This window comes from Platalea leucorodia (assembly GCF_965183815.1).
Source record: "Platalea leucorodia genome assembly, chromosome: 8".
In the NCBI taxonomy this organism is placed as follows: Eukaryota; Metazoa; Chordata; class Aves; order Pelecaniformes; family Threskiornithidae; genus Platalea; species Platalea leucorodia.
This window is the reverse complement of record NC_138830.1, coordinates 12345898-12622969: the sequence shown is the minus strand read 5'-3', so window position 1 is coordinate 12622969 and position 277072 is coordinate 12345898. Positions and strand designations below refer to the sequence as shown.

Here is a 277072-nt window from a genome sequence, read left to right as displayed (position 1 = left end):
AACCCTAAACACTTCTCTGTCTTTCACTGCTTGCTTCATACCAGGGCTTTTTTCGCACCCTGAAGACTTCCCTCATCTTTTCCTGCACTAAAGACACCCAATTCTTTTCCATCAGTCATTCTTTTAGGGCATTTTTCCTCTTTTCTCCAGATCATCAGGGTGAATTTGATTTCTAACCCTCCTCCCAGACAGACCCTACACCCTCCCTTGATAGCATATTGCCTTCATTTGAGCCATGCTTCCCCAGAAAAACCCTGCTTAATGTGTCTGCCATCACAAGCTATTGATAACTGCTGATAGGATACACCTTCTCGGGTAGCCGTCCACCCACAGTGGCAGAATTTCCAATCTCCCTAATTTGCTTATAAGAATGTCACGTAAGGCAGCACAAAGATAGCATCGCTCCTGCTTTCCCTGCAGTACCCAGCCCATCACCCTAATGAAGAGAAAATGAGGTTAGTTTGACACAACGCGTTCCTGCTAAACCTGTGTTCTCAGCCCCAGTGCTGTCCTCTTGGTGTTTACCACTTGGTGGCCTTACTAATTTGTTCCAGCGGTTTTCTGGGTACGGAGACAGGCTGACTCACCTAGAGTTTCCTGGATCCTCTTTTTTCCCCTTCCTTGAAGCAGATGGTGAATTGGGCATCCGTATCCTCCTGGGACATGGCTCCATGCCAGCTCTGTGAGCCCCTGTCCCCCTCCGACCTCGCCACTGTTGATGGTGAATGCTTGTCACCCCATCATGGTGAAACCCACCACCTCTAGGGACAAGCAATGGCTGTAGAATCGCTTTCAGGCTGGACTGTCTTCATAGTCAAGCCCTCAGAGCAGAGGGGTCCACCTGTCATCCCAGGGTGGATTTGAGGCAAAGGTGATCCTCTGGAAATGGGGATATGCCCAAGCTGGACTGTAGAGAGGGGACATTGCCCCATTATCCCCTGGATTTCTGGGATGGAGAGGGATGCTGAGCAATGGGGAGAGATTGAAGGGAGGAGGTGGCTGTGAAGATGCAGGCAGTACCACTCCAAATGGGTTTGGGCTCCCTGTTCATCTAGTGGGCCTCGTGATGGCCCCTGCAGGCATAAGGAGAGAGCTTGCCCCCCTCCAACGAGGCTCTGCCCTGGTGCCCTGGGCAGTGGATTTGGTCTTGGGGGTGGTGGAGCGAGCAGGCCCAGGGCTCCTGCCTGGCTGGGGGGCACAGGCTGCCTCGCTCGCCCTCCGAGCCCCCACGTGCCAGGATCCGGCCTGCCGGCGTCCTCCTCAAGCAGCACATCCCGCCAAAGGGAGGAAGAGAGAGAAGGAGAAACCTTGGAGCCAACTCAAAGCAAAACTAGAGAAAGCAAAATGAGGGCGGTGGGAGGAAACGCAGATGTTCTGCAAGCCTACAGCAGGCTCGGCAACAGGCAGGGCAAGGCTCTCGGTGGGATGGGATGGAGGAGATGCTGTGGGCCTGGACCCTCCAGAACACATCAGGGCTGTGCAAGTTGGCCATGGTTTTAGGGGTCCAGGCAACTTGCCCAGCAGCCCACCCCTCCCATCAACCACCCATGGCGCCCACCAGCTCACCCCAGCCTGTCCCCTGCAGGACTGACAGCTGCTTTCCCAGTGAGACAAGGCCATGAAAGTGCTTCCAGACCATAGTGCCCGACGGACCAGTCCCGCCCCAAGATCATCCCATTAACCCAGGGGCCAAATAACCCACACACCCCACTGCAGCACCTCCAGCCCAACCTCTCCAAAACTGAAACACATCTCTCAGACCTCCCAGTGACCAGGAGGTCCTCACTTGTAAGTGACCTTACTGCCACATGACCTGCCCACCCCTTCTCCCCTTGGCATCTGTAATGTCCCATTTTGCAGGAATGCTGCTTTGCTGCTGCATGGCACGGGTCTCCTTGAAGACGCTGCTGCAAGCAGCAGGAGAGGACTTTATCTTCATCTGTCTGCCCAGTTTTCTCAAGACCTGGTTTTTGGGCTCGGGTTTCTTTAAGGGATGCTTGCTCACATGTTGTTCCCAATCACCTTTAATCAAGGCTGGGGTATATAAGGAGCCAGGCTGGCTCTCAAGTATCTACAGAGAGTTTTGCTTGCTTAGGTGTAGCTCAGGCATGCTGAGGTCACACATGCAGCTTCCTGCAGATGCAGGCAGGGATCAGCCCCAGCTCTCTGAGGTCTCCCAGCAGGGTCTGGCCATTTGCCATCAGCAAGACCCCAGCATTGGACTGGGAATAAGCTCTGCTCTCCAGAGGTCCCAGCTGGTGCATGGTCCCAGGGAGCTGACAAAGCGTTTTGGCACTGATGCTGATGGCAGCCACTCCTCGGGGGAGCACTGGGTGGCCATGGTTGGAAGCCGTGGCTCTAACTGCCAGACCAGAGTGTGCAGGAAACACAGCAGCACCCACAGCTGCACCCAGGTCCTGGCATGGGAGGAGCTGCAGCACATGGATGGGGTGGCTGTGGGGCCATGTGTCTGCAAGGGTGTGCATGTCCTCACAGGTAAGGGGGGGTGTATTTAGCACACAGTAGCTGTGCAAATCTGGGGGTGTGCACATAGATTTGCATGGGGACCTGTGTCTGCATTTGTGTGTTCATGAGCATTTGCGTGTTCATGAGCATTTGCATGTGCTTGCACAAAAGGGTGCATGACCAGGCTGGGGATGCTGGCTCTGGAGTGATACAGGAAAAAAAAAGAAAATTGGAATCCCCCCCAGTTTGGCTGCTGTGCACTTGTGAGCACAAAGCATGGAGGAAGGGGCTGTCAGGAGCATCCTCTATCACTCACAGTCATGATGCTGGTAGGAATGAGGTGGGCAGACCCAAACCTACGCCCTGTCCCCTCTGGCTTTTCAGGAGTCATTCCCAGTGATGGCACGTCCTGAGAGCAAGTAAAAGTCAGGTCCAGGTGCTATTTAATTTTACAGGGCCTTGTTCTTCTCCTGCTTGCAGTGCTGTAAGCCTCAATTTTCCCAAAAGGGGATGCTGAGGACCAGATCGGGGCCCTGCTCTTATTCTGTCAGCGGCCAGTGCCCCTGTGGCACAGGGGTTAGCCCCAGCAGCTGCAATTGCTGCAGGGAGCGAGGGCAAAAACCAAAGCCAGGTGGTAGGGTCTGCCTAACCGCTCTGCAGCAAACCTCCTCTCCACAGCCTAAACCAAAGACCACTGAAACCCTGCCACCCACGCCCCTTCGGAGCCAGCAAAGCAGCTGCGGCAGAAAGGATGTACCCCAAAACCATACCAGGCCCATCGCAGCCCCAGCTCTTCTTGGTGCAGGCAGGGAAAGCCTGCACCAAGACTTGAGGGTGTCAGCTCAGCCCCTGCAGAAAACCTGAGGCAAACCTTAGCATCATAGGTGGAAATGAGTTTGCTGGGCTCCCTGCTTAATTTGGAGTGGAGAAAAGGGGCATAAATTTGTCAGTTGGTGCAAATAGTGGGCAGCCAGCTGGTATGGGTGCAGCAGTGGGCAAAAGCAGGAGGGCTGTGATATAGAGTGAGGGGCAAGGAAAGGAGGGATGTGCAATGGTGGAGCTGGGAAAGCCAGAACTGGGGACTTCTCAGGATGGGAGGTAAAACAGCTTCCTCCGGATCCTGTGCAGTGACTCCAGGAAGACTGAATTACTATCCCCATGCTGGAGGGAGAGTCAAATCTGTGGGTGGCTGCTCTCCTGGCTTGCATGGAAAGACAAGAGCAGCTCCTGCACATGAATGTGCTCAGCTCCCCACTCCTGAGCAGAATGCTGGGGTGTGGGGGCTGACACCCATTTCAGGGCACTGTTTGGTTCGGGGATGCTCAGTTCAGGGCTTGAAACCTGCATCCCGCCCGGAGCTCATCCCAGCCCTGTTCCTGCTCTGGCCGGCACATCCAGTGCCTTGCCTAGCACAGGGGAGCATAGCTCGGGTCTCTGCCAGCACTGGGCACCCTGTCCTCCAAACAGGGATGGGAGGTGGTGCCTGGTAGCCTGAAGCATCCCCACCACTCACCCCACGCGTCTCCAGGCCCCAGCCTTGCTCCCTGCAAGGGGCAGGATTGCAGCCAGGCTGCTGAGGGGCTGGAGGGGCACAGGCACTGCTGCAGGCTGGGTGGTCTTCCATCCCAAATGGCAGTGGGAGATGCTTTTCCTACACCTCTGACCCCACTGGATGGCTTGGGAGCCTCCAGCTGGCTGCAAACCACCATCCACCAAGAGGGGAAGGGACCCAGCCTTGATCACTCCTGGAGGAGCCCATGAATGCAGCCAGGGCATGCAGGAAGGGCTGAAGACCCAGCACCTCTGCTGCCTGAGAGGCAGGATGGAAAATATGAAGCAAGGCCCACCCTCTCACCAGCATCGTGTCTGACGGGAAAGCCAAAAACAAAACTGCTGACTGAGCTCCTGCTGCGGCTGCCTCCTGCCTTGGCTTTCCGGGCAAGCCGAGCCCGGCTGGCCACAGCAGGTCTCTGCTGGAGCTGCCAGGGTTGCATGGTCCTGTGCCCGGGCAAGGAGCTTGGGCAAGGAGCTGCTGCTTGCAAACAGCCTCATCAGACTGAGCTGTATATTGGCCTGAGTGAATGTTGTGGGACCAAGCGGGGCCCCTATATCTACCGTCCTGCCCTGAGGAAGGGTGAAAGCCATCCCAGATGGATGTTCGTCCCATCTGGTCCCTTCTGGAGGTTTCTCAGGCATTTTCCAGCCCCCACAGGAGACAAACTGCAGTGCCTGGCATGCCTCACCCCTTTCCCCAGTGCCCGGGCTGGCTCCCACAAGGCTGCGCTGGTTTTACTGGGGGTAAGGGAAAAAGAAACATGCTGACGGTGCAACCGAAGTGCGAGATGCAAGTGACTCTTCTCTGTTTCCGCTGGGTTTCATGGTCTCCCCGCACGGCTCTGCTGCCTCCAAAGCCACACCTCACCAGGGTTTCTCCCGTCTCAAGCAGCTGTTGCTTCTTTCCGTTCTGGTTTGTGGAAGGCGGCATCACTTTCAAGAGGGAAAATGGAAGTTTGGAGCCAGAAAGCTGCACCGAGCACCATGCCATGAGCTTTGCCCTGGCTGATGGCAGCCAGGCCCCCGCCACGGCAGGGATGATCGTCCCCGGCTGTGCAAGTGCCGCAAGACCAGCCTGGTAAGGGGGAACTTGGTTTGCAGTTACAACCAGAGGCCAGCCCAGACAGGGGCAAGGGAAAAAGAGCGGCTTCTTCTCTAAATTATTAAGAGCAGCTTCGTGGAAGAGCGGCTTGTGTATCGCACGGAGAGGCCCAGGAACCACAACAGACGCCACCACCTCCCGGCTCTCGCCTGCGCGCTGCCAAGAGCCGTTATTTGCCTGCCCACGCGCTTGCCATCACAAGTCAACAAACTCCCCGGACGTGAAACCCTTTATTCACCTCCGAGGGCCAGATCCGTCTGCCACCTGCGGAGGGAGGGGCACAGGGGTAGATTTCCCCTCTTGCAGAGGAGGAAAGTGCCTGGAGAGAGGATGAAAACTAGCCGCCTGCTTCCCAGGCGTTTCTTTAAATAGCGGTACACAAGGCAGTCTCTGCCATGGGTGAGGAGAAGCCCTCAGCCCCGGGGTCCTGTGAGTGGCATCTCCCAGGATCCACTCCAGCTCTGGCCTCCGGCATTTCCTCCCACAGTTGTGCTTTGCCAGTTGGGTCAGACCCGGGCGAGGGAAGCAGCGTGGCCACTCCAGAGAGCCACGGGTGGAGGCAGAAAATCAAGGCATGATGTAAATCGTCTTTGGCACAGACCTGTTGGCATCACTGCTCTGCCCCAGCCCATCCTCCCTGCCCTGAGCAAAGAGGCGGCACAAGGAGCCCAGCAGGGACCTTCCTCATCCCGTGGTACCCACCCCGTGGCCACGATCCCACCATGGCCAGGACTGTCTGATATCAACTCCAGCAGCAGCGCCTCTGTGGCTCCGGTCCTTGCACGCTGGATTTTTCCCAACTGCAAACTGCGGTGGGAGCGAGGGGCCAGGGCAGCCTGTCCCTGCCCGCACCCCCCAGCGAGGAGGGACCCAGGCCCTCAGCAGGGCTGCGATTGCAGCTGCTGAGTTCTCTCGTCCTGGTGTTTCTTCCCCCGCTCCGGCGTGACAGGTTTCTCCTCTGGGAAGATGATGGTGGCATATTCGGTCTGGTCGACTGGGTGGGTCTCAGGGGGCACCTGGGTGCGCTGGTCCCGCTGAAACTCCAGCACGCCATAGTCCACGGTGGGCAGGGGCACCATGGGGGGCTTCTCTTCCTTCTGCAAGGAAACCCCGTCAGGGTGATTCATCATCCAGAGGTACCCGCCATCCCCAGCACAAGCCCCCTTTTTACGGCAAGTGCCAAAACCAGCTCTGAAGCATCCAGGAGGGCAAGAGCCATACAAAGCAGAAAGACGCACAGACTTGGGATAGCATTTGCACAGAGAAACCAGACCGTGAGCCTTGGGGTCACCACTGAGGCCATGTGGGTCTCAGCTTTCTGTCTCTGCAGGCAGGTTGGGCTCCCTGTCTGCTTGGCCATTGAAGGCAGGGTCATGCTAGGAGCCCTTTTCCCACCTCTCCATTGGGCTCCAAGCTGGCATGGGGTGCCTGAGGAGAGCCTGGGGCTGAGTTTGCTCAGCCCGGATAGGGAAGAGCAAGGGGGGACCTACTCACGGCCTTCAGCTACCTAATGGGGCTGGAGAGAAGATGGAGCCAGACTCCTCCTGGCAGTGCCCGGCAAAAGGAAGAGACGAAATAGGGACTAGCTGCAGCAAGAGAAATTTTAGCTTAATGTATTGGGGGGGGAACATTTTCTCCCATTTTCTACAGCAACACAATCCACTGTCAAAGACAACTACACTTTGAGCAAGTGTTGGACTACAGAGGTCCCATCCTGTCTCAGGCAGATTTTTTATTTTGATGGGGTTGTGCTGCAGGTGCAAAAAAGCAGTTGTAGCTGTGCAGAAAACATCAAGCAGCGTCAGAGAAGATAGGGGAAGAGAGAAGCCTGTGAAGGGCTGCTAAAGGGAGGCCCTGCACCCTCCGCACCCCAGCAGTGCCACGATGTTCCCCTGCAGCACGGCACGGCATCAGAGACAGAAAACTCACCACTGGTGCGTTTTCACTCGGTGGTTTCTGCACATCTGCAAAGTAACACATTTGGTTAGAAGCTGCTTGTGTGCTAAGACAGCGTGAGCATCAGGGGCTGGGGCTGACCCAGCCCCCATGTCCTAGGACAGCGCTGGACACCACAACCATTGCACCATGCTTTCTCCTTCTCCACTCAGGGTCTAACACCCTGAGCATTACAAGAAGTGAGATACCAGCCCATGGTCTAGGTTTAATTCGGATTAGTGGGGTGCAATTCCTCGGGGGTCCCCTCTGGGAGAGCCCCGCTGGCTGCCTGCAGCATGGCCAAGGCAATGCCTGGTGCTGCGGTGAGGAGACAATGAGATGCCCCAAAGGTGCCCAGGCAAGGGGCATGGGAGGGACTCACATGCAGCATTACAACGCTGTGCTAACGAGTGGTTCAGAGCCACAGCATATGGCCTGGGTCTCTGTGAAGGACAAGCATGGCCCAAAGCACCCTTCTCCCCTAGGCATGGAGATACCTGTCCCATGGGGACGTGCCACAGCTGAGTTTAGCACATTGAACCTGCCCGTGTACCCCAGGGAGCTGCAAGCATCCGGCTGCCCCTGGGTTCAAGCTGTTTGTTGGATAAGCACCACCCCATCAGGTCCCCTGGCAGACCTCAGCCTCTTGGGGCAGCACAGCCCCCACGGGGGATCATACCTCCTCTCCTGTACGTGACAGTGAGGTAGCCAAAGATCAGCAGCACAACCGTCCCAGCCAGCAGCAGGATGCCCAGGAGCACAGCCTTGACGTGGTCTGGGGGATTGCTTTCCTCCATCTCAGGCTCATCGGTGGCATTTGTCTTCTCAGGGGCTGCTGTAATAGCCATCCAAAAAAGGGGGGAAAAAACAGCAGGTCAGGAGTGTAAAATGGCCTCTATAGTCCCTGGGAAAGTCAACAGGGGAACACGGGACTGTCCCCAGAAAGGGCTCAGTCCCAGGCAGGCTGCCACAGCTCCACCATCCCTGCAGGGGCCCTGAATTGGGGCTGACCTGGGGGATGTTTTGGCCATGTCCCATTCCTTCCCATCGCAGGTGGTGAGGATGATCCCACACTGCTGAGACCTGGAGTGCAGGGGGCCAGGGCACTGCAGTCCCATGGCATGACCCCATGCCTGGCAGAGCCCCATGAAGGATACGGCTTCCCCAAGCCTCCCAGCTGCTTCCATGTCCTGGGGCCAGCATGGCTTCAGGTCATGTTGGGAGGAGATGTTGTGAAAGACAGTAACTTTTGCAGTGTTTTTCCTTTTTATAAAAAGCCATTTTCAGCCCCTCAAAGCCTCTATACTGCCAAGCAAGTACATGGCATATCTTCCTGCAAGATCTCAGTCTCCCACACCATGGGGCTACAAGACCCAAGGGCATGGATTTGCAAGAACAGTATCTACATCAACACCAGCTGTTCAAGGGGTCTGAGCCCTGGTCATCACCCCAAATACAAGCCCTGTCCCCAAATAAAGGAGCTGTTCAGGGGTGCAGGAACCTCTCTACGCTGGTCTCCTGCCTCCACCTGTGGGTGAAAGCAGCTCCCTATGCTGGTCCCCTGCCTCTATGCATGGATGAAGGCAGCTCCCTACGCTGGTCTCCTGCCTCCATCCATGGGTAAGGACTCACTCCTCAGCGCCAGCAGGATGGAGACCTCCTGCCTCAGGGCCTGATCAGTGGGGGAGGACAGCTTGTGTCCCTGGGCATCAACCAGGCATGCAAAGGAGAGGGGAAAGGGCAGAGCTGTGCTCTCCTGACCCACACCAGGTCCTCCCCCAGCAGAGTATTGCCTGCATTGTGCCCTGGGGCTGCAGTATGCCTGGGAGCCATAGCACCACGGGGATGACACCGATGACCTGTCCCCATCAGCTCAGCCCCCAGGCTGACCTGTGACCACCAGGAAGGACCGGTTGCTCTCCATCACTTTATCGGGTTCAAAGAAGGTGATCAGCCCGCAGTAGTAGGAGCCCGAGTCATTCTGGTGAAGGTTCCGGATCTCAAACTTGAAGGCAGGAGTGTGGTTGGTGAGCAGGTACTTCTCTGTCTTTGTCTGGGGGTGGATCCGGCTGATCTCAGCAATTTTTTGGGTTTGGCTATGGTTGATCTCCTTGTACCAATTGAGGCTGTACTCCGAGATGGAGTCATTCTCCATGGAGATGTTGCAGAAGAAGGTGGCTGAGCCACCTGCAGTGATAGTTAACCTGTCTGGAAAGAAGGTCACTGTTTGGGAGAGAGGAAACAAGGAACAGACATGGTTACAGCAGGCACAGGTCTCAGAAGCAGCCATACCCCCCCGTGCAGGAACCAGGGATGCAAAGAGGGTGAGAGCCTGCCATTGCCCCTGCTAGCACCCCATCCCATGGAGAGGTGATGGGCTCCTACGTCCCAAACCCAGAGGCTCCATGCATTCCTCAGCTGTTTCACCCTCAGCTCCTGAAGGCCCCTACGGGGATTTACAAAAACCTGCCGTCGAGCACTTGCAAGCCCAGCCCCATGCCATCGCCAGCACCCAGCTCACCGCCGCCAGGCACTGGGGCTTGCCAGCAACGCAGGCAGCCTGATGCTTGGCCAGTCCACGGCATCACCCCGGATCACGGGGAAGTACATCAGCTCATCTCTCCCCTCCTGAGTATGGGCCTGCCGGCAGAGGGGAATCCTCAGGGGTAGTAACTGTACCGTGAAGTGGTTTCAGCAGAGCAAATTGTGCTCTGGTCTACCTAAAATTAACCCAGAACACCCGTATCAGGGAAAACAGACTTTGGGGGTTGCATTATTTTTAGATCTATGCTGTATTTTAATGTTTGAGTCATCCTTCCTCCAGCTGATGTTGCCTCTGAAAGTGAGCAGAGGGACCGAGTCCTGGGCCAGGGCAGCGCCCCACGGTGCAGCCCATCGCGTGCCCGGCTGCCTGGCGGGGTGCTCCGGCTCTGCTCACTGCTCCATGCTGGGAGCACAGAGTGGGCAGGGGCTGCCCAGGGCACGGTATTTGCCATCTCCAGCTTGAGACTATCTGAGAGGGCAGAGCGACCTGGAGCTGACGATGCCATCCCTTTCCAGCTGCCTGTCCCCTCCTCGCGTGTACATGGGCACCCAGGCACCCACGCTGGGGGGTCCTGGCTGGGTTTGCCAGGCTGCTCCCAGCACACAGGGCAGTCAGCCACAGCTGCAGCCCCTCCAGCCCTTAGCACTGGCCCTGCTGCTTTGCCACATTGCCCTGCCTGTGATCCCAGTGGGTTCATCCCCTCCAGGCAGCAGGGATGCTGCGAACACGGGCCAGGCTCCGCCAGCCCCATCCAGCAGGATGAGGCAGCTGCTGCACTAACTTTTGTTCAGAGCAATAAAAAGCAGGAAGAAGCATTTTTCACACAGGTTATCTCACTAAGGGATTCAAACCATCAATGCTTTGAAAAGTCCCTGTTGTTAAAAAATTTATCTTCCCTTTTCAGAAATCACCACTGATAGCAGCCCCGGGGCTTGCAGGCAGAGTTAGAAAGCCCCTCCGGTCCCTCCAGCACTGGCCTGAGGCCATAGGACCATGACCTCAGCCTCACCAACCAGAAAAGGAACCAGGATGATTCCTTGAATAGATACTGGATTAGATGGAAAACTGGGCTGAGAAATGAGGGACGAGATCGAACAGGAGAAGGGAGGGAGGGAGAGAAGTACCCCAGCTCCCGCAGGCAGCACTGGCTATGGCAGTACCCCCACCGAGAGATGTAATTTTTGCAGCGTTCTGGGCTTCTTGTGTTTAACAGGAAATATTTGGCAGGCTCAGGGCTTTGCTTCCTACCCAGCACCACTGCCAACAATGAATGAAGCACTTGGAGGACTTCTGAAAGCAGAGGTTAGGTTTACGTGTTTCCCTGCATCTTCCCAGCACCAGCGGTAACATCTGCTCCAAGGGATGCCTAGCCCTGTGCCTACCCTCGGGGCAGAAAACACCAGAAGCCACCAAAGAAAGAGCCGGGCTGTGAGGAAGGGGGCACGCAGCTTCATCAGGGCTCTCGCTTGCTCTGCCCAGACTCACCCCTTCCCCTCCACCTCCCCTTCTCCCCCTAAGCAAAACTGCACGCAAGACCCTGGTTCCCTCAGGGTCAAGCCCAAACCAGGAGGTGCAGCCCGAAGCCGTGAGAGCCAGAGCAGAAAACCCCAGATCCCACATGGTCTTGGCAAACCAAGAGGCTCCACACCAAACCCGACTGCGGCCAGTGTGCCCACAATTTGGCTCCGGTGCCAGCATCGTGGGCTGGGGACCTGTCCCCTTCTCCATCCTTCAACCCCGTTTCTACCCCGAGCATCCCCATTTCCCTTGCTTCAGCAGCGCATACCCAAAAGCTTTGGGTTCTTTGCCTTCTGGATGCCAGAGCTATTTTTAACTACAAAGCTCCCAACCCTTAGACATTTTCTACTGGTTGCAAATGACACGGGCTGTGGCAGCGAACGCGCCGCGCTTCGGTACCTACCCCGGCGGCAGCCGGTCAGCACAGGGCCGCAGCAGAGCAGGATGGCGCAGAGGCCGGTCAGGGCCACCTCCATGCTGCCCCACATCGTCTTCAAGGCACCCGGAGCCATGGCGAGGCGGTTGGTCCCCTGCCCAGGCAGGCGTGCTGTGCTGTACCGTGCCGTGCCGTGCCGTGCCGTGCCACGCCGCCCCTGGCTCTCTCCGTGCTTCCTGTCCCACAGTGGTGACTCGTTCTCTGGCTCACACAACAGGGGCTGGGCTGGAAATGAAACGTGCCCATCTCTGTCCCAGAGGGAAACCCGGGCCTGCCTCCCGCCCCCGGCTTCCTCCCCGCAGAGGCAGGAACCAGCTGAGCTGGGCCTGGCCCCTTCCCCTCCCTGCGCGCTCCCGGTGCGCTCCCACGCAGGCACCCAGCTGCCGAGCAGCAGGGACAGGCACCGCTAAACCCACAGCCTTTTTGGGGAAAGCTCCGAGGGACGGAGCGGGCAGGGACTGCCGGGGACATGTCCTCGGCTCCAAGCCTGGCCCATGAGTAAAAGGGCTGTCTCAGGCTTCTGAGCACCCATGGGTGCTCCTGCTGGGTGCCCATGGCAGTGTGGCACCGGGCAGCTGGGCAGGGTCTGAGCAGCCATGGGGCACCCTGAGTGCCTGTTGGCAGGCTGCTCCCACCGGGAAGGGATGGGAGAGGAGGGAGAAGGAGAAGGTGAAGGAAGAGACAGAGAAGGAGGAGAAGATGAGGAAGGAGAATGGAGAAGGAGAAAGAAGGAAAAGGAGGAGATGAGAAGGAGAAGGAGAAGGAGAAGGAGAAGGAGAAGGAGAAGGGGAAGGAGAAGAAGGAAGTTTTGCCTCCTTAGGTGTGTTTCTCCACAGACAGATTTGCAGAGAGCAGGGGCAGGTGCCCGGGGCCAGGATGCTGTTATTGGGGTGACCTTTGCAGCAGACTTCTTTAATTTCTCTGCCGGCAATGTTCCCCGCTCACCTTGCTGACTAATACTCGCATAGGAAATAACCAAAGGTGAAAGCACGCCATGGCTGGCTCCTCCACTTCTCTCGAACACAGCTTCAGTGCCCCACAATTTTGGAAAGCGTCAGGGGAAAATTAATAATCGGGTGAAGGATGAGATTCTCATGATGATTTCATTATTTTCCGGGCTTTCAGAAACAAGCTGTGGGGCTGGGGCTTGCTCACCTCTCGCTTTCAAACACAGCCCTGGCAGGCAAGCGACCTGGGGGAGCCACCCCTAATTCGCGATGACCAAGGAGGGGGTTCTGAGCTGGGGCAGGCAGGCTCACCCTGGGTTGGTGACTCAATCCAGCCTGTCCTGGGTCCTCTTTTCCAGCCTCCTCCTGGAAGCATCACTCCTTTCTCCTGAGCTTCTGACCCTGCTTGAGCAGCAGAGCAAGCCTGGAGGCCACCGCCTGGCAGGGTTGGCAAGGGGAGCGCTCTCCACCCTGTGCAATGGTACTGGTGGGCTCCGAGGTGGACATCGCCTCTTCCTTCACAATTTCCTGCATTCTCATTTTAAAAAAAACTAACTAAACTAAACTAAACTGAATTCCACAAAATATGGAAGCTCACAGCAAGGAGGCTTTTCCACCTCGAGGCTACATCTCCCCAAATGGTGACACCAGGCATCCAGGTCAGGTGTGAGGAGGCTTGTTTGGCACTTGCAACATGTTTTGGTTTCTAGAGGCGGAAGATGTGACGGGTATCACCGCCGAGATCGCGACTCACCGAGCCAGGGATCGGCAGGAAAAACTGGCTCATCCTCCTCGCCCCACGCAGCAGCAGAGGGCTCTGATTAAAATCGCAGCACGAATTGCTCAAACTTTCCAATGCACGCTCGAAATGAGGCATAAGTTGGTACCTGGGGCAGGGAAACTGCTGCGTCCACTAGAAACCAGTGGTGGCTAGATGCAGACTGTACGGCAATGTTTTCAGATGCTCAGGTTCCTTCAGAAACCTGTGCCCCAGCGCTCCCCCCCTCCTCCCCAGCAGGCTGGGGACCGGCACCAACGCCAGAGCTTTTCCAGGGTGCTTGGGGTGCAGGATGAGGCCGTGCGTGGCCAGGAAGCACTGGGGAGCTCGCAGAGCCACAGAGCGCGCAGCAGAAACCACAGGGGAGGGTGAGCCAGGAGCTGTCTGGCAGCACGCTGATGGAAAGCTGGCTCTGCCGCAAGAGAGAGAACAGGGGTTTTATTCCCCTTTTTGCTGAAAAACAATTAAAAAGAATGAAAAGAATAAAAGAAAAGATCAATCTTGCTGCTAGGAAGCCACTGCGGGGCAAAGCAAGGTGAGCAGCGGTGCCATGCCCCAGCCCAGCACATGCCCTAGGTGCCAGCATCGCGGTGGAGCCTGGCCCCGGCCCTGCAGCAGCTTTGCACCCTGCCTGCACCCTGCCTGCAGCCTGCCTGCAGCCTGCCAGACCAACACAGCTCCCACTGTCTCTTGCACCAGCTTCTCCAGCACCAAGGAAAACAGTCTGGCTCCAGCCATGCTGCGGCTGCCGCTCACGCTGGTAAATCCCCTCCAGCCCAAACAGGGTGGATGGCAAATCTTGGAGTTAGCTGAGGGGGCCTGAAAAAGGTCCTTTCATGCTTAAAAAAACAAAATTCTTTTTCTCTGAGCTGGATTATGGCGAATTTCTTGCCTAGAAAGGTTGGACCAGATGATCCTTGAAGTCCCTGCCAACTTGGTATTCTATGATTCTATGATGAATTGCATGGGGCAGTCGTCTTCTATTTGGCCACCAAAAGAGCAAAAGAAGGGCCAAAAGGAAAGAGGAATAAGCGAGAAAACAGTTTGTTCTTCAAAACCAAGAGACAGGAACTTCAGCAAGCATCTGTTACACCACTTCATTGAAGCACAAATGTCCTTTTTTTCCCCAACGAGAAGCTGGCCCAATGTGTCGGCAAGGGTTCCACCAACACAGCTGGGACCCAGACAAGGCCCCGGTCTCCTGCAGCCATCGCTGCCAGGGCACCCAGCTATCACTCTGAGCAGCCACCTCAAAGGATCGAGGGTCAGTCCCAAAATGGCTTAAAAGCATCTGGGGTATTTAAGGAGCACTGAAAATTTGGAAGATGAAGAAGAAAGCAATGACCAAACGCCTCGGATGTAGCCAGCTGAAGCCCAGAGATGAGTGTCCTCAAAGCCCAGGGGAAGTAAAGCTTCCCAAAAGAGACAGGGAACACAAATTACCACAAAAAGATGCTGAGGAAGAGAAACCCACAGGTTCCCAAAAATCCCTCCCCCGTTGGTTTAACTGAATTCACATCTGTGGGTCTGACCCAGGCAGGAGGCGACACAGCTGGGGCAAGAAGAGGAAATTGTTAATAGTGTTTGCTATATAAACATGGAGAGCAAGTGTGGAGGTCTTTCAGATGCTTCTCAGAAATTAGGAAGGCCCCTGAAAATGATTTGCATGAGCAACGACACCCGACCCTGCGGGGGGGTGAGTAAGCAGCGAGTAAGCGGAGGGACGGAGCAGAGGCACGAAACCGTTCCTTTAGCGAGCGGAAATCTGCAGGGCCTGGGCAGGGCAATGGTAACTGTGATGCGAAGGTGCCACATGGGGCCACCGCCACCTCTGGCAGGGCAGCAGGGTGCTGCTCCTGCTGGTGGGCAGAGCTGATGCCCAGCCCGGTGGCACTAAGGCCTCCGATGGATCATCACTAGTGAGTGGCGCTGCTAAAGCCCGTGGAAATCAGGAGCTGCTGCTGCTGCTCAGGGTCTCAGCAAACCGCCCGCACCCAGGGCGGATGGGGCAGGACCTGGCGCCAGTTGGGATGCGTCCGTGCATCCCGAGCAAAACCCCAGCAGAGGTACCTCCTGCCTCCCGGTGCAACCTCACACCCTCCTGCACCCGAGGGGCCCCTCCAGGCCGCACCCTGCCCACAGAGCCCCCAGCCCCGGTGCCCCCCAGCCCTGCCGCACGTGATGGCCCCCTCCAGCCCCTGGTTCCCGGCAGCAGCACGCTCTGCACCAGCACCGGCTGCGCCTTCGCGCTGTTTCCATTCGAAGCGCCTGGGGACCTTTCTCGGCAGCGTCAGCCGCTGCACGTAAGAAGCGCGATCGCGGAGATTGCTGCATCGAGATAAGCAGCGGAGGAAGCAGGATGTCAGCTTCTCAGGAGGGGGCTGTGTCATACCCCAGCCGTCGGTCGCCAGCCTTCCTTGGGACAGACAGCAACTGCGGACAGGAAAAAGGGCACAAGGGTGTGCCAGGAGGAAGGATGTGGGGAGCGACTGTTTTAGGCCTTTCTGGAAGATTTAAGAAGTTCCTGCAGGAAAGGAGCTAGGCTGGGCTCTCTGTGCTGACGGCTGGGACTCGTGGGCCAGAGGCAGGAAGGGAGCGTGGGGAATTGGGGGAACAGCTTTGCAATGGCAACCGGCGCTCTCCTCCGCCTGTCCCCGCTGCCCCTGCAGCGGCCAGGCGCTCCCAGCCAGGCCCCCGGGGCCAGAGCTGGCACCGGGGCCGGGACACCACTGTGGCCCCCTCCAGCCGGGGCCGTGGGCTCGCAAAGACGCCTGCAGGCAGGGGGACCCCTCCGCCCCGCTGGCTCCCGGGTGCCGCGTCCGCAGCCGCTCCAGCCCCCCGAGCCCTGGGCGAGGCAGCGGGCAGGGGCCCGGGCTGCTACGGCGGCTGCCGGTTTCGGGGGGGCTGGGGGCACCAGGGAAGCGCCCGGCGCGGGAGGCCATGCTCCCGGGCAAGGAGCCGCACTCTCTCCCCATCAGGCCTCCTGCCGCACTCACCTCCCTGGGCAGCAGGCTCACCAAACCCTTTATTTACCATTATTATTGCAATTATTTACCATTTATTTACCAATTATGTTGTTGTGTAAATTTTTTAATTGTAAAAAAATGTCAAAATAAAAACAATTGTATTGTCTTATGAGGAGCGGCTGAGGGAGCTGGGGTTGTTTAGCCTGGAGAAGAGGAGGCTGAGGGGAGACCTTATCGCTCTCTACAACTACCCGAAAGGAGGCTGTAGGGAGGTGGGGGTCGGCCTCTTCTTCCAAGTAACAAGCGATAGGATGAGAGGAAACGGCCTCAAGCTGTGTCAGGGGAAGTTTAGGTTGGATATTAGGAAAAATTTCTTCACCGAAAGGGCAGTCAGGCACTGGCACAGGCTGCCCAGGGAAGTGGTTGAGTCCCCATCCCTGGAGGTATTTACAAGACGGGTAGACGTGGTGCTCGAGGACATGGGTTAGTGGTGGACTTGGCAGCGCTGGGTAACCGGTTGGACCCGATGATCTTAAGGGTCTTTGCCAACCTTAACGATTCTATGATTCTATGAAATGTCAAAAATACACCCCCCACCCCGGGCCCGCACCCCTCCTCCGCGGGCCCGCACCCCCCGCGCCGCGACGCTGCCCTCACGGCCACGTGCAAGCGCCTCCCCACGCGAGGCGGGGCGCGGCGCAGCGCCGTGACGTCCGGTGGCGCCCCGTGACGTTAAGGAGGCGGAAGTGGCGGGGGTTGCCGGGGTAACCAACGCCGGAGCGGCCTGCGGGGGTCTGCGGCCATGGGCGAGCTGGGCCCGGAGGATGGAGCCGGGAATACGTACAGCCTGCGGCCCGGGCTCCAGCGCCGGTGAGCCGGGGGGCCGGGGCACGGGGGAGGGTCCGTGGGCATGGCGGGGGTGCGGGGAAGGGGGGAGCCCCCGGGGTTTGGGGACTGGGGGGGCACTGGGCTCCCAGACCGACTTTGGCAGGAGATGGGGGGCAGCAAGGGGCAGCCTCCGACGGGGCTGGGCTCGCAGCTGTGTTGGTGGGCGTTTGGCTTTTGGCAGGGCTGGTTAAGCATCTCCATCTTAGCTGAGCTTTCTTCCCCCGTGGTTTTTCATTTGTCGTTTTTCTTTAATATGTGAAAGCTAAATTTTCCCAGGTGGGGTTATGTATGTTTCTACACGTCATGTAAACTTTCTGGGCCTTCTGTTGCTGGTTTGTTTGTTTGTTTGTTTTTCCCTGATAGATTTAAATCGTCCACAGTAAAAGAATGCATCCGTGCGATACTGAAGGAGAAGCTGGCCAATGTACAGTACATCCCAGAAGAAATGCCTCAGCTTACAAAGTCTTTATCAGAGACCATAAAAGACAGACTGAAAGGTAAGGAGGTTTCCTGGGGAAGTCGTTTCTTTTCTCACTGTGTCCTCTCCCTTTGACAAAATCCCTCTTTCCTCCTTTATTCTTGAAATCTATTTCTTCCCCGTGGACTGACTTGAGTTCACCGTTATGAAACGTTCTGGCCTATATACATACGTTCCTCGCCTGCGCAACTAGAAACCTAATTCAAGCAGACAAGGTTTGTTTTCGTATAGACTGGCTGGTGTGGGATGTCAGCCTTGGAGGGGCTGCAGGGGGAAAGAAGCTGCAGTAGAGAGAAGGAAGAAGTGATGCTTCTTGCTTCAATAAACAGAACCATTCCTGCTTTTTTGCTGCTGCAAGGTAGATCGGAGCTGGGTCAGAGTGGAATAGCAGGGAGATCAGAACAAGGCCCCGTGGGAGCAGCGAAGGGGAAGAGAGTTAGGAGCACAGACAGCCAAGGAGGGGTGCGACTGCAGCCTTACAACACTGGAAAAAGGACGTGGTGGTGCTGCGCAGGATGCACTCCTAAGATTTTTGAGTTCAAGAACTAAACTTCAGGCTCCAGCAGGTGTTTTCTGTGTTCAGGGCTGGAACAAGTACATAGATGCGTGTTGGCACAGTCGCTTTTTTTTTTGGCCTTCTTCCTGGGGACAGGCTGGTGCTCCATCTGCTGGGCTGGCCTGACACGGTGACACAGACACGCCATCACCCTCGGCAGGAACTGTGGATTTATGCTTCTCCCAGAGTTACGCATCTGCTTTAATATCAGCAGCAGCTGTAGCCCCAGCCTGTGTTGATGCTGAGCTAATACGCATAGGGCTTGGCTGTAAACACACTCGCAGTACCCTGAAGCGAGACTGGCTCAGTGTGGCCGTTGTATCAGCTGGCACCTCTGATAAGCATTGACATGCTGGATGTTACCAGACCCAGCACATTGTGTTCAATCCTCCAGTGGAAACAGTGCACCAGGAGTCTTCCCGGGACGCTGCTTTGTTGAAGACAGGCATTAGGATCTATATTTTATTTTAAACATGCTTGTTCTGATTTGGCTTCTGGAACATTGCCATAGCCTGACTGAATTTGGCCTATGCCCCAAAGGTATTTCTCTATTATTGTAAAACAACAGCAGATCTTTGCAGACACATAACGTAGGCCCGCATATGCTTTTATGTGGCCTTTTATCCCAGCTTGGAAGCAAAGGAAACACCCATGTGGCAGAAGAATCTCTACAATACCTTTGCATCAGAACAGTTTTAAAATCAGCCAATTGTTTTCAAATTGGATTTTGCCCACCAGCAGGCTTATTTACATTCTTCCCATGTGTTCAGTCCTTGAAAGTTGTCAAAGTACAATGCTGACATATAGTATGGCTGTTCAGGGGTGTCTTCTGCCTTAGATGCATCTTTTGACGGACACCAAATACCCTGTTCAGCCTTTAAGTCCAATAAGACCATGGTACTCTGTACTTAGGAAAATGAAGCCGCAAGGCAGTCTGTCCGCTTTGCCAATTGCATGGACTTGTACAGGGCACTTACTTTGTAACCAGAAATCTTTAGCTTTCTGGGTCCTGTTTTGGGCTCATATTTTAAACAAGTTGTTGCTCTCACTATTATGTTTTTCTCTCTCTCTCCAGAGGAGGGATTTGACAGGTACAAAATGGTGGTGCAGGTCGTGATTGGAGAGCAGAGAGGAGAAGGAGTGAAGTAAGTTTTATATTTTCTAATTGTATTTTTAACGTTTTTGTTGGTTGGTGTTTATTTTCTTGGGGAGCTGCTTCCAGCTTTCCTAGGTACAAAGATCTCTCTGCAGATGATAAAGTGTAAAGCACTTTCTTTTCTCTTTAAGTGGCAAGCGAGGGCTTGGACTGTGGCTGATTGAATTACCCGGTGATAACTGGCTGTATGGTGGTTCTTAGGAAGCTGAAATGCTGAATAGCATTTGTGAGGAGTGTTGCAGAAAGGAATTTTTACGTTGTATTCATGAGGAAGTAGAGCACGCAGCCAGTCCATTCTCAAGGCCCTGCTGGAGCACAAGGGCCATGGTAACTCGCTTGTGTCTAAAGCCAGATTTCCATAAGCACTTCATTTGCATTTAATCCCCCCAGGCAGGCATTTTTCAGAAGTTTAAATTTCTATAATCCCTATGCAGTACTGTCATGGGAATCGAGCCGAGGCTGTAGGTGCTGAGCACTTGCAGTCGAGCTCTGGATGCCTGCAATCAGGCAAAAGAATTCCTCTTGGCTGCAGTAGTGGGCTGTAGCTTTCCATTACTAGTGAGTAGGGAGAAGACAAAAGAGAACAGTCCACAAGGTTTATGTGCTTTATCTGCTGGCCTTATCTTTATTATTGTGCCCGGTACTCCAGCAGCAGAGAAGTGCAGCAGAGCTGTAATCAGATCTGCTGCCTCAATGTTCTGGAAGGAATCTCTGTACTCCTGCTCAGGCTTTTGTCAGGAATGTATGTCTGCAGGCAGACTGCTCCAGAAGCACCGTACCAGGGTGAACAGTTCAATGAGGTGATCTGGTTTGAAACGTGAAGCCCAGCAACACAGACTGGCCGCGCAATTGGGGCCCGGTTTGCAATAGGCAGGAGGCAAGACTGAAGCATGATTGCTAACATCCTTAATGCAAAATACTGGCTAACCAGGATATTCCAGAGGCAGAGTGGAATATTGGACTGAAAAAAAAGCAGAATAACCCTGAGGGCTAAGGTAATAGAAAAAAGGGATGAAATTCAATAATCTTATAACAGTAAGTCATACATATAGGGACTAAGAACAACACGCTGTGCCACAAATAGGGATCCTGTCAGCTGAGACCGACTGGGACAGGCAGGGAGCTGGGCATTTGCAGCAGAGAAAGGGGGGTGTCAATGACATTAGACAAGGCAGCAGCAAGATCTTGTCTGTAAGATCCTGTTGCTGTCCGGTTGCTTGTCTTCAGGGTAAGGCTTGGACTGAAGCGGGTGTACAAAAAGGCCGGCAGGATGGTCAGGGGACAGAGAGTATAGATACGAAAGGACTAGAAGAGATTAGCTCATGGTCTAATAACATGACGTCTGCCAAGGAATACGATAGCTCCCTATAAATAAGTTGGAAGTATGTACCACAAGGGTGCAGGAGGTGAAGGACAAGAACAAATAAGCTAAATTAGCCACCGATACGCAGAGGCCAGAAGTCCAAGATTCTTAAGCACCATAGCAATGAGGTTTCAAGCTGCGCTGCACAGTGGAGGTGGCAGGGTTGATAGCTGATGAGTTTGAAGATGGAACTTGATCCACATACAGAGGGGGTTACAGCATGTGGTGGAATTCAGCAGTGGGGATATAGGTTCAGGATTTGGGAGATCGCTTCCCATTTCCTTTATCTTTAACGGAAGCTCAGTTTGCTTTCCGAGGAAAGTACCTGTGATCACTTAGATCCTTACAGGTGAACTCTGTGGGTAACGGCTCTGCTCTGTCTCCTTTGTCTAGTATGGCTGCGCGATGTTTCTGGGACGCTGACACTGACAGCTATGCTCACGATGTGTTCATGAATGTAAGTAGTGGCTGTTTTACCATGGGAAAGTGAAAAGCTACTTGCTTTTGTACGAGAGGCAGAGTGACCTTAAATATGGAGCAGAAAAAAAAACAACCACTAGAAGGAAGGAACCAAGGCTATTGAAACAGTATGATTTACATCCTCATTCACAAAACATACTTAGATATAATATCCAACATAATAAAACTTACTTCCTGAGTCGATCATACAGTACTGTACAAAAGTCGTTATAGTCACACCATTTTACAGGTGGGGAGAGGAAGCACAAGAGATAAAGTCTTTTCTTATATGCTTTGCTGAACTGCTGTCGTGGAGTATGGCTGGAATCCAGGACTGAGCAAAAGTCAAGGTTTTATTTCATCATTATTTTATTTTTATTTTATTTTAAACTGACACCTAGACACCTGCGGGTGCGTGGTTGGAGTAGACTGAGGCATTTCTGGCATTCAGACACACTGGACTGGGTTACACCACAAGTGAGGTGAATAAGAAACAGAAAATTGCAATATATTACAATATAAGGTTATGCTCTTGTCTAAATGTTCCCTTAGGTTAGCCTGTTCAGTTAGGCTAGCAAAGAGCTTGCCTTTACTAACACAGAGCCTTTCTCTGTTTTCCCCAGGACAGCCTGTTTTGTGTGGTAGCTGCGTTTGGCTGCTTCTACTATTGAAGATGATAAAGGTGGCACAGAAGGACAGAGGTGGGGGAGAACGCTTTAGGGTATTTTTTGCTGAAGTGCACAAAAGCATCATGTTCTTCCTTTAGCACCTAACAAAATAACAGCTTTACAAAGCATGGCCTACACCTGTTCTACACACTACAACATTCCTTCTTCCTTGTGGATATCGATATAGCTTGAAGCACAATACTATTATGTTATTTAAATAGCCCTTTGTTTTTATATGTTGTGTTGGTTTTGTCCTAAAAAAGTGTATTGCCAATAGCCATTGTTTCTAAGGCAAACTCAACTTTCATCTTGAAAGGGTTCTGTTGCTTTTATTTTTGTTAATTTTCTGAAAAGAATGAAATATTTATAAGAATGTAACATAATAAATCTATGTATTTAATATTTCCTCTCCTGTGGGTTGACCCTTGCCATTTCCACCGTTTGCCCTTTTCCTCCGCTCTACAAGGTGCACCAGCCTTGATTGCTTCTCTGTGCTTCTCAGATGAGCGTTTTCTGAAGATTCTTTGTAAATTAACCCACAAAACCAGCCTCATATTCTGGTTATCCAGATCTGTTCCTGTGACTCCCATAAGATTTGGGCTGTGAATCCCAGCTAAGTGTCACACGAGATGATATTAACTGATAGGAAGACAAGGTATTTAGGACATTAGGTCAGGCCAGCGGCCTGCACACCCCGCTGACTGCCGAAACTCCTCCCTGCTGTAACTCCTCATTGGTTTGGTGCAATTTGGCACCCGTGGACACTGTGAGTAATCACTGCTCATTGCCCTCTTCAGTACATACTGCAGTGCTTTCTCAATCTTTGCCTCTCTGTAATTGTTTTGGCATATGAGGGTGGATGTTTGGAGCCCAAATTTGTTAGGATGCCAGCCTCGGAAAGGAGCTGTAGAAAAGGCTGCTGTAGATCAGAAAAGGAGCGCTGAGGTCTCTCCTCTCGGAGAGATTCAATCTCAGAGAGATTCTCCAGTCTCTGAGAGATTGGCTGCCACCAGAATGCATCTCAGGTGCCCATCGGAAGATGGGACGCGTTGCTGTGTGGTGATGCCTGTTCTCTCTGTGCTGACCAAGGTGCAAATACAGCCGAACAATTTCAGCGGCTTGAATGGCTTGCAGAGTGCTGAAGTTGGGTGAGGCGAATGCTGAATCCTGCCCTCAGCGGCTGTTGGAGCAGAACTCGCTCTGTCCGTGCAGCTCTTGGAGAGCGGGGAAGTGACAGATTGCGATGCATCTTCTGGCATCGCTCTTTCGGCTACAATCCCGGAGGCAGCACGCTCCTCTTTCTCTGTTACGTTTGAAAGTGGCCGCCTCTCGTTTGCCTCTGATGGGAAATAGAGGGTGACTTCCCTGGTGGCTTCGGCGCTGCCTGTGGCCGTGGCTCCTTAAGGGAGCTGCAGAGGGGATGCGGCGCTGCCGTGCGTGAGCCTGCGAGTGCGAGTTTTGGGGAACGGTGAAGCCCTCCACGTAAAGACACGTGCCAGGAGATAGTATATCCCCTCGGACTCGTTTTGACACTTTTATTAAGTCATCGTGATTAAATCACGATTTTTCACCTTGTGCTCGCTCTGTTTCGGAGGCTTTTAACAGCTGCTTTGCAAAGGTGTTGTACAAAGCAGGTTGGAGTCTGCGATCGTAGAATCACGGCATGGTTGGGGCTGGAAGGGACCTTGAAGATCGCCGGGTTCCAGCCCAGCTCCAGCCACCCCTGGCCGTGGCCTGGAGCGGGTCACGGGTGCCGTGTTTTCCCTGGAGAAAGCGGTGCAGGCCGGTACCCCTGCACCGCCGCCCTGGGCAGGGCGCGATGGGCTTGGCTCCCTCCTTCCATCACCCCCAGAATTTATATTTGACAGGTGACGGGCCGCAGGGCAGGGTCGTGGGCCGCCGCAGCATGCCTCCGCTCGGCCGTTCCCCCGCTGCCGGCCCCCCGGTCCGAGCGCGGAGCCCCGCGGCGCGGCCCCTGATGGGGCGGGGGGGACGCGGACCTGTAGCGAGCCGGAACAGAGGTTCCGGGCGCAGTTTCCCGGGGCGCGGCCGGTCCCTTCCTGCCGCCCCGGGCCGACACGCAGCGGCTCCGCCCGCCGCCCCGTTGGCGTTGGCGTTGGCGGGAGCGGGGCGGGGCCGGCTCCGGCAGCGGGGCCGGGCCGGGCTGGGCCGGGCTGGGCTGCAGAGGTGCGGGCGGCCGGCGGCGTGCTGGTAAGGGGGCGTCAGTGGGGAGCGGGGGGGCTGTTGGGTCTGTCGGTGGCGCATATGGTGGGCCCTGGGGGGCCGTGGGGCCTGTCACTGGGGGACTCTGGGGGACCCCGGGGGGCCGTGGGGTCTGTCACTGGGGGTGCAGGGGACAGGGCACTCGCTGTGGGACCAGAGGGGTCCCTCCCCGGGGCCTCTCTCCCGGCGGGGTGGCCGTGGCACAGGTATGGGGCAGCCCCGCCTGGGTGCGGCGGGCTCGTTGTGGGGCAGGGGGGCTCTGGGAGGGGCTGGCTGGTAGGGACGTGGGGCGCTTGGCTTTGGGCAAGGGGGCAATGTCTGCTGGGGAGGGGGCGTGGTGCGCTGCTACCCCTTTGAGGGGGCCTGGGGAGAGGCTGGGGGGTGGCAGGACCGGCTGCAGTAGGAACAGGCTGCAAGGAGACAGCAGCAGATGCTTTGGGAAACTTTTGGAGCGCACCCCCAGGGCCTGGAGCACGGGCGGCTTTGGGGGACACAGCCAAGGCTTGGGGAGAGAGGAGCAGAACAATGAGGAGGCAGCCCTGACTGCGGAGAACGAAGGTGTGACCCAGCTGCTGGCCAGCCACACATCCTCTCTAACCCACCGTTTGTGTCCACCAAAGTCCTGGCCATGCTGATTAATGCTTTTGTAATTAGAGTTAAAGTCTGCAGGAATTCTGAGAGCTGAGATGCTCCTTGGTGGGCCTCGCTGACTGTGGAGGGAGGTGCGGGACACTGCAGGTGGCCTTCCCTCCTCTGTCCCCACCCTGTGCCATTGCAGCAGCCGGTCCCCCAGCCTGCGGCTGGCAAAAACTGGCGTGGTCAGAAGCAGGTACTGGTGGGTTTCCATCCGCAGAACTCCTGGCCCTGAGGACAGCTGCCGTATTTGCCTTTGAAATTCAGATGGCAAATATCTGTGCTTTATTTCCTGAAGGAATTTGCTGTATATACAGAATTATTAAAATTTGTGACTTGGAAGTTTCTTGGTCCAAGATCTGGATTGTAATTGTCTTGAAATTACTGTAGAATGAGCTGCAAACAATAATTGTTGGAGTACGAATTTGGTATTGATGTGGAAATGTACTGAAGGAGGTTACCTCCTGAAGTCTTAAAAGGCTCTGTTGTTAAGCCCTAAAAACAAAGCACGATGCAACTCAACGCAAAAGTCAGGACAGAATGACCACCCATCCTCGTACTTCATCATCCCTGGGCAGGCTCCAAATCTTCTCTGATATTCTGCATAAACCCTACTCCTGCTGTTTCGCTAACCACAGCAGAGACTTTGTCGCATGCCAGGAAGCTCAGTGCCTCGGGGTTATGGTGTACCCAGAAGGGCTGTGAATTCATGGAGAAGGTCTTGCCAGCAGTTTCTCTTTTTTTGTGTGTATTTCATAGCAGCGCTGCTCAGGTGATCACACTGCACTGTTTTCAGTTGTGGTGGTGTTAGAGAGAACTATCTTGAGCCATTTGGAACTTTGCTGGTGAAAAGCAGCGTCTTTTCATCGATTGCAGGACACGGGTACCAGATCTTCTGCATGCTCAGGCTCTGCTTGAGCAAATGTTATCAGCCTGCCTGTAGCAGTAGGGGATGCAAGGCTTTGGGGGTTTTTTAGCCAGTATAGCAAAGGTCTGGGTCTGGATGTTGTTGGACCAGTGTGTGGCACTGGCTGAACTGGAATACCTTTTATATGTTCATGTGGCTATTAATATGCTGCAGGATAGCTGGTTTTGCTCAACCGGAGTAGCTGAAGCAGCCTGTGTTTTAAGTGTAGACAGGACTCTGCCTGCCAGATCCTGCAGTAACCTTTATAAGGGGCTTGAGACTTAGACCGTCTAGATAGAGCAGGTGCTGACATGGGGAGAGCAGCCGTGCTGGAGGGAGTTGCAGTCTTCTCTGGAGGTGAGCAGGCTGGGTCACAGCCATTGGCACTCGGTTTTTAAGCAGATGCGCTCAGTCTGGAGATTGGGGCGGATCTCTGGGCCTCGCACGCCTGGGCTGGGAATGGAGTTGCCTTGGAGATTGGGCAAGATTTTTAGGCATGGATTGAAGAGAGATCCTGATCTCTCCCAGTAATTATGTCCAGGTTAACCCTTTCTTGTAAGTAGTCTTTCATCAGTTTCCCACTGTGATAAGTCTTCTATCATTAATCTCTTCTGAGTCTTCCTGTCTACAACAGATCTCTACAGGGATACACACCAGTAAGGTTAATGGTAAACTGGGGGTTGGAGGTAGGGGAGAACAGGAGGAAAAGGATTCTTTTCTCCCCATGACTGAGGAAGGGTGGTTTGGGTACTTTACAGCCTGGCAGGGGAATTATCTGAAATGACAGGACTTCTTCCTTTTCCCTGAGGCTCTCGCATACATGTGTCAAGGCAATTCTGTTCTGCAGACAGCTGGCAGAGTGCAAAGTTTAGTAGGATTTGCCTGCAGATGAGTCAGCAGAAGAGAAATAGCTTTGCCTCTGTAAAGTGGAATGATCTTGTAGGCAAAGCAGCACATGACAGTCACATCTGACTGTGCCAATGCCTTCTGAGTTCAGAGGGACGATAGGGGAGCCTGGGAGCAGGCAGTTCCCCCCGGGGAGCCTGGGAGCTGTGGGTGTTGGAGGGGCCTCGCTGCTCCAGTGTGCCAGTCTTGCACTGACTCGGATCCCTGGTGGGAAACGCAGCAGCCTTGGGCTGAAGCATTTACTGAGTTGTTGCAGTAAGCTCTTGTTTTGCACAGGCTTCAAGTTTAAGTAGCAGGATTTATTTTGCCTCGGCGTGTAAATCTGCAAGTGAAAAGCAGCAGAAGTTGCAGCAGAAATACTGCTAGTGCATGTAGAGTTGCAGATAATATTCTTCAAGAAATTCCCTGGGACATCAAAACACAAAAAATGCAGATGGGTCAGGTCCTCATGCCATCAGTGTGCTTAGGGTGCAGAAATCTCTCATCTGCTTCTCCGGTGTAGTGTGAGGCAGGCAGTTCTCTGACGCCACCAAGGCTAAACAAAACATCAGTACTGTCCACAAAGATGCAGACAGTGAGATAAGGCTTTGGCTAAGCAAGATTTGCCACGCCTATTCTGACCTTCTCCATCTGCCAGAGCTGTTAGCTTTGGTGTTATGGTTACATTCCAGATCAGATGATGGTGTAGTTAACTCACACTAAGGGAGGAGTTTTAAATTCCTTCCCTGCTTATGTATTTTTTTTTTTCTTTTTGGTAATCAATGCTCCTTCCCTCCCAGAAGTGGCTGTGTTTCAGTGGGAAATGACTTGGGCTTTGTAGTATTACTCTCAGCAAAGTGCTGGATGATTTCTGAAGGCTGTTATTGCCACAGTTTCAAGAAAATTCCTATTTCTCCCTTCGACCGCTTCCTCTCCTTCATTCAATATCTGCACTTGGGGACTGAGAGGACTGCTTCCCTGATGGGGAGAGCAGCTCTTCTTCCATCTGGCAGTCGGCTGCTTCTCGCAGAGCCCATGCAACTCTCTCTGTCGAGGTGGGCTAGCTGGCAGGTGATGCAAGGTGCTTCTTTGATACAGGATGCGCACCAAAGAAGCAAGTTTCAGAAGCAAAGCCCCAAGTGTTTTGTAAAGTGTCGTGGAGTCTGTGATCTGCCCATGGCTTTCCCAAATGGGGCACTTCTTAACTTTGCTCCTAGCGAGCAGTTTCTCATGTTCAGCACAGACTCAGTAATGCAGGAGAGTGACGCCTCAAACAAAATAGAACGATGTTAATATTTTACAGCAGGGCTCTTTCTTCTGGTTATGCCTGGTTTTTGTCTTGGAGTTTTTCAGAATGAGCTTTGAGAGTTATCTTGTCTTTCCCCTTCCCCATCTGCTGCAAATGTAATTAATTTTAGAACAGTCAGTGTTTTACCCATTTGGAGAAGCAAAGCTCTGTGCTCATGTGTTAAGCTCAGCTACAGATGCTGGATCCCTTTGTTAGTAAGTAATTGTTTGGGATGATACTTTAGTCGTTTGGGTCAAAATGAAACGTTCTAAGATTAGTAGCTTTATTGCAGTATGGTAGGGTTTGTTTTTAAAAACATGTTCCCAGTTTTTAATGAAGACCAGTTTGGTGCCTGGAGGTCTTCCCAGAAACGTACTAGCCACAGGACAGAGGTTTTAAAGCTCTGAAGAGTGGTAAAATTATTAATTTCTGCATTAATTTGAGTAATTAGCAGAGCTGCATCACTCATGAGGTGCCCAGCCCAGCTCTGTGGATGCTGCAGAGGCTTCTTCAGCAACATCTAGCCTTTAACATCAGAGCAGATAGAGCATATTTGTGCTGTTCTTAGAGCAGGTTTCTCCCTTGGTACGTCAGGTAGAGCTGCTGCTGGGTGGCTGATGCTGTCTGACCACTGCTGCTTATTTAATGCAAAGCAAATCCATTCGCTTAAGCTGTCGTTTGCCGTCATTTGACTACGTATACCCTGAGAAGTGGCAAAGTGAGTTAGCATGGAGGAAAAGTGGATGGTTGGTTGCGGGAGGGGTTGGAAGAAGCTGTTGGAGATTTCTCCTGGGCTCGGACAGTGCTGCTGTACATCAGCATAGAGCACGGTGTTGCCCTGTGCTGTAACCTGCAGTTCTTTGGCTGGCTGTGAGCTCTGCACCCAGCAGCAAGACGCTGGTGATAACTCAGCAGAGAGTGTACTTGTGTGCAGAGAAGTCTGGTTGCTCTGATGGGCCAAGCTCGCAGGGGAAGAGCTTTACCTGTTTGTGCATGGAGGATGCTACGTCCGTACTTCAGCACCAAAGCCTCGCCCAGTGCTTTTTAATATTTTGCTGGGCAGTGGGTCAGAATGACTGCGTTCAGGATATTAACAGACCTTTTAATTATCTCCGAAGGGAAGGAAAGCGAGTGGTCATACCAACAGGTGACTCGAAACAGTGAAATTATTTTGTCCAAGTAACAAGAAAATCTGCTCCTGTTTTCCCCCACTGTTTCCATGAACACTGCGGTCGCTTGAACCAGAGACAGAGGTCTGCTGCTTTTTGTGAACTGGATGGTTTCTGATACAACCACAGTGGTGAAGTAAATAACTGATACAGAATGTGCTTGCAAGATGGCACCTTGCAAAACCTAAGAATTACTTGTGTCATACCCTGTGTTTTCACAGAGGCACTCTGGAAGCTGCCACGTTTATAGCACAGATCTTGCCTGAAAGTTAAATGTTTGCTTAAGTGTTTGAAGACTTGGAGCTCAGGGTTGCAAGCTCTTTTTGCCTGAGATTGCTTTTGCACACTCCGGTATGTTTGTCTGTTGTTAGGAAATAGTAAATTAATTGCTGGAATGAGGAAAACTGGGCAAACTTGACTCGCAGGCATTATGGAGTGAGTGTTGGATGGTTCGTGCAGTTCTGAAACGTCCTTGTGGCTGCTCTTCACCATCACTTTTGTCTTCTCCCCAGTATTTTTTTGGCTCCCCACTCACCTAAGATTCTCTTTTTCTGCTCTTAGTGCATTGCGTTAGGTGTAGCAGAGCAGCCTGGGATACTTACACGCATGTAGCCCAAAACCAGTTCAGCTGTGTTTGTCCCTAATGCTGTTCATAAGCTATCATCTTGATGCTAGGTGGGGAGAGCGGTATGTTTGCGTGTTATTAAACTGCATTTGACTCCTTACTTTGGAACATTCCTTAACTTGGAGTCATTTGTGCTTCAGTGCATCCGATCACTAAATCTGCTTCTTAGCAGCTCTCTGTCACAAAGCCCACGCTTCTTGGTTGCTGAAGAGCAGAGCTTTGCCCAGCAGCCCTTGCTGAGGACAGTCCCAGCGTGTCCTGAGCAGGAGCGCTCGGCAGAGACTCTCTGCCAAGGAGAGGGGTGGCGTTCAGAAGGACATCTGCCCTTTCTCATACCTCGCGCTTGCCCCAACTAACGTGTTCCAGCACACCCACTGCATGTGGGTGGGGAGACATTTTAAATTCCACACGACTCTTATTATTAGGGTGTTGAGGCACGCACATAAGCATCATTCCTGGGCAGAGGGGTCATGCTGCTCTCAGGAATGGTGGGTCAGAAGTGCCATTTGCTGCACTGGAGAGCTGGACACTTCCAAGTGAGGAAGAGAGATAATGCTGCTCTTTAGTTATAAACTTTGCAAATCTAGCACCCATTTCTAACTCCTGCAGCACCTGAAAAGGGAAAGTTTGCTGCTATGCCTTTCTGTAAATCCATAGCTTTGATTCAGCTGTGCGAAGTGCTGGGCTTCATAATGCTCCAGGGCCCTTCTGGGAAGGTCCAATGACTCCAGCTCAAAAGCAAGGATAGCTTGCTTCCAGATAGCTGTCACGATTTCTGTCCCAAACTCGTCGTCTGTCTGTCTGTTCATCACAGAAGCAGTTCAGCTGAACCACCACTAATTACAACCTGGTACGTAAAGTGCCAGAAGTAAGTGTGCCCTAATGTGGTGTCAGCAGCTGCTTCACCATCGGCTGAGTCACCACTGCAGTGGGGACAGGGGACGAGAGGGGAGCATGGCGGCAGCCGTCCCAAGGTGAGCTGTCCCTACTGGGGAGCTGCAGCTTGGTCTTACAGAAACAACAAAGCAAACGGCAAGCCAGCTAGTTATTTAAGTTATGACCATGGGTTGCACCCCTTCCCTCACCCTTGTCCTTCTGCTTAACCCTGCTCCTTCCTCTCTTCAGGATTGTACAGGGGTGCAGCACACCCACCAGCTGTCTTCGGGGGGCGCACAGAAGGGTAGAAGAGTGTTTGCATTCATCAGAATGAGAGCTGGGGGAGGGCTGAATGTGGACTGGGCGTGCCTTAATCCTTAGGTTGCTTTTCAGATGCTAAAATAGCATGATTAGCATTGTAGTAATGATTTTTAACTTGCATTGCAACTCTTCTGTGAGTTTCTCTCCAGCCAGCTGACTGCTGCACACTTCTCTCTGTGGAACAGCTCCGAGTTGCATTAAATGATTCAGTATTCCCACCAGGCACTGCTTGTCAAAGCCTTGGCAGCTGATGCCAAATACAACTGGCTAAGCCCCTTGTTAGGTGGCTGTGTCTTTGCGCTGACCTTCTGTACACTGTGCCTGCTGTTGACTGATTCTGCAGCCGAGAAATATCTCTCTCTCCCCCCCCGCCCTTCATTTTGTTCCAGTTCTTACTGGACGTGCTTGGCAAGATGGAGCCGCCGACCTCCTCCAGGCTGAATTCCCGAAAGAGAAGAAAAGATGGATCTGGCCCCAATGGGGCGACAGAGCTGGATGGAATCCCTCCAAAAATGTCCCGACACTCATTTGTAAGTAAGCAGAGATAGGAGCTTTAGGTGCCTGCGAGATTAGGACATTGAGCCATAACAGCAGAAAGATAAATGTGATGGTTTTCCTGTGGACACAGAAAACAAGGGGGCGGAGGGGAAGAAGCAAATGACAGTAGCTATCCTTCTTGCAAAGCCAGTTTAAAATCTTCCTTTGTTCATACTAATAACATACTTACAACGTGGGTTTAAATTAGGTCTGAGGCAACCGTCACTAAGCTGCTTTTGTCGTGTGTCCAGCTTGTTTGTAGTCACTTAAGCTGAACTGGAACAGGCATGCATATAGCTATCCATGGAGACATAAGCATTCATTTCTCACAGGTGGGTTTTCTTAAGTGACCCAGCAGGAGGGAGAAATACTCCAAACACGTAACAACTCATGGACCTCGCAGAAAGCAGTCCTGTTCAAGTCAGGGGAAGTGCAGGAGGGTCTGAAGTCTGTAAGCACTTGTAGAAGCAATCTATTGAATCCGTGCTCTGAAACAGTGTGAAGATGGCTGTTCATTTTATTCTCTTGGTCTGGCAGGAGACTGCATTTAGGTTGCTGATGCTTCAGGAGCATTCACAAAAAAACCCAAACAAACAAAACCAAAAGGATTTCTCCTTCTAGATCAACCTTGGGATGGCTTTAACAAGCTAAAGCCAGTGGGGTCTCTTCTAAAGGGGGTCTGTGCCAGTTAATGCCAGTGTAAAGAGTTGACTTTAACTTGTCGTTGCCACAATATTGCAATGATTGGCTTTCTACAGCTCTTCTCTGCCCTCTTCCTGGAGCTGTCCTACGTATCACCTGTGCTCTAGTTGCTCTTTCCTTATCTCTGTCAGAAGCTAGCTACCATTGCTGCCACGTCACATTGGGGTCATGGTCCTTGGCAAAATACGGTGATGTGTTACAGCTTTCCTCTTTGATAACAATGTTTTGCTCTTCAGGAGTACTTCAGTCTTGTCCCAGGGCATTTGACAGATGGTAATGAAGTAAGAGCAGCACCAGCAGTGAGAACTGGGGAGACAAGTGTTGGGAATGGAGGCTTGAGGCATTGTGTAACTTATCCCACAGACCCTTAAATCCTTGGCTGTTGTCAAAACCCACCCTGTCCCTCTTAAAGACCCCACATATTTCAGTAAGGAAAGAGAAGTGCACAGGTTATTCCATGGGAATCTCTTGCTCTTCAAGTTGGCGTCTGCCCTATGTGAGAAATAAAGCATCTGTCTATGAACAGCACGAGACAAGTAATATCTAGCCACTTTCTAAACTTCCTGGCTGTTTTTTAGCCACAGGGCTAACACAGACCTCCTGATGAAAGATTTCTTTTTTCTTCCTTTTGTGAAAGATTAATTTATTGTAGCAAGAGTAATAGTGTTGCCTAACTGTGACATTACCTTGAAGCTTTTACCGCTCCCAACTAAACAGCTGGCTGGCAGAGTGTTCCCCTGAAGCAGCGGGGCTCAGCAGCAGATGGTGGTAACAAGCCTGCTGACGCATAATCCTGTTGTATTGTGCACATCAGGTTGAGTCCTGACCCTTGCAGGCACTGCAGAGGAAGGACAAGACTGTGTGGCAGGAGCTTTTGAAGGCACTTCTCTGTGATCCTCTGATAATTTTGATAGGTTTTTCAATGCTTTTATTCCTAGCTTCATATCAGGTATGTGCCAGCCAAACCACAAAGCATCTGGTTTTATTCACAAGTCCCAGATATAACGGCAGTGATGAGAGATGTGCAGGCTTTACCTGACAGTAAGGATCCTGGTAGAGGAGGTGGTGTGTGGAATGCGGGTACTAGAGCCCCAGTAAGTTAAAGGAGATCTTCAGCAGTATCAGTTTGTTTGAATGTAGTGGTCAGTGGTTGCTTTCCTGTGCACTTCGCTTTGAGCACTGTAATAAGGAATGACATTAGCAATAATAGCAGCGGTCTTTCTGGTTGCAGTGGTGCTGGGCACTGTGGCAGGATGCTGCAATGGGACAGGAAGCCAGAGAGGAAACTGCTGATTAGCTTTTTGCAGCTTGAAGGTATTATTGTAATGATCTGCAAGCTTGTTTCCTAGTCCTCTGGCTGTGGAAAGAGACGTCCATTGCTGCCCCTCACCTTCTGGCTGGAAGGAAATTGAACTGTTTGTTCTGTTATAGGAAGGGCAGATGTTTTGTTTCCATTCAGAGGAGACCAGGAACCATACCTGGACTTCAGCTGCTGATTAAACATATTGCTGTGGTCAAGCTAGCAGATTAGAGGGGTTTTCCTGAGGCAGTTGGAGATATTCTGCCACAGATCGAGGTCAGTCTCTAACTGTGTGTGGCTCAGAAATGGCTGATGGTACACATGTTCCCTGGGAATTTGTGCTGTTGTTGGTATTGCTCTTCTGCTTGTTCATATACTCAAATCAAGGAGCTGTTACAATTTGTACATCACAGCACAAGCGCTCAGGCACAGCAAAGTGATGGTCTTGCCTGGGTGGGCATAGCTGGAGCTGCGACAGTGAGGTTTGATGAAGCTTGGCTTGTGCTGCTGTGAACTGCTGTTTGTCAAAGGTCTGTTTTTACCAGCTGCGGATCTGAGCCTCCAGTTTTCTTGGGTCCGGTATGATTACCACCTTCTTTACTTTACTTTTCTCTCTCTCTTTCTTCCTCTCTAAACTCAGGCTAATCACCCTGCAGGGCCATTTTGAGGTTTAACACTAATTAGTCTTTCTGTACATGTGTTTGAATCGTGCAGACACAGAGTGAGTCACTCAGTGACTAGGATGCTGCAGTGGCAGTGCTGCCACTATGTAGTGCACTCACCTTTGCATTCTCACAGCCAGCCTTCTCTGGTGGTTTAGGGACTGAGGGAACCGGCTCCGTTTTCAGATGAAGTGGAAATCGATTACAGCAAGCCATACATCAGAGTAACATATGAAGAAGCGATGAGAGGGACCCCTTGTAAGTAAAAAAAAAACAGATGGGAAGGGTTGTATAAACGTTGGGTCGGGGAGGGACGGGCATGATTTTCATATCTCTGAGACCGAACCAACCTTGTGTGTCAGACTGAGTTTGCAGCCAATTACTTAGTTAATGCTTTGGTGATAAGATAACTGTTCCCATGTGAAACTGGGCCTGCCATTACAACTGAAATTGGAGCCTTTGTATGTGAGGAGCCGTACCTTCATCAGTAAAACTATTTGAAGCAAATAGATATTTGTGGTTTAGTTCTTCCTGTGCCACTGACAGCTATAGAGTAGTATCAGAGTTGAACATTTTTCTGTACTACTTTGTCTGAGGCAGCTTAAAGTTAAGCACTTCAAAAGTCATCTCTTCTGAAATTTGAAATGGGCAAGTAAAACCAACATACGTCTTTGTCCAGAATGTCCCATTCCAGCCTGGATTTGAATTAAAGTCACATTAAACACAGCAGGCCAGCCCCACAACGAGAACGTATCCTTTTATTCTCTAAACCAGGCTGGGAAAAACACTATTCTCTTTTTGCAAGTCCAAAGGCAGAGGCAGGACTGACTCCTGAAGGATGGCTGCCCTCTCCTGCCAAACGGAGTGTGCAGAAGGTGCTGTCTTACTTGGCCTCTCTGTTATGGAAACAGAGACAATAAAAATGCTGCACTTCTACCTTCTGCTGCTGAGAGATGAGCCAGCTCAGATTGAGACCTGGCAGTGGTTTCCTGCAGGAGGTTCTGGAAATCCAATGCTTTTCAGAGTCTGCATTAGTTTTCCAGCTGAAAATCTGCAGAGCCTGCACAAAGGTCCCTGATTTCAACAGTGATGGCTCTCCTGCCTGCTAAGACTAAAATACGCTGCGTGCTTCCTTGTTGCTGTTTATGCCTGTGCTCAGGAACTGTAGCTGCTGCAGGTACAGAGGAAAAGGGAAGGATGTCCAATTTCCAGAACATGATTGCACTTTAATAAATGCCTGCCAAGACCAGCCCTCTTCTGGCATACAGAAAGCTTTTGCAGACTCAGATCTCCAGATCCTTGGCTCTCCAGAGCCTCCTGGCATCTTCAGAGTGAGGTAGATTTGCTGAAAAATGATTGTAAGAGGCTGTCCTCAAACTGACTCCTCTGCTTAGCTGGAATTTAACAACCCTACCTTTGCATCAGCTCATCCTCTTGCTGCCTCCCAGGCTCTGTCTCTAGGTACCTTCAGGGCCCTGCTTCTCTCTGCCCCTGCCTTGCCACAGCTTTGGTGTGCCTCTGCTCACACCACTCCTCTGAGCCTGTCTGCCCAAATTGGGCCAGAGAGCAGCAGGCCATTCCGAAGTGTGTCAGATACCAAGAATGTGTGGCTTTCTGTTACCAGCAGCAAGAGGGCTGGAGTCCTGTGTGGTGCCAGGAGACCAGAAGTCAGGGAGCCTTCTGCTATTACGTGGCAGTGCTAGCCTATGTCACTTTACCTCTGTGCTGACCTCAAAGAGAAGAGCTACAATTTCCCCTGGTAGAGGTGGCCTGAGGAAAGTTTTGTTCCTCCTTATTTATCTACAGATTTAGCTGATAGTGCCAACGGTTCAGCAGAATTGTATCTGCTTTTCTTTGAGTAGTCAAGCTGGGTTTTTTGGATACAGCCGTATACGTCATGGGGCAAGCCAGTGATGCTCGTGGGGAATCAGAACGGTCTGGTCCCTCAGCCAGACTGGTAGCTGTGGCAGTGGGCTGCAGAGGAGGATGGTGAAAAGCTCTTGAGATGCCATCCTGGCTGGCAGGGGGAAATGGGGCACCTGTGAAACGTTTTGGCCAGTATCCCTCTCGTAGCTCACTGCTGTGCAAAAAGTTAATGCTGCATTTGGATTTCCAGAGGAGGGAGATGTCCAGGGTTTGCTTTCCCCTTGGTCTCCCTTCAGCTTGTTTTGGTGGATATGTGGTAGGTTTTGAGTCTGTCTTTGAACATGGTTTTATTTCAGCTCTGTCCTCAGCTGCATTTGTTTCCATGTGGGAAGGCAGAGAGCCAGCCATTTCTCTTCACAAATCTTTCCTGGCTATTGCTCTTCATTCTGCCAGTTTTCTGCAATGCCCCCATGAGTTTCAGGAGGTCCCCAAATGCAGGCATGAGCAGCAGCTGCTTCTCCAGGAAGGCATCTTCACAAACATCTCTCTGTCTCTTTGGCACAGTGGATCGCCCCGTCAGAGTCTATGCTGATGGAATATTTGATTTGTTTCACTCTGGACATGCCCGGGCCTTGATGCAAGCGAAGAACCTCTTCCCAAACACATACCTCATTGTCGGAGGTAAGGAGTGACCTTGTTGACTTTGGCTGTCGTAGGAGTACAGTTAACCTCCGTCTGTGGCTGTGCATACAGATGGCATAGCAGGGTTTTTGTGTTTATGGCCTTAGTGGCTCTCACTGCAGCCAGTTATGCCAAATGTTCTTGGAGTCTTATTGCAATATATTGAGAGTGAATATGTCTGCAGAAAGATATCCTGTACCAAATGAGCGCTTAAGGAAAAGATTTCTGATCAGGCTGTTCTAATTCGACCCTTCTATTTTTTGATAGATACCGGTGAGTTGCACATCTGAGTATCAAAATATATTAGGGGCAGTTGAACATCTGCCTCTTGAATGAGACCGTTAAAGAATGAGGAACAATCCCTCCCTGGATGATTGAGATTTGTGTCACCTGTATCGCCCTGCAAGTCACTCCCTTGCTCCAGCTCTCTGCTCGGAATTGCTTATGGCTAATCCCGAACAGGTCCTGCTAGGAGCATGGAGATAACGGTGGTTTCGTGGGCATGGTGCCTGGCCACATGGAAGTCACTGAGGCCCCATTTCTCCAAATAAAAGTTCCCCATTTTGTCTGTTAGGTTAGATGATGCCAGGACTATCCTGCTGACTGCCTGAGGGGATCTAGCAGAGGTGTTTCAGCCAGGCCTCCTTCGAGAATATAATGGGAAAAAAGAAGCCCTTTCTTCTGGCTGCTGTAATAGGCTGGCCTCTGTCCAGGCAGTGCCTCTGTGCCCGTACCTTCACCCGCCTTAAAGACGTTAGGCTGCGCGTGTACTCTATCAGGAGGTGACCTCTGGTCAGGCTGCATAATGATGTTAAAGTATCAGAGCTGAGAATACCTGTAACTAGTTTTCTCAACTACCATTAGCTTCCTGGAGCAAAATGAAGCTCTGATCCTGCGACAGAGCGATTATAACGTCTTTGTGTGGTTTGTTTCCTTATCGCAGTTTCACTCGCTGCTGAGGGCATTTTTATAGTGTTACTTCTGCATTTTGTGTGTGTGCTACAGTAGTGTCTGGAAGGGAAAGGGAGGGAGGAGAGCTGAAATAGTCGCTCCAACCTACAAAACGCTCTGAGCTTAGAAATCTTGCAGGCAGAAAGACATCCCCATGTACATAAATGTTGTACATCAAACAGGAAAATAACGACAGGTCCAACTATTGACATGTTAATGTAGCAAGGTGTGTAACCACGCTCTCTGCCTCTGGGAGACTGGTGAGGAGGCGGAGGGCAATGAATTGCTCCCCTTGCACCAGGAACTGAGACAAGAGGCCACAGCCCAAGTGAACATAAGCTCCAAGCTGGGAGCAGTCTCACCCACTCTATATCATCTGTTTGTCTAGAACATAAATACATCCAATACCAGTGAGGCTGGTAATGCCTTGTTTACTTTTGAGTCTGATAACCAAATAAAACTCCCTCCTTCTCAATGTCTTACATTGCAGATTTTGAAGAGTTGTTCATTTACTTTCTCATAGAACATAGTAATTAAGCTAACTTGATTTGCTGTGAACTCACCCTTTGTTTTAATACAGCTTTCTGAGAACTAGACTGTGGTATGGCATGTTATAAAATAAGGAGCTTAGGGAATTTTTTTTTTCCATGGGCTTCAGTTTCCAGGCCTGAAAAGTTCATAGCTTAATAAGCAGTTTTCTGCCTGATAGAGCCCCAGGTGCCATTTTGTACAGGAGAGTCATCTTCTGTATTGGCTCATTTTCTTGGTAAGCAATGTAGGCTCTAGAGACCTTGAGGGCTTGGGGTGGAGGTCTGCAGCTTGGGCAGAAATCCTCCAAACAGCCTGCCTGGAATTGCTGAGGAGTTTAGTGCCCCGCACCGCTCTCTGTGCCTGGTGCTTTTGTGGCTGAAAAGCTGCATTTGGAAGTGCCAGCGCCAGCCTCCATCAGCAGCTGGTGTTGCCTGGTGTAGCAGGGGTGTGTGCAAGGTCCTTTTGCTGTAAAGCACTGGGGTAAGTACCTCAGGCTCACTCTTCTCTGTGCCTGTTTCTTCAGTCTGCAGTGATGAGCTAACCCATAACTTCAAGGGCTTCACAGTAATGAATGAGAATGAGCGGTATGACGCTGTGCAGCACTGTCGCTACGTGGACGAAGTGGTGAGAAATGCGCCGTGGACGCTCACCGCTGAGTTCCTGGCAGAGCACAGGGTAATTTGTGACATCGGATCCGTTCTGAATTTTGATTAGCCACTGTTTGTGCTTGCTGTTTACAGCAAGAATTCATCCATGGGGGTGACCTCTGCCTGAGCAACCCGTTTCTGTTGCAACTCCTTAAGTATAGAATGAACTGGGTTATGGGAATCAAGTGGGTTTCTTGGGAAACTAGAAGCACTTGCTGAGCTGGCAGGTAATGTTAAAATAAGGCAGAGATTGTGACATGGTGAAAAAGCCTGAGAGGGTTCTCGCTGTTCCAGGAGGAGTTGATGCTGGTTACAGATTGGTGTGAAACACAATAGGGAGAGGATAACATGGGTTGGAAGGGATTTCTGGAGGGCGTCTGGTCCAACTCCCTGCTTACAGCAGGAGCAGCTTAGATCTACATCAGCTTCCCTGCAGCAGGAGACCAGGCAAGCTCTCTTGAGAGTCTTTTATCAGTTGGTAAGATAAAGTGAAAGGAGTCTCTAACATCTGTTGAACTGCTTTGGGAGGTGAAGGAGTCTCCAGGGGAGTTTGCTTAGTTTGCCCTTGTTGCCATTAACAAGCCATTTCTCTGTGGAGCTTAAAACAGCTGTGTCCTTAGTCCCAGCCTTTCCTCTCTGGTTTGTGCTTATAGTTGTTACGCAATTGCCAGTGAGAACTTGGGACTGCTCTGTGTTGCTTTTTAACAGAGGAAAATGTCTTGCTGTTCTCTGTCACACCCCTGCATGGAGGTTGTTGAGCAAAAAGTTGCCATCCTTTGACAGAAAACAGGAGACCTGCACGTTCAAGATAAAATGTTGACTTGCATCGCTTCCTTAATTTTCAGATCGACTTTGTTGCACACGATGACATCCCCTATTCTTCTGCTGGCAGCGATGATGTTTATAAGCACATAAAAGAAGCAGGTGGGTCTGGGTCAGATTCTCCAGGGCTTCCTATCAGAGATCTGTTGTAGTTTCTCCTGTGCCCACTATGGCAGGATTATGCCTGGGGAAGTGGCAGTGGCCTTCTGGGAACAAGGTCTGCCCAGGAGGCTCTGCAAGCAGGCAGAAGTCCAGCTTCATAAGGGTAGGACTGTTGCATGTCACAGGCCAAGCATTGCCCAGCATTAATTCCTACTTCCAATCTAGTTATTGTGATTGAATTAGCAGCCGCCTTTTGAAAAAATACTACAGTTTGGCTTACGGATTCTCCCAAATGGAGAATCTCATAAGCATAGCAAAGTGGCTTCTCTAGCTGTTTGCTGTAAAACTCAGTGGGGGTGCAGCTTATTTAAATATATCCAAACCCAGCCATCAGAGCTCATTATATTTCCACCCACTAAATTGTAGGACCCCTTGTACCTGTCCTTGTCGCCACACTATTCTATATGCAGTGGATTATAGTCAATAGTCTTTAAACCAGCTAGAGTGAAGAGCTTTTCATTAGAAGACATGGTGTTTTGACATGCTTTGATCTTACTTAGGTCTTCCTCATGGTCCCAGAAAGGAGGACTCTGGTACTGTATATTCAAGGACAAAGATATGGTGGTGTGAGGACAGTTAGGAAAAGAGCTCTTGACAGGAGAGGTTGTTTCCTGATAGAGGTGGCAGCAGCTTTTTGCCATGTGTCTTGCTACAGCTGTCCTGGGTCCTGTTCCCCAACTTTAGGCATGTTTGCGCCAACTCAGAGGACTGAGGGGATCTCAACATCAGATATCATCACCCGGATCGTGCGGGACTATGATGTTTATGCCAGACGGAACCTGCAGCGGGGCTACACAGCTAAAGAGCTCAACGTCAGCTTCATAAATGTGAGTTGAAGTGTGTCTCACCACAAGCTGCACGAAGCAGAATCTTAGAGTGTGGAGATGTAGTCTTGTCTAGTAGCACAGTCCTGCCATATGCCAGTAAAAGGCCAGTCTGCAGAGCTGAGCAGTTGCACCAAACTGGTGTCCTCGGAGTGGAAATTAGACTACCTCTGCCCCTGAAACTGCCTCTGGGACCTAGCCAGAGGAACTGGGGTTTTGCTAGTACTGCTCCATTGTCAGAAACGTCTTGGTGACATTTTACCTGTTGAAAGAGCTGGAGACAGGGTGTGTGGTGAAATGTGTGTTTTCTTGAATTGAATGAAGTGTGGGTTGTTCTTGGCAGCAGCTGCTGTGTCTCATCTCTCTCCTCTTTCCTCAGCCACCTTCTTAAGGTAAAGTCATTTGTTAGGATAAAATCGCATCCTGTTCTCGCTGTACTATTCCCTTCCTGGAGCTGCAGGAGCAGCAGTGCTTGGGTAGGAGAGAAGGACATGCTCTGATCCTGTGCTGAGCAGCTCTAGCCCACAAGCCGAATACATGGCAAAAGGCACTTCTGATGTTGGAAGTAAAGTAGTAAACATTTTTCTTTTTTTATCACTCAGATACTATGCCTGTTTTTTTAAATACAATAGAATACAAAAATGAAACAGGAGAGGTAACAGCTGCTTGGCCTCTCTTTGGCATGTAACTCCTCTGCCTCTGTTTAAAAATGCCCAGCAAAAAGACTTGCGCTATCATGGTATGCAGAGACCTACAGCAGGTCACTCAAATCTAATCTGTATATTGTCTAAATATTTCCCTCTTCCATGCACTCCTATTAGATAGTGCTTATCTCTGGGTTTAGTCTCGCTCTGTGTACTGTGCCAGTGCCTGCCACAAAGCATCTCACAGCCCCACTGTGTCTGCCATTTAGTCTAGGGAAGAAGTGTGACTGAAGCAAAGGAGAAGTGTCACGAGGCTAATGGAGATGCTGAGTCTTAAGCAACAGCTCAGTGTAATAACACAGAGCAGAGGTGGTCGCCACTCAGATCTGGTGAGCTGTATTCTGATCCACCACTTACTGTACAGGAGAAGAAATATCACCTTCAGGAGCGCGTGGATAAAGTGAAAAAGAGGGTGAAGGATGTAGAGGAGAAGTCAAAGGAATTTGTCCAGAAAGTGGAAGAGAAGAGTATCGATCTCATTCAGAAGTGGGAAGAGAAGTCCCGGGAGTTCATCGGCAATTTCCTGGAGATGTTTGGCCCAGAAGGTGCATTGGTAAGGAGCCACTCTGGAAAAAGGGGAAAGGGGATTTTGGAGAGCTTGGCAGACATTGTAGGGCTTCCAGAGCCCACACTCTGCAGAGCAAAGGTTTACGGTTTGTTGCAGTGCTTGATGTGCTGCTGGTCTCAGACAAGTTATCCTAGGCTTGGGCAGCCTGTTCACAGGGAGCCCTCACCCTTGCCAACTGGATAACGCCAGTTACCGTTGTAGCATGAAAAGTCCTCGTGTCCCACAAGCCGGCCTGTAAACTCCAGCCTGTGTCCTGCAGGCCGCTGAGCAGCCAAGAGATTGGCAGTCACTTTGTCACTGGCCTGCGATGAGTCTGAAGCTACTTGCTTTTGCCAGGCTCTCCTGTGCTGCTGGGTAAATATCACAGGCACTTCATGTACGAAGTGCTTGAAAATGGGTGATGATTACACTGTATGCAGTTTCCAAAGCCTAGAGCAATGCTTGGGCTTTTTCTGCTCTTATATTGCACGAAGCATTGAAGGGACACAACAACTCAAAATGCTGCACAAGCTGTAAGTAGCGTCCATTTCCATCGCTGTTTGAGCCATGCTAACTGTCTTCCTGCTTCCATCTCTAGAAACACATGCTGAAGGAGGGCAAGGGCCGGATGCTGCAGGCCATCAGCCCAAAGCAGAGTCCCAGCAGTAGCCCCACACACGACCGCTCCCCGTCTCCCTCCTTCCGCTGGCCCTTTTCAACCAAGACTCCTCCTTCCTCGCCGGCCAACCGCTCCAGGAACGAGTCTACAGTCACCTATGACATCAGTGAGGATGAAGAGGATTAAGCTACCGGCTGGGATTTGCTGCGAGCCACTAATCGCCGAATCCTAAGTGCAGACCCACTGGGGAACTCTAAATGAGCCAGAGAGCCATAGGAACAGGGCTGACGGTGAGCACAGGGCCTTGGAGGCACCCGTTGCTCTTAGCAAGGGCTGCTGCCTGGAAGCACATTCAAACTTCCTCTCCCTTCTCTTCCCCAAATCCCCTTTTTATTGTTTACGTTCTAGTGGTTTCCAGGGGGAAGATGGTTTTTATATTTTAAGAAAATACTCTTTTGAAGCGCAAAGAATAGCACTCAAGCGTGGCTTTTGTTTTGGTTTCTTTTCCCTTGTTAAACCTCCAGGCAAGAGGGAGAGTGGGAAGACCCATCTGTCTCTTCTTTCGTTCAGCTCCTCTGTCTTACTCCCCCCACCCCCAGGCAGTATCTGTGCCACTGCCAAACGAAAGACCCCTCGATTCCTCAACCAGCGTGACCTCGAGAGCACGCAAGAAGCGGTGGTGTAAAGAGGCTTCTAGGAAATAGAGACATCTCTGCTGCGCTGGACCCGATAGGAATCTATCCAGCAGACCCTGTAGTGCTCGTGCGCCGCTTAGCTGAGCTTCCCAGCATGTCGCAGTGAGGACGTGCTGGGTAGGGGTCTACCAGCTTAGCACGCAGGAGTTACACCCTGGAAGAACTCACAGCACCATAGAGTCAGACACCCCGTAAGCACGCAGCATTCGCAGCTCCAAATTGTACAGGGGCTGCAGGGTAAAGGCCTTTCCAGCTAATCTTAACAAGACTGCTATATCTTGAGCTAAAATTCAGCCCTCGGTTGCTGTTGGAGAGAAGAGAATGAATCTTTGCTTCAGGGCGCTTGCTGTCTGTGCGTTTCCTTGGGTGTGTGAGAGCCCAGGTAGGAAATGAATGTGTGTACTCCTTTGAGAAGTTCCTTGTCCAAGTCTCTGGTGTGTAATAAGTTTTACTGTCTGTCCAAATGGCCCCTCAACACTGTGCTCTGTGCGTGTTTGTCTGTGTTTCAGTTGCTGTGCTCCAAGGGCTGGAGCAGTCCTTTACACTGGTGCCGTGAAGTCGCTGCTATAAGGACAAAACATGAATTCGTACAACCAGTTTGCTGTCCGTGTTGGTGTGTGCAGCTGGACAGATGAAGGGCACGTTTTAGCCCAGTGAGGGTTCCGGTCCTGTGTGACCGTTACCTGGTTTGCACAATAAATGCACAAATCAGTGCCCGCTTACTCCGCTCCTTGAGGCAGGCCAGAAAGAGCATCAGAGAGCACTGCAGCTTTTTAAGATTTTAAACATGTAATCTGCTCGTTTGAAACCATGGTCCAAGTCGTGCCTGCTGTCCTGTCTGTAATAAACACTGAGCTTTGTGGCCTGCAGCTCCCTGCGGGCCGTTGCCCTCCCCATGCTGCGTGCCTGTGCACAGAGCAGGTCAGTGCACTCTGTCCCGGCGGCCAGCGCTGGAGGGACTGCGCTGTCTGCTGCGTAGCTGTGAAGCTCCCACTTGCTTTTCTGTTCGGGTTTGCCTGTGATATCTGTTGTCTCTGGGTGGAGCTGCTGGGCTGAGTTGCCTGTATCCTCCTGCGACACTGGGAGCAGAGGACAGCTCGGAGCCCCGTCAGCAACACTGCAGGGAGGTCTTCGGAGCAGGATACGGGGCTCGGGGAGCAGCAGGTGCAAGGAGGCGAATCGTCAAGTGCTGCCACAGGCTCTGCACGCCGCGATGCTTCCAGCGGACGCAGTGGCCCTGTGGTAGGAGCAGGCTGCCGCTGCTTTCCAGCTTTTATCTTGCCGATCCTTTGTCACGCTGCCCAAAGGGCTTGACAGAGACTCTGTGCTTCTGTTGAGGCCAGAGCCGGTATGGGAAAGGGTATTTTGGGGATTCCTCATCTGCCACGTGGACCTCTCTCAGCAGGGATGTGCACAGCTCTGGGAGCGTGGCTGGCTGCTATGGATTTTAGGCTGTAAGGAGCAAATAATGTTCACTTGGTAGTTGTTAATCCCCTGTTTTATGAGTGGTTGAGCACTTACTTTATATCACCCACGTTCTCTCTTTCCTCATCTTCCCCACCTTCCCTTCCTCACCCTTCCCTCAGTATGGGTGTTGCGTTGCTTTCCCGAGCCAGATCACGAAGGCCAGCCTGCTTTAGAGCCTTACTATTGTTTTAAACACAAGTTATGCAACAGTGTTCTGTAAGTTTGGATAACAGTGGTGTTTTGGATGGTGGCTTGTTCTGCAGGGACCTTAACGTATTTCTTGGTCTCTCTGCAAAACCTGGGGTGCTTGGTAAGAAGCCAGCCATGGTTTTACATGTAGCTTGAAATAACAGAGCTGTTTGTTGTAACCAATAATCCCTGCTTCCTCCTTGCACTTAAATTAAATTGGACACTCGAATCCCAGACTAGCCTTTTTTTTTTTCCTCCTTCGTTTTCTTATTTCCTCCTGGATTGCAGGACCAGCCTCATCTCCAGCACTGCCCTGTCCTATCAGGAATAGGACAGAGCTTGATCTTTGGGCAAAACGTGTGAGCCAAGTTCTCCAGGAACATCTTGTTACCCACAGATATACCCAGTGCTGCTGCTTCAGGGCTGTCCTGCACACCCCTAACCCATCCCACACTCTTCAAAAGGAGCATCTGGAAGAGATGTGCTTGAATTAAGCATGAAGGAGGAGGTAGAGTGGAAAAATAAAACTTTACTAGCATGCATTGAAGAAAGTGTGGAGTTTGATGCTGCTAAATCCAGAGGCGTTGACTCCTGCGAGACAGCCCTACCTCAGTTCCTCTGTAGATCTGGGGTGTGAGGCTGCTGGCACCAGCAGCCAGCCCCTGGGAGAGGATTTTCTGATGGCAAAGCTGAAAGGCGCCAAGGATGCTGGTAGAAGCAAGACATGAAGAGCGTGGCACTTTAACAGCATATTGCTTAGAGCTGTAGGAGATCTTTAATCTCTTGAGAATTATGGCACACACCTGCACTGACGTGATTTTGTGCATTTTATGGGTTGGGACTTTATTGTGCAGTCCGGCTCTTGTAACCAGAGGCAGGTGCTGGAGCAGCGAATATGCTTGGCAGTAGCAGTGACTTTGGTGGGACTGACCCCGTGTCTTGCGCCCTGCCCTCAGGGTGGGCTTCTGGCTGCAAGGTCTCCCTGGTGTAAACGTGTGGGCTTCCGACCTGGTGCAGGTAAGGAGCTGGATCTGGTTGTCTGATGGGGGGGACGTGTCCCATATTTTGCTGCTTGCCCGGGTGTTGCCTCTTGGCAAAACCATGAGATTGCTGGTTCCCAGCACTTCTGGCGCCTAGAAAGCTGTGTTGCTAACGGCTGTGTACTGTGGCCAGGAGTCAAATTTGGCAATCTCATAATGAATCATGAGTGCATCTTCCGGCTGAGCAGTTTCACTTTGAATACAGCCACCCTCAGAAAGCTCTGAGTCACTTTTTTCCCCCTCCTCATGGGGAGTAGACTTGCTTTTTCCCCAAAATGAATCAATTAAATAAATAAAAGTTGGGAGCTTAGGCTTTCTGACTCTGCTTCCCCAACGTGTCGCACTGGCCAGAGGTACTGCGGTGAGAGGGCACCAGGGTGCAGGTCAGGGGAAGCTTCGGTGGTGCCCAGCAGCAGGCTCTGGTCTTAGCACTGACGATCTGGCATCTGCTGCCCATCTCCGGCCACGCTGCATCACCCAGTCCTGCCGTCGCCTCCTGCCCCGCAGCTGCGGCTGCTTCGAGCTGGCTCTTCCCAGTCAGTGTTTGCTGTGCTGGTTTCTCTGTATGGGCCTGTGTGCACACCGTGTGTCTTACTGGCTTGTTCTGGAGTTGGGTTTTTGGCTTTTATGTTTAGCCAAATAAATGCAGTCATTTTACTCAGTGTGTGCCAGATCCCTTCTGCCGTCCTAGCCCAGCCAGCTCCCGTCGTGGTCTCATCACCTGCCATCTTAGCAGTGGTTTGAGTGAGAAGATGTTGTGGGGGTCAAAAGACTACCCAGTGATTTCTGCAAGTCATCATCGCTCCTGATGTCCATCCCCACCTCTGTTGTAGGTGTAGAGCAGATACTGCTACCGGAGCAGATCCCAGACAAGGCTGGTTAAGGCAGCATTCACTAATTGCCTCTGTTATGAAGGTGCTTCAAGGCTTCTTCCTTTGCTCCAGGCTGGCAGGTGTGGATGCTCCCGCTGTGCTCTCAGGAGCAGCCACTGCTGTGGAGGACATGCCCCAGGGATGGGCCAGACCCATCCAGAGGTCTTGGGAGAAAATGCCGCTGCCCTGGCACTGCCTTGGCCATCAGATCCCTGCCAGCGGCACCCAGAGCTCAGTGTCACGACTGGGTGTTGGGCACTGCGTGACAGCCCCAGGCCATGGCTGTGCTGGTCTGGGCTCTGTTTTCCTGCCCTTGCATGGAGTCATCTCCCACCCAGCCTGAGCAGGAGACAATCTGAGCCCAGTCACCAACGCAAGACTCGGGTACAAATTTACCTTTATTCAGTGCCAGACAAGAGCCCCCCAGGCTGGAGGTGGCTTCACAGATCCCTTTGGCTTGTGGCTGTCAGGTTTCAGACCCTTTCACCCCATGCTGAGATGCCCTTTCCCCCTCTGCCTCCTCTGCTGCCAGCAGCTCCCTAGGGCCGGAGGAGGAGGAGATGGTTGTACAGGGCAGACCAGCCCCTCGCCCCACTCTGCCCCTTGGCACCCCAGTTGCTCCCTCCTGCTCAGGCCTTGACGTTGGTACTTGGAGGTGTAAAGCTGATGGGCTGGTAGCCTGGCTTGTCGTCCTGCTTGCGGTAATATATCCGCGTCACCACGGCCAAGATGAAGGTTTGTGGGATCAACAGCTGCATGTTCATCTCTGGAAGAGGAGAAGGGTCATTTGAAGCTACCTTCATCCACTGTGCCCATTTTCCACGCCCCACCGTGCGATGGAGGGGCTCGGCCGGGAGCACGCGACGCCGTTCCCCCGTCTCCCAACTTACGTTGCGACCTGGCCTTGGAGGAGAAGGGCGGCGAGCAGGCGATGCTGCCGTTGTTGGCCAGGATGCTGAAGATGGCGGGCTGCAGTGCTGTCAGGAGGAGGAGGACCTGCAACCAGCAACGCACAAGGTGGCAGGGGCAACGTCACTGCCAGGCTCCTGCCCTTCCCCTGCCCTGCTCTCCTGGCTCTCGCCCGCCAGCAGCTCCTGCCCCGCCATCACCCCCCGCCTCATCCCATTCGTGCCAGAGGAACCCCTCGCCGAGGGGGGAGCTGGGCAGGACGGGGGCTCACCTGGAAGCAGGAGAACTTGGCCTTGATGTTCTGCTCGGTGAGGTGCAGCCGGGCCTGCCGGAAGAGGATGCCCAGGGCCCACAGCCCGAAGAGGGTGGAGGCGCCGACCATGGTGTTGATCCAGAGGGCCACGCTCTTTGCTGAGATCTGGCAGGGGACACACAGAAAACACACCTGGGCTGACAAAGCTGCTGGGCAAAGCAAGGGCTGCTGGAGGCTCCCGGTCCAGGACGTCACCCCGCCCGTGCCCTGGCACTCACATCAGCAGGGTTGTAGTTCCCGTCGGCGGCCAGGACCAGCCCCAGGAAGACAGCGACCACCCTGCAGAAGGCGTACTGGAAAGTCCCCAGCATCAGCAGTTGAAGCTTTCTCCTGGCACAGCGAGAGAGACCGGTAGCACCCTGAGGTCCCTGAGCCCCTGCCCAGGGACTTCTCTTCCACCCCAGCAGAAGCAGGGGATGAAAGCCCTCCCCAGGGGCAGGGGGTTACCCCGGCTCTTCCTCACCTGCTCATGGTGATTCGGGGCAGGCAGGGGCAGCAGCAGCAGCAGGGCCCGGTGCTGACCACCATGGGCACATCCTTCAGGGTGCTGAGCACTGCCTCCTTCCCCCCAAAGCCCTCCACCATGACCAGCATCAGGAGGTAGAAGCAGATGGCGAAGTACCTGGGGAGGAGGAGGAGGAGGAGGAAGGCAGGTCAGGCCCTGTGGGCTCCCCGGTGCCCCTGCCCTGGGGCAGGCAATACTCACATCGTGGTAGCCATCTCCACCACCATCATGGAGCGTGGGATCCACAGCCCGAAGCAGCTGACCACAGACACAACCTGGGGAGACGTGATCTTGGCACGCTGCCGCTCCCCCCTCCTGTGGGCTGGCACCCCTTGGGCGGCCCTGGCCCCCCGGGGTGATGCCCCCCGCTACCCCCACACCCCAGCTCACCGTAGGGGCTGAGCTGCTCCAGCGGAGGGTCTTCATCTTGATGGGGCAGCGGATCTTGCGGGTGAGGTAGAAAGCCTCTTCCACGAAGATCGCGACCGACAGCAGCGTCATGATGGTGGCGAGGCCCATGATGGCGAGTTGGGCTGTGTCCAGCTCTGCCGGGGAGGGGTGAGAAGCCAGCTCCATCCCATCCTGTCCCCCCTGGGGCCACCACGGCAGGGAGCTGCCACCCAACCCACCACTCCACAGGTTTGGGAAGCCCCTTGCCATGTCCTCAGCACATCTGGCCGTGCCAGAGCTGGTGCTTCTGCTGCATCGCCCCCACGTCACCTGCCCTCGTGCCACCCCTCCCTGGGCCGCCCCCATCCCTACAGGCAGGGCTGTGGGGTGGGAGGCTGAGACCCGGGCAGCACCCTGCTGCCTTCCCCTTCCTCGGGACTGCTCCCTGCCTGCACCCGCCACAGCCACCATGCCTCCTTCATCCCTGTCTTGCTCCCACCAGTGGCAAGAGGAGGGTCCCCCCACCCGGTCCCCCCACCTACGCTGCAGCAGCTGCTGGGAGGTGGGCGGCAGGGAGAAGCAGGCTGCCGGCACGCTGAAGTTCCTGATCAGCATCTCCACCAACGGGCGGGGGAACCTACGGAAAAGAAGGGGAGTGCTCTACAGGGCCGGCAGGGACACGGGGGCACCCAGCCCCGCAGGGTCCCTGGGGTCCCCTGACCGGCTTGCCTCACCCTCAAACGCCTCCCTTCCTTTACAGACAGAATAACCCAAAATCCTGCTGCAAAAAGTTGGATTTGCCCAGCTGCAAAGAGGCACAGGGGTCCCCAGCACCCACCTGGGGTCCTCTGCCAGCTCTATGGTGGGGTCCATCCTGCTCTGCTCCTCCCCGGCTCCGTCCCAGCGGCTGTGGGGCTGCTCAGCACCGCCTGCCTCAGCTCCCCTCGCCGGCCCACGGGGTCAGAGTCCCCAGGGCAGGGACCGCGGGGAGGCCGCCGCGCCTCGTTCCAGTTTAACCAGCAGCCTCCAGCGCTCCCCTCCCTCTGCCGCTGCTGCAGGCGCCCATTGGCGTGCCCCCACGCCATCCCGGCTCCGCCAAGTGCCTCGGCCGCCCGGTTATCGACCCGTGATGCCGGGGGAGGCGGTTATCACCACAGCTTGGAGAGCAGGGCACCTGCGCTGGGGTGACGCTGCCTGGCCCAGAGATGGGCTTGTGGTGCCATGCAGGGTCCGGGACACGTCCTTGTGTCCCCTTGGCAGCAGCGGCCAGGTGGGAGGTGATGCTGTGGGGCCGTGGGAAGCCTGCCAAGACCCTGCCTGGCTCTGCGGACCCTGTGAGGAGTTTGCAGGGACTCAGCTCCCAGCAGCCTGGGGCTGAGCCCTGCTGAGAGCAGCCCCCATGACACTAGAGGGCAGGGCTGGCCCAACGCTCAGCACCCCGGCTCAGCGCCCCGGCCTCTTCGGACAGAAGCAGAGCCCAGGCCTGGGGAGGGGGGACGGTGGGCTGCAGGGGGCACGCCGACCGGGGAGCTGGGGTGTTAGGCGTGGGGAGCACCGTATCCTTGTCCTAGATGGATCCCAGCATCCTCATGGGTCCCAGGGTTGCCCACAGTTCCTGGTGTCCTACCAGCACCCCAAGGAAAATGAGCACTGGTTTGTACTGGGTTCCCAGGGACCTTCAAACCCCCACCCTTTGCCCCTCTGGCAGCGGGCTCCTGCTGAAGCCAGAGTGGCACCGGCACCCCAGATGGGTCCCCTGCACCCTGCAGGGGAACAGGGTGCTGCAGTTGTCATGGGAATGGGATACGGGGGGGGGTGGGCAGGGGGGGAATGGTGCAGTTGCCGTGGGAATGGAACAGGGGGGATTTGTTTCGCCGGGGCTGCCATGGGAGCGGGATGCCGTCCATCCTGCCAGGCCAGGGCCCCGCGGCTGCCCAGCCCACCACGGAGCTTCTCATCCCCCTTCGTTTCAGCACCCTCTTCTACCTGAGCTCGCTCATCTCCTTCCTGTAAGTCGCCCCATAGCCGCGGGCCAAGCCCCATCCCGGGGATGTGGGGCAGCAGAGCTGCTGTTTCACGCCAATGTCCTCGAGGTCTTAGAGCCGTGCATCAGCTCAAACGGCCTGGATCTGCGTCCTCTTCCCCACCACCCCCCAGCTCCAGCAGCCCCTGGGGCTGAGCACCCCAAGGCTCTCTGCCCGCTCTCCGTCTCTCCCACAGCAGCCGCAGGGCCTGACCCCGGCCCCGTCCTCCCCGTACCCCCGCTTGCAGGTGCGGCTGGCTGGCTCTGCACGTCGCGCTGCTGGTCCCCAGCTCCACCACCGTCCTCTTCCTCCTGGCTCTTGCCAGCTTGGTCCTGCTCAGCGTAGTCAACCTGGGGCTCCTCCAGCTAGGTGGGGTGACAGGGGAGCTGGGGGTGCTCCATGCTGGGGTGGCCGCAGGGGCTGGCCGTGGGGCTGGTGGGGGGACGCGGTCTCCCCATGTGTCTCCTGCAGCAGTGGCCCGGGAGGACAGGCTGCAGCAGGGGCTCTGCAGCACAGAGAGACGGCGCTGCCCACACGGGTGCCACCATCGCAGCTGCCCGCACATCCTCCGCTGCCCCCACTGCAACCGCTCCGTGGAGGTGAGGGACGCCAAGCGCCCCGGGAGCCTGGGGGCCCTGCACGTGTCCGAGGTGTGCACACCCAGCCCTACGCACCGCACCCCTCAGCCCCATTAACCAAGCCCTGTACCCCTGTCCCTACACATCCTGCCCTATGTACTGTGCCCCCACACCCAACCCGGCACACTGCACCACGTAAACCCTACCTGTAGCTTGCATGCTCAGCCCTACACACTGTACCCCATATACACCCATCCCTATACATTATACCTTGCACACCCAACCCTACTCCCTGCAGCCCCTACACACCACACCCTACACCTAGCCCTATACATTGTACCCGGCACACACAGCTCTCCATGTTGCACCCTATACCCTGTCCATACATCCTGCATGCTGCCCACCCAGTCCTGGGCCCTCAGACACCCCTTGCACGCCCCTTGCACACACAGACACACTCACCCCCACCTTGCACAAGCACACTCCCCATGCACACATGGCCCCTGCATGCAGCACCGTGCAGAGGGCGGCCACAGCCCTGGGTGCTCCCAGCCCCACAGGGTGCACGGGACCTACGGGGGCCCCCTCCAGCTCAGCACCCCTCTGCTGCACCAGTTTCACCAGTATTGCCTACAGCTGAAGAAACACGCCAGCTCCTACAACGTCTGCTGCATCTGCCACTTCGTGAGGGTCACTGCAGGCTATGTCATGGCAGTCCTGCTGTCGTGCCTCATCTACCTGGTGCTCATCCCCCTGTGGTCCATCAGCACAGCGATGATCTGCACGTATCCTCGGTCCAGGGAGGCAGAGTCCTGCCCCGGCACGCAGGCACACGTGCTGTACTGCCCAGGCTGTTGCGTGCAGGAGCCTATTCCCCTGCCTGCACATAGCCCCTGGGCCAGCACCACCCATGGGTGCCCACTGCACGGGGGTGCACAGTGGTCCCCTTGCCCAGCACACCTGTGTCTGTTTGTCCCTGACTCACTGCTCCAGCATCATCATGACGCTCCTCGCCACTGTCTACCTGAGCCTGATTGAGCCCTGGGTCCCCTGCGTCCGCCAAGCACAGCACACCCTGAGATGCCAGGTATGGCCGCAGGGCCTGGAGCATCCCGCCAGCCCGGGAGGGGGACGCAGGACATGGCTGGACCCCAAGCCCAGAGCAGGGGGGCAGCCCCACATATCGATGCTCTGCAGGAGTTGGTCCCACCATGCATGTACATGTGTGCATGGGCAGCTCCATCGCTGCACACACTCCCCTCTCCACCCCCTCCTGGTGCCAGATGCACCGGTGACACCCAGCAGCACAGACCCACCCCCATCTGCACCGAGCCCCCAGCCCCACCACTGTGCCCAAGCCCACCCCATCCCACCCTGTGTGGGGCCAGGACACGGCCATCGCACCGTCCTGCTGTGGACTGCACGCTGTGGGGTTGGGTGGTACCACCCCAGAGCTGACGCCCCGGGGACACAGAAGGCTCTTGCTGCTGCAGCCCATGGCCCTGAGCCCTCCCTGCACCGGCAGGATGGTTCGTGCCTGCGACTTGCTTGCTCCAACCTGCCCCGGGAGCTGGTGGAGATGGATGTGGAGGGGAAATGCAGCGGGATGGAGTAGCCCAGGGTCCCCCCAGCTTCTCCCCTTATTCCAGCCCCTGTCCACACTTGGGATGTGTGGTCCTGGGGCCACAGGGTCCATGGCCACCCTTCTACCCCAGTCACCCTTCTGCACACAGGCTGCTACCATGACCAAAAGCTGGCAGGACGGGCAGGAGGCAATGGCAGGTGAGCATCCCCTGGCATGGGCAGGATGGGGGGGCCACGCAAGGCTCCAGCAAAGCCCCACCAGCTCGACCTCAGCCCCAGACCCCTGGGATGCTCCAGGGCAGAGCAGCACCAGGCACAGGGAGCCCCTTTCCTGCCAAAAATCCCTTCAGCAGAGAAGGAAAATGGATCACAGAGACAGAAGCCATGCACCCACCGGCCCAGGGCAAGGGTGGTTTGAAGGCTCTTGGCCCCCTCAGCATCAGGGTGGCTGTTTTGCCCCGAGGAGCTGGCAGAGGGGCCAGCAGCAGTGCTGGCAGATCTCCCCATTTGCTCGGTTAGCTTTTTTATTTTGAACAAAACTGTTTGACCGTTGAAATCCAGCCCCAAAAAAAAAGCCAAGCAGACCCTCTCAGCATGCCTGCATTGCCCACGCTGCTGCTTTGTCAGTGTTCCCAAATACTTGGAAAAGCACTCAAAATACAAATATTTGCATGGGTTTTTAGACAGTTTTCCACCCATCTCTAATTCCCTGCGGTTATGGCCGGAGGGGCCGACCCCGGCAGGCACAGCAGGCTCCTAGCCAACCATCACCAGCTTCCCCATGGCCATGACACAGCAGAGAAGGAAAAATCCTTGTTCAAAGCCCTGGTAGGAGGTGGTAGGAGGCCAAAATGCGTTCCTCTCCACGCTCTCCTCTCCCACCCAGAGCCTGGGGCCACAGTGGACAGTGGGGACACCGAGGAGTGAGAACTTCACACCCAGCTCAGGCTGTGGTCCAGCCGGACAAGTGGACAATAAAGATCTTCACCCTGAACTTTTGGTGATCCATGGTCACTGCTCTCCCAGGACACAGAGGGACGGACCCTGCTCAGCAGGACGGAGCAGCCAGGACATTCCCTCTCCCAAGGTACATCCCTCGCTCTGCCCAGTCCCTGTGCCAGGCAGGACCAGCACCCAAGAGCAACAGGACCCCGTGGTGCGGGGAGATGCCTGGCACCCACCTCTGGGGGAAACCACGCTCCACGGGCACCTCATTGTAGGGATGTCCATGCTCTGCATGAGCCCAGATGACCCTGGTACCCCCCACCCCAGGGGTTTAGGGGAGAGGCGGCATCCCCACCCCACCAGTGTCCCGGCAGCACCCCACTAAGCCGCTGGAAGCAGGACAGTGGGCGCAACTCAAGAGAAACAAATAAAAAGTGGAGGTCAACCAGATTTGTGAAAGGGACAGGAAAGCTTTTCCCAGGGTACTGGCTCCGTCTGGACCCCCCCGGCCCCCGCAAGCGTTGCCCCAGTGAGGAAACCACTGCTGAGAGTTTGGTGGAAGTGGATGAGGGGGCTGGATCCTGCTGGCAGCCACGCAAGGCTGCTGCCACCACCCGCCTTCACATGCCCCGCCACAACCCACAACCACCCAATGTGATGGCCTCAGCTGGACCCCTGCAAATCTGGCAGCGTCACGCTCACCGCCAGGCTGGAGAGGGGTCCCAGGCCCCTCGAGCATCCCCCTGCAATGCTCAGCGTGGGGCTGTGGCAATGCCCCCAGCCCTGGCCCCAGCGCGGCAGGGATGGGGTTGGCTCCCCTCCACCCCAGGTCTGGAGCCGCCCCGCTGATAGGGATGGCAGGGAGCCCTGCCCGCAGCTGGCCTGCAGATAAGGCCCGTGTGCTCCCCATCGATTGCCCCGGGGAGGCAGCTGGTGGGGTGGGAGCCGCCGTCCCTGGGAGATACGGCCAGGAGGGAGCAGCAAGCGAGGAGGGCAGGAAGGCTGCTGCAGGGGTCTGAGAAACTGGGCCCCTGTGGGTCCCCTTCTCTGGGCAGGGGAAGGCTCCCTGGCTCCCCCGAGAGCACAGCTGGGGTGGCACAAGGTGTGGACCCCCTGGCAGAGCAATAGGCCCCCTCAAATCCTCCCCTTCCCAGCAGGGAGCAGTCCCTCTGTCACTGAAAAACACCTCCTGTTGCCCTGCAAACCCACAGGGCTGCATCACAGGCTCACTGCAAGGCAGGGTCAATGACCCCACTGTGCCTCAGTTTCCCTGTCTTTAAAATGGGGCAAGACCCTGTGGCATGAGGGCAGAGAGGGTTCAGTCTTGCATTGCTCCGATGCCTGCGGAGAGACCCATGCCAGGTGCTACTTATAGACCGAGCTGGCATTTCAGATGGGGACACGCTGCCCTCGGAGCCAGCTGGCTGGCTGCCTCCAGCTTCTGCCTCAAGGTCACCAGGAGAAACACCGGCCTCAGAGGGGCTCAGCAGGGTAGGAGTCCTGCTGGCCTCAGCCTCCCCTCCTGGGCAGGGAAAATCCCCCTTCTCCCAGCACGAGGGGGTAAGGATCATTCCCACCAGACACACCAGGCAAGCCCGCTCCGCAGCCCCGAGTCCCCTGCCCGGCCGTGGGCAATGGGACACACCAGTGGGGAGGCTGTGGGGCAGCGATGGCGGGGCGAGACAGGGGGTGTGTAGCACACTGCGGGTGTCACCTCCAGCGAGGGCTGTGTCACCCATCCCCCCCAGGTGGGAGTGCAAGGGAGAGCAGGGGATTTTCGCTCCGCAGAGCAGCACGCCACTTCACGGAAAAGCCAGCCCCAGATGTCATCATCCCCTCCCTCGCCCTCTTGGGAGGCAGAAGTGGTGCCACGGGTGTGTAGGCAAAATCCCCCAGTGCCCCGCTCCCCGCCAGCCCCAGCTCTCAGAAACATTGCCCAGCCACGGCCGTGGGGCCGGCTCCTGCGCACAGCCCTGGTGACACCCCCGGGGACCCTCCTGCCCCCTCCCCGGGCAGGTCTGGGTGCCACCGCGGATGCTGCCACCCTGCTTGCAGTCCCTCAGCAGCTCAATTCTGCAATTCATGTCAGCAAAATGCCTCTTCCCAAAACTGCTGAGACTGTTTTACCATATATATATATATTCCTGGAAAAGCCATACATAATGTATACACATGCATCTATATGTATATGACTTTATATACTATGTGGGATCTTATATAGTGTATATGAATTGCAGTGAGCAGGGATGGGTGTGCCCTCAAGAGTGGAACAGAGTGGAACAGCTCGTTCTTATGGGCTTGCTTATCACCCGAGCCGTAGCCTCAATCACGCTTCCAAACCAGTGCTCCCTGAGGACTGGCCCCGCTGCTCCTGCCCAAGGGTCCCCCCGGCCCCAAAGGTGACCAAAGGGGATGCCCGGGGAGGCTGCTGCCCTTCGCAATGCCCAGCACCCCGTTACTGTCGCTCCGAGGGTCTGTCTCCCAGCTGGAGGAGAGGAGGAGGAGGATGGTGGGGCTTGTCCCTCGTGCGGGAGGAAGGGGAGCCCACTGTGAGCGGGAAGAAGCCCAGCAGAAGCTGGATGCAACCCTTCTCCCATCTGGACCGAGGCCATCGGAGCAGCTTTGATGGCTCCAGCCTTCTCCTCCCTTTTGAACAGAGCCTCGCAGATGGGGCACCTGATAACACCCCCGTCTTCTGTCCAGCCCTTCTGGCCTCCTTTCTGTTTGCTTTTCCTCCCAGCAACCCCACGTCCGATGGGGCCGCACTCGGCCGGAGCGGAAGTGACCAAGCCGCGGGGCTCAGCATGGCGGTGGCTTTGTCTCCTTCAAAGGGGACAAACAAACGGCTGGCAGTCCCCAACCCGGCTGGGGGGATCCTGCGGAAATACTGCAGTCAAGACCCTCGGCGCCACTTTCCCCCTGCTCCGAGGCTCTGGGTGCAAAGAACATTTTGCTGCCGTAAGGCTACGTCTGCATGTTCAGCGGGCTGAAACGCTGCCAGTTTTTTAGAGCCGCTGTCAACCTCTGAATGAAAAGGCACCTTGTTTGAAAAACAGAGGGGCTTTTTTCTGCCACAGCTGCCTAAAATATTGCACATCACTGCTGTTTTTTGCTTTTTGAGAACGACAAGGTAAAAACACCCTGTGTGGGCTGAGGGATTTTGCTTTTGTTGGCATTCTCATATTCATCCGTCTTGGGCAAGAAGCTTGCAGGTGAAAAAGCTGAGGCTTTTAAAAAATCCTGCCTCAGACGGACAAATATTTTCCCAGAGAGCCAGCAGAGACGCAGTGTGTTTGTGGAAGGGGGGTGCAGCTCCCCTGATGGCCCCGAGCCCTCCCGGCTCCGTGACACCCACCCACCGGCCTCGGCCACCCCACGGGCACACCGGCAACGGCCGTGGGTCGGGCACAGGGAGCAGTCCTGCTTGACGGGGAAAAGCCTTCGGCCCTCGGTGGGTCTTCTTCAGCAGGTCAAGGCTGTCCTCGAGTGACGCTGCCTCCCATCGCAGGTGGGAGGTGGAAAACATCCCGAGTGCGGCTCAGTGGGAACCAAGAAAAACACCTCCCTTCCCCTCCTGTCGCCTCCACCAGTGCCAGATCCACGCCAGGATGCCAGGCAAGCGCTCCCGCCCTGCTGCCTGCTCCCTCTTGCTTTGGCAGGCAAGCAGGCAGAGAGGCTGGAGGGGGTGGACGTGCCCGGAGAGGTGTGGGCACACACATGGGTGCCCGTGTCAGGTGTGCGTGTGGATAAGGGTGTACGTGTGGATAGGGGCGTACGGTGGACATATGCGTGTGTGTGCCCATACTTGAGACATAGATGTGTGGGTGCACGTGTTTTGTCCACCTGGCTGGCATCCGCGCCTGCGAGCACAGCACCCTACGGGGTGCAGGGAGCTGAGGCAAAGGGTGGCAGGGACCCAGCATCACCGGCTCTTGCTCGCTGACAGCAAAGCAACGCTCAGCCCCAGCCAAGCCTCTCTCCTGGGTCTCACTTCTTCCCCCAAGTCCCTGCTGAGGCATAAAGCAAAGGGACAAGGCATTTCACCCCCAGGCTCCAAAGGCGAGGAGGAGGAGGGGAGGGAGACCTGGGGCAGCACCAGGTCCTCCAGAGAGGTGCGCATCGCCATGCACCCCTTTGCCCCTTTTGCATCACGGGGTAATAAACAAAACCTGCAAATTCACATCTGGAGGAAGCCGTAAAAGCTGCTGGGACATGCACAGGCAAAGAAAGGTGCTTTCTCCAGAGAGAGGTAATCATACCCAACAAAACCCACAACTGCACCCAGCTGAGGAGGGAGCCGGGGCGGGTGCCTGCATGGGTGCCTGCACGGGCACAGCGAGCTCAGCAGCCCCCGGGGCAGTTCTTGTGGACAGCGTGAGCCAAGCAGAGCTAAAGGAGAGGCTGGTGCTGAAAACGGTCCCTGCTGACTGTTCCTTTGCGGGCCAAGGATGATTAGAAGTCAGGAGGTAAGAACAAATACCAGCCCGCTCTTCACTGGGGAAGCGGGGAAGGGAGCAGGAGCGGTTGTCTCCACTGGCTTGACCAAAGAGGTTTGTTAGCTGCAGGAAAGACTTTGACTTTCAGGCCACATCGAGACAAAAATACAAACTGACATTTTTTTTTCCCCCTAGGGTAAAGTCAGCTTTTCCCACGGAGCAGGGGCCCGGCCCTGCTGTGCGTGCATCCCAAAGGACGCCTGCCGAAACAGGGGGGGGACGGGCAAGATTGTGCCTCTGCATAGCCCACCATGGACATTTGCCTTTGGCACCCAGGCCCTTGGAAGGGGACATGGGGGGACGGTGCCTGCCCAGGACGGGAGGCAGTTGCAGGGCAGATCAGCAGGGATGGGAATGTCAGCAATTTGGCCGAGGCACTGGGCTGCTTATCTTGTTTCCAAGAGCTGGGAGAGTGCCCTTCTCCAGGCACACAGCTCCTGGGAGATTTGCCCGCGAGGCGCTGAGCTGTTTCACATGCGCCAGGAAAAAGACACCTCGGGCTCATGGCTCATGTTAAACTCAAGGGTGCCTGCTGCCTGCCTGTGCCCGGCGGCAGGGGCTGGCTGCAAACTGCAGCCCGCAGGTTTCAGCTCAGCCCCTGGGACCCTGCAACAGCCCAAGGGAAAGGCCTGAGCCCCCCAGGGCCGTGCCAGGCACCTGAGTGCCGAAAGCATCCCGAGACCTCTGGCTGCCAGAGCCGGATCGAGCTCCCCTGGTTTGAGCACCACATCTCACCCTCTTCTCCGTAAATAAACCTACGAGGCCCACGGCATCGCCTGGGCCCCCGTGGCACAACGCTGGCGCAAAGCTGGCATGCAGGCAGCCACGGGCAGGTGTCGCAGCCACTGCCAGTGCAGATAAGGGGCAATTAGGAGGTAGGTAGAAAGCTCCCCTGCTCAGCCCAGCTGCACTAATCCCACCCCAATTAAAGCCCCCTTTGCTTTCAGATATTGCTGCGAGAGATTAATCCGTCCTAAAACAAGGCATTTCCAGCAGGCAGACAAGACAAAGCCAAATCTCGGGTTGCAAAAGGCCCTGGCACCTGCCTGAGAGCATTTAATTACCCTGACAATGGATTCAAAAGCAGAAAAGGCCAGGAGAGCCCTGCAATCAAAACCCCACAGAGGAGGCACTGGCTTAGCCTGCTGCTCCTGGGTGCCTGGGGCCAGCGCCTGCAGGTTTCAACCATTTCCCAAGAGCAGAACCATCAGCCAGCGCTCTTGGGGACACATTTTCCCTGCAGAGCCTGCAGTGCTGCACAGGGTGCTGGCTGCTTCTTTATGCTGTTTTTTTTTTTTCCTTTGTCCTTTGGGCTGCTCTTTTGCCAGTAAATGTACTTTATAAAAACACAAAGCAGTGGACAGGTCCAATCTCCTGAGTTAACACGTGCCCTTATCGCAGAGGTGGGTTCCCACCAAGCAGGCTCAGGCTGTCCTTTATCCGAAGGCGATAGCGTGTGCGTGCATTGCAGAGCAAATCAGAGGCAAAACTTTCCCGTGTTTTCCAGCCCCTTCCCAGGGTCGTTTGGGTGCACAGGAGTGAGCAGAGAGGGACTCTTGCAGGACTGATCCTGCTAGAGAGGTCCAGCAGGTACTGCAGGACCCCGGAGGGCAGGCACATGTCCAGCGTACAAAGCAGACCCCTCTCACCATATCTTCGTGCCCTTTCACGTCTGCAACCAGACGTCGTGCAGAGCTCGGCTTTCTGAGGCTGTTGGGTAACAGTCGCTTTCCTTCTGGCCACATGGGCTTCCTGATTTAAACACCACAAATTGTGGATGGCATCCCTGAATTTTTAGAATTCAAACCACCAAGTCTGGAAGGGAAAAACACCAACAGCCCCCAACTGTGGCAACTGCTGAATCAAGAAAAGTGCTTGCAAAATTGCACACAAAGCACTCTGCAAAAATGACTTGAAATGTTTGCCTGGAGGTGCACTGAAGGAGGAAAGAGGGGGCTGTGTGCTGCGCCCCAGATACAGATCAGAGAGGGCCAGAACAAAGAGAGACCAAGGAACTCGTGAGAAAACCATGATCTGGAGGCAGAGACCCTCAGGGCTGTGTCCCAGCTCCCACGTGGGTCCTCTCCCCGCTGCCATCTTTTCCCTTTCCGCTTCCCACCGCTCAAACCCTCTGCCCCTCGTGCCGGCGCAATGCCGGGGCCAGGTCCACGGGTAGCCATCAAACACATGGGCTTTTTCGGTGGTGCAGAGCGAGACAGACCTTTGATGTGCCCCGCTGCGTCCCCCTGCTTTTCAAAGGCCCGTCCTTGGCTATTGTGCTCACATCCTGAGCTTGTTTGTACACTCGTCCGAGGCCCCCAGCCCTGCAGCCCCCCTGCCGCAGCGACAGCCGCCCTGACCGCCAGATAAAAGCAGCCAGGCTCACCGGGCAGAGTTGCTATCAGAGCAACAACAAGCGGCACAGTCCTGCGGTGCAGCCGTCGAGATAGCGGGAGCTTTGCCGGGCTGACCCTGCGCCACTGAAGGCTCCAGGTCAACAACAGCTCCTGCTAGATCTCCCCCAGCCCCGGCTGCCTGGGCACTTTGGCTGTTGGCAGGAGCGGTATCAGCCCCGCGCACGCCAAGGATTTGTCCTCGTGCCGCTGCTCTCCCCCTCGGCTGGACGCGGGGAGGGCAAGCATCTTGCCAAAAGATGTAACTGTCAGGCGGGAAGCAACGCTAAAGCCTTGCTTTTTGCTAATCGCCTCATCTCCCTGCATCCTCTGAGCAGGGATAAAGCAGCGATAACCGCTCACCCTCCTCCCTGTAGGCAGGCTCGGGTCGTGCAAGGAGCACAAAGGGGTCCCCAGGACTTTGGGGGTTAAAATCCCAGTGAAACCCAGTCTTTGCAAGCAAGGAAGCCCCGTTAAAAGAGCCAGGCTGTTTTAACCCCACTGAGACCGTGTCCAAGCATGAGCCGCTCTGCTGGGCCTCCGTGCCAGCCCCGGGCCAGCAGAGCAGCGGTAACGAGCACTACCCCGGCCACTTCCCTCCTTGTGTGGTGGGAGAGATGGCGAGATGAGCCTCCTCACTGCAGGGAGGCAAAAAAGCCCCCCAGATGTCTCCGAGGAGGGGGTCCATGGGATACCCCAGGTCTGTACATTCATAGGAACAAGGGACCGCACCGCCCTCAGCCCCATGCCTCTCCCCCCTGGTGCTCGGTGCTTTCTGGCTCCTCTCCGGCTGACAGGCGGGAGCACCGGGCCAGCTGCGGACAATGAGGAAAGCCCGGCCAGACCCAGGTGCTTCCCCGGGAAGGATGCAAAGACGGGTGTTATTCTGAAGGGAAGATGGAGCTGCAGCCAGCTCTCAGCGTTACCTGCCACATTTCCACTGTCTCAAGCGCCTTTTCCCGGCTGCGCGTGGCCCACCTCTTGCCTCCTCCGCCCCTTTGCTATAGAAGAGGCAGCCGATCCTCTCCCAGATGCTTGTGCCTGCTGGGCTCCCCCTCCTTCCTCCGGCTGCACCGCAGCTCGTGCCAGGACTGTGGCCGAAGAACCAGAGCTCCCAAGCATGGCCGTGTGTGCCTGGATTGCTGGGAGCAAGCAGGCTGGGGTGACCTCTTCCAAGGCAGCACGGTGGCTTTTCCTGCGAGGGTCAGATCCAACTACCTCACCCCTCTTTCAGTCAGGGCAATTGAGAAATGCAGCAGCAAAGGCCAAAACCATAAAAGTCTTCTAGAGGATGTGGATGCTCATGGTGGTGTGAAATTCTTGGATATTGCACTGCTGGCTGGGGGGGACAGGAGCAGAGAGGGCAGGCTCTCCCGGGAGCTGTGCCTGCCAGCCTGACATGGAGCGGGATTGCAGCATGATTCCGAGGTTGCAAAAACCTGGATTTCCCAGCTCCCTTCTGGGACCTATAATAGCTGATTGCACCCCGGTGCAGCCCACAAGTTAAGCAGGGAGCACAGCCAATGCATCGCTCAAACCCACTCCCAGGAAGGCGGGAGCTGGCACTGCCCCTTCTCCGAGCGGCTGCGGTGCAGCAGAAGCGGCTGACACGCAGGGCAGGAGAGCAAAGTCTCTCTTTTGACCCCAGGTGTCTGTTGTCTGCTGGCCCTGCACCCTGGCGTGCCTGGGGTGCCTCACAGCCTCTGTTTTGCAGAGCGCACAGCCCACAGGAGCCCTTTGACTACCTCCTACCCACGGGCCATCGCATCTCCCGCAACCCTCGGCCTCAGCCCAGCAGCGCGCACTTGGCTGCAGCACCTCCGACTTGGCACCATGCTCCAGCACTTGGTTCTTGGCTTTTCCAATCCTTCCAGATTGAAGAGCCATGTTAGTCCCTGTATTCCTTGCCATAAAAGTGCTCAAGTCACTTAATGTTGGTTTTGATAAGCTGCTCACAAAGCACAGGGCACCCTTTCCAGCCTGTTTATCTCTGTGGCTCTTGTTTTCCCTCTGCTTTTTAACTGCCTTCCCAAAATGGGGATAGGACAGATGGTCACATGAGGGTCAGCCATACAGCAAAACTGAAGTGAAACCATATTTTCCTTCCCACATTTTGGTCTCATGTTTTAGCACTAATCCTGCAGGATGGACACTGTCACATCACGGGGTATTGCAGAAAGGAATGCAGTCATTTGAGCCTGAGGTGGGACTCACAAGCTCCTCAGGAGTTCAGAGGAAGCAGGGACAAACATCTCCTAAAATACCAGGGCCAAGCCCCAATGAGGAACGCCTCGATGGAAGCCAGTCTAAAGTGAGGTGTCGGGACAAGCATGGAGGCTCCTGCACTGAGCTGCAGGCAGGAGCTTGGCCAGGCAGGGAGCAGAGTGGGCAGAAGCAAGCAGGAGCGTGGTGCAAGCTGCAGATACACGTGGCGTGGCATGGCACAGCAGGGCTCAAACAACAGCCTGCGGCAGCCAGCTGCAGAGTTTAAATGCTCCCAGACTCTGGGAACCCGACAGAGATCTCCAGGTGGATGGCGATGGCTCTTGATTTTGATTGGCCTAAACTGTGCTAGAATCATGCACGCAGAGACCATGCATCTTGCTGAGATGAGGGATGAGAAGTCAGCAGTCACCCATCAATCCTACATCCCCATCCCCATCTTTGGCCATTTCCCAGCTTTGGCTATCTCTGTTCCTCACAAAAAATTTTTGGCCGAGCTGGCCTGCCTGAGCACCGGGGCTCAGCATCACCTGCGGTACAGGCACCGCTTTGCGAACAACGCGGGTGCCAGGCCCGAGGGAGGTGGCACCGGCCACTGACAGCCGGTAGCCAGCTGACTCCTGCTCCTCGCCTGCAGCCAACACAAGGTAACGGGCGCTCCCCTGCTCTCAGGTACCACATTGCCTTTGAAGAACCCTCATTTTAAGGTATTTCGCTGCCAATGCTGGCTGCGGTGCAAAAATATCTGTGGTGCAAAAACATTTTAGTTTCTAGAATGTCAGCTTTCTTCTCTTTTTCCTGGCAGGTGAAGAAATGGCGAACCGCTCAGCACAGGGTCAAACATACTGTGAGAGGGAACAGAAAACGTGCAGCGCCTATCTGTCAGGGCAGGTCAGGGCTGGCACGGCGGGGCACACAGCACCTCCTCTGCTAGCTGGAATGGAGGCACAGCAGGCAAGAGGCCACGGGGAGAAATAATTCAGATTGCCCCTTTCCTGGCTAGCTCGGCACCACTCCCACGACCCTCCGGTGGGACCTTGGTGCGGACAGGCTGCTCTGCTCGGCGGTGGCGATCGCGGCCCTGTGCCCGGCACGCTGCGCCCCGCCAGCACGCACCAGCACCGCCAGCACGCACCAGCACCGCCAGCACGCACCAGCACCGCCGCTGCCGGCAGGTGAAGGCTTGGAGCGGGGAGCCCCGGAGGAACGTGACGCGCAACCCCCCCGGGTTACGAGCAGCGGGCTGCGTCCGCCCCGTGCGGCACATGCCGCTCTGCGAGCGGCTCCTCCGCCGTCCCGAGGGCACCCGAAGGCAACTGAACAGCACGGCGGGTTTCCTGCATTCCTTCCCCGCAGCCAGGGCGGCTCCGGCAGGGCAGCAGCCACCGGCCAAGGCGCGGAGGAGGTCGCCCCCCGCCCCTGCGGCCAGCGAAGGGCGCCAGCGCCGCGCCCCTCCGCGGCGGGCGGCCCTGACAGGTACGCGCCAAAACGGCCTCCCCGCGGGGGGGGTGGGGGAGGTGCGGCGAGCGGGCGGGGCCTCCTGCCCGCCGCCTGCCTGCCGCCTGCCTGCGGGTCCTGGGGCCGGACGGGACGCGGCGAGCGGCTGCGGCAGTCGGGCCTGGCGTGCCGGCACGTAAGCGGGCGGGCGAGCGGGCGGGCGAGCGGCAAGGAAGGGGCGGCGATGCGGGGGGTGGTGGAGGGGCGCAGGGGCAGCGGCAGCGGCGGCAGCGGCAGCTCCGGTTCGGCGGCGGAACGGAGGGCGCTGCTGCGTGCACGCACGCACGCCGCCATAGTTGGCTTGCGTCCTCTGGTGAGCGGTGCTTCCACGCGTGGTGCAAAAAGCCGACTAGCGCGCAGAGCCGAGATATTTATTTCGCGGTCGGCGCGGAGGTGGGCGCTGGCTGCAGACAGCCAGCACGCCTCGGCTAGCGTGCAGTGGCTATTCTGTACGGTCTGAGTAGCCGTTACCGGTATTTTCACAATTCCAGTTATTCGCCCTTCTATCGGTTCTCGCAAGCCTCGTCTGCACGTAATGTTACAGCGCGTTTGAGATTTGCAGAGCATGCTCAGTGGGTAGGGGTCTTTGCTTGGGCCGCGGGCTTCGTTGCCGGAGGTGGTGGTTTTTACTACATCAGTTAGGGTCGTTCACTCATGCTTTAAGTGATTTTTCACTTCGGCTTTATCAGTGGCCTTGTTTTCTCGTGATTATCGTGGTATTTCCTTGCTAGACTGTTTTGCGGTGTCCTCCTGTTTCTTCTCTCAGGCCGGGTCGTGTTAGCTCGTTGCAGAGGCTGGTGGACGTCCTCTGCCTTAACATCCTTCCTCTCCTTTCTCGCGTGTCCCCAGCGGCCCGCAGGTGGGCACAGCCCCGCGGCGGAGCAGCCCCGCGCCGCGGGCGAGGATGCGGCCGCAGGCCCGGGCGGCGGGGAGACGTGCCCTTGGCGGCCGGTCCCTCGCCCGGCCCGCTTATCTGGTGGCCCGCAGCCGGGCCCTGCCCGCGATACCGGGGCTGCCCAGCCTCTGGCGGGAGGCTACTCCTATGCTCTTCTTTTTTTTTTTTTTTTTTTCCCCTCTTTACCTTATTTTGGAGGGACTGGGGGTTGTTGGCGGGAGGAGGGAGGGCACGTTCTGCCTCGGGTACCCGGAGCGTGGGCGTTGGGCCGTGCGGGGTTTGGGGTGGCTGCGGCGGGGGGTCCCCGGGTGGCCGGGGAGCATCCCGGGGAGCATCCCTGCCGGCGGCTCTTCCCCTGGGTTGGCTGGTCTGGCTTCTGGGAGAGCCTCCGACGCACGGGCTGCTGTGCCCTGCCTGCCAGCTGGGAGCCTGGGCCTCGGGCTGTCACGGGGAAAAGGCTTCTCGAAGCTACTGGGGATTCATCTCCAGGTGCTCTTGCCCTAAACAAAAGGTGAAGTGAGCGGGTGGCCGGTTTTAACCTTTGATGTCCAAATAAAACCTGCTTATAGTGCAGAGCTCCCAGGTGTAAAGCACGTGCACCTGAAGACCGGTTCAAAGCCATTTCCTAGCAGTGCAGCTTGGGGGCATGCTCAGGGTGCATGCTCCCAGCCTAAACGCCTGTCCCAACCTAAGCTGTCTAGTCACAAACTTAAAGCTTTTTCAAGCATCTTTTCAGGAAGAAATGCTGAAGTAAATCAGTTGCAGTTTACCTTTCAGATAAGTTTGCTGTCTAGAGGAATCCAAACTATAAATGTGACTGAAATGCTTTTGGAGAGTCGCCTTTGGCTATTCTGGGAGACTGTTTAAACCGAAATTGCCTTCATAAAGTGGTAAAGAATATAGGCATCTAGAAGGGACCTTGCAATTGGAAGTGTTTTGGCAATTTAGGAGTTTGTGGTGCTTTGCCTTATGGCATTGTGCTACTTCTGGCTACCAGTCGGACTCTTGTCTCCATCCTGCCATTGAGACAGACCCCAGGAACCTTAGATACGTGGTGTCCGTTGTTGCGGTTGAGCAAGTGCCTCTTGCCAGCACTCCCTGAGTGGAGGTGGCCTTACCATTAATAAGACCCTTACCATTAATAAGACCGCAGTCCTTGGCCGGAATTAGCTGTTTGAGACTATGTTCCTCATTTATACACACTGCTCCCTGCCATCGCCAGAGGTCAATAGAAAGAGTCGGTTTGTTCATCAGAACTTATATTTGCAGTGGGAGTATGTGAACTTCTAGGTTGCATTCAAGGTTGATGTAGGTTCACCTGTGACTTACATAGAAGCATGCACATAAAATCCATGGGCAAGCGTTGCACTAGTGACAGTGACTGATCTTGAATGTCTTGTGCAGTGGCAGGGGAACAGCCTGACTTGACTTGTTGTGTTCTGAACTTCTAGGGCTTTGGTCAAGTTGGTGGGCGCTCCTCCAGAAAGCAATGGACCATGCCAGAGCAGCAATCTCGAACTTGGTAAGACACAGTCCCCCTGTGCCATTTATTTCTTGGTGGGCTGACGATACTGCAGACGAAAGGTTCAAAAACCTCCATGTCAGTATCGGAGAAGGTGACGAATCCAAAGCAGTGTTACGTGTTACTGTGGGGGTTGTGAGCCAGATGTCACTGTAGCTAGCTGGCCGTGATAAGGAAGTGGCTTAAGGAGTTCAGTGCTGGTGGCGTTATCGTTAACTACTACGATGTCTTGTGTCTCTGAGGAAGCTGATTAAATGCCTGTCGGGACAATCAACATGTTCCATAATGTTACTTTGGGGGTGGGAATTCAAACGCAAGTTCAGCCTTTGAGTGTGACCTGTGCTTTGAAACACGTGTGCAGGAGGAGGTAGCTCAGCCAAGCCTGCCGGCCCTAGAGAGCTTGGATTGTGAAATGACCCAAGGCTGGGACCGCGAATGCGAAGGTTTGATCTCTGAACAAGCATGGAGGATTTGTGGGGTTGAGACATGCGCTCTGCAAAGTGTGAGGGAAGCCAAGCTATCGAGCAGCTGAGCGGGGAGACTGCTCGGATCGGCTGCGGCGCTGCCCTTTCTGAAATGTGAGCAGCCAGCCACGCCGGTGCGGGTAGCATGGGCCAGAATGGAACTGCAGGTCGGAGGTGACATGGGTTTAGTTTTGATTCACCAAGCTGATGTCTGGTCTCTTCACCTCCAGCTGCTGACTTGCAGTTTCAGAGTGAGCCGAGAACTGTGGGTGAGCTGCTGAGATTGTAACAGGGCTGGGGTGCTTGCCGCCAGCTGCTTCTCCAGTGCAGTGGAGAGGGGCTGCAGGGCTGTTGCTCCCAAAACTACTCCACTGGCCTTTTAGCCAGTCTGCTGCCTGTCCCCAGCACAACTGTGGCCGCAGGCAAGTTCAGCGGCTCTAATGGAAGCTGAGTGGTTCTGCTCAGTGCCTGGCTCTGCCTGGAATTGAGTTTAACTGTCTGCTAATCCGAGCGACTGCCTCGCACATGGGCTGCTGCTCTGTGGGCAGCTGGACTCTGCGTTGCAGCTGTGTAGAAAAGCGGGCTCCAGACTGGAAGCCGCGCTGCTTGGGCACTGATAAACACCTGCCGAATGGTTCCGTGCCCTGGCAGATGCGGGAGGCGTATCCGCCGCTTTCGTGTTAGCGGAAGTAGCAGGATTCCCATGGGTCACCTCTTCAGCCTAGCTGCTTTATAATATTCATAAATAGTGTAATTTAAGAGTAGCCAGGGGCAGTTTAATACAAGATTATCTAGATACTGGATGAGGGCATTTACATCAAAGTGGATTTGGTTCAAAGGCACGGCCATGGAGGGATTGTCTTCTGTTTCCCCCGCCCCGATGAAAGTTCCTTTCTGTGTGGGTTGCACGTGCAGGTCAGATCAGGAGTTTCAATCAGCCGTTGCCATGCGGTCACATGGAAATCCCAGTGCCGTTGGCTGTGTCATATCTGTAACAGCGTTAAAGGACCAGCAGCCGCCCGAGCGTTCGCACACCGTTCAGGGAGCTGCACGGACCACCCGAGACTTTAACTGCTAGGACCGGAGTCCCTTCGCCGCAGGCAGCTCCGCCGAGCTGACGGGTGCCCCCTTTTCGACTCCTCGCTCACACACACGCTCACCCTCAGGCTCAACCCTAGGTTTCCCCGAAGCAGAGTCTCTGACACGATGGTATGCCACGTGCATTTACTGAGTGGTACGGCGGTGAAGAGCAGCTCGAGCTGGGCACCCCCGGGGAGGGACATAATAGTTTACATACTTCCAGGATGCTCAGGGTGGGTTCATGATTAGGAGTTCCTCAACTAATCACTGTTACCAGCCTCAAGGATGGTCATTCCAACCCCAGACCATATGTTTGTATTTAAGTTTCCTGTGTGCATACAGATAGTTACACAAAATAGAAGCGTATGGACCTTGAGTCTTCTTTTGTGAAGCTGGAAGCATCTTGATTAACTGTCTCTTCAAGGTCTAATTGTTTTACCTTGTCAACTCAACATTTACAAAGCACACCTTGCACAAAATGATCGGACCACTCAAAATTTCTAAGTTAACCTTCAACAATGCCAAAGCTCCTTTTATTGTTTTAAAAGCTTGCTCCCTTTCCGGACCCCACGCAATAGGTTCTACCTCCTCATTTCTTGTTGCTTCTGTCAGTGATCCTGTTAATTCTCCCAACCCAGGAATCCACGATCAACAAAATCCCACAGCTCCGAGGAACTGTTTCTTTGTGACTGGATGTGGAAGCTTTGTTACAGCTTCTGTTCTTTTCTGGGTCTATTACTCGCTGCCCTTCCCTTAGGATAAACCCTAAATATTTAACCTCCTTCTGACACAGCTGAAGTCTGGACAGAGATGCACGATGACCTTTCCCCGCTAAGGCAGTACAGTGATATATAGTGTCTTTTACACAGGCATCCTCATCTTTACTCGCTATTAGCAAATCATCTATATATTGTACAAGAGCTGATTTGCTTAGTAATTTTATATCTCTCAAATCATTTCTCAGTATTCATGAAAAAGTTGCAGGAGACCCTCCAAATCCGTGTGGGAGACAGTCCAGGTTAATTGTCCTTTCCACGTAAAGGCAAACAAAAGTTGGCTGTAGCAGTCAGATCAATCACAGTAAAATATCCTGCCCAGTGTGATATTTGTGAAAGTATGGTAGAGGGATGGGGCACTACTGGATGAGGAGTCACTAGGTACTGATTAACTGCCCGTACATCGTGTACAAAATGATATTCCAGGTCCCCATCTTCATCTAATCTATTTCTTTTTTCAGGGAGTATTCTATGGTGATACACACACTTTCAGAATCCCTTGGGCTAAATACCAGCCTGTTGACTTTTGAATGCTCCTCTCAGCTTCTTGAGGAATTGGATGCTGTTTCACAGACGGAGGGGGGTCTCCTCCCTTTGTTTTTTTGTTTACGGGTTGAGGTGAAACTAGGAATCCTACATCCCTGCTGGTTTTACTCCACAGCTTTGTTGGTATCGATTTCAATACTGCCGGTATTTTTAGCTCATTATTTGGGCTTCCAGTGACTGCAATCATTCCAATGATTATTAAATCTGTTCCTTCAGGTGACAATCTACATCTAGAGCCTGCAAGAGATCTCTCCCTAACAGGCATGCTGGGGAGTCCCCCGCCAATACAAATCACCCCCATATACTCTTGTTTCCTATGGTTACTAATAGGGATTTACTCAAATTCTCCTCTCTTTGTCCTGTGACTCCATGTATTAAAATCCTGTCTGTGGTCCAAGACCTTCTTGGGGTAAAATTCAAAAGGGATAATGTGGCTGCCGTACCTACCAAGAATTCAACTTCACGACCTTCAACTCTACCTATAATATGTCTCTGCTGATCCAGTTGGGTTACCCGCATATTAAAAATTTCTAATCTTTCTGCTTCAAGATCTGCAGGATCTCTTTCTTCCAGTTATTGTGATTACGAATCTTACTGAGGCAGTTCTTCCCCATGACAAATTTCCTTCTTTTGTCCTTTCCCCGGGGCCAGAGTGGGCATTCCCACTCTATGTGCCCTAAGTTCCTACAATAATAACACTCCTTTCCAGCACTCCGTCCCCTTTCTTCTTTTCCTGGTTGTAGCTCAGACCTCATATCTCTCACCTGGAAATTCCTTACTAAACCTGCAGCCAGTAAACTTGGCCCCCCCCCGCCCCATTCTTTTGCCCCTTTTTTTTCTTTTTTTTTTTCTTTCTTTCTTTAATCTTCTCAGCTTTTTGCTTTTCCTCACACCCATCATCTACGAACACAGCAATACTCAAAATCTTTTATAAATTCTCTCCCTGCCACCCAGGCACGTGTTCTTTAAAGTAATTCCGTATATCAGGGGCTGCCTGATCCACAGAGACGCTAATCGTGAGCACGTCGTTAAAATTCTGCAGTGTCATTTCTCCGTATTGTAGCAAAACTTACCCGACTCATCCCCAGAAATCACTAGGAGGCTCACCAGGTCTCTGCCTGCGTTCTGGTACTTTAGTCCTGTTCACCCCTAGTTCCCCACATGTTCTGATGGCTTCTAATAAATTCCAGAGCCCTGTCTGACAAACGGCTCAGTCCCCTGCATGATTATAGAAATGCCATTGGAAACGGCCTCAGCTTGTGCCAGGGGAGATTTAGATTAGATATTAGGAAAAATGTCTTCACGGAGAGAGTGGTCAGGTATTGGAGCAGACTGCCCAGGGAAGTGGTGCAATCACAGTCCCTGGAAGCATTCAAAAAACATGTGGGTGTGGTGCCTAGGGACATGGTTTAGAGGTGGATCTGGCAGTTAGGTTAACAGTTGGACTCGATCTCAGGCATCTTTTCCAACCTTAAGGATTCTATGATTCTATAGTCCCAGTTTGAACCATTTGCTGTCCAGAGGTTTCTCTTTCCTCCCACCTGTTGAGCCAATTCAGCATCCTTATTTATTATTTTCTCTCTTTCATCAGGGTGAAAAAATTCCCTTAATAGTATTTAAGCGTCACTCCAATTCAGGTTATGCTCTCTGTGTATATACGAGAGTAGTTGGGCACGCCTCTCGGCATCTTCCCTTAGACGGAGCATCTCGCTTCCCCACCCCGCTAAATCACTAGGTTGCCAAGGCTGGCGTCTATAAAAGGTTAACCGTGGCACAGTCTCCGCCGAGCCCCGGGTTGCACAGCACTAGGATTAGGAACATGTGTTGTAGTCATGGGAAAGAGTCGGAGGGTAAACAGGAGGAGAATCAGAAGAAGACAGAGACTACAGATAAAGTAGGGTTGAACTACTCACAAGAATTTTTGGTGTGTAGCTCTTGCTGCTGCTACAATTACACCCTTCTTCTTTTTGGACTTTTGTCCTGGAAGTTTTCTCTCCCCAGGTCATGCTTGCCATATATACCAGTAATCCATTTGTATGGGTACCTATCCTCCAGTCGATGTCGATGTCTCGAATACATTAGTTTGTTCCCCGGGTTGGTCATGACTGCAGAGGGCTCCCTCCTGCCGTTCTTGTAATAAATGGCTGTTTGTGTTGACATAATTTGATTGCGTGCTTTTTAGATAATTCCGCTGTACCATAAATTTTCTCCCTATTCTGTAAAAACTTGGCCAAGGGCTTCCACTTTTTTCTATGCCAGGTGCTTTTCCCGTTTCTTTTTCTCATGAATGTGCGATTTATGCTGATCAGGCCACGCACAACCTGCCCCTCCGCCTTCGCCACCCCCCCGCCCTTTGCCACCCCTCCCTCTGCCCCCCCCGCCCCCTCTTCACCCCCCCCTCAAATCCCCCCTTCACCCCCCTTTCGCCCCCCTCGCTTTTCTTCTCCCCCCCCTCGCTTTTCTTCTCCCCCCCTCGCTTTTCTTCTCCCCCCCCTCGCTTTTCTTCTCCCCCCCCTCGCTTTTCTTCTCCCCCCCCTCGCTTTTCTTCTCCCCCCCTCGCTTTTCTTCTCCCCCCCTCACTTTTCTTCTCCCCCCCCTCGCTTTTCTTCTCCCCCCCCTCGCTTTTCTTTTTTCCCCCCACTTTTCTTTCTTCCCCCTTCCCTTTTCTTTCTTCCCCCCCTTGCTTTTCTTTCTCCTCCCCCGCTTTTCTTTTTTCTCCCCCCCGCTTTTCTTTTTTCTCCCCCCTGCTTTTCTTTCTCCTCCCCCACTTTTCTTTCTTCCCCCCCTTGCTTTTCTTTCTTCCCCCTTCCCTTTTCTTTCTTCCTCCTTCCCTTTTCTCCCCCCCCCATCAGGGCATGCACCCCCTAAAGCACTAGTCTAGTCTGCTCAGGGGATTTTAACACTCACCTTTCGGAGCCTCCCTCTCCAAAGATCCCCAGTAAATTCACCCGCTGCCGGCAGCTGGATGTTTGGAGGCGGAAGGATCCGAGGGTGCTGGTTTAGGGTCCCATCTGGGGTGTCAAACTGTTAAGGGAGCAGCAGCCGCCCGAGCATTCGCACACCAGCCAGGGAGTCGCATCCACACCACCCGAAACTTTAACTGCCAAGACTGGAGTCCCTTCGCCGCGGGCGGCTCCGTTTTGCTGATGGGTGCCCCTTTCCGACTCCGCACTCACGCGTGTGCTCGCCCTCGGGCGCTTTCTCTCCCCTCGGGCTGGACCCTAGGTTTCCCCGAAGCAGGGTCTCCGACACGACGTACATACACCAGGCGAATTTATGGAGTGGTACAGCCGTGACGAGGAGCTCGAGGCGGATGCTTCCGGGGAGGGACCTGGAGCAAAGCAATCCCTGAGCAACTTTGTGCCCTTACAGTTTAAGTTCCCCTCCCCTCGTGCGACGGTTCGGTCCAATAGTGGTATTGGGGTCTGGGATCGTCTTGTTCCCTATTGGATCCTTTCCCTGTCTCCAGGCGGGACATTCCTTTTCTTATCTAGGACAGCTGTAGCTTCTGCTGATGGTTTCAGCTCACTTCTCTTTCTGGTTTGCACGAGTTTCAGGGCCTTCCTTCACGTAGCCGAGTTCAGCATACAGTCAGCGTAGCTAGCTGAAAGTTCACAGCTTGCAGTCTAAGGCTTCAACAGGTCTTTGGATTCTTATTTGAGCTAAAAAGTGACGACAGATGTCAAGCTAGACTCTGACCAGTGTGGCTCTGAACCTGTGCAGGGCAAACAGATGCTAAATAGACTCTGGAGACCCTGAGCAGGTCTGAGTCTTACCTGCCTGTTCAAAGCAGCCAGCATGACTTAGTGACAGCCAAATATTTGGGCTACGCTGGAGCAGTTTGAGGTGAACAAGCCATATTTGGTTTGGAGCATAGGTGCAGCTGGCTTCAAGGACCGTAGGCTGGTGTAGCAAACTCTTCCATCATATGACTGTCTTTCAACACAGTTTGGTGGCGAGCCGATGTTGTACACGCGCTTCAGCGTTGCCCGGCAAATGGATGGAGAGAACAGTCATGTGGAGATGAAGCTGTCTGCTGATGATGAGGAAGGAGAGGAAACTGGGAGACCAGAGCCCCTGCATGCCAGCGCATCTCCTGCATGGAGGAGTGGCAAGAACCTCTGCTTCCTGATCATTGGAGCCGTCCTCCTCCTTTTGATCGGTAAGGAAGGGTGGGAGGCAACTGCATGAAGTGGACTCTGGTGTTGAGCATATCCGAGGCTGTTAACGTTAGAATCTGTATTGTTTCAGGAGATAATTAAATAGCCTGGATCCAGACTGCAGCCTCTTGTCACTAACTCTAAGTGTGTCTAGCTCAGGCTTACGGTACAGAATTGGCACAAAGAAGAGTGAATTTTGATGGTGGAACTGTGACTTGGCTAAAGGGCAAACTGGTCCATGCAGAAACCAGCGTACTGGTTTTCTCTCTATTAACTCTTAACACTTCTCTAGAGGTGTGGGTCAACATATCAGTAGAGCCTCTGGTGCTCATCTCAAGGATTTTAACTCTGCCACTGGCCTAAAGTAAGCATTCTTCTTCCCAAGTGGTGCTGGAGGGACTTTGCCAAGCACAAGATCAGATTTGCAGTGTACCTTAAAACACGCCAGCTCAGGCAAAATGTCAGGCTGCATATTACTGTCTGTCCTTAGGTACAGCAGCTTGTCAAAAACAGTGTGAGAGCAGAGATGCGTCTTAACCCCGAGCTGCTTTGAATGCACTTGCATGGCGTAGGGCTGGTTTTGTCATCTTTCTGCAGCACAAAGAAATACCTGTTCTGTCTGTAGGGTTTCTCATTGGCTACCTGAGTTATCGTGGACGAATGCAGAAGGCTAGCAGGTGTCTGGATGGAAGTGGCAAGTGTGAGATAACTCCTACCGCATCTTACATGGCGGATAGTGATGACACTGAGGAAGAAGACGTTCCTGGACCACCTGTCTTGTACTGGCCTGAGCTCAGAGCCCTGTTGTCAGATAAGCTGTCAACCAGACGTCTTGAGACCAGCTTGAGGTAACAGTTCCAGAAAGCTTAGCTACAGCTATGAGAGAGGCACAGCCTGTGAGCAGAACTTGAGCTGCTTTGGAGAAAAGGGCCTTAAAGATGTTGTGGGGTGGTTAAATGTGGTTAAACATGGGCTTACATAGCCCATCCAACTTGGGTTTGCAGGCTGGAGCACTGCAGTGCAACCTGGTGCATAGCCTAAGCTATATATCTGTTACCTACAGGCAAAGAGCAAACGAGGACTCTTTTGAAGCTGGCCAGACTGAAGATGAGAGCATTGCCAGCTACATTCATGACCAGTTCACCAGCTTCCACTTGGATAAAGTGTGGAACGATGAGCACTACATTAAGCTGCAGGTCAAAGGCAGGTATGTTAATGAAGAGATGCAGGTCTCTTCCTTACAGCATGGATATCTGTAGTCTTGAGCAAACATGATTTCTGCTGAAAGCAGTGCTAAAATTGTGATCCAGTTACTCCTCTCCGAAGAAGGCCTCAATCTAGCCAAGGAATAGCTCCTCCTGTCTCTTCTCAGGCTTTCTAAATCCAGAGGGTCTGGTAGCAGCCCTCTGGATTTTTCCTGGGACAGCTGTTTCCTCAAAGCATGCTTAGGAAGTGGAGAGAAAACAAACTTGAGTGAAAACTCAGCTGAAGGGCTGTGTCTAAAACTGCTAGCATGGGTGACTCTGTCTTGTCACCCAGACAGGTGTTGCAGACCTGGCAGTGGCTCCTGTAGTAGCTCAGGAGGTATCAACAGGCATCGTGTTGGCTCAGGAGGGTATCGACAGGCATCGTGTTGGCTGGCGGCTCATACCCTCATGTCTTACTTGCCCCTTCATGTCGGAGGGAAACGAATTTGCTCAGCTCCACTTAGGAGGGGACTAAGAGACTTGGAAGCACAGATTCTTTCTGCTACTTGCCTTAGAAATTAGCCTTCGTTAACATCTCTGTACAACCTCAGAGATTCTTGCATGGAAGACCTGGGATGAGTCTGCCTGTTTCAGGCTCTGCGTTGACTTGATCAGAATTGCTAGGGCACAGATTGAAATATGGGAGCTAGTTAAATATGGAGTTTATGTGCAAAAGAACATAACGCCGTCTCTTTACATTTAATAGTAGTAACAACAAAGTATCTATTCTGGAAGATGGTAGAGAAGAGGAGCTGGAGAGTCCCAGCGCATACGTGGCATACAGCAAGAGTGGCTCAGTTGAGGTAAGTGACTCCAAGAAGATCCTGGAAATGTGCTTGCACGCTTACCAGGTGGCAATGTCCAAAATATGTCCCTTCAAGATACGGAGTGTATAAAGCCCTCCCCAGTTAGAGAGCTGGGGGTGGTGGTGGGGAGAGTGGGGTGAGGAGTGGGCCCACGGAGTTTTATTACTTCAGCAAGATGCAGAAGTAACTGTTTAAACTTCTCTGCTGGGATCCAGACAGGAACCTTGACAGAAGTGCTGCTGCACCAGGGATGTTGCATGTGATCAGAGTTTACACTGCTGAGCTCGAACTCCTTGCTGTTAATGGGAGTCACTGCTACTGCGACTCTGCAGGCTGTTTCAAGTATCTTACTGACATAGGACTGCTGCATTTATAACCAGTGTTTCTGTTCCAGGGCAAACCACTCTATGTGAACTATGGACTGAAAGCTGATTTTCAGAAGATAGAGAAGCTGGATGTTTCACTGAATGAAAGTATAGTCATCTTCAGAGCTGGAAAAATAACCCTTGCTGAGAAGGTAAGCAGTCTGTGCCCCAAAGCCTGGCCAAACGTGGCAGCAGGAAGCTATGCTTTCTCCTCTTGAAGACACACCTCTTGTGCCTCGGTTCAGGCCTTCATGTATGTAGGCTTGTCCCTGCAGGTCTGGTCTTGCTTGTTTGCACTAAGCCTCCACGTGCAGGTCTGGACACCAAGACTGAACAGAGCTGGTTACCGTTCATGGTGGCGTTCTTCTTTGCCTCTGGCAGTCTTGCTGGGACAGCCAAGCATCTGTGGAGTGATGGATCTGGGAGGCAGAGGGAGGCAGCCTGGGGGCTACAGGGTGCAGAGCTGGCTGGTAGTGCTAGATGCAGCACCAGAGCTGCTAGAAGCAGAGCAGCCTTGCCTCCAGAGCACCTCTTGCTGCTGCAGGCAGATACTTTCAAAGCTTGGATGCAGTGTCTCACTTGGGCCCTTGCTGACTCTTCGCTTGGACCAAGTGAAGGTGATGGCACTGCATGCCCAGTCAGCTGCCTTGCATGTTGCTGTAATGTTCCCTCTGTAGCGAGTAGAACCAAATAGCCAAGCAGCCTAAAGGATCCACGTCCTTCTGTATGCAAGCTTGTTCTAGGTCCGACCCAGGACTGCCCCTCAGATGGATGCTCCTGAGGAGGCTGGGGCATAGGACTCTTTCCAGTCAGACTCTGCCTGTTTGCATGCATCAGACACAGGCAGAGCTGAAAAGTGCTTCTGCAAGGGGTACTCAGTGGTTCTCCAATCCCCTTTCCACTTTTCAAACTGGTGTTCAGCCTTGCAAGAGTGTACTGGTGGCCTATCGGAGGCAGCTGGGTTGTAGGTGTATTAAACAGGGACCTGACTAGGTCACTCTGCCTCCATTTTCTATGTGAGGATGAGTCTCCAGTGGCTGCTTATCTTGTCCTGAGACTAACCTCATCTTGGGAAAACAGATGGAGCTAATCAAAATTAAATAATATCTTTCTTCTAAGCTGCTCTGAGGAGCAAGCACAAGCTGAAGGAATCATAGGGTGAGGCACTAACCGTGGAGTGTCCTGACTGTTCAAAAGGGTGTTAGACACACTCTGCCTGGACTAGGACTGAGCTGCCAGTGTTCAGCTTCCTTGTGTATCCGTCACTGTCAGGTAGCTGTCAAAATCTGTTGCAGAGTTGGGCATTGAGGAGCACCGCCCTTCACACCATTACTCCATGTACGTGCCTTAACTCCCCTTGCTTGCAGTGTAAATGTGCAATTAATGTTTCTCTTTTGCTTCAGGTTGCCAATGCCAAAGAGGCAGGAGCAGTTGGTGCCCTGATGTACCTGGACCCCTACGATTACAAGAACACGGACACGCTTGTCCCCTTTGGGCATGTGAGTATGCAGCTGGCTCCCCTGTGTGTTGTCCTCGTGAACCTTCCTCACTGTGGGCTGCAGGCTGCAGGAGTCCTTCTGCAGGCCTCTGGCTCCGCAGTGCTTCGTGCCCTTGTGTAGATGAAAACTGTTGGGCTTTTCTGAGACTTGAGAACTCCTCTTGCTTTTCACAGGCCCACCTAGGAACAGGAGACCCTTTCACCCCAGGCTTCCCTTCTTTCAACCACACCCAGTTCCCACCAGTGGAATCTTCTGGACTACCTCGCATTGCTGTTCAGACTATCTCTAGCCAAGCAGTAGGCAAGCTGTTCGGGTAACTGTTTCTCCTGGCTTGCAGGCTAGGCTTGCTGCTGCTTCTTGCAGGGGTGAGGGTGGTGGTGAGGTGCTGTGAGCCCAGGGAGCTCTCTGCTGGTCTCTGCTGTGTATCGCAGGGAGCGCTTGCTAGAACCGGCTGCAGAAATGTTGCCTGTGCCCATGTCCTAAAGACTGAACTTAATCTAGTGTTGGATTCCTCTTGGCCTCTGCGTCCTACCTCTCCCTGCATAATTAGTGGTGCAGGACTGCACGCTGTTTCCTGAGCAGGCCCTGAACAAGGCTGCACCTGCAGTTGGCAGGCTTGTTTTTTTTCACAGGATAGCTAAATGAGGTCAAAGCTGGATAATGAGTTCAAAGGATCTCTCTTTTTCCCCCTCAGCAAAATGGATGGAGAGGAATGTCTTTCGGAGTGGAAAGGTGGGGTCATGGGATGCAAAGTGATGGTGAGCAGCACGAGCAAGGTGACAGTGAGACTGACCGTGAACAACGTTATGGTGGACAGGAAGATTCTGAACATCTTTGGTGCGATCAAGGGATTTGAAGAACCAGGTAACAGCAGCTGCCTTGTGGCTCAGTCTTGAGGGGAACCCTTCCTCTTCTGTGATCATCAGAACATGACAGCTGCTCCCAGACGGAGACAGCCATGTCCTCAGCAGAACCAAGATCCTTCCCTAAGGGTCAGGGAAAAAGCTGAACTGCGCTGCCAGGGAAAGGCTAAATGAAAGCAAGCGGTGTGCCAAATTCAGGGGTCGGACTCCATATTCTGTTCCTAGTACAGAAGCTCAAAGCTGCTTGCCTCATAAATGGTGTTTGCAACCTGAAGCTTGCAGCTCAGATCTTGATGTCTCCTTTATAGATCGATATGTTGTGATCGGAGCCCAGAGAGACTCCTGGGGCCCAGGAGCAGCCAAGGCTGGCGTTGGAACTGCCATATTGTTGGAACTTGCCCGTGTGATCTCAGACATAGTGAAAACAGGTAAATATTTGTGTACAAAAGCATGGGGGTGGGAGGCGATGCAGGTTTAGCTCTGCGTGTGTTAACATTGGAGAGCCCAGTTGCAGAATAATCCTTTGGGAAGGCATAGGGAATCTGACAAAGCTTCCTGAGAAGCTATTACTTGTCCAACATAGACAACTCGTCCGCAGTGGGCACTGGCTTTCAAGGGACTGCCTGCTTGTATCTGGTATGGCTTGAATGCAGGAATGTCCTTGGATAACACACAGTGCAAACCTCAGACTTGAGCTGTCTGTTGAACAGTCAGGCCTGAAGGTGGGGAAAACGCTGAAACCAGCTGGAGCAGTGGGAGCTGCATGGTGGCACTTGGTGTGAGTGGTCTTGTCTCCAGGGTTCATTTTGGACGCAGGCAGCTAAACAAAAAAGGAAGGGGGAAATGCAGACAACATGGTTTTCCTACACAGCTCTGCAGCGCGAGGGGGCAGGGTACAGTGTCCATGCAGCCACTAGTGTGCATGTTTGCCTGCAGCAGCCAGAATGCTTCAGCTCTGTCTGAGGAGCAGGCAATTCATCAACCCAGGCCCTCAGTGCTACATGGCGGAAGGGCAGACATCTCAGTCTCTCTCTCTGCAGATGGCTACAAACCAAGGCGCAGCATCATCTTCGCTAGCTGGAGTGCAGGAGAGTACGGAGCTGTGGGTGCTACCGAATGGCTGGAGGTACTGTTTCTTTGATAGATTTCTGCGTGATGACTGCGCAGTTGTGATTTCTTGTTCATGTGGATGGAACATCCTGGTGTTGTACTGCTCATCTTAAAATACTTGTTTTGTTCTAGGGGTACTCTGCCACACTGCATGCCAAAGCCTTCACTTACATTAACTTGGATGCTGCAGTCCTAGGTAACCTGCTACTCTTTAAGTTTCTTGAAACTGAGTGGGACCAGAATAGCTTGACAGACATTCCTTAACCTCCAGGAATGGGGGGGCTGTCCCAGAGGTTGATGCTGGGTGTTTGGCTGAAGACTGGCATGACTTCATTTATTCCTCTGTTGTCATTGAAGCTGTGAGATTGCTGCAGCCTGAGCCAGAAGGAGGCAGCTCTGCTAGGTCCCAGCACACTGTCCTGTAGCTGTTGAAGATCCTTTGGCAACAAGCTGTAGATCAGTTGTTGCTCAGTCACAGGGCTGAGCAGCTCTAGCAGTAGTGGGTAATTGTGTCAGCATGTCAAAAACCCTTTCTTATTTGCAGGCTTCAAACACATGAAGATTTCTGCTAGCCCACTGCTGTACACGTTGCTGGAGAGAACTATGGAGTCGGTGAGTTGAAGGGTCTCAGGCTAATCAAGGTGACTGGTTTTAAGGAGGAACTGAAAGCAGCCAGAGCTGTGCTGGGTCACTTTTCCTAGCTGGCACCTTCTGAGGAGAAAGCCCCATTAAGAAGAAAGGGCTGAGATACTCCAGAGGGCCCTGTCTGAAGTCAGCTGGGCTCTGGAAATTGCAGTTCATGCATGCGGAATCTAAAATCAGCAAATACCCCAGTTCAGTAGGAGGTGAATGCCTGTCCCGCATGAGCTGCGCCTGTGTGGGGAAAGGTCAGGGGAGCACACCTGACTCTGGCATCCGCACAGCAATGCAAGCTCCAGGGTGGACCTGGAAGCCCAAGCAGAGGTCAGAACAAGTGCACTGACTGTCATCTCTGTGCAGGTGAAGGACCCAACAAAGGATTCGGGAAGCCTATATGACAGAGTTGGCCCTGACTGGGTAAAAACAGTGTAAGTATTGTCATCCTGATATTTAGGAAAGCAAATCTCCATCAAGGAACAAATTAAATGGCTTCTGCTCTTTGTGCTGGAGTGTCATACTGCTGTCTGGGGCGGGCTGTACCGGCTGCAATGGGATCAGGCAAGCATGAACAGTACAACACTAACTGTACTCAGTACTGCCCCAAGCTGCCTGTAGGCAGCCCAGACACCTTTTTGTAGGGCAAGAACAGCCTTGTACGAAGACCGATGGCCAGAAATGGACGAGCTGCCCTTGGCACTTGGCTGGGACCACTTGCCAAAACCAGTCTTGTCTAGACAGGGTAATCCACTTGGCTCAGAGCTTCAACTCTAGGGCTTTTGAGTAGGGCTTTTCTCCTGGGATGTCCAAGCCAGTTGGTAACTACTCGATATTTGTCTTTTGCAGTGTTCCCCTTGGTCTGGATAATGCAGCATTCCCTTTCCTGGCCTCCTCGGGAATCCCGGTGGTTTCCTTTGGCTTCTGCAATGTAAGTGTTGTCTGCCTGCCTGCTGTACTCATTCCATGGAAAGTGCTGTAAGGATATCTGCTCTCCAGGACGGCAGAGCACAAGGTGCTGTCCCAGGCTCATTGTCCATGCAGGAGCCTCTCTGGGGGAGGAGATGCAGCCTCTGGACCTGGGGGCTGTGGCAGTACTTGCTGTGAAGGCTGCTCCTGGGGCATGGTTGGCCTACGGTCTCTGTTCCAGAGCCCTGAACACTCATTTTTTGTTGGGAGAGGGTGCAGTTGCTCTTCTGGAGGCTCAGATGTCAGTGACTGAGAAGCTAAAAGTGCTAAAAAGATGTCAAGCTGTTGTTGCTTTAGTGAAAGACTGTACTACAGCCTGCTGGTCAGCAAGCAAAGCGCATTGAGGAAGCAGTACCATTGGCCAGAGCAAGTACTAACTCAGACTGTTCAGGTGTGCTGCTGCAGCAGCTTGGGGCTGACAAAAATGGTATCAGCCAAGCAGCCTGCTCTGTTACTGCAGGCGTGCAGCTGGGAGCCTTCCTGATAACAGCTTGCTCCGCTTATGAACGCTTGGATTTTGTTAGCGTCAGACTTGTTCCACAAAAAACCCGGAGTTATCCTGCCAAGAAGGGTTGGAGGGTGCTGCCAGCACGTACCAAACTGAGTGCTGGGGTTTGCCTGTCTGTGCTTCTGCAGTGAACTCTGAGGGGGAAAAGGTCTTTATGTCTTTGGGTCAAACAAACTAGCAGAGTATCCTGGTGATTGCTGGAAACTGTGAGGGACGAGATGCAGGAGCTCCATTCCCTTCCCCTGTGCTTTGAACTTTTGCCGCTCGAGTCTCACTGCTTAGCAGCACAAGGAGATGGGATGTGGTGGAAGTAGCAAGCAAACTGTAGTGGGAGGTGAAAAATCCTAGCTGGAGAAGCACTCTTGCCTAACTTCAATGCTTGCTTTCTTGCAGAAAGATGAGGAATATCCCTTCTTGGGCACTACTCAGGACACTGTGGAGAACCTGAAGATGACTGACAAGTTGTACGCTCTTATGAGTGCTGCTGCAGAAGTTGCTGGACAAATAGCTCTCAGGCTGACCCACGACCATGAGCTCTTCCTGGACTTCGAGAGATACAGTGAAGAACTGCTAGAGTTCCAGGAGAAGTTTTTGCCCTACTATCAGGATGTAAAGGTAAGAAAGGCTCAGAGTGCACAGAATCCCTGTAGACCGCTACGGGGCCATGTGCTAATAAGGCTGTGCTGCCACTGGATACGGTGGGTCGAACATCTTCCTCTCTTGGGCACTAGAGCGTAGCAAGATGTGACCTGAATCGATGTTCCTTATAGAGCGGTGCAGGCAGAGCAGCTGCGGCAGACAGATTCACCACAGGCTATGGTGAGCTCTTGAGAAAATGGATGTGGATGGTTTCTTGTCTGGTTATCATTCACAGCACAGTGCAGCTTTGCATCTCATTTGCACCTCTGCTGAAAGCGTACAAGAAACTGTGGGTGGGGAGAAAAGTCACTGAGCTCAGTAACCTCAGAAGAGCCTGCCAGGAACTTGCTCTGCTACTTGGTTAAACTGGCAAAAAAAAAAAAAACAAAAAACCAACACTTTCTCTTGGTAAGAGAGCAGCAAAAGAAGAAAATCAGGTTTGCTAACAGCTCCTCCCTCACAGGAGCTGGGGCTGACCTTGAACTGGCTGTTTTTTGCCCGTGGTGACTTCCAGCGAGCTACAGATGCACTGAGAAGAGACATCGCAAACAGTGACAGGGAAAACAAGGTTGTCCGTAGAGCCCTGAATGACAGGATCATGAAGGTGGGTACCTGCAACTCGTTTTCCTTTCTTCACGAAGGAAGAGAGTGCTGGCTGGGGTGGGCCTCCTCCTTAGGAGCCATGGGCACTGTGCAGGCCGGGGTCTTTTCTGCTTGCTTAGTGTCAACGTGACTGACTTCTGCGCTTGCTATCAGGAGAGGGTCTGGCCCTTGCAGAGCTGCTGCGGGAAAGGGCTGGGTGGGGATCAGGAGTCGGGAGCTCATGACGGGGCAGGAAAGAAAAACTTGGGAGGTGAGAATATAACCCTAAATTTGCACCTCTGCTCCAGGTGGAGTACGATTTCCTCTCCCCGTACCTCTCACCAAAAGATGCTCCCTTCCGCCACATCTTCTACGGCAAAGGCTCCCACACCCTGCAGAATCTGCTGGAGAACCTGCAGCTGCTGAGAAACAGCAAGGACAGCGTGGATGCGAACATGCTGAAAGAGCAGCTGGCCCTGGTGACCTGGACCATTAAAGGGGCTGCCAACGCCTTAGTGGGTGATATCTGGGATACAGACAACGAATTCTAGACACGGCAGACACCTGGTTAAGGTAACAGGATTAGGGAAACCCACTCCCTAACATGGCATTGTTTTTCTGTAGCTTTTCTGGCAACAAATCTTTTTTGACCAAAGCATAAAATGTAAATCTCACCTTGACAAATTCACAGGATGCAGTTTTAAAGCAGGTCCTAAGATTACCATGAAATCTCCTCTGACCAGGCTCCCATCTGACCACAGTCCAAACGGCCCCAAGCTTGTGGGGCTTGCTCTCCAGTGTACTTGAGAATTAACAGCTCAGGTGACTCCTGAACTGGTACCTTGAGTGGGGAGGTACCTCATCTATTTAGGGTTTTAATTGTTAGCCCCCTAAACCTAGTGACAAAATAGGGAATGGATTCCTCTTAATGCTTTTAATGAGGATCCCTTCTCTGGCAGGGAGCTTCAGAGACCAACCTGTAGTTCAAAAATAAAACAACATAGTAATAGCCTGCAAGGGCTGGATTATCAGCAAGCTCTGAAGTGCCTGGCCTGCCTTACTCAACAGCAGGGTCCCAGCGACATCTTGGAGGCTTGCTTCTGCTGAGGCAGGTCTCAATACCCAGGGAGAATGACCCAAAGATTATCTAATGCCCCCTTCATGTCCTTAGCTGGCACCTCAGCGCGTCCTGCAGCATTGAGAAATGGCTCTAGACTGGCACTTCAGACCTTGCTGCTCTGGCACCTTTTGTGAAATCGAGTCTCTTGCTGGCCAAACCCTGTTTGACCGATGCCATTTTGCAGGATGGCTCTTGTTTGGCACTGAGATATTTATTTGTTTATTTATCAGTGACAGCGTTCACTATAAATGGTGTGTTTTTTTTATAGAAGATAATTATCGGAAGCAGTGCCTTCCATAATTATGACAGTTATACTGTCGTTTTTGAATAAAGCAGCATCTGCTATTACAATCAAACATGATACTGGAACTTTGCATTTAAAATAATCTAAACAGACCCCTCCAAAAAAAAGTTTCTGAAAACTAGCAATTAAGCTTTCTGTGGCAAAAACACCCCTCTGCAAGAAACTTGAAGGTGTAAACCTGGTAGCAAGTCTCCAGGTTGCACTCCAAAATGATCCTTGAAATGCTGAAAAGCTGGGTGGAAACTCAAAAACTAGACATTTGGCTTACCTGAGGTGTCCGTGCCCCTCTGTGGGCTTCGGGCTCCCTCTTCAGCCCCCTTTCTGGGCTTCCTGGCCCTGGCCCCGGTGGAGGGGCTCGCTTTGGAGCCCTAGCTCCACCTGTGGCAACGCACACAAATTTCTTGTACCTCAGATTAGGCATTGGCCCAATTTTTAAATGGCAGCTTCCTGCAAATTTCCAGTACCTTATGTATCATGAAACCTAACTGACATTATCGGGGGCAGTGTCTTCCATAATGTGTAAAGAACAAGGTAGTTTTTGCCTACCACAGTGTTATATCGGAGGCAGTGACCTCCATATGTTGCACTATGGGTGTACGTAATTATCGGGGACAGTGTTTCCCATAATTGTTCTATACTTATCATGCAATGTCATCTGTGAAGCTTGATGGTTAGTATCTAACGTAGATCAATTTCCTGCAGTCCTGTATTTTTTCCACTCTCCTGTGGTAATGCAGATGTGAACATCGGTCTCTTATGTACTTTCCAAGATTCCACCTTCTCTGTAGGCTGCTGTTTCAAATAGCCGCGCTGTCTTGAAGTGGCTTCCTGCCTTCAGTCATGGGACTGGCGCTTGAATGCTTAGCAGAAACTAGGCTAGTTAGACTGTGTGCTCTCTGACTTAGTAAACTTCCTTCAAATCAGTTACAAAGACTTGGGGAATTAAAGGTGAATGTAGGACTTGAGGCTGACTGCTGTCTGGAGGGCTCTGGTCACCGCTCTAGGTGGTGGACGTACCAGTTAAGAGGCTGGCCTGCTTTGGCACCGGGGTGATGCTGGTGCGTCTGCATGGGAAGCTGCTTGCTCCCCAGGTCTTGCTGGAAACTCCAGTCTTGCCTCCTGGGTGTTGTGTGGAGGGGGGGAAATCAGCGGCACCTTTCTCGTGGTGCCCCTCTGCTCCCTGGCCTGGAGCTGAACACTGCTGCTGTGTGACGCCTGCTAAACTGTGCTGCCTGTTCCAAAAAAGCAGCTGGCTGGCTGTCACCAGCCCTGTACTCTGCAAACAGTTTGATGTGGCATTTAAACCTAAACCAAGTGAGTGACCCGAGCCCCAGCAGTAGTCCTCGAGGGAAAGAACATTGTTCAGCTGGAGCAGAGACCTGGGCCTCCACAAGGAACGGGCAAGGAGAAGTCCCAGCCTAGTTACTGAGCTCAGTGCTCACCAACTTGGAGGGCTGGATTTTCATCTGTGGCTCCAGAAGCCTGATGCCCAGGCTTGTGCAACTCCTTGCTCTTCCTTAACTACCCTGCTGTCTCCGAGGCACGTGTACAGCCCTGTCTGTGTTACTGTTCCCTAGTGACATTTCTCTGGATGGCATTTAAGAACTGCTGTCTGGGAGTCCTCACTGTAGTGTTTGCATGTATCTTGATGTCAGACTTAATCATGCGCTTTATAGCCAGCAGAGGAAGACAAAGGCTGTCTCCTGGTTAGGCAGTATAAGCGTGATGCCTTGCTCAGTGCTGGCATCGGACTGGTGTGGTGTGCTAAACTGTTTCTAGGTTACCTGCTGTCTGCTTGAATAAAGTTTTAAAGCTTGAACACTCAGCTCCTCTTGTGAGTTCTTGCAAAGCCGTGATGCTGTTGTGGCCACAGGTGAGCTCGGGCAGCTGGAGGAAGGCTGTTCTCCTGCCCCATCAGGGCTGGTAACTGGCAGCTCCAGTACCACCTTGCTGATGTGCAATAGCAAGTCCAAACTTCACCACGCTGCTCGGCTCCAAGTCCTGCCTTACCGCAGGCGTCTGGGATGAGGACTCTGGCAACAAGGTGGAGGAGCAACGCGTGCAAGCCCGCCGGCCACCCCTCTCCTTTCATGGCCGTGTCCTGCCTGCTGCCTCTCGGTCACTGCGTCGACCCTAAAGAGCTGCAGTGTTGGGGTGGGTGTCGGGAGGAGGGTGAAATGTCAGACTTCCCACCGGCTGTGGCTTTGCAGGTCTCTGCTGGTGAGAAGGTGGCTGGGCAGGGCTGTTGGTGGCCGTGTCAGTGTCCCAGGAAGCCAGAGCTGTCCCCTGCCCTTCATCCCACCCGGGAGCTCCCCGGGGTCGAGGTGCAGACTGGTTACTGCTTAGAGCCCCAGCGAGCTCTGGCAGAGCGGGAGCTGCATCCCCAGCCCCAGAGGCCTGCTCAGGTGAGAGCGCACTGGTTTGGGGCTTTGCATTTTAAATATGCTCAGCTTTTCTCCGCTGTTTTCCCCAATCCCTGGTGCCAGTCTGACCTCCTGCTTCGCAAACGCTCTATCCCGTGGAGATGCACCATCTTCAGCGGGAGGCAGCTCCTCCAAGAGCCCTGCTCGCTCGTTATGGGCTGTCCCGGCATAGCTCTGGTCCCTCCTCTTCCAACAGGGATGATTTACTTCTTGGAAACACGTTGTTTCCCGCATCTCCCTGCCCAAACCTGGCAGGGCTCCTCTCCCTGCAGTGGCTCTGCAAAGCACCCGAGAGGCAGGGCCGGGGCTGCCCGGAGCTCTGCCGCAGCCGGGCACAGCCAGCCCCGCCGGGGCAGCAGGGAAGGGGGTGCAGCCCCTCCCCACGCACCCGGAGGCGAGAATTTGGGCTGCCCCTTTGCCCTGGGTGCCGCCTGCCCGCCCCGGTCCCTGCAGCCGAGCGCTCCCCGGGCCTGGCGTTGTTCCGCGGTGAGTCTCTCCGCGCTCGTTTGCGCGTGCACCTACCTGCCCGTCTGTCCATCCCCGCGCCCCAGTCCTCACCCATCCATCCGCCTGTCCGTCCGTCCGTCCCCCTCCGCCTTCTTCCTTCTCCCCCCCCACCCCCCTCCGCCGTTACGTAAAGCGGCGACGCGGTGCCTTTAAGAGCGGGGCCGGGCGGGCGCGCGCCGCCCCGGGAGCTCGCGCCGGCGGCAGGAGGCGGCGGCGGGGTAGGGGGGGGCGGCGGCGCCGGGGCTCCAGCGGCGCCGGGGCTCCAGCGGCGCGGCGCGGGGGGGCCGCGGCGGGGGGCGGCCCCGGGGGACGGGGGGGGCTCCCCCGGCGTGCAGGGCCGGGGCCGGGGCCGCCTACACCATCCGGGGGCAGGGAGCGAGCGGGGCCCCGGGGGTGCCGGAGGGCGGGGGGCTGAGCCCGGGGGTACCGGAGGGCGGCGGGGTGGCCCCGGGGGTGCAGGAGGAGGGGGGGTTCTCCCGGGGGGTGCAGGAGGCGGGGTTGGGGGCGCTGCCCCGCGGCCAGGAGCTGGTGGCCGGCGGCGGTGGGGAGCCGGGGAGCGGCGGCGGCGGGGGGCCGGGCCGGTGGCACTGGGTGCCGCTGGGGGAGCGGACGGGCCTGCAGGAGTGGGGCGAGCGGCCCGGGCCGGTCACCGCTATCGGCAGCCCCAAACCGGGCGCGGAGCCGCGGCGGCCCCGGGAGCGGGGGGCGGCCCGGGGGCGGCGGAGGGCGCGGGGCGCGGAGGAGGCGGCGGTGGGGGGGGCAGCGGGGGGCAGCCCCGGGGCGCAGCCCCCGCGGCGGGCGCGGGGCGCGGTGCGGGGGGTGCAGGAGCACGGCCCCAAAGCCGGGCAGGAGCAGGGCCTGAGCCGGCGGGCGCAGCAGGAGCGGGGCGGGGGGCGGCGGGAGGGGACCCCCCCGGGCCGAGCCCGCTGGTGGGTGCGGCGGGGCCGGCAGGAGGAGGGGGAGGCCCGGGGCGGGGTGCAGGAGGAGGGCGAGCTCTACCCGGGGGAGCAGGAGCACCCCGGCGGCACCGCGGGCGCCCGGACCCCCGCACACCGCCAGAGCCGCAGGAGGGCCGCCCGGGTGTGAGGCCCGATCCGGCACCCGGTGCCCGCCGCCCCGTGGGGGATCTCACCCGGGACCCGGCTGCCGCCGGCGTCGATCGGCGCACCCCGCCCCGGCAGGCGGGCAGGCGCAACCTGCCTGGCATGCCGGCTGCCCGGAGCACTGTCGTGCCCGTCCTCTCCCTGCGGTGACGCTGCGGACCCGACACAGGATGCGGTGGCAGTGGCAGTGAGCGGAGAGGTAAGGGGCAAGGCGCAACCCCTTGCTGGGGGAGCGATGCAGGGGGCAGGGGGTTTCGGGGTTTGGCACCGCCCAGGTCGGCGGCTGCGTGTGCCCGCTGCGCCTCGCTGGGCGCTGCTGGCACCGTGCCCTGCAGCACTGCGGGCTGCTGGTGCTGCCGTCGTGCCCGGGCGCTGTGGGGCCGCTGAGCCCCAGCCAGCAGCGTGCCCGAGCCCCCTGCTCCTGCCTGCCAGGGCAGAGAAGGCAGTGGGGTCTGGTGTAAGTGGGTGCCCGCTGCCCTTGAACCCTCCCGAACTGCAGCGGAAGCCGGGGGAAGGTTTTTTTCTTGGAGAAAAGGCGGCTTTGCTCTGTTCTTCCTCTTCCCCGGGCTCGTGGGAGCTCCGGCGCTGAACAGAGGATCCTTGTCCTCCGGGGCCGGCCCCACGCCTCGGGGTGTCGTGCTGCTGCCGAAACCCGGAGCAGCGGTGCAGGGAGCCTCTGTCCGCAGGCTCTGCCGGCAGCGCCATGGCTGTGTCCGGCCACGTCGTGGCAGGTTCTCTAAAAGCTCAGGACTCTAAGTACTTGGTCTTTGTTGGTTTTCAGTTTTTTTAATAAAACCTTTAAATTAAACCTAGTAAGGTGGTGCTGACGGCCCAGGCGAGGATCCCACCTTGCTGGGAGGACCCTGCTCAGCTTCTCCCGGCACGGTCAGGCCCCTCGCCCGCTCTGCAGGTGGCAGCTGGGGAGGGGGTTTGCAGGCGGCCGGAGGAGCCTGGGCAGGGGCAGCATCTCTGCCTGCGGAGCTGCCGCCAGCCGCAGGCCGTGCTGGGGCTGGGCTGTCTGGGCAGGGCAGGCCGGGGCAGAGCCCGGCGCGGGCGCTTCCCCACGCACTCGCCTCCCTGGGGCCGCCTTGGCGCAGCCTTCCCCGGGGTGCCCTGGTGCCGCTGGGCTCCAGCGTTGGCTCACCACCCCGCAAGGTGGGTCCCCCCTCGTCGGGTGCTGTGGGCTCTGGGGTTCACGCATCCCCCACTTACTCAGCCCTTTGCTGAGCTGGCTCAGGGCAGAGCCCTTGAACAAAGTTTTTCAGCGCCAGGCTTTGCAAAACTCTCATAAAAGCAAGACCTGCCCGGAGGGGTGTCTCTGAGCAGGTCTGTGCTGCCGGGCACCTCTTCAGGGAGAGGGTCCAGGATGGACCCCGGGTGCTGCGGGCCCACCCTCGGCTGCAGCCCTGGTCCCGCTGCTGCCCCTGAGCCCGCTGCTGCCCGCAGGGAGCGGGGCCCAAAGCAGCCTCTGCACCCCCATCCCGCCACACTGAGGCCCGGGGGTGCAGGGTGGGGGCCATGCAGGCTGTGCAACCTGTTACCAACCCCTGGAGCTACCAGGGCCTCGTTAGCCTGGTATTCGTTAGTGCAGGGCGTGGGCCAGCCCTGCCGGTGGGGTATTGTGGGTATAGCTGGGGAAGGCTGGCTGATGCCTTCCTCCACCTCCTCTGGCAGCTGCCAGCCTGCAGTGCCCACCCTGACTCAGCCTCCCCCCAGGGTGTGGGGGGCCTCCGTGGGCAAAGAAGCAGCCCCCACAGGACTGGGAACCACTGCAGGCTTGTAGCCAAGCCCTGTCCTAGCCACCCTATGGACCAGACCTCACTCCGTGACTCAGTTTCCCCTGAGAGGAAGCTTGGGATCCCATCCGGCCCCCGGAGCACCAGGGTTTTGACTCCAGTCATGCCTACAAGGGATGGCAGCCAGCTGGGGCAAAGCATCCCAGGGGGCATCACCCACTCCTATGGGTTTTGGGGGGCAAGAGGGGGCTCTGCCCCATGCACAGCTCCTGCTGGGATAGAAAGGCTTTAAGGAGAAAGTCTTGTTCCAGCCCTCTGCTGAGCGGCCCCAGCACAGGGGGGGCACTGCCCATGCTGCAGCCTGGCTAATTAGGCTGCTGTCAGTTAGCACTAATGACCAGCAGATGCTGGATGGAGTGCTGCTCTGCTCCAGTGCTGGGGAAGGGCCCGGCTCCAGGGGTCCCACCTCCCCTGCTCCCGGCACCCAGTGCAGAGGGAAGATGCTGTAGCATGGACGTGGCTTTGTGCCCATCTGGCCTGAGACCTGGCAAACTCATTTCGTGCCAACTGCAGCCCACCCCGAGGCCACCTCCTGCAGCAGTGTGGGGATGCGGGTACTGCTGGCGGCACCCCCAGGGGAGCAGGGCCAGTTGGACCTGGGGCTCGTGCTGGTCCCCCCCCGTCCCCAGCAGAACCGGGGGCAAAGCCCACCCATGCCCTGGGACGTAGCGGGGCAGCGCCACAAAGGCTCTTTCAGCTGCCTGGGCAGGGCGAGAAGGTGGCCCTGGGTGCTCCTGGGGGGTCTGGAGGGCCTGGAGTGGGCAGACAGGGGGTGCCGGGCTGGGGGGGCCCATCCTGACCTCTCCCTCCCGCTTTGCCCCAGGGGGACCCCACGGCCGGTGTCACCGCAGCCCTGCCAGCCCCATGGCCGAGCTGTGACGCCGTGCCCCCTCGCACACCGCCTGGCTCGCTGTGACTCTGGGGCTGGCACTGCCGAGGGACCCCCGCAGCACCGCCACCGCGGCCCAGGTGAGACGAGCGCGGGGGCCGGTGGGTACAAACCAGCCTTGCACCTGGGCAGGGTGGCAGTGTCCCCACCGTGGCAGCCCGCTGCCCTCTCCCCAGCGCTGGCTATGGGCACCGAACTGGGGGCAGGCAGCATGGGCAGGGTGCTGTGGGTGTCAGGGGGGTTGCTTTGCCTGCTTGTGCCCCAAAACACCGCGCTGTGTCCCTGGCTTGGTGGGAGAGCTTGGGCTGATGTGCAGATCAGCTATGGGGTTGGCAGTTCTGCCTGTCCCCTGCCCGTGCCGGGGAGCTGGGAGGTGCAAGATGGGCTCAGCCTGCCCCAGCTCGACCTGCGGAGGGGATTTAGCAGAGGAAAGAGGCTTAAGGAGGGGATTGGGGTTGCGCTGGGCTCTGTCGAGCTAGGGGGCCCCCCCACCCAGCTGTGTGTCTCCGCCCTGAGCCACTGCTGCTGCAGGCAGGGACTCGGAGTGGGGGACGCTCTGTGCTGGCGGGCAGGATCAGGCCATGGGGCCAGGCTCTGGAAGCCCAGAGATGGCAGCAAGGGTGAACCTGGCACCCCGACCTCCCCGGCCGCCCCCGCCACGGGGGTCACCAGCCCTCCGTGCCGGCCCCCCGCGACCTCCTGCTTGCCCAAGCCAGCTGAGCAAGCAGGATCAGGTGCGAGCACCGAGGGAGGCAAAACACTCACCGGTACGGGGTCCCACCGGGGGGACGTGGGGTGGTGCAATCCAGCAAGGGGCTGGGGACAGTCCTGGGGAGCTGGGTGGCAGCAGGATCCCAGGGGCGGGCAGGATGCCGCCAGCAGCCCCGTCTCTTGTGGGAGCAGGGTGCGTTTGTATGCGTGGGTATGTGCGTGCCCACACGCCTGCGCTACGATGGCCGGGCTGGGGAGTGTGTCACCGCAATTTGGGGCCGCCTCTGGGGCCTCGCCAGGGCTGAGCGAGCCAGCCCGGGGTGCTGCTGCGGCCGCCCTGCTGCCGCTGCAGCTGGTGAGATCACTTCCAGGTTACACGGCCACCAGGAAGGTGGCAGGCAGGCTGTGACAGCGAGCGGGGTGATGTGCTGGAGGTGAGTGGGGGAACCCATCTCTCTCTGGGAGCTTGTTTTGGGGACCCGGCGCTTCCCAGTGCCCTCTGTGCAGGGTGGTGGGCACAGGGCCCCGGGGATGTTGTGGCCCCGGTCCCTAGGGATGCTGGAAGGGATGCGGGGCCAAGCGTGGTGTCCCAGAGGGCTGGGGAGTTCTGGTGGCCCCACGGAGGGGAGGGACACCCTGTGGTCAGTGTGACTGTCACTGCCCTGGGGGACGGGGAACAACGTACCCTGTCTGGTGGCTGTCATTGTGGTGGGAGGCCCCCCCGGCATGGGAATTGCAGGCAGGTGGGTCAGGGGTGGCATGGCGTGATGCCATCCATCCCCTGGCAGGGGACCTCGTCGTTTGAGTTTTAGCTGAGCCTGGGCAGGCCAGGAGGGCCCGATGCGTTGGGGGGTGACCCGGATCCATGGCCAGGGCTGTGGGGACAGGGGTTGTCCCCTCTCGGCTTGGGGACCCTGCAGCATCGCTCTTGCTGGGCAGACTGGCGAGGGTTTCGGGGCAGCCGGGGCCGGAGGGAAGGTGGCATAGCACGTGCATCAGTCACCGGCCTGCGGCGTGCCAGCGCGGTGACGCCGGCGGGCCGTGTGCGGGGGTGGCTCGCTGCTCCCACGCCGCGGGCTCGGCCGCCTCGGCTCCGTGGCTGAGCTCACCTCCGTGGTATGGCAGGAGGAGCTGCCAAGGGGCTGATCCCGCCCGGCCCCCCCCCCGAGCCCCTCGAGCCGGGGCAGGTGCCCCCTGGGATTGGGGGTGTTTCTGTAGGGGGGGCAGGATGGGCTCGTGCCCCCTGCCCTGGCACGGTGACAGCCTGGTGTCACTCCTCTGGCTACACCAGGGTCTTGGGGGATATGGGGAGAGGCAGGTGAGGGGAGAAGTGGGGGGGTCGTGGGGGCACTTCTGGGGGTTGGGACAGGGCATCGTGCCCCATGGCATTGGCATGGGGAGCAAATTGGTCCCTGGGGCTGTGCCATGCCCCAAAGGACAGGCAGGTCCTGGGGAGCTGAGGGGGGCTGTAGACCCCCGCCCCCCAGTTTCAGCCCTTGCAAGCTTGCAGCTCTGGCCCAGGGGGCTCAGAGAGGGACCGTGGCCGGGCAGTGTTGGGGTACAGGCCAGTCCGATGTGCAGGTGGGGGTTCCCCATCCAGGGGGGTGGTTTCCCAGTGCCACCTGCCCCTTCTGGGAGTAGTGCCTGGTGCAGTGCCTGGCAGAGAGTCTGGGAGACCCCCAGCTCCCTGCGAGGGGGTGGGGGGAGAGGATTGATCCTGGGAGGAGTCCTCCTGGCATGTCCCCCACCCCTGGCCCCCATCCCGGCAGTGCCCGCCGGGGTCTGGCTGCTCTCCCAGCCCTGCTGTGCTTGCGCCAATGCTGCCGGGTCGCTGCGGAGCAGCCATCTTCCCAGCGCATCCCATCCCCCTCCGCTGGCGCAGGGGAGCGGGAGGGATGCTGAGGATGCTGCCAGCCCCAGAGCCCCCCCACCACTCCGCAGGTGCCCAGGAGGGGGGTACAGCGCCCTTACCCACCTCAGTTGCTATAGAGCCCCGGCTGCTGGATGATGCTCCCCCCTCATCCTCCTCCTCCGCCTGGCTGCCTGCACCGCATCCCTGCTGGCGGGCTGCACCGCGCTGGGGTGGGGAGAGAAGGGGGCTGCGAGCGCGGTGCTGGGGCTGGCAGCGATGCCACCACCTCTCCACTCGGGTGCTGGAGAGGGGACAGCAAGCAGGCAGTTGGGCTGCCGAGCCGGGAGGAAGACAGCAGTGCCAGGCTGGGATTGGGGTGAGGATGGGCGCCTGAGGGGCTGCCCCCCCCTTCTCTTTCCCCATCTCCTCTGCATCCCTCCATCCATCCCCCCCTCCCCTCCATCACCGTCGCGGTCACCTTCACCCTCTCGCTGTTTTCCGGAACTGCAGCAACTTTCTGCCATGTGATCCCGAGCCCGGCTCCAGCCCTCGCCACCCCCAGGCAGGCGCGGGCGTCTCCGCAGAGCCCCCCGCTCACCGCCACACCGCAGCCGCCACCACCGTGCCGGCCATGGGCGAGAGATGCGACTACCAGCGCCTGAGCAGCGCCGAGGAGGAGGAGGAGATGCTCAGTCCCCTGCCCCACAGCTTCTCGGACAGCACCGGGCAGCGGGCCCTGCGGCCGGGCAGTGGGCGCCCCATGCCGTCCCCCCGGCAGGACGTCACCCCAGGCATGCCGTGCCGGCGGGTCAGTGCGGGGGGAGCCCGCGGGGGACACCCGGCTGGGCTGGGTGTCCCCAGGAGGGACAGGGTCCTGCTGTGGGGCGCGGGTTGGCAGCTGGCATAGGGCTAGGGGGGTCCCTGCATGGCATTTTCCCTCTCTGGCACTCGCGGTACCCTGTGGCATCTGGGGTGGCATGGGGACAGCACCCACCCTGTGCGGCTGCGCTCCTGTCCCAACCCACAGGAGTGGGGCTGCCTGCTTCTTGCTGGGGAAACTGAGGCACAGGGGAATGGTGTGGGGCAGCGCAGCTTGGCCGGGCCCGGCACAGCTCAGGAGGGGGCACGGTGCCCGGCGCAGGATGGTGTCACCCAGTGGCAGCACCGCATCCGGCCGGCGGCCCTGTGGGCTGCCCTCCACATATAGGGGTGTTGCTGTGGGGGTGTCGGGCTGTGCATGAGGGTGTTGTGGGGGGTGTAGGGGGCACATAGGTGCATGAGGTGTAGGGGAGGTGTCGGGGTGTCATTGCGGGTAGGAGTAATTGGGGGGGGTTGGTCACCCGTGTGCCAGCTCAGGCAGGTGCGTGGCCACGCGTGATGCCAGGCAAGGGCGGATGTCGCCTGTGCCCCGCCGGCGGGCGGAGGCGAGGAGCGTGCCACGCCGGGGGCGGGCACCCATGCGTGTGCAGGGGTGCCGGCAGCTCCAGGTGTGCGTCAGGCAGAGGCGGGGGAGTGGGCCGGTGCGCTGCCGCCGGCTGTGCAGCGCCGGTGTGTTTGCGCACGTGTGGCCGGGCAGGGCGGTAGCTGGCGGGGGTGCACGGAGGTGACGGGGGGGGGGTGCTGCGGTTGTGCAGGTGGCAAGAGGTGTGCGGGGTGCCGGGGATTGCACCTGTGTGGTCCCAAGGTGCACGTGAGAGTCGTCACCACCCGTGCATGAGCCTGGGTGCACGTAGGGTGCATCCCCGGGACTGCAGGGGTGGGTGTGCACGGCACGGCGTGCGTGCAGGGCACGGGGGCCGAGCAGCACCTGCGCCGGGGGTCTTTGCTGCCTGCCAGGTCGTGGGGGCTGGAGGGGCGTCTGTGACCCCCCCAGGAAGGGGGTTTGCTGGCAGGGCTCTGCTTGCCCGTCTCGGAGCAGAGGTTGTGGTGTTTCCCCCTGTGCCCGTGGGTCTATTGCAGAGAGGGAAACTTAAAGTACAGAGCCTCCTCCAGCAGGGCTGGGTCCCCCCTCTCCCTTTTGGAGACCAGTACTCCCAGTGTGGGTGCTGAACTGGGCAGCCTCACCCGGGGCTTGGGGGTGCAGGAGGTGGGCTGGGGTGCAGGGGACAGCGCCCCAGCCCCAGTGGGTGCCAGTACCGGCTGATGAGGGTGATGCACCACTGCAGGGCAAGGAACCCCTCATGTCCCCGGTGTCCCCTGGGCCAGGGAGGGGGGAGCTGGCGCGTGGCAGAGGTTGGTGCCGAGGGCACCGTGCCCGGGTGTCCCCAGTCAATGGGCTTGTTGTGCCGGGTGCCTGTGCCGCCGGGTGCCAGCCGGGATCCCGGTGGTGGAAGCCGCAGGGGAGGCTCCTCTGCGCCTGGGGATGCACTTAACCCCCTCCCAGCTGCCCCCCAGCACAGCAATGGCCACGGTTTGGGGGAGCTGGGCAGGCGGGGGCTGCAGCAAGAGGTTGCCGCGGGTCTTTCCTCTCTCACGCTGCGGCTGCTGGCGCAGCCAGCTGTTCTCCCCAGGGACCCCACAAGCGGACAACAGCACTGGGGTTGGGTGCCAGCCCCGCCAGGGAAGGGGAGCAAGCCCCAGGGTGCTGGTGGCACCCCACGGCAGAGCCCCGCGGGGGCTGGCAGCTGGGCAGCGGGTACGTTTGCCGAGCCAGAAGCTCCCCCCGCGGTGCCCGTCGCCCTGGCGTCGTGCCTGTGGCCTGGGTTGGGGAGCGGAGAGCCGGATGTCTCTTCTCCCTCCCTCCCTCCCCGCTTCCTGGGGGGAAACTGAGGCCCGGGAGCATTTCCCAAGGCTGGGACGAGTTTCCATGGAAATGGGAGCGGGGGTCCGGGCTCCCAGCTGCCGGCGCGGGCGCCCGCCGAACAAGGGAGAAAGCGGCACATTGATGGGAGCCCGGCCCCTTGGGCACGCATCCCAGCCCCGGCCGAAAATAACCCCTCCCGGGGAGCGCTGCGCGGGCAGCCGGCCGGGACCGAACCCCACTGCCGGCCGGGGGTCCCCAACAAGCGGCTCCAGCCAGGGGGGTGACCCCCAGCCCTGCCTGCTGCCACCCCCCCGCCCCGGCCCCGTTGCGTTGGGGAAGGGGAGGGCCGGCCCGGAGGATCGAGAGCCGGACGGAAGGAGGGGGAGAGCCACAGCCTGCGTCCGGCCGACGGACGCCCCGAGCCCCCCTGCCCACTCCAGGGGTATATACGGGGTGGCCAGGTCCAGGGGGCATCTCTGTAGCCCAGATGACGGGGCTGTGGGTGCCCTGGCTGCACTGAGCAGGCTCTGCCGTGGGACGCCGGCACCAGGGAAGGGACATCGCCGGTGCCAGGGGCCAGCAGCGGGCAGCCAGGCAGGATGCGACGCTTCCAGGCTTTGCGCCGATCCTTCCCCTTCCTCACCCGCTTCCGCCTCTACCGAGTAAGTGCTGACCCCTGCCCCGGGCAGACCCTATGCTGGCCGTCACCCAGCCCTGTCCCCATTGCCTGCGGGCAGGGGACCGGCTGTTCCTGGCCAACCGCGGGCACGCGTTGAAGGCCAGCGGCTGCTTTCGCCCCGCATGCCCCCGCGTGCCCCCATGCGCCCCCGTGCCCAGCTGCTTGCCGCACCCGCCGTATTTTTAGCCCAGTGCCGAGGGCTGTAATTGCGGTGACGCGGCCGAGGGACCCGAGCGCGGGGGGCGAAGACGCCGGGGGCCATGTCGTCTCCTGGCAGGGAGGAGAGGATGGAGGGGGCTGCCCCATTGTGGAGCCGGGACGGGGATCCCACCTCCCCTCGGGCTCTTGGCAGTGGGAGGCAGAGCCGCGTCCCTTCCTGGAAAGGTGGCAGTGAAAGCAGGGGGAGAACCAGGACAGCGGGCAGGGATGGGGAGCGGCGGGGGATGTGTTTGGGGGGGCATGGGGAACCGTGGGTGAGACCTGGCCCCATCCCCTCCCTCCCCGTGCCCTGGCACAGCTAGGGGGGGTGACACCGGGGGTGCCCTGTGCCTCAGCCTTGGGGCGCCAGGAGCCCCAGAGGCCCTCGTGTCCCTGTCTGCCCCTTCCCTGTGGCTGCCTGTCAAGGTGCCACCACCCGTGGCAGAGGAGACCCGCCGTGGGTCTGTGCCCCAGCCCAGCTGGCTGTATGGGGATGCCAGGGGGGCGAGAGGCAGTGCTGAGGTGGCTGTCCCTGCTGGGGACAGCTGTCCCCTCCCCAGCCAGCCCCTCCAGCCGGGCAAAAGGAGCCTGGCAGGCACAGTACCAGGCGTGGGGTGCTCCCTGTGCAGGCGCAGTGCCAGGCTGTGGGGTGCCCCTTGGCTGGGGGCCGCTGCTGGCCATGTCCATTCCATGCCCTGAGGCTCTGCCCCCTCCTGTGTCCCTGGCACCGCTGCCTGGGGGCAGCCTGTGCTGGAGTGGAGGGGACGGGCTGGTGTTTCTATGGGCATGATGGGGCAGAGCAGGGGTCCCTGCCCGTCCCTGGGGGTCCTGCTGATGGGGTGCCTCTCCTGACCCCCCTGGGGAGCTGGAGATGGGCTCAGGAGATGAACCCTGCTAGCATCCCTTGCACCCTACCCAGGCAGCACCCCAGCCTCGGCTCTCAGCCCCTCCGGGTGACTTTCCCAGGGGGGACGGGGCAGAGGGGAGCAGGGCAGGGTCCCCCCTAACCTAGCATGGTGTCCCGGCAGAGGCTGAGCTGTAGCATGCAGGCGGAGGAGGGCACAGACTGGCTGCTGGAGCTGCTCACCGAGCTACAGCTGCAGCACTACTTCTTGCGCATCCGCGATGAGCTCAACGTCACTCGCCTCTCCCACTTCGAGTACGTCAAAAATGAGGATCTGGAGAAGATTGGCATGGGACGCCCCGGTGTGTACACCCCCTGCCGCCCCCCCCCCCCCCAACCTCCCCCCGTACCCCCAGCTGGCTGCGCAGCATCTTTTGGGGAGCCCAGAGGAGCATGGGGCTGGAGGGGACCCCCACCCCATGTTGGGTAGGTGACAGTCCCTGTGTCCTGCAGGCCAGCGGCGGCTGTGGGAGGCGGTGAAGCGGAGGAAAGCCATGTGCAAGCGGAAATCCTGGATGAGCAAGGTAGGGATGGGAGAGGGGCAGGTGTGGCAGGGAAACTGAGGCAGGCAGGAGGAGCTGGCCCTCTCCCCATGCTCTTCCCCGGTGCCTGGCTCTCTGCATGCCGCCAGTCCCTTGCACCTGCAGGCTGGGGGCGCACCAGAGCAGGGGACCTTGGGATGCTCACGTAGGCCCCTTATGCCATCCCGCCCAAAGCTGGTGCTGCTGCCACCCTGGCACCCCCTGGCACCTTGCACCCCCAAAAGAGCAGGGTGCTTGCCAGCTGGGTGCTGGGTCGTGGCCTCTCCCCTGTGTGACTCATCTGGGCTGGGACAGGGACAGGCTTTTAATAGAAGGCTACTCAGCCTCGCACTGGGCGCAGAAATGCCACCTCCCACCCCGGCCACATGCCGGGCCCAGCCCCTGCGCACCCCACACAGGCTGCCGGGGCTGGGATGGACCCTGTCCTGTGGGGCACATCATCCGGCCCGGCACATCATCGGTCCCGGCTCGGGGAGAGGCAGGGAGAGCCTGTCTACATCCCCTCTGGGCTGGCGGTGGCAGCAGCAGATATTGCAAGGCCCACGTTGCTGCAGGGATGTGTCACCGTACTCAGCCCGAGCTGGAGGTTTCTCTTGGCTTCGTGCCCAGGCACATCGCGTGGCCGCAGCCTGGCCAAGGAGCGCCCAGGGCCCTCTGGCTGCCAGCCTGGTTTGCCGAAGCTGCTGGGGAGCCGCTGCGGGGCTGCTGTGAGAGGCACAACCCCCTTCCCTCCACACGAATCACAGCTCAGCGTGCAGGCAGCTGGAGAAGCAGAGCCTGCTCCCGCAGGCAGTCTGCCCTGGGTAATCACCAGTTAGGGGGTCATCATTAGGTTCCAGAGTGTACAGCCTGCGCAGGGGGTCCTCCCAGCACCGCTCACTCACAAACCCAAGGACCCAGGGTGTCTCCGTGCCTGTGTGTCATATGCCTCCATGTCCTGCAGGTATTCAGTGGGAAGCGTCCTGAGTCGGAGCTGCCACCCCAGCCCCAGAGTACCTTCCGCAAGCCCCCCACGCCGCCACCCCCCGAAGCCGGGGGCCAGCATTCCCTCACCTGCCTCGTGCGGGAGCGGGACCTCTCGCTCTTCGAGAAGTTGGGCGACGGCTCCTTTGGCGTCGTGCATCGTGGCGAGTGGTGCACGCCCGCCGGCAAGACGGTGAGGGGGTCACAGGGGGGAGCTGGGTGTGGGAGCACCCCGGGGGGGAAGATGCTTTGGGGTTCACCCCTGCTTTGGCCATAGCTGAATGTGGCAGTGAAGTGCCTCAAGACGGACGTGCTGAGCCAGCCAGAGGCGCTGGATGACTTCATCCGGGAGGTGAACGCCATGCACTCCCTGGACCACAGGAACCTCATCCGCCTCTACGGTGTGGTGCTCTCCCACCCCATGAAGATGGTGAGTGCAGGGGGACGGGGCCGCCCCTGATGCCGCCCTATGTGTGTCCTGCATGATGGGGCAAGCAAAGCCAGGCTGGATCCATACCCCGAGTCCTCGGCTAGCATCCCCAGGGGGGCACAAGAAGGCTGGAAACCAGCCCAACCAGGGTGCCCCTGGCCTGACCAACCTGCTGTCCCCTCCCCATGGCCCAGGTGACAGAGCTGGCCCCACTGGGCTCCCTCCTGGACCGCCTGCGGAAGAACCAGGGCCATTTCCTCATCTCCACCCTCTGCCAGTACGCCATCCAGGTGGCAAAGGGCATGGCCTACCTGGAGTCCAAGCGCTTTATCCACCGTGACCTGGCCGCCCGCAACATTCTACTGGCCTCCAATGAGCTGGTCAAGATCGGGGACTTCGGGCTGATGCGGGCCCTGCCCAAAAATGACGACCACTACGTGATGCAGGAGCATCGCAAGGTCCCCTTCGCCTGGTGAGCCCCGGGGAGGGGGGGACCTGGGATTGCAGCACCCACGACCTCATGATGCTCACATCCTTCCCTGCGCAGGTGTGCTCCTGAGAGCCTGAAGACGCGCACCTTCTCCCATGCCAGCGACACCTGGATGTTCGGGGTGACCCTCTGGGAGATGTTCACTTATGGGCAGGAGCCCTGGATCGGCCTCAATGGCAGCCAGGTGGGTGCATGGCAGGGACCTGCCCCCCCTGCCTCACCCCGGCAGCACTGGGGGAACCTGGAACCCCCTGACGGCACCGCCTGCCCCGCAGATCCTGCACAAGATCGACAAGGAGGGTGAGCGGCTGCCACGGCCCGAGGACTGTCCCCAGGACGTCTACAACGTCATGCTGCAGTGCTGGGCGCACAAGCCTGAGGACCGACCCACCTTCGTGGCCCTGCGGGACTTCTTGGTGGAGGTGGGCGAGTGGGTGGGGAGGGGGACACAGCAGTCCCTGGTGCCCCCATCCCATCAGCTCTGCCTGAGTGTGGGCAGAGTTAAGGGTATTGCCGAGGCGGGAGCTGACATTGCGGGGCTTGGGCCAAGCAGCTCTGCAGGCTGGGAGGTGGCAGGCGGCGACGTGGTCACAGCAGGAGGACCCTGGGTGCCACCTTGCCCTTGAGGAACATCCAGGTGCTGCTGGTGCCCTTGCTGACCCCAGGGACATCGCGGCTGTGGAGGGGCTGGGAGCGGTGGTGCTGTCTCCTGCCCATTTTTGGGCTCCTCTGCCCTGTGTGGGGCTGAGTCTGGCGCCAAAGCTGGGGCGGATGGACATGATGGGGGGGCCGCGTCCCCTATCCTCACCCCCCCTCTCCCCCCAGGCCCAGCCCACTGACATGAGGGCGCTGCAGGACTTCGAGGAGCCTGACAAGCTGCACATCCAGGTGAACGACATCATCACAGTCATCGAGGGCAGGTATTGCACAGCTTGGGGGGCAGGTATTGCACGGGGAGGGGCACGGACCAGCTTCAGGGCTGCCAGCCTGTGTGGGGACAGGGGACCCTAAGAACGGGGGGGGCCATGGGCACTGGCAGAGCTGTGGGGAGCGGGGATGAGGGCTCTGGCCGCGTACCCCACAGGCAGGCAGAGCTGCCCCTGCTCCCCTGAGAGGGGTGCAGTTCCCTGGGTGGCAGAGTGCTGCGGGGCCACCCCAGCGTGGGGGCACAGCCGTGCCTGCGGGCAGCGCAGCCCTGCCCGCACCGTCTGCCCCCGCTGACTCACCCCACTGCGCCTGTGGGTTTGCCCGGCCTTGCCCCGGGAAACCCCGCACCCCGGGGCCGCTCCCTGCTGATAGCGGCGGGCACATGCCACCGGCACCCGGGGACGTGCCGCTGTCACCGGGCTCGGTACCACGGCGGCATGACCTGTCACCCCCTGTGCCATGGGCTTTGCTCTTCGGTCCCTGGTCCCTGCTGGCCACCCTGGGGCACGGCTACCTGCCTCCGCCACCCCGGGGACCTGCGGGCTGAGGGGACCTTTGGTCCTCGCATCCCCATCCCAGGATGTGCCCGTCCCCCTCCAGCTCGGGGACAGCGGGGCCCCCCCAAATGAGCTCAGTGTCCCTTCGCCCCACTGGTGCAGGGGAGGCCGGGCCCCCCCCATCCCCGGGGGGGTGAGGAGGAAGGCTCTGTCCTTCCCCCCTTCCCTCTCCCCCTCCCGGGGCCGGCTCCCCGCGGTTAGTCACGGCCCGGCGGTGAATCAGGCCGGATTTGTGTGTCTGCAGGGACCGGCTTTCTCCCCGGCCGCCGCCGCCAGGGATGACTCTTGCCCAGGGTCTGGCGGTTTAATTGCAGGGAGGGGAGGGGAGGGGAAGGGAAGCGGCGTCGGCGGAGGCAGGAGGGAGGGAAGGAGGGAGGGAGGGAGCGGCGGAGGGCGGCGCGGCCGCGCCAGTGCGCCTGCATCGTCCCCGCCGCCGCATCCCGGCCGGGCTGGGGGTCCCGCTCCCGCGCCCCCCGCCCCGCCGCCGGCCCCAGGTGAACCACGGGGGGGGACGGAGCGGGGGGTTGGCGGGAGCGGGACGGGGCGACGTGGCCGCGCTGGGGGGTGCCGATGGGTCGGGGAGGGCCGGGAGCGCGGTGGAGCCGGGGCGCAGCCTCCCCTGCCTCAGTTTCCCCGGGGAGACGCCGGGTCTCGGTGGCCCCCGGTGGGCACGTTTTGGGCCGGCGGGGTGGGCTCTGCAGCCGGGGAATGGCAGGAGCCCCAGCGCCTGCCGGTGCTCCCGAAGGGGAGCCCCCTCTCCGTGCCTCAGTTTCCCCCAGGGCGGCTGCCCCCCCACCGCGCTGCCGGCGGGGATGCCCGGGCAGGGACCGGGGGGGGGGGGGGGGGCTCCTCCTGGGGGCCGCATGCGGCCCCGCCGAGCCCGCCCGGGGCACCGTAAACACCCCCCACCCCTTTTCAAGCCCCTGCCTGTCGTTCGTGCGTACGTGTGTGTGGGCAGGGGCAGGGACCTACCTGAAAGCCCCCCCGGGGACCCAGCCGGCCGCGGGAGGGGGCTTTCGGGGGGAAGCCAGGGCAGAACCGGAGCGGGTTTGTGCCGGGGCTCCGAGCCCGGATCCGGTGGGACGAGGCTGGGAGAAGGGGGGAGCGGAGGGGCCGGCCCGGCCGCAGCATCCCTCCGGCGGGATGCGGCGCTGCTGGGGCGCAGGGAGGGCGAGCGGAGGGGACCTCCCGGGGAAGGGGAACCCTCTCCCCCGGCCCTGCCCCGACCCGCCGCGGGTGAGGGAGGGTGCCCGGTACCGGCTGGGCTCTGCCGCCTCACCGAGGGGTCCTGGCGCTGAGTAAGGCGGCTTGGCTGGCGGCGAGCGGGGAAGGTAAACAGGAAAAGGGCTGAGCTGGTGGCCGGGGGTGACTCACAGGTGACTCCAGGAAACCGTGGGGCCTGTGCCAGCCTCGCCGGGCTGGCACCGCACGCTGCCCACCACCCCCTGCCCGCCGCCCGCCCGCCCTGCCCGCAGGCGGGAGAGGAGGGGGACGTGGTGGGAGCAGGGTTGGGGGGTTAGGGTCGGAGCCCACCCCGTTGATTTGGCACAGGCTGGGCGAGGGGCATCACTTGGCGTGCCCTTCTCTGCATCCTACCTGTCCCTGTCCCCCTGGGCTGGGTGATTGCCCTGTCCCACCCTGGAGGTGGCCACATCTTAGGGCAGGCAGGTGGCTCCTGGCCGGCTAGTGGGGCACGCTGGGCTCTCCGGGGGACTGGCAGCCTGGCCACCCTACTCACATGGCCACGAGAGGTTTTGCAGCTTCAGTCCCCCAGCCTGCCTGCCCATCTCCCCCTGCCCACACCACGCTGCATGGGGCCTGCCGATAACATAGGAAGGGAGCAAGGGAGACCCCCCTGTCCCCCAGTGTGGCCCCCCCAGTTTCCCCTGCGAGACTGGGATATTTGAGGGTTCATCAGCAGGCACCTTGTGCCATCCCCGACTGCGTGGGGCACAGGGGGACCAGCAGTGAGCAGCTCGGTGCGGGCATCACCCCAAGGCTTGTGCATAATTTGAGGCAGCTGGGAGGAGGAGGAAGGGACGCATCTTTTTGGGTGCAAATGGGGAGCTTTGTTCCCCACCGCCCACATCCCTGGCACCTCCCGGTGCAGGGGCCGTGCAGGGTGGGAGGCAGAGCACACTGCCGGCAGCGTTGGGACCCTGAGCACCAGGTTCCCCTCCCAGTTGTGCCACCGCCTGCCTGCGTGGCCTTGGGCGAGTCACCTCGCCTCCTCCCTGTCACCGGGGCAGGCGCGTGTCCCCCTCCCATCCCCTCATCAGTAACGAGGTCCTTTTTATTCCTTAGGGCCGAGAATTACTGGTGGCGGGGTCAGAATAAGCGGACCCTAAAAGTGGGCCAGTTCCCCCGAAACACGGTGACCTCGGTGGCGGGGCTGTCAGCCCACGACATCAGCCAGCCGCTTAAAAACAGCTTCATCCACACAGGCCATGGAGACACCAACCCGCAGCACTGCTGGGGGTTTCCCGATAAAATTGATGAGTAAGAAACTTTCTGTCTTCTCTGCATCCCCTGCCTGCTCCCTGCCTTCTCTGCTGCCTGCTGGGCACGGGAGCGAGCCGTGGCTTGGCTGCCCCCCCCTTGAAGCATCTCTTCCCCCTGCCATACTGGGGACAGTGGCTCTGGGTAGGGTCCCCGTGGCTGGACTAACTCCCTCGCCTCTTCTTACTAATGGGGTCAGGGACGTGGGGGGCTGCTGTGCTTGTGGGGGGCTGTCCTGGCGGGGAGCACCTTCTCCCAGCCCCGCAGCCCCTCGGGGCTGTTCTGGGGTGAGGAGACATCAGTAAGCACCACCCCAGAGGTGGCTGTGTTACCCCAACACTTTTGGGGTGTCCCAGGGCTGCTAAGCCCGTGCCTTTCAGTGCCTGCGTGGAGGGAACCCACAGCAGGGGTGCAGCCCGGCCCCGTGCTTTTAACGGCATGAATCCTCTTAAAAGGAAAATATGAAAAAAGTCCCTCAAAATGCTTTTCCCCTCTCCACTCCATCAGGAGGGACTCTGGCTGGTCTGTGCTGGGGCGAGGGGGTCGGGTGCCTGTGCCCCAGGGTGCCCCATGCGCCCCTGCTAGGTGGGACCAGCTGTGCCCATCATGGGTGCTGGGGGCACCGGGGGTGGTGGGCAGGGGTGCCTTGGCTCGGAGCAGTGGGCATGGGGGGTCTCTGCCAGCGCTGGACTGGGGGGACGTGGGAGGGCTGTGTGTGGGGGGCAGGATAGGATTTCAAAGCCTGGAAAGCTCTTCCTGGGTAGAGCCAGCTCCTGCGCCGGGCTTGGTGCAGCCCATCCCAGATCCCTGCTGCTGTTTGACATCCCAGCCTGCGGACAGCTCTGCCAGCTCTGCCGGTGCCCTTGGTCCCAGCCTGACCTCCCCACGGTGCCCTGTGCCGCGGGCTGTGCTTGCGGCCCTTGGAGGGCTGAACCGAGACGCCGCGCACCCAGCTCGTGCCCCGGCAGGCCTCCCCGCGCCCCGCTGCGTGGGCACGGGCGCTGGGTACGTGCCGCCCAGGCCGCCGAGAACGCACCGAGCTCGGCACACGCCCAGGCCTTCGGGCTGCGCCGGCTCCCGCCGGCTCCCTGCCTCACCGCGCCTGGCTTGCGATGGCTCGCCCGGGCCTCCCGGCACCCCACCGGCATGCCATACTGGGATGCCGTGCCCTGGGTGCAAGATCGTGCTGCAGCACCCCAGTGCTGGGGGGTGTCTCGGGCACCGCACCCCACATGAGTATCCTGGGCACGGCACCCTGTTTGCAATCTCCTGGGTACAGCACATCATGTACATGGAGCCAGAGAGGGATGGGTGACACCAGGACAGCACTGGGCTCTGTGCCATAGCACTGAAAACCTCTGGCGTGGGCTGCCCCGATGCTTGCGGGGACAGTGCTTGCTGGGGCATGGTGCGTGGCGGAGGGGCTGTGGGGTGTCTTGAGGGATATGGTGTGGGAGCGAGGGGTCCCACGTGGCCCCAGCTGACCCCTCGATGCTCTCCTCTCTCCCCACAGGCTGTACCTGGGAAATCCCATGGACCCTCCTGACATTTTAGGTGTGGATCCGAGTGCTGCCAGACCCACCCAGCTTCCAGGCAGGGCTAAAAGTGAGCGGCTTTTCCCCTTCCCCCTGCCCATCGGCTGCGCAAAGCCCCCCTCCCCATGCCCTCCTGTCAGGGTGATGGGCTGGACCCTCTCCTTTCCATCTTTCTGCTGCCACTTGCTTTTTGCAGACCCAGCGGGGAGCTGGGGTGACAGGGCACGTTGTCACCTGGCCATGTGCCACTACCAGCAGCGTGGGCGGCTGGTGGCTCTGCCCGGCTGGACTCTGCCCCACTGCCCTTCGTCCGGGTCCCTCGTCCCGTCCCAGCCTCCCACGGCTGGGCTCCCCGGTACGGGGGATCTCAGTGGAGCTGCCACGAGGAGGGAGCTCAGACACCGTGCGTGTGCCGCAGCCCCCCTAAACTTGCAATTTTCCCTTGGGGGGGCTTCCCACCGGCATCCTCCCCACACCCCACTGGTGACGGGGGACACGACGAAGCATGCACCCTGCTAATGAGCGGCCCGGCTGTAACTTGCTCCGCACGCTCACCCCGTGCCTCCCCTCCTCTCGGGCTCTCTCTTCTCCTGCAGGGCAGCCGCCTCCGCGCCCGCCTCAGCCTACACTCCTGCTCACCAGTAAGTCGGGCTTTTTCGGGTGCTGCTCTCCCTCCTTCTTGCTCCCCTTCTTTTCTCTCTTAGCTCCTTTCAGCCCCTCTGCCACCTGGGTACCTCCATGCACCTATGGGTGATGGCATCTGCAGTGGGGATACAGGTGCGGAGCAGGGTGACCAGCCTGGGGCAGGGGGCCGGGGCACTGTGGGGTGGGAGCCCCCTGGCTCCCTGCTCCGGTGTGCATTGCTGTGCCCAAGGGGGGAGCAAAGGTTGCTGAAGCTATGGGGCAATTTGGGGGCTTGGGGATGCAGGTGCCCCCCCTTGCTCTCCAGGGATGGGTGCCAGGACCTTCACCATCCCTCTCTGCCCACTCTTAGAGCCCTGCTACGACCCAGTCAGCGAGGAGGAGGACGGTCTGCCAGGGGGTCTCCGGAAGCTCTGCCTGAAGAAGCCAGGCACAGGGAAGGGTCTGCGACCGGTCAAGCCATCGGCACGGGTACCGGGCACCAAGGTGGGCGAGCGGCAACCCAGCCGGCCAGCAAGCGAGGGGCCGGCAGGCGGCGAAGTGACCCTCATCGATTTCGGGGAGGAGGTGCCCCAAGGTAGCCCCTCGCCAGTGGGGGAGCTGACGGCCCCGTCGTTGGCCAAGCTGGCCATGGAGGCCTTCTCCTTGCTGGACAAGACCCCACCACAGAGCCCCACACGGGCTCTACCCCGGCCCCTCCACCCCACGCCGGTGGTGGACTGGGACGCCCGCCCCTTGCCTCCACCGCCTGCCTATGATGACGTGGCGCAGGACGAGGACGACTTTGAGGTCTGCTCCATCACCAGCCCCCCGAGCCGGCGGGGCAAGACCAACTACGGCTTTGTGGATGAGGGTGAGCGGGGACCGGCGCTGGAGGACAACCTTTTCCTGCCCCCCAAGGAGACCAAGCAGCCCAGCCTGACGCAGACCACCGAGCTCTTTGAAGAGCTGCAGCAGGAGTGCATGAAGAGGCTCAATGTCCCCCTGGGACCAGTCACCCCCGCTGACGACAAGCCCCAAATCCCGCCCCGTGTCCCCATCCCGCCCCGGCCCCTACGCCGCAATGAGCCCGGGCGCTGGTCAGGGGACCTTTCCCCAGCTTCAGGGGGTGAGGAAGACCGGCCACCCCAGATTCCCCCCCGGGACCCGCTGTCACAGCCCACCTCCCGGACACCCAGCCCTATGGCCCTGCAGGTGGGCTCTCCCCAGCAACGCGCCGCCCTCTGCTCCTGCCTCTCCACCTCGCCGGGGAAGCCCATGCCCACCACACAGAGCTTCGCCCTTGACCCCAAATACGCCACCCCCAAGGTCATCCAGGCGCAGGGCAAGGACTGCTCCAAGGGACCCTGCATCCTGCCCATCGTGAAGGATGGGCAGAAGGTCAGCAGCACCCACTACTACCTGCTGCCTGAGCGCCCTGCCTACCTGGACAAGTATGAGAAGTTTTTCAAGGAGGCCAAAAGCCCCGAGGAGGTGCCGGCATCCCGCCTGGTCACCACAGCTACCGTCCGTCCCATGGTGCAGCAGCCGCCGCTGGACTGCAAGGCCAACTTCTCTTCCAACAACAGCAACCCCGGGCCCAAGTGCCTGGTGAAAGCCTCCTGCAGCCTCCAGAAGATCGTCTACGATGGCCCGGATGGCTACCGCCCTGCCGACAAGATTCGACTGGTAAGTGGCATCCCTGGTATCCGTGGGCAAGAAGGGATGTAGTGGCCGTGGACTCACTTGGGCAAGAGCCATCCACACCCTGTGCCTCAGTTTCCCCATGTTCAGCCCTGCAGAGGTGGCTACAAGGGGTCCCCAGACGTGCTGTGGGGCAGAAGTGTCATTGCAATGCCAAAATGGGGATCACAAGCCCTTTTAACCCAAATTAGCCCTACCCACAGCCCCAGGGAGGGGGTGAAAGATGGCTGTCACTGCGGTCCCCTTGGGCTCTCCGGGCTGGGTCCGTGGTGCCTGCGCCCAAGCCCAGGAGGGGCTGGAGATCCTGGGGATGGTCCCAGCTCCAGGCTGATGGTGCTCCCCGGGGCCAGAGCTGGGGTGGGGAACAGCCCCAGTGTCCTCCTGCTCCAGCCACGGGCTCCTTGCTGCCTGGGGGTGGTGCTGGGCACTGACCACAAGCCCCCTGACTAGGTGCAGGACACGGTGCACGGTGTGACCACCGAGGAGTGCCAGGCGGCCCTGCAGAACCATGGCTGGAGCGTCCAACGGGCCATCCAGTACCTGAAGGTACAACACGCCCCTGTCCCCCCACCCTGGCTCCCATGAGAGTGGTGGCACCCTGTCACCCCCCTCATCGTGTGCCCTGTCCCCTTGCAGGTAGAGCAGCTCTTTTGCCTGGGGCTGAAGTCCCGCGTCGAGTGCCACCGGGTGCTGGAGATGTTCGACTGGAACCTGGCCCAGGCCAGCTCCCATCTCCTTGATCCCTACAGCACTGCCCGCCAGAAGTAGGAGCACGGATGTTTTTTTTGGGGGGGGATCCTCCATGCCATGCTGCTCTTGGTCAGCTGGCACCATTACCCCTCCTGAGCTCATGTCCTCTCCTCTCCCTACAGGCGGTGACAGCGGGGATGGGGCGAGCTGTGTCGGATCCGGAGCAGGCACCGTGCCATGGGGCCACCCCCCTGGTACCCACCCCCACCCATGCAACCTGCTGCTGGACTCTGGACTGAGCCCCCGCTTGGGGGATGGGGACACCCCAAAAGGGAGCCTGCCCACTGCCCCAGACTTGCTGGGGTGCCTGTGCCGTGGCTTTGGCAATGGGCTCCGTCGCCTGGCCCCTTGTTGAATTGTTTTTGTAAAGAGAAATGTAATTTTAATATATATATTATATATATATATATATATATATATATAAAAAAATATTCTATGGAGAGGAGGAGGGTGCCTGTGGCCGTCTCCCAGGTTCGTCCCCGCCAACGCACAGGGACAGGCCATGTCTCCATGGGTGCCGGTTCCTCCCTGCTGGCAGCCAGGACTGTGACCCACGGGACCTGCCACAGGAGTGGTACCCGGGAGGGGATGCACGTGTGCTGTGGTGCCCAGCAGGCGCTGGGGATCCCTAGGGAGTTTTATGACACGGGCACCCATAAAGCGCCTGGTGATGGCTCCCAGGGTGTTTTGGGGTGCAAAGGTCTCCCCATCCAGGGCTGCTGGAGTTTGTCACATGCTGTCCCACCCGCAGGACCAAAGCTTGAAGGCTGGGCATGGTTTTGCCCCCTCTGAGCGGGCAGTGCTTGCCCCTGGTGATGCCCCGGTGCAGGGGAGCCCTCTGCGGCAGCCCCTGCCTTGCCCCGGCGCCCTGCGGCATTTCGGCTCCCGGCTGCCGCCTGACTCATGCCCGGGCAGGGAGTGGCGGGACCTGCGTCGCACCCCCACCCACGCGAGGGGCGTTGTGCAACCGCATGCCACCGCGCAGCCGGAGCCAGGTGCCGGTGTGGGGCTGGCCCCCATGGGGTCCCAGGTCAGGTGGCAGTGCTGACCCCCCCCGGGTGGGAGGCAGAGCCCCTTAGCTGGGTTCCCTGAGGTGCCACATTGCAGCAGCACCAGGAAGGGGGCTCCGTGCAGGTGGAGGAGGACCTCAATGTCCAAACCCACGGGGTCTGTGGGCATTGGTGGTACCTGGTCCCCAGGATGCCCTCTGCTCCAGAGCTGGTGGCTTCAGAGGAGAGACCCTGCCATGCAGGGTGAGTCACCTGGCAGGAAGAGCTGCCCTGGAACGGCCGTGGGTCACTCCCTGTGGCAGATGGTACACAGCCACATCGCTATGTGCTATGTGCACCCACAGCTCCGCTCACCTCCGGTCCCCCAGCCCTCCCTGAGTGTGGGGACAGGGAGTTTTGCTGGTGCTGCTGTGGGCACAGCCATGCATAGGTGCTTTGGGCTCTCTGTGCCTCAGTTTCCCCATCTAAGGTGCAGCTACCATGGCATGGCAGCCAGGTGGGATGGCTGTCAATGAGGTGAGGAAGGCACACCACCTTAACCAACTTATTTACCCCCCCTTAAATGATCCCAGAGCTGGACTAGGCCCCGTGAAGAAGCAAACGTGTTTCCTGCAGTGGCCATACTTGGTCCCTTTGCATGGGTGCGCCTGCCCGCTGTCCCCAGTGGAAGGTGACCTGCAACCCAGGGCAAGGCCTGGCACCGCCGCCTGTGTGGGAACAACCCCCCGGCTGGGCTTGCGTGGGCGTTTGCCGCGATGGCACAGATAACCCTGGCACGTAAGTCCCTGCTGGCAGTGCTGGGAGGGGGCACAGGGCAGGGTCAGCATGCGGGACCCCGAGGCGGCAGCGGGAGGCTGTTCCTTCCTTCTTCCTCCTTGGCGGTGAGCCCACCCTTGCCAGGGGTTATCAGCTGCTCAGCTGAGCGTTGCAGGGACCCGGCAGCAAATGGGGGGGTGGATGGGGGGTGCAGGGTGCAGGGCTGACCCACCCCTCCCAGACGTGCTGGGGACCCCTGTCCCCACTTGCCGTTCCAGGGCCTTTGGGACAGGTGACTTTGCAGCCCATCAGGTGCTCCCCAGGAGTTGGGGACCCCAACCTTGGGGTGCCAACCATGGGGTCACCATGGGAAGGGCCTTAAAACCTCCCATGGCAAAATGGGTGTCTCCCAGCATCAGCGGGTCCCCAGGACTAGGACGTGGCCGCCTCCATGGTGGGCTGTGAGGATGTGGAGCCGTCAGTGCCCCAGGCAGGACACGTGGCACCCTTGTCCCCCCCACCTGGGGGAGTGCTCACCGAGGGAGCCACCCTGTTGCGTCGCTCCCCTGGGACAGGGAGAGCCACAGCCCCGTCCCTGCCACTGAGGAAGTGCCATGGGGTGCTGGGGCCAGTGGCCGCTCTGGAGCTGGGTGCTGTGGGGGCTCTGGGTGCTGCCAGGTAAGTGCCGGGGTCACCTGCACTGCTGCTGGTCTGACTGGGTGGCCGATACTATCTGGGTGACGGGTGGGGGCTGCAAACGACTCTTGGGCTGCTCGAACGCTGCAAGTTCGAACCCAAGTTCCTGGCTGGGGTTTGCCCCTGTCTCTGCCCGCTGGTGCCACAGCACAGTCCCTGATCACGGCAGGGGAAGGGGGGTGGTTTGTGGGTCAAATGGGGACTCTTGCCCATGGGGAAGGTGCCTGTCTTGCTCCCGGTATTGGTCCGGCTGTGTGTGCTGGGGTAAGGACCATCCCCAAGGGCAACGTGTGGCCTGGGGGCACCTTCCTCCAGCAGCAGGAAGGAGGGATGGGGGTGATGGGGACCCTGGGCTGTTTTTTTTCCTTGTCCTGCCCTCACCAACCTGCTCTGTTGCCAGTGCAAGCTGGGGAGACAGGGGAGATACCCCTTGCCCCCGCCCTGGCTCCAGCAGAGCTGGGCAGCGTTTCCTCCGCGGCCGACAGCACCAGCGCCGAGCTGCCTCTGGAACTGGGCACGTGCCAGGTGCTCCCCACCACCGCAGCTGCCCAGCCAGAGCACCCCTCTCTTGCCAGCAGGACCACCTCCACGGGGAGCCACGGCTCAGGTAAGGCGAGCAGGCAGCTGGCTACAGGCAGGTTCCTGCCTGCTGGGGCCGCGACGGGGTTGATCCAGCTGGGGCCACCTTGTCTCACCTTGCAGGCAGCCTGGTGCTGCAGGTGACGGCGAGAGCGCTGGTACCAGCCAAGACCAGTGGTGAGCAGGGGGGGCCTCCCAGCGCGGCAGCTCTCTCCGGGGGTCCGGCAATGATAGACAGCCCCCAGGGAGAGGCAGGGGCTGGGGTCTCCTCTCCAGGCACTGCCAGCCACCCGACCGGCGTCCCTCCAGCTCCCACCACCGCTCAGCATGGGCAGTTTCCGTCCCTCGCGCCAATGGTACATGCGGTGGGGCTTGCCACGGATGGTGGTGATGCTGGGCCAGCCACAGCCACATCATCCCCAGCTCCAGGTATCCCTGCTATAACTGCGACAAGCAAACCACCATCAAACAGCAGCACTGCTCCCAAGCAGGCTGTGGAAGTGTCCAGAGTGGCTCAGGACAGCATCCCTGGAGGGCCAGTGCCCGGAAAAACTGTCCCTGTGCAAGAGGGGACTGCGGCCGAGCCACCCATGGGTGCTGCCGGTGCACTGAGAGGTGCCCTGCCAGCACCAGGCGGAGGTCTGTCCCCTGCAGGGGCACATGTCCTGGCTGCTCAACCAGTGGCAGGGACAAAAGCATCTTCCTCAGTCACCGGCAAATTGACTGATGCCGATAAGCTGGTGCAGCTGGGTGATGCTGTCACCGCAGAGAGGATGCCAGGGACAGCGTGGACCACAGTGACATCGCTCCCCCAGGATGAGCACAGCACAGGGATGTCATCCTCCAGCATCAGCAAGAGCTCTGCTGAGTCACACGCAACCGCCGTGCTCCCGTCCCATGAAGTCACGCCGGGGCTGGACGAGGCCACCTCACCTCCAGCCACAGCAGCCAGCATCTCTCAGGAGACGGGCAGCCCCATGAAGCTGGCAGCAGCCTCAACCAGCCCTGCTGCTGGCTTCCCCGGGGGTCCCCCCCATGCAGCCACAGAGGGAGCCAGGATGGTGGCCCCACCTTCTGCAGAACCCCCAAGCGCATCCTCGGCAAAGGTCACCTTTTCTTCTGCCACCTTTAGCATCGACGAGGCTACAGAGGCAGGGACACGTGCCTTTTCCAACACCGGCCACAATGCTTTGCAGGACCCTGCTGTGCCCCCCACTCAGCTGCCTCCAGCCCTTTCACCCCGGCTCCCTGATGGTGCTGTGCCAGGCACAGGAGAGACGCTTCCCCCGAGCCGCAGAACAACGCCCGGCACTGCTGGAGATGGGCTGCCTGGAGCCAATGCTGTCACCCACCTTCAGGCCACTGCGCTATCTCTGGGCACACCAGCTATGGCGATGGATGTCACCGCTGCAAAGCACATTCCTACTGCATCATTCCCAGCTCTGAGAAGCACCGGCGCTGAGCTGGTATCCGTCAGGAGTGATCCCAGCGCCAGAGCCGCAGCAGGCACTGCTTCCCTGGAGACCAAGGCCACCCCAGCGGGGCTCAACATGAGGCTGTCCCCCCACGCAGCTCCCGACAGCCCTGGTGGTCCCTCTCCAGGGCCTTTTGTGCACTCCATGGGGTCTCTGCTCCCCCAGATCCCCTCAGCAGACCCTGGGGCCACCACGGCAGAGGTGTCTGCAGGCAGATCCCCTCCAGCCAGACCCAGCGTGGCCACATCCTTGTCCCTCACAGGAGCTGGTGGAGCGAAGCCAGACAGGACCCCTCGAGCTGCTGCTGCACCAACATCTTCCCTTGGTGGGTATGGCATTGGGACTGGGCCAGCTGCCCATCCATCCTCCCTCGTTAGCAACACTCCAATTAGTGAAACAGAGATGGGAGCAGCATCGCTGGCCAGTGGCAATGCCACCACAATGCTGTGGGACACTGGAGCCACCCCAGCTGTGCTTGATGCATCTCCCAGCCGCAGCCAGCCTGGTCCCACTGTGGGCTCAGCACCCCTGGGAACTGGTGTCACCCCTGGACCTGCACCAGCCCCACTGCTCCAGGCTGGGCTCCAACGTGGGACAGCTCTGGGTGCAGAGACGAGGTCACCCAGCGCCGCACCAGGCATGGGCACAGCGGTGCCAGGCACCCTGGTGGTACCTAGAGCAGCCAGCATCCCTGTGGCATCACGAGCAGGCGTCCCCCCTCTTCTGGAAGTCAGTGCCACTGCAGGGATGGCTCTGGGGGTGCCCCCATCCAGCATCCCCCAAGAGATGGCAGCAGGCATGTCCCCACTGTCCCCGGCTACCCCACCGTCAGCAATGGGTGCTTCAGGTGACCCCCACCCTGAGGGCAGCACCATGGGGCAAGCAGTAGGGACGGCGTCTCTGGAGGTGGGCACGGAGGAGAAGCCAGGTGCCAGTGCAGCAGGGCCAGCTCCCAGCCACGCACTCATCACTGCTGGGCCATCACCAGAGCCACCTGCCCAAGGGACCGATGCTCCTGAAACCAGGCCCCCCATGGATCTGCCCCCTCTGGCTCACAGGGGCGGTCGCTCAGCCCCACTGGCCGTGGCTAATCCCAGCCCAGTGCTGGCCAATGCCACCACTGGCAAGACACCCCAGCCCGTGACACCGCCACCCCCCGAAAACGCAGCTGTGGAGGGAGGCGGGGGCAGGTCCCAGCTGGCAGGAGATGGCAGCACCACGCAGGCAGCTCTGGGCTCAACCCTGGTTGAAAACACAAGGGCAGGTGCCACGACAGGTACCCCCCACAACAGTGACACCATCCTGGGGACAGCCCCACTGGCATCACCCCCTGCCAGAGCCAGCGTCACTGCTCGACCAAGTGTGGCTGCATTGGACCACATCTATCACACTGCTGAGCCTGCCATGGACACGAACACGGGCATGGACTTGGACATGGACACGGCTTCTCCTACCACAGGGAATGGGGCTGCAGGGCTGCCCCTGGCGTTGCCCACTCCTATGGCTGGAGTGGCTGAGCTAGGTACTGGAGATGCCACCCCATTGGCACGCTCTACCCCGGGCAGCAAAAGCCCTATGGCAGTGGCCATCGTGGGCATGGTGTCACCCACAGCTCCGGAGCCAGTTATAGCATCTTCCCCCGGCCTTGCTTACAGTAATTCTGAGCCAGATGTCAGTGTGTCCCCTCCTGTCCCCAGGAACACCCATGCGGTGTTGGTGGCACCCTCCATCACCCCCAGCATCGCTGCCACTGGTCCAGCAGCAGGAGCAGGTGATGCCAGTCTCAACAGGGTCACAACACCCCCCTCTGCTGTCTCCAGTAGTGCCTCCACTCCTCACAGCCCCCACGTCACCCCGAGGCCATCCCCTGAGGCCACTGATAGCACCCATGACCCAGCCTTGAGGGCTCCCAGCCCAGTTGCTGAGGATGAGCCCACAACCGGGATCTCCTCACTGGGTGTTGGCCACACACACGCATGGGAGACTCCAGCCGCGTCCCGGTCAAGTGCCAGAGGTACCACCGCCTGGGCGGACACCGCCCCCTCTGAGAGCAGCGCCAAGAGTGCAGCACCCCCAGCCGACACCAACAGCACCCATGTGCCTGTCTCCAACACCACTGGCACAAGCCCAGCCACAACACCAGCTGCCAGCGTGATCCCCAGCAACACCATCCCACCAGCCACCTCAGCCGGCGGGGAGATCTTTGTGGTGACTGCGGCCACCGCAGCTGTGCCAGCTTCCACGGTGAAGGCTGCCAGCACCAGCAGTGCCCTGTCCCTCACTGTAACGCACGACGAGGCAGGCGGAGGGCAACCTGTCCTATCCCCAGCTGTTCGTACCCCCTCGTTGGAGACAACTGCCAGGTCCTGGGGCATCCTTGGTCCCAGCCCTGCCGCCGCGGTGCCCGGTTCATCCCTCACCAGCCCGCACAGCCCAGCAGAGGAGCCAGGAACAGCCCCCTCATCCCTGCTTGGTGTTGGTACAACTGGGGAGCCGGCAGCTGGACAGACCCCTGCCGAGCCGGTAACAGGAGCCACTTCTCCCACAGCTGTCAGCAGCAATGCCATGGGACAGGCAGCGAGCACATCGCCTCCCGGCTTCTGGACATCTCTAGGGGCACCTGCCTGGCGGGAGACAACAGCCATCGCTGCAGGCAGCACCACAGCCATCACTGCAGGCAGTGCCACAGCCATCGCTGCAGGCAGCACCATGGCCATTGCTGCAGGTGGCACCGTGGCCACCACTGCAGACAGCACCACGACCATCGCTGCAGACAGCACCGTAGCCATCGCTGCAAGCAGCACCACAGCCATCGCTGCAGGCAGCACCACGGCCATTGCTGCAGGTGGCACCGTGGCCACCACTGCAGACAGCACCACGACCATCGCTGCAGGCAGCACCACGACCATCGCTGCAGGCAGCACCGTGGCCATCACTGCAGGCAGCACCACGGCCACTGCTGCAAGCAGCACCACAACCATCACTGCAGGCAGCACTGTGGCCATCGCTGCAGGCAGCACCGCAGCCACTGCTGCAGGCAGTACCACAACCATTGCTGCAGGCAGCACCACAACCATTGCTGCAGGCAGCACCGCGGCCACCGCTGCAGGCAGCACCGTGGCCATCACTGCAGGCCACACCGTGGCTGTTGCACCCACAGCCCCAGTGAGCCCAGCCAAGGACATAGAAGGTCTCCTGGCCCCAGGCACCGTGGCACCGGGGAGACCACCAGTCACCACCAGCCCTGGCACCACCCTGGCTCCTGCCTTTGAGACACAGAGGGGACCAGCCACAGCACCAAGCACATCTGCCCACACCACCACTGGCCGCAGAAATCCTACCCCTGAGCCCCGACCCACTCATGGGCTTATCAGTAAGTAGATTTTTCTTATTCCCAAAGCAAGGAGCAGGAAGGGGTTGTCAGCCGACAAAGGACCACGATGTCTGAGGGTACAGCTTGGCCTGGGGTGACTCATCTGCATTGCACGTTGGGCTGCCAGATTCATGGGGAAAGGTGAAATAGGACATTTGACAACATCCTATTCCAAGTTGAAAACTGGGTTAAAAATTAGGTTATAAGCCATCAGAGCACTGGTCTAGTCGGAGGGAGTGCAGGCACAGCATCCCGGTGGCAAGCAGGCGAGTTTGCCCTGGCCACAGAAAGGATGGAGCAGACATTAACATTTTTTTCACCTTTTTGATTAATCTCCTGCCTGTGCCAGTGCCGGCGGCCTCGCTCTACCCCTTCGGCACAGAGGGAGGGGACCAAGAGTGCATCCAGAGGACAGTGGATTTCAACTCCCCGCTGTTCAAGCCAGAGATTGGGTTCCCCTTCGGGAAGTTGCTGCGGGATGCTCTCTACGTGAGTTCTCCCCTCACTGAGGACATAAGGGATATGCAGCCTCTTTAGTAGAAAAAAAAAAAAAACCACAGAAATGGAGCAGAAACTGAATTTCATCCGAATGTTAATTTTTTTGCAATTTAAAATGGCTGGTTGCTGCTCACCCATGGAGGCTAAAAGCCATCCCAGGAGCTGCCTGGGATGCCAGCAAATAATGAGTTATTTTGGTTAGTTTACAGATAATGGACAGATCATTTTCCCACCCACGGACAACTACACCCCCTCCAACCCCAACCCACCTCCCTGGGGCTTCAGCGGCTGGGAGAGTTCGCCGATGGTGGCCGCCTTTTGGGACGACGCAGATTTCTCCCAGGGTGTTGGCACCACCTGGTACCAGGTCGGGGCCACCAAAGATGTTCTCCTGGGAGAGCCCAGCTCCCAGCTCGCCCGTTTAACCCTCTCTTTTGCCAACTGGCAGGAGTACTCCACCCTCAGCTCTACCCGAGACCCCCTTGTCCGTGACGTGGAAGCAAAGATTGAGAAATACCTGAAAACGCCCTACGACGCAAAATGGACCTTGAAGGTGACGTGGGAGAAGGCTCCAGCATACCCGTCGCAGCGGGATGACACTCGGGTGAGCAGTGGGGGACCCAGGCGATGGAGGGCACTGTCACCAGCAATGGCTGGGGCAGGACTGGGCTGCTGGTCTCCCGCAGCTTGATGCGGGCATTTCGGGTCTCACCGCCTCAGTCTGTGCTGCGGGGAGAGCAGGGGAGGCTTTGGAGGTGCTAAGGAGGTGCCTTGGGTTTCTACAGACGAGCACCTACCAGGCGGTCCTCACCACTGATGGGAACCGTTCCTTTGCCCTGCTGCTCTACCAGGACGGCGGGATGCAGTGGGATTACACCAAGCTGGCTGCAGGCAACGTGCTGATCGGCTTCTCCAGGTGCTGTGCACATGTGTGGCTGTATTTTGGCACAGCAGGGATTTCTCCCAGCACTATGTTGGGACCATCGGAGACATTATTCCCAGGAGAGCCCAGCTCCCACCCTCAGAGCAACCCTGTCCCGTTTAAACCCTCTCTCCTGCAAAACGCAGCAGTTCCCACCCCAGCTGCTCTACAGGGAGTGGAGGAGGGTTGTGTTGGGAGGGTGACCCCAAACCTCCTCTCTCCCACAGTGGTGATGGCTATGCCCAAAATAATGAGCTGACTCAAAAGCCAGCAGCTGTCAAGTACCGACCCGACCAGCACAGCAGCCTCGGCACTGGTATGGCACTGGGGGAGCCCTCAGGGTGGGTGGGGATGGAGGGAGCCATGTGCTTTGCGCCGGGAGCATGTCCCCAGCATGTGTCCCTGTGAGGCGATGGGTCAGCAAAGCCACTGGGCAAGGTCTGGCCACTGAGGGCAGAGCACGGGTGTCCCATGTCCTGCTGCGGCTTGCCACAGCCACACCAGCTCTAGAGGGAGCCTGGAGACCTCGTGTGAGGTCAATGGCTGGGGACACTTGTCCCACGGGATCCCCGTCCGTACAAGGCGAGACCCCAGCCGACCCGTGCTGTTCTCTGGTTGCTCCCCCAGATATGCGCGGGCTGTGGATATACAGGCTGGACAGTCACTCCCAGGTGAACTACAGGCTGCAGTGCCTGGCGTGGCTGGATGCTGAGCCAGCGCCGGCCGCCTGGAATGGCCAGCTGCTGCCATGCCCCTGCTCCCAGCCCCAGGCAGAGCTGGATCTCCGCTACCGCTGGAGCAGAGGTGCCAAGCGCGGCCCCTCAGGGCCAGCCGTGGGGTGGGGGGACAGCAGGGGGTCCCCTCCTGCTCTGGGGGCAGCCGTGATCCCCCCACACCATTTCAGACCTGGCAGATGCCTCTGTGAGGATGCTGCGCACTGCGTCCCCCAGCCCGGCCGGAGCCGGGGTGCGGTGTCTGTACCAAGATGGGAGCTTGCTCGAAGGCTGGCAGGAGCGAGCATGGAGCCCCCCCTTCCGCCCCACCGCTGGTAAGTGGGCACTGGCACTCCCTCGCCCTAAAACACCCTGAGCACCGAGTGCTCTGCAGGCGCAGCGGGGACCCTGACACCCCCAGCACCCAGCCGCCTTCCTCTGCAGACAGGGAGCTGGAGGCATTCGACTGGTGTTGCCGGCGTGTGGGGAAGCCCCTGTTTTGTGCCAGGTTTGCTGAGAAGAGACCAAGGGTTGGCTGCGAGGGATATGTGCCGCCCACCCCGGGTGAGTCCCCAGGGCTCTACCTCCCCTGTGCCAGGGTGGCACGGCCGTATGCGGACCCCATGCATTAACCACACTTGGCAGCATCCTGGTGGGGACTGCTGAGCCCAGCACAGCACCGGGGGCTGCTCTCCTCTGTGCAATTACACCAGCATTTGTTTTTCTTCGTCCCCGCAAAATGGCTCCATCTCCTTGGACTCCAGCTGGTGCCTTCGGGGACCCCCACATCACCACCCTGGATGGACTCACCTACACCTTTAATGGGCTTGGGGACTTTGTCCTGCTGCTGGCCAGCGATGCCAGGACCAGCTTTGTGCTGCATGGGCGCACGGCCCGGACTGGCACGGCCCAGGCCACCAACTTCGTGGCCTTCGCTGCACAGTACATCTCCGCCACCACCACAACAGTGAGTAGGAGTGACCTGGGTATCAGTTTGAGCTTCCAATGGGAGAGACCCCTCTGGCAGCTTGGGCATCACCTCTGCATCACCTAGAAGTGGCCGGGACTCGAGGAGCATCCTCTCTCCTCTTCCTGCCACCTCCCACAACCCCAGCAAAGTACTAATAGCAGCGGGTTGGACTAAGACTAACGAGACACAGCTCTAACACCTCTTCCAAGTTGGCCAGCAAGGCCCTGGAGCTCTGCTCCACCCTCTTCATTGCACACCCTTTGCCCCAACCACCCGTGTCCTCCGGACACATTAGCACAAGCACGTACTCTTCCTTGCGTTGCAGAATTGCTCCCCACATCTGTTTCAGTAAGCAAAATCTCCTGGTGTCACCAGAAGCAGCCGCTGAGCAGCGTGAGGAGGGGACTCAGAGCCTGGAGCCCACCAGCACAGCTCTCCATGCTGCCATGGTCAGCCAAGCAGCGGTGGTGGCCTGTTCGTGCCCCATGCCAGCAGTGACGGGGGGCAGCTTGCTGTCCTCTTCTGTGCAACCATCAAAGCTGTTTTAGCGTGTGTTTACTGGGGTGAACAGCACACCAACACGGCCCCCAGGGCTGAGCCTCTCTGCTGGGGCTGGAGGAGGACAGGGTTTAGCTCGAGTGTCCCCAGCATGGGGGGACGGCAGGAAGGGACGAGCAGAGGGACTGACTGGAACATCTGCCATGATTTGCAGGTTGAGTGGGTCTTGGGGAGCCAGGATGACATCCAAGTACTCCTGAATGACGAAACCATCCAGTTTTCCTATTCCCAAGGTGAGCAGGATGTGCTGTTAAATGTTAAATGTATCTGGAGGGGGACAAGGGGTGTCCCCATCCCATGGGAACCAGCCCTGCCCAGTGCAAGGGCAGCCATCCTGAGCTCCGTCAAGCGCCTCCCACCCGCACCCTGTCTCTGACTCAGCTGTGATGGAATGGGAGCACTCCCCTCCCCAAATTCAGGCACATCATTTCAGACCCCAGCCTTGCGTGGACTCTCCCTCTGTGCTCTCCTTCTCTTGCAGACATGGATGCCAAGGTGTACTACAGCCCTGGTGTCTTGCTGGTCAACGCCTCTGCCATCACGGCTGTCTTTGATGGGGCCATCGCCATCTCCATCTCGGCCGCCTCCAGGATCCTCAGTGTGGTCTGCAGCCTGCCTGATCAGTACCGCAACAGCACCAAGGGCCTCCTGGGTGAGAACCCCTGGCACTGCTGCAGAGCTGGGGTGCAAAGTCCCCTTCCCATCCTAAAGCAGGCTGGAAAATGCTGGGGGAACATGCTTGTGAGGGCAGGGACCCCTGGGTCTAAACTAATCACCAGCCAGCACCAGAGGGCAGGTCAACCCCAGCATGGGGTATCCAGTCCTCTGGTGATGCTCCACCAGGTGTCTGGGACCACAACCCCGCAAATGACTTCCAGATGCCAAACGGTACCAGCGTCCCTGTGAACAGCAGCGAGGAGGAGATCTACAGCTATGGGATGACCTGTAAGTCCAGGCTTGGGATCCACCTTGACGAGCCCCCTGTCCCTGCACCTTCTGGCCATGCTTTGGCTGGAGACATTTAGACACTTGCCTGAGCAAAAGTGATGCCAGGGAAGCCCTTTGGTCTCCTCACTGCTCCATGGAAATGAGTCCTAAAATATAACAACCTTAAAAACCCAAGGCCGTTTCCATGGTGTGCTCTCTTGCAGGGGCTGTTGGAGAGCACAGCCTGTTTTCTCAGCCTCTGGACTCACCAGTAATGAACTTCACACCCATCTTCTTGTCTCAGCTGAGGCAGAATGAAAGCCAGTACCAGCTGGCAGTCTCGCAGTGCCACGGCAGCAAGGAGTGCATCTACGATTCACTGAGCACAGGGGATGTGGCCCTGGGCCTGGCCACCCAGAGCCTCACAGCTGACCTCCAGAAGAAGAAGACAGTACTCAGTAAGTGGAGCAGATCCTCACCTCCAAGAGGGCACGGCTTGGGTAACCAGGCAGTGTCCTGCTCCCTCCCTGGGCTCTCTTGCTCTGTGTGAGGCAGGAGAGAAGTCACCAAGGTCTCGGAGCTGCATTGCCAGGCTGGCTGGTCTCTAAGCCTGGGAGATGCCACCAGCAGCATAGTTGCCACCAAGGTCTCTGAGTTGTATTGCCTGGCTGGCTGGTCTCCAAGCCTGGGAGATGCCACCATGCTGTGCAACACAAGGGCCTTGTCGGTGGGTGGTCATGGCAGCAACTGCCTGGGGTCCCATCCTCGCCAGGAGGGTCTCAGAGCCTAGGGGTGACAAGGCCATGTAGCAAACAACCAGCTGTGTGCTGGGCTGCTCTTTCCTCAGACGCCTTCCCTCCCGTCATCACCGGTGATGCATCGCTCATGGCCTTCAGGACAGAAAGGGTCAGGAGGCAGTACCGTGCAGTGGGGGCGGGCGCACGCTTTGTCCCCCACCTCTCACCGGAGCTCAACATATCGGGTAAGGGAGGAGAGATGGGGCAGCTGGGATGGGGGGACACTGGCCACCCAGCCCCTTTCCTCTGCCAGCTCCTCTAATTCCCACCTCTCCCCCGTCAGAGAATGGCACCCTGACGTGGGAGCCCCACAGGATCGCCCCGCTCACCATCAACCTGGAGGCTGTTGGGTCCAACAACCTCACCGCCCTCCTCCAGCTCCGCTTCACCCTTTGCAGCTGCAGCAGGAGCCAGGAATGTGACTACAGCGACACCATCACCCTCGAGGGGTCCTCCCTGCAGGTAGTGCGCCAGAAAGCTCCTCCGCAACGGCCATATTCTCTGTCCACCTGTCCTCCTTGTGTCCCCTAAGCCGGTGTCACCGTCCCCTTCCCAGCTGGCAGCCTGCAGATGTGAGGATGGCTACTCGGGTCCCTTCTGCCAGGACCCTCCGGACCCCTGCACCCAGGGATGCTTCCCCGGCGTGGGCTGCGACTTGCACGCCGGCTGTGGCCCGTGCCCAGCTGGCCTGACTGGAGACGGGCGGCACTGCTCAGGTGACAAGGGCTCACCATGGCCACTGGGAACCCGGGGGACCTGCGGGACCCTGGCTGAGGTATTTCTCCCGGTGCCAAGCTGCATTGCCTCGGCAGATATCGATGAGTGCGCACAGGGGACGGTGTGCCCGGGGAACACCACCTGCACCAACACAGTGGGCAGCTATGCCTGCTCCTGTCTGACTGGCGAGGAAGGTGAGTACGGGCACCCTGGTGGGCATGGTCCTTGTCCCCATCACCTCCTGGGCCTCCGTGGAAGACAGTTCCCATGGGACCCAAACTGGCTGGAGAGGAGAGGGAGCTGGCTGAGCTCTGTACCCAAGCCCTTGCTGTCCTTAACAGAAGGGACCAGAGACCAGCCACCCCTCATGCTCCCAGGCTGCAGATCTCACTAATCTGCTGGCAAGGGAAACTTTTCCCATGCAATTTTTGTCTTTGAGAAAAAAAAAATCTCATCCCATCTAAGTTCAGATGCACATTTGAGGTTGGGGGGCTAAAATAAAATCTTGTTTTCAGATGGCTGTGATGGGGTTGGGGTGATGGGTTTTGCTCCTGTTCTAATGCAGGCTGGGATTTCACAAGGGCAAAAGGCTCCAGCTGGGAGGAGGGGATGCAGGGCTTTTCCTTGAGAATCTGAATTTATACTCAAAGTCCTAATGCATAAAAAAAAAAAAAAACAAAACAACAAAACTTGGCAGAAAGGCATTACCGAGTGGCTGTGGATGGATCAGTGCATGGGGGCTCTGTCCCTGCAGCCAGGCTCATGCCTCCACCTGACCTGGCCTCCCCATCCCGCAGGTGAGGGGCCAGGCTGTGGCTCAGCCTGCGGCTCCCGCTCCTGCCCCGAGGGCTACTGCAGCAACGGGGGACATTGCCGCTTGCACCCCATCACCTGCGCCCCCACCTGCGCCTGCCCCCCGGCTTTCACCGACCAGCGCTGCCTGGTGGCGGGGGGGGATTTTCGGCCACTGCCCAGTGCAGGTGGGTGCCTGTGCCCGTTGGGGTGTGAACCCCAACCCTGCTCACCCTGGGCCTGGGATGCCAGAGCCACCGCTGTGACTTCATCTCAGCAGATCTCCCCCGGAGAAGCATTCAGCTGCGGGTTAGGACGCTGCGAAACGCCACTGCTGGGGAAGTCAACGGCACCGTACGTCGCCAGAGGGGATGGGGTTGGGGAGGGGGACGCACTGGCACACCGGGCAGCATGGCAGCTTGAGGTGCTCGTGCCTCCATGTGCCCCCTTCCCATGGGATCCCCAGGGATCCAGGGGATGCGCAGGGCCGGAGGGAGGCAGCGTCAGCCACGTGATGCTGGCTGTGGCCATGGCCATATGCCAGGTCCCCAGCGCATGAATGAAAGGCCAGAGCAGCCCCTGGGGCTCGGCCACAGTGCCCGCATCGCCCTTCAGCTTCTCTCCGCGCCCATGCTGTCCTGCCTTCCCCTCACGCCCTCCCGCTCCCCCTGCCGCAGGTCTCAGCCATCCTGGGCTCCCTGGAGGTAAAGGCTTTCCAGAGCAACACCAACATCACCCAGACGTGAGTCGGCTGTGGAGTGGCCCCTTGCCCACCCCGGGGAGCCAGTGGGGCAGGGCTGGGCATGGGGCCACAGGGTTTGGGACACAAAGGGCATTTTCCCCCATGCCAGAGTCTGGTTTTCCAGCCCTGATGCTGATAAACCCTTGGAGACACAAGCTCCATGGCACCTTCCATCTCCTGCCTCATCCCTTCTTCACCACCCCGAAATGGGAAAACTGAGGCACGGTGAGGCTTGGTCACTCTGATGCAGCAATGGCTCCACCAGCAGCCCCATCTTTTCCCCGCAGGACAGATGGCGATGGCTTCACCTTCGTGGTGGTATCTGAGTTCGCCTACGACAGCCGTGGCACCGTCATCCGGTTCCTGAATGAGGAGCTGCCGGGGGCCATCACCGGCGCCTTCAATGGGCGGCGGGGGCGGCGGGAGGCAGGCGCGCACCTCCTCTTCCAGCGCCTGCACCGGGACAACATCACCGACCTGGTGAAGCGTGAGTTGCTCCCGGCACCAAGCCAGGGAGCCCGAGAGGACCACCCCACTGTCCCCATTGTCCCCATCACCCTGCACGCCCTGGGGTTTGGGTAACGCTCACGGGGGAGGCGGGCGGGTGGCAGTCCCCACCCCAGGCACGGATCCAGCTCAGGGAGACCTGGGTAAGCATCAAGGAGCAACACTGCTGCACGGCCAAACCCGTGCCATCCCTCCCCAGTGACGGTGGCTGAGCTGAGGCACTATTTCCCCTGCGGTCTGTATGGCTACAAAGGCTACCAGCTCCACTACACAGGGACCATTGGCTTTGTCTGCATCTCCCCTTGCAAGATGGGTTACTGCCAGCATGGCGGCCGGTGCCAGCATCTGCCCGAGGGGCCCACGTGCAGGTAGCAGTGGCGCTGGGGGGAGACAAGGCCACCGTGCACAGCCACGTCTCCCTATGGCATCACTGCTCTTTCCTCCCCATCTGCAGCTGCCTCCCCTTCTCCATCTTCTCCCCCACTGGCCCCCAGTGTGAGCGACCCTCTGTCAGCCTCGCCGCCTTCCTCAGCATCTTGGTGGGAGCCCTGGCTCTGCTCTGCCTCCTGTTCGCCACCGCCTGCCTGGCCTCACACCTCTGCCGCCACCGCCGGCACCAGGGGTGAGCCGTGGGCTGGACTCACACAGGGGTGGGTGCTGCAGGTGTGGCAGGGAACGGAGGCTGGGTGTCAGGAAGAGCTTTGCCAGCCTGAAAAATTGCTGGAAAAATCCATCTCTGGAAGGTTCGCCACTAGTGGGACCCATCTGGTCTGGGTCGGGGGAGTCTGCTCTGGGGTCAGGGCTGAGCCGGGTGGTCTTTTAGCATCTTCCAGCCCCTTTCCCAGTTATCTGCTGCTCAGGGGTGCAATAATGTCAGTGGGTTCAACATTGCCTTCCCTTTTTCCCCGTGTCAAGGAATATTTGCATTTCTTCCTCATCTCATCCAGTGCTTGATTACAGACAGGCTTTCTATATAATTTTAATTTGAATACCATCCAAATTACTTCAAATGCAATTCACATTGCTCTGGAAAGAGTTGATCTGGAGCAAGAAAAAGGTGGTTGCAGGATTGGACCTTACTCTCCTGCAGAGCAGGGAATTATCAGATGGCTGACGAGGTGCAAGGCTGCGGTGGAAGCACCAGCATCTCCTTACCGCCTCCCCAGCCCTTGGTCCTGGCATGGCATCCATGCTCATGGGAAGCTCAGCACCCCAAGTCCCCCGCACCAGTTGGAGCTGTGTCCTGCCCCTGCTGCCAGCTCCCTGCTGGCCCTGGAGCTGGGGCTCTCCGGGAAGCACGTCTATTCATTTGCACTTGTGGCAAGGCAAGATATCACGCATGCACAGCAGCTGAGGCTTTTCCTCATCTCGTAGCCTCATCTTGCCCCCACACTCAGTCACTGCTCCCCACTCCCATCTGACCCAGGTGCCAGGACCAGCCAGGGGCTCTCCCAGCCCCCATCCCAACATGTCATCCCCTTTCTGCTCCCCCTCTCCTAGGGCCAAGGAGACCTTCTGGAGGCCACAGCCCTTCTCCTGTGAGTACATCGCTGCGAACCCCCCCACCCCAGCTCTGCTTCACCCTGGTCATCTTCAAGCTCCGCTCAACTTCTCTGCTTCAGCTCTGAGGACAGCAGGAGAGCAGGCAGTGTCCACCCACTCCCACTCCCTGGAAAGGCAGTGGGAACCGCAGCTCCAGGCCATCGACCCCTCAATCCAGGTCTGTCCGGGGGTTATTGTCCCCGTGAGGGGTCGGGGTGGGGGGCTGTGGGCTGGGGACTGACGTCCTAGCCCTGTGCCTCAAAGATGCTTGGGAGCCGTGCCTCGTCCCAGAGCATCAAGGATGCTTTGGCTTGCGTTGGGGTCGGCTCTGCTGTCTGAGCTTGTTGTGAAGAGCAGAGCCTGTGCAGCGTTGACAGCTCGGCATGGCCTGTTCCTCCTTTACAGATAAGGATCCAGAGACCCCACATCAGGCCTCCGAGCCAGCCCCCCCAGCAGCCCTAGCGTGCCACCGGCCCTGCCCCGGCGCCTCCGGACTCGTGGAGGAGCCAGCCGCTGCTGCCAGCCCTGCCGCCCGCTCTCGGGGTCTCCGGCAATGGCGCCCACATGGAGGCAGAGGATGGGCAGCTGCCTTTTGGGGTCTGGTCTCTGTGGGAGGATTCACTCTGGAGGAGGTGCTTTTTTGAATGAAAAATTTGGTTTTATGTTGGGTGGCCAAAGCGAGAGGATTTCACCTTTTCCTGAGGACCTGCAGAGGCAACCGGGATAGTCCTTGAGTGTGTCTGCACCGGGATATGCTCAAGTGCAATGTAACTGGACCCAGGAGAGCCGCTGGTAGCAAACTCAGGTTGGGCAATGCAGCGATTATAACCCGTTAGGAACAAAATCTAATAAACCAAAGATTATGGCATTCTGCTGAGTAAGTTGCCTGCACCCTGCAGTGTCTGTGCACCAGCCCTGCTTCCCTCTTGCCGAGCTCTCGAGTCCCTGCTTTTTGCTGGTCCCATCCACAGGGCCAAAGAGAAGATGGATGTAGCTTTTTTTGTTGCTCCATCCCTTCATTCCCGCTCCAAAGCCACAAGTCTCCCTCAGTGCACTGCCCAGGCACTGCTCGCAGCAGCTCAGATCACACAGGTCGGGCTGTGGTCCCCGCAAACACCCTGCAGCCCTTTGCCCCTGCTGAGGGAAGATGCTGTGCCCGAGGAGGGTGCGTCAGACACCGACAGACGCCAGCTCCAGCCCCGCTGCCCCAGCACCCAGCTCAGCCACAGCCCAGACACTGACTCCCCAGCACCAGCTCGGAGGGCAGCAGCACCCTGCGATGCCACCATCCCCAGCCTGCCCCCACCACCGCCTCCCACCCCGGTTCAGCAGAGGATGTGGCTGCCACAGGATCAGTGATGCTCAGATGCCTCGGAGGCTTTATTGAACAAACAAGATTTGACAAGGATTATTTTTTTTTAAGAAAGGCAGGTGCTCTCTTACACACAAAAAAAATTATTTTTCTCCCTATGTTTCTGATCATGGGGTTGAATTTTGCCCTCGCACACCCAGTGGAGGCATTAAGCAGACTCTGGCTTGATCTGGAGACTCGCCCCTTCTGGGCACAGGGCCTGGGGACCGCCCGGGGAGGGATGGCTGGGGGACAGAGGTGGGGGACAAGACAGGACCGGCTCATGGGGCGAGCCTGGTGCACTGAGGCACTCGGGGGCTCAGCCGCAGTCAACCCACACAAGGTACAAAAACTCATTCCCCAGTGCCGGGGGGCCAACCGCACCCCGCAGCATGGGAGGAATAGCGGGATGCAGGGAGGACAGGGAATTGTGGACACAGTGGGGGGTGCCTGCCCACCTCCCCACCAGCAAGGAGGTGCCCATGGGCACCCGCTCAGCTGCAGCAGGGGAAGGCCGACTAAAGCAACCGACTTCTTGGGACAAGTCTGGTTTAGAAAAATGAATTTGTGCCAGTGAAGGCACCAGCAGGCACCAGCCAATTGAGCTGCCCTGCGTGGTGGGCAGGGGTGCTGGGTGCTGGGGGGAGCAGGACGACAGATGGGATGAGCAGGAGCAAAGGACTCAGAGGATCAGCCATGGCCTGGACCATGTTGCAGATGTGCAACCCCCAGTTACTTGTCCTCTCCATCTGCAAAGAAGAAGAAACAAGGATTGCCTGGCTACCTCCTCCCCGAGGGCATGGGGTGATCTGGGAGCCCCGAGGGAGTTTCCATGCAGGAGGATGGGGACAGTGAGAAGTAGCCAGTGGAGAGGAAACCCCCGAGCCTGCTCACCATTCTGCTCTTCCGAGTCGCTCTCTGCCTCCTCTGAGGAACCTGTGTTGCAAGAAAGCCCCACATCAGCTCACACCGACAACCATGTTAGCTGCCATCCTCCTCCCCTCCCCGTGTTCTCACCCCCGGACTACACCCGTGGCTATGTGCTAAGGGAGATGCCCACCCCCAACCCCGCACAGCCCAGGGCACGGCACAACCCACACGTGAGCACACCAGAACCCATCCCTCATCTGCCTGGGGCTCTTGCTACCTAACCATAGGGTGGCTGGGATGTTCCCCCCAGCCCTGGGCACCAAGATGGCATCGCCCCAGCAGACAGGGGCTGCAAACCCACCCATGCCAGGTAACTGGTATCCATCACAGCCAATCTTTGGTCTCTTCTCACTGTAGCGGGCGCAGAGGTGGGCACTGCCTGCCTGGTTACAGCACCAGTCGTACAACTTCAGCTCCTGGTCTGGAGACAAAAATTAGAGTAAGGGGCTGAAGGGGAGAGGAAAGGGAGATGGGCTGGCTCTGGGCAGGCAGGGTGCTCGCCTCAGCTTTTGGCAGGTCCACGCTCCCACCGAGGGCAACAGCATATCAGGAAATAGGTTGGCACAGAGATTAAAATGATTTACAGGCTACAGCGATGCCAGCCTCAGCCAGGGGATGCCAGGGCTGGCTGTGCTTACCGCGGTAGGGCGAGGCCTGCCTGGAGGGCCTCCAGTACCTCTCCTGCCGCCCCTCGATGAGCTGGCTCTGGCTGTCGTACAGGCAGCGGATGCCGGCGCCGTGCTGGTTGGGGGAGGCGGAATGCAACATGGAGATGCGGGCAGCCCACCAGCCTGCAACGGAGTGGCAGTGAGCCTCAGCACAGCTCCCCCTGGCCAGCATCCCTGCCCTGGTGCAGCTCTTCCCAGCCAGCATCCCTGCCCCAGGGCGACGAGCGGGACCGGGTTTGGCTCCTTGTTACCCACCACTCCCACCACATCACCCGCGGTGCTACAGGCGGTTTGGAGAGACTGATGGAGACCATACAAGTGGTTGCCCAAGGTGAGACCCTGGTGCTGGGGAGGGTCTATCCCCGCTGTCCCCATACAGCTTAGACAGCTCTAACAAGAGTCCAGTCTAACAAGACAGGGACAGGTCAGCCCTCGTTCCTCCCCATTTTCCCGGTCTCTGCAGGGAAGGGCAGCCCCCCCTCATTTTCCTTGGGGTCCCCTGGCCACCCAGCCAGGAGGGACCCCAGCCACCCTTGCAGGGGGGATGAGGAGGGACAGCTCAGGGACAAGGAGGGTGGGGAAGCGGCGTGTCCACTTGCCTCCCCGGCTGCTCTTGAAGCGTGGGTCCTGCTGCCCTTGCTGCAGGGAGCAGGGGCAGGCGGGCAGGCCCTGGCTCCATGCCCGTGTCTCCTGCTGCTGCTGCTGCATCCACGCCAGGCACTTCAGCCGGTAGTTGATGCCCACACGGCTCTCCAGCTTGTAAATCCACAGCCCACGGAGGTCTGAGCAGGGAGAGAAACCATGACTTGCCATCTCTGGCCAAGGGAACTGCAGGGGCAGTTTCGGCTCAAGATGAGAGCTGAGTGATGCCAATGCTGGAATCTAAGCCTATGTTGACCCCCAGCCGTGGGACCCCATGCTTAACAGCCACCCAACGGCAGGGAAACAGGGGGAGAGGTTCTTGCCGAAGAAGAAAGCCCTGGGACAGAGCTGTTGCAACAAAAAGGGTCCATGGACACGTCAAGGACGTTTCAGCCTCAGGGCATAGCTGGTACCCAGGGGAAGCATTTTATTTGCTTGGGGGGAAAGTCTGGCCTTGGTGAACTCAATGAGAGCCTTGCCACAATGGCAGGGTGGATTTCATCCCCTGGGAACATCCCCCTCCCTGTGCAGCCCTTCCCCAGCGCCCTGAGGGGCTGCGTGAACCCACCCCGGCTGTGCAGCACTACCTGTGTTGTAGCCCCTGAACTGGTCAGGGCGATATTTAGCGGCTGGAGGTCTCTGAGTCAGGTCGTCATTGCGGTAAAAGCCATCCCCACTGCATGCAGAGGAAAGAGGAAAAATCAGGGGTTGCTCTTCCTGGATGGGGTTATCCCAGCCCCAGCCCCAGCCTACCCTTCAGCGACCCTGATCCCGAGCCGGTGGGACCCCACAGCACGCAAATCACAGCTTCGGGGGCAGGCAGGCAAAGGCACCAGCTCTCCCAGCCTACTACCTCCTATCTACAGGGTGCAGTTAGCTTTGGGTGCTGCAAACACTCCTGCTGCATCATGGGCCGAACCCGCAGACATCTTAAGATCCGCGCAAGCAGCTTCCATGGTTTTCAGCATCTTGCAGGGCAATACGGAGCAGAAACCCACAAGCAGTCATGCACAGGCAAGCACACACACATGCCTGTGCCGCCCGCGCTTCCCGTCCCAGCCACCTTTTCCTTACCCAGCTGCAGCAAGCAGCTAATGAGCAAACCCTGGAGACGGTGTGCACGGGGCAAGACATAATGCGAGGAGGCAGGAAGCGACCGCTCCGGCCAAGCAGCGGAAATCCCTTCCCTCAACTGGTGCAAAGTTCAGCAAACATCCCCTATTCCCCACTCCTTCCACACAAACTACCAGGATGCTGCAGGCCCAGGACCCCAGAGGGATGTGCGGATCTTACAACAAGCCTGGCAAGTCAGCGTGCTGCAGCATGATCCAGCCACTAACGGGGCAAATTTGGTTGTGAGACCCCCATATGTCAGGCTATATGGGCATGCAGACCCTATCTGGGCTACCCTTATCCTTGCAGGGCACTTCAGGGGATGTGAGTGGAAGGATTAAACCAGCCAGAGCCAAGGACGGGTCACAGCCTGGTGCTCGGAGGCGGCAGGGGTAGGGTGCTGAGCCTGCTGTACCTGGTGTAGCCGATAAGCACATTGGTGGCAGCGAGCCTGGTGTAATCCCATTGCATGCCTCCCTCCTGGTACAGCATCAGGACAAAGGACCTGAAGCCGTCGGTGGTCAGGATGGCCTGGTATGTGACCGTCTGGGGAGAAGCATTGCAGACAGGTAAGAAAGTGAGCAAAATTGTTGGGTTTAAAATTAGGGGTGTGGGTCAGTGCTCACTGGGGAACAGCAGGGCTGAGGTCCTGACGTGCAAGGCAAACGCAGCCTGGGCTGGTTCGCATTTTGCATGGACAATGTGATGGTTTTACTTTGATGGTGTTCCATAAGAAGCCTCAAATTCACCCAATTTTATGCTCCTGAAGAACAGTGTTTCTGGTGCACAATAAACTCCCACCACATTAAACAGAAAGATTCTACGGAGCAGGAAGAGTTCAACTAAAGATGTCCCCCCCAAAAATCTGAAAACCACCAAAACGTGGGCAACACGTTCTTCAAGACTGACCATGTTCACAAAACTGGTTCTTATTTTCAGGCAAGGACAAGGTGATCACCCATGGGTCTTGGGTTTTTCTTGACAACACAGCAAGCCCTTGAGCTCCATCAGCCCCTTACCCTCCGGGTGTCAGTCCGTGCTGCGTAGGCAGGTGCCTTCTCCCAGGTGATCTTCAGGGTCCAGGCTGCGGAGTAGGAAGACCTCAGGTACCGCCGAATCTTTGCTTCCACGTCACGGACAAACGGAGGCTTGGCCGTGTTGAGAGTGGGGAACTCCTGTGGGTTGGGTACACCCACGTCTGTGTTAGCTCCCAGTAGGGTAAAGACAGGTCTAGATTGGGGTCATTCATTGAGCACTGTGTCTAAGGGTCTGGATGAGATTTGGATGGCTCAAGAGGTGACACACACGGGACCAACAGCTCTTAGATTTGGCCCAGAAAAGGGAAACACCGCTCATGGGCTCCATCAATTACACATCTCAAGGGGCATTCACAGAATAGGTGATGAGTTCATCATCAAAAGGTGTTTCATGCAACCATGCACCCGGGTGGCTTCACTCACCTGGTAAAAGGTGGTGCCAACACCTCTGGAGAAGTCAGCATTGTCCCAAAACACAGCGATCATGGGAACTTTCTCGCGGCCATTGAAGCCACTGGGAGGAGGGCTGGGGTATGTGAAGATGCTGTTGTCCGAGGCTGGAAAAATGATTTGTCCATTGTCTGTAAACTGAGCAGAGGGATCACTTCATCAGGTGAGGTCAGGATCAGCAGGACGCCCTGACACGGGGGTGGCAGCCCTCCCATTTCCAAGCCCACTTTCAGCAATGCCCAAGAAAGGCCACCACCCACCACTGCTGAAATGGCCACAAAGTCACCTCCTTCTGCAAACAGACCCCGGCAGCATCCCAATCGATTTGTCCCTGCAAGGGTCCCATCCCAGGTACCTGGTCCCTGGTGCCTCCCCCAGGTTTCTGGGGGACGGCTGCTTGCCCAACAGCAAGTCAAGCCAAGGTAGACTCACATAGAGAGAGTTGTGCAGGGTTTTCCCAAATGGGAATCCAGTCTCCGGCTTGAAAAGTGGAGAATTAAAATCCACCTTCCTTTCCACATACTCCCGATCATTTTCCCTCGCTCCGTACCGATAGAGGGGCACAGCTGCGACTGAAAAAGAAAAACAAAAAAAACCCACCAAAACACACTTACAGCAAAGCCTTTGGTCTGTGCCAAAAACTCAAAGATCTGAAATGATTTTGCTTCCAAAGGGAGACAGGCTGGGCAGCAGGAGGATGGGAGGACACTGCCAATAGCTGCCTGGGACACCCTGCATGTCACCTTCCCTTGCAGGATCTTGCTCCCACTCCTTTCACTGCCTTGCACATACACAGCTGACCCAAACCCACTGTGATGGCCTTTGTGGTCACTGTCCCCTCCTGCTCCAGCCCCATTGGGGCACCATGCTGAAGGACTGCTGATAGGAGGAGAAAAACATTGTCCAGGACGGTGGTTGGGGGACGGCAAGGAATTAAACGCCCACAGCCCTTTCTAGAGATGTTTACAGCCTCCAGCTCCCTATTTATGTCTGTTAAATAAAACAAAGCATTTGGAGAGGATGGGTTTTCCAGCTGATGGGACCATGCTTGAAGGCAGGCTCAGCCTGCCAAAAATGCAAGCTCATGTGCAGGAGCTCCTCATGGTGCGTCTCCCCTGGGGGTCCTGGCCCCAGATAACCCCTTCAGTCTCTGGGCACCAAATGTCCCCCAGGACGGGCCGTCAGGAGGCCAGAGGTGTTCCTCCAGCCTGGGCTGTCCCATGAGCATCACGTACCTGTGGGGCCAGGCAGCGGGGTCAGGGCGGCCACCAGCCGTCTTGGCAGAGCTGGAAACACAGGGGACGATGCACGGGAGGTGACAGTGGCTGCTCCTGGCCTGGGGAGTGCCTCCCTGCTCCCGGGGAGGGGGGCTGGCGGGGCCGGGCTGGCGGCGGCTGGGCTGCAGGACACGGCTGGGTGCACGGTGGCTGGGGACCCACCCTGGGCTCCCCCCTGGCCTGGGAAGGCTGCAGGGAGGCTCAACCGACCAGCAGCAGGGGCTCTGTTTGCCAGGCTGGTGGTCACCTTGCCGCCCAAGAACGGCTGCAGGGCAGTGGGTGACGAGCCACTGGCAGGTCCTGGCCCCAGGACCTTTGATCCAGGGCTGCCAGCAGCGAGCCCAGTGGGAGGAAGGCCAAGGAGCCCTGGGCTCCCCCCCGGTGGGGAGCGGGGGGTCCCCATGGCTGCCCCAGCTCCAGTCACACCAGGAAGGAGCCGAGCCATGTCCCCTCGCCCTGCCATCGCTCCAGGGAGCATGGCACTTGCTTCCCCTGGAATGGGACTATCAGCATCCCTAGAGGGGACCCCGGGGCTTGCCAGCTGGTGGGGGGGCAGGAGCAGGGCAGGTCCCCCCAGCGTGGCAGCCCCCAACTCTCCCCTTGCCCCTGCAGAGGATCCCAATATCGACTCACGTGCCGAAAGCGGAGTGGAAAGCCCGGGGCCGGTGGACGACCCCTCTGCAGCATTTTCTGTCTGTGGAGCAGAAGGCAGTGCCAGGGCAGTGTTGGGGGATGCAGGGGCATGGGGGGACACTTCTCCCAAAGGTGCCGGCATTCCTGAGGCCACCTTGTCTTCAGGAGACCATGTCTGAGCACCTCCAGCATCTCCTGCCAGCCCACCCGGTGCCCCTGGCACCAGGGGTCTGCTCCCGCTCTGGGTGCCGGGGGCAGAGTGGGGGTCCCCGTTGGGTGCCAGCCCCGGGCTCAGCCTGTGCCCAGGAAGAAGCAGAGAAGCAGCCAGCGAGGCGGCCGTGCCATCAGAGGTGCTGCTGCTGTCTGGAGCCACCGGGACCAGGGGCTGCGTCTCCTGGGGAGAGGTGAGGGCAGACGGGGCCAGCACTCCCGATGCAATCTGTATGATAGCTCCTGTGCTGTCTCCCAGGCTGGCACCAGGGGAAGGTCCCCTGTTTGCCGAGGCTCCTCCAGGCAGCTCCACCACATTGACTTGGCTCAGTTTTGCATCAGAAAGCCCAAGATCAGCACCGTTCTGGACACCAGGGGCAGACACAGTGGGTTGTTTGGGGCCAGCAGCCTCCGAGCCTGTGCTCAAGCCACCGCCGACTCCAGCAGCTCCAGGAACACTTGCTCCGTTGGCAGCCTCGCCAGCCATCCCAGGTGATGAAGATCCCTCTGTAGATGTGGAGGAAGATGCAGAGTGCAGCATGGCTCCCGTTTCTCCATCAGAGACTCCTGAACCAACTGGTCCCGCTCCAGCAGGGGCCTGGGACTGCCCCAAGGACCCCCCATCACCAGCTGCTTCACCTGCCCCATCTCCTGCAGCAGGAGGGACGCCTGGCCCAGCACCCAGTGAAGGCTGCAGAGCTCCAGGAGCACCACCCACTCCTCCAAAGGCACTCGGGCTGGCTGGATCTGAAACGGAGGATGCTGTGACCACACCACGGGGAGAGGCAGAACCGGATGGGGACCCTGCACCAGGCAGTTGATCCATCCCAGCATCCGTCCCGCTGCCTGCAGCTGAGCTCAGGGATGGTTCAAACCCAGCCCCACTGCCCACTCCTCCCAGCGCCTGCTCCACGGTGCCAGCTCCAAGCCCCTCTTCTCCTGGCAGCTCCAAATTTGTGCTAAGCTGGTCCCCAACAGCAGGTGATGGCAGTCCTGCTGGTCCATAAGCTGCTGAGCTGGGAGCATCCCACACTGAGTTCAAGCCGGCACCTGGTCCATTGGCTCCAGGGAGACCTGCTCCTTGGGGAGCACCAGCTGATGTCCCCCATGGTTGCAGCCCCCCAAGGGATGGAGGCACGGGTGTTCCCTGGGCAGCACCAAGGTCGGGGCTCGCTGGTGTCTCTGCCCCAGACACGGGGCTGGCCACAGCCCCTGGGGGTGGGTAAGCAGCCCCAGGAGCACTGGTGGATTCACTGGGCAGGTCTCCTGGTCCTTCAGCCCCCAAGAGTTCAGGCTCCAGCCCAGTGCTGCCAGGAGGTGCGGGACCAGGCGGGGACACTGGTCCCAGTGCTGAGGCTGCTCCTGCTCCATCCCCAAGAGCTGATGGAGGGGACAGTTCGGCATTCACCAAAGCCCCTGTTCCACCAGCTGGCAGCTCTCCAGTATTAGCAGAGTCCTGCTGAGCACTGAAGGCTGAAGGACTCATCTCCATGTAGGGACTTTCACTCTCTGAGTTTCCTGCCTGTGCCACATCTCCTGCTCTCTCAGCCCCCTGCACTGGAGCGAGCTCTGGGCCAGTTTCACTATCTGAAGAAGCTGGAGATAGGCTGTCAGGGCCAGGGGCTGCGGCTGGGATGGGTCCTGCTCCATCACCCCCTGAAAGAGAGGATGCTGCGACCAGATCACTGGAAGAGGCAGGACCAAATGAGGAACCTGCACCGGGTAGTTGATCTACCCCAGCATCCGTCCCACTGCCTGCAGCTGAGCTCAAGGATGGTTCAAACCCAGCCCCACTGCCCACTCCTCCCAGTGCCTGCTCCACGGTGCCGGCTTCAAGCCCCTCTTCTCCTGGCAGCTCCAAATTTGTACTAAGCTGGTCCCCAACAGCAGGTGATGGCAGTCCTGCTGGTCCATAAGCTGCTGAGCTGGGAGTATCCCACACTGAGTTCAAGCCGGCACCTGGTCCATTGGCTCCAGGGAGACCTGCTCCTTGGGGAGCACCAGCTGATGTCCCCCATGGTTGCAGCCCCCCAAGGGATGGAGGCACGGGTGTTCCCTGGGCAGCACCAAGGTCGGGGCTCGCTGGTGTCTCTGCCCCAGACACGGGGCTGGCCACAGCCCCTGGGGGTGGGTAAGCAGCCCCAGGAGCACTGGTGGATTCACTGGGCAGGTCTCCTGGTCCTTCAGCCCCCAAGAGTTCAGGCTCCAGCCCAGTGCTGCCAGGAGGTGCAGGACCAGGCGGGGACACTTGTCCCAGTGCTGAGGCTGCTCCTGCTCCATTCCCGAGAGCTGATGGAGGGGACAGTTCAGCATTTGCCAAAGCCCCTGTTCCACCAGCTGGCAGCTCTCTGGTGTTAGCAGGGTCCTGCTGAGCACTGAAGGCTGAAGGACTCATGTCACTCTTGGTATCTGCATAGGGACTGCCATCCCCTGGACCTCCTGCCTGTGCCACCTGCCCTGCACCCTTGTCCCCTTGAGCCGGGACCCCAGCAGCAGGCCATGCCAGTCCATCAGGTATGAAAGACGTTGGGCTGGGGGCATCCGAAGCTGAATTCAGTCCAGTGCTGGGTCCATCAGCTCCCTGGGGAGCACCAGCTGCCATCCCCCATGGCTGCGACCCTCCGAGGGATGGAGACAGGGGTGCTTCTGGGGCAGCACCGAGGTCAGGGCTCCCTGGTGTCTCTGCCCCATCATCAGCTGCAGGCAGGGTGCCAGCCCCCAGGGGTGGGTAAGCAACACCCAGGGGTAGGTAAGCAGCCCCAGGAGCACTGGGGGTGTCCGTGGGGGATGACAGGACAGTAGCAAGCAGTGGTGGCTGTTCTCCAGTGGGACTCTGCCATGGGGCAGGCTGCAGGGACGGCTCAGCCAGACCCACTGCTCCCACATCCCCTGCAGGCAGTGCGGTGGCCGGGGCTGAGGGATTCGTGTCACTCTGTGCATCAGTGGGAACCCCTGGGGCCAGCAGCGAGGTGGCCGTGTCCCCCAGCACCGCGGGTGTCTCACTGGCTGCAAGCAAGGGCGCTGAACCAGGAGTGTCCGATGACATGCCGGGAGCTCCCTGCCCATCCCCATCCCCACCACCGGCCGGTGCCAGCGAAGCAGCTGGGCTCAGTGCAGCCTGGCCAGGGAGGAGGGAGGGCTCCCTGGGGTTTCCCACTGTTCCTGACACCGTCACACTCTCCAGAGGCAAGTGGGATGAGCCAGCTGTGCTGAATGCACCATTTACTGCATCTCCCGCATCTCTGGGCACCGAAGATGAGGGACTTTCCTCGGCAGCTGGGGCCATTTCTCCCACTGGCTCTGGGGTGATGCCCATGGTCCCACTCACTGCCCCATCCTGCTGGGTCGCAAGCAGCCCCCCGGCACTGGGGCTGGGGCTCGAGGAGTTGGCACTGGCTTCGCTTTGGATCTCCACAGGCAGGGTTACGCGTTCCTCGACTGCTCCCGGTGCCGTGGTTAGCCCTTGGCTCGGCAGCGCAGTGACGCTGGCACCCAGGAGGCTGCCAGCAGTTGGCTGTGCCCCCCAGGCAGCTGCCGGTGGAGGGGTGGTGGGGAGCGGCACAGTGGGATCTAGATCTTCTGCTCCTTCTCTGGTCACGGCCGTGAGGACGTCCTCCTTCATGTCTGCAAAGAGAGGGGTGGCCCCCAGGGGCACATTGGGAGTGGCCCCTGTTACATCAAGCTCTGCTTTTGGGGTGACAGCAGGGTGCTGGGCGGAGATGGCGGCAGCAGTCATGGCTGCAGTGGGAGCACCTGAACCCCTCTCATTATCCTGAGATGCGTTAAGAGGCTTGGTCACGTTCATCAAAGTTGGTACCGTAGAGCTGTATTCATTTGCTGCTGTCACCAAAGCATCTGGCTCAGCCCTGGTGGTCGTTTCCGCAGTGCCCATCACCAGGCCACTGGGTCCCTCGCTCTCCGTCACCATGGGAGAAGCTGTCCCCACAGTAAATGGCCCCTCAGTAGTGACAGGGACGGCGGCGGCAGCCCCGAGCCCTGCAGAGAAGCACAAAGCGAAGCGTTACGCCAGCTGCTGGAGCCGGCAGCCTGACAGGCTCAGCTGTGCATCCCCTCCAGCTGAGAATCAGGATGCTCCCGCCCCTTCTTAAACCCTTATGCCTCATCCCGCAGCCTTACAAGGCTCTGATTGAAGAGCTGAGGACCACAGCCTGGGCTGCCTTAGGCACAGCATTGCACAGCACCTTTTGCATCTCCAGCATCAGCAGCTGCCGGCTGAGACAGGACACAACTCATCACAGGTCAGGGGGACACACTGGTGCGAGCACGGAGGCAAAGGCAGCTGCTGTAACCCAGCCCAGTTATGCTGGGGATGGTACTGCCTGGCTGCTGTGGCCCAGTAAGTCTAGTTCATAGCCCCAGGGCTGTCTGTGGAGCTCTGCTGCCTGAGGACAGCCCTCTTTGCCGTACTGAAAGGACAGCCCTGAGTGCCGTGGCTTCTGCACAGCCTGGGGGGGTTCTTGCATTTTTTTTCACCTTTCGGGTGTCTGAGGGATATTTAAATACACTTTACCCAAAGCCCTTTGGCAGCTAGGACAGTCAGGGCTTAGTGAAACATTCCCTGTCTGCCAATGGCTTTGACCAGCTGCAGTTAAAGCAGGTTCGTTAAAGCTCTCCTGGGGTGGGAGCCTGCCTGCTCCTGCCCCCATCCCGCTTGCTCCCAGCTGGGTGCAGGCACCCCGGGGCTCCCTGCCTGTGGAGGGAATATTCACAGGCTCCCAGGACCAAGCCCTGCTTTCAGCTCCCTCCTACCACTGCCAAACTCCTGACCCACATCCAGGAGCTTCGCTGAAAGGAGAAGGAGACACCACCCCACATCCCAGGCATTTCTGCCAGCACCCACTGGCACCCATGGGTGACGTTTCAACCCGGTCTTATTTTTAGGACAGGGATGCAGGCTCTGGGGAGACCAAGCTGCTGCCGTTGGCTCCAGGAGGAGCCAGGTGGATCTGCTGACGCTTGGCTTTAGGCGGCTGCAATTAGGGGAGACAAAGGGCACCCCGAGGGTGAGACCCATCAGGGTTTTGCCGCAGCCCAACAGCCCAAGCCTGTTCCCCATCCCGGTGCTCCGGTTCATCAGGTTCCCTCTGCCAGGCAGCCAGATCCCCCTGCAGCAGAGGTGCCTCCAACCTCACCGCCGGCTCAGCGTGTTAGCTTGCCTTTATCTTGTGTCGGAGTCATTAATGAACATTATCTCCTATGCCAGACCAGTCCTTGAAGGGTCCATCCTCCTCCAGCCCCCCCATTCCCCCTCCTGGCAGGCTGCTTCCTTGCCATCTTCCCTGGCTGAAATAAGCTCTTTGCAGCAAACCCCAGCCAGAGGAGCTCAGTCACTTCCCTCCCAAAACCAAAGCTCATCAGTCAAGTCCCCCCAGGTTAGTTTGGCACACTCCACCCCAGTAAATCCATGTTTTATCTTAATTCTTCCATGTGGAGCAGGAAACGCCATCTACCCCACGCCGCCCATTCATGGGAAGCTTGTGCAAGAGGGGCCCCAGCACAGAGCACTGGCGCTTGCTCTTCCCCAGGACGTGGGAGGGATGGGAGCATCCCTGGAGCCCCGCTCTGCCAGCTGGCTTCCCTTGGCTCCCTTGCTGGAGAGGTACACAGCTGCAAGCAGGCTCCCAGGCTGGGCTCTCACCTCTGCCACGGGTCCACGCCTGCAATCAGCCCGTCAGGGTGATGCCTGCCCCACAAAACAATTTTCTAGCTCTTTGGCTGCAATGTATTCCAAGGACTGGTCATAAAAGGAGTTTCAAGCGCAGCCAGGAGGGAAAAGCATCTCACAAGCATACCTGCTGTGCCCTGCAAGGGCTGAGGTAGCACATGTGCTAACAGAAAAATATAGGACGTACCATGCAGAATCCATACGCAGCATCCCACGAGGGTGGAAAGCGTCCATCCCCTGGTCCCCATGCCTCTGGCCTCCACGCAGACAGAGCACTGGGAAGCTCAAAGGGAGGCGAAAGCAGTGAGGAGCAGCTGACTCCGTCCCTGCCTGCCTCTCCTGCAGCACTGGAGCCCTGCAGGTGCAATCCTGCTCCTGCTCCCTCCTATTTATAGGGATGGCAGGTAGCAGCCACCACCCCCTCCCGCCCCCGGTGCTTTCCCTCCAATGCCCCTGTCACCATTCCCTTCCTGCGGAGCCCCCCCTTCCCAAGCGCTGGATGCCCTGTTCAGCTGGGGCATGGGTTGGGGGTTACCCAAAGGCCACCCTGCAGGGACCTAATCTCCCCCAGGGACCTGGGCACAGCCCAGTGCAGCTCCCTGGGCCACCAGCACCGGCTGGCGAAGCCGAGCCCAAAGCAGCGCATGGCACTGCCAACAGAGGCATGGCAGCCCCCCCATAGTCCTCACAGGACCTGCTACCCACAGCAGCCTCCTCGTGGTCCCCGTGGGACCCGCTCCCCATGGCAGCCACCCCACGGACCCCACAGGACCCGCTCCCCATGCAGGGGAGGGGGCCACAGAGTGGCGGGTGGTGGGGACGGGGCAATGCCAGCTAGTGCCAGCATGCCTGTGAGGACACCGCGGGCACTGAAATCAGCAGCTGAGCTGTGTCTCAGCCCCGGGCAAGGCAGGACACAAGTCCCCACTTGGCTCAAGGCTTTCCCCAAGAGCAGAGGCAGGTTACAAAGCAGGGGAGATGTATGACTGGAAGCAGGCCCTGGGGTGTCAGCCGAGCCCCTCAGCTCTCAGCTGCAACTGGGAATACTGGGGAACCCTGTCCAGAGCCTTGGCATGCCCCAGCGGGGTTTTAAACCTGCACCTCAGTATGGGCACAGCAGTGCCGGGTGCTGGGAGGGGGTGAACGGGCCAGGGAGGCTCGTCTGCAAGGTAGGACCAGCATCCCCAGAGGCTGGAGCAGGAAAAGGTGCAGCCCTGGACCCCCTCCCCTGCTACAGGGATCCCCTGGGTCACTTCACCCCTATGTCTCCCCTTCTCCCCTTCCCCTGGAGCAGCAATTCCCGCTGCCCCCTCCCCTGAAAACTGCCGCCAGCTCCTCCATGAACAGCATTATGCAAACCCCCACCACTACATGTTTTTGTAATCAATTAAACGCTTCTTAACCAGAAATGCCCCCAGGCAACTCCTGCAAAGTGTTATTAGGGGTGTTAGGCAGTACACAGTGTCCCGCCAGAGTTGGCCTCCATCGGGCTGGTGGCAGCAGCAGGGCATGCCGAGCGACACCCCGACCCACCAGCCGGGCACCGTCGATGAGGGAAATGCCAGGGGATGCCAAGTCACGGTTGACAAAACCCCATCCTATAAACCCACACATTACCCGCGGCAGCAGGAACTGGGCACAGACGGTAAATCAGGGCAGAGCGCCACTCGCCCGGAACAAACGCCCGCCCACCAAAAATGCCAGCACGGGGGCAAAGCCGGGGGGGAGGACAGTGCGTCGGGGGCCCGTGCAGCCAGCACTGCAGATCATGGGGTGACCGCCCAGCCAGTGACCACCTGGGCTGTCGCCACACCTGGGCCGATGGAGGATTAGAGGGATGCAAACCTGCCGTGGGAGAGTCATTTCTGCCTGTGCTGACGATGCCGTATCACTTTGGAAAGCCACCCCAACGGGAATATGTGCTGACGCTGGAGAAAGTTGCTCCAGTTGGTGTCTGAGGTGCAAAACGTGGTGGGAACCACTGGGATTGCTGCAAATGTGCTGCTCAGCATAGGTGAAAATCACTCAGCTGAAGCAAGGGACTTCCAGCCCACCTCACCCTCAGCCCACCTGCAAGCTCGTGCCCATGGTGTGCTGGGACTGGTGTTGTCTGGAGACCCTCGTGCCTGCGCCTCCTGCCCATGCTGTCCCCAAAAAGCCCCATCTCCCTGCTGCTCCTCCAGCAGAGTCACGGGGGTGACAAACGGAGCTCATCCCTCTGCTCTGGCATTGGCGCACCCTCCCAGGAAAGCCTGCAGCCACCATGGGTCATCCCTTGTCTCGAGGATGGTGCCCTGTTCCCACCCTGCGAAGGGCCTTTTCATTGATCCTTCTGCTACACCTGAAACCAAGGTCCCAGCAAGCTGCTGGCTCCTGCAAGGGCAACCATCTTCTGCAGTTATCATCCTTGGGCAATACAATACCCAAAGCATCGTATGGGCACTGGAGCCCCTCAGGAGCCTGCAGCCGTGGGTGAATGCTGTGAATCGAAGCACCTGAGGGCTCTGCACCATCCAGCATGGCACGGCATGGCCCAGCACGGTGCCTTATCAGCCTTCCTGGAATTAATGGTCTGGTTGTTCCAGCCCTGCAGAGTTCCCCACATCTCCTACTGGCACTGCTCTGGCCTCCTGGCAAGGGCATTTGGAGAGGGCTCAGGGGTGGTGGGGGAGGAACCGAGTTATCCATCAACCCCGCAGGTTCTGGATGACTTGGCAAGCCACACAGGTTGCAACACCCTCTTGCCGGACAGCGGGAGCCTGGCTCTAGCCACCGGCGGGGGTGAAGGGGAGGGGGATGCTGGATGGGACACCTGAGTCACAAGGGACTCAAGACATGTGCCCCGTGATGCTGCTGGGCCCTCCAAAGGTGACAGTCCTGCTGGGCACAGGGTCTGCTCCTTTGGACAATGCTGATAGATGGGAGTGGGTTACAGTGAAGAGGCTGGGAAAACAGCGGGACCCGGATCCGACCTCCCAAGGCCCCTCTGGTCAGGGGTCCGTGGCAGGCAAGCAGCAGTGTGGTGAAGGTGGCAGCCAGCATCCTCAAGGGTGGCAGGCATGGCGAGCATGGGCAGTGTCAGGAGCTTGTCAGAGCTGTGTGTCCCCAGCGCCCAGGCAGTGCCCACCATCCCCACGGGAGCCACGTCCCCCCACCATGCCCCTCTTCTCCCTCCCAGGCTGGGGGGCAGAGTGCCTCAGTGGGACTGGAGCATCTCCTCCCCTCACTGTCCCCCGACCACGACAACAGTGGAAGGCAGCTGTGCCGGTGGGGGACAGCGAGTGCCCCGGTCACCTTTTCATCCCAGCACTTCAGGACCTTTTCCTCCCTTTGTGACGCAGTTTGGCTCCATTACCCGGTCTTGGCCTCCGGCCATGTCCTGGGGTCTGAAGTTATGGATTCAACAGCCGGAGAAAGCAGCCCGGTGGGACGCGGCGTGGGAGGACTTTTGGCCCGGCTCCACGGCGTAGGCAGAGCACGAGGATTTCTTTCCCAGCGCCCCACCAGGCGTCCGGCGTGGGGACCCCTTCCAGCAGGCTTTGCCCTGCACCCCGGCTCCCTGCCCGGGAGCTAAGGGACCTCTCTTGGTGCCGACAGCTCCAACAAGCCCCCAAAAGCCAGGCAGCATCTTAGAGAGCAAAGGGGCAAGCCTGGGATGCAAGGGGCATCCCAAATGGGAGCATCCTGACGAGCTGCCTGGGCTCAGCCTCCAGCCCAGCCTCTCCCAGCCCCTGCGAGCCAGCAGGCGGCCGGCTGATCCCAGGGTGCCTTTCCCTGTCCTCTCTGGCTGCTGGCTCCTTCCCAGCCAAGTGACAACCCAGGGAGCCTGGGAGCCATCCCCGGGTTTGGCATCCCACAGCCCCTTGTGCCCCCTCCCAGCCCTCCCCGTGCCGGCGCGGCGCGGGCTGCCAGCGAGGAGCAGGGATCAGCCGAAAATAACCCCCAATGAGCAACACAGCTATTTTGCTAATTATTTCAGTTTTCAATCTCCCAACGAGGTGACTTGCTTAGGCTAATAATTGCTTCGGTTGGATTTTATCTGGCTAATTAATCAGTTAATAAATGACTTTGCTGCAGGGGGACAGACGCTGCGGCTGTCTCCTTAGCTTGGGACTGGAAAAAAACAGGGAAGGAGGACAGCCCACGGGATTTCCATGGCCCCATGGTGTGCACAGCTGCACCGGCAGCTGTGGGGTGTCATGGGGCAGAGAGCACCAAAGCAGGGACCCCCAGCCTGTCGGGGTGCAGAGCCATCCTCGGGAACATCTGCAGCAGCCCCTGCCAGGAGGGGAAAGACCTGAGCCCGCCTCTCTGCTGCAAAGCTTTTGGGACTCAGCTGGTTGTCGTCGCCGGTACCTCTGCTAGACAGCGAAGCTGAAAACTGGGGAAGGCAACTTGGAAAAAAAGAAGTCGTCATCTTTGTCACAGAAAACGTGGAATTTCCCTTTACTCCCCGGCCTTTGTTGGCATGGGCGTGCTCCTCTGTCAGCGCTACCACAGGCGAGCCGGGGAGAGCCGGTGTGCCACTGGCCCCAGGACAGGGCTCGGGTTGGGGAGGGTGGGGGTTCCTCTCCCGCCTCCTTCCCAGAGCCACCCCAAGCTCCATCCTGGCCCACTCGGGATGTGAAGCAGCCATGGAGGATCTCTTGAAGACCTCGGGCACTGCAGCCTTCCCAGGTTGCAAACCTCAGAAGTCACCAGCACCGAGCCCCCGAGTGCACTGGGCATGGCGGTACCAGCAGCTCCAGGTCTCCCTTCTCTCATCCACCAGTCCCCAGGGTGGCTTTTGTGGCTGAGCCAGCTCAGTTCCAGCTGTAAAAGCCCAGCCCCTGCAGGGTCCCCTCCTCCCAGGCCCCCAGCAGCACTGGGGGGGGTCCCACTATGGGAGCCAGGTCTGGTGCAGGGTGCTGGGAGGGCTCAGGCTCTACAGACAGGCTGTGGGAAGGGGCAGGGGCACTCCAGCCCACGGGGGCACTGGGGGTCCTCTGAGGGTGTGCAGTGAAGGACAGGGGGGTCCCGGGTTCAAGGGGAGCTGTACAGGTTACCCCAAAGGGCTGCACCACCATGGAGTAAGGAGCTGGGAGCAGAAGGCTTGCCAGTCCACGTGGGTGCCAGGCAGGCAAGGAGCAGCGGTCAGGTCCTCCTCATCCCTCGCCACTCCAGCGCCAAGCCGGCACATGGGAACGCCATCTGCAGGTCCCTGCGGAGCTGGGGGGAGAGGACAGCCGTCAAACCGTGCCAGAGGGGTTCTCCTACCCCCGCTCCCCACCTAGGAGGGGCCTGACCATGGCAACCGAAGGGGGGTCTCCCCTTCATCTGAAAGGGCTCTGGGTGACATTCAATGCGAGACCCATCCGTTCCCCTCCTGCTGCCTGCCTGACCCCTTCCCCAGCTGGCTGGACTGTGGCTGGCAGACACGAAGTGGCACCCCCTCCTGGCACACCTCACCTTGGACAACAGCAGCTCCTGCACCGTGGTGTTCCTCACGTTCGGGGGGATGGTTAGCCGCAGCGACAGAAAGAGGTGAGATGCACCTAGGGTCAAAAAAATGTGGCTCTTGTTATTGCCCTTGAACCTTGGGCTGTGCCAAAGGATCTGGGGGTCTCTCCCCAGCATCGCTGGCACAGACACGGGACCTCCTCCCAGGTTAATCATGTCATGGACCCCCTACACTGTCAGGAGAACAACCCTCCACCCGTACAGCAAACTACATGTCCCACAGAGCATCAATGCCCCTGTATTGAGAGCACGGCAAAAGCAGTGGGGCTCCAGGAAGCCCAAAGCCACTGGTGCTGGGGGATGGCAATGCCCATAGGGCACTGCACTTACTGGTGTTGGACGTGGCGGTGGGGCAGACGGGCAGCGTTGTTGGCAGGTCTGCAGGGGTGCTGAGGGGAACCTCTGGGGTCTGGGTTGTGTCGGTGGCAGGGGAAGAGGGCTCCATGCCTGGGCAAAGCAATGTTACGTTAGTGTTGTCTGCAGAGAGGTGCAGCATGCTCCTACAGCTGGGGACAGACAGAGCCTAAATGAAGCCACCTACATGAAGCCACCCACATGAAGCCACCCAAGTACGTGCCCAGCATCCCCGTGGGGATTTGTCACCCTGACCGTGCCCCTGCCTTTCAGGCACCCCACGGCTGCACCCACCCGTGGCTGCACTGGGGGTCCCAGATACTGTCGGGGTGTCTGGGGTCAGGGTGGAGATGCCAGACGTGGTCCCGGCCAGCTGGCTGAGAGCAGGGGTGCTCTCGAGGACCCCCGTGCTGATAACAGGGGTGGCTGTGGTGTCTGCCAGGGTTGTCAAGGGCTCATCCGAAGCATCTGTTGGTTCTGGTGCGGTGGGAGGAGGCGCACTGGGAGGCGAGGTGCTGTCAGTCCCCAGGGATGTGCTGGACCTCTCCAGGGTGGAGGCTTCCATTTCAGGGCTAGAGAGAAGGACGGTGTCTATGGTGGTGGAGTCAGCAGTGGGAAGCAGTGCTGTGGTCTCCATAGGTGTCAGGGAGGTAGGGAGAGTTGGGGACACGGTTGCTGTCACATCTGTGAAAGTGGTCCCTGCAAAGAGGTTGGAGAGTGAAGCACGCAAGGGCTAGCGGTGAAAGGCTGAGACCATGGCTGTGCTGGGGATGGTGCAGCACCACCACCAGCATGAGGGACCCAGAGCTACGCATCAGCTGTGGAGCACTGGGAGTGAGGATTCACCATCCTGCATGGATCAAACACGTAGATCCTCTGAATGGGCATCAGCAAGGCAGGTCACGTAAATTGCCCAGCCTGATAAAGCAGGAACAAGCCATGGGCATTGCCGGTCTTGGGGCAGAAACTCCCGTAGGCACCAGCGCTGAGACCTGTTCCACCACCTTCACCCATCCCTGGAGGAAGTCAGACAAACCCGTCCGACGGGAAGAGCCCCGCAGGAACTGGTGACCGTGAGACGGGCTGGGACCGTGGCAGCAACAGTTTACACAAACCTCTCTGCTGCAGATAGTCAGGAACTGATAGCGCTGGGTGTAAATAATGGCAACGGGGGAACCAGCCCCATGGGGGGGGCACAGAGGAGCAAATCCCAGCTTGCAGCTGAGGGGCGAGTCCTTAGAGATGTGCAGTGACCCACAAAAGCTCTGCGGGGGTTTGAGGGATGCAGGAGGGCCGTCCTCTCTGCCCGCACGGACCCCGTGCTGGAGCAGCCTGCTGTCCCTGGGGAAGCCTGGGCATCTGTAGCCCTCTCCAAAAGGATGCATTAAACAGCCTGGCTGCCCGGGCCTCTGTCAAGGGGTGCCTGCCAGGTGGCGGCTTTGAGACGCCAGGATGGATTCCCCGGTGATCCCAGCACAAACCCAGTGAGTCTGGGGCTCTGCTCACATGAGAATGGGAACCAAGCCACGAGCCACCAGCTGCTTTCAGCCAATCCCACCAAAAACTCCCAAAGCCCCCGACAGCCGCTCCCTCCCTGAGCTGCTGCAGGCAGCAGCTGGTTAAATAATAATGTGGAGAAGGGCAAAGGTCTGATCCCAGCCCGTGCCCGGGTGGGTGTCTGCGCTGAAGGGCCTCATCCTCGCACAAAAGAGGAGCTGTAAGTCCACCTCTGCTTCCCCTTTAGCAAATAGCAAACAGCACCCACAGCGTTTCACCCCCTGCAACCCCCACAGGCGCCTGCTGCGGGCAAAGCACCCACCCTCCCGGGGAACGATGCTCCCCGCTCACCACCCACCCCACAGAGAGCATCGCATCCCGCTCAGCCCTTACCCAGCGTGAGATGCAGCACAGCGAGGCCGGCGAGGCTCAGCAACAGCAGGGTCAGGGGCAGCGGCAGCACCCTTCTCTGCCCAGCCATGTCCGGGTGGGTGGGAACTGATGCCCCCCTGCAGGCACTGCTCCGAGCGCTCCCCACGGCCCCAGCACTAGGGTGTCTGGGTCTCCTTTGCCCAGCAGAGGAGCATCCAGGTGGGTCCTTTTACTCCTCAGGTGTTGGCAGCAAAGGGGAGGTTTCCACCCGACACAGACACTCCCAGGGATGGGCACGATGCTGAGCAGAGATCAGCTGCACGGCTGGACCCAGAGCACCCAGGAGCAGCGGGCAGGGCAGGCTGGCAGGGCCACCACTGCAGCAGACCAGGTCCCTGCAGCTGGGGACCGTGCTGTCCTCTGCCTGCTGAGGGGACGGTGACAACGGGAAAAAGCCCAGGGAAGCAGCCGGGCTGCCTGGGACCGTCCCTGCGCACCGCCACGGGGGTGATGTTTGGTGGTGGTTCCCAGCACCAACGCCCCTGGGAGACAACAGCCCGCTCTGAGCGCAAGGAACTGTGCGAGAGAACAGGCGGCGCTCAGGAAGGGCGTGCTCCCAGCTGAGGGTTTGTCCCCAGGCTGTCTGTACAGGCATCACTTCCCCATGTCACAGCACGTCACCGCTGAAGCGCACCGCTGACAGCCGGAGCCGCTTCCTTCTGCTCAGGGTCAGGGACAAGACCAGTCGGAGGCAACTGCAGGCACTGGGCCAGGGTACAGGCGCTCCGCGGGCGGACAGGCGCGCTGGAGGACTGCCAGGGAACAGCCGCTCTGCTGCTGTACAGGTACACTGGGGCACTGCCAGGGCACAGTTGCACTGAGGGCATCACCGGGGTACAGGCACCCTGCTGGGGTGCTCTCACACTGTAGGCATTAGGCCAGGGTACAGGTACACTGTCAGGATACGGTCGCTCTACTGGGGTACAGGGACACCGGGGACATGTGCATGGCCAGGGGCACGGGGCAGGGTACAGTCCCCCTGCCAGGTTCAGGTGCATGGAAGGGGTATCACCAGGGTACAGCTGCAGCCCCAGGGCAAAGGCTCCTGGGAGAGCCACCAAGATACAGCCACACTGATGGGACACGGGTGCCCAGGAAGGGGCACTGCCAGGGTGCGGCTGCCTGGGGAGGACTGCCGGGGTACAGTCGCACGCCTGGGGTACAGTTTCACTGCCGGGGTACAGGCGCACTGGTGGGGGCACAGCCACAGAGCCGTGGCAGGGCCGGGGTACAGCCGCACGGCCGGGGCACAGCCGCACCGCCGGCTACAGCCACACCGCCGGCTACAGCCACACCGCCGGCTACAGGCGCGCAGCGGCACCGCCGGGGCGGGGCTGCGGGTGCCCCGCCCCCTCCGAAGCCCCGCCCCTCCCAGCCACCCACGCCGCGCCCGTCCCTCCCACAGGCCACGCCCCTCCCGCTGTCCCCGCCCCCCGCCGCGCCGCCGTGCGCCCGGGCCCGGTGCCGCCGTCCCCGCCCCGCGGCGTGGGGTGGGTGAGAGGGAGCGCCCCGTCCACGCTGCGTGACGGGGCGGCCAGCCCGGCCTGGAGCAGCCTGGGACCCACCCGGGGCTGGGGCGAGGTAGCCCGGCGCCTGGCGGGAGCAGGACGGGAGATCCCGCGGGGATTTGTCACCCTGCCCCTGCCCCACGGGTGCACTGTGGCCGCACTCACCCGTGGCGGCACTGGGGGTCTCAGGTTCTGTCTGGGTGGAGGTGCCAGGGGTGGTCCCGTCTGGCTGGCTGGGGGCGGGGGTGCTCCCGGCATCCCCCGTCCCGGTAACGGGGGTGGCTGTGATGTCCGACAGGGTCATCGAGGGCTCATCCGAAGCGGCCGTCGGTGCTGGTGCGGTGGCAGAAGAGGCGCTGCCGGTCCCCGGGGTTGTGCTACCAGGCGGTGTGGTCACGGCCAGCCCTTGGCGGGTGCTGGTGCCCACCGTGGTGCCCACCCAGGCGGAGGAGAGAAGAGTAGAGGTGGGGGGAGGCAGCGTGCTCGTTTCGACTCCAAACGAGCTGGCAGCCAGGGCCGGGCTGGTCCCCACAGATGTGATGATGGTCGTCTCAGCACAGTTGGGTGTCGTGGCCATGAGGGTTGGAGTTGGGGTCCCAGTGGTGAGCTCCAGCTCTGTTGGGGTGCCGGTGGTGAGCCCCAGCCCTGCTGGGGTGCGGTCAGGCTGCACCGTGGTGCCAGCAGGCGACCCGGGAGTGCCGAGGGCTGTGCTGCCCCTCGTCTGCGGTGTGGGGGTGCTGGAGGCTGCTGGGCTGCTCCCCCGAGGTGTTGCAGCACTGGCTGTAAAGGCATCCGTCAGCACCACTGGGGTGGAGGATTCAGGGCTGGAGGGAGGGAGGGTGGCTGCAATGGTGGAGTTGGTGGTGGTCAGCAGTGCCGAGGTCTCTGTGCGTGTCGAGGATGTAGGGATAGTCGGGGACATCGCAACTGTCGTGTTTGTGACAGTGGTCCCTGCAAAGAGGTTGGAGAGTGAAGCACGCAAGGGCTAGCGGTGAAAGGCTGAGACCATGGCTGTGCTGGGGATGGTGCAGCACCACCACCAGCATGAGGGACCCAGAGCTACGCATCAGCTGTGGAGCACTGGGAGTGAGGATTCACCGTCCTGCATGGATCAAACACATAGATCCCCTGAACGGCAACGTGATCATCAGCAAGGCAGGCCACGTAAATCCCCCAGCCTGATAAAGCAGGAACAAGCCATGGGCATCGCCGGTCTTGGGGCAGAAACTCCCGTAGGCACCAGCGCTGAGACCTGTTCCACCACCTTCACCCATCCCTGGAGGAAGTCAGACAAACCCGTCCGACGGGAAGAGCCCCGCAGGAACTGGTGACCGTGAGACGGGCTGGGACCGCGGCAGCAACAGTTTACACAAACCTCTCTGCTGCAGATAGTCAGGAACTGATAGCGCTGGGTGTAAATAATGGCAACGGGGGAACCAGCCCCATGGGGGGGGCACAGAGGAACAAATCCCAGCTTGCAGCTGAGGGGCGAGTCCTTAGAGATGTGCAGTGACCCACAAAAGCTCTGCGGGGGTTTGAGGGATGCAGGAGGGCCGTCCTCTCTGCCCGCACGGACCCCGTGCTGGAGCAGCCTGCTGTCCCTGGGGAAGCCTGGGCATCCGTAGCCCTCTCCAAAAGGATGCATTAAACAGCCTGGCTGCCCGGGCCTCTGTCAAGGGGTGCCTGCCAGGTGGCGGCTTTGAGACGCCAGGATGGATTCCCCGGTGATCCCAGCACAAACCCAGTGAGTCTGGGGCTCTGCTCACATGAGAATGGGAACCAAGCCACGAGCCACCAGCTGCTTTCAGCCAATCCCACCAAAAACTCCCAAAGCCCCCGACAGCCGCTCCCTCCCTGAGCTGCTGCAGGCAGCAGCTGGTTAAATAATAATGTGGAGAAGGGCAAAGGTCTGATCCCAGCCCGTGCCCGGGTGGGTGTCTGCGCTGAAGGGCCTCATCCTCGCACAAAAGAGGAGCTGTAAGTCCACCTCTGCTTCCCCTTTAGCAAATAGCAAACAGCACCCACAGCGTTTCACCCCCTGCAACCCCCACAGGCGCCTGCTGCGGGCGAAGCACCCACCCTCCCGGGGAACGATGCTCCCCGCTCGCCACCCACCCCACAGAGAGCATCGCATCCCGCTCAGCCCTTACCCAGCGTGAGGTCCGACATGGCGAGGCTCAGCAGCAGCAGGGGCAGCCATCCTCTCTTCCCAGCCATATCCAGAGCCGGCACTCCCACTCCTCGCGTGGGGACAGGTCCCTGCACCCGGGGGACTCAGGGCAAGGGGATGATGCCAGTGGGAAAATACACGGCCGAGTGATGGCTGAAAGTGGCCGGACCTGCTTCCTCGTTCCTGGGGGCAGGGAGGGGAGGCACCGGCGGGTAACGTCCCCCCCTCCCGGGGGCCGGTGCTGCGCCCATGTCCCCGGCGCGCCCGTGGGCGCGCCGGGGACATGGGCGCAGCACCGGCCCCCGTGTGCGGGTGGGCGGTACCAGATGCTTGGGTCACGCCCCCTTTTCCAAGAGGCCACGCCCATAGACACGCCCTTTACCACGCCCCTGGCTTGTATAACACCCGGAGGGCCGCATGGTTGCAGGTAGGGACCGGGGACCGGGGACCGGGGACCGGGACCGGGACCGGGACCGGGGACCGGGGACCGGGGACCGGGACCGGGACCGGGACCGGGACCGGGACCGGGACCGGGACCGGGACCTCAGTACGGTCCCATTTTCCCTCGTAGTGTCCACACGTAACCACGCTGCTCCGGTTGCTGGCCCGGGGAATCCTAAGGATGCGACGAGGGCAAGGGAAGAGAAAGGCCGAGGCCACGGAGCTGCCACGCGTGTCTCGGAGGAGGAAGGAGGAAGAGGAGGCGGTGGAGGAGGCCCGGCGGAGGACGGCCCCATCCGTGCGGGAGTTCAAGTACAACAAAAAGCGTGTTCGCCTCGTCTCGCAGGGCTCCGACCTCAAGGATGATGCTCGGTGTATCCTTTACTGGATGTCCCGGGATCAGCGGGTGCAAGGTGCGAAAAGGGCTGGGAAACGGAGCTCCCCTGGGTGGCAAAAGCCTTGGTTGCTTCCCACCGTAGCCCTTGGAGCTGGTACCCCCCCTGCAGGGGGGACTGGGGGGATTCCTCTGGCAAAACGCCATCTCCATCCCCTCAGCAGAGCATCCCCCTGACACTGCTCTGTGCGCTTTCTCCCCAGATAACTGGGCTTTCCTCTACGCCCAGCGCCTGGCCCTCAAACAGGAGCTGCCTCTGCACGTCTGCTTCTGCCTGGTGCCCAAATTCCTGGATGCCACCATACGCCATTACGGCTTCATGCTGAGGGGCCTGCAGGAGGTGGCTGAGGTACGGCCGCTGCGGGGGTATCCACGCTGGGTGGGACAGGGCAGGGACAGGGCTCTGGGGGAAGGGGGAGGCAGATCCATCCCTTCAGCGGGTGGTGGTGGGATGGGGTCTGCAGAGGCATGAACCATCCCACAGCCCTTTCCCCCTTGCTGCAGGAGTGTGCAGAGCTGAACATCCCCTTCCACTTGCTGCTGGGCTACGCCAAGGACGTGCTGCCCGCGTTCGTGGTGGAGCATGGCGTGGGCGGGCTGGTGACAGACTTCTGCCCCCTCCGTCTGCCCCGGCAGTGGGTGGAGGATGTCAGGGAGCTGTTGCCAGAGGATGTGCCGTTTGCACAGGTGGGTGCCCGCGCTCTGGGAGGGGAAAACTCTTCCTGGTGAGATGTGGGAGAAACTTGTCTCCTGCGTTTTGTGCCTGCAGAGGTGTGCTGGAGTGACCTGAGCAGGGACCGTGTGTGTCATGTCATCGGGACCGTTTGCTTCTCCTGCTCACACCCTCCTCCACGGCTTTGCTTCCCAGGTTGATGCCCACAACATTGTGCCCTGCTGGGTCGCCTCCCCCAAGCAAGAGTACAGCGCCAGGACCATCCGGGGCAAGATCCACGCTCAGCTCCCTGAGTTCCTCACCGAGTTCCCTCCTGTCGTTCATCACCCATATCCCCCCTCCTGCCCGGCAGAGGTACCGGCACGAAACACCTTCACCCCCACTTGTGGCCAGTCCCAGAGAGTTTCACAGCTGCTTCATGATCCTGGGAGGGGATGGCAGGGGATGGGGACAGTGACTTGCCTGAGGTCACACACAGGTGGCGTGAAGATGGGGATGCCCTGGGGAAGGGAGGTTCCCACCTCATTCCTTCAATCCCCACATCTCTGCCGTGCAGGGCTGGTTTAAGAGAAGGCTGGTGTGAGCTGGGGACTTGCTGGTTGGGGACATGCAGGGGACATAACACTCAGGGCAGCCCTGGCTGAAGAGCATCTGCAAATGCACTCACGCTGCTTGGTCGCCGCCCAGCCCATCGCTTGGGAGGCCTGTTATTCCAGCTTGCAGGTAGACCGCACCGTGAAGGAGGTGGAGTGGGCGACCCCCGGCACGGCTGCGGGGCTGGCTGTGTTGCAGTCCTTCATCACGGAGCGGCTGAAATCCTTCGGATCCCACCGGAACGACCCCAACAAGGCGGCGCTCAGCAACCTGTCCCCATGGTTCCACTTTGGTGAGCATCCCAGGCTTCCCACTCTGCAGCAGGACCAAGCATGGTGGCTTGGACCAGCAGCCTGACTTGCTCCCTCCCCATGTCCCCAGGCCAGGTTTCCACCCAACGAGCCATCCTGGAGGTGCAGAAGCACCGGGGCAAGTACAAGGAGTCGGTGGACACATTCGTGGAGGAGGCCGTGGTGCGGCGGGAGCTGGCTGAAAACTTCTGCTACTACAATGAGAACTACGACAGCGTGCAAGGTAGCATCCCGGATTGGGTGGGCAACGCTGGGGGCCGGGCTGGTGCCCAACTGATCACCCCAACCTGGCAATCCCATTTCTGCTAGGAGAGGGGCTGTGGGGGCACTAATATGCCATCATTCGGTACCTTCTGGAGGTAGAACAGGAGCTGGCGGATGCCCTCTTCAAGGCTGGTGCCTCCAGGGCACGGTACCCTCAGTAGCCCAATGCCCCATCCCTTCCTCGGGGCCCTGCAGGAGCAGGTTGCTCAGCATTGCTCCTCTTCCTTGCAGGTGCCTATGACTGGGCGCAAACCACCCTGAAGCTCCACGCCAAAGACAAGAGGCCTTTTCTCTACAAGCTGCAGGAGTTGGAGCAGGGGACCACGCATGACCCGCTCTGGAACGCTGCCCAGGTAATGCCCCGTGTCTCCCCCTCTCAAAACGCTGAGCCTTTGCCCAAGGGGCAGACAGGAGCAGCACGGACCGACCCCTGCGGCTGTCCCTTTCCCCCCAGCTCCAAATGGTCCGGGAGGGCAAGATGCATGGCTTCCTGAGGATGTACTGGGCCAAGAAGATCCTGGAGTGGACCCGCTCCCCCGAGGAGGCCCTGCGGTTTGCCATCTACCTCAACGACCGCTATGAGCTGGACGGCAGGGACCCCAATGGATACGTAGGCAAGCTACAGGATGGGGGCACGGGGCAGGGGGTCTTATCTCTGATGGCCAAAGCTGGGGGTGGGGGCGGTGAACAACCCGTATTCCAGCCTGTCCTGCTTTGCACCCACATCCCACCTGCTCTCTGGATGCAAGGCGGAGAGCTGATGCTCCATCCTCATGCCCGGCAGGCTGCCTCTGGTCCATCTGCGGCATACACGATCAGGGCTGGGCAGAGCGGGCCATCTTCGGGAAGATCCGTTACATGAACTACGCTGGCTGCAAGCGCAAGTTCGATGTGGACCAGTTTGAGCGTCGCTACTCCCCCTGCACGGTCTCCCAGTGACGGGCATGGCATGCCTTGAGACTGCTCGTGTCCCTCTGTGCTGGGCGCAGATGTGCCTTTGCCAAGGTGCCAGCTCGCACCCCGGCCAGAGATTGCCCTGGGCTCACTGTAACAGGGGCAAGTCCCAGGGTTTTGCAGGTCTTTTCTCTGCCATCACCCCATGCTCCAGCTGCTGGAGCCTTGCGGGGCCGTGCAGGGCTTGCTGGCAGCTGCGAGAGCCCATCCTCAGCATGCCTGTGCCTGCCAGAAACCTTTTCTACAACCACTATGCTGAGGAGCAAGCCCAAGTCACCATTGCTGCTGCTAACCACAGCTAAGATTTAGGCTGAGCAGGGCTTTTCTGGGGAGAAGCCCCTCAGAAACTGGCTCCTTATGCCATGCTGCCTGCAGGGAAGCCCTGCTTTGCTCCATGTGGAGCCAGCACTGTGCTGGGCTTGCACATGCATCCTTCAACAGTTGTTTTAAAGTTTACAGTTTGTATCTTGTGTCTGTGGTGTTTATGGGGTGATGCATGATGGGCTGCATGGGACAGGGCAGCCGGGGGCCCTGGGCCCCTCTGCCAGCAGCGAAGGCAGGCTCAGGAAGGGGACAGGCATTAGAGAGAGCCCTTTACTCAGGGCCTTGTACCTCCTGCCCCAAGTCCAGTGCGCAGTTTGCAGGGGGAGGCCGCAAACCAGATGGATTAGTCAAGGGGTGGGGACAATAACCTCCTCCCAGTGACATCTGGCGATGCATCACCAGTTGCACAAACTGTCCCCTGCCACAGCTAGCGCATCCCACTCCCTCCCTGCCCCAGGGACCAACAGGCACTGCAGCACTGAGCCCAAGGGGGTGGGGGAATACACACCGTTACCCCACCCGAAACAATGCCACGACACAACCGGGCCCCTTATTAACTTAGTTTATTAGGGACGGCATTTTCGTTGCTCTGCTGTGCAATAGCCCCGTGAGGAGGGCTCCAGTTGATGGCTGGGGCAGCCCCTCGCTCGCCCTTGCAAAGAGCTCACTGCCTTGGCCAGTTCCAGTGTTACTCGTAATGGTCAGTGCTGGGCAGCAGGGTCAGTGCTGGGCACAACCCTGCCCTGGAGACCTCCGCCGGGTTTGCAAGTCCACTGCTTCCAGACAAAGTCCATGGTAGAGGGTAGAAACCACAAATAAGCAAAAATCCCTTCCCTCTTCTCTAAATGTACTCAGTGCTTCTAGAAAGAGACGCAGACAGCTTCTCAGCTGCTGTCCCATGACATTAAAGTGCTTCAAACAAAACAGGGTGGATGGAGGTGTGCTGCTGAGGCAGCCCCAGGGAAGGGGGTGCCAGCTGCGGGCAGCAGCGGGAGGGCTCAGCTTGGGGCTGGGGACAGGCAAGACCAAGGCGGACCAGCGTCTGGCAGCCCCAGGGCTTGCAGAGACGAGAGCTAAGGGGAGAGCAGCTGCTCCCCTGGGGAAAACAAGCAGAAGCAAGACAGGAGGCGGCAAAAACCCCAGGGGAGCGAGTGGGGAGCTGAACCCCCTTTCCCAGGCTCGACCTGGCTTTGTCAGGATGCTGCGGAGCAGGGGAGAGATGCTGCTGTGCAGCAGCCTGACTCCCAGCAGCGGGGCTTGCAGCCACCCTCCCCGAGCAAGCCCCGTGGCCACCTCTCCTTGTCCCAGCCTCTCACCCCCACCCCTGCCACCCCCACAGGGACAGCCCATGAGGGGTCACATCCCAGCCTCAAGCCAGGACACCAAGTGCCATTGCCCCTAGATGCCTTCTGCCAGTGTATTGCTCCCCAGTTCCTCAACACCCTTCTCGCACATACACAGGCCACACCATCCTTCCAAATGGCCATCCACTGCCACCCCACATCCCACCCACGCTAAGGTGGTGCTGGACACTCACCCGTGCCATGGGCTAAAGCATCCCCCTGCGATGCAGAGGCACCTCCTCGACTGACCGCTAGCCCCAGAGTGTAAAGCTTGCCTTGTACCGCTGGGTCTGACCCCACGGAGCTGTCAGTCATGGCAGGCAGCTCTGCATCATCGATGGACCAACCCTTTGCAGCACCCCAGTGCCAAACCCCTCTCCCCCATGCACCCCCCATTGCAAGCATGCTGCCTGGCCACCCAGCTGCACCGCAGCCGGGAAGCCTCAAGGCTTTGCCTGGCTCAGGGACCCCTCTCCAAAGGGGAGCAGGAGATCTGCTGGGAGAGGGGACACCTGGCAAATGCCAGCCCCATCCAGGGGTGAGGAACCAGGAGCAGGACAGCCCTGGAGGTTTTATACCAGTGAGTCCCAAGCAGATCGTGTGTCCCCTAAAGAGGCATTTCAAGCAGCTCCTCCTTGGGGGGGAACACAAAGTTAAAAATACAAATAACTGCATTAAAAAATAAAACCAAATCCAGCAGATTAAAAAACAAAAACCCAACCTAAAATAACAAAGTGAGACAGAGGCTCAGGGGATGTGGCCGGAGGGCTGAGCCTTCACCCGCATCCCGACAGGTCTCGGGCAGAAGGCAGCTGTACACAAGGCAGGTCCTGGTGCCACAAGAGCAAGGTCCCATGTCACCCTTAGAGGACAACATGTCCCCCCCAGGAGGACAGACTGACAGCAAGAGGAGGAAGCGGGGTTGGAAGCCTCGCTTGCTGCATCCTCCGACCATGGGGATCTGCCTCCACCGAAAGCTCGGCAGCACTGGTCCCCTTGTGCGGCTGCTCCAGGGGCAATGCCCCTCTGCAGCACAGGCTGCGGGCAGAGGGCAGGGAAAGCAGCTCAGCACAGATGGCACGGAGAGGCAAGGCAGAAATCTGGCATTTTCACCACTGCCACCTCCTCTGTTCTGATCCTGGAGTGAGAGCAACTGCTCTCTGGCACTGTCCCAAGCCAGATTTTAGAAAGGGAGCTGTTAAATGTACAACCAACCCCAAACTCCCACCCTCCCTCCATGCACACGACCCCCAGCAGCAGGACAGGGAATCGGAGGACTCAGAGAGCTGATTCCCCCCTCCAAAGAGCAGACATGGCCAGAGCTTCCTAGTATACAGCGGATGAGCAGAAAGCGCTGGTCCCCCAGGGACCCCTGCCAGGGAGCAGGGCACGGGGACTGGCAGCACAGCCCTGCCTGGTCCAGCATGAACAACTGCTCGGAAAAGGTCCCTGGTCTGCCTGTAGGACAGGCAGGAGCAGCCGCCTTTCCCCAAGCAAAGGCATCGGGGAGTGCGAGTGGTACCTGGAGCAGACCTGGATGATGGAAGATGCTCCTTCCCCAGCCCAGCACCACTGCATGGGGGAAAACAGATCCTTTCGAGACAGCGCTCCAGGCCTCCTGACAGTCCTCATCTTCAGTCCGCGTGGCTCAGTCTCTGGTGATGAAGGCCACGCATGTAAATAAACCCATGATCTGCTCCTCCGCTGCAAGAGGCTCATGTGGCTGCCGCTACCTCTGGCTGCTCCAGCTCGTCTTCGTAGTCCGAGACGTAGGACTCCATGCTCTGCTTGGCCAGCAGCTCTCTCCGGGCCTGAAGCCGCTCACAGCGGGGACAGCGGGTGGATTTGAAGCAGGATTTGTGGTAGCAGGCTTTGCACTCTGCAAGGGAGAACATGGCTGAGAGCTGGCAGAGACTGACACAGACTGCCTGATGCTCTGCACCCCAGGGAGGGATGCTCCAGGCTTGTCCAGGAGGACACTTCAAACCAAAGCCATGGCAGAACAAGCACCAGAAGTGGGGCTCCAGCACCGTTCTGGAAGCAGCAAGAAGTCATGCTGCAGAGTCCCTACACCGGCTTGCAAAGCCTTTGGGAGCACAGGTGGGAGGTTTCCTGCTCTGCACAAGGTCCCTCCCCAAACTTTTCTGATTCTCCAAGGAAACAGTGACTCTGCCCCAAGTTTTCTCTGGCACTGCGCCTGTCAAACCAAGGCTTGCATGTTGTCAGGAGCCATTTCAAGCCAGTTCAGAGGTTGGTGCCAAGCTGCAGGGACAAGCTCTGCTTGGCCATTAGTACTGAGCATTATCAAGGATGACTCCTGAAGGGGCCTGGGGATTTCTTGGCTGGCAGGAAGGGCACAGAGACAAAGCCTTCAGGCTCTCTCTGCTCTACAAGGTCAGCTCTGGCCATCCAAGCAGGGCTGTGGGCAAGCTGCAGCCTGTCCCGTAACCACAGCAGAAGGGACACCAAGGCTCCCAGACATGCGCTTGCTGCAGTCACAACCCGACTGCCTGCTGCCGCTGGGGCAGGCAGCACGTAGCGTGGTCAGGAAGGGACCTACGTGCTCCACCACACCAGCAGCTCTGGCCAAACACCGTTATAATGCTGATCTGCTGCTGTGATAACATGGTGCAGAGACAGAGGCCATGCACAGAGGCACTCTGGTCTGTCTGTTTCTGGCTCTGTACCTCTCGCTAGCACTAATGCCACTCAAACTGGAGGCAGACCTTGGTGGTGCCAGGGTCTGTCCCCTCCCTGCTTCTCCCCAGCATCTCACCTTCACATATCTTGCACTTGTTGAGCTCAAAGGGGAAGATGATGTCACTCTCATTCTGGCAGAACTCACAGATGAAGCCTTTGGCTTGGCACAGCTGGAAGGAGAAAAGGTGAGGAAAAAGCAGCTAAATGCTCCTCATCTCCCTGGCAAGCAGGGCAGGAGGTGGAGTGGAGCAGGACATGGTGCCCTGCTCTAACTATATGGGACAGCCCTTCCCCAGCATGGAGCAGCAAGGCAGAATCAACATGTGTCAGGGATGGGGGAGAGCCAAAATGGGGTAACAAACATCCCACACGTGCTGGGTAGGAGCTCTGCGGAGCAGGCAGGAGCAGCTAGCATTGAATCAGTTAATTTGGTGGCTGCCCTGCACGTCAAAGGCCTCCCCATCAGTTATCTTTGCAGGAAAGTCTGCTCCCAAAGGTTGCTCCCAAGGGTGTGGAGCCATGCAGGAGGCAGGCGAGGAGGCCTTACCATGCACTTCTCAACGTGTAGGCTGCCTGCCTTCAGGAGCTCAGTCAGGCGAGGCACCAGGTCCCCTTTCTTTGTGGCGCTGAGGTCGCTCAGCGAGTAGAGGTGCAAATCCTCCGTCAAGTGGCCAGGCACCGCATCGAAGGAGTCTAAGAGGCTGCAGGGACAGAGAAACCAGAGCTCAGAGCAAAGCAACTCCACAAAGCCCCCTCTCTCCACTGTTTCTGCTTTCTCTCCCCCCTCCACTCCCCTCTCCCCCCACTGCTCATTGCACAGGCTGCACAGATCCCCAATGCAAATTGCCATGGGACAGATCCAGGACAGCAAAACAGCTTCATCTCACAGACCAGGACTCACTCTTTAGCTAGCCGGCACGTCTTAAACATGTTCTTCATATGGAAAAGCTGGATTCGCAGCAGCTGGAGAGGAAGGAGGGACACAAGAATCAGTAAACAGAGCACAGTTCTTGGCCAAGCAGGTCTGCCCCGCTTCCTGCGCTGCTGAAACGACCGCTGCTCCTCAGCTGCTGCTCCCCTGCTACCGAAGTGTTTACACCACGCAGGGCAAAGTGAGTACAACCATCCTCACGTGCTCCAGGAGATAAACCGAAGCCCAGCTGGACACCAGGCAGAAATTCCTTTTGAAATTCCTACATTACTGGACAAAGAACAAGAAGTGTATGGAAACCCACGGTGCTGAGGTTTTAAGCCTCAAAACCCGAAATATCCCCTTCTTCCCAGCTTCCCTGGAACATGGTTTACAATTGGCAGCCACCCACCTCACCCAAACCCCACTCAGGAAGGTGTGGAAAGGGTCTTACCCACACTTGGTTGAGAGACTTCACTTTCCGGTACAGGGCAGGATTGATATCCTGCACGTTGAAGAGCGGATCACTCCAGATCTTGCTCAGCAGGTCTTTGGAGAAGTTGCTCACGTAGTACTTGCTGAAGTCCCACTTGCGCAGGATGCGGCTGGGGATGACTGTCTGGGCGTTCTCATGGCAGCACTGGCAGAAGTACTTCCCCAGGTACTCACAGTACCGCAGCCGCTTGATGTAATCTGGCCAAACCCAGGCAGACAGGGAGGTCAACTGAGGCATGGGCTCTGCCCAACCACATATTGGACTCCCAACGTTGCTCAGCATTTCCAACAAGCAAGGCAGTCTGCCTTGCCGGTACCTCCTCCAGCCCCAGAGCGCTCAATACTGGGGTCTGCAAGCACTCCTGTCAACTGCAAAAGCATTTGGGACCACAGTCCAGTCTCATGCAGCCACATCTGCCTACACATTCAGGAAACACAGCTGGTCAAAGAGCTCTGCAGCTGTACCCACAGCAGAACCTAGGCAGAGCTGGCAAAGGCAGTGTACCATTTCCCCACCGACCTTGCGCTCAGCTCTGACACTGCCCACCCACTCTGCATCTTCCCACTTGTTCACAGGTTCTTCCCCACTCTCCAGCTACAGGTCAGGGTCCCAGCACTCACCAGGATCAGTCCGGATGCCACAGCCTGCACACCGGTAATTCTGCTTGGCCACGGCCACCTTCCTCCTGCTCAGAGACAGAAGACAACATGCGTTGAGTCCAGCCCTGACGGCACCTGGCACCAGAGGACAGGCACTGGCACAGGTCTGGATGGCAGAGACAGCCACATGCTTTGCTACTTAAGTGTGGACAACAAATCCAAGGGGAAAAGCCCTGTTGTGCCCTGGTGCACACCAAAGGCACCAAACGCAGGCACTGGCTCCATCTCCCAGCACTAGCTGCTGGTGGCGACCACTGTGGATTTACCAGGCTCAGAGCAGGGAAGCCCTGGTGGTCAAGCTGGAAGGAGAGGATAATAAACCTTGGTGTTGACGGAAAAGGGTTGGAAAGGGCAGGTCCCCGGAGAGCCCTCGGCCGCGCGGGTCCTTACGTTGGGGCTGGGTGAATATTGAAGATGATCTGTGGTCGTGGTGGGGCCCACTCCAGGTTTCCGCGCACCCGGATCCTCAGCTTGTAGATGTCGGCATGTTCTCCGTCGTCAGGAGAGATGGGCAGAGAGTCAGGGATGGGCAGGAGCTGGGAGAGGCAGGCAACAGGGTCAGATCTCCACCTGGTGCCGCAAAGGCAAGGCACCTGGCTGGCTTGCCAGAAACCTGCAACTGCAGCCCTCTGGAAAACTGCCAGGCACTGAGCTGCTGCTCCAGCTGAATGGGGCTGGAGAAGGGACGTCCCCAGGGATCCAGGCACTCTGCTGTAGGAGGCTGCGGTAGCAGAGCCCTGCTCAGCTGCACCCATCTCCGGAGCCTGGACAAAACCCCTCTTCCAACTCCACAAAGGGATCACCGGGACTAGCAAAGCCCCTCAGCAGTGGGCTGAAGCCAGGGGTTCGGAGAAGATCACATGCAATCGGTGACCGGGGACTCACACCCCTACCTTCTGCGGAGCGTCGTGCTCGGGAACCAGCCACTCCAATTCAGAGGCAGCCGGGAGCTGCATGCCCTCAAACTGCTTCAACAAGCCCATGGCCACGGCCTCTGCTGAGTTGGAATTGAGGAAGGAGTGGGATCTAGACAGCAAAGGGAGTGGTTAGTGCCGGCTCTCACAGCTGTGCCCTCCTCACAGCCCCTGACACCAGTCCCAGCTCAGGCCGAAGATGCTCCCTTCAACTCTGCTACCCTATTTCTGCACTGCTACACAGGCTTAGAATTGATATACGTGATTGATTGATTTCTGTCTTTGCAGCTGCCCCCAAGCAAAGCTGGCTAATGGCACAACAACAACTGTTTAGAAAGGTAAGAAAAACATATCTTACTTGACAAAACCTGTGCCTGTTTGCAGAGGAAGCTGCAAAGTGAGAGCCAGTGTCCGTACAAGCCAGAAGTAACTGCTCTCCCAGTACAAACCTATCCAACAAGCTGCCAAGCAGGGACATGACTGTGCATCTCACCCAACGAGCAGAGGGGTCCCTGCATCCCAAAGAGGTTTTGTTTTCACAGCATTAACACAGCAGCTGTGCTTAAAACAGGTTGTGATTCACCTCCCCACAGCCCCCACCTCTCCACCCCAGGGCAGTACCGGGAAAGGGCTCAGCACTTCACGTTTAAGCTGCTGTTGCATGGCACAGAGAGTTTGTGAGCATCGCTGTGTGCCAGCGGTTCCACCTCTGGGTCACAGCAGAGCAGCAAGGGCTGGAGAGAAGGTGGCAGCACCATGTAGCCTAACAGGCCGTCCCAGCTGAGAGTGGGGAGGCAGGGGAGGCTCAGAGCCAGCAGCAAGCCAGCAGCAAGCCAGCAGCAAGCCAGCAGCCTGTCCAGATGCTCCAGGTTGTGCCAGGTCCCCTCCCCAGCCTCCTACCTACTAAGGGGTATGGGCATCTCTCCTGACACCAGTCCGTATCATATCTACCTCATGTGAATATCCTGATGATCCCAGGTGCTGCTTCCCAAATTTAAGACTAGGACCCAGTGCCCCACTGCTAAGTAAAGGGAGGGAGGGAGGAATGTCCACTCCTGTGCAAAACACAGCTGATGCATGTGGAAGGGCAGAGTTGGGCAGGAAGGGGAACTTGGTACCAAGATGTTTCGCCAAGAGTTGAAGACGTACATGGACTCCGAGGAGAGAAAGGATTTCCTGCTGGAGTCTGGGTTCCTCTTGATGTCTGCATCTGAATCACAAACAGACAAGGTGGAGCAGATGGGGCAGGGCAGGAGGATACACTCATTTCAAACCAAAGCTTCACTGAAAAACTCATCAAGCTGTTCAAAAGCACGTGAACTACAGCATCAACTTCTACCAGTGGCACTGAGCAGCAAGGAGAGGTGCAGTCTAATCAGTCGCCTGTTGGAGTTACAAGGGAAGGATGTGGTGGGATGCTGTGAAAACAGTGAGCCTGGGGTCTGGGGGAAGAGAGGTGGCTGCTGGTACAGGTCACACACCAAGTCCTAACAGTGACGTGTCCTGAAACAGTACGCACACAGGAGCTAGGAGGGCAGGACAGCAAGGTTAGCAAGAAGGTTTAGTAGCTGTCTACACACAGTATAGATGCTGCAGGGGACTAGCAATGGGATGCAGAGCCCTTCTCTCTACTTGACTGGAACCTGTAAGATCAGATGGTGGCCATGCCACAGGCTGTCAGCGACTGCGCAGCCAGGGCTGGCAGCCTAAGCCCAGCGCTCCAGAGACACATCAGCGTCCATGCAGAGTGCGGGCCAGCAGCCACCGGGGCCAGCGCTCTGCAGAGGCCACAGAGGGGCCCAAGGCCCCGAGGAGAGAGGGGTCCAAGATAAGGTGCAGGACACTGGGGTCCTGCTCCCTCTACCCCTCCATCAGCTCCCCAGCAGCCCTGGGCTGCCCTGCATCCTTCCTCGGTGCCAGCCTCGGGTACCAGGCAGTACCCAGCGGTGCCTTCATCACTCATCTTTCTTTCACTCCAGCAAGTTAAACCTTGACAGAGAATTCATCTTAACGGTGGAAGGACCCTGGGACAGAAGACTCTCCCAGCAGTACAAGGCAGGCAGAAACCCTGCTTCACTGCAGACAGACTCCCAGAAAAGGGAAGGAGAGCATGCAAGGGGAAAGTACTACAGGTCAGGACAGAAGAGAGGCCAATGCCACAACCTTCAGCCCAGCAGGTCTCCTGTTTTGTACCTCTAGGGAGCTCTAGGAATGGGGTGTGCAGTGACCACACCACCCCCAAACACAGGCTTGCGCCTCCCCCCGACCCAGGCCCAGTGCCTGGCTAGAGGAGGCACAGCTCGGGGTCCCTGCTCCTCCACCCCAAGCAGGTCGGCTATGTGGACTCACATGGAGCCCATCCGATCCTGGCCAGGCACCAACCGCACACTGAGGGCAAGGGAATCACAACCTGACTGAGTGAAGAGTGCCACCTCCGAGCCATCGGCTCCCATAGGAAGAGCGGGGCTGCCCTGGCAGCAAGCGGAGCAAGTCCCAGTCCTTCCCGTAAATTTACAGACTCACGCTAGTGGTGTTCAGCATGGATGACCCTCCTTGTTTGACATCCATTGCTAGAAACAGGCACAGGAAAGCGTCCTAATGCTAAGGAATCCACCTATCTACATCATGCAAACGGACTTCTAGCTGCAGAAAACAGGGAATTCAGGCAAAAATAGCCTCTCAACCTCGCAGGGCACTGGCCAGACATACCTGCCGTGCTCTAGTGCCTTCAGCTCTGCGCAGGAAGATGCCGTATGGTCCTGGGCTACGATGAACACGAGCAAACAGTGGGGCACACGCAGCACAGTGTGGGCCAAGTGTTATGGGGCACACTCAGGCACTGGCATCGTCTCAGGGATGGCAGAGGGAGCCAAATCTGACCCTAGGCTCCCGTGGGAGCTAGCACTGGGATCCTACCACCGCTCGCTTCCCAACCTTAACTGCAGACACTCCCCAAAATGCCTCCAGTTAGCTGCCCAAAACGCTTCTGCTGCCAATGCTATCACCAGGTAGGGTAGTCCCCAGGAGGCTCGCGAATAGCCCCCAAACCCAAGGATGTCACCCCAGCCCCTGTATGCCAGCTTCAGGCCAGGATGAGCTCCCCTGGATTAAACCCCTGGGCTGGGAAGCTCTGAGCACCAGCGTCTCCAGCAGGAGCGACGTACTGGTGCCAAACACCTGACAGCAGAGATCAGCAGCAGCCCACGTAGGCTGTTCCCTTGCTAAAGCAAACAGGGAGCACATGAAGGTTATTTAAATGCAGCCAGCAGACCAGAAGGATTATCTAGTAGTGCTGTAAACAGTAAAAACTCTAAGCAAGACCTGGCTGCATGTGATCCTGGTGCTCAGGACCTCTAGCATGAATAAACTGCCTGTGCCCTCTCTGCTCTCACTATTTCTCCCTCCACGACTTCTTTCTGGAAGGATTCTTCTCCAAGTCAAGTCTGAGCAGGATGGGAAGGGTTGGCCGTGGTTCAGATCAGAGCTACGGCATGCCAGCTCTGCCAAGTCAGGCAGGATAACGGTCCCCAAGGCACCTGGGATGGAGACCTGGTCCCACACTGTAGAGGAGTCTGCTCTCATCCAGCCCAGGCTCAGCCTTCAGCAGCTACAGAGCCACAAAGCTGTGCCATCGCCCTGCCAAGCCCTACCCCAGGCAACACAGGTCTTCAACACAGCAGGCACGTTTGGTATACCCAAAATACTGCATGGCCAAACACCCTGGGGGATGGAGCCCACGGCAGAGCTCCTCTGCCTCCTCTCTGCTCCATCCTGCCATATCATCCTGCCACGGCTTTTCTTGCTGTCATCTGGATGATACTCTTCACAGATCCCAAATCAGGCAGATTTCTGAGAAGTGTGCACGTGCACACACACACACACCTTGCACACACACGCACGCGTGCCACAGGGAAGCACTGCGGGGTACTACCTGAGAACAAGGAAGCCATTGACACTGAGAGGCCGTTCTTGGACATTTGAATCAGGTTAGATCCATCGTTACCATCTGTATAACACGGTGATGACAAAACAGTTGACTTCAGTGCTTCAGCCAGGCCAAAGAGAAAGGGCATAATACAAGAGCAGCACTTGCACAAGAGAAGCCCAGAACTGAATTCACACACCCCTCCGTGGGCTTCAAAACCGAGCCCAAAGTCTAGCCCTCAGGGACTGAAAGGAGGGCTTTGCCATCAACAGTCAAGAGACGAGAAGTTTATAGCTGGAGATGGGACTGCTCCATCTTCTTTTTAAAGTCAGTGAGATGGAGGTACTGCTGAGAAGTATGTCATCCACCTCGGAGGATGAACAAGGCTCTGAAGGAAAGGGACACCCAGAGACCCAGACAGGTCTCCTGTGGATGATAAGCTCAGCCACCCAAGCTGCCAGGAGCAGAGACTACAGGTATTACAGGTCAGGACGTGACCAGCGCCCACCACTGCCACTCAAGAGAAGTGGTCAGAGCTATGGCTCCTTCTGCCTGGGGAGGAGGAGAGCAGGATGGCAGCTCTCCCACCTCTCTCTAGCTGTGACAGCCACTATGTGGATGAGGCAATGAAATGGAAACCACCTAGCAGCCAGAGGCACTGAATGCTAGAGGATTACAGAGGATTTCGAAGGAAAGTCATGCCACCACACGAGGGAAACTGGTTGCTCTGCTCATGCTCAGAATTCAGCCATTTGTTTGGGAAAAGCCATCTTGAAGGCCAGAGGGACATGCTCTTCTTCAGCGGGACTGACCTCAACACAACCACACCAAGGAGATGTCTGTCTCTATGCAAGAAGCCAACACAGCCATTCCCTCCTACCTTGGATCTCGTACTCTTCTACATCCTCCGCGGAGCCGGAGTCAGAGAGCCACATGGAGCCATGGGAGCTGAACTGGGACCCACTGTCTGTCGCCACAAGACCTGGGAGAAATGCAACACAGGCAGGCCATCAATGGAAGTGGTCTGAAGGATCACTGACAGCTAAGGGAGAAGTTGATAGCCAGGTATGGCCAGGGCAGGGAGGGGTGGAGGTCAAGGATGGAAAACACTATGGGTTCAAAATTAAATTACAGTCCACAACTCAGCGCCAGCAGCGCACAAGTGTTATCAATGTACAGTATCAGCCCCATTATGGTCTTCAATAGCAGCAGAGTTTCACAAATCTCTGCAGCACTGGTAGCAATATGATTGTTTCCCACGAACAGGCAGGAAGGCAGGATACTGTAAGGACAGGCAATGGACAGAAAACCCACATCCCCCTAGCCGATGAGCCCAAAACACATCACCCACTGTCTGAGCCCATCTCCTGGCCGGTCGGGAACAGGTGCCTGGTGCGGATCTGCTGGCGCCGAATGCGAATCTTTTGTTTAAGCTCCTGGATCTCCTTGTCGCTGTCTTCCTCCTCCTCCTCCAGCTGCCGGCTCATCATGTTGCATTTCATCAGCTCAATGGCAGCGATCAGGGACTCTGAGATGCTGAAGTGGGCATTCTCCTGCAAGGCAAGAGCAAAAGCATTCAAGGCTGTACTATGGAGAAACTAGGAAGACTTGGTAAAGTCTTGTTCCCCACCTGTGACAGGGAAGAGCTTATTACTTATGGAGTAGAAAGACCTTAATCCCTGCTGACCCCATGAAACCCAACTCTTCTATGAGGACCTAGAAACTAAAGCCTTCCTGGGCACCAGAATTCTCACAAAACACAAGGGTCATCCTGCGAAGAGGATATGCAACACACTCACTCTGGGGAGTCAGCCCTTGTCCCTGAGAAGCCCTAACACATTGCAAAGCTGCTGTGTATATACTGGATGGGCAGATCCTGGCTGCCAGACGCCACTGAGGAGCTCAACCTTGAAATTCCACGCACAGGTCTACAGCAGGAAATACTATGGGACTATCTTCCCCATGGAGGGAAGTATCACTGAACCCGCAGTAAGATACGTTCTCCAATGCACACAGGCTGCTGCTGCCTCCCTCACCTTCTCCAGGTCTGCACAGCTGCCGAAGTCCTGCTCAGAGAGGTAGCTGATGAGGGACTGCCCTTCCGAGGGTCTTCTGAACATCCCTTCCCCCGAGCTCAGGTACTGTCCAGAGTCTAGAAAAGCAAGAGAAAAACATATGAGGGAGGGACCTGCTGCTATCCCCATGTGAACGAGCCCTGCCAGTGCCCGGCCAGCATCCCTTAAGCAGATGCCAGAAGCTGAGGCCACCACAGCCGATGGAGGAGCCTGACCAGGAGCGAGCGTCCCCGCTGAGGCTGGCTGTACTCACCGTACTCCATGTAGAGGGAGCTGGGTGTGCTCAGTTCACTGCTCTGGGTGGAAGCAGAGACCGGCCCTCTCCCTCCGCCTGGATCGCCGTGGGACTCTGGAAGGGAAGACAACACCAGGCACACATCAGTATCCTGGAGGCACCGAGCCATTGCACAGGGTGAAATGAAAGGCGCTCAGCATCACACAGGCAGGCACAAATGGATGGGAAGCAAGGAGGGACATCTTCCTGCTCCGTGCCACAGCTGAGGGCAAGCCCAGGAGGGGACAAAACTAGAAGGGCATTTCAGGCAGGAGAGGAGGAGAGGAAAGAAAGAGAGAAGCTCCTGAGAGCCACGGAGCAATCGAGTCCCGAGCCTTCCTCTCTCTACCCCCTAGCACAGCTGGGGGACACAATGGGCTCCAGCAAGCGCCTCTGCCAGCCCCTTCTTCCTGCTGGAGCATCTCCTAGGGAAGAGTTATCCCCCAGGGCAGAGAGTCAGGAGACAAGGGGAAACCTGAGCAGCTGAGGGATCTCTGGGGCTCCCAGCCCTGCAAAGCAGCCTGGACAACAGCAGAAGGAGGCATCTGAAGGACATGCTCTTGCTCAACTAGAAGCCAGGGTTCCCCGCACACAACCCTGGAGCCTGGGCTGCAGTGCTGAAGGTGACCTACACAGGCTGTGGGCAGGGCTCTGCCCCACGCACGCACTGTGGTGCAACTCCCTGCCAGGCTGAGCTGGCGGGGACTGCCAGGAGCTGGCCTGACCGGAGACCAACAGCACATGGTGCTCTACGGAGAGCCATGGCCCCGGGGAGTGCCTGGGTGACGGAGGACTGCTGAAGGAGACTGAAAACACCCTGACTGGAGCGGGACAGGAGCATACGGGTGTGGACATGGGGCAGGCGCCGGCTGACATCCTGAGCACAACAGAAGGGCAACCCCATCCTCTCAACATCCTACTCCTCTTTGTTCCCAGCTTTGTGCCATAACCCTGATGTGGCTGGAGGCTCCTGAGCCCACCAACACCAACATCTCCAGAACCTCTCCCTCCGCCTGGATCGCCGTGGGACTCTGGAAGGGAAGACAACACCGGGGCCAAAACCATGAAGCGGCAGCCACCAGGATGGGGCTTGGGACCAAGCCACCCCACAGGCTGGGTGACAAAGGAGACCCGTCAGGGTGGGAGGCTCTCACAGCTAATCACTGCAGCTTGGCAGGGTATCCTGCAGCCACCTCAACCCTGCTGAAAACCATCACAGAAACCACCTCGTGATCACCAGCCTGGGGGATGCCACGTACGATAGAGCCTACTGCTGAAGGGTAAAGCGAGGCAGTGCTCGGCATCCTCTGCTGGAGCAGGACACAGGGCTGGACACCTCTGTCTGAATGCCCGCCACCTCCACGAAGGAGCCTTCCCAGCCGCAGAGCCCTCAGCACCCAGACGTGAGCTTGGCAAACCCAGTGCCGCTCTTCAATGGATGCAAAAGAAAACAGCCCATTTTTTTGAGCTGCTGACTCTTTGTGCACGTGGAGCAAAGGGATGGCAGCATCCCAGCACCTCTGCTCAGTGGGAAAACCTGCCCTGAGCCCAGACGAGCACCTGGGAGTCCTGGCTGTGGGTGCAAGCACAGCTGGCTGGGACACGGCTGAATTCAGCCAACATCAAACCTCCCTGTGCCACAGACCCACTAAATGAAAGGAAAGATAAGATGTTCAAGCCCACGCCTGCTTAACTGCCAGCCCTTATTCGCTAGGTGAGAGACAAAACCTCTCCTGGCTCCCGAGGCAGTGGGGTGGAGGGAAGGGCAGGGGATGCAGCTCGGGGACTCAGTGGCCAGCACTCCCTAATGCCATGCAGGGGAGCTGGGCACCCTTCTTGGTCTGGTCCACTGCTCCCAACAACCAAGCTGGGATCTTCAGTCAGGTCGCATGCATAAACCTGACCATCCCTCAAAGCACCAGCTGGGAGACAGGGAAGAAAGAATTTTTTTGGTTTTCTAAATGGACACAAATGGCTTGATGGAAATCCTGAACTTGATGCCATGATCACTAATGAAGGGCTGTTATACTGGCTCCCAAACCTGCCACTGGATCTTCTATTATAATGGTGATATCCCTGAGGCCTCCTGGGCAGACAGAGGAGGAGGAAGGCAGCGTTAAGGGAGAGAAAACAGAGACAGACTGGTTACTACTCAGCAAGGACCTCCACTTCTCCCACGAAGGCAGTACCGATGGGGCAGACTCCCACAAACTGGTTGTCCCCTCACATCCCGCTCCCCTCCACCATGCATTCACACACTCAAGAGCACAGGAGGACCCAGCAGGTTACCAGTAGGATGAGCCCAAGCTTCAGCCCAGTGCCCTGCCATGGCCCCATGCCCCAGCCAGGCAAGGCCAGTGGGGAAGCAGGATGGCTAATGCCACAGCATCGCTGCCATTTTCTAAATTTTTGGTAAAAGCTGCCAATACCAACAACAGACCGGCCCAGGGCATTCTGAGAAGGAAGATGTGAGCCCATCACTCCAGTACAGAGCAGGAAAGCTAAGGGCAAAGACCAAATTTCCCAACCGCTCGCCCACTGTTCCCCTTGCCAACCTGATCCATGGGGTCAAAGGGTTGGCCAGCATCAGTCTCCCGGTACCAGGGACTCCCACACCCCAAAGCCATCCCACAAAAGCTGCCATTACCGTGCAACTTGCCCGAAGCCACATTGGTGTCGGAGTGCGAGCGCACATGGCTCTTCTTGAGGATGCCCTGCGGAGCCAACAACTGTCCCTCCGAGAAGCTGGAGCGGCGCAACAGGCTCGGGCCCCTGCTTCCACCTCCACTTGCCCCCTGCTCCCCCAGGGATGAGACCGAGTCCAGCTTCTGGGAGCTGCTGGAGGAGAAGAGTTTGGAGCTACTGCTCTTGGTGCTGCTGGTGCTGGTGCTGCTGCATGCCCGGCCCCGGCGCCCCAGGTTCCCAATGGCCAGGTACTCCGGCCCATCATTAGCGTCACTCTGCGGATCATCCTGACTCCCCGTCCAAGTGTCCTCGCTCTGGCTGGTGGTGCTGGAGCTCATCTCGCTGGCCGGAGAGAAGGGGTCTTTAGGTGAGGGGACGCGGAAGCGGGTAGCAGAGCCGGGCTGCTCCAGAAGGGACCTGCCCTCGCTGAAGGAGGAGGATCGGGTGGACGGGCAGCGCTCCTGGGGCTGGCTAGAGCTGGAGCTGACGTAGGAGCTTGCTGGTCTCCTGTCTGGACAGAGGCAGGAGCAGGATGTCACACGCCCTGACACAAGCAGATCACCCTACAGCAATAAGCTTGTGGCTTCACACCAGCACGCCCACCCACCACAGGCAAAGGCCAGGGATCTCCCTCCCAGCGTGGGCAGAGATCTCCTCACACGCATCCAGCACAATGATTTCAAGACCAGAAAAAAGGCAGAGTCTTTTCTGGGTCTATCCTGAGCTTCCCAGCCCACCCTCATTACCTGAGAGGCCAGACGAGGTTGGATGGTGGAGGCTGGAGAAGGACCCAAAGCAGCGCTGCTGCGTGCAGCCTGCAGCAGGGATGTATGGGGACGCGGGGAGGGCAGTCAGGCTCTGACTCTTGGTCACCGGAGGCGGACCGTCACTCTTCCTGGTAAGCTGAAGAGAGGTGGCACCATTAATAAATCGGCATTTATGGGGCTACACGTCAAAGGAGCAGCAACGGAAAGGAATTGACCTGTGAGCGCCTGGTCACCAGCCAGCAAAGGATGCAGCAGGAGGATGGGGAGGGAAAAATGCCGCGGTGCAGAAGGGAAGGGGCTTTCTGTTCGCAGCTACACGGCAGGCTCCCGTTGGGAAATTACCAGGCTCTCAGTGAAATGATCCAGGCAGCCCAGTGCCTCAGGCAGACGGTTCTCCTGTCCTTCAGCGTCATGGTCATACATCTCTCTTGTACCAGCAGAAGAACCTGACACGCACAGGGATGGTAGTGACGTGCCGGCCAGCTGAAAGAACACAGCCCCCATTTAACGAAGCCTCATTAATTGCCTTTCTCTGGGGAGCTCTGTGCAAAGAAAGCAGCCGCTGTTCCCTCCTCTGGGGAGGGGGCAGCTGGCACGGGGCTGCACGGCGGGTCACTGGCATCGCCAGCAGGAGCGGGCACCCAGGTGTCCTGGGGTGCTGCTCGTCCCCTCTGAGGGTGGCTGTCCCTCATGACCAGGCAGCTCTGCTTGCTGGCTCTGAAGCCTTTAGAGGTGCCTCCTACAAGGAACCAGTCCTCAGGTCCTCATACTCAAATCCTCGACGCCAGCCAGAAGCGAGGTACCTCACTACAGGCTCCACACAGCCATCTCCCCCACCCCAACCCCTGCCAGGCTCATGCAGGCAGCGGAGGGACCAGCTCCTCCAGAGCTCTCCTCCCCCCTTGGAACCCCTTTTGCTACTTCCAAGTCCAGTCCCTTGTCCAAGGGCTTCGTGTGCCCGGAATGAGAACTCACACAAGCAGCTGCAGCCAGCCAGTGTCTGGGGAGACCCAGATGGAAAATCCGGGACCTCAACTCACCATGGAGGTGTCAATCTGAGCCAGAAGCCTGGGGTTGTTCTGCTCGACAGCCTCCAGGCACTGCAGCATGGCCGTGACGTGGGCGTCACTGAGCAGGAAGGCAGTGTCTGGGGAGAGAAAACTGCTGCTCAGGGGGGTCCCTCTCACCGGCGTGGTTTGGCAGCACCGGTTGCTCACACACAAACCACCTTTTCTGCCATCCCCCCTCACTCCCACACAGCTTGGAAACGCCACCAGCTAAATATTTTCCTAATAAGAAGGAAAAGGCCTGTTTCTCTTTACCTGCGTAGAATTTCCTGATGTACTGCCGGTTCCCCAGGAGTGGTCTCAGCTGCGCCGACAGGCAGTGGCACTGCAGGCTGTGCTGCAGCCACAGCTGCGCGATGGCCTGGTCCCCAAGGCCCTCTGAGTCGAGGTGGCCACTCTCCTGCAGGCTGATGAACTGGAAAGGGACGCCAGGCACAGGTTAAGACGTGCAGAGGCAAGCGGGGGGAGCAGGGGTTGTTCCACTGCACGGCTTTGGTTCCCCCCTGATAACGGCAGCTTTGCAACGCCGGTCACTGTCAGCGGGAAGGAGGACAAGTCCCAGCAGCTCCCCAGCCACCAGTGAGGCAAAAGCACCAGGGACGAACAGCGTTTCAAAGGTCAGCCAGCGACCAAAGTCCTCTGACAGCCACCAGCACTGTGAATTTCTCCTGCACGCTCTCCCACCCGTGTGCCTCGCCCCTGACCTGGAAGGACCCCACACTCCCAAATTCAACCTGATCCTGGTGGTGATGGTCATGTTCTTGCTGACACATTAAGTGGGGAAGCTAAACACTTGGGCTGCTGCGGCTTGAAGAGCTGGACCGGAGTCACACCCCACGTCCCCCCAGCAGCAGGCTGGACATAGGGACCACCAGTGGCCAGCCCCTTGCGCCCAGCTGCCGTGGGGGCCACAGACATCAGCATGGGGCAGCCGAGGGCTGAGAGCATCCCCATGTGCCAGTGGTCGGCACAAGCCAGGAACGGGAGAACGAAATGCACGCTCAAGGCACAACTCAGAAATGGGACAGCCCAGACTTTGAGAGATTTGCATAGAGGCATGAATCACCCCTGTGCACACACAAGCGCCGCTTGTGCCTGTTCCCTTGGTGATGCCCGCTGCAGCCGGCCCAGCCGAGCTGGAGACTGGCCTGGGAGAAATAAGCAGCCGATTGTCTCAGCCCAAGCCACTCCGAGTTCCTGGGACGTGGCTTGTACGCAAACACATGGCTGCTTCAGCCTCCACAAGCCATGGAGCCGCTTTACCCATGGCAGGCTAAGAGCCAAGGCTCTGCTGTCCCACTGGTGAGGCTCGCAGCCCAGCTGCCCTCTCCCCTCCCCGCTGGCACACAAGGCCACCCCACCAGAACCCACCTTCTCCAGGTGATGAGCAGAGCCAGGACTCAGCCAGCGAAAGTCCTTCACAAACTGCCAGTAATCCTTCTGTCTGCAGCACACCTGCCCGGGACAGGCGCGGTTAGATACCACCACCCAAGTCCCAGTTAAATGACAACAGCCCCCATTAACCCCCATGCTACCATGAGGGAAGAGCCCCTAACCCTGGCAAGATGGGCCAGAAAATAGACAGAGGAAGAGCAGCATTGCTTTGCAAGGGAGAAACAACGCAAGCGTATAACACAGTTTTGTAGATCAAGGGATCAAGTCAACAAACACTGGCTTGATGTAGATAAGTTGTCTCCTGCCCCTCCCACGGTGACCTCTCAGTTGTGGTCAGCCCACAAGTGACCAGACAACAGATCCCTCAAGCTTCTCTTCTTCCACCAGGTAAGATCCCAGTCCCTCATACCGTGGAGAGAAGAGAGGTCTTGGGACAGGGACAGGACGTGGCACCGAAAGGCTCACATCCGTGCTGCAGTGCAATAAGGATCCTAAAGGCCAACCGCAGGTCTGCCAAGTTCAAGGCTGACCAAGTTCCCACTTCACTGTTCCCCCTCCTGCCGGAGCGGGACTTGGAGGAGAATCCTGATGCCTCAGCACTGCAGAGCCAGACCTCAGTGAGGGGACACGAAGGGCAACATGGAAACGCATCCCAGCAAAACCAGCAACATTGCTGTCTTCTGATGCAAGCCACCACCGCGGACCCCAGCACAGCTGAGCACCCCAGGTAAGAAATTTGGCCTTGCATTTCTATCAGCTCTTTGCTGCTGTTTGCCTCAGCTTTATTCAGACAATGAATTATTTTGTTTGTGTTATTCTTCCCATTAAAGAGGAACTGCAGCAGAGTTGCTGTTTTCCTCACCACCCTATCAGCTGTAAACACAGCCCCAAAATGTCTCTCTTCATTTAAAGGCTGATTATTTTTTCTTCCATCTCTATTTCCTCTTTCACAAGTGTCAGAAGAATGGGTTCTGTTTGTGGTTTATTTGTTGGGGGGGTGGTGGTGGTTTGGTTTTTTAAGACTAGAGAACTAACATGGCAATTTTAGTCCTCTAGATTGAATTGGGGTTTTCTGGACAAATAAATAAAATTCACTCAAAAGCTTAAAAACCTCTTACCCTAGTTCTCTTCATGTGTACATATGGATTTTTTCACCTTTTTTTTATTTATTCCCAGTTGTAGGAAAAAAGCTGGTAAGAAAATAATAAGCAAAAGTGTTTTGCTGGAGCAGCTATGAGAAAACTGCTGTTACGAAGCTGTATTTTTACAGGCCTCCCTTTGCAGCTCTTATAGCTTGATTGGTGTCGCAGGCGCCCAAGCAGGGGAGACATTTCTAAGTAAGAGAGCTGCCTTTGCCTATAGTAAAAGCATCGAGGAAGACAACACACCGTCCCGCTTTGCTGGTCTGGCATGAACTGTTACCAATAGACAGACGAATATAAATAATTTAAATCTCACTTCCTGAAGCCTATTAACAGCACACCTATCAGAAGGGAGCCCTGCACTCCTCGCACGTAAAAGGTAGCTTCTAGAAAGTGACTACTACAACAGCGTCTCTCTCCGCGGATCTCCCAAACATCCCCGGCCCGCGCCACTGGGGACCAACAGGAACAGAGCAGGACCATAACGAGTGCTGACTGCAGCTAACACATCCAGGGATCAAAGCACCCTGCTGGGATGAGCTGCCAGCCTGGCTCTTCCTGGAGGCTTATTATTAGCTCGGGTGCAGCATTGCATAGGTGCAGTTTTCCTGCTCCTGGACCCAGCTGGCCTGTGCAAGCTGCCTGGGGCTCCTCTGCATCGCCCGCTTCTCTGCATCGCTCTCTGGGTGGCAGAGCCTCCGATGGGAAGCCTGCCCCCAGGCATGCCCTGCGGGCTTGCTTCAACTTTCCATTGTAAATTAATTGTGGTGGTAATTGCAAGCTGAAGGAGAGATCTTCAGGCCTCTGCACAGAAGCGGGAAGGAGAAATTCTTCCAGGCAGCCATGGAAGGAGGAACGTCTGGGTGAGCAACTGCAAGGCATGACGAGAGCCTGGAAAGAGAGATCCCATTCACGCAGAGCGCGGATTTGGCTGCCAGCTCCTGTTATTAGCACAGCTAACCAGAAACAGTAAAGATGCGAGGTTTCTCTTGCCAGACCTCACTGGTGAGTTGTCCAAGTGCAGAGGATATGGGGCTGACTCATTGCAAATGCAGCTTTATTGCTTGGCTGCAGCAGAAAGAAAGGAAAGAGGGGCTGGCCTCAGCACAAGGGCCACAGGTACTTAGAAAAACCACGTTGAAGGTGGATGAGATAGAAAGAACAGGCACCCAGGTCCCTCTGACAACCACAGCACTTGCCAGGCAAGCTCAATCCCTGCTTCCATCATTTCCCATGCTGCTACAAGTGTTGTACCCACTCGGTGCTACAAGCACTGAAGCAAGCTGCAGGCAGACAGGACCGTCCCACCTGCTCATGACAGGCACCGAAGCTGCTACAGACAGAGCAGTGCTGGCAGGACAGAGCCCTACCTTGTCGTGGATGAGCCCGTGGTAGAGGATGCTGTGCATGTCTCTGCAGAGCCGCTCCAAGCCGCCATACTTGGACCAGACGTTTGGGTTGCTGGTGGACACCAAGCCTTCCACTGTGGTCTTCAGGTTGCCTAGCAGCTTCCAATGCTCCTTCCTGCAAAGGAACACAGCAAGTTGCACCAGATATACAGCAAGAGGAGCGTCACAACAGGACCATGATATTGCACTCTCTCCAAGGAGACTCTGGTCAGGCTGAAACCTTTGGTGGTCCAGAAGCGACCAAAGGTGAGCTAAAGGACCTCACATCTCCCTGTGGTCTCCCGTGCATGGTTTGTGGACAAGAGGCCCTGTCGTAATGATGCTTGTGATGACTGGTAGCCACCAGCAGTGTGGTCTCAGGAGACAGCCAGAACAAAGAGTGATGGCACCTGCAATATACCACTTGCTTAGTATGGGCCAAGAAAGCTGGAGGACATCTTTCCAGCCAGCCTCTTGCTTGCTTCACTCACACTCTCTATCAGAGACTGTTCAGAGCAGCAGCACGTCAGGAGTACAGGATCCATAAGGCAACGGCACGATGTCCACCACATCTAGCAGACACTGGCCATGCCGCATCTGCATTTACAGAGAGCTGCGCTCCCCGAGCAACACGCATCACATCAAGCACTCCAGCACCATCAGGATGCAGAAGGGCTCCACTCCGAGGTCGGTAACTCTTCATCTGCATCTCCACCTGTACAGCTGCTCTCTGGCCCCAGAGCTGCTGTAGGCACAAGCTGACTTTCTTGCAAAAGCGTTCATCATGTTCTGGACAGAGATTAGCAAACTGCAAACTGCAGTTGTACTCTAGAGCTTGCACAGCATTTCCCATCGAGATCAACCCCCTCAGCTGCCCAGTGTACAGCAAGGAATCACCATTATCCACCATAAAGCAGGAGTGATGGTGCAGAGAGGTAACGTCATTTGCCTATGCAAAAGCAGCTTTGGGGAAGGAAGCTTTGGATGACTGAGATCCCCCCTCAAGCTGTTTGACAGCGTTGCCAGAGGAACAGCAGCTGTCAGAAACACGTATTCAGATAGGAGCCACTCTCTCAGAAGCAACAGGAATGTTGCAAGGTATATTTGGGGGTGTGAATGCCAAAAAAACATGCCTCTGCAGGGCTTGTAACAGAAGCACTGGGGGTGACACCTTAGCATGAAAGTCCAGCCTTTCAACTGGCACGAAACAAGCCAGTGTTTCAGCTGTTAATCCCTCTCACTGCCCAAAACAAACTGGATTTCCAAAGCGAAAGAAAAAAAAGGAAAATAAATGTAAAATAAACAATATTATTTAAAACGGCTCTCATTCTCACGCTTGTGGATGAAAAGTGTGGGCTGCACACCTCTTGCTGCACAAAGTAAAGTAACATAATCCTGATATTTAAAACCAAGCTTTTCTCAACAATGTTCTCTTTTTGCGACTCATTTGTTATTGCAAAACTGATTAAGTGAACAAGCAGATCATCAAATATTGGCTCCACTTCAAGCTGGACCCTTTGCAAGGTCTCCCCAGTGAAACCTCACCGCTTTCAGTGCTCACCTAAGCTTAAACCATGCAGAAGCCAACCCATTCCACCAGCAAAGCCTGTCACCCTGACAGCATGGGAGCTCTAAAACAGAGCTGCAATGCATAAAGAAGTATGTATATGTTTATGATGTACTTAGACTAACAAGCACGGTCAGGGCTTGTCTCAGGAGAGACTGAGGAAGAAAGCATGGATACAAATCAAAAGCAGCTTCCTGAAGGAGATCCAACTCAAGGAGACACAGAAAACCAATCCAGCCATTCTCCTGAATTTATGGGCTTTTCTCATCCCTGCCCTGAGGGATGTAGATGTTCTTTGACCAGGGATCGGCGATGATGTTCTGGGCATCTGTGGATGCCCAGAGCGGCATCGCTGGTCCCCGGTCAAAGAGCATCTGCAGCCACTGAGCTCAAAAGTTCACCAGCTCCTCCCCCAGATATTTCTAATGCTCAGAGTTAGGAAACGCAAGTGAAAGCTCAGCCATGCTGCTGATCTTCCAAGTCGGTGGAAGGAAACTCCCTGTTATTTCACACTATAAAAAGCAGGCGACGCACACAGGGAAGCGGGGGTAGGACACGCAGAGCCGTGCCTTACCAATGACCTGTCCCATTAAAGGAGGAGTTGTGCATCTCCCCAGAGGTAGGAAACCAGGATCCAACAGACTGGAGTCGCAGCTCCCTCCTAGCACAGGCAGACTAAGGTTAAGCAATCCTCGAACGAAATAACCTTAAAATGTTAAAACATTGAACTCAAGCACGTAGGGAACAAGCAGCGCAAAGAAAGCACCTTTGCAGAGGTAATTCAGACGCTACCAAAAGTGACTTAAATCCCTCTAAGACAGTAAGTATCCCATGGGACTTGTTGTCCCAAAGCAGTTCACAAGTTGGATGCACAAGACCCTACCGATACCCAGTTGTTTCTGGGCTGGAACATGGTGCATGCTGAAAAGCATACAGTGACACAAGGCTGAAGAAACAAAGACCCATATAGTTGGCTGCAGGTGGCAGGGACATCGAGACACAGTGCAGCTAACCACATTTCAGCTTGAACTGAACTCGTGGGTTAACCCTGAATTAGCAGCAGGGTTTGTTCCCCTCCCATTGACAGGGCCTGAGCCGGGGCTGCCAGCAGAGATGGCCACAGCCTGGGTACCAGCTGCCCTCAAGTTCCCCGTTTCAGCAGGTGTTCAGAGCAATATTGAGAAATCTGCTTGGTTTTTCTTGAATAAAGAGAAATTTCCTTTGCTAGTGCTAAAGAAAGGCTGACATGGGGTAAGACCAACTCATATCACATTGTGAAAACTTACAGGAAGGGCAAAGCGAGCAACGCACCCCAGAGAGGTCACAGTACACGAGCAGAGCTTCCCCTGCAAGAACCACGCGTGCTTCTGCTCTCCTGCTCCAGCAGAACCTGGTCCCCCAGCCAGAAGAGCCGAGGGTGTTTGCAGGGGCCCTCGCTGCTGGAGCACTGGTGAGACCTCAGCCGCATCCCTTTCCTTCCTTAAAGATGACCTCTGATCCAGCCTCCAATTTTAGCCACTAGCTCCATAAACTTGGCACTGGGTTTCCTTGCTTTACCACCACAAACTCTGTCTTCAGGTACAGCAACACCCACCCGCTGTCGGGAACTGTTCCAAATATAACTGAACCTTTTGCACTGGAGTGATAAGAGACAGAATCCAGCCTTGGAGCAAGAAATGGCTGAATGCCGCTGCTGCTGACAACGTCAGGGAAATGCTGCGTGCTCGCCCAAGGCTTTCTCAGCCCCTCCATGACAGCAAGGGTAGGAACTTCTCTTGGTCCAAGTCAGCAAAGGTGACTCACAGCAGAGGCAGGGAGCCATGCTGCTGACTCAGGTGAACTTCTTCATTTAAAATAAAACCAATCCCAATTCCAAAACAGAATCACACAGATAGCTAGTATCAAAAAAAAAAAAAAAAAAGCTTGTCTTTCTTGCAAACAACATCTGCCTGTGCTCTGCGGGAGGCATCTAGCAATGGCCGCTTGAACTGTCCTCTACCTGGAGGAGTCTCTTGATCCTTCTTAGCACACTAAAGAGGTCGGGCTGAGGATGCCGAGGTCATGGAGGGACATCCTCCAGTTCTCCAAGGACATTCCTGTGCCGGCTGCCGGTTCCTCCTGCAGATCCCGAAGGCGCCGTGTAACCAGCCGCTGCGCACAGCCTGCTCCTGCCTCGTCGTCCCCGGGTCTCCCAGACAACCAGCAGCCCCTTTCCTCCGGCTTCCCCGCCTGCTCCTCCAGCAGGCTCGGCACTGCTGGGAAATGGGATTAAAAAAAAAGGCAGGCTTCGTGCAATTTATCTGCAGCCACGGGGAGTGGCTGACGAGGCGGAGGAAGCCAGAAGAGCTCTGCCAGCCCGGTGGCTCAGCCCTGCAGTGTCCAGGCGGGGAGAGCCAAGCAGGCTGGCTGGGAAACTGAAATGCAGGGCTGCTTGCACCAGTATAAAACTGCAGGCACAACCACAAAAGGCTCCCACAGCAAACGCAGCCCAGACCGGCTGCTTGCTAGAGCACTCTTGCTCTGCACTGGCAAAGGACGAGAGAAGAAAATAGGGATTAAAGGTGTTTTTTAGCCTTCTCCCAGCATGGCAAATAGCTTGCCTGCTCATCCTGGCGAAGCTTCCCACAAGCAGATGACCACAACCTGCGGAGCAGGGATAGTATCCACTGGGTTTCGATCTGCACAGGACCTGCTGCAACAAGCAGTAGGCAGATGGAGGCAGCGACACGCAGAGCAGACCCCCACCGCACCCACCTCCCCTGGACCAGCCGCTCACCTTCCTCCATCGCTCCCAGCACCGGTTCCTCTTAGGGACCCTCTCCTCTGGCCCTGCTGTCCCTGGGCCTTGCCAGTGCTGGAGCCACGGCAGCAACTCTTTGCTAACCCGCCCGGCTGACCAGCGGCCCCTGTCCTCCCCCTGGGGGCTGCTGCGACCCTCACATCACCCGCCCACCGCTCCAAGGCACCCAGAGCCCTGCTCTCTGCCCGGCAGAATGAAGGCTCTGACCTTCCTGGCATGCCTCGATGGACATGGGCATTACAGCCCCTGCTCCCCGATGCATTTCAGACCTGCTGCTCAGAGAGAGCAAAACCCAGTACAAGATCCTCATTTTCCTCTCCTGCCCCAGCAGAAGAACGGACTTCAGCAAAATAAGTTTTGCTTCTGCATTTCTCATGATCCATGGGAAGATGGATCCAGTGACCTCTATCCTATCGCTATCAGTCACGGCCACAGTCTGTAGTGAAATGGCCCCTCCCCGGGAATTAAAATGCTAAACCATCTGCACAAAGGACAACGAGGCTGTGCAAGGCCTGTGCCAGGATCCTCCACAGTGCACCGGTGACAGCCAGGAGAACAAGCACCCCCCCCATGTGCCAGTACTGGAGGGGACGATGCTCTCCTCGTCCCCAGGGGAGTGCTGGGGGTGGCACCACGTCAGCCCTATCAGTGACACGACGGTAGAGTCTGTTAGTGCAGGACTTGCACTTGCAAAGGCAAGAAAATGCACAAAGATGATTCTGGAAAGAAAAAGAAGTAAATGCAGTCAATTCCTTTTACCTTTCTGAACCTGCTGGGTCTGAAGCATCAGCTAAAGAGGGAGAATAGCTTGAACCGTGCAAATCAAAAGGCACCCCAAACCCACGCTATAGCTTTAAAAGCACTGGTAGCATTTTCCCGGCTGACAGGGCTAGCAGGAATAGAGCCGCTAGCTGAGCCCCTCAGATAAGGAATGCTTCTCTCCCATATCAAGTTTCAGCTGCTCCCTCCTCCCCAGCCAACACTCCCATTTCCATCCAACGTCCACCCTGCGCTTGTGAGCACCAGGACAAAACCAAAGCACAAAGCAAAGGCTGAAGATGTGCAAAAACCTGAAATAAATAGGGCTCGTCATCAAAACACCTCCGGGGAACCACCTCTGCTGCTTTTACAAATGCTAACCAGAAAAACCATGCCTAAAGCATAAACGAAGACCACGCGGGCGAAGTCACCGCAGCACGGCCATCCTCACCGCCCGACGCAGGCGCGGGGCCTCGCCTTCAGAAATAAAGAGCAGCTGAAGATTTTTTTTTTTTCAGCTCCTCGAAAACGGGCGACGCAGCCGACTGCCAGGAGGGCAAGGAGAGGCGATCCACGAGCAGCAAGCTGCGGAGCCACCGGGACGGCGTCGGGGCGGGACGGTTTCGCCCTTAAGCAGAAGGCGTGCGAAGCAGAGGCTGGGCAGCCGCTGCCCTGGCCGCGGCCGATGCAGGGCTGCCGTCGCCACCGTAGCGGGGACAGAGCGCCGGGTACCGAGGGCAGGCGTCTGCGGCCGTCACCGCCCCTCCAGCGGCGGGGACGCTCGCCCGGGGCAGGGAGCGGAGCCCTGCGCTGGCCCCGGGGGCGCGAAGGTGGCCGCACGCCGCTCTGACAGCCCAGCTCGCCCCGTGCTTCGTCCCCACGAGGGACCGCGGCGGCGGCAGCCGGCACGCTCCGCGATCCGCACCCGGCACGGGGAGCGGGGGCTGCTCCCTCCCAGCTCACCCCCAAGCACCCCCGCGCCCGGGCCCCGGTGCGGGGGGCGCGCACGCGCTCCCACGCGCGCTCACGCAGCGCACGAGCTCCCCGGGGGCAGCCCGGACGCCCCCGCGCATCCCTAGCGCTTCCCAGCGCACCGGCGCTGCTGCCACCCGTGTTCCTGCACGCCCCGCGCTCCCCGCCGCGTCCCCGGTAACGTGCACGCGCGCCCCGTTACCCCACGCGTGCACCCCCGGTGCGCACACAAGACCCGGCCCCCACGCGTGTCTCGCCCCCGATGCCAGCACAGACGCTCCCCCACGCCCCCGGCACAGACACCCACGCAGAGCAGCCCGCCACCCCACCCCCCCCGCCACGCCTCCCACGCAGGCCCTGTCCGCCGGTACACGCACACCTCCCCGGCGAGTCCTGCCCCCCCCGCCGCCGTGTCACACACACGCACACGTGCCGCCCCGCCAGGCCCCCCGCACACGCGTGTCTCTCCCCCGCCTCGCGCACCCCGTCGCGTCACGCCGTGCCCCCCACGCGCGGCCCCACCTGCTCTCCGCGCGCCCCTCGCGGGGCCCGACCTCCATCCCGGGCGCGCGCGCGGCCCCGCCGCCGCCCCGCTGCCGCCGCGCCACCGTCACGTGGGGGCGAGCGCCCGCCCCGCCCCGCCGTGAACTACAGCTCCCGGCATGCACCGCGCGCCGCCGCGCTGGGGCGGGGCCGGGCGCCACGGCGGGCGCCTCGCCTCAGTTTCCCGCCCTCGAGCTCTGCGCCGCCGTCGGCCTCCTCCGCCCTCGGGCAGCGGAGCGTCCCGCGGGTCCGCGCCCTGCGTGGGGAGGTGAGGGCAGCCACGGGCCCCGCTGCGGCGCCCTCCAGCCCGCCGTCACCCCTGTGGGTGGCACACAGGTGTTGGCTGCTGCAGCACCCCGAAGCGACACGCTGTTCTCGGGGTGCAGAAGTTGCGCTGCCGATGGGGTTGCCGTCAGCCCTCCCGGTAAAGTGTTTGCACTGGGGCTGAGCTGCACCACGGCGTAAAACCACAATAATCGCTAACTGAGATAACCGCTTGCCGAATCCCGCTTCAGAGATGGTGGGAAAATTGCGATGGCAAGAAAAGAAACAAACAAACAAACTACGTGTCCCTGAGAGACGGCTCCTGCACTGAGCGTACCAGCAGAGACAGACAAATGGAAAGAGGTTTCTGTTCTGTTGCCCACAGTAAAGAGGATGTGAAAAATTGTAGGTACTTTCCACCAAAAAGCAGTGAAATGAAAAAGGAAAAAATGCTGCTGCTGCCATCAGACGGAGAACAGTCAGTGACAGATTATCGCAGGAGCCAAAGCCCAGGTATGTCTCCAGAGTTGTTTGATGCCTCAGAAACCAGAGGCAGCCTTTTGCACAGTGGAAACGTCCCGTAGCTGTTACTTTTAGCGATAAGTACACGCTGCTCACTGACGCTGCATACACAAAGACACACCGCTTGACCTGAGACTTTCTATGTGGCTTATTTTACCAGTACTTCAGCAGCATTTTGGGGAACACAGTTCTATACTGCTATTCTTAAAGCAATAACAACAACAACAAAACATTTTTCAGAAGGCACTTAATTAAGAGACTAGGACTCCCCATACATAGTAATTATGTGCAAGTGTGGAAGAACAACTTCCAGCATGGCTGTCAGTCAGGCAGAAATTTTCTTGCATAGAGCCTACTGCACTGATTGCACGGGTTGAAAACACCAGCCGCACACGGCATGTTTGGTATCAGGGCATCAGACTACGTGTTAACTCTCACAGTAAAAATATTGGAGAAAATCAAGTCTTCAATACTATTGTGATCATTGTTAGATGATTACACCCAGTGAAATGGAGCATTCAGGTGAAGCTGACAGATATAATTTAGCTCCTAAATCAGGAATTACAAGATTCTTCTAGCTCCACAAGTCAGAAACAGCCTGGATGTTGCTTAACAGTGATTTTTAAAATTTTTTTCTTCAGAAAAACATCTATTTTTCCCCTGCTTCATTATGTTGTTTTGCATATGTTATTTATAGACACTGCCTACTTAACTATTGTCAATGCCCATGTCAATTTAGAGAATATATAAAAAAATCACTCCGTCGAAAATAAGCCTGATCACACAGAGCCTATAGTCACACAGAGGTGTGTTAGCTTCTGGGACTGCACAGAGACTGAACTGGAGATTAATCCTCCAGCGTAAAATCTGAGCCGTGCCAATGGAGGTCAACAGTTGTAAACGTATGAAAGCATATATGTATCCTTCTGCCAAACAGTAGCAGAATTTGGAATCCCACAGACGTGATTGCTGTCTGGGGAAGATTTGCGTGACTTAAAGTCAGTTACCGACTCAATGTAATTTCTTTACTCATTAAACCTCACAGAGAAGGCAGAATTGGAAGTTATCGGTAGATGCCAGACAATTTCATGTTAGGAATAAGAAGCTGTTTTTAATAGGGGTAGTGCCTGTGCCCCTAGGGAAGCAGAGACCTCCTTTGGAAGATGCACTTGAATAGCTCGCCTGTTTCTGGGGTCAGTGCATGTGATATTCCACAGCCCAGGACAAACAGCTTGGACTAGACAGTCCTCTCTGGCTTTAAATCTATGAGCGCATTTGGTACCTGATTCTTTGGGTGTGGTTTCTGCTTGGTAATTCTAGCACCTGAATTTCAGCCAGGATGTTCAGCGGGTAACATCTAGTCTGCAATTCCTCCACAATGTACCGTAACAACAGGGGCTACTGGGCAGCCAAGCTGCGAAGTCTCATTTTTGTGAGGAGGCAACTGGCGCTCAGGAAGAGCCTGGGAAAGGCCCAGGAAGAACCAACCCCAAAACTTACTACAGCCTGTGGATGCTTTAGACACACGGTCTTCTTACAGTGGACACAAACTCAGCAGGGCTGCACTTATACAGTACTTTATACAGTTAAAGTACTACGTCTTATCTTAGATCTTGTCTAGTCAATACCAGGTGGAACCGTTGTCGCAGGGCTAGATGCTGACACGATCCTGAGAGCTAGACAGAAAACCAAGAGCAGGTTGCGTGGTTGCCTCTATGATCCCCCCGGCATTTCAGCCATTTTGAACGCAGAAGAAAAATGCTCTTCAGGATCAGAACCTTTGCCTGTTTTTTTGTTGTGCTGAGCAGCAGACAGCTGGTGTCCTGTTTGGATAATAAATGCAACCCATGGATGTGGTACAATCTGAATTTTGTCTGATTTCCACCTGTCACGAGGGCAGGCAGCATCTGCCACCTTTGCAGTTAGCATATTTGTTTTGGGTAAACAGAGCATTTGTTTATCAGTGTGACACAGTCACCAGATGGAGCTGCACCCTATAGCATCACAGGAATTTGGTTTAAAGGCTTTTTTAAAAAATACGTCTTTTATTTGACACCTCTATTATTAGTATTTATTGGTCATCTGGTGATAGCATCTTTCCTTTAGAAATGCGGCCTGTCTTTAAGAACCTCAAGTCCCACTTGTCATCAACCACTTGTCATCAAATCCCACTTGTCATCTGGAGGAAAATGCATAAATTATCAAATATGTGGCTCCCAGACTCCATGTCTGAACTTATGCTGCACATGGAGAACACAGAGAAGAAAACAGGGTGGAACTCGCAGCCTCCGGCACCGCGGTCACGAACTCCTCCTGCTTGAAGGGAAAACCTCTCCCTAGCTGAGCACGTCCTGTGACAATAACTGAGCCATTCTCTTCTAGCCAGTAGAAAGCAGCAAGAAGAATATCCAGGAGCACGTTATTGGCCTTATTTTAAAAGGGAAGAGATGCATAAAGAGTGTAAATGGAGAGAACAAGGCCTTGTCAACAGCCTGTAGTGCAGGACAGAGCAGAGGCCAGAAAGCCTCAGCTCTCTCCTCTCATTCTTGGTTTTCACGGTAATACCCCTAGAAAGATCTCCAGTTCTGCAGTTACAGGGCAAAGGCCTGTGTCGCATTTCGGTGCAGGCGCCTCCCAGCACAGACGGACAGAACTGCAGCAGGGATTACGCACACGAGGAGCTAGTTGTGTATTGGGTACTGAGGATAACGCGTTTGCCACAGAGTATTTATTTTAGCAAATGAGCATATGGAGGACGTGGGCAGTTAATGTAACGTGGGAGCGTTCCTGCTGCAAGGAGAAGGTTGCGTGTAAGGTCGCGCGTATGGAAATCTTTATTCCTGCCCAAGGGCATTCGCAACATAGTCCCTGGAGTCTCGGCGCCGAGCTCCCCCTCCCTGGGGGCAGTCAGTCAAACCCCAAAGCAAGCTATCCTTGGGCCATGTTGCAAAGCCTACTGGTGGCCGAGGGAAGCCAAGGTTTCAACGGCAGCCTCAGCACAGCTCCCCGGGAACGCTCGGGGAGATGCGGACAGCAATGCCAGGTGACCATTGCGAATGGGGGAAATCGATACGGATTCTCCTTCCGGCATTTACTGCCCGGTTTCTGAAGGAAGCCCAGCCTCTGCGATCACATTTGTTTGCCCATTGCTCCTTCCTTTACCATCTCTGGAACTCACCGCCCAATTTCAACCAACTATGAGCAAGATGCAGAGATTTCAAAGATAATTCCCATCCCTTATATTTAATGGAGTGCCAGATGAAGGAAGTGCCACGGCGTGAAACGAGGTAGATCCCCGCCCTGTTCCAACTCACTGCGCAGCAGCCAGCTGCCGGGAAGGGACGTGCGTACTGCTGACCCACCAACAACGCACACAGCTCCAAAGAACGCAAATATACAGGGGAGGAAAAGAGGCTTCACTAGATTCCTCGTTCAAAAAAAACCCAAGTCATTCATTTCTCTTCTAAATTTCTGCATCATGTGATTCTGACCGAAAGCTGGGGAAGACAACAATTCTGAAAAGAACCCAAAGAAAACAAAATGTCAGTAGTCATACTGCTCTGGTTTTAAGTAGTAATTTTAAGCCTAACACGGTATTTTGAAATAGGAACCCGGTTGGAACCCTGCTGTTTGATGTTTGGAGACACAATTCTGTTAGAAACTAGCCCGGGCTGGCTCGGCTGTTCACAGAACGGGTTATTTGCCTCAGCTGTGCTGGGATGGCGGGTGAGGTGGTCTGGCCTTCGGCTTCGCAGCCCAGCACCCGTTCCCCTGCCCCGCAGCACCTCAGCACGCACCGGGCCCTCCGGCCGCCCCGGGACGCCGTGCCCCTGGCGCAGCTGCCCCCGTCGCCCCAGGCCGAGGCGGCGGGGGGGCCCGCACCTTCCCAAGGACACCCGCTGTCCCGGAGGAGCCCTCCTGCCAGCGGCCCCCAGGCGGCCCGGCTCCAGCCGCTTACCCGCCGGCCCCGCCGTGGCCACCCGCCGGGCCCAAGGCCGCCCCGGCGCGGCGCTACCACCGCCCGCAGCACCCCGAGGCCGCCCCCCGGCCCAGGCTCTGAGGGGAGCGGGCAGCGGGGGCGCACCCCGCGGCACCCCGGCAGCCGCCGGGGCGGGCTGCGGCCCCGAAGGGACGCGGCGGGGACAGGGCCGGGACGCCCGGGCCAGGCCGCCGCCCCCGCGGTACCCGCTCCTCCCGGCCGGCAGGGGGCGGGCGAGGGGAGGCGGCACCTCCTGTCGGCGCAGGCGCCCGCTCCCGGGGCGGGGCGGGGGTTACTGCGCATGCGCCAGCTGCCCGCGGGCGGGGGGGGGTGCGGCGCATGCGTGCAGCCCGCTGGCTGAGGCGGCGAGGGGAGGCGGCGGTGGCGGTGGTCCTGCGGGCAGCCATGAGCGGGTTCGGGGCTGCGGCGCCGCTTTCGGGCTCCTCGGCTGGGGCGGGGGCCCGGAACGGCAGCAGCGACAGCCTGGAGAAGATCGACATGTCCCTCGGTGAGGAGGGCGGCGGGGGCCCGCCGCTGTGGGGGAGAGGTGGAGGGGCGCGGGCTGAACCAAGCGCTAGGGCCGGGGGGGGGGCGGCGGAACGAACCAACGGGCTTTGCCGGGCACCGGCGCGGGCGGAACCAAGGGGGGGCGTAGGGAGGCGGCCTGCGCCACGTCGGGCGGGGGCGGGGGGGGCAGGACCCTACCACAGTTGGAGCTGGCGGGGGGCGGAATGCGAGGCGGGCCCGTGGGCCCGTGGTGGCGGGGACGGGAGGCCAGGCCCGGCCGTGCCCCCGGCGGCAGCGGGGCTCCCGGGGGTCACTGTCCGTAGCTGGGGAGGAGCCGGGTTCAGCGGTGTGGATCCCCTTTGTTCCACCTGGGGGTCCGGAGCAGGCCGAAGAGCGGGCGCTGCCTGTGTTTGGCAGCAGCCAGGCCCGCAGTGCCCGGGCCCTTTGCTGGGTGGCCCTGGGCGAGCGTCCCAGGGCTCGTAATCGCAGGGGCGGGGGTGGTTGGGTTGCAGCTCAGCCGGCCTTGCCTTTTTTTTTCTTCCCAGGTTTGGAAGTCGGTAATGGCAGGTCTCCTTTGTAACCCCTCTGCAGTACTTCACCAGTCAGAGCAAGCGTGATGTTGTCTCTACCACGTAGTTTCCTGGGCCAATCTACCCCTTTCTCCCCTGTCCTCCCATTGGTTGTGCGCGTTAGGAAGTCGCACAGCCTCATTACAGATCTGCAGAACTGCGTCTCTCCAGCGTATCTGAGAAACTGACATCCACGCTGTGTTTATTTCAGAGAGGTATCTCTGAGTAGTTCTGCTCTGGTCCTAGACACTGAGTCCCCTTAACAGTGGGGAACACATTTGGTGCATTCCTGGAGTGCATCTTCCAGTTTAGTTTTATCCCAAAAAATTGGTTTTGTACACTCTAAGACTGCTTCACGACACTACCAGAGCATGGTAGGTAGGTACTATCAGGAGACTTGCTTCAAAAAGTGAAAGCACGGTGTGAACTACAATGTTAACACTAGACTTGGCCTCTGTGGACAACCTTAAAATAAGAGGTTTTGTACAATTTTTCCTTCTGTAAATAATCCAGGAGAGTTCTTTGTTTTGGCAATGGAGATTACTCGTGAAATGTTGTTTAGAGTTTGTCTGAAAGTGGAGTAGCATTACAGCATTCATATAAATCTATAAATCTATTTTTATTTATAGTATAGCGCACTGAATCTTTGTTTCCAAGGTTACCAAGATTATAGAGTTATTGATTCTGAGTGGCTAGTTTGATTTTCATACATTCTAATGTTTCTTACTTGACCAAATTAACCTTTCGGTTAGCTACTGCTACGTGTCCTGGACATTGACTAATAGCAAATTGCAAAGGACTGTTGTGGTGTCACGGTGACGTTTTGTTTAAGAAGCTGTTGTGAGTGGGTGTGTCCTGTAACTTGTTTCCTTGCAAGGGTAACTTGCAAGAGAACAGTGTCATCCGTGCCTACTGCCCCCAAGTCAAAGTTGTGTGGTCTGGTGTAAACAAAGATAAGATGCAATCCCATATCTGTCGTGATATCAAAAAAATTGACACAACATTAATCTAGGAAATCTTAAGATCTGGATCTTAACGTTGAGTATTTTATCATGTAGTAATAAAGATTAAACCTATTTGTGTTGCTAGTGTGTTATGTGCAACTCATCTGAAGCTAAGCTTCCAGTTTGTTGATGTTCCCAAATTATTCTGCTATTCTAGCTATAGGTTTGATCTCTGATCTCAGGCAAGGTAGGAGAATGCTTCAGTGTGTCTCAGCTAACAAATGTGTGAAGTCCTAGATATCCTTCATTTCCCCAAGTAAGAGAATAGCTGTCAGTTACGTTCTTTTATTTAAAAACTTGTAACCCCGTGTGCAGCAACAGTTAACTTGCAAAAATGGGATTTAAGACTGAGCGGATGAATTGTGAAGCAAGGATCCATGCTCTTTGAATGTGGTGGTTTTGTATCACAGGTACATAGGAATGGAAACAGCCATTAAGCAGAATTACATATTCTGCTCTAACAGTTCTGGAAGTTTTAGTTTTTGTTGAACATCACTTATTAGTGGTACTAAGTTCAAATAATGGTCCTGGTTGAGTACTGCTGCTGGCAGCGATTGTTTCTGCTGTTTTGGACCTGTATACCATTTTGAAGTGGCTTTGGTTTCCTTTGTCATATAAAAATGATAGTTTGGGAATCCTTGCTCTAGGGAAAGAAGATTCTATAGGAATCAAACCCTGAGTGACCTGTATCAGTATTCCCTATCCTGATAGATTTTTTTTTTCTGAATATTCAATCACTTCTGCAGCAAAGTACGCTGATTTTCTCTTAGCTTTGCTTCAGCAGGATACAAAACATTGGATAACAACATGTTGTGATTTTTAATATTTTTTTTTTTTACACTGTTCTCTCTGTTCTACCCCATCCAAGTCCATTTGAACTCTGTTCAACACAGTAACCCCATTTCCATCTCTCCCTGACTCAAAAAAGGATGTCCATGTGTTTGTGGTAGCTCCCTCTTGAAACATAGTGGTTTTATCAGTTGTGCTTACCTGATGTAGATGCAATAAACATAATTTGACATTTATTTTTATGTTATTTTTGTAAACAAGCTAACAGTCAAATAAAAGCGTGCCACATCTTTTGCTTTACTCTTACCTCCTGAGCCAGCTACCAGGCCAGTGAAGGAAATCGAAGTGGTGTGGCATGATTTGCACTTGACAGACCTGCTGTTCACTTTTCATCAGTTTGTCATCTTACACGTATTCTTAAACTGATTAATAATTTGTTCAACATTGTTTCACTGGACAATAGATACGATGATTGCTTTGGATTGCAGATACCTGGGGAGAGAAGTCTTGCTTGCTTTTTTCCCCATCATCTCAACCTCAGTGAACACATGAAGATAACTGATAGGCTGAGTTCTTTTGTTGTGATTTTTCTTAAGTAACTTAGGATGAAAGAACTAAGGCTTGAATTGACATTTTGTCTGGAACCTGCAAAGTCTGTTGGTGGTGGGATTACCTTCAGTCATTCAATTTAAAATTTCATGTTGGGCAGGATGCCACGATCTTTCAGGTCTCTTGGATGTTCTAGATGTATGCAACTGCTTCTCTTTTGCTAGGGCACTATATTATAAAGGAAGTACTGTAAGACTAACAGGGACTGGATATCTTGTAGAGATGTTTCTGGAACATTAGCTTGTATGTGCTGGCTTTGCAAGATTAACTGGTCTGTTTCCCATGACTCCGACCTGCTAGGGTTTTTTCTTCAGAACTAGAATACGTCTGCAGTGTGTCAAATTCCTCTTTTTTATTTTCTGCTTACAGATGACATAATTAAACTGAACAAGAAAGAAGAGAGAAAACAGTATTCCCCCAAAATGAAAAGAGGCCTTCAGCAGAATCGAACTCGACAGTTCAGGACACCAGGCTCCAAGTGGGGAATCCAACAGCAGAAAGGTGTGTATGTCAAACATAACGTGGACTGTGCACTATTTTTTTTTTTGAGCTGAAATGTACCCTAATGAAAATGTATGGATTGACATGGTCAATTCAGGTGTCTGTCAAATAGTGTCATATGCAGTTTTGATTATAATTCAGTTCTTTGTGTTCCATTTATGCTTGGTCTTGTTTCTGGTTCAGAGTGAGAAAGTCATTGACGTGTTTGGCCAACAGGGAGCTTAGGTGCGTGATAGACTATTTCACTCAAGGAAGAATTGACTGTCTTTCTGATTTTTAAAATGTATTTTAATTTTTGAATTTGTGTTGATACTTTGTCCCTTCTCAGAGATGGATGGAAAGAGTGCTTATGCCAAAGCCTGTATATTAGGAAATGTGGAGGCCTTGCCAGAGCTCAGAGCTTTGTGCAAAAGAGCCAGCATATTTATATTTGCTAGGCAGAATTCTCCTAGTAGGCCTTCCCAAAATAGCTGTTACTGCAAACTGTAATGCTGCCTCTGGGATATATAAATGGATAATGCAGAGTGTCTGAGTTGGCTTTTGTTGTTAAGACCTTGGGATGCAAAGGAAGCACCGTGTCAACCTTCTTGAGCCAATGTTTTTACAGTGCAATACGAAAGTGGGAAAAAATCATATAGGCAGGGAGTGAAGAGAAGTGCTCGATTACAGCTTTACTGTAGATGCCCTGAGTAACCGTCAGGGGATTTTTTTGAGTCGTATTCTAAAATGATTCCCAGGTTTTAGTCCAGTACGTGGCCAGCACCTGATTGAGGTGTAGACTGGTTTCGCTTATGTTTAATTTTGAAAAGTACCTTTTTAGCACTGGATTATCAACATACAGAAAAATACTATCTAATTGGAAAACTTACCACCTCAGTCCAAGCTAATGAAGTGTTTAAGTTAATACATTGAATTTCTTGTTTAGTAGCATTCATTTAAAACAAATATGCCTCTGTCTGGTGTATTCACAGGGATCCCCATTTTATCTTTGTCGCTGCTTAATATATGTTGTAGCAGCAGCTCGTAGTTAGCATCTTAGACACAAATGTCTTTGGGGAACAGTGGAATATCGTGTTGCTCAGGGCTCAGAGGAGTTTTGCTTTTTATACAGGGCAACCTAGCAGCGTTACTTAATTTGTGCATCTTTAGTAAATTGGTGACAGTGCAGGAAAATATTTTATGTCAGTCAGCCCAAGTGTAAGAGTATTTGTGTAGGTGCAAGAGTAAGTGAATTTAAGTTGGAGATTACCAAACATATAGGCTTCTATTTATGACCGCAGTTGTCAACCGCAATTGTTTATGATCCAAAGGGCGCAAAAGAAGCAAGTATTAGAATTCAGAATTTTAGGAGGAACCTGAGCTGCAAATATAAAACTCTAAATACAACCGTCTTGGCGGTTACTTTTCTCTCTTGGAACCTTCCCTCCTTGCCTGCCCTTGTTCTAGGAAAAAGCAAACATTTTTTACAAAATTGCCAGATTCGTGACATGTTGAAACGTTGTGAATAGCTTTAACTGCTCCCTCCTATACAGCTCCACACATTTTCTCCCATTGAAAGCAAACCTCTTTTATATTGTTTTTTGAGCAGAAGGTATCTCTGGTACCTTAAGGTAAATAGTTCTTCTGAGCATTCTAGTTATTAGTAGCCTATGACCAATAGATTTATTGCTGCTCTGTTGCCATTGAAGTTATTCTGATAAGTAGTAACTCCTCTGTTATTTGTGGACGGCTACAGAAACCACAAATGTTCGACAGCACTCAACTCCTTGTGGCTGCCAAACTCCCTGGAAAGAAGTGAGGAACTTGAGCTGGGACTCTTTTCAGCTTTTGAGGGGAGAAAGAGAGAGAAGAACATTGTTCATTTAAATAAAAGTTGTCCTTGGTGATACACAGAATGCAACTGCACAAAACCCTGTGCAGTCTGAGCTAATTTTGAGGTTGCCATTTATTTGAGCAGAGGTTGGTCCAGAGAGTTCATGAGGTCCCTTTCAGCCTAAGTAATCCTCTTTCTCAGCTTTTCTATTTGAAAAGAAGAGCATTTGCTAACCATCCACAAAATGTGGGTACGTAGCAGTTTCTCCATGGCAAATTTATCTAAGCTGGGTTCTGATCAATGCCTTACCTCATGTCATGGCTCCTGTCCGTGAAGAAGCACAGGTTTATTATCGATGCTAAGAATTCAGATATGTCAAAGCTAGATGTGTCTGTTGCTGTAGAGCTGACTCCTTAGTCTTAAATTTATCTTGCAGTCTGAGGTTCTAAAGAGGATGATACTTGGGGATAAAACTAAAGCATGGTCTGTATTCATAGCGTGAAGCTGAATGGCTCCAGACAAGGTTAACCAAACTCTTGTAACTGAAGATTTCAGATATTTATACTACAGACCTCAGACTTACAAGCCTTTTATATTCAAAGGCTGCTTTCAATTCTCAGTTTCATCCAGACTGCCATGCAGACTTCTAACTGAAAACACTTTAAATGGGATGTAATTCATATGCTGTTTAATATGGTTTTGTGGGCCAATTGCTATATTCTTTTTTTCTTAAGTCATGTCTTGGGAACCACTGATATAAATAAATAGACTTTGAAGTTGTTTTTTTTTCCCCTTTTCTTTAAATTAAACTGGTAATTTAAAGTTTGCTCAATGGGTGGGGAGCTGGGGTTTTTTTGTTTGGTTGGTTTGGTATTATTCAGCACTTGATGAAGTTCCATTTCGGCGTATTTTGGTAGTTTTCTGTGCCAGAATGACTCTTAAGTTGTCCCTGTAGACATGTCAAATAACACATTTTCAACAGAATTAACGCAATGAAGTAGAGCAAAACTGTGATCTGTATGAGAAGCTGATTATTGTTATGCTAGGGCTGGGGCCAGACCTGCTAAAATAACTAAATGGCCAAATCGTCTTCAAGTGTAGAGATAGCTTCTGCTCTAAGGCTTGAAGTGTGCGGTCAAATAACTTGCGTTGCTTGCATAGCATCTTAAAGCAATAAGCTTTTTCTTGTAATAAGAATTGTTGAACTCTTCATGCTTGTTGCAGGTTATGGTAAAAATCGCTTGGGACGCAGAAAGAAGATAGCAGGGAAGAAGCATTCTTACGGAGTTATAACTGGCTTGGCAGCCAAGAAGGCAATGGGTTCACGCAAAGGAATTAGTCCTCTGAACAGACAGCCACTTAGCGAGAAGGTAATTAATGCAATTCCAGTGGTTCATGTAAAAACAGATTAAAAAAGTGAAACACAATGGCTTCAGAACAGTGCTACTGAAATATAAAATGGAGACATCTGGTACAACCTATTAAATTGGGGATGCGTTAGCTGAGTTCTTGTTTGTTTTGAGAGGGGTGATTAATGACTAATTTGAAAGTTTAACACCTAATTGGGTTGCAAGTCATGAAAATTGAAATACAGAAGTATATTCTCTGTGAGTATGGAGGTAATTACTGTATTTTTAGAAGAAAAGCTCACTTAGTAGGATTTCTTGTCTTTGCATTGCTTTGTTACAAACCAATGATTCAGCTGACATGCAGGTGTTAAGCATGTGCCTGTTACAAAAATGAAAGTATCTGCAAAACACTTAACTCCATCAGTAGGCTCCCTCTTCTGCACTCCTCCAGTGCATTGTTGCCTGCTCCATCTCATTCAGTATTGTAGAACGGGGATTGCTGTTGGATTTGTGAAGAAGAGTAATTTTAAAGACGTGTGGAGCATGTATTTTGTCAGTTTAGGGAGATACAGTAATCAAAAAGGAGCTGCTAAGCTCTGCTATTTGTTGGTTTGTTTGGGTTTTTTTGCCTGGTATTGAGGGGAATATAGAATTAATGAAAGTGTAGGAGGTATTTTCAAATTATACTAGACTGTGAAAGGTAGGCAAAGCCAAATGTATTCTATGTGCCGTTTATAAACAGAAATTGAAAGAAAAGTGTGTGTGTGCCTAGAGTATACATAAATGCTATCTATATTTATTGTTTTTTAAGAATGCACAGCGGAATTACCCAGTTTTGAAAAAGAAAACAAACCTGCAGAGGCAATCAGAAATGCAGAGAAAACAAGCTCCAGCCCTCAGGAGGCCTGCCCCACTAAACAGAAGGTAAAATACCAAGTCTTGCTTTTCTTGACGACTTTCCATAGTGAGTCTTGTTTGACAGGACTGAGTCCAAGAGAAGACGGTAGGTACTGGCAGTGGTAGTACGGTCAAGACTATTGTGTGTATGAATTGCTACAAATCTGGAAGCCGAGCATGGGACAAATGTGGTCTCGATACAAAGCCAGATATTTGTTACCATGTAGAGGACTCAGGAAGTACCTCTATTTGTGAGCACCTGGTGTTCTGCCTTCATTTACGTCCTAGGCAGCCTGTATGGAAATGGCCAATGTGTGGGTTTCTGTAGCTCTGAAGTGGCAGCCACCGTTTAGTGAACTTTCTAAATAAAATGCCTTTGTGGAAGCTGGTGCCATCTTCAGTTTCCTGGAAGCTATTGCATGTTTTATTTGTGCTGGAATTAACATGGCTGTTACGAACTGCATCTTAACTGGTCTCCATGATGAAAATTTTCACTATATGACTCTATTGCGGAAACTGTAAACAGACTTTCTTTATACATATCAAGACTGCTCCTTTTTTTTCATCTAATCAGCAATGTTTCAAGTGCTGGAGGATACTGAAAAAAGTAAAGAGCAGAATTAATAACCACACTGTCCTGTGACGTAGGAGCACTAGGCTTCTATGTAACAGAAGCGATTTCTCCATTTATGAGTAATACATTGGCAGTTTCCTGACTTTCATAGTGGCGTCTCTAAGATGTTATCTGTGGAACCTTTCATAACTGTATTTTAATAAATATTACAGGAATAACATGCCGTCCACTTTTGCCAGAATTGGAAACAAACTAAATCAGCAGAAAGACACTCGTCAAGCAACTTTCCTGTTTAGAAGGGGCCTGAAGGTAATAAAAATTACTGAAAACAACAACAAAATTGTGCCACAGGTTCTAAGCTAACCTGTAACACTGATATTAGTGAATCAACTTTAAATACCAAATCTGAGTAGAAACTTGAGGTGGACTGGGGAATAGGCACGGATTCTTCTAGGGAAATGCACTTGTCCTCTTCAGTTACTGTAACCCGCTGAGTCTTGCTTCCTGTTCCAGTGTAGCTGGACTGTTCAGAGGGGCAGGGAACTTGTCAGCGTTTGACGGTAGTTGCAAGGTATTAATTTTTCCTTTTAAAAGTATATGTTAGAAAGCGCTGTGCAGCTTTCAAAAGTTACCTTCGGGTGAAGGATAGACCAGAAACATGTTTTAGAATCTAATAGAGATTATGAAGAGAATAGAGAGCGTGCAGTGAATGATAGTGGTGTTCTCGGTTTTCATTTGTGCCCTCATTCTACATCTGCCATCATTGTGACTGTAGGTAGCTGCTGGATTGCAGAATTACAGACAGGATCAGAAGGAAGAAAAACAAAACCAAAGTCCTTTAAAACAGGAGTGGGACTTAATGGCATATTGGATATTACGTGTGTTAACATTGATCAGGTTAGGAGCTAGCCAGGTTTTTCTTGCTGGCCTGGTAACGTTTTGGTGTGTCTTGGTAAAGTGTGTGTTTGCTAATGTAGTCCCCAAAAATGTTTCCATCTCTACTGGTTAAGTTACTGTCATTGACAATTTTGTTTAAATCGTTTTGTGTTCTTAAGTAATTTCTTTCTAATGTCTTTCAACGGTAATAGGATAGTTATCTCTGAAGTCCCTCTGAAAGTACAACCCCGTTTGTGCAGAGTGTACAAATAGCTTTAAACTTCCGTTCTTGAACTGCTGTATTTCCAGCTGCTGCAATGGGAATTGAAACAGTATTCAAATCCAGTGTCTGTATTGATATGTTTTCAGGTGCAGGCTCAAGTGCAGTCAACAGATGATCTTGATAATCAGACAGTAAAGAGAACTCGTCAGTAAGTATTTAATTTGGAAAAATTCAGTTTGGTTACTTGTATGATTCTCATTTTAGTTCTGGCTTCCTGGCTATGATAATTGAACTGGCTGTTTTTTCCCCTGTAGGCATATCAACTGAGTGACAGTGATCCTCCCCCTATGCTCAGTAATTTCCTAAATAATCTTCTGATTTAACCAGGAGGAGTTTGTTTGCATAAGATGCTTGCAGGACTGAGGGGGAAGGTGGTAGCTTCAGAGGATCAGACTAATCTCTACCACTCATGAATACTGCGTAGACTGGGAAGAAAAAATCAAATGTCAGTGTTCTCCTGAGCTCTTGATGTAATTTCCATTTTATTTAACATATATATATATATAAGCCTATGAAGCAGTTTGGAAATAAGCAAGGCAGGTCACAAAGTGGACACGTGGTTCTCCCCCCACTTATTCTTCCCGTATCATTCTGTGCCTGCCAGGCTCTTCGCAACTGCTCTGTTGGTAACACGACAGGCTGAGTAACCCGCGTATGCCACAGACTTGCAGTCTGTCACCTCTTTGGTTTGCTGTGAGGACCGTTTTGGCCCCATCTGTGGCAGGGAAACAATGTTTTAAAAAAAGCGAACGTTCCAGTCCGTGCTGTAGTTCTGGTACACCTTACCAGCATGTGATTTAGCACTCACCTGAATAGGTTTAGGTAATGTAAAAGATACAAGAATCAATGGCCGAGCTTCTTGTAGATTGTTTGACTGCATGTGGTCTTCATACTGGCCTATATTCTGAAAGCTTGTCTATTCTTTACTAGCCAGTGTTTTGGACACACGTTTAAAGATACTCTGAAATTTCTGCAACGTTTTTGTAAGCGATTTCTGTATTTTCAAACTAGATGGCGAACTTCTACCACGAGTGGAGGGATTCTGACTGTATCCATTGACAACCCAGGAGCAATCATAACCCCAATGTGAGTTTTCAAAAAAGTACTGAAATGTTCTTAACATAGCTGAAATTGCTGTTCTGAGCCATTTAGCAAGTTCCTTGCAGATAGTATTTCAGATCACCCCAAGGTCACAGCTTCTTGTGAAGACTTTTAAATCTGGCCCCTTTCTGCGTGTTTCTGAGCTGTGTTTGAATAATATCACAGCTGGATTTCTCAAGGCATCTCCCAGTTAGGACCTTGATGTGGTGTATGGAGCTGAACAGTGGTGGAGCTGGTAGATTTTTACCTTGTCTGCCTCTTCCAAGTCAGACCGTATTGTAGCTGTTTTCCTCCTGTATCTGAATGAAAATGCATCTAGTAGATGAGTGATGGTAGTAGTTCCTCCCTGATTCATAAAGATACTGGTAGAGTTGCGCTTAAAGAAAGCATTGCTGTGTTTGTCTTTGGGAAGTCGATGGCACTGTTGTTTCATGAGGTGTTTTATTTTAAAAATCTCTTGAGTAGCTTTTTTCATTAGTAGCATTTTATCTGTAAGGAAGATTGTACCAATTTTTATTTTTTGTGTTTATGGGAATGATTAACCGCAAATTATGTGTTTGTCAGTAGGACTGAGAGAGAAGAGATAAGATCGCTTCCTGTTGGGACACTTGCTGTCTGATAACAGTAACAAATGCTACCCTTTTGTAGTTCTGCCCGACTTTCACCTTCTTGAATTTGTGCCCTCCAGATATTCAGCCAGCCTGATCAAATGGCTTGATGAAAAATTCATCTCTCTATCAGCATTAAGGCTTTTTTGCATAGAACACATATTCACTGTGTCCTTTGTAACATTCTTCTTTTGCAGTTCCCAGAAATTACGATTAACTTGTACTCCTGTGCCACCATTTCTGATGAAGAGGGACCAATCTGAAGAGAAGAAGATTCCCAAAGGGGTTCCATTGCAGTTTGATATTAATAGTGTTGGAAAACAGGTAAATGCAGTTTCTTTCCTTAACCGTGGAAATAGTTTCAAGATGGATAAAAGCCAGTGATCCAGGCACTTTCCTCCTAAACAACTAGTGACAGAAAGAGGGAACTAGTGACTACTTCTTGTTTCCACTTCCAGTTCTTCCACTAACTTGCTATGTAACTTCAAGCAAGTAACTAAACTCACCGTTCCTGTTCCTCTAGTTCATGCCTTGCATGCCCACATGCTTTAAATGGGATTTAAATTGTTGAATATTTCTAAAAGCCTTCTGGTGTTCCTGCTGTGCTTGAATCAGCAAGTGTGCGTAATTCAGGGATGAGCTTCTTTCAAGTGTGTAACCTGCATGGAACCCTGACAGCTGAATTTCCAAGGCAACTTTTGCTGTGCATCTAGGAAAAAAAAATCAAATATGATGACATAAAGGCTTGAAAGATGAGCAAGTTTTCACAAGTTTCATGAAGAGAGGCGATGTGGTGCAGGAATCTTAGTGCTGTCATTGAAGGAATTCTTACAGGGTGACAGAGTTAGATGTTGTTCTTATAATCAGCTCCTTACTGCTGGCTGTAGAAAACTACATGGGATCAGTGCGTCGGTCTGGATTTGTTCCTCCCATGAACAAGCAGTATGTCAAAAATAGTCTACTACTGTATTGTAAAATTAATTGAACTTTTGGACTCTGGTCTACTGCCTCAACTGGATGGACTGGAAAGCAAGCTGCATTAACAAGGTTAAAGTGCTGCATTTTTTGGAGTTGCATAGAATCTGTGTTGGGAAAGGAGTGTAGCAGAAGTTCCCTTTTTCTGTCTGTCTGTCCTCAGTTTAACTTATGATATTTTGAGTAGGCTTTCAGTCTTGACATTGTGTACCATGTGTTCTTAATGAATTCTGAGAAATGCTAGCTCTTGATATATAGTCCAATCTGAGTTTTAAATGGTGTGGGAAATGATGACATTAAATTAAACCTTCCTTTTTTTTTTAAATTTAAATGAGTCAATTAGGAGGTCAAGTGATGATACAGAATGAGGAAAAAGTTATTCTTGTCTCCGTTACTCTGATTAAATTAACCCAACATCTTTTACGCTTGGGTTGAAATGACTTTATTTTTCAGACAGGGATGACGTTGAACGAACGTTTTGGCATCCTGAAGGAGCAAAGAACAGCGCTGTCTCAGAACAAAGGAAGCCGTTTTGTAACAGTGGGCTAACCCGACAGATGGACTTGAGCACTGATCCCACCTGCCTAAGAAACTGAGATAAAAGTGGGCAGAAGAATACAGCATATGTCACTGAAATTCTCCAGACTTCTTGCTAAGATGGTGGCAGAGCTATCTACCTTTATTACTTTTACTTTGAATGGTAAAAGACATGATGCCCTGAGGGGGGGGAGAGTGGGGAAACCAATCCGCTGGAGTGGCACCATCACCTGGTTGGAAAAGATTCTGTTGCCCAGCTCATGACAAACACTGATTTTGGTTCATCTTGCAACCAAAACACAAACACAAATTTTAAAAGTTGGGGTTTTTTTGTCTAGGAGTGCTCAGTATCTGTTCTTTGACCCCTCTGTTATGATAAAGATTGTGTGTGTGTTTCATTACAAACCCCATTTTAGGGTTTTTTAGGGACTGCCTATGAACTTTCCTTTGGACTGCAGATTGGCCCAGAGCCTCAGTCCATGAATACTTTGGTAGTGATGTAGCAGCATTTTTCATGGGAGCATTGGTTGTACTTCTTTGTGCTTTTGAAGTTTGATTTTTTTTTTTTTTTTCTTTCCTTTCTTGGAAACTAAATGTTTTACATCCTCACTTTCACAAATAAAGCTGTTAGCTGAGACCCAAAATATGTAATTGGGATGGAGACTATTCTACTCTTATCCTTAAAAGTGGTCCAGATCATAATGGAGGAATACTGCACAGGCAATATGAGAGTAATTTATATTACAAATAGCTCAAGTTCATCCTCCACCTCTGTAAATGGAGTATGTCTGTCTCCTATTTTTTCTTAAACTTTTGCTTTCTATTTCTTTTTGTAAGTTTTTTCACAAACTTAATGCAATAACTTCATATTTTTGAATAATTTCATAGGAATAAATACAACAGTGCACCAGAAAGTCAGTGGTATGGTAGAGTTCCTTACCCTCCCAGACAAAGGATTCTCATCTTGCATACCTTGCTCCAGAGCATTCTTTCTGGCTCTTAGAAATAGCCAGAGGCAAGCAATCTAATGGCACTTGTTTGTATATACCAAAGAGAGGTAAGAGGTGAAGCTGATCAGAAGTGGTCAGGCATCTTGAAATTGGCTGCAACTGGGGAACGTTTCTGGAAGAAAGCCCTCGGTTTGCCAGCATGTGTAAGGCATTAAGCAGGAGCGTGTAGTCGCTTGCTTTAAGCTTAGCTTTGTGCATCAGAATCTGCGGGATGGTAACAACTGGGCATCCTCAATCTGAATTTACGTGATCCCTACAACTGAGGCACCTTTCAGAATTGCTTCCAGACCAGGAACTGATGAATTTAACACTGTTCTATAGCAATGAGATTTAGGTACAGTCAGGTAAAAGAATGATTGGCTTGCTGCATCCAGAAATGTTTATGGTGTTTGAAGTGGTTTTAATTCCTTTTACTGTTCTTGAAGAAGTTATATTTGACTTCTTAGAGAGTTAGTTTCCTTGCATTTTATCTCAAATTCCAAGTTAACTAGCATTTACCGGGAACTTCAACGTTGAAGAGCGTTTGATGGTAGAAGGGCTTTTGTTTGTATAGCAGTTTTAAAGTCAGAGTGCATCCTGATGCTATATAGTACTTAAACCCCTATTTGTAATGTTGAAAAATATACCTTAGCAGAAGCAAACTAAACGTAATGGTGTTAAGGTTTTTTTCTTAATTACTAGTAGGAAACTTTTTTCGGAAAAAAATGTCCCACTGTTAGAATTTGAGTAGATAAAGTGTTGTCAGTCATCCTGTTTCTGTGTATACATTTTCCATGTGCCAGGATGCAAGAAAAAAATCCTTTTGCATCAACATAGATGCAAAACATTGATGCAATGCATCAAAAAATGCTAGTTTGTATTTAACGAGAAGATGCTTTACACTGTACCTTTTGGTATTTTTTGGAGAAGTTATTACATTTGATCTATTCTGAAGCTGTTAATTTTTTTTTTTTTAAATAAAAAGTTACAGGTTTCATACTGTCTTGTTCCTGTTATAACCACCTGGGCAATACCATACTGTCTTGTTCCTTTTATAACCACCTGGGCAATATATTGGTTATGTGAATTTTGATATCCCTTAATCCCTTAATGATTAAATTCTTGGTAAATGTCCTGAAGAATATACCAAAAAGCAGCCTAATTTAAAGAGGGCTTGCGTTCGTTGCCCAGCTTAATATCCTGAAAATTAAGCGCTTCTTGGAGTGGCACTGTATAAACTCACTTGCATTTAAATGTGTCGGCTATTAATGTATTTTTTCAGTAGCAGCGTCTAATTTAGTGGTTTGATGTGATTATAGTACCAGCTCCCTTAATCTGTCAGCCCGAGCACTGGTTTTCCTGTGGCTGTGACATGTCTTGCTAGCGGGAAATCGCCGTAACCTAAACCTTGCGTTACAGGATCAGCGGGAACACCCCGATAAACGACCGCGGTCGCGTTTCCCAGCGCGATGCTGGCAGGAGGCTTGCGTGAGCAGTGGAAGTGGAAGAAGGGAGAAAAAAAAAAAAAAAATACTGCCTGTAAATATATTTGCTAAGATGTTGAGTGTGGCGAGTGCCTTGGCACCTGGCTCTCCGCAGTCCGTGTGCTTCGTTACCGGCTCAGGTCTGTAGGGCTGCCAGCTTCAGGCACGCAACGGTCCCAGCGTCGGCAGCTGATGAGTGCTTTCCCAGAGCAAGACTGGCATTTCTTTGGACATTGCAAAGAGTGTGACCTTTTAAGGATTGATGACATCAAGGAAAAAAACCACGAAGCGGTTGGTACTTTTCCCACCTAGTTCAGATACAGGCGTTTTCTGCTTTGTGTGCTGCTGCAACGGGTCTGTGCCCAGCAGCTGGCGTGGCATCCCACCCGGACAGGTAAACTAGAATTTTTCTGCATTTCAGAAGGCACACGGGCGCTACAGCCGTTGTCGAGGGGAGGCTGGCACCCTCGCACCCCAGGTTACCCCAAGCGAGTGGAAAAAAATCAGACTCGAAAAGAGGATGTTTGGGGTTTGTTTAACGCGGTGCTTGGCGCCCTCCCCGTGCCCGCAGGCGGGCGGCTGCGCATGCGCGCTCCGCGCCCTGTCAAGGCCAGCGCCTGCGCCCTCCCTACCGGTCACTGGGCTTCCCCGCGCCTGCGCAGTGCTGAGCGCAGCCGGAGAAGCGGCGGCGGCGGCGGAGGGGGGGAAATGGCGGCCGCGGTGCTGGCGGCGCCGGAGGGCGGCTCTGCCGTGATGCCGGCGGGGAACGCGGCGGCTTGTCCTCCGCCACCCGGTCCCTCAGGCCCGGGTTCGTGGAGTCGTTCTTTGGATCGAGCTTTAGAAGAAGCGGCGACCAGCGGTACCCTCAGTTTGAGCGGGAGGAAACTCCGGGACTACCCGCGGGCCAGCGCCGCCAACCACGACCTCAGCGACACTACCCAGGCCGGTGAGGGACGCGGCGTTGGCGGGGGGGGAGGAGGCCGAGACAGCGGGGAAGGGAGGTAGGGGAAAAGCCTCAGGGCTGGGGGTCGCCGGGGGGGGATGGCCGTCCTCGCCCCCCCCCCCCCAACGCCCCCTGAGGGGGCGTTGGGGGGGGGGGGGGCGAGGACGGCCATCCCCTCACTAAGAGTGAGGCTGAGGTGATCAATTTGCTGCCTCTTCAGTAAATTGAAGCTGGATGCATGAGGAGGAGAAATTTCCTCAGTGAATGTTTTGTTTTTTTTTTTTTTTTGGGGGGGGGGGTGTCCCCTATTACTTTTGAACAGTGTCTGTGTGGGGGCAGAGAGGGGTTTCTCCTCACCGCAGGCGATGCTTGGCGTGTTTCTCCTCTCGGGCCGTTTTCTCCCTCACGCTTTCGCCTCCTCCCTTCGCTCTCCGCCCTTCCTCTCCTCGGCGGAGAGGCAGGATGGAGGAGCTGTTGCAGGGTGCTCCTCCTTCCTCTGCCCGGCGTGGGTCTGGCTCATGAGATCCCTCGGTTTGTTGGTTTTTTGTGGTTTTTGTTTTTTCTTTCTTCGTCGTCTCCACTCTAGAGGTGCTTCCCCTGTCGGAGGCTGTTTTAAAAAGAATCATGAGGCTTTTCTCAGTACTGCTGCTCACTTAGGTGGTTTTAGCCAGGCATGTTCTTGTTCTGATGTATGTATATGTGAGTGTGTGTGTGTCTACACACATGTATACGCGCCCTCGCCATCTCTCATCCAGTGCTGTTGACAGGGGTAACCAGCTTTCCAAGAAGGGCTGTCAGGTGTGCATACGCTAAAGACAACTGTTTCTTGTGCTCTTTGCTTCTATTATTGTCATTTCTGACAGCCATAAGCAAGATACGAAATGTACTGTGAGCAGAACCTCGTCCCTTTTCTTTTTTCCTGCTGTATTATATGGACAAAAATATTAAGAATTTTTAAGAAAAACTTTACAAGGTACGGTAAGCAGTAGCGCTGTTTTTTCCCTCTGCTCCTCAAATATATTCATAGGAGTAGACTAAAAATGTACACTTTCCCTTGATCATAAGCAAAACCACATTTGCAAAGTATGTTTACGTATTACTATATCGAACAGAGAGATGAGACTTAGGAAATGATGAGAGTTTGTGCAGGATGTAGAAGTTTACTTAATGCATTATACAGAGCAAATTTAGTTTATGTTTTGACTGTCTGGTTGTATAAGTGAAGTAAAAGTAGTTTTGACTGTCTAGTTGTGTAAGTGAAGTAAAAGTAGTTTTAAAAGGTGTCAGCACGCCATTTGTTTGTAGCTTTGATTACTTCCCATGCAGTCGGTTAGATTTTCTCATGTTTTGTTTTGAGGGTTGAGTTTCTAAGCTTAGAAGCTTAGAGAGAAACTATCTTAGAAATAAACTCCAAACATCACTTTTCAAAAGTTACCATGTTTGTTAGTAAGTGTGTTGATACAGTCAAATTATTCAAAATGGAGCCTCCTTTAAAATTGTCTGACTTCATACTCTGTCCTGTAACGTCCTATTTATGCAAAATTCTGTCACTAATACAAAAGAAACCACCACTCAAGCAAACCTTGAGACAGATGTGATTTGTTTGACTTGAACACCTCTATAAATAGAAAACACTTCTTGTTAGGGTATAGATTTTTTTGTTGTTGTTGTTGTTCACAGGGTTTTCTGCAAATGCAGTTGCACAATGAATGTGTAGGGCTAATCTGTAAGCAAATGCAACATACGCGTTTGTGAGGGATTTGGGCTTTTTGTTTATAATACTATTCATTTACTGTACTCTTAAACAATTTGTGGGAATTCTTGTTTCCACCAAGGTTCCCATCTATTGTGATGAATATATGCATTGTAGTTGTTCAAGAAGCATTAAATGCTAATAAGTGGCAGTGCATACCATACACTTTTGTGCATTTATCATCACAATGAACCTTAGGAAAAAAGCTAGAACTGTTCTTAAATTGTAAGAAGCAAAGCTTATTGGGGGGACGCGTTCTGTTTAAACTCTCTGTTTTGAAGGCTGCTGTGAATAACTTAATCTTATGCCTTTTTTTAGCATGGTCTGTTCTATGACTTTTTTGTTTTGAATAAGGCTGGGCAGTGGAGAAAAATCCATTCAAGCATTTTTGACCCCCAGTTTTCAGTTGAGTGCTCAGCTACAGATTTAATCGACTTCTGTCCCCACATCAATTTCTTTCATGTGTAACTTCCAATTATTTTGTATGGGAGTAGCCACAAATAATATGGTATAATGTATATGTGTGTTAGGTGTTATAAACACTTAAAATAAACACTTTAAATAACCCCCTAGACTGTAGACTCCGAGTGCCTTCCTGCATGCTGTGCTGCAAAGACTCAAAGCCCATCAGGTGGGGCATGTGTGTGTGGAGTTTCATAAAAATCTTTGGAATTACTCCCAAACTATAAAACTGAAGACAAAACAATGTATATGCAAATCTTACTCCTTTGTATGTGCCAGAATAGACACCTCTCTAGTGTGGGTCACGTTATACTGGTCCAGCTCATTCGTGTTCTTGTAGCAACAAAAGTAATTGCATGTCACTATAACTGCATCGATGTTAAAGAGGTGGGAATGAATCACGTCCCTCACTAATGTAACTACACTGCTAGAAAACCAGCATCTAGCATAGCCTTAAGCCTTAACAGAATCACTGGCCTTGCCTGGAAGCTGTTGTTAACACAGATGAACCAGCAAAGCGGGTCAGTAGGAACAGGGCGTTAGAGATTAGACGCTCGATCAAGTTTGGTTGGGTGCTCTGTGCAGATTTTGAGGTTGATGATGGGTGAGGGAAGAATCCCTTTAAGTAGATGTCAGCCATAAGGTACATTTTCAGATGTTAAATCAATGGGAAGATCACATTTCTTTAGATCTTTTATGAGTTCAGAGTTGACAGTAATACTAACCCTGGTGATCAAGCTGTAATAGCTTCTAGGTACCATTCTTAACCACTTACTAAACAATCATCAGAGCTGAGTCTCTGGCAGGTGTCACTTAACTTTGGAAAAATATTTGATAAACAGATCATAGAATATCTCAAGTTGGAAGGGACCCATGAGGATCATCGAGTCCAACTCCCTGCTTGTCACAGGACTACCTAAAACTAAACCATATGATGAGATCGGGTTTGCTGCGTTTTTATTCTGGAAGTTAATATAGTATTTCTGTTAGGCATCAGTGGAAAAATCAAGTTCCTCATTAATCATTTGCTTCAGTCACTAAACTTTTCACTGGAAAGTGAATTCTCTAGTAATGTCAGAGCCTCAGCTGCTTTTGGGCACTGCTGTCTTCCAGATGGTGGAGACCCACAGAAGGCTTTTTAAACCAAGATCAGTGCTCAAGGTTGGTCTCAGAACTGAGCAGGTGACTTCAGGCATTGAAGTAATAGTGAGTTTCTGGTTGTTTTGCGCTTTGACTGGAATTAAGATCAGGTAATATAAAATCAAATTGAAGATGGGGCGGTCTATGCTTGAGAGCTTTGGAATGGATTAGCGGGAAGGTAGCTCCCCACAGCGTGTGGTGCTGTAGTCCATCTAACGTTCTTGTACGTGTGGGATGGCTCATGTAGAAGAAATGCAGTGTCATAACAACTTAGATACTGAAAGCAGCTGTTCTCTATGCTCATCTCTTACAACTTAATTGGAATTTTAGGAAGTGACTCAATTTTACAAAGCTTATTGATGATAAAGAATGAGCAAGCTTCTTCATTAACAAAGCAAGGATGTGCTTCTCTTTTTTAATAATCATTCATTGAACCTGCATTATTTATCCCCATTTTATCTGCATTGAATTACAACCCATTTGCTCATTCCACTCTTGTTCTCAACCAGGGAATAGGAAAAGGAATATAAACCATCTGAGTTAAATATGAAAGGAAGCACAGTTGCATTTTGCCAGTGTTAATGTAGACTCTGATGTCATTATTTGACAGCTTTCCCAGTGGCCTAAAGCATACATTGAGCAGAAAAGTTGTTTGTCAAACCCTCTGTGACAGCTGTAATTACCTAAACCACTCACTGTCGCAATTTTAAAGGAGAAGATGGGAATATGTGGGTTTATGCAATAAAAGAAATGGCTGTCGTATGCAAATCAACTAGTAAGATAATTACATGCAGAGTACTATGTCTTGTTTCTGGAATATATTAGTAGTGAAAAAGGATAGCAAGACTATGAAAAGGAAGAAAAAAGTTGTCCGCTACTACCTTTTGAATGACTTTGCTAATAAGGTATCTCTATAGTTTTGTTCTTAGCAGCTCTCCACAGAAACAATAGAATCTGACCATAGTGTCAATAAAATTTCTATATGCTAAGTGCTTGCATGCATTTAGAAGGATTACAGTGACTATATGACCGTTCTGCAGTAAGAAGTCTCACTGTTATTTTTCTTTCATGCCACAAATTTAGTTGATATTACCTGATGAAACGTGAAACAGCTTGAGAAATACAGTATGGCTCATACAGCAGTGGCCGTATTTCCCAGACATTTGTTCTTAAAGCCACAACAGCAGAATCCAAACCATCCTAAAATTAAATAATTGTTTGGAAAAAAAAAACCCTCTTTGAGTTACTGTATCTTGAATGCAATTTCATTATGATCTTTAGGATAACATGGAAGGAAATGGGATTGTTCTTTGTTCAAGTTGCAGGCTATTTGTCAGAAGAGTTCACAGTGTTGGTACTTAGATTATCTAAAGTTTCAGTATTAAAAATCAAAACCTAACGTTTCATTAGGGTAGTTCAGAGTCTTGTACTCAGATTTGTATACTTGCCTCTACCCTTATCAGAACCCAAACAGAAATACGCTGTCCAGAGGTTGTCGTAGCTGTAGGGGCAAGAAGGAGGGAGGATGACAGTCTTTCCCCAAACTTTAGATGGTAATGTAGCTTGTTCCGTTCAGTTCCATTTTTTGGTCTTACCTCCTACTTGTGTCAGTCCCTTTATAATTTGACTGTTGCTCCCTCTTGTTTTCTTTCTTGTTGTGTTTCTGTTATTATAAAGTCTGGATCTCATGTGTGTTCTGTGCATTAATACTGGCAGTTCTTAGTCTAGGCTAATGGAATTATCTGAGAGTGGTGCTTTGGTAAGTTGGTAAATTGAGGTCAGTTCTCTTGCTTTTTTTCTTACCCTCAAAATGTGGAGAGCGGTTGACTGTTGCAGTTTATAGTTCGTTTTTATTGAATGGATTGTGTTGGGTTTTGATGGAGAGCTGAGGCCTGCAGTAATGCTCATAGGTTCTTGGCGCACACACAGTCTTTTTGCCTAATGTTTTACAGCAACGGGGAAAGTGGAGCCTGAGCATGTTGTTTCTAAGCCTTTTTGCAATAAAAGTAATGCATGACATTCGGAATGCCTTTGTTTAGCGAATTGATCTTTTAAAACAAAAAAAAGTCTCACAATCAAACTTTTACTACCAGTAAAGTCTTCTGAGTGCTATTCAGGATTGCATGTGTTTCTAGTTACTTCCCTAGTAGTCTTCTGCTTCCCTGCCTCCATCACGATCTGACTTTTTTTTTTTTTTTTTAATACTGTCTTTGTCTGCATACACACTCTTAGTTATATTTTTGTAGATAACTGTAACTACATAAAAAGTAAAGAGGAGAGGGATTGATAGGTGAATGTATTGAGTCCTGCTGTCACATGAGGGCCGAATTAGTTTAGGAAAAAGGGAAATGTCTTTTGTTTCTCTTGTGGTGTTTCCAGGCCTCTTCTCCTGTGGCTGTACCTGTGCTTGGAGGTAGCAAATTTATATTGGTTAAGCACTCCCTGAAGTCAGTCGTAAATACACAGCCTAATGTGATCCAAGTTCTACGCAGATGCCAAAAAGGGAAGTTCTGTCTTCATCTCCTGCTGCACAGTCAACACCAGCAATCATACTGCCTTCCAGCAAGCTGTTTCGTACTTATCTGGCTGAAAACTCAGCCAGTAACTAGTTGGATCAAATCCTCGGACAGCTCGCTATGTTTTCACGTGAGCGCCAGCAAACAGAAGGGGTGGAAAGACTGTATGGGGTGATGAGGATGAGAAGGCCTGTTTTGGCAGATACGTAAGCTTAAAGTGACTCGCATCAATTGTGAAATCACACCTTAACTCTATTTTGTAACCTTTTACCACTGACTTGTTGTAAATTTGCTAATTATTTTTTGGTAAAACAATGTGCTAGCCTTTGAGTCAGTGGGTCTGGGAATTTTTTCTTTTAGAGCATGGCTTATGGAGCTGAATTACATTCTGTGAAACTTTACTGCTGACAGATTTGGATCTCAAGCTTTCATTTGGCAAAATACATTATTTTATGCAAGTAATTTTAAACTGATGGTTTACGTTTAGCTTTAGACTGCAGTAGACATAATTAGTTTCTTCAGTAGAAGAACCAGCAGTAAAGAATTAGTTACAACAAACACTGCAAATTATATAGCATGTGTTAAAAATAAAATTACATGGTAGCTAACGAAAAGGCTATAACTCAATTCAAGGGTTCTTCTCTCTTTAATAACTAATCAGGCTTGGATCTCATGGTTTCCGATGTTAGCCAAACAGCTTGAATGAATTGCAGTTTTGTATTTAGCTGAAGTCATGGGCTATGCAGTGTGCTTTCTTTGTCATCTGCTATGTCCCCCTCTCCAAAGTGGAGAGGTGAAAATCCATTCATGTTAAAAGTGTCTTGGCAGTTAGACTTTATCAGTGCATTAGAGGTAAAATATTGCTTTAGTTCTCTGAATTATAGATATTTAGAGAAGGTGCAAAGGGTAATACATTGTGGTCTTTTCTTTGTATTGTTTTGCATAAGTTAGTGCTTTTGCATATATGCAGGAAGAGGGCTTTATTTTTCACTTTGAAGTCCCCCAAACTGTCCCAGTAGTCCTTTACTTCAGCCTCCCTTATGATTCCACACTACAAACTGCTGCTTTTACTGACAGAGCCCAGAAGTCTCCTTAGAGTGAGGAGAGTCTTTGTTCTTTTCTTGCTGGTAATGGTACTGGTTTGAAAGTTAAAGTATTTACAGGCGTAGTCTTCTCTAAATGTAGCCCAAGCACTGCAAAATGAGGATATGCCTAAAAAATCTTGCTTGCTGTGCAGCCCAGGTGTTGGCTGCTGGAACATACGGTTTTTAACCATAGTCTGCTCTGTGCAGAGGGCAGTAGGATTAACGAGCATCTATTCAGGTTTTTTTTTTTCCCCCCGTTGTTCACTGACCCATGTGAATTTTAGTCTCTTTATTCTGCTTATTGTTGAAACTTAGCTTTGAATACAAAAATATGTTATTGTTGCCTTGGGCTTCTGGGTAGTGCTCCCTACTATTGAAAAGGTTTCAAACACTGTTTTTCATGTAATCTCTGTGAAGTGATTCAAGGTGCTATTACTGCATTTTACATATATGAAGCTTGGGATTGTACAAAGTTTGAAAGCATTTGCTGATTTGGGGTACCAAATTCAAAGCACTTGGATCCTGAACTTTTAGGCAACCCAGCTATTACAGGTTAATTTATTTTTTAAATGCAGTTCTTATTAACTTCAGATGCTTTGGTGACTCCTCAGGAGTACTGGAAATCAAGCCCAACATCTAGAACAATGGATTAAAATTGGATTAATGGCCTTTGGAAAAACTATTGTAGAAGATTTGCTTAGTATTATGAAAGAAATACATAGCACGGACAGGATGCAATCCGTTTTTCCAAAACAGCGTTCACCAGCTTTCAGGTTAGACATCCCTTTTTCCTTCTGTGATTCCCTGCTTTATTCCCTAATGGTTTTTCAGTATCAATCTCTTGTGTAAGACAGTTACTGTGATCAGTCCTGATTCTGCAGTAATTTCATCTTGTTTGAAGAAATCTGTTTGAACAGAAAAATCTTGAAGAGGAAAGAAAAGTAGTATGTAGTTGTTAATTAGAGACCTGTGTACAGTGGATACACAAAGGAAATGAGCAATTAAAGTTACATGGGCATCTTTGATTATAGACTATACTGTCTGCATGCTTGATTTTGCAGTCTTACGTAAGTTTTTAAACTGAGTTTTCTCTGTACAAAATATCAGTGGCCTTTTCAGGTTACTTTTCTAATGCTGAATTGTAAATTCTGGCTGAATTTCAGTCGAGATTCAGGCTGAATTTCTAGATTCAGTCATGTGGAATCATGCTGGCATCCACGTGACTCATCAGCACAGTTCAAACCTTTACGTCCATCAGGTGTCTCTTACCTGAGCCAGTAAGATAGCAGTAGGTTGTCATTCCCTGGGACCTGTTTGTAGAGTGGGATGCTCTGCCTTGGAGTTGTACAGATGTTTGAGAGCAGAGGATTGATGGGATGTGCAGGTCTTGGGTTCTGTACTTGGTACCGGAGGGGATTGTGCTCTAGCAGGTTGGGGTTCCTCTGTGTGTTGCATGTCCCATGTCTTGTCCCCAGCAATATGTTGTTATCTCAGTTCTGTCTCTTCTGTCCCAATTTCTTTTTTTTCCACCTCCTTCAGCTCAGCTCCCATGTCTTAACCTTTTTTCTTTCCTTGTTAATCTTGCTGTCTCAGATGCCTCTCATTGCCAACTCCAGTCTTCTCATCCAAGTTGTTAGCACGATAAAAGGAGGAATAATCGGTATCAACGTTTGGTAGAAAATTCCTTTTAAATCTGAGGAGAGCATTAATTTTAGGGTGCTGATGAGACAAGTAGCAATTTAAACCTGCTTAATTCATTATTACTGTTATTTATGGCCATATATATATATATATAACCTCTTCGTTTAGTCATAGCCTAAGGCTTTTACTGGTCTTTGAGTTGGTGTCATACACACTGTTCTCTAGGAGTAAGAGGGTCATTGAGCACAATAATAGCAGGACAATTAGGTGCTTGTCATTACATTGACTCCAAGCTCAGCTATGGAATAAATGTTTTTGTAGAGGGCCACAACTGAATGTGGTTATGAGCCATAAAATATCTGCTACTTCCTTTTATTCTGCTGGCTTGCCAAGGGGTGGGTAGATTTGTGCTTAGCAGGGAAAAAATTATCTTTGGAACCCATCTATGCTAAAACAACAGATTGGTCATTTGAACTGTAAACGTGTTGCAAAATGCTCAAGTGTTAAATATTGCATGGCTCTGTTCTGCTGCCGTGCAAGTCATATCCCATCATTCAGGGATGCCCGTGTGTCAGAAGGCTGTTATAATTACCGTTAAAAGGTATAGTGTAAGAAGGAAAGCCTAGAAACTTCACTGGCAGTACCTTTCACTGGCGATTAAATGCTAGCTTTTCATTCTGAGCATGGTGAAGGAAATTTTAGCGGGGAATAGCACCCCCCACCCACTGGTACTGTTCAATCTGTCTAGTAGTTCCTGTTCTCCTTGAAAACACATTTTTTTAAAATCAGCTTCTCGAATTTAATTTTCAATTTAAAGGTGCTGTCATATCGTTTATCATGAGACAATATTTAACTGCAAATTTCTTACTATGATCAACTTAACATATTTTTCTTATTTTTTTGTTTTTAAGATACTTGCTCACAATTTTTATCCCTGCTGTTTTTTTTTTTTTTTTCGTTTCCCTGAGGGGGGAGAAGCATAAACTTGTAGTTTGAAATAAGAGGTGGAAGATTTTGCTTTGTTTTCTTAGTGCCCAAATGCAGAGCAACTATTTGAAATCTTCCTGAAGTATTACATCCTTCTTTCTCTTGGCTAATTAATATGGTGGATGTTAGCAAATGGTGTTAAGAGAGAGATTTATTCTCTCTTCATGTAGAGTAAGAAGGAGACTAGTTTTCTATTCAAAAACATTCTTTTTACAATGTTACTGTTTACCTGAATGTTTATTTATACTACCAGAAAAATACTTTTAAGAGAACTAATGTGCTTATTTAAAAAAAAAACAAAACAAAACAAAACAAAAAAAAACCCCAAACACCTTTAATATGAAGATAAACCATAGTTTCTTGCCAACTTGGCTTGTTATAGTTTGAAGAATTAACTTTTTCCTAGGGCTATACTTTAAGAGGGGTTACAAAAACACATCTGTGTTGTAATTATTTTGAGAACTTTATTGATTGTGATATGCCATATTTTTTACAGATTTAACTTTCTATGCTTTTTCCATATTGTTCCATTCATCACAAGTTCAAGCGTGCAGATGGTTATGATCATGTTGAATAAATATGAAAAATGATAAGTATGAATAAAGAGCATGGTACAAACTACTTGGATCCTAGATCTGAAACTTATCTTTTGTTTTTGAGGATACTTCTGTGGCTACAAACACCTCTACATACCATGTTTTCTAAAAATGTATTCTTTCAGAGATTGAAAATACCTTGGCAGTACTATATTACAGGTTGCAAATCTTGATTGCTCTTCTTGCTTTTTTCAAAAGAACATTTTTGTTACTTAGTGCAAGTATCTCTTCCAGTTCATCTAGACCAAAGTATTAAAGTACTAATAAAATAAATCTCTGAACATGGCTTTCCTTGCCAGAAATCTTTATTCCTTATGAAATTAACATGCTTCATATGTTTTTCTTGAGTTTAACTTCTGCACCATAACATTCTCTTCAAATTGCTACTAGGGAACAGGTAAGAGAGTTGTGTTTATTACTATTAGTTAAGGAGTATACAGCACACTGAGGAGGTAAGGCACAATGGAAGTGGTACTTTTTTCCCCCACGTATTTCTAGTACACATTGTTTGGGTGTGAATTACGCAACTGAGTAATACAGATGTAATCTTTTAAACATCTGCCATCTCTGCTTTCACAAATATATGCTAAAATGAGAAGTGGATCTGCTAATCCATTAAGTTATTTGTGTCAATGTTAGTTGTTATACTGCTATAATTTCTATTCACAGTCCCTGTAGTGCTGCTTCTGAAAGTGGTGAAGAAATAAGTCTGTGGAAGTTCTATTTTAATAGCATGTTATCAATTTGAGACTAGACCATTTAAATAGCTTTTCACATTTAAATAAAATTAAAATAGTTTTACAGTTTTGATAACCACTGTTATTTCTATCTAATTAGATTTTCAGACAGAAATGTAATTTTTTTATTTTTTAAAACTAACTGTATCCTTCCCATATGATGCAGTTCTTTTCAACTCTTGACCATGTTGAATATGTAATAAATGGAAATACAAGGGTTTTTTAGAAGCAAGTTTTGCAAGCTGTATGAGCAGGTTCTGGGGTAACTTGAATGAGGTGTTGTCTCCTCTGTTTTGGGGAAGGGGTTTCCTCTTCTAATGAATGACTACAACGCGTCTCTGGGGCTTTCTCAGTATAGTCATGAGAAATGTATCTGATACCTGACAATTGTTGGGAATTACAAAAGCAAACAAACAAAAAGACCTGAGTAGAATCATGAGAATTTCACTTTGCTCCTGCTTCGCACCGATGTGATGCAGTGCAGGAGGCAGAGAGGATCCGTCTAGAGGCTGGCACGGCTACCACTTCACTCTTGGAGAAGCAGTTTATACTTCTCTTTTTCTCAACTAGGGATATTTCAGTCTGCTGAACACTGGTGTCTATTTTTTAATCGTATTAGAAGAAAATGTGTTCACACTTAAGATAAATGATGCTTCTTAGATTTGCCTATTCTGTTTCCATTCTCTGTTTTTGACCTTGAAGAAGTCATTCTACCGCTGTGTTTCCCGTGTCTTTGCACCTTGCTTTCTCTGATTTGTGTGGTGCATCCTGCTTCCTCGCTGTTTGCAGATGCTTGTGTCAGAGGCATTTGTAGAACTTGTTTGGTGTATTGTTTTATTTCTCAGGCAAAGTCATGTAATTTTAAAGCTGGAAAACACTGTTTGTGCCCCATGAAGAGAAGAGGGGAAAAAAAATATCATAAGCCATCCATCGTATTTGGTGGACTTGAGTTTAATTTCATTTCAAGTTTTATATTGCACATAGACTAAATTTTTTGAAAGAGTTTTATATGCCTTTATATTTTATTTCCATGCTAGTTGATTTGAAACTATATTACTACATTGTGTAATCTCATAAAAATGCACGTTGTGCAGGGATGACAGTACTTAGGAGAAACTGGGGATGTTAACAGTTGGAGCTGGAGACATCCTTTTTGATAAGCAAAAATAGTTTGTGGTGTTCTGGAGCTCTTGATTCATAAAACAGAGTCAGCCTACCTCTGACAGGTAGTATCTTCCATGATGAGAAAGAATATTAATGAACAAGAGTTTAATACATGTGTGCATGCGTATGAAATTGTAAATGTAACTTTAATTTTGCTTCACACCTGTAGCATCAGTAAAACTTCACTCTAATAACCTTTATTTCACTCCAGCTGTTCAAGAGCTTTCTTCACGTTACTTTCCACGTGACAACTTTTCCATGTAGCTCTTGTGACAGAAGAGCCATTCCTGCTGTGTTGTTGGTGTTAACTTTTTCAGGGGATGGCAAATTTTCGTTTACCAAACTTCTAATCAGTGTATGGCATCTTGTCTTCCGATCGCTGCCGCTCTTGCTGTCTTACTCTGCATCTACAAAATGCAGTGCTCTGTATTTCTTTTATGTAGTATTTCCTGTCACAACTGTAACAGCTGTTTCTTCTTTGGCTGTAGTTGCAGTTTAACAGAGATGGGGACATTCTTGTTTGTAAAGAATGTTAAATATTATCAGGTGAAATATAAACTAAAATGGTTTTATTTTCAAATATTTTTATGGTGAGACTTTTCACAAGTTTCTCATTCTTGCTTTATAGTAGCCTGAAGAGTTTTATTTTACTTCTGTTAGAAGTATAGATGCATTTCTGTGCTTCTAGTGATCTCAGGATAGATTTTCTTCATCCTCTGGTACCTACAGTAACAAGATCAATATTATTTTCAGGGCAAGAGAAATATTCAGTACCATCACTATTGTTAGTGCTTTATCATAATTTTTCTTTTTGTATAAACTTCAGGTATCCTGCTTGACTCACATTTTCCTACCCTTACTGCTTTCTTTTTGCTGATCACTTCCATATTTATACTGAAGCTAAATTAATCTTTTAATGCTGTGTCGTTTTTATAATGTCTTTAAAAATTGCATATCAGGGCCAATTATTTGCAATGTGTAGCCCTTCCATTTTGCTGTGTGTGATTCATTGGCTTATACTTTGCTATTCAGTGAAAATCAATTTGTAATTTCAGGACTGAAGCTATCCAGTACCCTTGCTGCATCAAAGCCTTCTCTCCTGTCTCCCCACTCCTCTGTGCAGACTTCTGAAAGCTGAAAGTTGTTAAAGTTGAATTATTTCCATTAAGTCTTTTGTTTAAAATCCAGGGGGTGATGGTTGCAGTGGGACTATTTTCTATGGTTTGAGGTTGGATTTGTTTGGGATTTTTTTTGTGTTGTTGGAACTACTAGTTTACCTGCTTTTTCACCTAAGGTGAAGACTGTTGTCCCTCTTTTTACCCAAGCCTGTTATGCTAATGAGGTTTTGGGAAAGATAAATAGATTGAATAAATATTAAATGTATGTTTTTAACAATGCTCGTAATTTTTAATAGGAAAAAATAATAGATGGATCCAGAGATTTGCACATGGACTTACAATCTGGCAATAGTTCTAGCTCCATGTTCAAAGCTTTTTTTTTTTTTGTCTTTTGCTTTAAAATGAATTTTTTTTAAAGTCTATTTGTTTAGTTGGGTAATTCCTTTTGTACCTGAAGAAACTTTATCTGGGGGATTGGAGGGGGATGAGTTCATTTACTGCACACTTCCCCTCGCTGCTAACTTTGTGAAGCACTCTTGTAAAATGAAACCCTGCTCTGCTGGAACACGGTCAAGTATTTCATAGGCAGCGGGCAGAAGGCAGGGTGTCATGTTGCTGAGGAGCACTAGTACGCTTTCATACATTTCGAGTGTCATGCTAGTGTCCATGTGTTAGCATGTATGAAGCAGTTTCTCTGTAACTGAGATTTTTCCGTTTGGATTTCTTACACATTTGCAAAGGAACACTTTTTTTAATAAGGTTTTATATATATGTGGAGCTCTAAAAATGCTAGCAGTTAGAATAGTCATTATGAAATGGAATAACAGAGATCTCTGGAAGTGGAGTTCTCATCGTTGTTATTGTGCAGTGTGGGCAGTCACTATGTAGCTTTTCTTCTGTGGCTTAGTGTTTGTCAAGAATTCTTCTAGCAAGGCAAAAAGCTTTCGTTCTCCTTTTTCTTCTGCTCCGTGCAGTTTGTACTGAGCTGGTATAGATAGAGTTTTCACATGCGCAAACCTGATGTTTCTCAGAAGGAGCTGGAGGGATAGAGCCAACCAACCAAAAACTTTCAAAGTAACTACTGCAGTTTGAGGTTAGTTTCCATCGTGGCCTCTTAAGAGCAAAGTTTACTGTTAAACCTTGACTTAAGCGTTTTCCTAAACAGGGATGGGATGGGTTGGGTTGGGTTTGGAAAAAAAAAAATCTATTTTCAGTTGTCGTTGGATCAGTTTGGATTTTGTTTTGTGTGTTGCTTCCAGGGATTCATAATGTTCATTTTTTGGTGAAAAAATGTATGCAATTCACCTCAAATATTAATTTGAGAACGTAACAGTCATTTTGATAGCCTTGCTACTAGATTTTAGCAAGCTTAGCTTTTAAAAAAGTGAAGATGTAAGAAACTGTGACCACCAGTTCTGTAGTCCTTGATCCCTGCTAATGTCTGCATGGTGTGTTTTTTGACTGAAGGTGACTTTTATGGTTTCCAGATTCAAAATTTATTTCATATTATGAACATATGTTTTGGCAATTGCTGTCATTTATCTCCTCATTTGGCTGTTCTCTCTGTTTGATATGGGATATTTTCCACGCATATCCTATACCGTCGTTTTATTTCTTGACACTAAAATGGCTTGTACTGCACAGATGACTTGGTAAGACTCCAGCTCTTTTTCTAGAATTCTGGCAATAATTGTCCTATTGAAAATTGCAACGCTGCTTGTGTAAAGTTTAACAGACTTTTTTTTGTTAGGGATGATGTCAGCATGCGAGATGGCCTCAAGGAGTCATTAAAAGAACATAGGACTTTTGACTGTCGGACTTCATTGACTTTTCTCCTCAATAAAGTACCGTTCTGCTGAAGACAGATTAGTGTCTGCAATGGTATGAGACACATTTGGTGACCTTACTGTGTAGTCTGATGAAGCTGTATCTAAGTGCCGTAGATACGGAGGCACTCTATTAAGAGCTTCAGAGAAATGCAGTAATAACAGGCATAAAATTTTATAGAAATGCTTGCCTTTCTCTGAAGGTAACTGGCCTTTTTATGTGAAATTATTTACTGTGCTTTTTAGGACCTTTGAATTTTCAGTTCTGGTTTGAGCTGGTTTGTTTCTAACTCTCCACTTAAGACATTCTGAAATGTATTCACAGCTAAAATGTTTTTCTTTATGGTCTGTCCATCTGTTGCTGACTTTAATATATCATTCTACTTAAACTGTCTGTGGAAAAAAAGGGAGTAAGGTAATATATTTTGAACTGATTGGTGAAATATATAGGGGGAATATGCAAAACTAATGTGATACTAGGTAAATTGCAGCTGTTATATTAGCTGACATATTTATATGTGAAAATACTTGTAGGTGAAGAATTTTATGTACAATATTAAGATGAATTGAAATCATTGCTAGCTTTTAGTAAAATAAATAGATGAATGGTGGAAAGATGAAGTCTTCGTTGGTTGCATTTTACATTTCCAGCCCTCCTGACTGACCTATTCCTGCCCTTATTCCATGCCAGGTCTCCTTCTCCAAGTTACGGTTTAGTTGCAGAGCTGTTGGAATTGCTGAATATATGAGGTATTTCACTGATACAGATGAAAGCCAGAGCAGAGCATTAAGCAAAGTGACAGTAACATACAATCTTCCCCGTGATGGTCTCTTCAGGTAGAGCTCTTGATAGCTATGAGCAGGTTGTTGAGGCTGGTTTAACAACTTAGTAGGTGTATTTGGGATGCCTAAGCTGGTTATCAGAGCATCAGCTTGGACAGCATAAATTTATTCAGAAGGCATTGTGCTGCCTCATAGGGGTTTTCTAGCCTGGCTCAGTGCTACTTAGGAGGTCTTGCTACTCTTCTGTCAGCAGTGTCATTACTTATCATTGTATACTATCTGCATCATGTTTTATACTAACCTGTGGTATTGCTTTATCCCTGTTATCTGACCCTCCCTTCCCCTTCCTTTTCCGAATAACTGAAAGTTGCCTATGGATTTTAAACTATAGGCTGTGGTATCTAGCATAGTATCTTAGAGCTTAATCATGAAATGGAGGAACTAATATTTATAATATTTTTGTTTTCCTGTCTTTTCTGTGAGGAGAAGTTGTATGTGCAGTATAGTTTCTTGGCAAGAGTATCTTCTATTTTACATAGCTTCTTCTGTGTGTGGTACCTTATGTACGTACTGCATGCTACAGGTTTTCCGTGTAAAAATGGAAAGATGAGATAAATGGAATTGAAGGAGATGATAATGTGTGCAAAGACCTTGAAGCCCTCTGAGTGCTTACTGGCCAGTCCCTGGACCATGAGGAAAATGTGTTTCTTTAAACTTGCAGAAGTGAGGAAATGAGAAGTTGCCACATAGAACACACAGCCTCCTCTCCTCTCTTAACAAGCAAGTGTCTGCCCATTACAGCATTAGCTCAGCCCTCTGTTCTGGAGGTGGCAGCTTGCATTGTGTCCTGTACTGAAGTATATTTTTTAATACAACTTACCATGATGTGAGGACAAATTTTATAACGACAATAGCAAGCTTTTTAATTAATAACAAGATAAAAAAATATGTATTATTAAGTGACTTGACTTTTAGATTCAGCATTCCAACTTGAGCCTGCAAAAGAATGTCTCCAACTGAAGTTTAATGAAGCTTGAGTATGGTTTCAGGAGACGCTGTCACAGCTGGCTGAAGAAGTTGCAGCCGTTTGCCGCATTCATTCCTGCGTCCATGCAGCAGTACATCTCTCCTCTGCTCTGTAAACCAGATCACTAAGAACAAGTTGCTCTAAGTTACGAAGTGACAACTAGGTCAGTTCTGCCCCTGTGAAAGTGAGAAGTTATACTCAAGTCTTGAATCATCAGTTGTCTTGAAATATTCATGGGAAAGTGATGTAAAAGAAAATGAGAAATTGTTTCCTAATTGGGGAACAGAGTCCACAGAAGGGAGGTATGTCTTTCCTAAATAATATGGGACAAGACCAGCTCAGGCCTATGGGAAGCAAAAATAGTGGAAAGCACTGACGCTTTTGGTGGGAATATGTCCATTCATTCTCCGTAATCCTGAGTGTGAGAACTGAGAAAAGCAGATGTCTTAAAAATAAAAACAGATGAGGAAGAAATACAAGAGGAGAGGTAAATGTCATATTGTGTATGCTGGGATTGAGGGCTGGAATCAAAGCAGCAAATCTGAACTGTGTAATGATTCTAAGTAGTGGTGTTGCAGCAACACATTTGCAAAACAAGCTTGGTCTCCTTTGTTTTAGCCTAGATGATTGCTTAATGCTAGTAGAAAATAGAATGCTTAAGTAATGAGGACTCTGATCTGATTCAATTCCAAGTAATGTCTGCTTAGAAAATCCTGATGAAAGATTTTCTTTCAAAAGTTGTTTTGTCCCCACTCCCCCCATTTTTTGTAAACCTTTTTGTAAAGGCAAGGCTTCAACTCCTTTGTCAATGTGCAGATAACGGCTACTTTAAGGAGACTCTGCTGCCAAAGGAAGTCACTGCCCTTACGTATCCGCTAGAGATACAGTTCATGTGAGTCTTCCCCAAGTTAGCTTCAGGCAAAATTTGCAAGAGTAGTTTAAACAACCAAAAAATCATGTGAGCTAACTTGACTGTTTTTCTGCCTGATGTGAATTGGGAAATGCTCACACAAGCGTTGCAGAATCAGTAGCTTACAGCAAAGGGCTGGTAAGGAGTATCCAATAGAGGTGATTAATTTTACACCAGTATAGTTGGATCCCAGAGGCCAAGGCTTTCAGATATCATTTTAAACTGTCTTGGTTAAACTAGTATAAAAGGCTAGACATACAGGTTTCATGCTATGATTTGACTTCTTTGGTGTCCCCCCCCTTCATTTTTTAGTGTTAAGTCAACAAGGAGTAGGTTTGGGTCAAACCAAAATAGCTTCCTTTGAACCAGTTTTATCAATGAAGGCATGTATGCTGCCTTACCAGCTTTGTAGGTGTAGTCCAAAGGGTGCTTTCCCTGGAGATAAGTACTGTATGTATGTTTTGCACAAAAAACCAGAGACCTGCAATGCAGCTGGCCAGTGAGGAACTGAACTTCCCCAATTTAGCTGGAGTTGGTGAGCTGGAGACTCTGGTTCACTTCCTCAGTGTTAGATCTCTTGCAACATTGCTTCTCCAACTTTCACTTATTTTAGTTTGTTTAGCTTTATGTTTTATGGTTGTATGAAAGAGAAGCATGATTATGCTGTTGGCTGGATGCCCAAGTTTAGTGAGGAAAGGGAAAGAAATTGCTGGAAGAGAGAAGATTGGGGAGGGGGGTGAAGGGTGGTGTCTACCAGAAGTTGGAAGCAGAGCATATGTGGAAACTTCTTTAACCCCAAACCCCACAGGAAGGAGTTAGAATTGATCCTTATTTTCAAACACAGATAAACAGCTCCGCTTTCCATCATCTCTGCTGTAGCAGTGCATGCAGTTGCAGCTTGTATTCTGTCTGTACTCTGGTTGTTTACTGACCAGTCATAAGGCCCAGCTGGTAGGTCATCTGACTTCCTTCATCTGCCTCCCTTTTAAAGCCACTGAATTCCGCTCCCTGCTCATCTGAAAAGTGGTTGCATCTCATTCCTGAACTATTTGCTTTGCTCCACCATGTGCCGCCCTTAAAATATCATGTTGTGTACACAGGTACGTATCTGCAATGAGCAAAACTTGGGAATAAATCCCTGATCAGAACGCTGTATTTGCTACTCTGAAAAGAACTCAGTGTTTTATTAGAAGTGTGTGTGTTAAGGAGCCAAAAAAAGTGCAGTTTCATGGTTATTATTAACCAGCTAGTCCAAATCTCAGCTACTACCAAAAGTCACAGTCCGTTTCTTCCCTACACATGCAGCCGTACATTCTCATCCTCTCACTTGTATTGATGTTAAGAGATTACAGAACTGCAGCATGAATCAGATCATGCCTCAGAAGGGCTGAAAACTATTTGTGGCTTTGTTTTTTTGCAGGATTTGTTCTCAGTAATGAGACCCAACTGGCTGTGTGGCTGCACAGTCAGGAGTGCTGGCGCAGGGGACGGGATGATAACACATGGCCAGTAAGGAATCGTTCCCTTCACTGGCTTAGAGTGGCTAACTATGAAGCTAGAGTCTACATTGAAAAATGAATAAATAATACTTGACGTAACAGTTTGATTCATTTAGGCTACTGATTTTCTTGCTCTAGAGCCAACTAGAGGAAAAGCAACTGGAGTCGACGGAATATTAGGAGTTCTCAGTTCCGTGCAGGGACTGGAGCTTGTCAGTCTTGCCTCTTCTCCAGTAACCACACAAGAACAACTGTATAGTGGTGTTCTATAGTTTCCACTGGTTTGTTTTGTTTTGTTTGTTTGTTTGTTTTTAATTTTTAATAAACAAGCAATATTATTCCTTGCAAAAGGAAGATGAAATTATTTCTCAGAGGAAGTGGCATTGTATTCCAAGTTGTTACACTGATTAGAATGTTTACCCTCTTCTTGTAGTACTCAAGTGGTCTGCTCCTGTGAGAAAATCATACTTTTGTTGGGAATGTACTTTCTTGTCAGAGGACATACAGCAGCTGACATTAAGCGCAGGACAGTAAAATATGTTTGCGTTTAGTCAGTGTTTTTTATGGTAACACCTGTGAGGTTTTCATTCATGTGTAAAAGAGAAAGCTAAACTACAGCAAATATGCATTAAAATCATGTGGAAAGAAAAAAGGGAGGGGGAATGGGAGTTGGCGCTTAGAATCTTCTGTTTTCCTCTTTGATCCCAGCTATGACTGAGTTTTCATATTTAGTATAATTAAAGTTCTTACAGATCTTTGTACATATATTTTCTAGTCTTAACAGAGAATGATGAATGTTGCAGAGACTAAGCTCAGGAAGAGTTGTACTTGCTTCGTTTCTTGGTTTTATGTGGTGTGTTTTAATGGAGAAGAGTTGAAGGGGCAACTTCGGACTAAGAAGAACTAGTGTAGTCCAAGTAATTTGGAAGCCAGATTCTGCAAAACTCCCTTGTGTGACTGTTCTTAAGATGCTCGTGAGTTAAAAAAAAAACAAAACAACAACAAAAAAAAACCCAAACCCCAGCCAGGTTTCATTTGGTAATCTAGGTGTTGAAAGAAAAGGTGAATGCTTTGGCCATAGTTCTCACTCGCTAAAATTGCTTCAAGCAAGGGATTTGTGAGAGTTCTTCAGAGAAGTGAGGGGTTTCCTTGTTTTTTAAAACCTTTAGCAAGAAGCTTTGTTATTTGTATTGAATGTTCCAAAATAAAAGTGTAGCCAGAGGAAATAGCGTATATGAAACTTTGATCCACACATCTGAAACTTGACAATGATTTGGCAATAATTCGAAACAGGTTTTACAAAGGGCAGTGTTCAGCAGCTTTGGTTAAAAGCTTGCTACAAACCTTGTTGTTAGCACACAAGGCAGGAAATCTAGAGGGCTGATTTCAGTGTGAGGTGTAATCTTTCAATTTGTTTTGCATGTTATGCAGCATATTCTCAAGTTGGTGAAGCAGGCTTTGGTGGTAAGCACCTCTGCATTCCAGGCGTAGCACCGCCAGGTTGACATTTGGAAGAAACCACTAACCTTTGCCTCGTTTTCTGTAACTGCAGATATCGTAGCCTGTTCATGTTGCAAAAAACAGCAGGTTGGAGATTCTTGGTTACAAAATGTTAGTCCATGGAGATGGTTAAAACACAGTTTAATGCTGCTAGTACTGCTGCTAAGTAGGAATGTGATCGTACATATCAAGAATGGATCTGCTGAGAATTGAAATGTGATAAGTGTATCAAGGACGGATTGCATATCTGAATCCTAGAAATTGGGGGATGTATTTCATTACAGAGCTACAAAAATAATGTAGGTGAAAACAGGCTTCATGATGCTACTCAGGAATTCATGTAGCATTCATGATGCTGCTCAGGGATTCCAGCTTGGGCAGCGGTGCTGTCGCATCGGCAGTGTGCATTACCTAGGTAAAACAAAGAAGGAACAGCCTCATTTTGGTTCAGTAAATGCCACCTTCTTTCACCTTAACTTAATAGGTTTTCAAGAAGTACATCTTAGATACATGGAAAAATAGTTACAAAAACTTCAGGTTTGACAGGACTGGCAGGTAGAAGGTGAGTCAGGAGACGACATTTCTGAGGTTTGTTTTAAATTAGCGTATGACAAAAGTGGTAATGTTGTATCACAGCAGGCAGGAAGAGGTAAAATCACCCCTCCTGTGTCAGGAAATCTTCCGGGTGCGAAATGAAGCTCTGTGGATGCCGAGGTTTTCAGTGCTTAGAAAGCAAAACATTCCCAGGTACTGAGTACAGAGACCAACAGCATCAGAATTATATCACAGAGGTATTCTGCTATGATGATCTCTAGCTTTCTTGGGCAAGAAAACAGTCGCTATGGTAATACCAGGAGCTCATCTGCTTAGGGCTGTGCTTTCATTTTATTCGTTCTCTTTTAGTAGCTTTATGGGAGTGTTTCCTGAAAATCAGCAGGATCGCAAGTGTTGCTCTTCTCAGATTTTCAAGTTCTGAAATGTTTGGGAGGTGAAACAAATCAATTCATAAAACTGGGATCAATATGCATTCATTTATTTGGCTAATTGAATGACAAAGTGGAGTTAAGGTTTATATAATTTATATAACAATGTGTTTCAAACGCATTTGGAAATGTGAGTAATTGTTCTAATAGAGTTGATTCTAAATGTTGTAATTGAGCAATCAAATGCCGTCAAGTTCCTCAAAAGATCTGTTTAGTGATGTTATCTGAAAAATGCCTGTAACCGAAGCAGTTAATTTCCAGGGAGCAGCCTCGCTCTTCCGGTGCAGTAGTTGTAAATGAGTTGTTCAGGTGAGCTGCTTTTCATATCTGCGAGATTACATCACCCGCTTGAAGGATATTCTTCAGTGTTTTATGAGAAGCTGGTGATTGCAGTTTTGTTGTTATCACTGTGAAACTGTGGAGTTTGCTTCTGGTCTTTACGTTGTGTATGTGGGGAAAAAAAAAGTCTGTTTACACAGTTCCAGATTTTGAATGTGTATCTTCTTGAACAGCTGTACTTTGTCCTCTTACAGCAGTTCATTCATCCTTTTTTCTCCTGTCGCTATACTGGCTGTCAGCCTCCTGGTCATTGATTGGCTTATCTAATTATTAGTATGAAAATATATTTTTGTCTGTAAGCTGCAAGCTGATATATCTTAGATTTGCCTGGGATAAAAGGAAAACTGTGAGTGTGCTTTTAAGTTACAGCGCATGCTTCATAGTTTTAGTGAAAACAGAACGTTTTCTTGCCCATCAAATGAAGTCATCCTAGTTGAGGGCAGCGTACAGCAGCCAGTGTCACCATCAGGATTCAGATCAATTCACAGATAGCAGTATTGTGGCATCACTGCAGCACATTCATGGCTGATGTCACACAGCTGCAACTGGGTTGTTACAGAAGACATGATACATCATGGGTGGGAGCCCGCAGTTTACAGCTGCTGACATAATGTCACAGTCTCTCTTACATTAGTGTTTTGCCAGCGGGTGTTATGGTGGTTGCTGACTTTTGGTTTTGAACAGATGGCCAAAAATTGAGGCTTTGCTGGTTTACATTAAAAAAAAAAAAATAAATTAAGTGTGTGTGGGGATCACATGCAGATCTCTGGTGACAAAAGGCAGATTTTTATCAACAAAATTTTGTACCACGGGCCAGGCCTAGAACTGGCTCTCATTGTCGTTAATTGGAATGAGAGCCGAAGCCGTATTCCCATCGCAACAGGATTAGCGGACTGATCACATTAGCATCTCGTGATGAATTGGAATCCACCACCGCCCAGCTAGTTTGAGTGCCAGCAACAGTTGAGCTGCAGCTCCCTCTCTTCATAGCGTCTGTAGTGGGTTAAAGTACCCGGTACCTTACACAGTGCATCTTCATGGATTGGTGATTTTCCTTTGGAGAAAAAAATTATGTTACAGCTTAAGTTAAAGATGTGTGAACACAGCCCTGCTAATGTTTGATGCTAGAGGAACATTCTTCTTTGGGCAGGAGGAGTTTACATTTAAGGCCAAATGATGCACTGACACATAGTGTATTCTCTAGGTACATTAAACATTGGATTTGCTGGCTTTCTGAACAGAATCCCAATTAAGATGGAAAAGGTCAGTGATCTGACTCCGCTCTGAGATTTCATGTTGTATTTGTACTGTTGGCTTTTTTATCTTTCACAAAGAGCTTAGTTCCAAAGAACGCTTCCCCTTTGCCAAAATTCCACATGATCTTGCCTTCAAGGAAACACATCCATTTTTAGCAGGCTAGAAGAACCTTTTTTAAAGCAGATTTCCGGTAACAGTAATTTTAACCCATGAAATGTGAATACAAACAGGTCAATCCTAGTTCAAATTATAATAGCCATGTTTCGCTCATATTCTTAGTGAAATTCAGTGTTTGTGCTTTTGGCGGGGAATTAGTCGTTTGCTCTTTGCATTTCATGGTATGTCAAGCAGCAAGGGTGTGCACATATGTATTAAAGGAAATAATCTGCATCACACTGATTACTCCTTGGTTGATTCGACAGTTATCAATTTCTTAATTCATTATACAATATTTGTAAAAAAAAAAAAAAATCTCACAGCAATATTCTGTCATTTTTCTGAGAAATGGAGAGAAATCTTTGCACAAATTTTAGTTTGCACAATAATTTGTACTATAACACCTTTTTTCTGGTTGTTGTTGAACAGTTATTTTATGGATACAGTAGCAGAAGAATATCACTAAAACAAGTCTTAATTGACAAGATATTTTCAATAAAATACCTTAGTTTTTGTTCCTTTCCCTCACTCCCACTTTCTCTTTTGGAAAAGCACCAGCTACTGCTGTACTGCAGGGTAGCATATATGTAAATATATAACCAATCACTGGAGTGCTTTTTTCTTTACTTTTCTCCTGGTTTTGTTAGAGCTGTTCCTTTCATTCAGATATTTTTAGGAGGAAGGTGGGGAAGAGGATGGAGCTGTTGAATTGTTTTGTACAATGACTGCTGTACTCTCTGCCCTGTTTCTGGTCCCATTTAAGGTCTGCTTTCTGGAGTGGGGGAGGGTTCCAGAGAAATTGGCCAAAATCAAAAATGTCACTGAGTCTTAGCGATGCTGTGTTCTGGACTTTGGGAAATTTAAATACTTGTTGGAGGCTTGCAGGGGGGCAAGGCAGGGATTGCAAATAACCAAAAGCAGTTCTTCATTTGCAGGTTCAGAATTCACACTGTGTTTTGTCATATATTGCTTCTATCTAATTCTCCTGGTATTCTTGTTTTACAGTATAGCTTAGTCTTTTTTTTTTTTTTTTTTTTTTTCCTAGCACTTGCCTTTTTTTATGGTCCTGGCAGACCCTCCCTCTTAGCTCCCCATTCAAACGCATGAAATCATGGATGCTGTGTATAAGATAGCATTTTCAGGGCCATCATGTGAGTAAAAATGCTGCAGTCTTATTAACCAAACTTGTAATTGGTTAGACCCATTTTTAATAATTTAAGAGACTATACTGCAGCATCAAAATTCAGCTCTGATTTTATCTCCTTTCCACTGAATTTCTACTGCTGAACAGAAATGCCAAGTTTTAAAAATCACTGTAGGTTGAGGAAAGTCTGGAAAACTTAGTTGTTGTTGTTGCTAACCAGCTTTGGTGTCTCTTTGCAATCATGCGATGAGTTCATTTGCTGTTTAAAATGTGTTTTCATTTCTTCATACCTAATGTTATCTTGCAGGGAGTTCTTTCTTTAGATATACTAAATCGTAGCTCGCAATACATTAAGTTCTTGACTAGTACTCCCATGCCTCATGGTCTGAACAATATGTAAACACTAGGTTTTAAATGTTCTTTGGTAAGATAAAGTGAAACAAAAAGCAGTTGAGAATTCTCATGTTGGTGGTTAAACCCTTTCCAAAACAGAGTTGAAAGAAGCTTTTTCTTTGCAACTCTTCTGCCAGAAAATATGGCTCATTACTTGGGAAGCCTATTTCTTTGTGAAAATGGATAGTGTTAAAACAGACTTTGCCAGCACAGCTGTGTGCTGAAGGATGTTAGTATAGTGTGAGATAGGTGGTGGAATTCGGTTCCATCCTCCAGAGTCCCTAAGAAAAATGCTTACACCTTATAGGTGAACCAATGTTGTAATAATTTTTTTAAAATAAATGGGTACTTAAACATCTAGTCAATGTGGAAGCCAAGTATATTTTCTAAATTACTCTTGCTTGTTTCTTGTCATGTCTGAAATAATTTGCATTCTTCTCCCCTTCTCATATGGTACCATACAACTGTACCGTGAAACCTTATGGCAAGTTGTATGTATCACAGATGATTTCAGTGATTACAAATACTACGATTGTCTGCACTTACTTGAAATTTTGCAGGATACATCATTTTTATTTGTGTTGGGACAGTATATTTGTTTGGGAATCACACTTCTGTTAACGTTTTACAACAATGTTGGCACAGGAGAGCATTAGCAATGTTAGCAATTAGCTAACTCATTAGCAATGTTGCCGTTTCGGACATCATATCGTTGCATAGTTTTAGCACTATTACTCTTCTTTAAGTCTACTGCAGCTATGCAACTTGGAGGAGGGGAGGGTAGGAGTTTGCTGTCATTTTCACAAAAACATTAATGAGAATTAAATCATAGAAGTAAAGCAGAAGAAACTCTAGGACAGACCAGTGTATTATGGGAGATGGCTTGTGCAAAATAAGTGTCCACTGCGTAAATTTCCTTGGAAGTATATGCTGTGTGCCCACAGGATATCCACAGATATTTTTTTGCCTCCTTTACTATCTATGGATTCTTAAGCAGGTTCTAATCAGTCCAATTCATTTGCTCTCTCCACTTAGGCTGGAGTTTGGTGAGTGCTTTAAATCAGCAAAAGTAATCCCTGCCACCAGAACAAGGGACTCTGCTGCCTGCACCATTTTTCCCTGGTGCTGGCGTAGAGTTTGTGGGGCTGTGTGGTGAGGTGATCAGAAAAACTGTTATATTTCATTCTGATCAGAGTTTCCCACAAACTCTGGCAATACAAAGGGCCTGGAATGAGCAGCGGAGGTAAGAAAACTTTGGGTTCAGCAGTAGTCCAAAGCAGGATCCATCACAGTGGTCTGTCTTTGCATTTGACACATTTATCTGATGTTTTATCTGGGTTAGCGTATGGTAAGATTAGGATGTTTATGGAAGCTGTCTTTAGCAATCTGTAAGTGCAGGATTTTCCTCACTCTTAGAAGAAAAAAAAAAGGGGGGGAGGTTGCGGAAAGGTTGTCCTCTTTCACAAAAAATGGAAAAGGGGAGCAAAGATCTAGAATGTTTTCTGTCATAAGGCAATTAAACAGTTCCAGATATGCAGTGCAGGCTTAATGCTGATGACTTCCATTATTTTGTAGTTTTAGCTCCCACTATTAGAGCTGGTCAGAAATGTTAATTTAAAAATGTTGCGTTTTCAAAATCAAGTTTGGACAAGTTTAAGTTGAGGTTGTGTTTGAGGCTGATACAAGCTGGAAAGAAGTGTTTAGTGTGATATTTTTATTTATTTATTTACTTATTTATTTTAAACTCATTGCTGAACAGTTTTGTTATGTTCCCTGTTAACCTTTTTGTGTCGGTAGATTAGAAGTTTCCATTATTTTCATGTTTTCTTATCTGTGTGTACCCTGCAACATCTGCTGAACTTTATATCCATCACAGCCTCTGCTATAGTTAGCTTCAGTCATACCTATAGATTGGATAATGCAGTTCCTTCCCACTTGTACATTAAAGTACATTTGGAGGTTTTTCTCTACAGAGTTTTCCATAGTGCTTCTTTCTGCTGAGATTTTTAATTACTGATTATTTATCAGTAGCAGCTCATGGCTTGCTCTAAGCATTGAGGTAGACCTAGGGTCAGTTCCAGCTGCACTCGGAGTGACCTCTTTTCCTTGGGCAACCTAGAGCCGCATACATTGGAACAGTGGTAGGCAGGATATCTCTGATGAGGGCTTTTTTACTCTGTAAAGCTTCCATTTTAAAAAAGAAATTAAAAATGTCAACAGAAGACCTGTCTGCATTGGAAGTCTTTAAAAAGTAATCTGTATTGGATGCTTCCTTCATGGAATAAAGACACAGATTACTATGTCACTTCATTGTATATGCTTTGGGATAGGAGCTTTTATCCTCTTATGCTGATGAGGAGAAATTGAAATTCAAAACAAATAAAGAAAATAGCAATTAAATTTGGATTTTTCTTTAACCATTCGTGACACCAATTCAGGTTAGATGGGTTTTTACAATTAATTTCTGCCCTCCCTTAAAAATGTAAAGGTGAAGCGTCAGTTTGTTAAACAGGCAGTATCTCTATAGGAACTCCCTGCTCATGCAAGGTGCTCTTGATGTGAGCATAACTCCTGTTAGAAGTAAAGAGCTGGGTGTGTTAAGAAGCTGTTAGCGTGTGTTTGTGAGAACTGTCCTTTGGCATTTATAAGCAAGAGCTTTCCTTGACCTTTAAAGAAAAAAGAACCCTTTGCAACTGCATTATTTATTACAATGCAGCTGTAACTGCGTTATTTATCACAAAGCAGCTTTTACTCTTGAAGGAGAGTAATACTGATGGATATTTTATATGTCTAGACTCGTAATTGGAACTGGCTAAGGAAAAAAATTGATTCCTCAAATACAAACATTTGGTAGTAGTTTTGGTTAAACTCTTGTCTCTTGCCGAGCAAAGAGTGTACAATCATAAAGAAACAGTAAACCTTACTGCTAGCAGCAAGCAGGACATTTTTCAGCAGCTGGGAAGACCCTTTATTGAAAATCCTTCCATTGCCTGGTTGAGATTACAGGCTTGAACTGGTATCCCTCTGGAGGAGGGAATGCTTTGGCTAGCGTATAGAAGGCTTATCTAAGGTGTGTGCTTCGTGTTTCCCCTGTTGGAACTGTTACCTGTAAATATGCATGTATCTATAGAAAGTGTATATTTTAGACGAGAAATTTGAAGCTGAGATTTCCACGTAGCAGAGAGTACCTTAGTAGGGGGCTGGGAGAAAAGTACTTTCTGATTCTTTTCGTTACAGCACTGCCTACCCAATACCAACTCCATAATCTAAAAATGGTCCTGGAACAGAGATTTGAAGCATCTTCAACTAGCTTCCTCTAAGCATAAGGCATTTTGGGATATGAAAGTGTGACTATGAAAGGAATGTTGCATCTGGCTCTCTTTTTCTCATTGTGGCTGTAAGATTTTAAAAGATGTTGATTTATTTCATGTGTGAAGTGAGAGTCACTTCATAATCTTGAAAATTTTGCAGGCAGGACAGCAAAACTGGTTCCTGTCCAACTGTTCCCACTGCGTGACGGCAAATATACAGACAATACATGTCCTCGTGAAATTTTAAGATGGCTTTACTGAATGTTTATTTTTTCCCTCCCTTCAGATTTGTCACGGAACAGACTGTCAGAGCTCCCAGCAGAAGCATGTCACTTTGTCTCCCTCGAGAGTCTTAATTTGTACCAGAACTGCATTCGCTACATCCCAGAGGCTGTTCTGAACTTACAGTCTTTAACATTTCTAAATATCAGGTAACAATTGTCTTAGAGATTTTGCTTTAGCGTCAGTAGTCTAGGTTTATACATTTTGATGCATCCTTATGGATGCTAGCACCATGTGTAATCATCACGTTGTTATATTGTATGCCATTGAATCAAAGCAACCTGAACCAGTCTTACCCACTTGGGTGGATCAGGGAACATGAGGATTAAGCAGCAGTTTGTAGACGTGGAGTATGAAGAAGAAAGCTAAATCCAACTTAAAGGACTCACAAAATAAATTCCAGTAGTTTTCATAAGAAATACAGGCATGCAGACTGAAAAGAGAGGATAGAGCTTTTAGATAGTCTTTGCAATTCAGCTCTCGGCAGCTGAATGAGGCTTATGCACTTTCCCTTTACCTTTGCTGTCTGGTGGCTTTTAAAAATCTTTTTCAAGCATTAATGTTTCTCTGCCATCATTAAAAGCTAATTGCTTACAACTTAGCCTGTTGATGAAATTCAACTGTGTACAGCATTCTCCGTTTGTAGAAGGTCTTCTAAGAGGTGTGGAAAGTTCCTCATCACAAATTGGCAGTGATATCAGTCAAGAAAAACTTCAGGCTATTTCCTTCTGGTGTTACACTTTTGCCAGTTTACTGTGGTTATGTTTCTTTATTTTCTTTTTTTATTGATGGTGAGAATTGTAGGAATAGGATATGAATCAGGTATGGGTTTCCTATTGCCATGATCTCTAGTAGGTGCAGTCCAATTATTATCCTTTTAAAAGCTGCTGCTGGTTCCCCTACTGCTCGGGACTTTTTTTGGTTTTGTTTTTGCTTTAATAGTAGGGAAATCTGGGTTGCAAGCATGAAAAATACAGCAGCATATTTTGGTAAATGTCAACATCTGATCAAAGCCTTAGTTAAGATCATAATAACTTTCCTTCTAATCATCCAGGCACTGCTTCTTGCTGTGTTTTACTTTTAAAGGGGATCTTTCTCTCTTACAATCCATTCTCATCCTGCCTGATTCTCATCTGAGGTTACAGTCCAGTCATATGACCTCATATTTGCTTTCATAGTAGTTTATTATGAAATGTCCAAGACTGGATTTTGGAATAGTGAAATCCGTCATACCAAGATTTTTGATCCACATGACTTAGTTAGAAATATACTTTAAATACTCAGTAATTAATGACTTTCTCTGTGGCACTTTGTATGTGCTGACCTGCAGTACTACCGATCAGAAAGGCTTTTGCACTCTGTTCAAACATACTCATTTGTGACAGAGGGTGGCCAGTTATCAAAAGCACCTGAAAGGGCACAAAAATATCATATTCCCGAGCACTGAGTTCGAAAGCATCTGATCAGGCTTGCTACTTGATATTCAGAGTTCGTTCACACCTAACTAGATAAAGCAAGTAATGGAGAAAGACTTAATGGAACTACTTTTACGGTAATTATATAAAAACTGACTTGATCATCTAAATGGAGTGTGCGTTTTGTATGTGCCTTTCATTGCATTAAGATGTGAGGTGATTTCTTATTAGAGTTCTGATGATTTTGTTTTCTTTCTGTCCCAAAAGTCGAAACCAGCTTTCAACATTGCCAGTACACCTCTGTAGTTTACCATTAAAGGTTTTGATAGCGAGTAATAATAAGTTGGTTTCAATACCTGAAGAAATTGGACAGCTCAGACAGCTGACAGAGCTTGTGAGTATACGGTTATTTTTTAACTATTGTTATTTAGTCTTTAATTTTTAATTGATGTTTAATAGGTTTGGTGGTGCTTCAGAAGAAATAACTTTTTTTTTTTTTTTAAACCGATCAAAGTAATGCAGTAATTAGGATGCTATCTGGGCATGTGCAAGATTGACATCCTGTTTCTCATTCTGCTGAGAACTTTGTGACTGTAAACCAGTCACTTTTATGCGATAGCAAGTTACTTAAATCTGCTCTTAGCCTAAGGAAGATTTCTGTCTGCCATAGTATCTCCAACTATGTTTTGACTTTGTATAGAGGTATTAGAAAAGATTTTTTGAAATACTCTGAGATTTTAAAAAAAAAAATTACGTGGGGGAAAGATGCCTTGTACTGGAGAGCAGATGATCCATGTCAATTTAACTAAGAGTCTTCCCTATATTTGAAAGGAAGGCTGGGTGGAATTAGAGCTGTTGGTGCATTTCTTTCTGGCAAAAAGCTTTTATGTAGCAAGTTACGCTTTCTCAAATAATATGGAATAACTTGAACGAGATAACTTGAAATAAACTTCTATGTCTGAATGCTTAATCTTTTAAAGCTTTTATTTCCCCATATATTTAAAATAAGAATAATGCTTCACATTAGCAATGAGGTTTAATGAATATAAGGATCTGAGGTGTTATGTAAATAGTTGTCTTTTTCTTTCAGTCCCTACATAAAACGCTACATATTGTAATTAACAGAGGCTTACTGGTCAGTGGTAGTAATGTCAAAACTGCTAACTCATTCTTTACTCTTGCTTTGCAGGATGTGAGTTGTAATGAAATACAGACAATACCTCCACAGATTGGCAATTTGGAATCCTTGCGGGACCTAAATGTCAGAAGAAATAATTTGGTGCATTTACCTGAAGGTGAGATAAAGGCTGTCAGTTGTAATAGCAGAAACTTCAAGCACTTCTTTACTTTCAATGCCTTTTTCTTCCCCTGAGAGCTAGAAGCAGCATACTTAATTATTTTGTAAAACACATGTTTTTATACTCTTGCTTTTAAATCTGCTAAATTATGTTTATTTTCTATCTCCAGAGCTTGCTGAGTTGCCTTTGATTCGATTAGATTTCTCCTGCAATAAAATAACAACAATACCAGTTTGTTATAGGAACCTCAGACATCTGCAGACCATCATGTTAGAGAACAACCCTCTCCAGTCACCCCCTGCACAGGTAAACTGCAGCTAGGAATTCAGATGACTAGTTCAACTAAAAAGGGCAGAACAAAGATAAAAGCTGAAGGATTATATTATGTCAAAATGTCAAAATTTTGACTGAGGCCTCAGTGCTGCTGTGTGCTGTTTCACCTTGCAGCAGAGTGCTCAAATTGGCCTTTGAGCTAGAAACTGCAATACAGTTAATGCCTAATTTGTTTTTTAATGTGGGTATATAACCCCTTGAGTATTACAGGTTCTCCTGTGAGCTGCTGTTTCTGAGTCAAGAGTGACACTTGCTAAGACCTGTAGTTTCAGTAGGGTTTTGCCTGCCTTTTCATTGAAAGCAAAGGCAGCTGTTACTGGCTTCATTCACTTTAAATTTGAGCTTGGTTTGGCGGTCTGCCACCGCCATTCAAAGTTGGGTATGGGTGGGATGCATCTGTTCTGATGCCAAGGGTATAAATTCTAGTACTTGTAAATGCTTATGTCTTGTTTGCATGATGAAATTTCAGCATCCAGCTGACAAAGTTGCATGCAGACCAGATGTACTGGGAGGCCGGCTTCCATTTGTCTATCACAGGCATCCTGTGATGCTCCGCTATAGCTGTTTCTCTAAAATGCAGTGAGATAAGAAGAAAAGACGCATTGGTTGACATAAATGTTCTCATTTATTACTCTCAACTACAGGTTAAATGTCTGTAGAATACTTTGGAAATGTATTGTCAAATTATACTTACATAATTTTAAAATTTTTTTTTTTAAGATATGTATAAAAGGAAAAATTCACATATTTAAATATCTGAACATAGAAGCATGCAAGATAGCTCCAGACTTGCCTGATTATGATAGGAGACCGATGGGATTTGGATCTTGGTAAGTTTGGCACAATCCAAGTTCTTAGTTTTGATGACATTGAGGAAAATTTTGTCAGTCATCTGAGTTTTAAAAAGAAAAAAAAAATAGATCCAAGGATTGTTCTTTGGTAAGTGCGTTGATAGAGGTGGCTTTGAAGAATATCATCTGTGTTATCTCATGATGCATTCTAACAAGGTGCCACTATATAAGAAGCGAGAAGCAGCTCAGAAGAATACCTGGGCAATGTCATGTGAAAGGCAGTGTTAGAGCTGATACACAGTAAGAAGAGAGTGGTATCTTCATAGTACAGGGGGCATGCTCTCATGTTGCTAACGTGTGTTCAGTTTATAAGATCTTAATATTTTCCACATACTTACTGAATTATATCCCTGCTGTGATTTTTAACCTTTTGTACAGAATTTTATAACTGCCGTGCTCAAACTGCAGGTGTAAATGCTTATCTCCACCCCATTAGTAAACTGTTATTTTTGGCAAGCTTTCACTTGGCACTATTGCTTAGCATTGTAACGCAAATATTGGAACAGTCAGCCATATCAGCTGCTAAATTAAGATGTCTAGAGAAAAGCAGGAGTTAAGATTTATTTCTCTTACATGATATAGAAGAGAGTCACTGAAGTATGAAACTAAATATATATAAAAATTACCTCAGTCATCTTGGAAGGTGGCAATAAGGTGTGGAGGAATAAGTTGCTAAAGGATGTACTGCTGTCTTAGCAGCAGTAAAACACAAATCAGAGGGCCTCACAATAAATCCTCATGAGTCAGATTTGTGAAGAAGAATTTGCATGAGGGACTGACAGAGTGATTCCTCATCAGCACTGAATGTCTTCAATTATTTTCCTAGATGAGGTCAACATATGAGCATTTTATGAGTGTTAGTTTCCTAGAGTATAAGCTGTTGCCGAAGGTTTCTGCATACTACTGGGGATACTGTCCTGTTACTGAAAAGAAAAGGCTGTTTATGCTGGAGATCTATTTCTCCCTAGCATAGTTTGTTTATTTTTTAAGAGAAACTCCAACAAAATCAGTGGGCTATGTGTTTACTGATTTATTTTTGTCTCTAGTTGTGTATTACTATGGAAGTTTTCATTAATTGCTTTTGTGAAATGAGAAGAATTAGTGTATTTTAATCATAGCTTGGAATTAGGAATGTAAAAACAAGTGCAGAACTGGTTGAGGATGCTTCCTCTAGAGTTACTTCCAGATTCAGCCGTGTGAAATGAGCTTCAGCTGGCTTTCCTTTAGCTGTTTTCCATCCCCAAGAGGAGATAAGAGTTGGTGATAGAATTATTTGTTGTTACTGTGCTGTTTAGGGCATTTAGTGTTGCAGGTGATTCCTCCTATCTTGATGTACCTATGGAAGAACTATCCATGGATCAGAGTACGTGTTAGGAAGAAATGGTAGAATGATCCAGTGGAAGAGAGGACCCCAAATTATTATGATACTCTTCTGGAACTTGGGATGAGAGAAATAAAAGCATTCAACTACAATATAGTTAGTATTTCCAGGAAAGTCACAAGAGCTTTGTTACTTTCAAAGGTGACCGATAGAAATAAGGTATCAGTCAGTACACCTAGACTTTGTTGCTGTTTTATCTGATAAGCTAAATGAAATACCATGGAGGTTAAGAATCTGAAACTGAGTGGTAGAGATTCTTTAAGAATTTTGAGTTGTGCTGTCAGTTCACTCTTGATCAAACATTTTTTTAATAACAAAGTTGTTAATACTGCTAACAAAACAAGATATTCTGAAACATTATGGGAGAAAGTATGGTTTGGAGGTTCTAGTGCAGCTAATTGTTTTAGCCTTGTCACATTGTATCAAACTGGCTTACCAAAGTGAAATCTTGTGCATTACAGTCCTTTTCTAAGGAGAAGCTATGTGAAATTTGTCTTGCAGCAGGTTTTGATCTGCTGCAGCCAGTCTCTCATTTGCAACACTGAAGTTCAGAGCGGCTCTGGTTGGTGCTGGAGTGAATGCGATTGAGAGGAGGCAGAACTGTTAAAGCTGTGTAGCAATTCCTTTGGCACTGAGGCAGACTGGTATAGTCTGGAGTTAGAAGGTTTAAAATATGAAGAACTCATACATAAACCAGTGTAGTGGATATTCTGGGACTTGGGCAATGGCTCTTTCTTACAGGAGTTAAAAATATGTGTTTCATTGTGGCTTTGGAGCTGTGTTTTAAGTCTTTGAAATGTTGGCAAGTCTTGCGTTTGGCTGTTGGTCTTACCCGGTGTTTATCTTCTCTTCCTTTGATTTCGAGCTGTATGTAGCTTCCTGGGTAAGCTGTAGTTGCCCCAAGATGCTTTGATGTATCTAAATGCTTAGTTGTTGTTCCTTGTAGCTTGTTGGTCAGGGAGGAATAAAAATCTTAAGTCTCGACTGATTTCAGGATGGCTGCTGTACCATTATAATTGTGTAAAGCATGCAGCATTGAATAGTTGTTTCAGATGTGAGAGTTGGGGAGACAGAAAGCAGCTTTCATGTTAAAAAGGAGAAGAGAGTCCTGGGAACAGTGATTATGGATTTTTGAGCTTCCAGATAACCTTAGTGTTAGATGTATAGCTTTTCAAAAGCTATAATTGAAAAGGAAGGCTAAAAGAAGAAAATTTGTCTCAAAATACTTCTCTATTTTAGAGATGTAGCCAAGTAGTATTTTTGATGCTCTTCAATTCGGATTAATTGTTCAACTTGGAACAGGGATCTCAGGAGATTCTGAAAATATTGGTGCATTTGAAATGGAATTATACTGCAGATGGATTTTTTTCTTTTCTCTGACCTGTATTTTAAATCCAGTATTTAAGTACTGTGAGCTGTTAGCATAAGTATGGTTCTATTGTCAGTGATTCAAGTTAATAGTTCTTTCACTGCACTGGGTGATTTCACGGTCTTTCTTATTCCTTCCCCACCCAAAAGAAGGGAGTTGTTTTTCCTTTCCCCTTATTTCTTGCTAGGGGTTTATTATGCAGGTGATCTTTCTGTTCAAATACGAGGGCCATGAAGGTGGGACTCTTTTGAGTTAATCAGAACTCCATGCAGGTACAAGAGCTTGTCTTTTGGTGTACGTTTGCAGAACCTAGATCTGCATAGAAGCAGATGTATAGCCTAATGTTTCTTATCTGTAGCCCTCCGTCCCTCCTCTTAGTTTTTTGCTATGTTATGTCTCTCTGAAAATTAGAATAGCCCAGGGTAATAGTCTGTCACTGTTCTACAAAGTCCCATGCACGCAGACGGTGCTATGTTAATAATAATAATAGTAATTTGAAAATAAGTATTTCCTGAAAGAGGGATTTTAGAGGGAGCAACAACTTGAGAGTTATACCAGTGAGAAGATGACCTGCAATTTAGTTATGATGGGGTGAAGCAATTAGCTTCCTGAAATTCATTCTTCCTTGTGTATTATGTAGTAATTACTGCTGCAGTTCTCCCTGGGGCATCGAGTGCCAGTAGGACAGTCGAGCCATTGTGAAATGCCATCTGCAGTGGATCAGACAAGTCCCATTGTCTCTCTTACTGTAGCTATCTGCAGCAGTTGCCAGACTCGACATCTGTGATGGCTGTACTGCTGAATTACATAGTTTCTGAGCCCAGAAATTTAGAGAAGAACTGTATGGCTGTTTGGTTATGTGTATTGTAACACTAGGCACATGTCTAATGCCTTTGTCTAGACATGTCATTGACAAAGGCTTTGTAGATGAAAACTGTACTTCTATATTTATTGTATTATGAAATATTTGAAATAGTGTCCAGCTTACTGCACAGTTTCTTAGGTAGATAATTATGATACAGAAGATAGTTATATAATACATTCTGCGTACTTTTGTGTAGAAGTATGTTCTGATATACCTGTATTTTTAGTAATTTTGCATGGGTTTATGCTTACTTATGAAAAATGCCATCCCACAGCCAGCATTTTTCAACCAAAACATATGAGTAGCGGAAAATGAAAGTTTGACTTGTTAAACAGTGAAATAAGAGACCACTTTGCAGATTTCTTTGTCATAATTTCTGTGTGGGAAATGTTTGAAGTATGGGTATATACTTCGGATCAGATTAGCTCTTAAAACGCTAGGCAGTGGCAGGTGGACAGCTGACTGACAAGTATGTTTGTAGTTGTAAGCACATGCCTCTTATCCTGTGTGGCAAATGCAGTATGATGCTCTCTAATACGCTGAGCTTGTGAACACGCTGCAACTGTGCTTGGTAGCTTATCCTGCTTTTCTTCTGTAATAGCTGAGAAGCTTTTGGTGGTGTTTATATTACAGTAACTAAAACTGTGTGTTTGACAGCCATGAGGAACTCTATTCCAGCCGGCCATATGGAGCACTTGATTCTGGCTTCAATAGTGTGGACAGCGGAGACAAAAGATGGTCAGGGAATGAAGTAAGTGTTGCAGCTTTATTTTTGTTGTATTTTTGTAGGATTGTATTTGCACTATTGTACAGGAAAGAGGAGTAATAAGTATACATCTGGAAACATATTCAGTGGGGTACATGTATATGCTAGTGTGTGGGTTGCCTTGAGTCAAAATTGTTTGTTTTTCTTTTTGGAGAAAAACAAGCATAATTTTATATGGTATGGACACAAAGTTGGAAATAATAAAAGAAATGTATAAAACAGTGCATGACAGATCAATTTACTGCACTATAAAAGATGAGAAAAAGGGGGTTCCTCATTGTACAAAAAGCTTATAACTGTATCATATTACAGTGTTGAGTCAAGTACAATTACCCATAAGTAGTTGTTTCGATAAAATAAATATGAACGTGAAAACCAAGCTTCAAAAATGAGGTGGAAATTTCATCATCTTTCTTTGCAGCTTGTTTCAAATGTTAAAATAAAATCTGTTTGCCATTTAGAAGCAGGAAAATGGGATCTCTTAGCAAGGAGAGTGTCAATTATTCTTCCAAGGGAGAAGCTCCCTTTTCCTCTTGGGACAACTAGAAAAGGCAGTAGCCATGACCTAAAGTGTTTCAGTGAGCTGTACTCCGTACGCCTGTTCGCACTCCTAGCTTCGTTTTTGAGAAGGTTCTAGGAGTTTCCATCCTGGGATGTTTTCAAGCACTTGCAGATATTGCGAACAAAACTGTGGGCAAGCTGTTTGTTTAAGAAAGCTTAAATGTATGTTTTTTTAAAAACAATACTATATAGCTGTATTTTGCTTTAAGTTAGTGTTTTGTAGGTGCAAAACACAGTTGAAGTAAAAACATGAGGGGAGGTAGCTTACAAGATGATGTTTCTGAAGAGTGTTTCTTGACTTCACTGTTTGTTTTCTAAAGCCAACAGATGAGTTCTCAGATCTCCCTTTACGTGTGGCAGAGATCACTAAAGAACAGAGACTGCGAAGAGAAAGTCAGTATCAAGAAAACCGAGGGAGCACAGTTGTAACTAATGGTGGAGGTAAATAGTGATCTTTGGCTAACAATATTTATTGTCATCATTATTAAAGTTCCAGAATATTTGCTATAAACAGTAGGTTGTCTAAAGAGGAAAAAGAGAAAGGTCTAGGTGGAATTACACAAAAGCACAGTTGTGTAAAGAGTGTAAAGACACTGTTGCATTAAGGATGTTACAAGGCAAAATCAAGTAACATCAATCAGAATTGGGATTATCTGGGAAACACTTTCAGCGTCTGCATATGTGCTGTGTTAGTCTCCAAATGCTTCAAACAGTATTTTGGAATCTTGAATTTCAGTGCATGGAGTTTTGTTGCTTGAGCTACAGGGGGAAATTTACAGCAGTAGTAAATCATCAGTATTCTTGCTGACTGCTGTTGGAATGGGATGAGCAATTTTGTCAAGGAATATCATATTTCCAAGTAGCAAAAGTGCCTCGTTCAGCAGTCTTGGGTTTTAATCCGAACATGCAAGCCATCTAGGAGGGACAGGTATTTGTGAGTGACATTGCTTTTTTGCACCTTCTCAATTTGTTGTCCTGCAGTCTTTCCGTAGCACCCCCATATTTGTTCAAGCAGTGATAGGGCTTCCCATGTTTCTTGATCTATGCAGTCCTCCTCAATTTTAACTTCCAATAATCTGCTGCTGCCACTGGCTCACAGTGCAGCCCTCTTCTTGTTTATATGTCCCTATTTTAGCATTCTTACAGGTTTGGTTTTTTCAGTCATTCCCTCTTCTCATTTTTTTGCACTACTGATTGTTAGATCTCATCCCCACATACTTTGATTAATTTTTCTTCTTTCTCAGCTGCTCCTTGTTTTCCATTTCCCCTAATGGCTCCAGTTCATATTCCCTATCTGAGTCTCACTCTTACCCATTAATCTTCCATGCCCAACCCCCACTTTTTCTTCCTTCTTCCCTCCTCATCCCCCTCTTCATCTCTTGCCATCTTCTCTTCTTGGTCTTATTCTTCTCTGCCACAATATTTTGTTTTCTTTGCCACCTTCTAGAAACATCTGAAACTTTTTCATTGGCTCACACTCTTTTACACTTTGACGGACAAAAAATTCAGTTCAAACAGTTAAATTCTGGCAAAGTTAGAAGAATTGAAGACACAGTGTTGTGGGAAGCTGTGGGCAGCCTTAATAACAGGTAGTGCTGCCAGCTTCGCCTCTAAGACTAACTATTTTGTTCTTAGGGTTTTGTACACCAGGGATTTCAAAATGCCTCACTAGTCTTTTAAGATGGAGCACAGTCAGTTCATGAGTAGGAGTATCTGAGAGGGGCACGAGCCATAGCATGTGGCTGTCAGTGATCCAGAAGATCCTTTCCAATTTTGTGTTCCTAACACAGATACTAATGTCTTTCACCCTCTACCCTATTATTATTTAAGTAAAATAAGCAAGTCTGGAAAGAAGGGGAGTTTTGTTTTCGTGTGTTTTGTTGGTTTTGTTTTTTTTTAAGATTTGAAACTGAGATGGAGATTTAATGAAGCCAAAGTATATAGGAATGCTGTTTTGGATAGTTGTAGTAGCAGAGGAGGTGGCTTTGGCAGTAACAGTTGCTAGATTGTGTGGTGAGGCAAAAAGAAGTCTGTTTTAGACAAGCAGGAAAGGGGCGGGGGAGTAGAAAAAGAATGTCTGCAAGAGAGTCTGGAGCAAGTTAGGGGAGAGTTTTAAGAAAAAGAAAGCTCTAGTGCTCAGAAAGAGAGCTTACGCTTTCCCCTGCATCCCTAGCACAGTATTTTTCACCAGGGTAGTTTGCTCAATGTCATGACTCTCAAGAATCCTGGGCAGAATGTGTAAAAGCAGTGACAAGTGAAAAAATTGCCCTACATAACATCGCCCACGCAAGGGAAAATCAATACTAGCCAAACTGTGCTGTTTCTTGCTCTCATTTCAATGATTCCTAATTTCTTTTTTCATTCCTCTTTTTAAAATAAAGCTGCAGATGCTTTTATATTATTTTAGAGGGGTTTTGTTGCTTTCTGTACTGTCCTTCATTATTTCCACATGCACTTTTTATATTTATTGCATTTGTATCCAGATAACTTGGACATGCTGCCCTCTGTTTTGTTGTTGTAGCAGTAAAAATAGTATAGAAGTATCTGTGATATCCATTCTAATTTTTCTGACAGAGATGAATTAGAACAGAGAGAAATGATTCAAAATGTACACAAATCATTGTACAGTCTTGGTGTTGATAGATAGTTTTTGGTATTAAAAAAAAAATCACAGTATTTACTTTACTTTTTCAGTCACCGCAAAAGTGTCTGCAGCCAGCAATTTAAAACTATGTGCTTGATACATGTTTCTCATTGCTTTTTAGAAACCATTACTTTTATCATTATTTCAAAATCTGATGTTAACAAATGTTAGTGGGCCAGGCAAGATTCAAGAGCTTTCAGGCTGAGCTTTCCCAAGTGGAAAAAAAACAGTAGGGCCTTAGTTCCTGACATTGCTTTTGTGTCATTGTTTTCCTCTTCTGTCGGTTATCTAATTATGGGTGTTTTCTCTGTGTATGTATGTCAAGTGGAACACGATCTCGATCAGATCGACTATATCGATAGCTGTGCCACAGAAGAGGAGGAGGAAGAGGTGAGGCAACCCAAGTGCATGGACTCAGACAGCCTCAGCTCACAATTCATGGCATATATTGACCAGCGGCGAATCTCTAATGAGGTGGTGCTTTTACTTAAATTAGATAAATTCATATGCCCCAGGAAAGCCTTTGTAATGGTATTCATGCTATTTGTCCTCAGAGGTTTTCTTTGTTTTTTTAAAAAAAAGTCTGATCTGGGGGAAGAGCACGGTGTTACGCTTTGTGGACGGTCAGAGCTGGAGTGTTAAGCTGCTCTCAAGTGCCCTTTGGGATATGTGGAATAAGTCAAAGGCAGCCACGCTGTTTTCCTGTCATGTGGGTTCTTGCAAGCTTGTGCTTTAGGCATATGTGAAGTAAATGGTTTTTCCAAAGGAGTGCTCTGCTTCCAACTGGTAATTGGTGATATCTAGAAAATTGTTAACCTTTACTTGGTAGTACTGAATATATACTAGCTTTCTCAAGGGAAAAATGTTGATTGTTATCAGCATAAAGATTTAGTACAGGGATTTTGCAACTCTGTTAATTTGGCTGTTGATGTTGATCATATGTTATTTACCAGGAAACTCACTGCTTGAGCATCCATTTTAAGTTTAGACTACCTTAAATATTCAAACTTCAGAAAGCGTACTGTTTGCAGCAAACAATTTCTTTCTCTCTTACTGTTGAGCAAGGCTTGAACCCACAGGTACAGACTTGGATATGTATATAGTCACCTTTCTGAACAAAAAACCATCATCTGTAGTTTCAGATAAACCTGACATGAAACTGTTCTCAGTAAAAGTATACAGTTAAATGAACAATAGGTAAAATTATTGCTAGACAGGTTAGAAAGTTCTCCAGACAGCTTTTTACAAATGCCTAGAAACGGACATGAGTAGCTCTGGACATTGCCCTGTTTTCTCCTCTCACAGAAGAAAGGCAGGGAAAAAAAAGGGGGGGGAGCAAACTAGCCTCTCTGGTCGTCTTTTTTTCTCAACAAATCTAAACAGTATCTGTTTCATTTTTGTTCTCGAGTATCTTTCTGTTTGAGCTGGTATGTAATACTTGCGCTGGAATGCTGCATTTTAGAAATCTCAGTAACAGTAACTGCCATGTAATGCCTGAGAGTCAGGATGTGTGCACCCATTTCCCCACAACGTATGGATGAAGTTTGTTTTCACATTTTTTTTGACAGCATTCACAGTATACTATGCTAATAATAGCTGCTTTAATTGATTGCTTATCCAAATGATGTTCTGGCCCAGACAAGGGCAATGATTTCAGTAAAGTTACAGTCAGTTTTCTTTAGCTCTTGTCATCTCGCTGCTTTCTGGCTGCAAAAGGATTAGTGTGCAACTGGAGTTGCTTTGAAATTGTATGAATTGCCAAAACTGGGAGATACCTTTGTTCCAGTTGTAGCAGCCACTGCTGTGAACACATGGAGAAAACTGTTCCCTGTTAAGTCATTTTGTAAAATGTCCTCAGAAATCAAACCCATAGAAACAGATTTTCAGCCACATAATGTTTCCTTCTGTGTTCTGTCAGTCTTAATTAATACCTATGTACACAGCTACACAGTTCAGTGGCTCACTGTACATACGACATGAATAACCTGTCTGAGAAAATCTTTGTGGTTGATATGCTTAAATGGTACCTATTGTGCTGCAATTCAAATGTGTCCTTTCAAAGTTTTGTGTGTTTTGAAGCAGAAAGATATTTGCTCTTTGAAGAAAGAAAGAAAACAAAAAAAAAAAGTGGATCTTTAGTATTCATGTTGGAGCCTGGTCCCTATTTTTGTCTGCTTTATATTACTGTTTACTGTGTTTAAAATCAGTGACACAGATACTTGAGACATGCATTTATTTTGCAAATCTCAAATTTGATATCAAATCACAAAAGCTGGTGCCACTTGAAGCATAGACACAAGAGCAAAACTCAGAAAAGGCAACTATTGGCAGTGCAACCCAAGGACTCTTCCCTGTAAGTAGTGAAAAGGCATTGATCAGCATCAAAAAAGCTCTTCATAGGGATCTATCTATTCATAAAAATCAAACTGTTTGCTTTTAACTGAAGCAGTAGTTTCTCTAAAAAGGCAATCCAAAATGCTACTCAGGAACACTAACTGTATGCAATATAGCAACATACGTACAGGCATGAGTGAAAATTGGCAAGTTAATTTTGAAGAGTTTCCACCCTCCTACGTTAATGGGTATCACTAAAAGTTTTAAAATAACACCAAGGGCGATATATGTCTGTTCCCAATGGGATAAATGATTTCATAGTCAAATTAAGCCTAAGATGTTCTCATTCATCCCATGTTTTGCTTTCTTAGTCCCTCTGTGACTTGTCTTTAGGGCATCATAAGAGAGCATCAGCTATTGTATCCTGTATTTCTGAGAGTCCAGACTGCATTGCTGTATACTTGTTTATACATTCTTCGGAGCTTAACTCTACATTTCTTCTACGTTACATTAATTATTTTTTACCTACATTTACTTCTCTGCATGATTCTTAATAGTGGAAGTTTTTAAACTTAAATTTACCAGTAGGCATATTTAATCTTGAAACTAAAGTTCTTTAAATCACAGGAAAAAATGAAAGTGAGCTTGCTTAGTTGGAAATTAACATCCCCGAGTTGTGTTTTGTGGTTCTTTGTCAGGTATTTTGAATACCAGTAGTTACAAATGTTGCTCTGCAAAGAGATTCTTTGACATTAATGTACAGTATTCTTCACAAGTTACTAACAATCTTCTGTGTTATTTTGCTTAGGGCTCACCAGTAAAGCCTGCATCTGTCAGAGAATTTCAGAGAACAGAGGATACAAGACGGTATTTACATCAAAACAGGTAAGAATATGTGGTAACAGTAATTTTATCCAAATTTTCATGATGACCGCAGAGCGCATATTTACTGAATGTGTTTAGAAAATGACATTGTTTTCTGTTGCTTCGCCAGAAATGTGCATGGCACTTTATTTATAAGTTATTGCTCCAGATTAGGAATTTGCATTCTAATAATGGCAGTGACCAAAAGGCTTGGCTTTAAATCGGGTGGTTAAAGAAATCTGCCAAATTAAAGTGTATACTTTTAAACTGATTTAATATCTCCTTTTCATGATTTAATTTGTGCTTTGATTAAATAGTTGACTTAAGCTATGTTACATAAAGGACAGAATGGATAAACATACTGCAGGTTTAGGGGAAGCATAAAGAGAGTTACTATGGAGTATCTGATGTGCTGTGAGGTCACATTCTTGGTGGACTTTTGGTACCTGCAGTACTGTGCAGGTTCAGTTTAATTTAAAGCGTGCTTTTCTGTGCTGTAATCATGAGTTTACACTCATGATTTACACAGAAGGGATAGAATGGGAGTCAATGCTGAAAACACGTTGCTTAGTTGAACAAAGTAGACTTTTTGAATTGTGTCCATACTCTTTAATGATTGCTTGGCTTATTGGGGGGAGTGCTTACCCATAAAATATGGGTCAGAGTTGGACAGAATATAAATGAGGTGGTTAGGTTTGAGAAGAGACTTTTGGGTGTCTACTTGAAAAAACAGAAGATAAGCAAAGGTATAGCTTCTTGGTAATGGAACTAAAATCAAAATTGATAAAAACCTTTAATATGCCATTGAAGCATTTCAGTATTCTGCAGAGTGAAAGTGAATGTGCAAGGACTTGGCAGAAAACCAGCTCAAGGGTACAAGGAATTTAAAAAAACCAAAAAAAACCCAAACAAACAAACAAACAAAACCCAAAAAACAAAAGACAACCTCTAGCCATAAGTATGTCATTACTTACACTGCCAGTAGAAATTAATTTTAATGGCATTCTAAAATGGTATTGAAAGAGAAAATGAGATCAAGAATAGCGTGTAAATTTTTCCAGGGTTATGACAACATTTTAATAGGCATTTTGAAACATGCAGTAAATGCCCAGATACAGTAGCTGTACTGATATAAAGGAGGGTAAATCCTTCAGCATATATCAGCATTCTTTGTCATGTAGCATCTACAGGTAAGGCATAAAATAATACAGCAGTCTGACATGTTCTCCCCAAATAAAGTGAGTGCTCTTCATTTGAAAGACTGATTTTTTTTGTATGTTTGTTTATTTTTCTATTTGAACGTTTGTGGTCAACATGGAAATAGTTAGACTTTACAAACACTGGATTCCATGACATATCTGAAGGAAATAAGAGAAGGCTGGTTAGCCAGGAGAGAGCTGCTGTTTACATAAACAGATTTTAATGATAAAGGAAATTGAAGTTCACTAGGGTATCCAATGCTTTCAAAATTTAACTTAAGGATGGCAGTGGATCTTCATGTGGAAGTAGTTAATCAATGATCTAAATTAATTGTAGCTTATTCACATTATGCTTCAGCAGAGTGAAATTCCTAATGAGGCACTAAAAACAGGTCATATTGTTGTTGCCTTCAAAATTGTAGAAAAACAGCCATATGACAATGAGGAATTTTTTATATTTTAAGCTTGTATTACTCAAATATTTCATTTGTGGCAACCACAAGCTGTAAACTGCTTCCACAATAATTCTGTGCAAATGCCTTGGCAGGCAGTCTCTGTTTTTTTTCTTCAGCACGCTGGAGCCATTAAAACTCTTAGAGTTGGATGTAATGCAGGCTTCATCTCAAGAGTACTTACATTAGTTGATTCAATTCAGTAAATACAGTTTGTGCCTCTGGACAGATTGTGGTGCATTCCTGATGCAACAAAGCTGTGTGTACTCTGGTCTGAATGTGCTTCTTGGCACTCAGTTGAACCCAGTCGTGTCCATTCAAAACAGCATAGTCACAGATTTGTCATGGGCATCAGTGCGAATTTAAGTAACAGAGGAGACCTGTAGCATATGGGTCTTCCACATCTCTTAAGCTTCTCCGTGCAGAATAGGTAATAAGTCTACTCACGGGCAGCATGACTGACATTTTTTGGAAATGCATTGGAAAGTGTCTCTCTGTTCCACAGTTGCCCCAGGAGTGAAGGTTGCAGAGTCTAGGCTGTCAAGAGTAAGCTACTCTGTTTCCATCAACTTTCTTTCTAGGAAGCAACATGGCAGGGAACATGCTGTAGACTGCGGACCTTGGGAATTGTTTCAGTGCTAGCAGCTGCCTTCTAGGAAAGAACTGACTGCAAAATTTCTCTTTTATCGTTGATGTGATGGATAAGAGACAGACTGGTTTTTTGTGACTTTGATGGCTTGTATCACTGACAGTTAGAAAGTCATCACTTGGTTGGTGACGTGAGCGGATTTGTTCTGAAAATATCAGGGGATGCTAATGTTTAAAAATAATTCTGTTCTTTCCAGAGCAGAATAAGGGCCAGAACATAGTCTTGAGAGAGAGATTCCATGTTTGTGTATTTTGAAATCATTGTTAAGCAAGTTACATTTATTTGATTATGAACTGCAATAGTTGTTATCTGACTTGGTATCACAACATGATTTCTTTAGTCATTCTAAATTTCATCTTTGTGGTTATCTGAAGCTAATTGTCTAGGCAATTGCTCTTACAAAACCAGCTGTAATCTAGAGAAGAATTTGTCTGACAGTAGTTTCTATGCATGAGTGGCCAATCCCCCTTCCACCTGGTGTTTACCCACAGGGATACTGATGAATTACGAAGACCTGAAACTCTAAATTTGATGCAGGACAGAGAGCGTCACCAAGTACTAAGGAGTTATGTGGACAGGACAGAGAGGTAGGGAAAAGAAACATATAGTTTCTATTGATTAATCCTTCCCCCCTCCCCCAAATAACCATAGTAGCCAGTTGCTCCTCTAGATGAGGATAATCTGAAAAGTTCCTGGATTGGTTATTTAACCAGCTCTTAGAGGATGGGTATAAAGTACTGGGTATCTCAATGTAATAGGCCAAATGTACAATCCCATTGGTACATCTTGAGCTGTAGAAAAGTTTTATCACAATTCAGGAGAAGAGATAGAAATGACTGCACAAAATCTGTCATGCACAATGAGTTAAATCGTTATCACAGCAGTTGGTTTAACAGCTTTGCTTACTAAGCAGTTACTCTTCTGATTTGATGAGATACACGTGTGTCGCTGACAACTCATGTATGAACATTTGTTTATATTTAAGATAAAAAGTATACTTACTCTCTGTTTTTCCATTTGTCAGACCCCCAGCTGATTCACCTTACTTTCTCTCTCTATCAAGTCACCACAGTCAGGTAACACATTGAACTCTACTATTTTATTCTTTTGGATGAGTTTGATGCAAAACCAAACTTATGTTAGCCATAAGACATGGACTGTTTCTTCATAACCCATCTGTCTTACCCTGTGTAGCTCTGTCTTTACAGCCTGGTGCGCTGTTTTGTTCCAGGTGCCTAATACAGATTCCGAGCTGCATCGCAGGCACATAGAGCGTACCCGTCGGGAGGCCCAGCTAGCAGCACTTCAGTACGAGGAGGAGAGGATGAGAACAAAACAGATCCAGAGAGAAGCTGTCCTTGACTTTGTTAAGGTACCTCCTTTTACTACCTACTTGATACTTTATCTTTTCTGAATCCCTTAATGAAAATTAATTGCCAAGATCATTAATACTTGTACATTGCACTCTTAGGCACGCATGGCACTTTATAAAGAAAATGGAGAAATAGCATTTAATTCCATTCAGTGTTGGTGCTGTAGCTTAACGTAGAGAAAACTAGAACTGGGGAGGAAGACAGAAGAGATTTACCCAAAATATGATTGTTGTAAAGAATTGTGTTTTTACATAGTCTGCCTCATTCTCTCAATTTTTCATTTGCATAGATGTGACAGGATTGGTATAAGAAAGAAAGGGTCTTTATTTGAGAAGGCATAGAGGCAATTTAATTTTTAAGACAAATTTGGCAGCAAAGAAATCAATCATACACACAAGGAGATAATGTTGCCTGATGTGTTTTGGTATTTTATGATGTATAAATAAGTTACCTCCAGGTAAAGCACAGATGCAAATTCACGGTACATCAGGTACTCTGTGGACACTGCGTCTTCTCTTTCTCATTCACTGCACTCAATATGAAGTAGTCTGCTGCTTAACAAGCAAATGTGTTTATATGCTAGTTGTCTTAAATTTATTTTACTGTTTACTGCTCTGGTGACCTACCTACCTAAATCTTGCCATCACAAATTTAATAAATGTTACAGTTAATATTTTGGGCTTAGGGTGGTCTGCAGAGAGGAAAAGAATGTTATATTACATTTATGTAAGGTATGAAGTTAGTTTAGAAAAAGGTTTTTAGCTGCCTGAAACTAGGCTTTTCATTAGCACTAACTAATCTCAGACCCCTGGCAATGTTTTGTAGAAAAGCTGCTTTTATTAAAGATTCAGCTCAGTCTTTCAGTTAAAGACTTTAGTTATTCAGGATGCATTTTGTTCATTGATGAGCCTTTGGGGGTTTTGGTTTTGTTTTTCTTCTGTTGCCTTTGTTATTCATGAACACTTTATTCTCAGCAATTAAATTCCTCCCTTGGGGTATATTTTGGGTTTATTATGCATCTTTAATATGCAAAAACAATTCGGGTTTTTTTGTTTTGTATTGAATAAAGGCTGTTTTTTTACTAGTAATATCAGTGAAGTTTCAGCCCAGTGGAAACTTGACATTTCCCCAATGCATGTTTTATTTAAAAACTGAGACTTCTTGTGTTTTAAAACACTTCTAAATTACGCTGTTTTGTTCTGAGCTTCTGTTTCTCTGTCACATTCTTTTAAATTGGTCTTTCATTTTTCCTTTTTCTCTGTAGCAAAAAGCATCCTTAAGTCCTCAGAAGCAAAGTCCTCTGGATAGTGAGGTAAGAGTCCAATAAGAGTATTACCAGGGATGGCAGCACCTGAATCCTTAGCTCTCTCCATCAGAGATATTTTCCTGACTATGGAGAACTCTTCAGGACTGGGTTATAGCATAGGTTTTTTCACACGTATTATTAAGCCTTGGGTTGGGTTTTTTTGCTTATGGGACCTCTAATATTTCCTTCTGTTCGTGTAAATTGCCTGTCCGAGTGTGTTATTTTATTGTTTCTTGTATGTTTTCTATGTTCTATACAGAAAACTCATTTCATGTTCCATTTTGAGATGCTCCTTGCGAGAAGTACAGTTTACTTTCTAACAGGAGTATTCGGACAAGTTATTATGTTGCAGTCATCCTTCATTGATCAGTTTTCTCCCAGTTTCCTATCATTAGATCACCAGTTATCCCAGAAAGATTAAGCATTAGAATTTTGAGGGCTATTAGAAAAAGAAATAAATACATTTTTAAAAAGTTTTATTGTAGTGTAGTTTTATAATCAAAACCAGTAAGTCAGTAGGGAACACAAATCAGACAAGGCTCAGTCTTCTAGAATATACAGAGCTGAGCCAATGACATCTGTTCGCTCTCTGCATCAGATTTCTGCATAGTAATAACTCTTCCACTGCTTGCCATCCCCACTTTCCTCCAGGGGAAGATAAATCACTTGGCAGTGTTAATCAGATCAAAACTTTTAATAATATAATGAATATAAATAGTTCTTTAGTAGCATTTTCCAACTAACTTTTTTTTTTGTAGAAAATTACCGAAACATGGGGTAATTGAAATAGTTTTTGCTCTTTTTCCTTCTTAATGTTCTTATGTTCTTAATTTATTCTTTTTAAGGGTCCTTTGTTCTACCACAGTAAGAACTGTGAATACGTAGTTGTCTGTATTTGCTTGAGATGACACATAAAGCAGAATAGTTTATTTCTTAAGTAATACAAATAGGCTGTAACTCATGGGTCATGTGGGTATATATTCCTACAGAGTTACATATACTTTATGGATTTTTAAAAAGAGCCTCACAATGCTATAAACAAGCAGCACGTTCCAAAATTTCTGTCTGTTCGCATACTGTGTGTTTCTGACATTCTGTGTGTTTCTGACATTACTCCATCTCTCCCACCTCCCAGTGTCCCTTTCCATCCAGAAGGTCTCAGCATACTGATGATAGTGCCTTGTTAGTGGTAAGATCCTGCACGTAATGGCCTTTTTATGTGGCGGATTCTAGAGCATAGAAATAACAATATGTTATGATTGTCTCAGATTAGACCAATTATTTAGAGCTAATCTAAATAGCATAAAACATGAGCATCTTTGAAAAGTGACTTGGCTGTGAACTTTAATAGCATGAATATGTTGGTACTTGTACTGTCAGCCACTTGTTAACAATGCAGTGATGTTTTTCCACAAAATAATTAAAGCTTATCTTTTGCTGAGAGCAGAAGAAAATTATTGATAGTAAAGAGCAGCTTCTAAAATTCAAAATTCACCTCTAGTTGTTCTGGTTTGATTCCTTCTCCGTTTGGCTTGCTTGCTTATTGACACTGAAGAACACATCAATTAGGAATTTTTAGTTCTTTGAGTATAGCCTAGTTTAACTTGTTTGCATCCTGCACATGGTGATTAGAAATACTTAGTATCTTGGTAACCATATTATAGCACAGGGAAAAACTGCTCTACATTTGAATGCTACAAATCATGAAATATTCCTCATACCTCTTTATTGTTTATCGATGAAGATGTCTTAATCTGTTTTGAACACTTAGCAAAAATAAAAACATTCATGTATTGCCTTCATGTTTTATGCTATTTCTTCCTTTATGGCATCTTAGCAATGTAGCATAATTAAAGAATATAATTAATGCCATAATCCATGTCTATAAAAGAAAAATACACCTGATTTGCCTGCTGTTGCATGACTGCATGCCTGGGATTTATTTTCTTAATTCATGTGCTTCCATTATCTGCCTAAATTTTCTTGAGGCAGTGCTCTCAGTTAGAATATCTCTCTCCAGAACACGTTGGTCAGGAGATTTACTGTCTCTTTATTCAGACTTTTTGGGTTTCCTGCTTTCAAATGACTAGCACTGTGTAGGAGAAAAAGGTCATAATATTAGAGAGAGATTTAGTTGTGATCATGCATGTGCCTGTTTAGAGAAATCACAATCAATTAGCATATAAAATGTGCTTTCATACTTAGATAATAAGAAACAGGAGAACAGCAGTGGTTTGGGTTAAGTGCTGATATTCTGTTGTCAGTTAATTCATCTTTGGAATGTATTTTAAAGATACCTTTAAGGACCCCATTTCTGTTTTATTGTGTGATCCCATGACTTTTGGTGTAAATTAATATGTAGAATTTTATGTTACATGATTTGGAATTTTCAGAAATTATTTTGAAACTGGCTTCTATCAATGTTTGTTTCCTTTGTGTCTTTAACCAAGTTACATCCTTGCACTTCACAAAAAAAGTGGACAGGCTGGTAGGGAAAGATTAAACTAGATTTGAAAGCAATCATTTCTCTCTTCATTTTCCTTTTGATTCCTTGCTCTTTTCAGCAGCACTGAACTATAACAGTATATGAAATACTGGGTTTTCTGAACTGCTGAAGTATGATCTGCAGCTCTATTTTGTAGTGGAAATACACACTGTGTCTAGCGATGACATATGCCAGGGCAGCTGTTTCTGGCAATTATTGTAACTGGAACATTAAGCCCAGGCTAGCGCATGAATTTGTAGCATTTTTGTTTCCACAATTGTATTTTGTATGGCATAAACTTGTTCAACAACAAGGAGGAAATGTTCATTAGTTTGCTTTAAAAAAAAAAAATAAAAGGTCTGTCATAAAACTTGAAATTACTTTTACCTTTCTATATTCTATTGCATTTCGTTTGACATTTTCCCTGTCCTTATGGATTTGAAATTTAGCTAGGTCTAATTTCTGAGGATGTTTTTTTCCTCCACCAAAGTATAGAGGTATTTCGTATCAAAATTCTATTCGCTAGGGGCAGTTTTCAGTACACATTTTCCATTTACATGGTTTTCTCTCAGTCTCTTTTTCTCTCTCTGCATAAAGACTGCGTGCAGTAGTGTTACCTTTACCTTACAAAACTTTTGGACATTGAAACTTGCAGATAGTTAGTTTAAGGAAAAAAAAAAAATAAAAATTAAAAAAAAAAGTTCTGCTAGATTTTCCACTGATTGTTCTAGCTTTATGGTGTGGGAATAACACTTTGTGCAAAAGAGAAGACTATTACATAGAGGTGTAGTAGAGGATCTTTTGTTCAGCATTTCCCTCGTTACATCAGAGCTCTCTAAACGCAGTGTTGCTTTTCTTTTGCTCCAAACAATGTTTTCAGCTCAGATGTAAGGAAAAGATTAAAAAAGTAATAAGTCTAATATGTAGTTAGAAAGCAAGTGAGCTTTCTTTTATTTTACTACTTCCCTCTTCTGGTATTGTTGCAGCTCTAACAAAAATTTTCTTAAAACCAAAATTTAAGTTGTGAATCTCCTTTTTTAAATCTTACATCATGTTTCTTTTGGTCTTCTCCTTGTTGTCTTTTATCACTAATTAAAATTAAAATGTATTGACATTGCACAGACTACTCTGACCATTTCCTTCTGTTTGTAAACAATTTCAGGACAGTCTGTTTGAACTCACAAAATGACTACCTGTACTTTCTATGAATGTTAATAGTTCAGTTTAGTTGTACGTTTCTTCTGCATACCTGTGATTTGAAGTGAAGTGGAGATTGGCTGTAGTACTTCGTTGCACGCTGCGGTGGATTTCTTTGTGTTGACTTGTAATAGGCAGACTAACTAAAATGTTGCTGAAGAAATGTAATCACTGGCCTCTCTGAGAAAATGTGTTGTATACCTCCAAGTTTTATATTAGTCATATCCTGCTTGCTGTTCTCACAAGAGTAGTCCCATTCGTTACAACTGAGATTACTTGTTGAGATAGTATCAAGGCTTCAGACTTGGCTAATGATTTCAGCCTTGATTGCTTATGAATCTCATTTTTCCCCCAAGTGTCGTCTTGTTTTTTCTCATACTGTCCCTTACAAGGCGAGTACTATGGACAGAGAAAAAAAAAAAAAACACCAAAACATCCTCTCAAACTGCTGCTCAGTTTCTCTGTTGTGAAGCCCGTGAAATACTCGATAAGCATCAGGCAGCCGGCGTGACCTCTTCCTTTCATAACCTTTGTGTCGTTGCTGCCTTGCGCTCCGTTCATTGCCTTGTGTTTCCTTGTTGCGGTCTCGAACATGGCCCGAGGCCATCGTGTTACTGTTAGCACATGGGATCTCTGAAACATTAAGTTAAGGCTTTTAGGCACCAGTGTGTTACAAATAATAATGGTATGGGTAAAGTAAGCAGGACTTGAATTACGCTAACTTGTACCCTGGAGTTTTCTCTCAGACCGTTGGCATCCATTTGTGTATTCAAACGTTTAATAATCAGATTCCCTTAAAATATCCTTATTTGGTGCGTGCAGAGTTCTGGTTGGGCTCTGCTTTGGCAGTCCCTGTATCTACAGTTGTTTCTGGCGCAGGGAGATTTCTCCGCCTTCAGTGCTAGTCCTAGAGGCCGAGTGCGGCATGTGCAGCAGGGTGGTGTAAGTCTGAATTGCAGCATCCTGGTTCCTTTCGTATTGTGGCTACCTTTTCTTACAGTTCTTTGCCTCACTTCTTCCTTTCTTCCCTCTCTTTCTTTCCTTGCTGTCCCTGACAGAATGGCTTTGAGCCTCTCTTTGTGTTTGAGATTGACAATAACACCAATACCATTAAAAGAAGGCCAGGGACTCGCAAACAGGTGAAGAGCATGCAGTGTGTTGCTGTTGTGATTGTCCTACCCTGTGGTGTGCCGTGTTCCCCTTCCCTTCACCCACTGCTGGGTACGTGGATTGTGACGGCTTCTTGTTAGTCTGCGTCAAGGTTGTCTTGCTCTTTTCATACAGGAATAAACAATTATGTTAATCTTACAGACCACCTACTTCTGCTTTATTTTACTGTTCTCGTATACTAGCTAATGTTTTGCTTAAGTCAAGTGATGTTTTGAAACACTTTAAAGCAAACAAACAAAAAAAAAACATGATTTTTGCTCTGCACTGCTGTGGAGAAAGAGGCTGTCTTGAAGATCAGCTGTTAAGTCTGCATAGGGCCTAAAGATGTTTGCATTTAAAGCTTGCCCTGAGTATAACCTCTCCTTCAAGTCCTTCCTGGCTGTACTGTTCTGAAGTGGCAGAATAGTTGCAAACCATTTTTTAAATACTAACACTCCCAAGTGTGTCGTTCACATCTGTAGAGTTTCTAGGTGTCGTTTGGTGTTCTTTTCCTGTGCTGAACTACCACTTTGCTATTTGAATGCTGTTTCAGAAAGTATAGTTTCATTCTTGAGCCATTCAGTCCTCAACTGAAAAAAACTGGAAAAAAAAAAAAATTTATTGTGCTTTCAATAAGACACAGAATTTGGCCTTCTAGAGCCACCTGCCAGTAACAGATGGGCATGCTGGAGCTCCTGTTCTGTAAACATGAAAAGTTGTTTATTTGGTTGGTTTTGATATTGGTTGTAGTTGAAATTTGGCTGCACTTTATTTGTGACAACACTGTAAATCTTCACACTGACATCTTCCCCGAGAGCTAGATTCCACCCACGGAATCGTAATTACTTTGTGTGTAATTCAGAAGGATCAGCATTAGGTGTTTGTGGCAGACACAAAGTGTGTATTCTTGAGCCCATTAGATGTGGGTTCCTCTGATTTTACGAAGTTGATAGGAAAATAACTTACTAAAAATTCATAACATATTGAAACATTGAAAAGAAAGCTATTTATTTTGAACAGTGGCTCAGAATGAACTGTTGTAGGGTAAAATTTCCTTTTGTCTGATGGCCTAGGTGTTACATTAGGTGTTACTAAAGAAGCTTTTACCTCAGTTACTGTCCTTAGTTCTGCTTTTGATGTCACCCTGTTGCGTGTAAAAGAAACATCGCACCTCCCAGGCTTATTAGCCAGAAAGTTCAGGAGGGTAAGAAGGCTTGAACTGTAGTTCAGCAAGTATGTATCTGTTGCCTGTTGAGTGTTTCTGAGAACATGATCATGATCACCTCTTCCTTTTTAACTTGTCTACTGCATTCCACCTTTGTGCATGACCTATCAGCCACTTGCTAACGCTGCTACTGCCTTCTCTTTCTGCATTCAGTTGCTCTCAGGGTTGAATCAAGAAAGCTGTGCTACTACCCTGCCTAATGCTTCTGCCTTCAGCCCTGTCAAGGTATCTCTCGCTATTATCATTCACCAGTAAAGCCAACAAAAAGCTCTTGGATCCACACATCTGTTTTAACAGGTGTTAGTCTGTCAGTTCTAATCAAAAGTTCAGGTAGGGTATGAATCCGATTTACCTGATTAAACTGTAGTAGGTATTACCTCATCTTAGCTTTAGGCTGTGTCTACAGGGGGCCTAAGCTATAAAAACATGGTAACCAGTCTCTGCTCCAAGGGGTTCTTGGTTGTCTTTGATGTTGCTTTTTCTGTACAAGATTATTTACTCCTGACCAAGTTGAGTTCATCCAAAGTACTCTTGTCGTATTCTTTACCAGCTTACTTTTGAGTACAGATATCCTATATTTCTTTCTCTTCTGTGGAAACTGCTATACTGAATGCATTCATCACGAGAAATCATTAGTCTGCGTAAGCACTGTCTTAAAACCACAGTGTGTTTCACTGGGGAGAGTGATGTTCAGTAAATAGCAGTTTTGCATTAGCAAAGGTGTCGGAGAGGTGTATCTTTATTGGTGCTGCTGTAATGCGAGTTCTGCATGTTATTTAATTATCTGTTTTTCTGTGTCCCCTTTGCAAAGAATACTTTGAAAGTTTTGGTTGGAAGGAAGAGTAAACAACAATCTGTCATTGCACAGTCAGTGCTGTTTCATCATTCTTTTTCCTCAGAAAAAAGCAATTGTGTCATTTCTGCAAAAGAAAAACCTTAGTCACTTTCTGCAGAGATGAGACGTAGGGAACAACATACTGTGTTTTTTCACATTTCTGGTTTTTTTTTCTGAAACACATTTAGATGGATGGAGTCCTTTTTAAAACACAGAAAATTAAAATATAGTCACAGCTTTTCCAGATTAGGACCATTTATACTCTTCTGCTTTTTTGTCCACAGAGTGATGACAGATCTACCATCTCCCCCGGCTCACCCACCACTCAGACAGGTAACAGGGAAAGGAAGAAAATATGAAAAATAAGAAAAAATAAGATCAAAATGCCTGCTTGCTTATTTGTACTACGAAGAGAAGGGAGCACATGTTCCCATCTCTCTATGTGGCACTGCTGTGTTTGAGAATTTACCCAGTTATTTGGGTCCCCTTAGAAACACGAGGGAAGAGACAACAGGAGTGAAGCATGTCCTCAGGCAGAGCGTAGGGTTTGGCTGGTTTAGGCCTTCATACAGGCTTTGGCACACAGATGCATTCAGCAACAGTCAGAACAGTTGTTGGAATTGGTATGTGGAATGTGCTTTGCATGCAAGCGTCCTTGGAAGTGCCTTTTCCTGCTCTGCGCTTTTATCATGCATGGCTGTAATTTATTTTGTCATTATTACATTAAAATTTTTGTTTTGTTCTTTTCAATTACCACATTGCTGAACCCATTTCCTATTTAAACTCTAACCATTTCCTTCTTCCTCCTTTCCTTTCCTGTGCCTTTCCACATTTGTTTAGTCCACCTTTCCCCTCCATATCCTGGCCATGCAGCCCCGCCTTCCTATAGAAACCCACCCCAGCGACCTGAGAGTTTCCTTTTCCGAGCAGCTGTCAGGGATGAAGCAAACAAAGGTAGGTTATATAGCTTAGAAATCAGCTAGTTTTGCTACGTTATATTAACATCTGCATTACCTAGGTTTTGCAGTGTTCTGTTACTTCAGGTCATTATCATCAAACTACTTTTAGAGTTCCATGTGTAGACATATGGTGTTAAATACTTTGTGAATAAGCAATTTTTTTTTAGAGCTGACAAATATTCTTTTGTCATATTTGTGGAAATGTGGGATTTTGTTCTTCCTGGTCTGTGCTTACACATAAAAAAATACTAAGAAAATGCCACAAAAGCCTTCAACCACTGACGAAGACAGCTTGATAAATTGTGTTGCGCAGTAGCACATAACAAAATTGCAGTTTCTGTAGAAAGACTGAACTGTTTCAACATACTTCATCCGGCAAAACTTTTTCCCCCTTTTGTGAATGGTTGTTAGCCAACAGAAAGAACAGAATCTAAACAGAAAGGAAAATGTGTTATAGGACACCTCATTTAGGTTAGTAGATCATTAGCTTGATTAATAATCAAATGAAAGAAACAGATTTGTGAAAAGGAATGCACCAAACCCATTCTGGAACCTTGTTTGTGCGTGTGTAGTACAGCAGCGAAGGACAATCAGCCAAACCATGCTTAGTGATTTTCTTTCCTTCGTGCTACTTTTTCAGCTGTTACTTCATCTTCTACCCGTGCTTTGTCTCCTGCTAATGATTCTGCAGACCCTAGAGTAAGACAAAACTCCAAACAGCGAGAGGAGGAGCTGCAGCTAATAGAGCAACTACGTAAGGTAAGTGCTGCCAGGAGCCCGTATGTGGACATCTTAGTGAATGCATTGCCTGCATCCTGCTAAATCTGTCCTTTTGTTTTAGACTGATTTCACTGAACTAACATGGTGAACAGTTGACCAAAATTAAATGTCATTGTACAGTCTGAGTGTTTCTTTCAGATGGATGCAGTGGTGTTCACTTTGGTTTTTGTGGTGGATAAAGTCAGCTTCAAATTCTGTAAAATATACCATGCTGACTCCTGCTTCTGAGTGCCCAGTGATGTCTGCTTTTAAAATAAACATGTGCTTTCTTTCTTCCTTATCAGCCTTCACACTTGTAAGGAACTCCCTGGAAAGTTGCCTTACTGTCTTTTTAATGCTTTTTTTAAAACTCCTCTTTGCTGTAAAGCCCACAGAAAAGCAGACGGAATGCAGAGACTACTGCCAGTCATGGTGACAGCGTGGTTTCCTTGTGTGCCCTGGATCCATTTATTGATTCTTGCCTTATCCTTAGTTAGGTGCAGAACATCTGAGGTACAAATATTCCTTATGGTTGTGCTATTTGCCTGTTCAGGGCCACCACACTCCTGGGTTGTGCCCGGGTACAATGACAATACACATGAATATTGAAAAGATCACATGGAGTTAAGGTACTGCCCTGCTTTGCCCCAGACTTGTTTCTGGAGAGCGTGAAGGGATTCCTTGAGGTGCTCTAATGAATTGTTTGAGCTTTCTCAAGAAATAAGAATTCCTACTTATTAAAGCTCATTTTAAAAGCCATAAGCATCCCAGATGGACAGAGAGTTCCTTCTCTTTGTAAATCTTAAAGCAAGGACAATCTCCTTTCCCTAAAAGGAGAAAGTTATCTTAAATAAAACAAAACGAAACTTGGTGCTGTTTGCAGAGCCTCTCTTCTGTTATTTCAGGATGCTTTGTATGTAGTCTGTCTCTTGTTCTGCTTCCCAAGTAAGTTTAAATCTTTTTTTAATACTTAAAAAAATTTAGATACAGCGTAACAACTTGGCGAAATTCACACAGCATTTGAAATAAGATTAAAAGCCTGAGTTGAAATTTTATTTGTTCCCTTACGCAAATCTGCCTACCTTATTTCTTTAAAACTATTTATGCCAAGGAGCTTTCTTTACAGGGAAAAATGTTATCATGACTTTTGGTAACTATGTTCTCCTCCAACCCACAAAGACCATTATTTTCACTTCCCTTGGCAGAACCAGTCTCTGAGAATATACAAGATTAGGAATACTTTTCCTCGACCCCAGTTTCCATTATTTTTTTTAATAATGGTTGTATTAGTCCCCTGTGCTGTACAATGAAAACTGTTCATCATTGAACTTAACTGCTCCCAGATTGTGGTCAGCTCTGGGCCACAGTAGTGTGCAGAGCCTTCCTTGATGTTACTGCTGTTTAGAAGTGTCACGAGGATGGACAGAGAGTTATAATGGAAGCACTTCTGCCTGTTATAAAATGTTCTGCGGAACGAAACAGTTGGAGGAAACCAGCTCTTACTTTTTCTGTGTCCATGTTCATTTATCTACAGAATATAGAATCACGGTTGAAAGTGTCGTTGCCCAGTGATCTTGGAGCAGCTCTCACCGATGGTGTTGTTCTGTGCCATTTAGCTAATCACGTGCGTCCCCGATCTGTTCCCAGCATTCACGTCCCCTCACCTGCTGTTGTAAGTATGTAATAATGACAGTATTTTGTAGGTGTCTAAAATAACATCCAACAAAGTTCTGTAATCTAGACAAATGCTAAATTCAGCGTTCTCCTCTGTGAATGTACATGACAAAAAATAACCATCTCTTCTGTCTAAAAAAAGTCTATAGCTTCATTAAAAGAAATTATATTTGGGTTTGTTTCATTTAAATGAAGTTAATTCTAACACAGATTATAAGAAAATCTTAATGTTTTCAAGTCCTCTCTATGTTAACTCGAGAACTAGTGAAATAAGAGACAGTTCAGCATGAACACTGAAATAGGATATTTCAAAAGATCAAAAGGTCCGTGAAGTTCAGGAAAACAATAGGAAAATACACAATTCTCTACAGCATTTAGGATCCCACTACACAAGACTGAAAACAGGCAGAGAAGCCAAGTTGATTCCTGTGTCCATTTCACAGCACTACAAATTCCTCTGCTTAGGAATTTTAGCAGAGCACGCTCGAGCTACTTGGAGAACAGCATCTCCTGGAACAAAACAAATCCAGTCATACCTTTGTGATAACAGGAAAAAAGGTAGTGTATCTGGGGACTGTTGAGAGCAAGAAAGGAAGCACACAGAGAAGTTTGAAAATTTCTGAAGTTCTTTTTCTTACTCTGCCTAACTGCAGTGTCTCTGGAAAGCAATGAAGATGATCTATTTCTGGGTGCATTACTGTGTGTCACATACTGAAAGCACAGAATTAGAGAAAGGTCAAGAACTGTGAAATAACGACAGATTATTTACCTAATCTGTATTTGTGGAAGTCAGAAAGTTCAGTGAAAATATTTAGGGTCAGCTACTTGAAAGTGGTATGGAGAGGCAGATTGCTTGTTCTGCACCTTTAAATTGTATGAATAAGGAAGAAAACCTGAAGGTTGTTTCTAGGGGAAGTTGTTGAAACATGCATGTTGTGTGTGCTTTTCCTTAGAGTCAGTCGTTGTGTTGGTTGGAATTTGAACTGGCACTTACAGGGCTGCCGGCTATATCATTGTGGTTCCTCTCCCTTGGACTTAATGTGAACAAGCCGACGTCCTCATTATTTTGAGAACGATTGAACTGGACACGCCAAGATTTTAGGCAGATTGTGGAATCATTAAGAGAAAAGGCATATAGCTGCTATTGAGAAGACTTGCATCATTGAGAATATCTTTTCAATGGCCTGGTTTTATGTGCTGTTGAATATTCCATGTCAGGAATTAAATCATGGCTTTGTCATATAAATCCCAAGGAAGAGGCAGCCTTTAGCTGCGTGGCTCCAGGAGCAGAAGAGGCATCATGTCATTCCTCAGTCACAATGTGATCTTTGTATTCCCTTCGTCCTTCGGGAGAAAGAAGTCAGCGCTAGCCTTTAACCTGCTTTCTTGGTGGGGAAATATGGCAAATTGAGGGGACGGAGCAGAAACCCCACCACTTATGGGAAAGTATTGAACCCACAGAGGCCGCTGCCTGCTGCTGCGTAGACTGTGGGTAGCTTGTTCAAAGGAGCAGGAAGCTTGTGTCTCTTTAACCAGAAAAGAATAAGCTTCAAGAATAGAAACAAGACAGAGCCTGTGCCGTGCTGCGTCTGTATAGAGGTGTGAAAGCTAACCATAGAAAAAAGCTTGCTTGAAAAAATGCCAGTGAGTGCAACTCAAACAGCTACATCACACACATCTACAAGAGGCTTACAAGCAGCAAGCTTCAATTCCAATTTTCTTCCATTATTTTCCAGTTTCATCTAGCCTTCTTTTTTTTATCTCTTTGTTAATTGAAATATAGTTTGATATTTATATATTTTTGTATTATAGTAATCCAGAACAGACTCCAGATTGCTTCATATCATGAAGTTGCTCTGAAATCACAGCATGGAAGCCATGCATGGTTGTTTCCTTCAAAATATATTTTTAAAATTATCATACTGTAGTCACCAAAAGTGTTAGCCAGTTTTATATAACACCTTGTATATAAATATTGCACAGCTTAGAATTGTTGTATTTTAAAAACATCCAGCACTCATAAATTAGCTTTTCATAAAATAGCTTTGAAATTTGGGCTTGCTTTTTTAAAGAAAAGCAAACTACAACAGAGCCTGCTTTGAATTAGATAAGCTTATGTCAGTGCAGTATGTTTTTGGCAAAGAGATTTATCAAGAGTTTTATTTAAATAAAAAATAAAGATCTTTTAAAATCCTGCCAATCAAAAACACTGTATGCCTGCCTCCTTCACTTCTTTGCAGCCTAAACTTACGATGGCAAAATGCAGACGAAACGTGGAGAATTTCTTGGAAGCTTGCAGAAGGATTGGAGTGCCTCAGGTACCTATTTCTACTATCCTGATATAATGTTTCAGGTGCAGTTTTGAATAATGCTTCAGAAAAAAAAAACTTCTTTGAAAGATTTGATGACAACAAAATTTTTAAAAGTTTTGAAGGTTCAGGTATAAGTTATGTCTTGCAGTAAAGATCAGATTTACCTTGTATTGTCTTCCAGAGCAAAATGAAGTCAGATGTAGTTTATCAGAGGTCTGATTCTCTTACTGCTGTCCCTCAGATTAATAAGAGCTGATGCAGTTTGAGTCTGCCTTTAGAATTGCAAGGTATTTCTATAAAAACAATCATATTTTCTCAAGATTAGATACTTGACAACTTAAAAGTGGGATAAAATTTGGATGATGTTTTTGCATGTGTTATTTTTATCCCGAAGCTTTTCATGTTCACGTAAGAGAATTATTCTGAAGGAACGTCTTCACTGTCTTACCAACCAGTCGCAGTATTATTGGCCCTTCTCTGATGGTAGCTATCTTTGCATAGATCCTAATTCTTTTGTTATGTATCAGTGGTAGAAGTCTATCTTCTGGTATTCCTTGTCCTCTTTTGAAACTTGGAAGAGCTAGGAGGTGGGAACATATAAAATAGTCCATCTGAGTCCAGTTATCCTGTTTTATGCTCTCCTGTCCTTTCCACTTTGTCTTATTCAGCAGCTGTCTCAGTTCAAATAGTTTTGATAACATCATGTTTTTCTTAATTTTTCTTCTAGTGCATTAATTGATTTGGTTTCTTACACTGCTAAGCATTAGTGTTTCTGTTGTAGGTGCTGCTCTCTTTCTTTTGTATTGTGAAAGGGAAAAGTAGACCCAGTGACTCATTTCCCAACTATTTCTAAAAGCAATGTTCTCGAGTCAGTCGTGCAGTATTTTCTGGTGTTTTCAGATAGCTTCACTTGCAGGCATTTGAGCCATTGGGATTTTAGGATAGGATATTTATTGAGCTGCCTGGCAATTTCACATGACTCAGTGGTGAATTGCATTGGAACGTGGTAGGGAGTCTGTAAGTAATCGTTAGTACTTTGAGATCTTGCACTGTTTTGGTCCCCTAAGAAACTTCACACTTTTACTCCCGGCAGAACTGCACAATATAAATTGGTCTGGGGCAAAATTGTTCAATTCCATCCCAGCTTCCCTATTTATAGCTCCCTCAAATAGGAAGATGTAATTTTTACGGGATTGCAGTACAGAGCAGATCACTGAAATGACCCACATTTAAAAGCAAACAAAAAAGCCACTCAAGAAAAAGTCCCCTATAGATCCAGTCTGCTACATCTGCTACACCTCCTATCTAGGACCCTCCTGTTTTTCTCATGTTTCTTGCTTTAATGTGAAAGAGTTCAAGGAGAGTGTCTCTGGGGAAAGTTACTGAAATACGCCCACCTGAACTCTAAAGTTGCTCTCATGTGTCTACATTACATATCTACTGAGATGTGAACATAAGATATCTGTATGCAAGAATGGCGTGGCAGCCTAGTATATTTTTCTGGAAAAGATGCCTGCAGGTATTTCCTTTCATTTAAATTCTAATTACAAAAATAAAAGGCTTTCTGAAAGTATGGATCTATGTAGAAATACTTACCTTCTAAGAGGAAGGCTACTTTTAGAAAATGCTAATTACAGGCACCACAGTGGAGCAGCTGTTTATGTAGGATTTTGCTAGTTAAAGCCCTTACATCAAAAGAAACCGACAGTTGAACAGATGGATATGTGCATCTAGATTTCACTGATTTACAGCAGTTACCTGTGTGAAAGGGAGGGAAAAGATGCACAGTGGGAATAGTTACAGAACACGTAAACTCTAATTAGTAATAGATATTTCTGCAGGATACTGCATTCAAGCATCAGTTACACATAAATAATTCCTTGTCCTACTGTTTTCATTAACTAAGATACATGTGGAGACTTAGCTTTGATGAGTGCTCAGCACCAATAGCATCTCAGAAACCTGTAGCCTCTTCATTTCCCCCAGAGAAAAATGGTTTTCACTAAGGCATGTGTAAACTGCTATGTTTTTAACAACAAAGAATAGTCACATGTTTAAGCTGTACAGGTGACACGCACCTCACTGAACACTAAATATGTGCATTGAGTGAGTTCTTTGCAGTGGGAGTCTTGCAGATTCCTTGATGAGAATTAACCAGCCGTGATACGCTTCTCGAACATGTAGGTGATATCTGAGATGTCTGATGACTGACTGCTTCGTGGATGTTGCTGTGGCTAACTGACTGACCTTTTTTTTCTGTCTGTTTTCCCTTCCTGCTCACACACTCTGGACAGGACAATCTTTGTTCCCCTTCTGACATTCTTCAGCTAAACCTCAGCGTTAAAAGAACAGTTGAGACTCTTCTTTCCCTGGGGACAGATTCAGAAGAATCCAGTCTTGTCTCCCTTTCCATTCAGCTCTGGGGCTTTGTGGTGTTTTACTGTACTCTAATGCTAACGCTTTGTATGTTCTATCGCTGGGTCTTTTTTCTCTAGCTGAAAGACAGTGGTGCTGCTTCCTCCCTCCATCACTCCAGTGCTTGGGAAAGGATTTTGGTTTTTGTCAAGACTGTGTGTATGAAGTGCTTTCTTTCCCAGTGATGGGACAGAGGTGACAAGTACGATGTGTAAGCACATCAGTGCACCCACATGACCGCCTGTGACATAATTCACATTTGTATTTGCTGTGTCCATATTTAGCAGACATAATGCTTTTACAAGGGAGGAAGTGCTGTCCGTGGGCTAGAGCAAGGGACTGAGGTTAGGGTGCATGCTATAGTCTGCTGACAAGTGATGTAGTACTGGGAAAACTGCGTTGTCAGTTTGTGCATCAGTTTCCCCATCTGTATAATGGGAATTGCACCCACTTGGGTAAATTGCTTCAGGATTATCTGATGAAAAATGTTAAAGAATGAGAAGTATTTTTTTCAACATCAGTGTTCTTGATTAGATCTCACAGTCTTAGGAGACATGGTCTGGTAAGTTTTGCCCACAGGACTTTGTTACTGATATTTTTTTCTTAGCCCACATCCCTTGTCCTGCTTCTGAGAGCATTTGATTTCTCATATTTGTAGACTCTGGTGTATTAGTCTATCAGATGCCACAGAATGTCTCAGCACTCTACTGTGCTCTGGATAAAACTTCACAAAAAATTCTTGAGTTGCCACTTGATTGTGGGCACCCCAACCCGTGCTTGTTTCGTGCTTATTCCCTTCTTATCCTGTCATTTTCAGAAACCTTTGTGTCATACAATTGCAGAAATATAAGTCCCGGCTGCACGATCACTCTTCACTGGTTTACAAAACTCAGGTAGTCTTCCGTAAAGCTTCAAAGCTTTTCCCTCCCCAGGAAAAGCATCCTGGTGCTTTAATGCTTTAATGTCTCAGGGACACCCCAGAACTTCAGGGCACTCCCCGCGTGATGTGTAAAAGACCATGTCTCCTCAGAGTGTAGATTGATTCAGGGAACTCTGCTCAGAGACCAGTGACAGGTAAGTGTTAAGTAAAATGGCTGTTCCAAATGTGTTTTCAATAAATTTCTGTTATATCTGAAAATACTGTAAATGGCTTGTAAGCCCAGTTTAAGCGGTGTTAGCATTCCGACGTTAACCTGGCAACAATTCTGAAGCACAGTTTAAGATACACAGGAGTTTAGTTGCAAATGTGGTCACTACCAGTAAAAATGTGTTATGTGTACGTGGATCTCACAAGCTCTTGTAACATAAAGTGAGTATTTAACACAGGAGCATGTAGAGGAGTTGATGCCCTCTTTCCAAATCACACACAGTGTTCTGTCCAAGCAAAACATTTTTGAGGAAAGAAGGTACCTTTGACAGGGGGAGATTGTTTTATTTTTAAATAAGCTATTTTTGCACTGCTTACTGGTATGAACTAAAATGAACTCAGTTCCTATGTTTCTTAACTTCTTCTAATGAACACTGTGATAAAAACTGCAAGGGGTTTTACACTAACAGTGCCTTCCAGTTTTTAAATTTTGTTTGTCGTGTCTGTGGTATGGAGTCATTCCAAAGCTTTTCCCCTTGCATACATATGAAAAAAAATAAGGCATGTTTGCTCAAGTTTACAAGTATTTTCTCAAAAAGCACACTTTTTTCAAAATAACATAAATTTGCTGGAAGATAAATGTATTTCAGCCTGATCATATGGCTTACTGTGAGAATTTCAGTCTGGGTTCATTTGTTTTCCCTCCGCTCTGAGCTGTGCGGGAGGAGTGTTGGCTGCCACTGCTTATGCTGAAGGATTTTCTTTAACATCAAAAATCAGTAAAGATTCAAAGAGTGGAGAAACGCAGGTTGCTGTGGAAATAACACGTGAAAAATAATCTCTGTAGCTCTATAGGAAGGACACACTTGGGTTATTTTGTACAGATACAGAGAACTGTTGGACATGTATCCTGACTGTTGTGGAACGAGGATGGCCAGGATGTGCTAAGGACTTTTGTAGGACGAGGCTTTAAATCCATCTTAGATTGAGAATAGCACAATTATTAATAAACACGTTGAAACCTCTTTTTGCATTTTGCGTATTACTCTTATTCCTTAGAATGATTTTGGAGGTAACCTGCTAAGTGGGTGTACTTCTGGAAGAGAAATAAGTGGCAGTGACTCGCACATAACATAGGGTGAATATTTGCCTATAAATATACTGTCGATTTCTCATTGCCTTCAACAGGAGAAATGGCATTTTCCACATTTATGATCAACATTATTTCAGTCACACACAGAAGCAAGTCTTTTTTTTTTTTTTTTTTTTTCCCCCTTTTTCTTCCATAAAACAACTTGTGCTTTCTGCTTTTTTCGTGCCTTCCAAGGAATTTTTGTAATGATGGAGATCAGCACATCCAAACAGACAGAAGGACTTCACATGGGCAGCGTGTCTCATGAGATGAGAATTGCTTTTAAGTGTGGCGTTTCCTCTTAGGCTCGTTGCACGGTGTTTCCATTGCACACAGTATTTCATTCTCTGCTTTAAAGCAGGTCTTTCCTCACGTTTGATAGCTAAACAGGCTTGCTACATGAGGAATCCCTCAAAAAGGCAGTTGTGTTTTGGAAAGGAATCCATGGTTCCTTTCCTGCTGTGTGTTGTAGCAAGGTCATCACGGTGAAGCAAAGCTTTTGCCCTCCTTAAGTTCATCTACTTTTGGTTTCATAAACTGCTGCCATTTCAGTCTGGGAGAGGTAGAGGACAATCTGCTATTCCCCACTTCTCCCACAATCCTTTTTCAAATTCTTATTTGTACAATTTTCTAATAAAGGATTACCCCAAGGCCTCCTCCTTTGAGTAGTCATGTTCACGGTTCTTTAGTCACAAGCAGAAATTTCATTTCATAACCTGTGTGTGTGCTAGCTGTCCATAACATTTCATATTTCAGTCACCTTTTGCTTAATTTTTTTTTTCTTTTCAGTTGAGTGTTTTTCATCCATTTTGTTTTTGTCTTTGTTTTGTTCCCCATTCAGGAGCAATTATGTTTGCCTCTACATATTTTAGAAGAGAAGGGTTTGACACAGGTAGCTGTGACTGTCCAGGCGCTCCTGGAGCTGGCACCCCCAAAGCAGCAGCAACTTCACCACTTGTCTGCTGTGTAAAGACCTCCGGGACCTTTTGGGTTACCTTGGCTAAGCAGAAGGACGTGAAGACTTTACTGCCCATGCAGTGCATCCAAACACACACAGCTCTGTTCTAAGGAAATGAGTTTCCGTGATTCCTGACAGGAATGTTTTAACTTCATTTCTCCATTTTTTTGGAGACCACAACAGTTTCCAATAACATTTTTATTATCAATATTTTTGGCCCTTATTTAAAAAAAATAGAGTTCATTGGGAGGAGGGCAGGGAATTCCAACGGCTGGCTGTTGGAGCCAGCTGTAGAAACTGACCTTGTAGACTGAAGACATGGGTGTAGAGTTTGGAAAGCGATTCCTAGGGGAATTTGTTTGTAAAAAAGGATGTTCCTGCAGTGGGCACATGGGGAATGAAAGTTCTTTCCTTCCCCGCAGGGTTCAAAGAAAGGGAATTTCTTTGCCTCCAAAGAACAATAGCTATTTCTATTATATATTAAAAAAATTGCAGCACACAATCTTAACCTGCAGTGTTTGACAACAGGGTCAAGCCTCATGCAGCTGTAACTTGCGTTGGCATGTCCTCATAACTTAAAATTTGAAGAAAAAAAAACACAGATTAATTTTTTTTTTCCCAAGGGAAAAATTACTGTATGTTTTCTCTGCAAGAAACATCTTAGTAAAGGATACTAAACCAGAACTGTTCAAATTGTATTAATCACATCAGCATTCACTAAGGGTTCACTTTCTGTTTGGATTTTAACATGACTTTATCTGAAAACTTTTCCCACATCAGTGGAGGGAGACCTCCTGCCTCCTCTCACCTCCCCTTCTGCTCGTGTAGGGATGCGTTTGGTTACTCAGTACTTTCATCAAATGATGACTAGATGTCATCAAGAACCGTGTATGTATTTTCACTGCAGTGTGAAGAATTACAGCCTGCCATGCTAATCATTAGAAACCCATTATCAAATATTACGTTTATCAGGGGCTGACACATCCCACGCAGATATGCCAGCACTGGTGAGTGTCCCAGCCGCTGGGAAGTTTACCATTTTAAGAACACAATTACTGAATTTCTGCAGGTGGGCTGCATGTTGCCAAAGCAGCAATCTGTTGCAAAAGGTAGCTTCTGTTTGTGGGTTTAACAAGGCTTTAATAAATAAAGCCTTTTATCATTGGAATTGATGTAGAGATGCACTGGTTTTACAGAACTACCATTACTTCCTTCCTCTTTCCTTAACATAAATAATGGAAATTCAATATACAGGAACGGGAGAGGCAGCTGACAAGTTTTGCATTTTGCTGGAAAGTTGACCTGCAAAACAAAGACTAGCTCTGTGTGCTCTGGTGCTAGTGACGAGGCCAAGCTCACTACCAGATCAGTTACAATGATCCCCCCCCCCCCCCAAAAAAACACCTTGCAAAATCCAGTTCTCCACCCGTGCGGTTCCTTTGTTAGGTTTTGGCCAATTTAAAGCATCCCAGAATGTTATGCTGCTAATACGTAGTGCATGGGGTCTGAGACCAGCTTCAGGCATCGGAGGTACTGCACCTGGGGATATATTTAAAGCAGAATACACCAAGAGGATTTCATGGGGATAAAGGAAGGAGAAGAAATGGGAACAGGCTAGCTAAAAGTCATTTTTGCTGAAGTAAAACTGCCATGGGAACACTGGCAAGGACTGGGCTTAGCTGGATTTTTCCCCTTTTGATTTGCAGTTTTCTTTCCGCTCTGTTTTGCTTCGTGTATTTCTTTCATGGCCCGTTGTGGTGACTGTTGAATCCCTTATTGCTCATAATTATTCCATTTGCCTCTTATTGACATTGCCTGATCACGTTGCAAGTGGAGAAGAACACCTGAAAGGTATTTAAAACTGCAGAGCTGAAAGGAGAAACCTTTTCATACTGGGTAAGCGCGTTGCCCTGAGCCCTGCAAGAAATGAAAATGCCGGTAGCTTGCAGTACGCAGAGGCAGAGAGCAGCTCCATGCAGACAGACTTTCCTCCTGAAGTAGGTCTTGTGTTTCACTTAATTTCGCTTGCAAGGAGTGTTGGTAATTCTTAAAGGATTGCATAAAAGTGTCTGAAGTCTCTGCTGCAGTTTGCCGAGTGGAAGATCCTGCCGCTTGCAGCCAACGGCACAGACCACAAGTGTTTCTTTTATGTTTGTCTCTGCACATAATTTGAAAGAGGGGGGCACTGACTTCATCTTAGTTTTCAACATTAGGTCATTTGTATCGTTACAGGGGCATGTTAACTTTTTAAATAATCCACGAAGGGTGTGCTATTAAATAGCCCCATTTTAAGAAAACCATTCCCTTCATGGAACTGTGAGGGTGTGGTGTTTGCTCCAGTCCAGCTTCCAGCACTTAGGGAAAATCAAACTTAACAGTATTCAGGTTGGTGGAAGTCTGACATTTCATTAATACTAGCTTTTAGGAATTAATCAGGTGGAGCGTTGAGCCTGAACTGCAAGAAGTGGCCGTTTCCTATCGTGCCTGGTTAACGGCCGCTCTTCCCTGCGAGCGGGGCGTACGCCCGGCGGCCGAGTTCAGGTACAGAGCAGTGGCTGGGCGGGCGCTGTGTCCCGCTAGCCCTCGCTCGGTTCTAAGCCATGGTTCACTCTGGCAGCTCCCATGTATGTGGTCGTGTTAGTTTGACGTTCACAATCCTGTGTTTTCATGCTGGCAAACACTAAATCTTGGCCAGATGTTTAGGACAAAAAACCAAACCTGAAGTTTCATCATATGGTTTATTTAATGTATTATACAAAAACCAACTTCAGTTCTGTTTTGCAAAATGGGTTGGTATTTTCCAGTGTATTTATGTGCAATTTTTGTTGTATCCCGTGAAAAGACTATTTTAAAGAAAACATGTATAAAATTCTATTTTGCGTGTTAAAGCAAAGAGGCAATTGTCTTTCCGGGGCATTTGTGTTGGAGGATGTGGGAGGAATCCGTCGGAGCGGTTCGTGCTTGCCGGTGTTTATACACTGGCTCCATTGTGTCACCATCCTGCCTCCAACCGCGGCGAGCACTGAGCGGCGTTGGAGGCTCAGCGGGGTCACGGGCTCGCGGTCGCGCGGCGGGGGCGCTCGGCAGCCCCCGACGGCGTGGCGGGGTTTGGGTCTTCCCCCTTGTGAAGGGGGAGGCCTTCGGAGAGGCCCCGACCTCGCTGCCCTGCTTAAAAGAAATCAGACACAACTTTTTACGGCGCCGAGAACGCTGCTGTCGATCTTGGTAGCGACGCAAAGGCAAATGGTATTTTTACCCTTTTATGACTATAAATGGTTCTTTGAAAAAATGTTTTAGAAACAGAGGACTTTTAAGGTGAATTTGGACATCTAAAAAATTCTTTTGTGTAGATATTATGTTTTACAAAGCGATCTAATTTTGTTATTTCTGAAAACAGTGTAAACGTGTAATTAATAGAGTAAAGGTTTTTAAAGCTTCATCCCATGCTGTACGTCTGTAAATACATTCCATGATTTCTAAGTCTGTTACATATAAATGTGTCCAAATATTGTATACTTTATTTTAAATTGCCTGCATTCTGCCAGTAGTGTGAACTTCTAGCACATTGATAATATAAAAGGAAACCATGGGTAATTTGAAATAAAGTTTTAAAACTTCCACGAAGTACAGTATTCTTCTTGCTGTTCTTCTGTTGCATCAATGCACGCCCCATCCTCTCTGTCGGGTGTGGGTTCCCGCTCCCCATCGTCCCGCGTGGCCGTTAATGGACCCGGTGCGTTTCTCCAGTTCCCGTCGTCAACCAGGATGGAACAATTCCAGCGGTTTTGCGCGCGTTCTGCAGCCACATCCAAAGCTTTTTCCTGGGGATATTTTTAACCTTCCCCAGACACCGAGAAGCTGTGATTTTGTACAGAATCCTTTGCTCCTCCCTCCCCCCGCCCCGTTCTGGTTTTCCCCTTCTCAAAGTGAAGTGTACGTTCTAGGTTTGGGGAGGTTGCTGCTGCCGGTACCGGTGCTCCTTGCTGTTCTCGTCTTTTGCTTGGTTTTATCCTGCCTTGGGTTTGATCGGTAAAACTTGCACCCCTGCTTCATGCCCCCACGGTATTTAAAAGGTTTGTTCTCATTAGCCAAATCGTTCACCCCTCTTTTCTTCCCTCCTTATAGCTAGTTTTTATTATTTAAAAAAAAAAAAAAAAAAAAGGCAAGGCCTAGAAATTGCCAGGGATCCACAAACCCTCACTGCTTCGTACACGCTGCGCGCCCCCGCGGGGCTGTCCCCGGCTCACCAAGCGGCTTCAGCCCCCTTTTGGGACCTCCGGTGACTCGCCAGTCGCTTGGGACAGCCCCCGTCCTGCCTTCCCCCGCGCTGCCCAGCGCTCTCCCCGTGTTCATTTCTGCCCCTCTGTCTAAAGCCTCCTCCGAACCAGCTTCTCAGTCTCCAGCGTTTACCTCCCTAGAAACCAGTTTCTCCAAAAGGCTGGTAATTTCTGGTTTTCCTTGCAGAAGATATCACGGATGCGCACTTTGATCCCATCTCTCCATAGCTGGAAAAAACGAACAGTGCCAACCCTGGCAAAGTTCCTCCAAACTGCCAGGTTTTGGGACTGCTCTCCGCTCCCGTCGCTGGATGCGCTCAGCCTGTTCGCTCGGCAGCTGCACAGCCAAGAAACAGACGTCCTCGGCGGTCTCTGGCCGCGCCAGGCAGGGCTCGTACGGAGAGCAGCGCCGGCAGGAGCTGGGCGGAGGGGTGGCAGCGCGGGCACGGTCCCCCGGCGAGGGCCCGCTGT

The 277072-nt window shown here is 52.0% G+C and overlaps 12 protein-coding genes across 43 annotated transcripts; 7 read left to right on the top strand and 5 right to left on the bottom strand.

Moving 5' to 3' along the window:
* Window positions 1-5414: 5414 nt before the first annotated feature.
* PDCD1 (programmed cell death 1) lies at window positions 5415-11744 on the bottom strand. The gene is made up of 5 exons (XM_082320510.1): window positions 11524-11744; window positions 8948-9280; window positions 7737-7892; window positions 7052-7086; window positions 5415-6219 (listed from the first exon to the last, which is right to left on the bottom strand). Exons 1-5 carry the CDS (start codon window positions 11630-11632, stop codon window positions 6001-6003), a joined length of 852 nt encoding a protein of 283 aa, XP_082176636.1. The 5' UTR covers window positions 11633-11744; the 3' UTR covers window positions 5415-6000.
* A 5258-nt stretch (window positions 11745-17002) lies between these two features.
* DYNLT2B (dynein light chain Tctex-type 2B) lies at window positions 17003-21876 on the top strand. 2 transcript variants are annotated; one of them, XM_082320435.1, is made up of 5 exons: window positions 17003-17117; window positions 17516-17632; window positions 19245-19314; window positions 21082-21145; window positions 21771-21876. In XM_082320435.1, the coding sequence occupies exons 1-5, from the start codon at window positions 17072-17074 to the stop codon at window positions 21816-21818; spliced, it is 345 nt and encodes a 114-aa protein (XP_082176561.1). In that variant the 5' UTR covers window positions 17003-17071; the 3' UTR covers window positions 21819-21876. The 2 variants fall into 2 exon arrangements, with proteins under 2 accessions (XP_082176561.1, XP_082176560.1); XM_082320434.1 differs by having other exon boundaries at window positions 17499-17632.
* PCYT1A (phosphate cytidylyltransferase 1A, choline) lies at window positions 21776-43642 on the top strand. 7 transcript variants are annotated; one of them, XM_082320431.1, is made up of 9 exons: window positions 21776-21848; window positions 31132-31272; window positions 34102-34201; window positions 36374-36490; window positions 38496-38647; window positions 39465-39543; window positions 40288-40430; window positions 41496-41684; window positions 42277-43642. In XM_082320431.1, exons 2-9 carry the CDS (start codon window positions 31156-31158, stop codon window positions 42481-42483), a joined length of 1104 nt encoding a protein of 367 aa, XP_082176557.1. In that variant the 5' UTR covers window positions 21776-21848; window positions 31132-31155; the 3' UTR covers window positions 42484-43642. The 7 variants fall into 7 exon arrangements, 5 of the variants coding, with proteins under 5 accessions (XP_082176557.1, XP_082176558.1, XP_082176556.1 ...); XM_082320430.1 differs by lacking the exon at window positions 21776-21848 and adding an exon at window positions 23948-24026; XM_082320432.1 differs by lacking the exon at window positions 34102-34201 and having other exon boundaries at window positions 21782-21848.
* Window positions 43643-47189: 3547 nt separating this feature from the next.
* On the bottom strand, window positions 47190-49565 carry SLC51A (solute carrier family 51 member A; the record flags this gene model as incomplete). Its single annotated transcript, XM_082319563.1, has 9 exons — window positions 49516-49565; window positions 49220-49314; window positions 48678-48832; window positions 48489-48562; window positions 48246-48404; window positions 48001-48112; window positions 47741-47887; window positions 47451-47556; window positions 47190-47326 (listed from the first exon to the last, which is right to left on the bottom strand). Exons 1-9 carry the CDS (start codon window positions 49548-49550, stop codon window positions 47190-47192), a joined length of 1020 nt encoding a protein of 339 aa, XP_082175689.1. The 5' UTR covers window positions 49551-49565.
* Window positions 49566-64170: 14605 nt separating this feature from the next.
* TFRC (transferrin receptor) lies at window positions 64171-86324 on the top strand. Of its 5 annotated transcripts, none has more exons than XM_082320453.1 (19): window positions 64171-64396; window positions 66764-66834; window positions 73649-73862; window positions 74486-74708; window positions 74924-75067; window positions 75814-75910; window positions 76308-76430; window positions 77682-77777; window positions 77951-78090; window positions 78472-78641; window positions 78949-79068; window positions 79681-79766; window positions 79883-79946; window positions 80295-80362; window positions 80750-80817; window positions 81233-81314; window positions 82254-82475; window positions 82963-83103; window positions 83390-86324. In XM_082320453.1, the coding sequence occupies exons 1-19, from the start codon at window positions 64186-64188 to the stop codon at window positions 83630-83632; spliced, it is 2583 nt and encodes an 860-aa protein (XP_082176579.1). In that variant the 5' UTR covers window positions 64171-64185; the 3' UTR covers window positions 83633-86324. The 5 variants fall into 5 exon arrangements, with proteins under 5 accessions (XP_082176579.1, XP_082176580.1, XP_082176583.1 ...); XM_082320454.1 differs by lacking the exon at window positions 64171-64396 and adding an exon at window positions 64455-64553; XM_082320457.1 differs by lacking the exon at window positions 64171-64396 and adding an exon at window positions 64461-64549.
* Window positions 86325-86839: 515 nt separating this feature from the next.
* Window positions 86840-109692, top strand: TNK2 (tyrosine kinase non receptor 2). Of its 8 annotated transcripts, XM_082320575.1 has the most exons (17): window positions 88425-88737; window positions 91158-91303; window positions 98435-98612; window positions 98764-98834; window positions 99796-100008; window positions 100093-100245; window positions 100440-100717; window positions 100793-100919; window positions 101011-101157; window positions 101561-101655; window positions 104524-104718; window positions 106232-106323; window positions 106850-106894; window positions 107248-108563; window positions 109029-109124; window positions 109215-109342; window positions 109451-109692. In XM_082320575.1, exons 3-17 carry the CDS (start codon window positions 98450-98452, stop codon window positions 109455-109457), a joined length of 3126 nt encoding a protein of 1041 aa, XP_082176701.1. In that variant the 5' UTR covers window positions 88425-88737; window positions 91158-91303; window positions 98435-98449; the 3' UTR covers window positions 109458-109692. The 8 variants fall into 8 exon arrangements, with proteins under 8 accessions (XP_082176702.1, XP_082176701.1, XP_082176703.1 ...); XM_082320576.1 differs by lacking the exons at window positions 88425-88737; window positions 91158-91303 and adding an exon at window positions 86840-86910; XM_082320577.1 differs by lacking the exon at window positions 91158-91303 and having other exon boundaries at window positions 88695-88737.
* Window positions 109693-126964: 17272 nt separating this feature from the next.
* Window positions 126965-135145, bottom strand: MUC4 (mucin 4, cell surface associated; the record flags this gene model as incomplete). The annotated part of the gene is made up of 12 exons (XM_082319043.1): window positions 126965-126984; window positions 129148-129189; window positions 129485-129604; window positions 129822-129974; window positions 130451-130633; window positions 131081-131169; window positions 132022-132152; window positions 132626-132781; window positions 133067-133231; window positions 133526-133665; window positions 134329-134379; window positions 135004-135145. 12 exons carry the CDS (start codon window positions 135143-135145, stop codon window positions 126965-126967), a joined length of 1392 nt encoding a protein of 463 aa, XP_082175169.1.
* A 9732-nt stretch (window positions 135146-144877) lies between these two features.
* LOC309594048 (uncharacterized protein) lies at window positions 144878-152454 on the bottom strand. Its single transcript, XM_082319314.1, has 6 exons — window positions 152340-152454; window positions 150355-151140; window positions 147047-147451; window positions 146729-146845; window positions 146348-146433; window positions 144878-146107 (listed from the first exon to the last, which is right to left on the bottom strand). Exons 1-6 carry the CDS (start codon window positions 152404-152406, stop codon window positions 146033-146035), a joined length of 1536 nt encoding a protein of 511 aa, XP_082175440.1. The 5' UTR covers window positions 152407-152454; the 3' UTR covers window positions 144878-146032.
* Window positions 149311-156356, top strand: LOC309594049 (deoxyribodipyrimidine photo-lyase-like). Of its 2 annotated transcripts, none has more exons than XM_082319315.1 (10): window positions 149311-149466; window positions 152931-153213; window positions 153398-153543; window positions 153699-153881; window positions 154063-154221; window positions 154555-154753; window positions 154843-154995; window positions 155268-155389; window positions 155491-155650; window positions 155821-156356. In XM_082319315.1, exons 2-10 carry the CDS (start codon window positions 152982-152984, stop codon window positions 155973-155975), a joined length of 1509 nt encoding a protein of 502 aa, XP_082175441.1. In that variant the 5' UTR covers window positions 149311-149466; window positions 152931-152981; the 3' UTR covers window positions 155976-156356. The 2 variants fall into 2 exon arrangements, with proteins under 2 accessions (XP_082175441.1, XP_082175442.1); XM_082319316.1 differs by lacking the exon at window positions 149311-149466 and adding an exon at window positions 152710-152786.
* Window positions 156357-156867: 511 nt separating this feature from the next.
* Window positions 156868-184790, bottom strand: RUBCN (rubicon autophagy regulator). Of its 6 annotated transcripts, none has more exons than XM_082319797.1 (22): window positions 184675-184790; window positions 178037-178190; window positions 175501-175584; window positions 174385-174544; window positions 174103-174209; window positions 173405-173545; window positions 173042-173198; window positions 172258-172806; window positions 169590-169685; window positions 169298-169413; window positions 168613-168814; window positions 168142-168243; window positions 167268-167342; window positions 164486-164546; window positions 163316-163448; window positions 162813-162958; window positions 162384-162448; window positions 161722-161960; window positions 161259-161320; window positions 160905-161058; window positions 160434-160527; window positions 156868-159536 (listed from the first exon to the last, which is right to left on the bottom strand). In XM_082319797.1, the coding sequence occupies exons 1-22, from the start codon at window positions 184710-184712 to the stop codon at window positions 159373-159375; spliced, it is 3099 nt and encodes a 1032-aa protein (XP_082175923.1). In that variant the 5' UTR covers window positions 184713-184790; the 3' UTR covers window positions 156868-159372. The 6 variants fall into 6 exon arrangements, with proteins under 6 accessions (XP_082175923.1, XP_082175924.1, XP_082175920.1 ...); XM_082319798.1 differs by lacking the exon at window positions 184675-184790 and adding an exon at window positions 184381-184401; XM_082319794.1 differs by lacking the exon at window positions 184675-184790 and adding an exon at window positions 181621-182229.
* Window positions 184791-189792: 5002 nt separating this feature from the next.
* FYTTD1 (forty-two-three domain containing 1) lies at window positions 189793-204436 on the top strand. Of its 2 annotated transcripts, none has more exons than XM_082319299.1 (9): window positions 189793-189968; window positions 193308-193439; window positions 196477-196622; window positions 197413-197525; window positions 198285-198381; window positions 199318-199379; window positions 200243-200317; window positions 201138-201264; window positions 202369-204436. In XM_082319299.1, the coding sequence occupies exons 1-9, from the start codon at window positions 189800-189802 to the stop codon at window positions 202462-202464; spliced, it is 1017 nt and encodes a 338-aa protein (XP_082175425.1). In that variant the 5' UTR covers window positions 189793-189799; the 3' UTR covers window positions 202465-204436. The 2 variants fall into 2 exon arrangements, with proteins under 2 accessions (XP_082175425.1, XP_082175426.1); XM_082319300.1 differs by lacking the exon at window positions 189793-189968 and adding an exon at window positions 190768-190914.
* A 1164-nt stretch (window positions 204437-205600) lies between these two features.
* On the top strand, window positions 205601-273713 carry LRCH3 (leucine rich repeats and calponin homology domain containing 3). 7 transcript variants are annotated; one of them, XM_082320265.1, is made up of 23 exons: window positions 205601-205871; window positions 234482-234626; window positions 236160-236286; window positions 237082-237187; window positions 237360-237496; window positions 238244-238353; window positions 242647-242740; window positions 243637-243757; window positions 246286-246434; window positions 249103-249179; window positions 251950-252045; window positions 252483-252534; window positions 252690-252830; window positions 254096-254143; window positions 255273-255326; window positions 258878-258958; window positions 260347-260418; window positions 261313-261361; window positions 261869-261982; window positions 262628-262746; window positions 264281-264418; window positions 266661-266738; window positions 269027-271398. In XM_082320265.1, the coding sequence occupies exons 1-23, from the start codon at window positions 205634-205636 to the stop codon at window positions 269225-269227; spliced, it is 2547 nt and encodes an 848-aa protein (XP_082176391.1). In that variant the 5' UTR covers window positions 205601-205633; the 3' UTR covers window positions 269228-271398. The 7 variants fall into 7 exon arrangements, with proteins under 7 accessions (XP_082176391.1, XP_082176392.1, XP_082176387.1 ...); XM_082320266.1 differs by lacking the exon at window positions 251950-252045; XM_082320261.1 differs by lacking the exons at window positions 255273-255326; window positions 258878-258958; window positions 260347-260418; window positions 269027-271398 and adding an exon at window positions 272208-273713 and having other exon boundaries at window positions 246286-246350.
* The last annotated feature ends 3359 nt before the right edge of the window (window positions 273714-277072 follow it).

Bases quoted from the DNA above. Each gene is read 5' to 3' on its own strand.
- PDCD1 (XM_082320510.1), bottom strand. From the start codon at position 11,632: ATGGCTCCGGGTGCCTTGAAGACGATGTGGGGCAGCATGGAGGTGGCC. The intron at 7,087-7,736 runs GTATGATCCCCC...GTTACTTTGCAG, and splicing joins TGTCACGTACAGGAGAGGAG to ATGTGCAGAAACCACCGAGT. The intron at 6,220-7,051 runs GTGAGTTTTCTG...GTTTCCTTGCAG, and splicing joins CGAGTGAAAACGCACCAGTG to AAGGAAGAGAAGCCCCCCAT.
- DYNLT2B (XM_082320434.1), top strand. From the start codon at position 17,050: ATGGGCGAGCTGGGCCCGGAGGATGGAGCCGGGAATACGTACAGCCTG. The intron at 17,118-17,498 runs GTGAGCCGGGGG...TTTCCCTGATAG, and splicing joins CGGCCCGGGCTCCAGCGCCG to ATTTAAATCGTCCACAGTAA. The intron at 19,315-21,081 runs GTAAGTTTTATA...TCCTTTGTCTAG, and splicing joins CAGAGAGGAGAAGGAGTGAA to TATGGCTGCGCGATGTTTCT.
- PCYT1A (XM_082320429.1), top strand. From the start codon at position 36,151: ATGGTTTTATTTCAGCTCTGTCCTCAGCTGCATTTGTTTCCATGTGGG. The intron at 40,431-41,495 runs GTGAGTTGAAGT...CTTACTGTACAG, and splicing joins TCAACGTCAGCTTCATAAAT to GAGAAGAAATATCACCTTCA. The intron at 41,685-42,276 runs GTAAGGAGCCAC...TTCCATCTCTAG, and splicing joins TTGGCCCAGAAGGTGCATTG to AAACACATGCTGAAGGAGGG.
- TFRC (XM_082320453.1), top strand. From the start codon at position 64,186: ATGCCGCTCTGCGAGCGGCTCCTCCGCCGTCCCGAGGGCACCCGAAGG. The intron at 75,068-75,813 runs GTATGTTAATGA...TACATTTAATAG, and splicing joins AAGCTGCAGGTCAAAGGCAG to TAGTAACAACAAAGTATCTA. The intron at 82,476-82,962 runs GTAAGAAAGGCT...CCTCCCTCACAG, and splicing joins CCTACTATCAGGATGTAAAG to GAGCTGGGGCTGACCTTGAA.
- TNK2 (XM_082320578.1), top strand. From the start codon at position 94,418: ATGGGCGAGAGATGCGACTACCAGCGCCTGAGCAGCGCCGAGGAGGAG. The intron at 100,920-101,010 runs GTGGGTGCATGG...CCTGCCCCGCAG, and splicing joins TCGGCCTCAATGGCAGCCAG to ATCCTGCACAAGATCGACAA. The intron at 101,158-101,560 runs GTGGGCGAGTGG...CTCTCCCCCCAG, and splicing joins TGCGGGACTTCTTGGTGGAG to GCCCAGCCCACTGACATGAG.
- LOC309594048 (XM_082319314.1), bottom strand. From the start codon at position 152,406: ATGGCTGGGAAGAGAGGATGGCTGCCCCTGCTGCTGCTGAGCCTCGCC. The intron at 151,141-152,339 runs GTAAGGGCTGAG...ACCTCTTTGCAG, and splicing joins CATGTCGGACCTCACGCTGG to GGACCACTGTCACAAACACG. The intron at 146,108-146,347 runs GTGAGGTGTGCC...CTCTCCCCCCAG, and splicing joins AGGAGCTGCTGTTGTCCAAG to CTCCGCAGGGACCTGCAGAT.
- LOC309594049 (XM_082319315.1), top strand. From the start codon at position 152,982: ATGCGACGAGGGCAAGGGAAGAGAAAGGCCGAGGCCACGGAGCTGCCA. The intron at 153,214-153,397 runs GTGCGAAAAGGG...CTTTCTCCCCAG, and splicing joins CCGGGATCAGCGGGTGCAAG to ATAACTGGGCTTTCCTCTAC. The intron at 154,754-154,842 runs GTGAGCATCCCA...CCATGTCCCCAG, and splicing joins GTCCCCATGGTTCCACTTTG to GCCAGGTTTCCACCCAACGA.
- RUBCN (XM_082319797.1), bottom strand. From the start codon at position 184,712: ATGGAGGTCGGGCCCCGCGAGGGGCGCGCGGAGAGCAG. The intron at 164,547-167,267 runs GTAGTACCCCGC...TTTGTGATTCAG, and splicing joins AATGGCTTCCTTGTTCTCAG to ATGCAGACATCAAGAGGAAC. The intron at 161,321-161,721 runs GTAAGACCCTTT...CTTCCTCTCCAG, and splicing joins AGTCTCTCAACCAAGTGTGG to CTGCTGCGAATCCAGCTTTT.
- FYTTD1 (XM_082319299.1), top strand. From the start codon at position 189,800: ATGCGTGCAGCCCGCTGGCTGAGGCGGCGAGGGGAGGCGGCGGTGGCG. The intron at 197,526-198,284 runs GTAAAATACCAA...TAAATATTACAG, and splicing joins CCTGCCCCACTAAACAGAAG to GAATAACATGCCGTCCACTT. The intron at 200,318-201,137 runs GTGAGTTTTCAA...CTTCTTTTGCAG, and splicing joins GGAGCAATCATAACCCCAAT to TTCCCAGAAATTACGATTAA.
- LRCH3 (XM_082320265.1), top strand. From the start codon at position 205,634: ATGGCGGCCGCGGTGCTGGCGGCGCCGGAGGGCGGCTCTGCCGTGATG. The intron at 238,354-242,646 runs GTAAGTTTGGCA...TGTGTTTGACAG, and splicing joins CCGATGGGATTTGGATCTTG to CCATGAGGAACTCTATTCCA. The intron at 249,180-251,949 runs GTAAGAATATGT...GTTTACCCACAG, and splicing joins CGGTATTTACATCAAAACAG to GGATACTGATGAATTACGAA.